We start from the raw sequence: 288358 nt of genomic DNA on the forward strand, positions 1-288358 counted from the left end.
TACGACTTCCCTTAGAAGCAAGAACAGTGAAGAGGAAGAGGTCATGCATCAACTGTTCCCTGATTTAATCCTCTCTGACTCACATGAATAAGCTAGACATTTTTTTTGTTTGTTTAAGACAAAGAGTCTATGTAGTCCAGACTATTCCAAAACTCACTACTTAGTCGATGTTGGCCTCAAATTCAAGACAATGCTCCTGCCTGGGTGCTGGGATCACTGGCAGGGCCTCTACTTCACCTGTTTAGGTTTGTTTTTAAACAGTTCTCTACCTACACAGAGCTTTCTCCTGCAGATCTCAGAGCACTTGAACAGTAAGTACCATCCTGCCACATCGAATTGACACTTTCCCTCAAGACTTTGCCTTTAGGAGCTTAATGTGGACAAACTTAGAAGCTGGTCTGGGCACAATAGCTCTATGTCTAACAGAATACAGGCATGCTTGGAAAGGACTAAAAGAAGCGTATGTGCTCCTCCTGTATTCTCAGTTTTTATTGATGTGAAAGTTGGAAATAAAAGCCACACCTATTTTCCTCCCAGAAAGCACATTACTACGTTTTAAAGAAATGTTGTAGCTGCTACGTGGGAAATGCTTTTATTTTTCAAATGCTCTGTCGCTAACGTGACAGCATGATCACTTTCCTACAGTGCTGCTAACAGCACTCCAGATCTCCCCAGGAAGAGCATTATGGGGATTTTCCTCTCGGAAGGAACATCAAATTTGCTACTCCCCAAAGATGCACTTGATTTAAGCACAATTCAAAATCACTACAAACATAATAGCAACGAATGAAAATTTGTCAATTTAGTTAAAATGAATTGTCTAATCTAGAACGTAGTGGGAGTATAAAAGAGAATCGCAAAAACATTGACTCTGGAACTCAGTTTTTTGTTTTGGTTTTTTTTTTTGTTTGTTTGTTTGTTTTACAACTTTCCAAGAGTTTGGTCTCCTCAAAATGGGCGTTATGAGAGGAACCAGAGGGAAGAAAACTAACGGGAAGTGAAAATCATGCCCTTACTAGAAGGAAATAACTGTCGCATACAGGATGCGGGCCGCTTCAGTAGTTCCTGCAGACAGTTCCACTCTTGGTGACTTAGGCAGATCACTTACACCCTCCGTTGTCTGAAGGCTGTGCTACAGTGGCCAAGGACCTGTCCGTTCAGCAGTTCCTAGAAGGCACTTTCACAGGAGCAGGGCGGCGGTCTGGGGCGTGGCGGGGGTGGGCGCAGGCAGCCCTGGTTCCGCTCCTCCCGCCGGGCATGGTGATAATGAGGGTGGGGCCAGCGATGGCGGTGGAGTGCCTGGTGGTCCCCAGCCCATTCGCTGATATCGGCTTCTTCCTCCCGCACGCAGCACAGAACTCCTAGGCGCCTCCGCAGCCTCCGCCAGAGACGGCAGTCGCCCGCCTGGAAGAAAAGGTAGATCAAAGGGTTGATGGCGCTGTTGGCCACCTCTAGGACGCGCATCGCCGCCACCAGGCTCTCTCTCTCCCAGTCACCCGCGGGCTTCGATGACCAGGCGGCTGCCAAGCGAGCGGCGAAGTAGGGCAGGTCGCAGCCCACGAAGAGCAGTGCCAGCGCCAGGCTCATTTTCAAGCTTTGCACCTTGGCTTGGGGCAACGCGCTGGGCAAGGAGGCTCTGGCCATACTGGGCGACCAGGGCATCCTAGCCACCGGAGCCTGAGACCCACGCTGCCACCAGACACACAGCAGGTGGCCGCAAGAGAAGCCTAAGAGAGCGACCGGCGCCGCGAAGCCCACGATAGCTTCATAGAGCGCGTAGACCTGCAGGTGCCAGCGCGGCAGGGGCGCGAAGATGCCCCTGCAGCAATGCTTCCCTGGCCAGGCATTGGCGGTTGAAGATGGAGGAGCATCCCAGCGCACCACGAAGGTCGGAGGCAGCGCCAGTAGCAGAGCCAGCAGCCAGCTCAGGGCAGCCAGGGCACGTGCTGGCAACTGAGGGCCCTGAGGAATGCGCACCGCGAGCTGGCGCTCCAAGGCAATGAGCGCCACCAGGTGGGCGGAGGCGCCCCGCCCCGATGCCTGCAGCAGATGGGAAAGGCGACAAGCCAAGTCGCCCAGAGCCGGTCTCGGGTCGCCCAGCAGCTCCCAAGCCAGCTGCGACAATGCTGTTCCTCCACTTGCGTACAGGTCAGCCGCTGCTAGCTGCACAAGCAGGAAGTCCATCTTGCGACGCTTGGGACCCGGCCAGGGTCCGCTGCTACCGCCGCACAGGCGGCAGAGCACAGTGGTGTTGCCAGCTACCGCGGCCACCAGGATGATCCCCAAGAAGACCAGATGGATCCGGTGGCTGGGTGGCCCGCGTGGAGGCGAATGCGGTCCTGGGACAGAGGCTCCTTGCTCAGAAGTCAGGTTGAGACTCCAGCTTGGCTGAGTGGGTACAGAAAGGTTGGATGCGGGATTCAGAATTGCGAGGCTGAAAGGATCTTCCATCCTTAATCCGGAGGAAAGAGAGATACCGCTTAAAAGGCCAAAGTCTATGAGAGGTGGCGCGGGCCACACCGCTGGGTCTCGGCGATTTCCCAAAGTTAGTTGAAAAAGCACACACACCCAGGGTGAGATGGATACGCGTGGATTTGCGCTTAGTTGTTTGTATAGGTTGTTCTTGGTATTTGTCACTCAAATGTGGGTTGTATATTCGAGGAACACACATGATCCCTATTCTCCACCTTCTCCGCTTTTCGCTTCCTCCCCCTCCCCACTGCCCCCCCCCCCATCCCAGCAGAGCATCTTTCTAATCCACACAGCCGCCTCCCTCAGTGGCATCCGTGGACCTCTAGGCTCTGGAAATCTTGCCCTGTGACATATAGCCAGAAAGAAAGTTGTGCATGTGACCACTGCAAAGGCTAACTAATGTTAACTCAGAATCAATTATGAGATAGATAGTTCCTCGGCTGAGATAGTATCCCCACCCCCAACAATTAATTGTGTGATTGCTAACAGGAAAAATTACAAATGCTACTTTTGATAAAAAAAAAAAGAAAAGAATTTTTTTTTTTGTAATGCCATACGTCTGCGCTAGCTTGAGAAATACAAGGACACAAGAAACCAAGCAGGGTTCCTCTATTTCTCCACTTCCGACCCTGCTGGGCCAGCAGTCTACCACAGAACTACAACCAGTCCTAAATAGTAGTAATAGCTTTTTGAGCAGAGTCATTAGGTGAGCCTTTGATAGGGGTATACCTTCCTCTGCCTGCAGTGCTAGGACTTTAATCCGGAGAGAACTATGGGCCCTCCCTTTGCCTGGCAATTAGGAACAGAGAGGTCTGCAGATGCTTTCCAGTACTCTCTTTACTAGCATCAGGGGATGGCAGCCGCTCTCTCCTCTCAGTGATGCAAAACTCATTTTGTCAGTCTGAAGACAGTACTACCAGATTTTTATACAAATGGTGGTTCATGGATTGAGTCCTTCCTAGTATTTTCTTCTAGTGATGGATGTGTCACGCGGGCTTCTCTGTCTCCTGATTCTGTTTTCCAGCAGATGGGAGGTTGCTGGGAGGGACTACGCCTCCAATAAGCCCAGAGAAAAGGTGACTAAGAAAACCATACAGCAGCCAATTTTTAAAAAAGAAATCCAGTTCACAGGAAATGGTTTAGATTTAATGCTGCCACTTTTAGCCTCATTTCACAAACAATTCACTTTTCCCGTTGGAAGCATCAGTTTGTGCATCCATCAAATTAATCATGGTGAAAGTAAAATTTCTTGTACTTCCTGGTCTTGGGCCAGGGAGGAATGGGTGTCTGTTGCTTCCCAAGCTGTGGGAATGTTTGCAACCTACAGATGCATGAATTAGGGGGACTTGGTAGGATTCGTACCACCCTGCTGGTTGCTGTAGAAATCTCATTTTCCTAAGGTCTATCATTTTGGCTGGAGACATGTGTCGTTTTTCATTATCTATCCAGATCCTCATATTGGTCCTGATACATGGCAGATATCAATCAGTCAATATATGTCCAGTTGATGAATTAGTACCAATTTAAGGCATATCAGATAACTTTGAGCAAAGTTCTGGTCCTGACTATAAATGTATCACATAAGATGCTTTTCATGCCTTTGGTGCCAGTATCATCTAGAAGAGCCCAGTAGGGTCTGAGGGTGTGTGGATGCTGATGTCTCTCTTTGCTGGAACATGAAGGAAGAGGAACAGTGGCTACAATGAAGAGTTTCTTGGTACCGTGTGCTCCAGTCTTTCATTTCTGAGCAGCACCTGGCAACCCATGACTGCCTTACCAAACGTTAGTTCAATTATTTCTCAAAGTAATTCCACAGTTTGTTGGAATATTCTCATAAATAATATACCAAGATTCTACCACTGAAAGTTTATTCCATCGAACTTTAGAAAGACTTGATAAAATATTGATTTTAAAAAAATAGTTGTTTTCCAGGGTAAATGGCAACCACTGCTGCTTGGGTTGCCAGAATCAGTTGTGGCCTTGCAAAACCCATAGGACAAGCTGGTCCTGGCCTTCTCCCCCATGTCCTCCTCCTCCTCCTCCTATTTTAAAAAATATTACCTTTAATCTTTTTTTCTACAGCTCAGTCGTTATCCCCCTCCTATTCTGCCCTCTGACAGTTCCTTATCCCATTCCTCCTCCCGTCTCCAAGAAGATGTCCCCACACCCCACATACCCCAGCAAATCTCCCATTCCCTGGGGCCTCAAGTCTCTGGAGGGTTAGGCGCATCTTCTCTCATTGAGGCCAGACCAGGTAGTTCTTTGCTGTCTATGTGTCTGGGGGTGGGGTGGGGGTGGGGTTGGACAAGCTAGCACACACTGTCTCAGGGGTCCGAGTTAGTTGAGACTGTTGGTCTTCCTATGGGGTTGCCCTCATCCTTAGCTTCTCTCAGCCTTTCCCTAATTCAACCATAGGGGTCCTTGACTTCAGTCTATTGGTTGGGTGTAAGTATCTGCTTCTGTCTCAGTCAGCTGCTTGTTGGGCCTCTTAGAGAATGGCCATGCTAGGCTCCTGTCTCTAAGTACATCATAGCATCAGTAACAGTGTCAGGCCTTGGAGCCTCCTCTTGAGATTGATTCCCAAGTTGTCTTCTGGCCTCCACAGACATGCTCACAAACATTATACACATTATTTTAAAAAAATAATAAATAACAATAAAAATAAATTAAAAAAGGAAAAGTGACTGGAAATAGTAAAAGGGTTCAGTATGAAAGGAACACAGTGTTCATAGACAATAAAAAAGAATGAGACAAAGGATGGCCTATTGAAGTAGAAACTGAACAGGCCCCAGACTTAGTAGGCCCACAGGCCTCAGCACAACTTCCATAATGGTAGTACCATTTAGGCTGTAACACAAGCACCGCCTTTCAAAACGAAAACCAAGGCTAATCTGTTAAAGTCCAAAGTTCTCAGAAAGTCTCAACATGTATTAACCTTGCTTTTCAGCTTCTGTAACTCTGCTCTTGTTAACTGAAGCATGTCAACCTAGGACATGCTTTTTTGAGCTTAAAAGCTCACTCTGAGAAAGGCTTGGAGCGACATTGGGATTTTGAACACCTAGTGTAGTTGCCTGCTTGATATTGGCCTAAATCCATGTCTAGCCAGTCTTCTCTCGTGGATACTCCACAACAAAACAGAATAAATAATGGAACAACTAGGAATACATTCACACCAGCTTCACATTGGGATCACTGACAGTAGGGCTTTACAGACATAGTCAAGACATGAGATAGTGCTCAGGCATCCTTGTGAATGGGTGTTCTTTTTCCCCTTTTAGACAAGGTCTCAGTAGCCCAGGCTGGCCTCTATGCCAAGGGGTGAACAACGAGAGAAAGTAGACTATATTCTGTCGTCAGGAACTTCATTCTCTCTAAATTAGGCTATAAACTTAATTACGTCATTTAAAAGGATTTTAAAGGGGACCTCAGGGCAGTGGCAGGCAGATCTTTGAGTTCAAATCCATTCTAATCTAAAAAATTAGGTTCCAGGACAGCCACAGCCATACACAGAAACCCTGTCTCAAGAAACAAAACAAGTGAATGAACAACAACAAAAAAAAGAATTATACATTTTGATAATTAGTCCAAATTTGTATGAAAAAAATTAAACAAGAGTAGCTGGGACAAAAGAGAATACTACATGTGGCACTGGGCCCCAGGTTGGCAGGACGTCTACATGGAAGAAGCAGAAGACTCAGAAAGGACTCATGGGACCTGGATACGGTCAATCAGATCAGAGGAGGAAAAATGATGATTCAACCTAAGATGTTATATGATGAAGTGCAGTAGGAGAAGGTACAGTTACCCCCCACCCCAAAAGGTTAATCTCTTAGCACTTAAACAAAACTGAAGAAAACAGCAACATTGAAAACTAAAGTTAGATGTTTAATATGAAAAATATTCTACATGGATCAAAGATCTAAGGGCTAAAACCAAAACTTTATGAAGATCAGAGAGAAGAACTTTCTAATAGGACACAGATTCTAAAAGGCACAAAATAGAGATTGATAAACATTTTAAAGAATATTTTAATTTTAAAAATCATATTTATTTGATACAAAGATTTATAATTAAGAAAATACACATTTCCTCCAGGTCAATATCAAAAGACAAGCTAGAAAAATATTATTTCCAGTATTTTTAAAAATATATTTGTTTATTATTTTTTAAATTGTATATGAATGAGTGTCCTGACTGCATTTTGTCTGTGTACTACATGTTTACCTGGCATCCTTGGAGGCCAGAAAAGAGCACTGGCTCCCCTGAATTGGAGTTACACACAAGTTGTGAGCCACTGTGTGGGTGCCAATACTTGGATCTTAGTCCTCTGATGAGTAGCAAGTCCTTTTTTTCTCTTTTGCTTTTCAAAAGGTTAGTATCTAAAAACATATGTATGACAGAAAAAAACAAAACAAAACAATGCTAACAACCTACAGAGAAAATGGCCAACAGACATAGTGGGAGTCGTTTTGATGCAAATTTTAGTGGTTATTAGATCTATGAAAAAAAATTTCAGTACTCACAATAAGTAAAAATAAAATATTTGCTACCTATTGGTGGGAATGCCAACAGCTGGCACTTCTTTAGAAACAACTTGGGAAAATCTACAGACATTTTTATAGATTCTGGTTCAGCAATTTTACTCCTCAGCATCTATTGTTAATTGGAACTAGAAAATAACAGCCAGAACACAATGTGCCAAAAGAAATACTATATAGCACATTATCAATTGTGTATATGCCTGCATGCATGTGTAAAGAATATATCCATTTGGTTGGTGACTATAGCTTGTTCACAATAAGATACAAGCAAGGAGATTGTGGTTGCCCTTTGAAGGAAGTTAACCAGGAAAGGAAGGGGACTTCATATTCTTTTTTTTCTTTTTTTAAACAACAGAAAGTAAAATCAACTATATTCAGAGTCTATGTCCCATTAAATAGTTCTAACACATCAAATACTTCCAAAGAGTTTTACCAAAAAACTAGTCAGTCACGAGACATCATGATTCATAAATAACAACTGATAGTTGTTAAAATATTTCATATTCTGTATTATCCAGGGAAACAGTAAGAATGCTTGCTTCTATTCTTTAAATACTTCTGACGTTAAACTGTCAGAGGTCTGCAACAATAAGGTCTTAGTATAACTAGTTTTGAAAATATGAATTCTGTATTCATTGGCAAGTAATATATAGTACATATTTTGAAAATAAGTAATTTTAATAATTGTTAAGGCTGATTCAGTTTAGTATGTACCAACATATTCACATATAGCTTGAGAAAGTTTTATTATTGTCTACTGCTACTGGAGAAGAGTAGGCTGTGAGCTACTGGTGGATTGAAGTGGGATGCTAACCACTGGTGGACTGGAGAAGAGTGGGCTATGAGTCACTGGTCACTGGAGTAGGCTGCTAGCCACTGGTGGACTGGGGAAGAGTGGGCTGTGAGCCACTGGTGGACTGGGTTGGGCTGCTAGCCAGTGGACTGGAGTGGGCTGTGAGCCAATGTTGGATTGCATTTTCATACTTCCTTGGATCTCTCTGCCAATCTTGATGCCATCTGAGGTGTGCTATAACGTTTGAGTAATTTTGCCCTACGCTTTGCTTCCACATGATAAACTGTTCTTTATTGTACTGATGGACAGAAGCAGACACTTTAGGGTAGTTTACAATAGAACGAAGCTTCTGGTCCAAAGAATAAGTAATTTCTGGAAATTCTGTAGCAATGTTTGTTAGCTCATCCGGATCCAAGGAAAGATCTGAAAGAAAAGAAATAAAACAGTTATGTGCTAAAATAGTTTTGCTAGAATATCATTGTGACAGATAACATATTAGGATTTATTTTCATTTTCCTTTCTTCTTGGTGTAAGATGGGCAGTATGCATTCACATTAGCAGCGTACCACATTCATAACCATGTTCTCCTAAGATTACATAATCGCATAATGACTCATTATGTTTTAAGTCAGTGATTGTGAAGGAAGGAGTAGATGGCAGGAAATCATCAAACTCAGGGCTGAAATCAACCAAGTGGAAACAAAAAGAACTATACCAAGAATCAACCAAACTAGGAGCTGGTTCTTTGAGAAAATCAACAAGAGAGATAAACACTTAGTCAGACTCACTAGAGGGCACAGGGACAGCATCCTAATTAACAAAATCAGAAATGAAAAGAGAGACATGACAACAGAACATGAGGAAATCCAAAAAAATCATCTGATCCTACTACAAAGGGCTATACTCAGGAAAACTGGAAAACCTGGACAAAATTGACAAATTCCTAGACAGTACCAAAATTAAATCAGGATCAGGTCTAAACAGTCCCATAGCCCCTAAAGAAATAGAAGCAGTCATTAATAGTCTCAGCCCAGGACCAGATGGGTTTAGTGCAGAGTTCTATCAGACCTTCAAAGAAGACCTAACTCAAACTATTCCACAAAATAGAAACAGAAGGAACACTACCCAATTCGTTCTATGAAGCCACAATTACTCTGATACCTAAACCACAAAAGACCCAACAAAGAAAGAGAGCTTCCGACCATTTCCCTTATGAATATCGATGCAAAAATCCTCAATGAAATTCTCGCTAACTGAATCCAAGAACCATGGATGTCATGGTTGGTACACCTATTGACTCTTCAGTCACGTTTGGCTGTTTGCAGAATATCTTTTAAAGCCAAAGATTTCAACAACTGTAAAGATGCCGATGGATTTCCTTTAGTGGTTTGTTAATGAATTAAATGTCTACTTAAAAACAGACAAAGTACAATGATGAGCTGATGTGGGAGGAAGAGGGGGAAGAGAGGGAAGAGGAAGGTTTTCAAGCCAAGAAAGTATGAAGAAATCAGAAAACAGGAACAGACACCATCATTTTTTAATCAATGGTCAAATGGAGGAGGACTCACTATAGACAGCTGCTAAGATGTGAGACCCTTGGGATTAGCTGTTATGAAAGACAGCTTGATTACATGGCGCTGAGCTGGAGTGACTGTGGTTAGGTTTGCTGGGCCGGATGTAGGAGTTCTGCAGATTTCATTTAACAACAATGTCTAATGTACGTGAGTTTCTCTGATGGAAGCCAGGTCTCCCGGTTCTTAAACCTCAAGTAATTTTGGCACCTAAAGAATTATTTCTAATTAATAATTTTTATATTTGTAACTAGGATTCAAGCTTAGGAAGCAGTAAATATTAATAATGGCCTTGACCCTATTTTATATGGTCGAGAACATGGGGAGAAAAGATAAGAAAAACAATAAATTAAAAAAATGCTATTCAGTGGGTTGAGAAGCTTATAAATCTATGCTGAACTTATAGTTTTATGACTTCTTAGTTCTGAGGCCCTGCATGTCTGTCAGACTTTCTCTGACCCCCAGTTTGCTTCTCTGTAAAGTGAAGGATGCAATCTCATAGCATTGTGGTGACATTAAATGATGTAGTTAGAATGTGGGGACTTCCCAAGAGCTAGGCGTCAGTCATCTGGAATCGATAAAACGTAGGTATACTGAGAATGCTGACTGGCGATGAAGAAACAACAGGCATCAGAAGGTCATTCCAAGGAACAAGGTTCAATGAGATCTGGATAGCAGGCTCTGTGCTGGCTCTGGTTTCAGGTGCTGATGTGCGAGGCAGCTGCTCCTCTTTCATTAATGGAACACTGACAGCTCATACCACCATCAGCAGTCACAGACTGTGGGCCCTAAGGCGGTGTAAGGGAAGAGGGGGAAGGGAGAGAGCCCATGTCTGGCCGCAGTTCCTGTGCTCTGGGTAGGCAGACGCGGGAGGACTACCGGACGCTTTCCACTCAACCCTGGGTGAGCATCTGGCTGTGTGAAGCTACTGATCCCACTCGGCGGGGGGATGGACAAGGGGCAGCCCCCCATACCAGGGGTCCCGGAGCAACACCCTCGGCCTGGAGAGAGGGCAGAGGGAGAGAGTTTCCCATGCAGGTGAGAGTCTGTGGCTGGAGCTGTTATCGTGTTGTTGCTAGGTAACTGGGAAGAGTCTAGCCTGAAGGTCAGAAGCTTGGGACACTGTGTATGTGACTAAAAGCCACAATTCTCCTGTGGGGGCTGCGGGGGCAGTAACTTCCACAGAAGCCAGGTGTCCAGGAGACATAAGGGAACGCCTTCTGTCCCACGTTAGGTGGGAATTACCACCACTGGGTACCGGGGATCCACACCTCAGCTCGACTGGAGACCAGACTGTCTGTGCATAGCCCATTTCCCCACAACAGACTAGAGAGTACATGTGGGTTTTATAAACTGAGACTAGATCTAAATAAACACTTACTCTAAACCATGAGACTGGGGTGGCCTACTGTAGCCTATCCCATCCTGAGAAGCAACAGGTATTCATTTATTTCAAAAACAATTATTGACTCTCTCAAGCATAGGGTGCAGATCTGCTCATTGCACGTAATCTGTATCAAGCAGCTTACCGAAGAGCTGAGGCTGCACGGAAGCACCATCAGCGTAGGCTATGTACTTCCACTGGCCAGTTCGTAGCATGTAGGTAGAAGCATTTGCATTGCATCCATGGAATTCACTCAGAATCCAAGGTGGACGGTGGAATTTGAATGCCTGTTCATTTGCAGATGCATTTGACAACAGCGTCAACAAGGAGTATCCACTCAGATTTGGAGGCAGAGCAATCCCAGCAATGTCTTCAAAACAAAAGGAAAGTGTTTTTATTATTATTATTATTATTATTATTATTATTATTATTATTATATTATTATTATTATTATATTTTGTTCATTTTTGTGTTAATTCTTTTTGAAATTATTTGAACATTCAGAAACACCATCCCATCACTACGGGTTGCAGAATGGAGATCACATGGATTTGCAGCCTAACTTCTTAGACTGAGGTGCTCACACCATGACCATGCTAGCCCGAGTAAGGTAGTAACTCCTCTGACTGTTTCCTCATTCCTGCGAGAGATATAATAATAGTATAGTAGTACTTTTATCTGAAATGTTCAGTCTTGGTGAAAATTAAATAACTTGAAATTTGAGAACAGTGTCTGGCATACACGGTCCCTCAGTCAAAATTAGTATATATGAGGCCAGCCTGGTCTATAGAGTGAGTTCCAGGACAGCCAGGGCCATACCAAAAATCAAACAAACAAAAAGAGATGTAGCCTTGTTGGAGGAGATGTGTCACTGAGGGCAGGCTTTCAAATGGAGAGAGGAAAAGGAACAGACGGTATATACTAGATAATCCGTTTAGCTTCTTTACCCAATGTCTTGCTGTCCTGAATTCTATATTTCTGTCAGAGAATACCTGAGGTGTGGTTCACAGTGTGTTCTCTCTGCCTCACAGATGTGGATCAAGATGTCTCAGTTGTTCCTGCCACTATACTATGTTTGTGCTCCATCATCACAGACTCTCACCCTCTGAAAAACTAAGCCCATTAAATGCTTTCTTTTAAAAGTAGCCTTGGCCAACGAGCTTTGTCTCAGCAACAGAAATGTAACCAATACACCCTGTAAAAGGTGGATAAAAGATTCCATAGTGGAAATACTTATATTTTAGGGAGGTAGTGGTAGAAAGTTGAATGTTGTATATAAATAAATAAAATAAAGTTATAGTCATATCCTGATTGTGAATCTTTTGAAGAGAATATAATGAAGGCCATATACCTTTGAGCCATCATCCTTGAAGGCCATAGGACTGTGAGCCATCATCCTTGTCTTTCTGACTTTATGAGTGAGATGCTCAAGGCAGGAGGATTCTGAATACTTTGCTTGTGTTTTTTTCTCAGTATTACAAACACAACCACAGTACTTACCAAGCATAGTAGGGTAGATATCCACAAGAGAAACAACACTTGGTACTTGTAGGTTGGCCTTAATTCCTGGTCCCATCATCAGAAGAGGAACATGGACACTAGCTTCATACATACTCATTTTATAAAACTGGCGGTGTTCCATAGCCATCTCTCCATGGTCTGAGGTATATATAACAATAGTTTTCTGAAGAAGATCTAACTTGTGAAGAGCCAAAATAATTTCACCTACCATAAAAAAAAATCAAGAAAAATTAGTTTTAGCTTGTGTTTTAGTTCATCACACAAGTGGACTGAGTTTGTTGGGATATTTCTTACCATCTGAATAAAGCCTACAGTTTGCACATGCTTTCTCCTCAGCTGACAGACTGGAGAGAGGAAGGGGAACAGACAGTGTCTATCTGATCACTTGTTCGGCTGCTTTAGCTGGTGTCTTGCTGTCCTGAGTTCTATGGTCCTGTCAGAGAACTCCTAGGCTAGAAGGGTTTCTTCCTTTTAGTGCCTCACATGAGGACAGACAGACAAGTCTGGAGTCACTACGGGCATGATTCAGATGTTAACAAAGATGGATATCACTACTTAGCCACAATTTCTGCACAATAAGAAGAGGTATGAGCACTCAGAACTTCCATGCTACCTTTGATCCTAGCCCCTTACCCAACTGCCCTTTTCTGCTCCTAAAACTGGCTTAAAATTATGGATATTCTACCCATAAAGAAGAAGAAGAAGAAAAAAAAGGGTGAGCCACACAAGCCATGACTTAGTTAACTGAGCAGCAACATTCTGAGAGGCCTTGTCTCTTTGACTTGGAAGTTGCTCCTCACTGGAATTATGAAATCAAAATAAAAGAAAAATTATTTTCATTTTGGTAGATCTTGAATTCTGGAGTGCCAAAGTCTATATTAGATACACATATTGTAGGTCCAGTCAGAGTTGAGGTCCGATGCTCTATAGAGTTAAAGAACTGCTTACTAATCATGTCTGAAACCACTCCTCTTTCCCCTCAATAGTATTCCTGGTACACGTTTCTCTTTCTCCTTCTCTTCTCTTCTCTTCTCTTCTCTTCTCTTCTCTTCTCTTCTCTTCTCTTCTCTCCTCTCCTCTCCTCTCCTCTCCTCCCCTCCCCTCCCCTCCCCTCCCCTCCCCTCCTCTCCTCTCCTCTCCTCTCCTCTCCTCTCCTCTCCTCTCCTCTCCTCTCCTCCCCTCCCCTCCCCTCCCCTCCCCTCCCCTCCTCCCTCTCTCTCTCTCTCTCCCCTCTCTTCTTTTCTCCTCTCCCCTCCCCTCCCCTCCCCTCCCCTCCCCTCCTCTCCTCTCCCCTCTCCTTCCTTCCTTCTTTCTTTCTTTTTTTTTTTTGGATATCCTATTCCTAAAAAATCTGACAACCTGGTCTTTTCACATGTCTAATTAAAACTTCAGATAATATTAGGCATGTTTAGAGTAGTGTGTCCTTGGACTTAAATCTTCTGCAGCTTCCCTCTGTCTAATTCTTTAGCAGGACACACAAGTTCTTCATCTTAAGTTCTCTATACTTAGCATCCTCAACATTTGGTAAATCCAGTAGTCCTAGACCACACAGTATATCCTGAAAAGTGTATTAGATTATGCTTTTTGCCTCTGTGTGAATGCCCTTTCTCCTACATTTCTGTCATGTTTTCACCCTTCTTTTGTGAGCAAGCTCAAGTATTAGCTGGTGACACCTCTTGCAGAGGAAAATTGATACAGCAATTTGGCTCCTTGAGTGAGTATTCATAAACAAAACCTAGGTTGATGTGATCCAGGTGGAATACAGCTATGTTCTTAATGTACACCTTTAATACCTCTGGCTGAAATATAGACATGCCCTTATTACACACCTTTAATTCCTAATAATGTAGGTAAGGTTAGTTTCTAGAAGAAAGCAATCATGTTTGAAAGTAATGTTTAATTCAGAGGTAGACAAAGTGATGAAAGATTTGACAGAATCAGTGAGAGGAGATAGGATATACCCAACTTTCACAAAAATACCACAGGAAAGGGAGGTGACTTAAAAGAGAAACACACACACACACACACACACACACACACACACACACACACACACAGAGAGAGAGAGAGAGAGAGAGAGAGAGAGAGAGAGAGAGAGAGAGAGAGAGAGAGAGAGAACGAGAACAGTTTTACCAGGACAGTTTTATACAGACAGGTTGCTGGTGAAGACAGAATGAGCCAGGGAATGAGAAGGAGCCATAAGATTAGAACAGAATTCTAGAATTCTAGAGTTAGCTTGAGGCCAAGCAAGAACAATTCAGTGAGAATCTGAGAGAAGCCAGATTGAATCAGCCAGCTCGGAGAGGAACTTGATCTAGAACAACTGAGTTGATCCAGCCGGCCAGAATTCAGAAAGAGGTAGAAAGGGTAAGCATATTCAGCAATAAGCCTTTGAGACAACATCTAGCAAATAAAAACTACATTTACATCTTGCCTCTGAGGAAACAAAAGCAACATTTACATTTTCTGCTCCTCCACACCCAGTCACTCGCTCTCTAAGCTCCCTGTGGTTTGTTCACAACTACAGCAATATATTATGAACCCTAGTGGTTAGCTATATGTATGCTCATCTATATGCACACATGAGCCATAGTATCAGGGCTGAGGTCAGAGGACAACTCTGGGAGGTCGTTCTTTCCTTCCTCCATGTGCTTGGTGACATGCACTTTACTGCTCCGTCTTGCTGGCTGCACTGTGTTTGTTTGATGAATCCTGAGCTATCAGCTACTGTTCTGGGCATTATGTTGAAAACTATTAAGAAATTATATTCTTTCTGTGTATTTCTTTCTTAACGTACAGGGATTAAAAAGTATAAGTTATAAAGCATATAAAGTTTAAAAAGGTATATTTAAAATCTTATTCATTATAAAATAGAAATAACACATTAATTTAAGACATTACAATTATTTCTCCATCCCAGGGCCTTTATATTTTATGCTTCATCTGCCAAGAATATCCTTTTTGCTATGGCTGACTTTTCCCCCAGTTTTTGGCTCACAAACCATATTCTCAGAAGCATCTACCCCAGATACTCTGTTAGGAAAAAAGAAAATGTAAATTTAAAGTTAGAAAAAAAATCATTTGCTGATAAAAGTTGTGGGTAAAATCATTTCTATAACATTATTTCTATGTGAATTAAAATAAGAAAATTCACCATTTACTTTCATCTATACCTTCCACTATTTACATCACATTTACCACGGTCTGCTCATCTATGAGCATCTGCTAATTTTCTTTTCTGTGAAGACACTTCATGAGCTGTACTATCTCACTCCCTACAGCAGCATGGAGTATGCACTGTTTCACTTTAGTAGATGCACTTGCAAATGTTTGAAAGCAATTTGAAGATGGAGGTGACTAGACATTCCCCAGCATCAGGAAATATCAGTGAAGTACAACTCAACTGTCAGATGGAGGTATGGCTAAGGAAACACTTAAAATATTACTGTCCTACTGTCCTAGTGGGGGAGAACATGGGGCCAGGTGTGGTGGTATGTAATGATGCTAATGCTTGGGAGACAGCAGAAGAAGAATCAGGAATTCAAGGCCAGCCTCTGCTACATAGTAGATTCAAGGTTAGTCTGGGCAACATGACCCCCTGACAACTCCCCCCCCCTCTCTGTCTCTCTCTTTTTCCACCCGCCCCTCCATGAAAACTTGGAAAGTCCTTGTTACTTTTTCATATTTACAATGATTATGTAAATAATGTATCCACATGCCTTCCTTTTTTCTTTCTGTTGCATTCTATTTACTCATTGAGTACTTCTAACAACACTGGGTGGTTATTCTCAAAGTGTTTTGGTGTGTAGAAAGAAGTGCTGCCCACACTTTTACCAATGCAGTTATCTCAGAATGTAGCAAAGTAAATGAAACAAGGGTGTGAAAATAACTTGTCATCAAAGCTGTTGTTTTTAAAAACACGGTTTCTTCAGTAGAAACTGGAGACAGTACTCCAGCCAACAGCGAGAACCCTTCCACCCTTCCACAGTCATCTTATGGTGGCAGGTTTGTCCTCTGAGTGTCAAGAAACCCAGTGACTGCAGTCATCAGAGGAAATGGATCAGAGTTGTAGGTGCCTCTTACTCTAAAGAATCTATGGAGGATGAATTTGTTTGTAGGTATTACAAGTGTGGAAATAGTTTATAAACACTAACAAAGAAGTCTCTGTCTAAAAAAAATTAGAGGTGTTAAAATGAGACTGGTACATATTTAGTAAAACCAACAAGAGAGTAAATATTGAGAGGTTAATTATTTAAACTGAACATATTTTTTCCTCACATATTTGAACTAATAAGGAAATCAGCAACAAATTTACAGATCTCATAAATTAATGGGACTATATTTAATGTTTATATTATTTAACATTTTAATGATAATAGCTTCCCAATTTTGACTTATAAATTAGTGGTAATATATTTCTTGTCCTCTTGGCTATGAGTCTTAGCCTTTAGAGTATTAATGTTTTCTTCTAGGATACTATGTACATGCTGAATGGCCATCTGTTGATCTTTCTGAGTGAGAAGAATACAGTAAACAGAACTGGAATTAGATTTACACTGGCTTGACACTAAAAACAGAATGTATTTGGAACTATAGATTGACCTATGGGTCTTCTCCAAGAGCAGCAGTTACTCTGAACAACTACTATGCTATACCATCAGCTTCTAGAATGCATTTTAAACATGTTTAAAGTGATACAGTGAAGCAAACATTGGTTCTAAGCTCTCTCTACAACACCTTAACTTATCATCTGCCTCATTCCTAAGACTGACGTTCCCAGTAATCATAAAATTTGTACTGAAATTTTCTCACTTTAATATACATGAATGATTTTATAGAAATAATTTCATCTACAACTATTATCAACAGTGTATTTTTCTAACTTTACATAAAAATATTATTTGACAGCTAATGATACAAAGCGTGTGTAAGAAATTAACATGCTTAAAGAAAAATTAAAAAGATTTTCTACTCTGAATTCCTCTGAGTGTATCCACTGGGCTTCTGAGGACCTTTCAGCAAATCCTCAGGTTCCATAGAAGGAGTTCATGGTCACGAATCACCAAATTTATTCCTCTCCATCAGTGTTTGGAGTGTCAAACAATTCATCTCTTAGAAGTAAGCTGCCTTATAATTACCTACCACATGACTGTGTTCAGCAAAGTGCAGACCTGTTCAAGGCCAATTGTATTTTGTTTCAAAGAAAATAGCTTTCTATGACACTGCTTTATGTATGAACAAATCTGAGAACTTACGAATGATTAAAATACAAAGGGCCCTTTATTCTGTTATTTTTGTGAGTCAAGAGTCTCAAAGTTCTAAGTCCTAGGTATCTAAGCAACTGCTTCGTGAGATATCTGAGGATGCTCCTGCAAACCCCAAGTAGCACAACTTGTTGGAAAAATATTTTCTTTATGAAATTGTGTATTAATTATACCACCTACCTAGCATGGCATCTGTCTCAGCACACATAGCATAATAAAATGCTCTAATGTTCTTAATTTCATTTTCAGTAAATTTCCCAGTGCAGTTTTTTGTATAGGAGGAGTAAAAATCCACAGGGTGCATTTGTGACAAAGTCAACCACTTTGGGATTTTGATTGCATCATAAGCTACCTGAAAAGGAAGAAGAAAAAGCTTTACATTTGCAAATCAAAATATCCCTTTCTTCCAATGAGTATCTGTGGTGAACTTCAAAATGTTTCCTACATAGAATGACGGGAAAGAATAGCCTCTGGTTTCCATCTGCACCTGGAGCTGATCCAGTGGATAAAAAGACAGCATTTTCAACAAATTGTGCTGACTCAACTGGTGGTTAACATGTAGAAGGATGCAAATTGATCATTCTTATCTCCCTTTACAAAGCTCAAGTCCAAGTGGATCAAGGACCTCCACATAAAACCAGCGACACTGAAACTTTTTTCCACTGGACGGTTTTAGCTCCCTTGTCAAAGATCAAGTGACCATAGGTGTGTGGGTTTATTTCTGAGTCTTCAATTCTATTCCATTGATCTACCTGTCTGTCGCTGTACTAGTATGATGAATTTTTTTTTTTTTATCACAATTGCTCTGTAGTACAGCTTGAGGTCAGGCATGGTGATTTCCCCAGAGGTTCTTTTATTGTTGAGAATAGTTTTTGCTATCCTAGGTTTTTTGTTATTCCAGATGAATTTGCAAATTGCCTTTTCTAACTCTGAAGAATTGAGTTGGAATTTTGATGGGGAATGCATTGAATCTGTAGACTGCTTTTGGCAGGATAGCAATTTTGGCTACATTAATCCTGCCAATCCATGAGCATGGGAGATCTTTCCATCTTCTAAGATCTTCTTCGATTTCTTTCTTCTGAGACCTGAAGTTCTTATCATACAGATCTTTCACTTGCTTAGTTAGAGTCACACCAAGGTATTTTATATTTTTTGTGACTATTGTGAAGGGTGTTGTTTCCCTAATTTCTTTCTCAGAGACTGCCCTACCTGCAGATTCATCCAGTTAGTAAACCAGTACGCTATTGTGGATGCTGGGAAGTGCTCACTGACAGGAGCCTGATATGGCTGATATGTCAGAGCCTGACAAATATAGAGGCTAATGCTCGCAGCCAACCATTGGATTGAGAGCAGGTCCCTGATGGAGGAGTTGGAGAAGGGACTAAAGGAGCTGAAGGCTGTTCACAGCCCCGTGGAGGGAGCAACAGTGTCAAAGGGCCAGACGCCCTGGAGCTCCCGGAGACTGGACCACCAACCAAAGAGTAAACATGGAGGGACCCATGGCTCTGGCTGCATATGTGGCAGAAGACATCTTGTTGGACGTCAGTGAGAGAAGAGGCCCTTGGGCCTGAGGGTGTTCGATGCCCCAGTGTAGGGGAATGCCAGGGCGGGAAGACAGGAGTGGGTGGGTGGGTGGGGGAGCACTCTCACAGAGGCAGGGGGAGGGGGATGGGATAGGAGGTTTCCTAAGGGGAAATCTGGAAAGGGGAAAACATAAATGTAAATAAAGAAAATATCCAATAAAAAAACAAAAATAAAATAAAATAAAAAGAAAGAAAAGAAACAAATGGCTATGATGCATGACAATTCTCTGAGTTAGCAATGGGCTGAGTAAAACTTATTTATGCTATCTGGAGCTGGGGTGTTTGGGGTTTTCCCTGGCTTTCCTCAAAGGTTAATAGGAGGATAGATTTGTCGCCCAGTGACAATTCACAAAAGTGGAATGAAAGAAAACTCAATAAGGATGACTATTCACCAAAGAAAGGAAACACACTAAGACTGGAGTGAATTCAGATCATACACATATGAAATTATAGAAGAAAAGGCTGATCTTGGATGCTGACAGTGCTGTCATCCCCAAAAATCCAGATTCATTGTGAAAGGAACTTAGGGACAGGACTTCTATCTAAGTAGGTAAACCAGTTTGAAAAGGATCAAGATTCAAGCAGGAGAGGCACTGGTGAAAATGTTCAACTTAAAGGAACTATTGCAGATATATTTACATTGGAAGCCAAAAAGTAAAATATAGGAGGTGATCCAAATAGAGAAAAAATATGACAATTTGCCAAGCCAATAGAAGATGCTTGCTGCAGGTCAGCTGCACAGGGGAAGGCAGGCACTGCTCACACTGTACCTAGTATGCTTTTTACAACACTGAGCCTAAGAACTTCTGTTTTCAGTACAGTATACTAAATAATACATTTTGCTATTTCTATTTTTATTGACAATCCAAAGCAAAATTTTAAATATTTTGACAGATATTTTCAATGTTTCTAGAGAAAAAAATGATAATCTTTTCCTTTGACAACGAAGGTTTTTCATAGTTTCATTTTGTATGGTTATTTTTACCATCATGAACTGGAGGAAGTGAGGCCTACATGCACTCCAAAGATAATGTCTTTTATTTCCTTTTCATAGACATATCACATGCACCTCTATATAGTTAGCAAGCTCTAATATTTTATTTCAAAAATATTATCCTTTGAACAAAAATATTATCCCTTGAACAAATTGGCTTAGTTTAAAAGTATAAGTCCCTAATTTTTCCATGAGAATAATAAAAGTAAGAATGAGCTAATGCCAGGTGACTTTCCATATCTCAGTGTCTGCTTTTGAGCACACATAGAATACTTTACCTTTTCAAGCCAGTAAAGGGAAGTGTGAAACGTAGAAGAGCCAAAGTTTTCTCCTGAAGATGGTGAAGGGTAAGGGTGTGGCAAATTCAATCCCAAGTAAAGGACAAATGGCTTGGTGTAGTTAACCTGTCTTAGCCATTCGATTGCTTTGTCTGTATTCTGCCAGTCCTTGGTCATCACTCTCCTTCTATTCTTATCAGGGATAAGATTAATTATGGGTCTGCCTTCTTGTCGGAGCAAGAATGCAACATCTCTTGTCCATGCTTCCACACGGTTACTGAGGGTGTAAGAAGACATGTGTCAGAAAACATTCATGCAACCTTAGAAACTAGCTAACCAAATGCTGGAAAGCAACAGGGGAAATGGTTTTAACACTCCCTTGTGGAAGTGTTTAGATAACTGTATCACATCTCAGTTAAAAAGCTGTTGAGTATTATAGATTTAAGAATTATGGAAAACAAATGAATATTCATTTGTTCTAAGAGTAGGACAAGTTACTTAGAATAGTTAATTTTTTTTAAGAGAAAGGTATTTAGTTGTGCTAGCTGGTCTTAGGTCAATTTGAAACAAGCCAGAGTTATTTTAAAGAAATGTCCAGGTTTATGAAGCTGATGTTGTTTATGGAGCATAGTCAGCATTGCCAAGAAACTTGCTTTATAGTGCCCATTAATAAGTGCCTTTAAAATGTTCTATCAGACAAGAAATATTTTTTAAGAATCTAGATAATAAGTCCAGCAAAACTATATTTCATATTAAAACATAATACTCAGAAGAAATTTCAGACCAGAAAATGATCAATGGCCCATGGATATTGAGCACAAATAAAAAGTTTTCCTTTTCCCCCTACTTGATCATTGAAGGTAGACAAAGAAACTGAAGCAGCTATAATAAAAATATTTTTGATAGTACATAGTTAATATACTTTAAAAAAGATATCAAACAGTTGGATTTCAGCAGAATTGCACCTAATAGTTTCTAACTAATTCTTACAGATGTGAAATTCCAAAATTGGATTTTCTGGGAAAAATTCCCTATCCTATAAAGCACATGACATTAGCTGCTCAGTCTTTTGTTTATACCATGCCAAGCAATATTCCTATACGAGATGCGTAACATCACTGGTGCTCAGAGTAGAGTCCAAGGAGCTCCAGGGAAGCAGCACACTGTGATATGTGAATGTGAGGAAGCAAAGTACCTTTTTGTTAACTTAGCAGTGTTCTACAGGAAATATTACTGAGAAATTACTAAGAAACAAACTGGTAATGCAATGGAACTAGCTGCTCATCTTTGGAATGGCTCAGGTGTGGACAAGCATTTGTAGCATGCTGAGTCTGTACCATAGTTAACCCTAAGATTCACTCAGAAATGAATCTAGAGCCAAGGAAGATCATTAGCCTTTCTGTTGATTAACATTATTAATACCATTTTTTGGTGAACTTATAAAAATATACAGCTAAACGTATTTTATTACCTTAGGAATAGAAACTTTAAAAAAAAAAAAATCCCTAAGACTTGTAATGAGTTTACAGGCTCAAAAGTATTATTTCTGTGGTTTATGAAACTGAAGGTATGAATTGTGGGTAGGCTAGGGATTTAGCTGACTTTTCTTAGCATGTGTGAGGCCTACTTTCAATACCACAAATGAAGCAAAGCAACAATCTGAATCACGGGAGATGAAACCTCTGGATTTCTTGAGCCTGTTCAGCTGCACATGTTCCAGCTATCAGAAGGATTCTGGGTAATAAAACCAGACCAAACTCAAGCAACCAAGCAACCAAACAAAAAAACCCAACCAAACAAAAACCCAAAACATCTTTCACTATTATAAAGATGAGGCTGAGAGTACACTCAGGACAATGTATCATTCTTCTGGACACCAAATTTTAAAAACAGTAAAATGGGGAGTCCTAAAGGAAACTACTAAGATGCCAATTCTTCTTAAAAATAACCTTACTGTGGAGAAGCCATCTGAAAACATAGCAAACATCAGGTCAGATTACAAAATTATAATAGTTAGAGAGGAGATAAACAGAGTTATTCAGTAGGCACTGGAATTGCAGGGTGGCAGAGGGCTTTCTGGTCAGTGTTCTGAGTTTTGTGGTCCCCGCTTTGTCCCCATCTGATTCTTTCTGGTCAGCATTTTGTGTTGGTCTGGAGGGTAAAGCGGGCATTGTGCTTTCTATGCTGTTTACCAAAGTTTCAAGCGTCAAGAGTTCTGTACATATCTGTTCTTTCATTTAGGAAGTAGCTCTCTAGTTTCATTTGTTTGGAAGGGTTAAGAAAATGCTTATCCTGAACATATTTAAAAGAAATCTCTTGGTGAGCAGAAAAAATACATAATTATAAAATGCAATGACAGATGACTTGATTTATAGTTTTTGCTAGTCAAACAACTTAGCAGTTTGTTTGATTTGTTTTCTGATAACATTAGATGGTTGTATTAGTCAGGGTTCTCTAGAGTCACAGAACTTATGGATAGTCTCTAGATAATAAAGGAATTTATTGATGACTTACAGTCGGCAGCTCAATTCCCAACAATCGTTCAGTCACAGCTGTGAATGGAAGTCCAAGGATCTAGCAGTTACTCAGTCTCACGCAGCAAGCAGGCGAAGGAGCAGGAGCAAGAGCTAGACTCCCTTCTTCCAATGTCCTTATATTGTCTCCAGCAGAAGGTGGAGCCCAGATTAAAGGTGTGTTCCACCACACCTTTAATCCCAGATGAAAGGCGTAGCCCAGATTAAAGGTGTGTTCCTTAAACTCGGAGATTCAATCTTCTGGAATCCATAGCCACTGTGGCTCAAGATCTTCAAACCAAGATCCAGATAAGGATCTCCAAGCCTCCAGATAAGGGTCACTGGTGAGCCTTCCAATTCCGGATTGTAGTTTATTCCAAATATTGTCAAGTTGACAACCAGGAATAGCCACTACAATCCACCCCTTGTCAACTTGACACAAATAATATCTCATGTTCACATGAAACAATAACAAGGTTGTAAATACGCCTAACATGATATAACTATCCCTCGTACAATCGCAAACGCATTAGTAAATTTACAATGGGCATTCATATTACTTTATAATCCTCGTTTCTGCAACTGGTTACGTGGCCTTAATTGGTATTTATAACTACCTTCCTCTACTACCCATTCTGTATTTCCTTCACCTTCAGCCAGCACCTCAGCAGGTCTTGGCTCTTTTCCTGGAGGATTGACCCATACCTTCATTCCTGATGGATCTGCGTTCTTTGTCATCCTGCTTGGATTAGGCTGTTGTAGTTTCCCATTGACTTTAATCACAGGACATGGTAGTACTAAGAGACGCCCTAAGGGATCTCCTACACTCCAGACATAATCTTGCTTACCACCATTGTGAAGAGGTAATCCAATTTCTCCATGGTAATCTGGATCTATCACCCCTCCTAACACTGTTATTCCTTTTTTAGCCTGTTGGTTTAAGGGCATTAGAAGCCCAAAATGACCAGGGGGAAGTCTGAGCTTCCAGTTCAATGGAATGTTTGTTGTAGCTCCTGGTAGGAGGACTCCCCTCTCTGGAGCCAAAACTTCTAGGCCAGCAGAACCTAGAGTTATGGGGACAGGAAGCAAAAATTTTCCTAGAGGGTCACTAGGAGTGATAGTAAGTGGAACTATTCCTTTTTCCACCCCTTGATTCCTGGACCCATGAATCCTGGCTATGGGTGAAACTGTACCATATATCGAGCGCTGATTCAAAGCATATACTGCCTTCTGAAGAACTCTGCCCCAGCCTTCCAAGCTGTTACCACCTAATTGGCGCTGTAACTGCGTCTTCAAAAGGCCATTCCATCTTTCTATCAGCCCAGCTGCTTCAGGATGATGGGGAATGTGGTAAGACCAGTGTATTCCATGATCGTGGGCCCACTGTCGAACTTCTCTGGCTGTGAAATGAGTTCCTTGGTCAGAAGCAATACTGTGTGGAATACCATGACGATAGATGAGGCATTCTGTCAATCCGTGAATGGTGGTTTTAGCAGAGGCATTACGTGCAGGAAAGGCAAATCCATAACCAGAATAAGTATCTACTCCAGTAAGAACAAAACGCTGTCCTTTCCACGAAGGAAGTGGTCCAATGTAGTCAACCTGCCACCAGGTTGCTGGTTGGTCACCTCGAGGAATGGTGCCATATCTGGGGCTCAGTGTTGGTTTCTGCTGTTGGCAGATCTGGCAATCAGCAGCAGCTGTAGCCAGGTCAGCCTTGGTGAGTGGAAGCCCGTGTTGCTGAGCCCAAGCATAACCTCCATCTCGACCACCATGGCCACTTTGTTCATGTGCCCATTGAGCAATGACAGGGATGGCTGGGGAGAGAGGCTGACTGTCCACAGAACGGGTCATCTTATCCACTTGATTATTGAACTCCTCCTCGGCTGAAGTCACCTTTTGGTGAGCATTTACATGGGACACAAATATCTTCACATCCTTTGCCCATTTGGAGAGCTCTATCCACATACTTCTTCCCCAGATGTCTTTCTCACCAATTTTCCAATTGTGATCTTTCCAAGTCCCTGACCATCCAGCCAATCCATTGGCTACAGCCCATGAGTCAGTGTATAATCGTACATCTGGCCATTTCTTCTTGCAAACAAACTGTAATACCATGTGTACTGCCCGAAGTTCTGCCCACTGTGAAGATTTCCCTTCACCTGTGTCTTTCAAGGTTGTCCCAGAAAGGGGTTGTAATGCTGCAGCTGTCCACTTCTGGGTGGTGCCTGCATAACGTGCAGAGCCATCAGTAAACCAGGCTCTAGTCTTCTCCTCTTCGGTCAGTTGATCATAGGGAACACCCCATGAGGCTATAGGTGCATGCTTGGCAGCAGATGGCATTGTAACAGGAGTAGAAACCATAGGCATTTGAGCAACTTCTTCATGTAACTTGCTTGTGCCTTCAGGACCTGCTCTGGCCCGATCACGTATATACCACTTCCATTTGATAATAGACTGCTGCTGTGCACGTCCCACTTTATGACTTGCAGGGTCTGATAGTACCCAGCTCATGATGGGTAATTCAGGTCGCATAGTAACTTGATGTCCTATTGTCAAACGTTCAGTTTCCACTAAGGCCCAATAGCAGGCCAAGAGCTGTTTTTCAAAGGGAGAATAGTTGTCTGCAGATGATGGTAGAGCTTTGCTCCAAAATCCCAAAGGTCTTTTCTGTGATTCACCTACAGGAGCCTGCCAGAGGCTCCAAACAGCATCTCTATCAGCCACAGACACCTCAAGTACCATCGGGTCTGCTGGGTCATATGGTCCAAGTGGTAGAGCAGCCTGCACAGCAGCCTGGACCTGTTGAAGGGCCTTCTCCTGTTCCAGGCCCCACACAAAGTTAGCAGCTTTCCTAGTCACTTGGTAAATAGGCCTAAGTAACACACCCAAGTGAGGGATGTGTTGTCTCCAGAATCCAAATAGACCCACTAAACGTTGTGCTTCTTTCTTGGTTGTAGGAGGGGCCAGGTGCAATAACTTATCTTTCACCTTAGAAGGAATATCTCTGCATGCTCCACACCACTGGACTCCTAAGAATTTCACTGAGGTAGATGGTCCTTGAATTTTGGTTGGATTTATTTCCCATCCTCTGATACGCATATGTGTTACCAATGAGTCCAAAGTAGTTGCTACTTCCTGCTCACTTGGTCCAATCAGCATAATGTCATCAATATAGTGCACCAATGTGATATTTTGTGGAAGATCCAAACGATCAAGATCCCTTCTAACTAAATTATGACACAGGGCAGGAGAGTTAATATATCCTTGAGGCAAAACTGTGAAGGTATACTGTTGGCCTTGCCAACTGAAAGCAAATTGCTTCTGGTGGTCCTTATGGACAGGTACTGAGAAGAAGGCATTTGCCAGATCAATAGCTGCATACCAGGTGCCCGGAGATGTGTTAATTTGCTCAAGTAACGAAACTACATCTGGTACAGCAGCTGCAATTGGAGTTACTACCTGATTTAGTTTTCGATAATCAACTGTCATTCTCCATGATCCATCTGTTTTCTGCACTGGCCAGATAGGAGAGTTAAATGGAGATGTGGTGGGAACCACCACCCCTGCATCTTTCAAGTCCTTGATAGTGGCAGTAATTTCTGCAATTCCTCCAGGAATACGATACTGTTTTTGATTCACTATTTTCTTTGGCAGAGGCAACTCTAAAGGCTTCCATTTGGCCTTTCCAACCATAATAGCCCTCACTTTACAGTTCAGGGAACCAATATGAGAATTCTGCCAATTTCTGAGTATATCTATCCCAATTATACATTCTGGAACTGGGGAAATCACCACAGGATGTGTCCGGGGACCTACTGGACCTACTGTGTGTCGGACATCAGTCAAAACTCCATTAATCACCTGCCCTCCATAAGCCCCTACTTTAACTGGAGGGCCACAATGTTTCTTGGGATCCCCTGGGATCAGTGTCAACTCAGAACCAGTATCCAGCAGACCCCGAAAAGTCTGATTATTTCCTTTTCCCCAGTGTACAGTTACCCTTGTAAAAGGCCGTAGGTCCCTCTGGGGAAGAACTGGAGAAAGGGTAACAGCAAAACCTTTGAGTGTCTTATCAAGATCCTTCCTCAGTGGAACCTGGCCACCCCTTCATTTAAGGGGTTCCGGATCTGCAAACTGTCTCAAGTCTGGAAATTGATTCACTGGCCGAGATTGCTGTTTACCACGATCTAATGTAGCCTTACCACGATCTAATGTAGCCTTTCTTTCATTTGTTTGAGAATTTTTCTGCTTATACAGATCAAACAAATATGCAGTAGGCTTCCTATGTATTTCATTCCTGGAAACACCATGATTGGTTAGCCAGTACCAAAGGTCCAACCGAGTCATGCCATTATAAATTTCACCTCTCCTGTGCTGACCATTACTGGGTATGTTATTATAAACATTCTTTTGTCTACGCTGTCCATTATAATAACTAGAATCACCTTGTCTCTGGCGATTCAATGCTGCCACCTGGCCCTTGTTACCTCGGAATGCAACTAAACCCAGTGAATTTAATTCATCTAATTGAGCAGAAGCATCTCCAATGCTAAGATCTGGCACAAGGAAAAGGGAAAGAACAAAACCCTTCAAATGTGCTGGTGCCCCTCTCACCAATTTGCGTCTTATAGAGCTGGTGAAAGGCATATCTTCTGGACCTTCCCATTGTGGACAATTATGCTTTACACAATATATCCACTCTAGCATTGCAATTTCCCTAAGTCTTAAAATCCCTTCATCAACACTAAGCCACGGAATATCAGGCATCTCCAAGTCATTTCCAGTAGGCCATCTTTTGATAAACACCTCAGCCAACCATTCAAACAAACTTTTGACACCTTTTTTAACTATGCGAGCTTCCGTATTAAACCTAGAATCTCTACTCAGAGGACCCATGTCAATAAACTCAGCCTGCTCTAGTTTTATGTTCCTTCCACCCTTATCCCACACCCTTAAAATCCATTCCCACACATATTCACCAGGTTTCTGCTTGAATGAATTAGCAAACTCATTAAGCTCCTTAGTAGTGTAGCGAATTTCCTCATGGACTACACTTTCTACCTCCCCTCTAGGAGCCTGTTTTGCTTTGAGTCTGGTTACAGGTCTAGAAGAAACTATTGGTGGGCCTTGAGAAACATCCATAGTGAAAGTCATTGCTGGTTTATCAGACTCTGCAAAATTAATTTCCTCATGTGGGGAAGGCATTATTTCAAGAGGTGGGGCTGAGGGTACTACTTCCTCAGGTGGGGCAAACCCTTGAGAATCTGAAGATTCAAAATTCTCAGCTTCAACATGGTCTTCCCACACATCCCCGTCCCATGTTGTAGGATCCCATTCTTTGCCAATTAGAGCCCTTACTTTAACTGTCGACACACTCTGAGGCTGAGACTTGAATTTTCGCTGTAGTTCAGCCAACCTTACAATGAGAGTTTCTGTTTGATTTTCTGCAACTTGAGCTCTATTGCTACAAGAGAGAAGATTCTCCTCAAGGACACACTTAGCAACTTTTAGATCGTTTACTTGTGTCTGGAGACTTTCGATTTTATCACACAACTCCTTCCTTTCATTCATCATTTTTTCCACAGATACTAAGAGCAGCCAGCCAGTAAAATCATTTTTCGATTTTTTTCCCATCTTGTAGAAAGCTTTGTGCACTGAATCACCTAATTCATTAAGAAAATCAAGGGCATTAGCTTCTTTAAGTTCGGAATATAGTTTCAACCATGGGTCTTCAAAATTCTCTGAGCTCCCAGGAGGGAGAGAATCTGGAGAGGTTTCAATAGTTGAAAGTGCTGGTGGATCAACAAGCCAATTCCAGAATTTTAAAAGATTCATCCTTGTACTTCTGTTACTCTAGAACCACTCCTGGTACCAACTTCTGTATTAGTCAGGGTTCTCTAGAGTCACAGAACTTATGGATAGTCTCTAGATAATAAAGGAATTTATTGATGACTTACAGTCGGCAGCTCAATTCCCAACAATCGTTCAGTCACAGCTGTGAATGGAAGTCCAAGGATCTAGCAGTTACTCAGTCTCACGCAGCAAGCAGGCGAAGGAGCAGGAGCAAGAGCTAGACTCCCTTCTTCCAATGTCCTTATATTGTCTCCAGCAGAAGGTGGAGCCCAGATTAAAGGTGTGTTCCACCACACCTTTAATCCCAGATGAAAGGCGTAGCCCAGATTAAAGGTGTGTTCCTTAAACTCGGAGATTCAATCTTCTGGAATCCATAGCCACTGTGGCTCAAGATCTTCAAACCAAGATCCAGATAAGGATCTCCAAGCCTCCAGATAAGGGTCACTGGTGAGCCTTCCAATTCCGGATTGTAGTTTATTCCAAATATTGTCAAGTTGACAACCAGGAATAGCCACTACAATGGTATAATAGTTGTCTAGTTGATGTGATAAAATATACTAACAAAAGCAACTTTGGGCAAAAGAGGTTTATTCTGACTTGTAGTTTTAGAGTATCTACCTTGGCAGGGAAGTTATGCACACCATGGTAGATGGTCATATTGCATCTGGTGTCAGGAAGTAGAGAGAAAAACACATGTTTGTGCTCAATTTGTTTCCTATTATTCAGTCTGGAACCTGAGTCCCCAGGGGTACACTCAGCTGCCCTGAGTGGCATGTATCAACACCCCTTCTCGCCATTCCCCTGCCCATCAAGTCCCCCAGGCTATGACTAGCTGCTCTGAGACTTGCACTGTTCCCTGAGTTCCATTCTCCAGCCTAAGGCTGTCCACCAGAGGTCTGCTGCATCAGGAACATCCAGGAACAAGACTGCTAAAGGCCAGCATAAGAATACAATCAACAAAAGGAGAGAAATATGGTACAAAGATAAGACATTACCTCAGAATAAAGGGCCATTTCCAAGCAAACGGACTAAGAAGCAAGCTAGAGCAACCATTCAAATATCTAATAAAATAGACTTTCAGCAAAAATTAATCAGGTGAGATGGGGAAGGACACTTCATACTTATTAAATCCTCCAAGATGACGTCTCAATTCTAAACATCTACGTCCCAAATGCAAGGCAACCAAATTCGCAAAAGAAACATTACTAAAGCTTAAATCACATATTGAATCCCACACAGTAATAGTGCGGGATTTCAACACCCCAATCTCTGTCAATGGACAGGTGACTGAGACAGAAACTAAACAGAGAAATAATGAAACTAACCAGCATTATAAATCAAATAGACCTAACAGATATCTACAGAACATTTCACCCAAACACAAAAGAATATACCTTCTTCTTAGCACCACATGGAACCTTGTACAAAATTGAGCATATAGTTTGGTCACAAAGCAAGCCTCAACAGAAACAAGAAAATTGAAATAACTCCTTGTATCCTGTCAGATCACCATGAATTCAGGGTTAGGACTGGACTCCAACAACAACAGAAACAACAGAAAGCCTACAAACTCGTGTAAGCTGAACAACTCTTGACTCTATGATCACATGGTCAGGGAAGAAATAAGCAAAGAAATTAAAGACTTTCTAGAATGTAATGAAAATGAAGGCATAACATAACCAAACTTATAGGACACAATGAAAACAGTGCTAAGAGAAAAGTTCATAGCACTAAGTGACTTTATAAAGATATTGGAGAGTTTTCCATATAGGCAATTTAAAAGTACATCTGAGCTGCCGGAGCAGGTGGGGGAGCCATCTTGGGTCCCGGATCACTCAGAGACTAGTCGGTGCAGGTGAGAGTGCGGACTACGGAAGCGACACAGCTTCTGGGATAGGCAGAAGCTACACAGCTTCTGGGACAGACCCAGTTTCGGGCTCCAGACATCCGGGTACCTTCCCTGTCAGAGGAGAGGTGTCTGCCGGGGAGGGCTCTGCCGAAGCAGATAGGGGAGCCATCTTGGGTCCCGAATCCCTCAGAGACTAGTCTGTGTAGGTGAGAGTGTGGAATACAGAATCTACACAGCTTCTGGGACAGGCAGAAGCAACACAGCTTCTGGGACAGGCCCTGTTTCGGACATTCATCTTCAGCCAGGAAGCAGGTCTGAACGCCAGACCTCTGTGCACCTTCCCTGCAAGAGGAGAGCTTGCATGCAGAGAGTATTCTGAACACTGAGACTCAGGAGAGAGCTAGACTCCCAGGTCTGCTGACAGAGGCTAACAGAATCACTGGAGGAACAAGCTCCAACCAGAGACAACTATAACAACTAACTCCAGAGATTACCAGATGGCGAAAGGCAAATGTAAGATTCTTACTAACAGAAACCAAGACCAGTCACCATCATCAGAACCCAACACTCCCATCTCAGCCAGTCCTAGATACCCCAACACACCCAAAAAGCAAGACTCGGATTTAAAATCATATCTCATGATGATGGTAGAGGACATCAAGAAGGGCTTTAATAACTAACTTAAAGAAATACAGGAGAACATTGTTAAAGAGTAACAAGTCCTTAAAGGAAAACAGGAAAACACAATCAAACAGGTGATGGAAATGAACAAAACCATCCAAGACCTAAAAAGGGAAGTAGAAACAATAAAGAAAACCCAAAGTGGGGGCTGGTGAGATGGCTCAATAGGTAAGAACACCCGACTGCTCTTCCAAAGGTCCGGAGTTCAAATCCCAGCAACCACATGGTGGCTCACAACCATCCGTAACGAGATCTGACGCCCTCTTCTGGAGTGTCTGAAGACAGCTACAGTGTACTTACATATAATAAATAAATAAATCTAAAAAAAAAAAAAAAAGAAAACCCAAAGTGAGACAACTCTGGAGATGGAAACCCTAGGAAAGAAATCTGGAACCATAGATGTGAGCATCAGTAACAGAATACAAGAGATGGAAGAGAGAATCTCAGGTGCAGAAGATTCCATAGAGAACATGGGCACAACAATCAAAGAAAATGCAAAATGCAAAAAGATTCTAACTCAAAACATCCAGAAAATCCAGGACACAATGAGAAGACCAAACCTACAGATAATAGGAGTAGATGACAATAAAGATTTTCAACTTAAAGGGCCAGCAAATATCTTCAACAAAATTATAGAAGAAAACTTCCCAAACCTAAAGAAAGAGACGCCCATGAACATACAAGAAGCCTACAGAACTCCAAATAGACTGGACCAGAAAAGAAATTCCTCCCGACACATAATAATCAGAACAACAAATGCACTAAATAAAGATAGAATATTAAAAGCAGTAAGGGAAAAAGGTCAAGTAACATATAAAGGCAGGCCTATTAGAATTACACCAGATTTCTCACCAGAGACTATGAAAGCCAGAAGATCCTGGACAGATGTTATGCAGACCTAAGAGAACTCAAATGCCAGCCCAGGCTACTATCCCCAGCAAAACTCTCAATTACCATAGATGGAAAAACCAAAGTATTCCATGATAAAACCAAATTCACACAATATGTTTCCTTGAATCCAGCCCTTCAAAGGATAATAAAGGGAAAACACCAACACAAGGACGGAAACTAAACCCTAGAAAAAGCAAGAAATTAATCCTTGAACAACCTAAAAGAAGACAGCTGCAAGAACAGAGCCCCAATTTTAACAACAAAAATAACAGGAAGCAACAGTTACTTTTCTTTAAATTCTCTTAACATCAATGGACTCAATTCCCCAATAAAAAGACATAGACTAATAGACTGGCTACACAAACAAGACCCAACATTTTGTTGCTTACAGGAAACCCACCTCAGGGAAAAGGACAGACACTACCACAGAGTAAAAGGCTGGAAAACAATTTTCCAAGCAAATGGTCCGAAGAAACAAGCTGGAGTAGCCATTCTAATATCTAATAAAATTGACTTCCAACCCAAAGTCATCAAAAAGACATGGAGGGGCACATAATACTCATCAAAGGTAAAATCTTCTAAGAGGAACTCTCAATTCTGAATATCTATGCTCCAAATACAAGGGCAGCCACATTCATTAAAGAAACTTTAGTAAAGCTCAAAGCACATATTGCACCTCACACAATAATAGTGGGAGACTTCAACACACCACTTTCACCAATGGACGAATCATGGAAACAGAAACTAAACAGGGACACAGTGAAACTAACAGAAGTTATGAAACAAATGGATCTAACAGATATCTATAGAACATTTTATCCTAAAACAAAAGGATATACCTTCTTCTCAGCACCTTATGGTACCTCCTCCAAATTGACCATATAATTGGTCACAAAACAGGCCTCAACAGATACAAAAATATTGAAATTTTCCCATGCATCCTATCTGATCACCACGGACTAAGGCTGATCTTCAATAACAACATAAATAATAGAAAGCCAAGATTCATGTGGAAACTGAACAACACTCTCTCAATGATTCCTTTGTCAAGGATGAAATAAAGAAAGAAATTAAAGACTTTTTAGAGTTTAATGAAAATGAAGCCACAACATACCCAAACTTATGGGACAAAATGAAGGCAGTCCTTAGAGGAAAACTCATAGCCCTGAGTGCCTCCAAAAAGAAACTAGAGAGAGCATACACTAGCAGCCTGACATCACACCTAGAAGCTCTAGAAGTAAAGGAAGCAAATTCATCCAAGAGGAGTAGAGGGCAGGAAATTTCCAAACTCAGGGCTGAAATCAACCAAGTGGATACAATTCAAAGAATCAACCAAACCAGGAGCTGGCTCTTTGAGAAAATCAACAAGATAGATAAACCCTTAGCCAGACTAAGTAGAGGGCACAGGGATAGTATCTTAATTAACAAAATCAAAAATGAAAAAAGGAGACATAACAACAGAACCTGAGGAAATTTAAAACATCATCAGATCCTAGTACAAAAGGCTATACTCAACAAAACTAGAAAACCTGGATGAAATGTCAACTTCCTAGACAGATACCAGGTGCTAAAGTTAAATCAGGATCAGATTAACGATCTAAACAGTCCCATTTCCCCTAAAGAAATAGAAGCAGTCATCAATAGTCTCCCAATCAAAAAAAGCTCAGGATCAGATGGGTTTAGTGCAGAGTTCTATCAGACCTTCACAGAAGACCTAATTCCAACTCTTCTCAAACTATTCCACAATATAGAAACAGAAGGTACTTTACCCAATTCATTCTATGAAGCCACAATAACTCTGATACCTAAACCACAGAAAGATCCAACACAGAAAGAGAACTTCAGACCAATTTCCCTTATGAATATCGATGCAAAAATCCTCAATAAAGTTCTCGCTAACCGAGTCCAAGTACACATCAAAACGATCATCCATCATGACCAAGTAGGCTTCATTCCAGGGATGCAGGGATGGTTTAATATACGGAAATCCATCAAAGTAATCCACTATATAAACAAACTCAAAGACAAAAACCACATGATCATCTCGTTAGATGCTGAAAAAGCATTTGATAAAATCCAACACCCATTCACGATAAAAGTTTTGGAAAGGTCAGGAATTCAAGGCCCATATCTAAACATAATAAAAGCAATCTACAGCAAACCAGTAGCCAACATCAAAGTAAATGGAGAGAAACTCAAAGCAATCCCACTAAAATCAGGGACTAGACAAGGCTGCCCACTTTCTCCCTATCTATTCAATAGAGTACTTAAAGTTCTAGCCAGAGCAATTTGACAACAAAAGGACATCAAGGGGATACAAATTCGAAAGGAAGAAGTCAAAATATCACTATTTGCAGTTGATATGATAGTATATATAAGTGACCCAAAAATTCCACCAGAGAACTCCTAAACCTGAGAAACAGCTTTAGTGCAGTAGCTGGATATCAAATCAAATAAATCAATGGCCTTTCTCTACACAAATGATAAACCACCTTAGAAAGAAATTAGGGAAACAACACCCTTCACAATAGTCACAAAAAATATAAAATACCTTGGTGTGACTCTAAGGAAGTGTAAGATCTGTATGATAAGAACTTCAAGTCTCTGAAGAAAGAAATTGAAGAAGATCCAGAAGATGGAAAGATCTCCCATGCTCATGGATTGGCAGGATTAATATTGTAAAAATGGCTATTCTGCCGAAAGCAATCAACAGATTCAGTGCAATCCCCATCAAAATTCCAACTCAATTCTTCACCGAGGTAGAAAGGGCAATTTGCAAATTCATCTGGAAAAATAAAAAACCTAGGTTAGCAAAAACTATTCTCAACAAAAAAATAACCTCTGGTCGAATCACCATGCCTGACATTAATCTGTACTACAGGGCAATTGTGATAATAAATGCATGGTACTGGTACAGTGACAGACAGGTAGATCAATGGAATAGAATTGAAGACCTAGAAATGAACCCACACACCTATGGTCACTTGATCTTTGACAAGGGAACTAAAACCATCCAGTGGAAAAAAGACAGTTTTAACAAATGGTGCTGGCACAACTAGTGGTTACCATGTAGAAGAATAGGAATTGATCCATTTTTATCTCCTGTACAAAGCTCAGGTCTAAGTGTATCAAAGACCTCCACATAAAACCAGAGACACTGAAATTAATAGAAGAATAAGTAGGGAAAAGCCTCGAAGACATCGGCACAGGGGAAAAATTCCTAAACAGAACAACAATGGCTTGTGGTGTAAGATCAAGAATTGACAAATGGGACCTCACAATATCGCAAAGCTTCTGTAAGGCAAAAGACACCGTCAATAAGACAAAAAGGCCACCAACAGATTGGGAAGGGATTTTTACAAATCCTAAATCTGATAGGGGACTAATATCCAATATATACAAAGAGCTAAAGAAGCTGGACTCCAGAAATTCAAATAACCCCATTAAAAATGGGGTTCAGAGCTAAACAAAGAATTCTCAACTGAGAAATACCAAATTGCTGAGAAGCACCTGAAAAAATATTCAGCATCCTTAATCATCAGGGAAATGCAAATCAAAACAACCCTGAGATTCCACCTCACACCAGTCAGAATGGCTCAGATCAAAAATTCAGGTGACAGCAGATGCTGGTGAGGATGTGGAGAAAGAGGAACACTCCTCCATTGTTGGTGGGATTGCAAGCTTGTACCACCACTCCAGAAGTCAGTTTGGAGGTTCCTCAGAAAATTGGACATAATACTACTGGAAGATCCAGCAATACCTCTCCTGGGCATATACTCAGAAGAAGTTCCAACTGGTAAGAAGGACACATGCTCCACTATGTTCATAGCAGCCTTATTTATAATAGCCAGAAGCTGGAAAGAACCAAGATATCCCTCAACAGAGGAATGGATACAGAAAATGTGGTACATTTACACAATGGAGTACTACTTAGCTATTAAAAACAATGGATTTATGAAGTTCTTGGACAAATGGATGTATCTGGAGGATATCATCCTTAGTGAGGTAACACAATCACAAACGAAGTCATTACATATGCACTCACTGATAAGTGGATATTAGCCCAGAAACATAGGACATCCAAGATACAATTTTCAAAATACAAGAAAATCAAGAAGAGGGAAGACCAATGGGTGGATACTTCATTCCTCCTTAGAATAGGGAACAAAATACCCATGAAAGGAGTTACAGAGACAAAGTTTGGAGCTAAGATGAAAGGATGGACTATCCAGAGACTACTCCACCTGGGGATCCATCCCATAATCGGCCACCAAACGCAGACACTATTGCATATGCCAGAAAGATTTTGCTGAAGGGACCCTGCTATAGCTGTCTTGTATGAGGCTATGCCAGTGCCTGGCAAATACAGAACTGGATGCTCACAGTCATTTATTGGATGGAACACAGGGCCCCAATGGAGAAGCTAGAGAAAGCACAAGCACCCAAGGAGCTAAAGGGTTCTGCAACCCTATAGGTGGAACAACAATATGAACTAACCAGTACTCCCCAGAGCTCATATCTCTAGCTGCATATGTAGCAGAAGATGGCCTAGTTGGCCATCATTGCAAAGAGAGGCCCCTTGGTATTGCAAATTTATATGCCCTAGTACAGGGGAATGCCAGGGCCAAGAAGTGGGAGTGGGTGGGTAGGGGAGCAGGGCGGAGGGAGGGTATAGGGAACTTTTGGGATAGCATTTGAAATGTATATAAAGAAAATATCTAATAAAAATAAATAAAAATATTAAAATACATTAAGTATAAATTTTTTTTTTTGGTTTCTTTTCATGACAGGGTTTCCTCTGTGTTGCCTTGAGTGTCCTGGAACTCATAGAGTACTGGGACTAAAGTCATCTACCAACAATGCCAGGCTGCTAAAATCCAGTAACTATACATGTTAATGTTTTAGAAAAGAAAAACCCAGCAGAATATTAGGAACTTTAATATTTTAAGAAGATTAAAGACTCTTAAGTTTTAGCCAAATTGGCATAATTGAGGGATTAAGAGATTTAATTTTAGCCTAGTGGTAAAGCAAGTGGTAAAAAAGAGCCATTGAATGTGCGACAGAGGACGGTGTGTGGTTAATTTAATTCTTACCTAATGGAATGATGTCCTGAAGTATAGTCCACTTTTCCAAATTTCTGTGTCTGATAGCCATGCTTCTCCATGATGTCCATCCATGTCGTATAATTTGGATCCAGACCCTTAAAATTATTCCAAGATTCTGTCAAGTGAGTGAAGAGGCCACTCCACATTGCTGGGGGTTAAAAAAAAGAGAAATAAAAGAATAAAAATAAAATAAATAAAGACAAAAATAAAAAAACCCACAAAAATAAAAGAAATAAAAGAAACTGATGAAGGTAAAATTTAACAATTCAAATTTAAATTTACTTGAGAGCATGGCTGGCTGGTTTAGAGTCTGTGGTCTGGAATATGAAATGCCACCAGCTGGGGCAGTTCACAGACATTCCTCATTGCTACTTCACTTTACTGGAGGGAAACCCTGCAAGGGATTAGTATATCTGTTCTCATATGGATTCACTAAGGCCTAGAGGTCAAGTTGATTAAGGTATTTGTTGTATTTATGTCTGGATTTTATATATATAGGGCTTGAACATCATTAGCATTTTTTCAGTCATAAAAGCTACCTGTTAAGTATTTTGCCTAATTTTTTAAACCACAAGTTAATGCACTGACAATTATAGACTTTGATTCCCTATGTCCTCAAGGGTTTTCCTAGTAATTATCTTTCTGCTAGGTTTTTCTAAGAAGAAGAAGAAAAAAGGATGCTATGTGTTTCCCTTTTGTTTTCTAATGTTTAATAAATATTTCTTTTCCTCTTCTCATTTTGTGTGTAGACATGGTAGGCTGGATAGGCCTTCTTTTCTGTGTGTGTGCATGTGCCTGTCTAGATTGTCTTCCTAAATAGTTTTTGAGAAAAGGTATCCCTCCCTAGCTCCTTTCTTCCCCCTCTCCCTTCCTTCCTACTTCCACCTTCTCACTGAACTTGGCTGGCCGGTCCACAAGTCCCAGGAACCTTCCTGTCTCTGCCTCCAAGCATCATTATATGCATCATTATATGCATGCACTGTTATACTCAGCTTATTATTGTTGCTTTAAATTCATGGGTGCTGGGTACTCAAGGTCAGGTCTCAGGACCATGGGGCAAGCACTTTAGAAAGTGAGCCATACTCCAAGCCCCTCTTTTCTAATCTAAGTAAATACTGTCTGAGAGGCTGGGTATGAATCGCAGTAACCATAGTTCTGGTATGTTCTTGGATGTTAGTCAATCTTTTTGTTTTAGTTTTCTTCTGCAAATTGGGCTATTAATAATAAACATGTTCATGGAATTATGAGGAATACTTTTAAATATTAGAAGAATATTTCCAACTACAGTAAGAATATACTAACCATTTGTATCACCTTCAGAGTTCATTAACCACTTTCTCATTTACTATTCCAATTGCCAACAGTGATTTAGCACACATGGCATTCTGTAGATGGGGAAACTGGGTTACTTCCATTACAGGGTACACTGAGGCTTAGAATCACCTTACCCAAGCTCAGGGCTCATTCTACTCAGCACAGTATAGAAATTAGCAAACACATTTTTACACATAACCTCTATGGCTCTATTGGCTCAGAGAGAAACCAAACTGTTGCTGTCATTTACAAGTTCCATGACAGAAAACCACAGACTGCATGGACAGAGGCACAGGAGAGCAACTTTTAGTCAAGAGTCTGAAAACAAATGTTCATTTTCTAAACTCATGGCATATGGCCAATGACATGCTTACCACCCAAACTGCGCCTATTTGTTAATAAGGGGAGCACTTAGTTTGGTGATAGATGTAAGTTGAGACAGAAGAGAAAGACATGAAGTGTATATTCTGAAATAATTTGGAAAGTTTTAGATAAATATGAATAGAAGTTCTGCCTGGGAAGGATCTTCCAGAGAGCCTGCTGACACCTCTGTGGTATGAGTTCCAGCCCTTCTGAAGCTCTCACTGAAAGACTCCCTTGAAAACAGAGCTCTCTGACTTATGACTGCCTGTTCATCTGCTTTGATAGTTAAGTGAAAAAATGAAATGGAACTAGACAGCATCCCAGGCAAGAAAAAGCCTTTCTTCAGAAAAACAAGTTACAAATTCAAATGAGCCCAACATTCAACCTATCTTAGAACACACCAGTTACACCAAGGTATTTTTATTAGGTATGAAATATGACTTTACAACAGGTTTTTGCATATGATAATTTGCATATGAATGTACTTTTAGTGGTCTGACTCTTTCCATTAATATTAGGAACATTAAAGGCACATTCATACCTGCACGTGATGGACAGCAGATGGGTGAATTAGTGTAGGCATTTAGGAAGGTGGTGCCATGTGCTCTCATGAAGTTAATGAAGGGAAGTTTTACTACCTGACTTCCTGGTTGAAATGTTAGTCTTCCATCCTGAAATAAAGAAATTCAACCACTGCTGATTATGCTACAAAAAAATATTTCCTTTAATTTTAAATACAAAATTTACAACCCAAAAGACTTCAGGATGTTTGTTCAAAATCTCACAAAGAGTAAAAAACAACCACAGAGGTATGTTATTAAGGATCCAGTGCTCAAATAAAAATTGAAAGTGTTATGCTCAAATCCATTTACAAAAATTAAGTTAAAGAACTTCTTGAAAAGCTCTTTTGGAGGATAAAGAAATAATTTAAAAATTATATTAATAAACATTAAATGCTTGACATGTGTGTTTATGTATCAGGCATCTTGCAAGATCTAAGGATACAATGGTGAGTTAAAATAGTTTCATATCCATAAAACTTATACACTGTAGCAGAGATAAAAAAAAACAGTAGCAAATTAACTTTTATGTTTCAGTTTGAGTTTCATTGCTATGAAGAGACACCATGACCAAGGCAACTTTTTTTTTTTTTTTTTTTTTTTTTTTGGTTTTTCGAGACAGGGTTTCTCTGTGTAGCCCTGAAACTCATTTTGTAGACCAAGTTGGCCTCGAACTCAGAAATCCGCCTGCCTCTGCCTCCCGGGCAGAGGGATTAAAGTTGCTGGGATTAAAGTTGTGCGCCACCACACCCGGCTTCCAAGACAACTCTTATAAAGGGAAACAGTTAATTGGGGCTGGCTGACAGTTTCAGAGATTTAGTCCATTATCATCATGGTAAGAAGCATGGTAGAATACAGGCCATCATGGTGTTGGAGATGGAGCTGAGAGTTACATCTTGCTCTGAAGGCTGCCAGGAAGAGACTGGATTCTACACAGGGTGTAGCTTGAGCATAGCAGACCTCAAAGCTTACACCCAGTGACACACTTCCTCCAACATGGCCACATCTACTCCAACAAGGCCATATCTCCTAATAGTGCATTCCCCATAGGCCAAGCTTTCAAACACATAGTCTATGGAGGCCGTACCTATTCAAACCACTACATTTGGATACTTATATGAATTATATGTGTGTATTTGTGTATATACATGCATATACACCTTATCCTTTGAAACAGGGTCTCATGTATCTTAGGCAGCCTTCGACTTGCTATAAGGACCTTGAACTTTTGATTCTCAGACTCCATCTCCTGAGTGTTGGGATCATAGGCATACATTACTGCAACCTCTTTGTGTGGTGGTGGGAATTGAATCCAGAGCTTTGTGCATGCAAGAGGAGTCCCATGTGATCTGCATCCCACACATAGCTATACATTTCAATAAATTCTAATTGCTGTTTCTGAATTATGGCATGGCATTTAGTTCTTTTTCATTCTGGGACAAGGAGGATCAAAGGAAAAGCTTAGATTTCAAGCACTGTTCTAGTTTGATTCTGTTGTTGTCACAAACATAACCATGACTCAAAGCAACTTATGGAAGAAAGGTTTATTAGTTCTGGCTACAGTCCATCACTGAGAGAAGTTGGGGCAGGAATTAAGCAGGATCTTGAGGAGTAGAAACCATGGAGGAACACTGTGTGTTGGCTTGGTTTTTGGCTAGCTCACTCACAGTCTTATGCTTAGTGTTTTTATATAGCCCAGAACCACTTAGACAGGCCATAAACTAGACAGGCTGTAAGCTAGACAGGCCAGGAGATACTGATGCTCACAATGCCCCCTGCTCTCCTATACCTATGAATAATCAAGGCACTCTCCCTCTTCTTCTTCTTCCTCTTCTTCCTTTTTAACTTGACACAAGCTGGAGTTATTACACCTCAGATGAGTTATTATACCTCAGATATACCTCTTCTTCTTCCTCTTCTTCCTTTTTAACTTGACACAAGCTGGAGTTATTATACCTCAGATGAAAAAAAATGCTACTATCAGATTGCCTGTGGGCAAGTATGGGGGAGCATTTTCTTGATTAATATGGGATTAATTAATGATTGGTGTGGGAATGTTCACCTAACTGTACACAGCGCTACTCCAGGGCAGGTAGCCCTGGGTTATATAAGAAAGCCAGCTGAGGAAGCCACAGGAGCAAAGCCAGTATGCAGTCTTCCTTCGTGACTTCTGCTGCAGTTCTTGAGCCTTAAGTTCCTGGCCTGACTGGATGGAGTGTGACCTGATACTTTAAAGATGAAACAAAACCTTTCTTCCCCAGCATGTGTTCAGTTACAATGTTTTATCACAAGAGATTCCCCCACAGACATGCTCATAGGTCAGTGTGATCTAGTGATCTAGGCAATATCTCTGGGATAACTTTAGGCTCTATCAAATTGACAATTAAAGCTAGCTAGAAAAAGCATTATCCTGTTAAGTAGTAAAAAAATGACTTATCTGCTATGGCAAGGCCTTAGCATATTGTGTGCCTTATCTTACTTATCTACCACGTCAAGTTATATTATGGGAGATTCCACAGTATATATTCCTGTCCCGCTATTTACTTCTGAAACCAGTGTGGCTGCAACAGTGGGGAGGTGCAGTGTGTGTGGAAGCAGGGTTGTAGGGGGTGCCCTTGTCCTTTAAGGTCCAGGCAGAAGTGCTTTTTATCCAGATATAATTTATATACAACTTACACATTTAAAACGTGCAACTCAAAGGTTTTTAGTGTATCCAGAAAGTCATTTAGAACATTTATATTATTCCCAGGAGCACCCTTAGCCTTCACCCTGGGCTCATTTAAAACTGAGGCAATTACGAACATGCTGTCTGTCTCTACATAGCTGCTTTCTTTGGACATTTCGTATAAATGGATTCATATAAAATATAGTCTGTCATCATTTATTTTGAGGACATAGTTTTCTAGGTCCAGTCACACTGTAACAAGCATGAGTTTTGGATTTCTTTTCTGGTTGCTGAATAATACTACCAAATTCCATCTATACACTTACCAGTACATGGCTATCTAGGTTGTTTTAACTTCTCATCTTCTAGAATAATCCTGTCATGTAGAAGCTTTGGTGCAGACTATGTTTTCATTTCTCTTGGACACAAACACAAGCATACATATCTAGGAATAGAATTGCTGCATTGCATAGTAACTCTATAGTTAGTCACTGTAAAAACTGTCAAATGGTTTTCCAAGGTGGCCACACCACTTTACAAAGCATCTCAACAGCCGTGTATGAGGTTTCTAATTCCTCCATATTCTCATTAACTCTGGTTATTGTTTATGGTGTGTGTGTGTGTGTGTGTGTGTGTGTGTACTAAAGAACTGACATATTAACTGTAAAAAACAACAGGCCAAGCACAACAGTTTCATACTCTGATCATATTTACCTCCACATTCCCTCCTCCCCACCCTTGGCTCTTCCCATATCATCTCACATGACTTCCTCCTATTTTTATGCCTTTTGATTCTGGCTATCCTTATGGGGATCAATTGGTTTGAGCTACATTTCCCTAATGATTAATGAATCTAAGCTTCTTATGATGGGCTTATTGGCTATCTGTGTATATTCTGTGTAGGAATGTCTTTTCAAATCCTTGGCTCATTTTAAATTGCCTAAACCAAGATTATGACAATTTACACTTCCATTGTCTTGAAGGAGTTTTATAGCCTTAGCTTTTACATTTAAATCATTGACTAACTTTTGTTTTTACACATGGTGGAAGGCAGGACCCAATTTTGTTCCTTTCCATGTATATATTTACTTTTCCAGCACTACTTGTTTATAAGACTATTTCTGGACTCTTAATTCTACTCTACTGGTCTGAATATTTATTGTTCTGCATGTAAAGTACTATTGTGGCTATTGTAGCTTTACCATTAGTTTTGAAATTAAAAGCTTTTTTTTTTTTTTTTTAAATCAGTCTTCTTTTTCATGTTTTTTTCCCCTTCCCAATTCGAGGTCCTTTCACTTTCCATATGAATTTAAATCAAATTTAAGGTGATGCATACACAAATAACTTCTTTAAATCAGTGCTAACACAAGTATAGAATGTCTAGATTAGTGGTTCTCAGCCTTTCTATGCTGCAACAGTTTAATACAGTTCCTCATATTATGGTGACTCTCCCAACCATACGATTATTTTTGTTGTCACTTCATAACTGTAATTTTGTTAGGTATGAGTTGTAATGTAAATATCTGATATTTCCGATGGTCTTAGGTGACTTCTGCAAAAGGTGACTCGACCTCTCCCAAGGGATCGAGAGCCACAGGTTGAGAATTGCTGGTCTAGTGAATAAAGTTCAAGGAGCAAAGCCCAGGAGTTAGAGACTGGCTTCTTTCTACTACTTTATTAGTATGCACATGCGTGCTTGCAGGTGTGCGCATGCGGGACCTCTCAACCCCAGGGTCCTGTTCCCTGTGATGTTTCTCCACAGGCTCTGGGCGGTGTCTGCTCCCCGTCCTTTGGGTACTTACGAAGGAGTCACTGGCGACCAGCACCACGTTGGGCGCCTGGTTCACTTGCATCCTTTTCTTCTGTGTTCTGGGGGCCGGTGCTGCGAGTGCTAACGCTGCGACCACCGACACCAACAGCAACAGCATCGCGGGCATGGCCGTTCAGAAGCGGCTGCTGAGCGGGTCTCCTGTAGCCTGCTCTCCAGTCATGAGCAGGGGCCGGACTCTAGGGACAAGACTAGAAGTTTGGCTTACAAATACAGAAGTAAATATGAGCGGCACCTAGAAACTACACCTCCCATCAGGCCAAGGGCAGGCGCATGCGCAAAAACCAATCGCGCTCAGCCCATGTGAAGACCGTTTTAATCAAATTTCGAGCTAATGATAGCTCTGCCAGTTCCTCTCACTCAAGCGATGTCTGGGGAAGCGCGCATGCGTTGTTCAGACTTGTACTTTGTGGCAGTCCCACATGCCCAGGTGGGTTCTGATCGCTTCGGTTTTGGCAGAAGTTGAAATCTAAAGGCAGTAGAAGTGGTATTTAGGGGGAGAAAATACTGAGCATGAGCGTGATGTTACGGGCTGTCTTCCTTTTGTGCGGGGCTGAATGTTCGCTGACAAAGTGAACTTGGCGGTGATGAGGTGGCAGTGATTCTGTCACTTGAATTGGATTGGGTTGTGCCTATATGGGACTTTAGGCTAGGTCACCTCGTGTGTGGTCTGGGTAGTGGTGTGGATTTCTGCTGCGTTCCGGAACCCTAGTCAGGAAGCCCCCCTCATCGTATTTCCTCCGTTTGCCGACCTGTAAGGATTATGCTCATGTGGGTTGAAGAGCGGGCCTAATAAGTTTCAGGTTCCAGATACGGAACAGCTTGGCTGTTCTTTGTCTTTGGAGTAGCAATAGGGACCGGTTCTAAAAGGTACAGATGTGGACTGTGTGAAGTGTGCGGTTAATTGATGTATGCTCGGAGTAACATTGTTGGGTATAGAATAATCAGCTGTTCCTTTTTTTGATTGCTAGATTCCTTTGGAGAATTCTGGAAGAAGCACGTTTCTATTTTCAAGTCAAATTATTCACTGATAAGTTTCAGGTATATATAATTGTACATTACACCACTTGTGTTGATTTTCTGGCAGGAAAAGGAGGAGTAATGCTATTTATTTAAAATCTCAACTCTCATATCTGGCAGCCTTGTGTACAGATTAATTGTAATAAAACACCTTACACATCTAATACAGAGCGGTATGTGTTTAGTGTCTGTTAAGCTTTACTGTATATTTACTGTGTAGCATGCTTTACGTGGAATGTACTCCTTAATCTTCACTTAGACTACTTTACAGATGCGAAAACAGAGAGGTTAAATAACTTTTCAATAGCTTATCTAAGTAGATTACCTCCTAAACAGGGCACACTCCCCAGAATTGTGTTGAGTAAATTTGGAATGTAGGACATACTTTACAGAAACAATATCAACTGGTGCTTAGTTTTATAAAAATTACATTTGGTATTCTTTTTTTTTTTTTTTTTTTGCATAGTAATGATTCGTTGAACACAGATGATCCTTGAAGGCTCTGTTTCTGCAGGCCCTTGTTCTGAGGACAGAGCACATCCTTTTCTTCTTTCTGTAATTGCGGTGTCAGTGAGAGCAGGCGCTGTAGCAGGTTGGTGGAATAGGTATTTTAGGGACGCAGTTTCAAAGGGCTGCTAGAACCTAAGAGGTTTCTAGTACTTTTCATCAGACACGAAGTGGGGCATATAAAGGTCCTCCCTGCTAGCTTGTCCAGCCCATACTTCACCTTCCCTGGTGGGAAAACTTCCACTGAGCAGCTCGTTCTATACTCGTGGAGGTTTAAGTATTAAAAGTTCTGATTTAGAGCTGAAGACAGTCTTCTGCTTTTAGCTACTCATTAATTCATTGTGCTTTGATATTACACTGATAAAAGCCTGCCTTCCTGTTTCTTCTCCAATAGTAGTCTTCTCAGTCCTGCTAACTAGTCTTCAGCTAGTTATTGCTTTACTGCAGGTTGCTTCACTTCTTTTTGTTTTCTCCTGGAATCTTAACCTTTTAAATTTAATTAACTAATTATTTTCCTGTACATAGCCACTGCAGCTTCCTTTTCCTCCTCTCAGTCTCCTCCTCTTTCCTCCTCTCCCCTCTTCCCATCCCTCCCTTTATCATCAGAAAAGAGGAAGCCTCCTATGGCTATCAACAGGCCCTGGTATATAAAATTGCCACAGGACTAGGTCCATCTTCTTCCATTGAGGCTAGATGAAGCAGCTCAGTTAGGGGAAAGGGATCCACAGACAGGCCACAGAGTCAGAGACAGCCTTTACGGTTAGGAGTCCCACATGAAGACCAAGCTGTACAACTGCTTCATATGTGCCAAAGACCTGGGTCTGTCCCATGCCTGCTCTCTGGTTGGAGGTTCAGTGGGCCCCTTATAGGCCCAGGTTAATTGATTCTGTAGGTTTTCTTGTGGTGTCCTTGACCCCTCTGGCTCCTACAATTCTTTCTCCCCCTCTTCCACAGTATCACACAAGCTCTGCCTAATATTTGGCTTTGAGTCTCTGTATCTGTTTCCATCAGTTGCCCCTCTGATGACAGTTATGCTAGGCTCCTGTTTCCAAGTATAGCAGAATATCATTAATAGTGTCAGGGGTGGTCTCTCTCTCTCATGGTGTGTGTCTCAGGCTGGATCAATCATTTTGTGGTCATTCCCTCAATTTCTGCTTTATCTTTATTTTACTCCTGCACATCTGGTAGGCAGGACAAATTGTGAGACAGGACAAATTGTAGGTCTCAGCAGAGGAATTTCCTATGGCCAAGGAATAATTAAAGATATGTTCAACATCCTTAGTCTTAAGGAAAATCCAAATCAAAACAACTCTGAGATTCCATCTTACACCCATCAGAATGGCTAAGATCAAAAACTCAAGCGACAGATAACATATGCTGGTGAGAATGTAGAGCGAGGGGATGTGGTTGCTGATGGAAGTACAAACTTGTACAATCACTTTGGAAATCAATTTGGTATTTTCTCAGAAAATTGTGAATAGTTCTACCTCAAGGCCCAACTATACCACTCCTGGGTATATACCCAAAGAATGATCACCCATCCTACAAGGACACGTGGTCTACTATGTTCATAGCAGTTTTATTCATAATAGCTAGAAACTAGAAACAACCCAAATGTCCCTCAACTAAAGAATAGATAAAGAAAATGTGGTACATCTTTTTTTTTTTTTTTTTAACTTTTTTGGTTTTTCAAGGCAAGGGTTTTTCTGTGTAACAAACCCTGGTTGTCTTGGACCTCACTTTGTAGATCAGACTGGCCTTGAACTCTCAGAGAATCCACCTGTCTCTGCCTCCCAAGGGCTGGGATTCAAGGCATGGGCCACCAGACCCCAGGATTGTCTCTTCTTGTTTTAATGACTGCCTTCTGGACATAGATGTTTTTGTTAATCACCGAGTTACTCCGTGAGCAAAGGATCTTTTATGTGTGCATGTGTTTATATGGTTAGGTAGTATTCAGGATAGAGGCTGTGGTTTAGTTCACAAGGGCTGATATAACAAAATACCACAACAGAAAACTATTTTCTCATAATTCTGAAGCTTAGAAGTCCAAATTCAAAGAGTAATTTCATTACTCTTCAGATGTAAATTCATCTAGTCTTCATTGCCTTTGTACTTTGCAAATAGTGTTGTATTCTGAAATTCTATCACATATGATGTATAAATTTTGCGGTGTTGTTTGACTTTTCTTATGGAAACATGATCAAGCAGGCTGAACTAATGAGCTTCTTGGAATTCCTTACGGAGCATGGGTGTGGAGTTATGTAGGGGAATATGAATGACTCAGAGGTAGCTGCATCACTGAAAAGCCATTGCAACATGGGCAATGATTCATGAAGGCTGTGTTCTTGAAGCTCCCTGTATAACCTGTGAATACCTCAGCCTCTTGCAGAGAGTATCCTGCACTTCATTTTGTTACTACTTATTTTACCTTGGGAGAGGAGCCTTGTAAATCATATCAGTTTCAGGTGCTTTCTGAGACTTGTGAGTTGTTTATTTCTTGAACCTTATAAACTTTATTTTTTTGAGTCTTAAGCAGCCTACCACCAGGATGGAATGTTTTAATTTGAAAGAAATTTCTATATAATATAGCAGGATACAATTATCCCACAACAGGCTCAGATCTCTGTATGTCTGTGTCTATCAGGTTTACATCATCAGTTAGTGATTTCCATGTTAGGAACAGGTTGGTTTAGAAAGAAATTCTATTCTTAAGAAGTTAGAGGGTGGGTGTTCAATTGAACAGTCTGGATCTAGCCTCTGCAGGACTTTTAATATCCAAAGGAACAACAGAATTTCCCTAAGAACTTCCAGTTTTGGGAAACATAGATATACATACTTGTAAAAGTCTAAGACTAGAAAAGGCATTAAAAAGTATGGGTAATAGTTGAATGAAAAAAAAAAAAAAACAATACAACCCCCTCCCCAAAGCAGTAATAACCCAAACTATTTTCTGGAGCATGCTAGGGTTTTTCAAAATGTCAGCTCACTTTCACTGATCTGAGTGTTCTGTGATGACGGAGTTTAGAGTTGCTGCATTCAGCTGTATAGGGTATTTGGATTTTCCTGAGACTTTAAGATCCCAGTATACATTGTGATGGGACACTGAGATCTGTATGGTAGCCACAAATTTCCTGCACCATGTAGTAAAGCCTTTAAGCGTGTTCTCTGGAATATGTTTTTGCAAATGCTGGTATAGGTCAAAAATGTTATAGGATTGGACTGGTGTGAACTTGGTATGGTGTAGGTTGTATGTTTGACACTTCAACGTGGCCTTGTTAAGAGTAAAATGAGACAAGGCAAAAGTAAGAGTGAGCAGGCTGAACAGTTGAGAGAAGCAAGGATACACAGGTAGAATACTGGAGGGCTCTTCAAAAGAATAATGTGAGTATTGACACATGCCTCTTGGTGATCTAGACTTTGGAAGCTAGATCGTCAGTCATGTGTTTTCTGTGTACTACTCAACAGGATTGTGTCGTAGTTACAGAGATACTAGTGCTATGTTGAAACACCATGAGCAAAGCAACCCGGGGAGGAAAAGATTTATTTGGCTTACACTTCCACATCACATTTGATCATCAAAGGAAGTCAGGACTGGAACTCAACCAAGGCAGGAACCTGGAGGCAGGAGCTGATGCAGAGGCCTTGGAGGAATGCTGCTTACTGGCTTGCTCCCCATGGCCTGCTCATCCTGCTTTCTACAAAACCCAGGACCACCAGCCCAGGTGTTGTCCCACCTACTATGGATTGGGCTCTTCCCCATCAATCACTAATTAAGAAAATAATCAACAAACTTGCCTGCAACCTTTAATTAAAAAATTGTTTATGTGTACTGTATTTACCTCATTTCCACAATTCTGGTGCCTTTCATGTCTTCCTACAACTAGCTCCTCTCAAATTCATAACCTTTTAAAAATTATTGTTGTTATATACACACATGCACACACATAAATAGAAATGAATATATAAATACAAACTGCTGAGTCAATTTATTGTTGCTCATATGTATATGTTTTAGGGTTGACTGCGTGGTATTGAATAACAAATTAGTGTTCTCAAATCTCTCTTAGTTGCCTGTAGCTCTTCATCTGGAGGTGGAGCTTGTTGTGATTGTCAGCATCCATATTGGCATTTCAGCTGGCACTGTCTGTCATTCTTAGGTCTTGTTTACGTAACCATATTATTTTGAATTTGAGATGAAGACAGGATTTCCAACAGTTTCTGAAATGACCCTTATTGTCACTTCTGCTACTGTCTTTGTATGTACGGGAAGGAGTGTTCTTATCGTTGACAATCTAAAATCAAAATAGTGATTTTGAAAGTTCTGAAAGTTGTTGAAGATACTGTGTATTGTGCTGTATCAAATACCCAGCCAAGATTTAATTCTTTCTGTAGGAATAAACATTAATTTCACTACTATAAAAATTTCTTGATTCTTTTATTAATTATGTGTATACAAAATAATTGTTTTAAAATGAATTTCTTTAGGATTTGCTGTCATATTGATTGTATACCTTTGTTTCTATGCCTCTGTATTTGGGGTTGCGGAACATTTTGCAGGAGGAAAGGAGGCATGATTGGAACAGCTTAAGACCTGGTTTAAACCAGTTCAGAACTTTGGAGATGAAGATGAGTAGCTCTCTGAAAGATGAAAGACTGAAAACCATATAGATTTAGTTTTCATGTTTTAAATTATGATCAGGATGAATCTAGTTTAAAAAAATATGGAAGGATTTGGGTGTTGGGTATTACTATCTCATGCTTGTGTGTACTTAATTTAGGTGAGAAATGGGTAAGGAACAACTTGACATTCAGTTCATGAAGAAGATGCAGGCATGGTAACAGGTAAGAGGGGAGCAGTGTGCTAAATCACAGGCAGTCAGCCTGTCTTTATGGAACGATCGATCCCAGGTCCTTCAACAGCAGGACTAGTGATGGATACTGTTTTATATTATACTACAGGTCAAAACAAATACCTTTAGGCTATTTATTACTTCTTGTTGTGACTTACTTTCTAACTCTTTGAAAATATAGTTATTGCTACTTTTAAGCTTAATTTGAGTAAAAATTTTTAAAGTTGCTAGTTGGAAGTTTTTCATTGCATAAAAGTATGCAAAAGTGTATGCATTTTCTCTGGATAATCAGTTATTGTGCTCAGCTTCTTTTAGCATAGTATACTGAGTTTTAACTCGGGAGGAAAGACAAACAGTAGGAGGAGAGGAGTTAGGAAAAGTATTATTAGAACTGTGGAATAGCATTGCAGCCTTTCAAAGGACTTATAGTCTTAGAAATGCTTAGAATTGAGGGAAATACTCCAAAATAGAGGAGTATAGGGGTACATGGAATAATCTTAGACAGTGGATTTTTTATGAAAAAAAAAAAGGTTTTGAATGTTAGTTAGTGGTCAGTTTTCTAATGTTTATTTTTAAAAAAATGCTTAATAGGCCTCTTCTTGTCCTATTTAAAAATAGTTACTTTCAGGGACAAATTGCTTTGTGTTTGAAACTTACATGCGTGCACATATGTACATTCATGTACATATGTGTTAGAAGAAAGGAGTACCTGAGAACCTGCGTCTTATGGCTAAGTGAAGAAGGAATGGGAAGAGAATAGATGGTTCCATTTCTGTGTAAAGAGTTACATGTGGAAGTGGGTAGATATGGAAGGTGCTGAATATAACAGCTGTTTTCAAGAGAAAGTGGGCGTTTCTAGTGGGCTTCAAATGTAACATACAGTCTCTGATGCTTTTCAGCTGTCCTTTGTCTAAGCTGGTCTACCTGACTCTCAAGGTCTGTAATCTTTGGAGGCTCTACTTAATTCCAGTTTGCTTCTGATATTTGGTGTATCTACTGTGGTCTGATCAGTGTAATTTTCTCATTCTCTCTTGCTTCCTTTCTTGTTCTCCTGTTCTCTCCTTTCCCCTTATGTGATGTCCCTGACTGGAGTGATGTTCTTTCTTCTCTCCATTGTTGCAGCCTGTCTTCTCCGCATAGTTGTTTATTACCTCACACAGTGTGTCTTCTCTAAACTCCTACTGTACCTGCCTGTTTCACCTTTAGTCTGGCATTTGGTTCTCTAAGGGTTCATACGAAGCCATAGATGTTTCTCCTGATTTAGATTGTATTCTTCAGGGTAGCAGGGCCTTTTGTATTTTTGTCTGTCATTGGAGAGCTTGGTGCCCATGTGGAAATTGTCTCTTGTTTCTTCCTTGTTTATTCACCCATCTAAGGTCTTCTTTATTTTATTTTTTACTTAGATCTCCTTATTTGTCTGAATCGGTTATCCTCACTGATCTTTTCTTTTCAGTCTACAGGTTACCTTGCAGAAGGAACGTGGCTTGAGAAAACTAATGTGAAATCAATGCTAAACTTTGTTAACTACTGCCATTAAGACTCATAGACCAAAAGCATTTTTTTTCTAGTTCATCTCTAAATCAATTACCAAGATACTTTCAGGTAAGGTAGTCATTCAAAGATGACATAATGTGATGTGTAATTTGGTAATTATTGCACCAAGATGTTATATATGGGAAATCTGAATATATCATAGATAAACTGATTTTATAGTGTTATAATTTTTATATTATACTGAATATTAGCTTTCTTTAAGTTAAAACAACCTTATCTATAAGTCTTTGACTTCATAGATTTCTTTTGTCTCATACTTGTGCATTTCAGTTTGGTTAGAGTGTACTGGTAGTATTCTGTTAGTGTTTTGTTTTAGTATGCTATGTTAGTGTACCATGTTCGTGCACTGCATCAGTATAGCATGTTAGTATGTAGTGTGTTTATGTAGTACATTAGTGTCATGTGTTAGTGTATTATATTAGCATAATTATGTTAGTGTACTGTATTTGTGTATTCTGTTCATGTATGGCACGAGTGTATGTTAGTATAAAATGTTAGTATACTGTGTTTGTGTAAAGTGTTAATGTAGTGTATTAGTATATTGTATTAGTGCACTACATTAGTATGCTGCATGAGTGTATTGTGTTAGTGTACTTTGTTAATGTACAGTGTTAGAGTACTTCATTAGTGTACTGTGTTAATGTCCATCTTAGTGTATTGTGTTAATGTATTGTATGTATAGTGTTAGTGTATTGTGTTTGTATAAAGTGTCAATGTACTGTGTTCATATACAGTGTTTGTGTACTGTGTTAGTGTTACATTGATCTACTGTGTTGATATACTATGTTAATGGATTGTGTCCATGTACTATGCTTGTGAAATGTTAGTGTACTTACTGTGGGAGAGTAGTGACTCTGTTCCCTTACTGTATTTGAATACACTGATGCTATACTTTGGGAGTTTGTTACTCAGAATATCTGGAATTTGGAGCTGCTTAGTATTTAATTTTGTTTTATCTTTATGATGAAATTAGAAAGATGTCAACTCAGCAGAAAATGCAATTGTTTCTCTCTTTTAAGAATTGTATTATTAAAAACAAAGAATTATATTGTGACTGCATTTGGTTTAGATAAGTCTGTAATTTATAAAATATTAACATGGGCTACTATAGTTTAAATTAAAGTAATGTACTTTCATATTAAATGAAGTACTTTACCTATAAAGAAAAATCTTTTAAATTTTCAAAATAATTTTTAAAAATTAAATTGCTGTACAAAATATTAGGTTTCATGTAGGGAAAGTTGGCTTTAAACTTGACTATGTAGCAGAGATTGGCCTTTAACTCCTTAAGTTTATTTTATTGGATCTTGCTTTAAAATTGGCTTGGGATTACTATATATTGTAGGTTTTTGTTCATAAGATCATCTGTATTTTAGCTAAACGTGTGGAGCGTGGATATAATTCTAATACAGCTGCATTTCAACATGTATTTATTGGTCAACTGCATTTGTCAGACTAAGTCCTAGAGATAGAAAACCAAAAACAGACAAAATCCTATTTATACAGAACTTAGATTCTGTTGGTGTTAGGATACACATAATAGAGTAGAGATGTTGAATATATGATACAGGAGATGTGTTAGTACTTGGAAGTAAAATAAGGCAAGAGAAGGACATACGGGGTGATTTTAAGTAGGAGAGGGAAGAATTCAAATCTTAGGAAGCTTGTTCAGGGAGTAGTCCAATGTGAGGAGACAGTTGAATAGAAATCTGAAGAAGCGAGGGAATGAACTGTGTGTAAAGCAGGAGGGAAAGCATGTTCCAGAGAGAAGAAATTAGTTCTTTTTCAGACGGTTATGTTTACTGGGACTCATCATTAGGGAGATATTCTTGTAGATTCACTACAGCTTCTTGTTTTGATAGAATGTCCAGCAAAGAAGTGAAGACTGCTCTAAAAAGTGCAAGAGATGCAATCAGAAACAAAGAGTACAAAGAAGCTTTGAAACATTGCAAGGTAAAGGGTATTTGTTTCTTGGGCAATCAAATACATTACCAATTTATGAGTTATTTGTAGGTATAAGTCTTTAATTGACCATATTCAGTCAAGTAAAACCTGAAGAGCAGTTAGACTCATCTCTCCTTATAAGTGGGGTAGGTATCTATTGCTGCACTTAATACTCTTGATTGCTAAATTATCAAAGCTGTTTTCAAAGGCAGAAGTATGAAAAGCATCTTGCATTATGGAATGTCACTATACATTGTTGTTGTTACGCTTGTACTATATATTAAAATGTGTCTGTTCTGTGCATTGTGCTTGTAGAAGTCAGAACAAGTTGTAGGGATCACGTCTCTCCTTCTACCATGTGGGTCCTGGGGCTTGAACTCAAATCATTAGATTTGATAGCCGGAACCTTGCATTCTGGGCCTACTCAACATTTTTATTATTTTAAGGTATTTGAAATTCTGAATTCTGTCTGACCAGTGGGTAGAAGAATCGAGATTCTAAAGCTTGCTTGTGTGCCTATGGGAATGTTCCTTTTAAAGAGAAATTGACTGTTATAGAGAGGATGGTGGTAGAAGTGAAATCCTTAGGGAGGTGACAGGATGCAGCCCAGATCATGAGAGGAGGCCTTTAGTTCCTCTTCTGTTTTAGCAGGAAAAAGATAGGTGCAGATGCATACAGGGAGATGAGAAAATTAGAACATTTTTTTTTTTTTCTCTGATGGCTTCTATTTTTTGGTGACACAAGGGCCCATTTGAAGATTTGAAGGTTCATGCTACTTAGGTGAAATCTGCGGCTGATGGAGTTCAGTTATGGATGGTAAGAATGATGAGGAGAGAGGCAGAGGAGGCTGCGATGGGAGGAGGGAGGAGGTGTGGCAGTGATGGATCGTAAGGAAGGGTGAAGCCACAGGCGTCGGAAGGAGAGTCTGAGGTCCAGAGCTGTGACAGTGAGACCTTTACAGTAATTGGTTGGTCGGGTAGGCGTGTCAGACACATTAGACATCACCTCGGAAGCACTAGAGCACACGGGTGCACTGAACGGGATGAAGTCAAAGCATTTCCTCTTGCAGTACTTCGGCCAAGAACACGCGCAATTTTGATTCCCTGCTTCTTTCCCTGTGACCCCTCTGTCTGTAATTTATGGTTCCGGAGTTGTCTGATGTATGAGTCTCACTCTGTGCCTGCCTGAATGCTGCCTTGTTTGTTTGTCCCTCCTAAAGGGCTTTCGCTAAGCGCAATCAGCAGAGAACGCATCACAGAGGGGAGGCATTCTTTAATAGAGTTTTGCAAGGGACTGAACTTCACAGGTTGAGAGCACTCAGAAAAGCAAACATGACCTTGAAGCCTCAACAGACTCATGTCCATGCTGCTTCCAGTGTTTATGGTCGGTGTTTGTTTAAGGACAGCTGTGACCTTTCTGCTGTTTTCAGCAAATGTTTATCATAGTGGACATATAGACACACGGGCATTACTTTTTGAATCAGGAGCAGGAAAGAATATGCTATTTAAAATGAAAGCAGGTTAAACAACAGGCTAAGTACACAGCAAGATTTTTGTTTTGCTTTGTTTAGTTTTATTTTTTTTGAGACAGGGTCTCTCTGTGTAGCCCTGCCTGCCCTTGGAACTCTCTTTGTGGACCAGACTGGCCTTGAACTCACAGAGATCTGCCTGCCTCTGACACCTAAGTGCTGAGATCCCAAGTATGTGTCTCCACACCTGATTTGACTCTAATTCTTTAGTGGCCTCAAAGTTCATTATTTACTTGGCTATGAGAGTCAGCAAAGGTACCAGCCTCTCTGAATGTAAGAGATCTATTCATAAATATATATTGATGACTGAGATTAGCAGACATATGAAGCCATAATGGTACTAATCTGGTACAGTCTGTTCAGATGGAGGATGCAGTATATATGGAGTGAGAGGAGAGGAACCGTTTCCTCCAGCACGGAGCTTATCTAACCGATAATGCTCGTACGCTTGTGCGTCCACATAGTTATTACTATTATTATTGTTAGTGTGTGTGCGTGATGTATGTGTGTATGGTATGGCGCATACACATGTGGAGATCAGAGAACAACTTTGTGGAGCCAGTTCTCTTCCCACCTTTGCGTTGAGTTTCAGGGAGTGAACTTAGTTCTGTAGTAAGCCTGGGTGGCTCATGAGCCGTTTGGCTGGCCCATGTTCCTGTCACCTTATTTAGGATGGATATCTTTCTGGTAAGATTTTGACATGAATTTCATCAGGTAGCTTATAATTTATAGTGGAGAACAAAGCAATGGCAGACGTCTCTTATCTGAGGTAACCCAGAACTGGTTGACACCAAAGAAAAACTACCCAGGAGTGTATTTGCTGTGGTTCTGTCTCATAGAGCGTTGCCACATGGCATAAGCACTCCTTTGGGGAAGCTGGCTCTAGGTTCTGTACATACAGTTAGGTACTTTTCTTTCTGGGTCCTCTCAGAATTTTCTGCCTATTTTCACCACATTTCTTTTGTATGTGATTATTTCCTTTAAAATGTATCTCGGATACTGAAGCTCTGATTGTTAGTCAGACAGTAATTAGTGGTTGGTAGCTGACATGTAGCTGTGTCAGTTGATGGGCAGTTATGTGCCACCAGTTGTACTCGGTGCTCAGAACATGAGCAGAACCAGCCCTAGTGTTAGGGTTTCACTTTGGCAGGCACCTGGTTAAGTTTTGCAGGAGGCAGCATTATTGGATCGAGTACAGCTTGTACAGTACCCTGATGACAGATGGCTGGAAGTGTGTGGATGCACAGAAGTCTAATTATTGGAGAGGTTCAACTCATAGAAAGGTGGTTTCCCCTAGAATAGGCAAAACCTTGAGAGGCTCCTGGTTCTTTTGTTTTGTTTTTTTTCCTTTCCCTAGAACATATTAATTGGCGCCTTAAACTATTTACTTTCCGTTAGCAGCTACTCTTATTTCTGAAAGCATCATCCCTGTATACCTTTGTTCTAGATGGCTGCTGTTACTTAAATATCTACTGCCATTGTGTATTTGAACATGTTTGGTATATTGACTTTAGGATGAATTGACTTATAACTGCCATGAAGAATCCATCTTTAATATGGGAAAATATTATTATGGAAAAGAAAATATTGGTGTTGGATGAAGTGCTGTGGAGACAGGAATGGGGCTGGGCATTAATGCTCTCTTCTACCCAGCATTCTCATGGGTGGGCGAGGCATTTGATACAGGTAATCAAGATCACTTGGGCACTTTACAGAAAAGCACCTCATTTTCACAGTTTTTCATTTACAGTACCTAGCTAGCTACGAATCTAAGGCTGCTGTTGGTGGCAGATTCATAACAGACTATTGTTTTGTTGTTTATTAAGTAGTTTCCAAAATGTAATGACTTACTCTTAATTTTTTTAATCAGACAGTGTTAAAACAAGAGAAAAATAACTATAATGCCTGGGTTTTTATTGGTGTTGCTGCAGCTGAACTAGAACAGCCTGATCAGGCCCAGGGTGCCTATAAGAAAGCTGCTGAACTAGAGCCAGAACAGCTGCTCGCCTGGCAGGTATGGAGACGTGCTAGTTCTTGTAATATAGGGCAAACTGTACGTTCCAGTGTTAACAGAAGAAGTTAAACCTGTCTTATGAACAAAATTAAAATTTTTAAATTAAAAGTTAGGTTTAGATGACAAAGATACTGTTTGTCACTGTTTAACTCCCTACATAGTAGATTATTTTTAAATATAAAGACTTTAACTATAAAGTCTTCCTACCACCTTTAGTTTACTTGGAGGGTAATTCCACACCCGTTTTGTCTATAAACTATGCTAATTTGTGGATGTTAGTACATTATTTCACACAATAAACACATTTCGGGACGTATGAAATTTTGCTAAGAATAACCATTGCCACTTCCTGTTTTAGGGGCTAGCAAGTTTGTATGAGAAGTGCAATCAAGTAAATGCTAAGGATGACTTACCTGGTGTTTACCAAAAGCTGTTGGATCTCTATGAAAGGTAGGAATACGTGGGGAAAGGCGGGTCTCTTTACAAGTTTGAATTAGAATAGTTCTATTCATTGAAGTGTATTAGCTAGGCCTCTCTAGAGAAAGAAAACTGATAGAATGAATCTACATATATAAATAGGTTTATTAAGAGTGGCTGACAGGCTGTGGTCCAACAGTGGAAAGTCCATGAATCCAGTAATAATTTGGTCCTTGAGGCTGGATGTCTCAAATGGTCTTTGGCAAACTCAGGAATTTCAAAGAAATGGGCTCTACAGCCAGTGAAGGAAAGGACTTGCCAGAGTGAGGGAAAGCAGACAAGAGCAGCTCCTGTCTTTTATGTCCTTTATGTTGACTGCTACCTGAAGATGTGGTCCAGATTTTAAGGTAGGTCTTCCCGCATCAAATGATTCAGTCAAGAAAAATCCCTCCCAGCTGTACCTAGTAGCTTGGGTTTTAGTTAATTCCAGGTATAGTTAACTTGACAATCAGAAATAATCTCTATCACTACAGAGGTAGAAAGACTGTAAACATTTACTGAGAATTCAGAAACCATTTCTTCCAGAAGTTTGTCACAGATTTTTTTTTTGTGGTTGAAATAGACTGAAAAGACTATTAAGATGATTGGCTCAATTTGGAATTTTAAAATTTATGGTCAAGATATTGACAGATGATCTTTAGGCTTGTTATATAAAATAATATATAGTATCAATGCTTCAGGCTTTAAGTCTTTGGTTTCTGCTATCAAATTCAGATTTCTTTTTCTTTTTCTCTTGAACCTAAGTGCTGACAGACAGAAGTGGTGTGACGTGTGTAAGAAACTCGTGGCTCTCTATCACCAGGAAAAGAAACACCTAGAGGTGAGCTAGTGACGTCTGAGCTACTTTCATAAAAATGTTAGAAAAAAGTTTTCATCTAGCTTTAATGAAAGTTAAAAATTAAGACGCAGTATGATATCAAAACTTTGAGAAATAAATTACAATGTTTTGGAAATTGAATTATAATTTAGGATATCCTAACTTCGAAACTTTAACACTAGCTTAAGTTTCCTAAGAAGTGTACTTGTGGAGCTTAGAAAGCCGTATTGTTACCTTCTAAGTTGTGGGGGTTGGGGATGCAGTCTTGTGTCTTAGTGATATTTCAGTTCTGGTAATTTGCCTAATTAACTTTTTTTTCTTTTTTCGGTCAGAGTTCATATAGCATGGGGTATATTACTTTTGCTATTTTTACGTGTTAATGGATGAAATAATTTTGATCATTAGGTTTAGCATTTTAAGTTTATGGCAACATAACTATTTCAATCTTCTTTTCACCAGGTGGCTCGGACATGGCATAGATTGATAAAGACACGGCAGGAAGATGGAGCAGACAGACAAGAGCTTTATGAGCTGTGGAGAAAATTGAGTCAGTTGCTGGCTGAGAATATAGAAGATCAGAATAATGAGACCCAGCAGATGGTATTGTCTGGTTTGATTCTCAGGGTCTATGTTATGACCTAGACATAGGTTACGTTCATAACCTAATTCAAATTAGAAAGTGGAAACGCAGTGAAGGGACACAGGAAAGTCTTGTGTGTCTGCACAGTGAGCACTGTGTGTGCTCGGCTTGCAAATCCTAGAGGTTCTTGCTGATGATAAAATGAGAAACCTTTGCTTACAGTCTTATGTAATGTGAAGGGGTGAACTTAGGTCTTAGAATATTAGAATTTCAGGCACTTGTATTCATAAGAATCCACAATAGATCATTAACTTAGTCACTGTAGAAAGGAAAATATGTAAAAACTGACTTTCACAAAACTGCTGTAACTTCTAGAAAATTGTACTTTGTTACTATTATTCCTTATACTTGTTAACTAAGGGTACTGAATTACTTAATAATTACTTAATAACTCAATTGGAATATACACACATATATGTGTGTATTAATAATATATATATATTTAGATTTTATTAGGTAACGTTCTTTTTTAGTGTATTGATTTCCAAGTCACTGAAAGAGTTTTAAAATATAAAACATTAGTTTTGAACCATAGTTGGGAGTATCTTACATATTTTATTAGTAAGTTTAATAGTAACTTAATTTTTTATTGAAATAGATAGCTATTTAATGTATGCTTGTTAAATTGAGTGCAGTTAAAAATAATAGTTACAAACTATACACAATGAAAACTTTTTTTATATGTTCACTTGTCTATTTGGTAATTCGCATTTTTGTTCAGAAAATAATGTTCAGAATGTACTGTATGCCAGGCAGTCCCCACAGGGTCGAAGAGTAAATGTTTGTGTAAGAAACCCACTTAAAAGGAAAACGGGTATTGGTGGTGCACAGCTTCAGAGGTTGAGAGTGCACTGACCATCTGCTTGCTGCATCGTGTGTACAGCATGGGAGGCCAGCAAGGTCAGGAGCCCATGCAGGTCAGAGCTGCAGCAAGGTCAGGAGCCCATGCAGGTCAGAGCTGCAGCAAGGTCAGGAGCCCATGCAGGTCAGAGCTGCAGCAAGGTCAGGAGCCCATGCAGGTCAGAGCTGTTCACATGTGCTGGCTAGGATAGAAAGAGCCGAAGGAAGATCCCGGGTCTAGTACCTCCTCCAGGGAGACCTGCCTTCGATCACTAGGCCTTACTTTCTGAAGCTTCTGCCACCTACCAAGAACACTACAGCCTGGTGACAAAACCCTCAACCCATGGCTTTCAAAGATTTTTAGGTCCATATTTTAATATACAGTAATAATGACTTGTCTGTGCATAAGCAGTTGTGGAAGAAGTTTAGTAGTGACAAGTTGGGTAGCTCCTTGATTTCTCTTAAACTCTAGCTACATAATGTAGCTTTACTAGATTTCCTAAAATACTATTAGTTAACAGAGTATCAACCATACCAAAATTAATTAAGTCTATTTTTGATTTATTTATGCTTCATGGGAGATAATTCATTAAAAAAAAAATCTTACTATGTTGCCTAGGCTGGCCTTAAAGTCCTGAGTTTATGGTATACCTCTGTCTTTTTCTTTTTTTTTTTTTTTTTTTTGTCCCTGTCTCCACTCTCACCTTTCCCTTCCCTCCCCTCTTCTTTCCCCATTTCACTCTCCTTCCTTCTCTTCCTTCTTGCTTCTCTTCCTTTTTCATTTCTTCTTTCATACCCCCCCCCCCGTTATTTCTTCCTCCTGTTTTTCTTTCTATGCTGGCAATTGAATCTAGGGTACTACACATTCTAGGATCATGCTGAGCACAGAGCTCTTCTGTCTCCAGTTAATACACACACACACACACACACAGAGAGAGAGAGAGAGAGAGACTGACACACAGACTGACACACAAACCACACAAACACAAATGATGCACGCATATAAATATGTACACACAGACACATACTCTCATAAATACACACTCATAAACACATGGACATATATATACATGCACAACACAGATACACACAAATACACATACCAGCACACACAACACACACTCTCACACACATATACACAAACATACATATACACACATAGATACACACACAAACCACATATGCACATATACACATTCACTCATACACACACATACAGACATGTACACACTTTTGTTGTTTGTGTCTTCGTTTTGTTTTTGATTTTGAGACAGTGCCTCATCATTGCAGACTAGGCTAGCTTGGATTCTTGATCCTTCTGCCTCAGTTTGCTGTATACTAAGGGTTACAGAAGTATATCACAGTATCTAACAATTTTTAATAAACATGTATTAACCATGCACATTTATGACATTCATACATAAAACATTCATTGATCACACCCAACAACCTTTTATTCTTTCTCCTTACCTCCTATACTTTTCATAGTCCTTTTAAAAAAATTAAAAATATAATTGCAACATTTTTCTCCTTTTCTTTCTTTCCTCCAACCCCTCCATGCTATGCCCAAACTTCTCTGAAATCCCTGGTCTTCTTTTAATTGTTATCATTGTTATGTATATATGCATAAATGTTAATTCTTATAGGATATATACATGCATACACACATTTATACCTATCTGAGCCCTTGACCACTTGGTGTTTAATTGGTTAATTGGTTAGTTAGGACATCTTCCTGGGGAAGCCAACTCCTACTCTCAGCATTTAGTCACCTGTAGTTTGACTAGAGATGGGGGCCCATGAGACTTCCCCCTTCCATGTTAACATGGTGGGTTTCTTTGCTCAGGTCTTCTCTCAGCAGCCATATTATTGAGGTATCATAGATGTGCTTCCCTGTAGCTGCTATAAAACACAGTTTTATAGCAGATTTCCTACCCCCATGGCTCTTCAATCTTTCTGTCCTCTCTTCTGCAATTTTCTCTGAGCCTCAGATGCAGATGCTGTGTTAAGAGATGTATCTCTTAGGCCAGGCACCCCAAGGTCAGCTGTTCTCCGAATTTGGACCATTTGTGGTTCTCTCTAATGGCCTCTGGTACAGAGAGAAGCTTCTCTAGTGAGAGTTGAACTACATGCATTTTATAGATAGTGAGCTGTGCGGGTTCTTTTCTAAGATCCATACTTGACTGGCCTTGAGTAGTCGATTAGGTTTCTAGTACTAGGTATGATTTCCCTCCTTTTGAGCAGCCCTTAAGTCCAATTAGGCAGATGTTGGTTATCCACAAGGTATGAGTGCCTCCATTGCATCTTTAGGATATCTTGCCAGGCTTCTTGTTGTTGGCATTCCTAGGCTTCAGTAGAGTTAGCATTCAGGGAAGATACTTTCAAGTCAGATCGAGTTCTCATCTTCCAAATCTTGTATCCAAAGTGCATGGTGTCTTCAACAGCAGGGACTTACCTTCAACCTCTGAGCGGCAGCCAAGGACAATAGCAGTGTCCTGTAGTACCACACTGAAAGAGAGTTTATCATACCTGTTATTAGGGTTTTAGTTAGATAGAGTATGGCTCCTGAGGGAAACATTGTCAGCTTAACTTCATTTAAGATATATATATATATATATAAGATATATATGTATAATATCTAATTTTGGATAAATAAAAAATAATTTGCTTCCTTAATGTTCCTTCCCTCCTCCCCACTCTTCTTTTTCCTTCCCTAATCCAAGCCCCTGCCCTGTTTTTCCTATTCATCACCTGCACATTGCTGTTCTCTCTAGAACTCCTTTTTCTCTGTCCTTAGTAATAGACTTTTAAGAATTTATTTCTAGGTATTAAACAGATAAATCATTAAAAAGATAAGGGATGACGTTTAATGAGTGCTCAGAGAAAACTGTTACATATTTTTCCATTTGGAATTCTTGCTTTGTTATTTGAAAAATCTATCAATGATATATAATTTTAAGTTGAATTTTTTTTGTTATAAGATCATTACCCTTATTTACCCTTATTTGAATAGTTAAATTTTTACAGCTTTTATATTTAGAATCGCTATCGATAACATTTTGAGGTAATGAGATAGTAGAGTTCGGTTGTGATGACCAATTTTATCAACTTGATTGGATTAAGAAACACTGAGGTCATCAGCCTATCTACGAGTGTGACTACAAGTGCTTCTATAAAGAGTAACTGGGGGGTGCTTGGGTTGGAAGCACGTACCCAGGTGAGTGGCACTGTCAGGACCAATCAGACTGTGGTGGCTCTGTCTGTAACCCCTGTAGTTGGGAGGCTGAAACAAGAGGATTTCTACAAGTTCACGGTTTGCTAGGATGACAGACTGAGACCACCTGCCTTACAAAACTGACAACCAACCAAGTGGAAGAATTATGAGGTCCAGACAGTTGAAGGTTTAGTTCTGATAAAGGAGTTTTAGTTCATTTTAGTGTTCACCACGTTTTTCATTAATTATGCTGCATAATAGCTTTTTGGTTTATTTCAGCTTTTAACTGCATTTGAGAATGCATTGGACTTAGCAGATAACATTCCCAGTGAAGATCACCAAGTACTTTACAGGAATTTCATTCAGTGTTTATCTAAAGTAAGTGACATTCACGCATTTCTAGTTATGCAAATGCTTATGCATATACTTTCCTGCGAACAGGATTCACTTTATTATGCTCTTTTATTTTCAAGTTTCCTCATGAGACGACTAAGTTGAAGAAGGCCTGTGAAGAAATGATAGCTATCTATCCTACCGTACAGTACCCACTAGAAGTGATCTGTTTGTACTTAATTGACTCAGGTAAGTTTGCTATATTGCTTCCCAGAGATGTGTGATATTGCAATCAATTAAACACTGTTTACTATGTATAAAATATTATACACATATACATATATACATACATACACACACACACACACACATATATACATAGTTGGTGTTTCTGGACATAAATACAGTTGTGTAATGTTGCTATTTACAGATAGTCTGACAAATACAGGAAAGTAGAGTGAATCAGGATTTATGGGTTATAAAGCTACTAGTACATCAGTGAAGTTTATTTATTTATTTATTTGTTTATTTTTAATTCAGTGAAGTCCTTTTGGTGGTGGGACTTGAAGTATGTCTTGAATTTTCTCTGACATTAGATAGAGGAGATCTGACAGGTAGTGCAGATGTAAGGTATAGAGTTGTTGCATGAAACACAGAAGGAATAACCGAAACCTCTCTGGATAGGTTGGACTATATTAATGAGGTCTTGAGTCCTATGAGAAGGATTTTTCGGAACACTGAGTTTCACAGTGTTGATGTTAATGCCATAGTGATGATCTGTTTTTATAACGTCTTCAGCATTGTGAACTGTTGGTCTGTAAGTGAACTAGAGTGCTCAAGTTGGAAGGTATGTCTGACGTGCATCATGTTCTTGCTTCTCAGACTTTCTTGGTAGAGCGAGATGACTGTTCTCAGCTGAGTTATAGGAACTGGCTCATCTGAAGCCATGTCTATCTGTGATCGAGACTGGTATTGGTGCAGACTGACTGTCGTGGTTTTTCATGTTGGCCTCTGTCCTCTGTATTTGTGCTGACTAGCATGCTGTAGGGTGACTGGAATACACTTTTACACATGCATTTATTCACTTGAGATAAACAGGTTCACAAAAGTGAGTGATGAGACTGGACTGGAAATTGCACAAGCTGTGATTATTGCAGAGCTTTCCTAGTGCAATGAATCTTTTTTCACTTGGGTGCAAAATTGGTGAATACCTAGGACATTTTGTATGAGTTACTCACATGTGTCATAGTAGGAAATGTGGCTGCATTCTGGGGGGAACTGAGGGAGAACTCCGGGCAGACCTTGGCTCTTGTTCCTCTTCTGCTTCTGCCTGTTTCTGCTCTCCTTCATCACCCTTCCTCAAGTTCTGGTCTGTATGAAGACAGACGATCATACTTCTAGTCTTGGACTTTCCATCAACAAGTAAGGATCTTTTTCTTAATTTCGAAGAGTATTTTTAACTATCATGAAAAAGTACCAAAAGTATCAGAGTGAATTACTTTATGAAGTACAGGGGTTTAGGATGGTCTGCAATAGGCTAGAGTGATTAAACCAAGTGACCTCAGGAATAAGTGAATGAGCTTGGAATATCTTATCACAAAACAAAGGAAAAATGAGTGGAAATATAATGTGGTAATAGAAAAGAAATATGAATGGAAAAATGTATTCAGTGTCTTATAGGGAAGGGCAACATTATTTTCAAAATAGTCAAAACCCATCAATTGTTTGTAAATGGGAAATCTGCAAACTAAAGCTATGCATGTAGCTTGGAAATTGGTGGAGAGGTTGACCTCAGAGAGACTGCGGGGCAATGGACTGAGGATGGGCAGTGCTAGGCTAAAGATCAAGAAGGGGGGCTAATGGGAAGACAGGAAAGACTATTTCAGAAAGCAATATATTGTAGACTGTAATGATAGACTGAGTAACTGATTTTATGACTAAGAAAACTAGTATTAAGGCCTTTACAATTAATTGAGTTGAAATAATGATGTAGTAAAATTGAAGCAGTTAGAAGTTTAAGAAGAAAAGTAATTGAGGGACTTTACTGTAACTTTAATTTTTTCAAAACCTATTTTTAATGATGGCTTTTAAATGCTTTACCCTTCCTTGTAGCCCACCACCCACCAGAGGCAGTGGAAAATAAAGGATATGAGGCAGGGAGAGGGGAGAAGTGGGACTGTTTAGTAAGGTTTTTTGGAGCAGCTCTTGTCTGTGTTGTCTGGAAATCAGCAGTTCACTTTACAGGCCAGCAGTGGTAGCTCGATCCACTCGCAAACACTTCACAGATACCAGCAGTCCAGTTCAGTCCAGTTGGGTTAGCAACATCTGTTACATGACCTAGCAAAGATAGCCAGGCTTCATCCTTGGCTTGGCTCAAGTCAGCAGGAGGGACCAGGAGAAGTCCTCAGCCGTGCCTCTCAGGGAAGTGACGATCAACAAAGACACGAGACCCACAAGGTTTGTACAGCTAGCTGTGCCAGTAAGCCAAGCTCTCCTTCTGTCACTTCATGGAGTCCTATTTATACTCTCCAATCATCATGTGTCCTCCATGTGCCTTGGCACATGTATCTACTCAGTTCACGGAAGTGGCAAGTATGCAGTGTAAGGCAGACCAATACATGTGTGTAGTTAGCAAAGAATCCTTCATCATGTGTCCTTTCACATTCTTGCTTTAGCAGAATATCATCTCTCCTGTGTCTGCTTCACCAAACGTTCCTTCGGCCCTAGTTTTTCACACCTGTGTTCATTTTAACAAAATGTCCTTCACATGTTTGCCCAAGCAAACACCATCCAACCGACTTTCCAAGGAACCCTTTATGGGAAAAGCAGAGAAAGCGAGCCCTGTGAGGGAACAGCAGTCTTTCAGAGGAGCAGGAGGATTACGGTGATGTCTTCTCTGGACCGTTTCGAGAAGGGCCGACTGAACATGAAAAATGCTGTGTTAAGCCCTTGGAAGGCAAGATTGACAAGGCAGCCATCAACCCTTGTGGTGACAAGGAGATACACATTTTTGTTTCTCATCTCATAGGAAACCTTATTTCAGAATCATCCAGCTTTTTTTTTTTTTTTTTTTCAGAGTTTAGCATAAGACCCAGTGTGTGCCATAAGGATGTGGCCTTTGTGGCGGTTATAGTTGCTGGTGAGAGAGAATTTGTGACCAGGGGTTACTTTGTCTCCAGTTCTGTTCAGCACCATTTTCTCCTTTGTCTCCTCCAAATGGTGTAGGTTAGTTTTTGGGTGTTTCTTTTGCAAAACTGACTGAGTGCTTCCTCAATAAGCATGAATTTGCCTATAGTATGGTGGTTTTTTTTTTTTTTTTTTTGTATAAACATGGTTCTGGAATCAAGTCCATCGATACAGAGTTTCACATGTAAATTTACTGATCTCTCTGATAGAGTCTGTGCCTTCCTCCATCAGTGGGAATTACAGGATAAGAAAAATTGAGACACTTTCAAACATAAGATTCATCAAAATGCATACCTACCTAGCATTCCTTTACTTATTTGCAATAAAATGGATTTGAGATTTTACTTAGACATTGCTTTAGAGTAAATTGGATAGAACAGAAACAAAAATTAAATGGTGTAAAATCCTGACTATCAAACAAAATAAAACCCAGTATCATTCTATGGGCATTTAGAAAGGTAGCAGATTGGTAAGTGAGAGTTGTTGCCTAGCTTGCAGGAGGCCTGGGCTTTATCTTCAGATGGGGGATTAAGAGGAATAGGAGGTGTGTGTGTGTGTGTGTGTGTGTGTGTGTGTGTGTGTGTGTGTGTGAAGGATAACAAAGACATAGTGAAAGGATTATCCTGACTGATGAGAAAACATTGATGTAAAAGCTGAGTATGGTGGTGCATGCCTGTGATCTCAGCACTTGGAAGGGAGAGGTAGGAGGAGCAGGAGTTCACCTGCACCAAGTTTGAGGCTAGCATAGGCTGCATAAGACTCAGTCTCACAACAAAACAAAACAACAAAACAAGTATTCCTGAAGTGCATTTATGGGTGGGTATTGGGTGGAATTGAATGGGAAGTTGTATCATGGTGACAGAGGGGATGGGTAGATGCTCATATGTGTGGTAAGACACAGAGAGTTTATGTTTCAGTGAATTGTTCTAATCATCTGTAGGATGACGGACTAAGAGCCATAGGCTTCTCATCTGAATTCTCCTGATCATGAATTCAGTTTCAGAGTGTAATGTAAAGTAGTTTTACTTCCAGTGTTTAAACGTGTTAATGAGTCATTAATGTTTTCTGTATTTGCTGCTTTATTTATGATTTTAGTTCCTTAAGTCAGGACTTGGTAAATTATGTATGAAGTATGACATTTATATATCTAGATATTGGTAGTTGTGTGTATATATGTATTTGTACACATACATGTATATATATATATACACACACGCATATATGTATATATATGTATGTGTGTGTGTGTATGTATGTATATATATATATGTATATATATATGCACATAATGCCTTTTTTTTTTCCTTTCAGGGAGCCTGACCAGTGAGGGACACCAGTATTGTTGCAAGCTAGTGGAAATGAATTCAAAAAGTGGTCCAGGCCTTATTGGCTTAGGCATTATAGCTTTACAAGACAAGAAGTATGAAGATGCTGTTCGTCATCTAACAGAAGGTAATGACTGTCCAGTGTGTAGCATTTAATATGGTGTAGTAGTCTGTAGGGACTATTAGCCTCATATAAGGAGATAAACTAATACGAAAATTATATATGTACTCTGGAGCCTGCTTTTTAGGTTTAAATTTCAACTTTTCCATGTAAGAGTGTGGAAAAGTTCAACTTCATGTGTCGTAGTGATTTCCTTTGTACAATAGAGAAACTGTGAGGAAGCCTTAGAAGTAGAGCAGCTAAACTGAGTCATGTGAGGTGTGGTGATTTGGATAAACTTACATTCAAGCTGAGATATGCCTGACAGAGTGAGGAAAGTTGATGAACTGTGTGTGGGAGAGAGACAGTGAGGTCAAAGAATACATTTATGGACTGGCAGAGCAAAGAAGAAAACTTGCTCTGTAGGTCTGTAAAGCCTGGGTAAGGGAAGGGACAGGAAATGATGTTGAGCATAGCCTAACAAGCATTGTTAAAAAGCTTATGCTGCATGCTGAGGAGGACAGCAGGAGCCCATGAAAGCTCTAAGCACAGGAATTTTATTATATTCTGATTTGCGGTTTTAGCCAGCTAGGGCTAGGGAGGTCGTTTGGTCAGGAAGTGCTTGCTGTGCATGTGTGGACATGAGTTGGATTCCTGGAACCCATAGTATCTGTGATTACCTCATCCTTCTAGGCTTGAAGGAAAGCCCTGTCTGCATAGCTGGGTGGTGTCATCTAGCCGAAGCCCAAGTCAAAATGCACAGACCTAAGGAAGCTATTCTTTCTTGCAATCAAGGTATTCTTGATGGACTTTGTGTTTGTACATAAGGGGGACCAATGCTGTTTGCCTTAGTGGAACTTGAGAAAGATACTATTGTTCCAATGATGGACTTTTTTTTTTTTTCATATTAAATTTGTGGTTGATTTAAATTGCACTGAGGAAGAGAAATCAATGCTAACCCTGTGTGCGTGTCTGCTAGTGTCTTTAGCTTTAAGGTGTGGGCTTAGGTATGAAGGTTTGATGTTTCAACAAGGAACTTTCTGGTATGGTGAGGCGTTTCATGAATTCTTACTGTCATAGATATAGATGAGAGATAATTCTTTGTCCTTGACCCAGTTAGTTGACAAACTTGCATTTGACAGTGGATTCTAATTCAGTTTCTCTCCTCTTCCACTGCCCTGAATTTGCTAGCTGCAGAGGACTAGTAGCCTTTGTTATTCTTAAGCGTCTTCAGTTTTAATGCATACCATGTGAGGATAGAGGTCTTAAATTTATGTGTTTAGTTTTAAATTGAGGTCTTTCTAGAAGAATTTGAGAGTTTATTTGTATTTGAATTATTCATTTCTATATATATATATGTAATATAATTATATGTACATATATATATGTATATATATTAGGAATTTTACTCACAATATGTGCAGTGTATTATGATATTCTTTAAAAGAAAACCTTACATTTTTAAGATTGACTCTATGTTATGTGTATGAGAAAGTCTGCATGTATGTTTATGCATCGTTTCTTGCATTGCTTGTGGAGGGCAGAAGAAGGGACATGGGATCCCTGGAACAAGAACTGTAGATGATTGTGAGCTGCCCTGTGGGGGCTGGGAATCAGACCTAGGCTTTTTGGAAGAGCAGCCAGTGTTCTTAACTGCAGAGCCATCATGTCATTATTTAAAAGTTTTTTTTTTTTTTTAGCCCACCTTTCTTTCTTCCTCCCTTCCTCACTCCCTCCCTTCCTTTCTTTTATCCTTCTTCCTTTCTTCCTTCTTTCCTTGCTTTCTCTGTATGTGTGCATGTATACATGTACACATGTCATAATGTAAGTGAAGACGTCAGAGGACAACTTACAGAACTCTGTGTCTCTTACCATATGGTCCTGGGCACTGCAGTCAGGCTGCCAAGCTAGACAACCACCATTGCCAGCTGTCTCACTGGCTCTATACCATTCTTACAAAGCAAGCAGATTGAATCACTAGAGCTCAAGTCCTGTGTCCTTAATCTTGTCAGCTCTGAAGACCATAGATAACTTTGGTGCATCAGGTGGCAACCTTCATCAGAAGAATCTTTGTCTTCGTCTGAAAGCAGAGGCTTTGCTTAAACTCTCAGATGGTGCATCTTCGGAGGAGGCAGTTCGTACCCTTGATCAGGTACGTAGGCTGAGCCTTCCCTTTCAACTTCAGCTTCCAGGTACTGGGCACCAACCGTCTCTCCCATTCATATGTTTACCACCGTACATTTGAGTTACAGACACAAATTTAGTATCTATCTTTCACTCTTGAAACTCTTTGCTATTTGTGTGCCTTGAGGTTAAATACCTCAGTACTTCTTGTGAGGAATTTGTTTCAGTGCCTGTTCTCCCATCTTGTTTCTGTGCTTTTGAAATAGCACTACTTGGTTATTAACAATTTAGGACTTTGACTTTTTTCTTTAGAAAATGTTTTATAGATTATTGATCAACTGATGACTTAATAGCTTCATGTTAAACAATGCAATGCTTGCCTCATCCTCAGACGTTGATTTGCTTTTAAAGGAGGGAACCGATTTCTTCAGGCTATTGAAATTCCTTACTGAGAGAACACAGTGAGGAGATCATGAGTTTTAGCAACACTGTTCCTTTTAGTGCTTTGTTGGATATATTAGTTATTGCGAGTTTTGTTTTTTTTAAGTCATTGCTTTGTGTATTTCAAAGGATTTTACATTCTATGTCATTTCTTTAAGTGACATCAGCCCTTGGCCTCCTTCAAGAACTCTTTAAGTATTAGGATGTGATAGTTCATGCCTAGTACCCCAGCACAGAGCCTCAGGCAGAAGGATGGTCATGAGTTCAAGGTCAACCTGTGATACATTATGAATTGCAGGCCAGCCTGAGCTACACTGAGACCCTGGTTTAGAAAACCTAGCATCTTATACTGTCCTTGTCTTTTCTCAGTATGTATCTTGTGTAGATGCTTTATAGATAATTTTCCAATACCTTCCCCACCCTTCCAGAAAACATAATGGAAAGTTTCTTTAAAAACTGTGGAGTCCATATCTGAAACAGAAAATTTGTTGAGGGCAAAACATCATGTCATGCTAGAAAGCAAAGAAACGAACCATACTAAGGAGACACAGGATCGTAGCTGTCCACCGAGGGCAACAGGGCGTGTACTGAGGGGAAACCATGCTTAAATATGTTTAAGTTCCAGTGTGTGTGATGCTTCCACAAAGAAAAAAATTAGAACAGCGTTTTGAAAGCATCACTGGCTGATGCTAAGGAACACAGAGTAAAGTGTGAAAGCATTCGTCCTGCCTCCCTATGAACTGCTCCTCATATAGCCAAACAGATAGGGGAACTTTCTCTTGGTTTAAGTATTCTGCATGATAAGGAAAAGTCCTAGATAGACTAGAAATCTCCATTGTATAATCTTTAGTGAATAAAGAGATGTAGCTGTTAAGGATCAGTGGCTTCCATAGATAAAAAAGATAGTCTGACCACAACGATGACAAATAGCATATTATCATGAGAACATCAGACCCGTATCAGGTCAGGCACCCAGCCCCACGTGTTGACACAGAGTCCAGTGAGAAGGTCAAGTAGCATGAGAACATACTTAATGAAAACGTAGCGTTAAAACACTATGACAAATAGTCTCTACTGTCAGTTAAATTGTAAGGATGAAACCAGAGAAGCAGAAGGGGACCCTATACTTTAGAAGTTACTTAAAAGAGCTATCATCTAATTGAGATATATGTACCTTAGTTAAATTTTGACTAAAGTCGAGTCTCTCAAATTCTTCCTGGTGAAACTAGGAAATCTGGTGCTAAGAGAGCCATACAATTGGCTTTGTATCTGAGAATGGTAGTAAGGTTGCCATTTACAAATGACTTTATCTTAAGTGTGTATGCTGAAATATCACAGATGAGTGATACCTGACATTTGTTTGAAATGCATCTGAGGGGTATGGCAAAAGGTGGGTATAGTGTTGGGAAAACAGAGCATCTGAGTTTATAACTCTGTAGCTGGGTAGTGGGTATGCAAGGCTGCTGGACTTAACTTTCCTGGGTATTTGAAGTGTTCCCAATTGAATGATAAAGACTCAGAATCTTGGTAGTGATGGGACTATGACGAAATTCTGTAAGTCCTTGTTTTTCTGTGGTTCTTCTTCAAGTAAAGCAAATACCCCCAACCTGTCTGGAGAGACTTGTAACAGATATCCATTGTTTTCCATCTAGGTTTCTGACGTAGATAATACCCCAGGACTGCTGGTTCTCCAAGGCCTCGCCTGTCTGAACACAGGCGCTGTGGACAAGGCTACAAAGGTTGGTGTTTTTCATTCAAGTGGAAAACTATTTGAAGTCTAAAAGAGGGTTTGTGGATTTAGCTCAGTGGTACAGTATCTGTCTACATAGTTTAAGGCCCTAACTTTGGTCTCAGGAACCAAAAAGAGAGTAAAATTGAATGTAAAATAAAAAAAGTAAAGAAAACACCCAATTAAGAAATAAAATTCAAGAGCCATTTATAAATATTTTGTTGTATTTTTTTGTGTTTTGGTATTTTTCCTGTATGTATGTCCTTGTGCCATGTTTGTGCCTGGGTCCCAAGGAGAGAGCATGGGATTCCTGATGGTTATCAGCTACCATGTGGGTGCTGAGAATTGAACTTGGGACTCTGGAAGAAAAAGCAGCACTCTTAACCCATGAGCCATCTCTCCAGCCCCCATTTGTTTTTAATGGCCATGGAGTTGACAGGTATTTCTTCCGCAGATCATGGAAGACCTTGTAACCTCTTACCCTGATCTAGCTGAGGCTCACGCTCTTGAGGGTCGGGTTCACTTTACTAAGAAGGACTACGTGCAGGCAGAAGTGAGGTAAGACTCTATGCTCCAGTAATATCCTACGTACTCTCAAAAACTTGAAAGGGGCGTGATGAAGGTCTCATTTTAGATCCCCGTGCCGTGCCGTGTGTGTGTGTGTGTGTGTGTGTGTGTGTGTGTGTGTGTGTGTGTGTGTGTGTTTAATTTCACTTGTAGCACAGGAACTATAAATTTTTCTGTAATCTAACTAGCTCATCATAATGCTTAGTTAGCCAATGTAATATTTGGCCCTGTGCTTAGTTTTTTTGTTTGTTTTTTGTTTTTTCAAGATAGGGTTTCTCTGTGTACCCCTGGCTGTCCTAGAACTCACTCTGTAGACCAGGCTGGCCTCGAACTCAGAAATCTGCCTGCCTCTGCCTCCCAAGTGCTAGGATTAAAGGCATGCGCCACCACTGCCTGGCTGGCCCTGTGCTTCTTAAAAGCTCTTCTTCAATAACATAATTTTTTGCTTATTATAGTCTAAATTCTGGAGTCATGACCTGTTTTAAATTTGGGAATTTTTTGTTTATTTATTTTCTACATATGGGTGTATTGCCTGTATATATGTTTACCACATGTGTGCCAGGTAGTGCAGAGTTGAGATTATGGTGTCAGATCCCCTGAACCTGTAGTTACAGTTTTGGGCCTCTGTGTTGGTACTAGGAACCCAGGTCCCCTGGAAAAACAGCAGGTACTCGTAGCCTTGAGCTGTCTCTTTAGCTCCCACATTTGGGATTCTTGAATTACCTAACGTGATTGTTTTATTTTGGAGTCTCTTATGTTTTACACACACATGCACATGTACACGTATACATACATTTTGGAATCTTTTATGTTTTACACACACATGTGTGCATACACACATAGACAACATATACATAAACACATGCACAAACACACACTCACATATACACATGCATACAAATACAATGCACACATAAATACACGCATACACATACATTCACACACATACATTTATACATACAAACCCATATTTATACACTTAATACTCCTTTTCCCTTCCCTTCGGTGATTTAGTTTCCAAAGAGCACTTGAGAAAGATGCTGAAGTTGCTGAATATCATTACCAGCTTGGACTGACATACTGGTTCATGGGTGAAGAAACAAGAAAAGACAAAACAAAGGCTCTTACCCACTTTCTAAAGGTGAACCAGCACTACTGCTAAGTGTTTTGGTTAGAGTGGAGATTGGTTAAATCATCAGATGGTGTCAGATTAGTTACTTAAAATGACTAGTTACTGAAGTATCTTTTTGCATTTCATGTCTCATAGAAGAGGTTTTGTGAAAGCATGCTGTGGGGTTTTCTAGGTAAAAATTCAAATCCTGAAAGTATAAAAGTATCTGTTTTGGAAATCTACGTTCTAGAAGTGTAGCCATGGTGACTGTGGAAGGAACACTGTTTTAGCTGATGACTCTGTAGTTTGTGGTCCGTGAGTCTGTATTTTTAGCTTCCTGTTTTTATAGACATTTAGCATCTATGTCTTAAATTCTGATTTTCTTAGGAGAGCATAGTAATTTGACAATGGCTTTAATTTTACATTTGTCTTATCAAAGAACCGTTAGTTATTTATTGTGTCTGCACCGTGGCCAGCTTTCCCTTCTGTTTTAAATTTCACACTAAAGGATTGTTTGGCATAATGCTATACTTCTAATAAAATAGTTTATTTTTTTGATTAGTGTGCTGTATCAATGCATATGTACTATATGCATTGAGACAGACTTTTAATACCACATTATTGATGTTTATTTCCAAGGCTGCGAGACTGGATGCACACATGGGTAAAGTTTTCTGCTACTTAGGCCATTATTACCGAGATGTGGCTGGAGATAGAAACAGAGCCCGAGGGTGTTACAGGAAAGCTTTTGAATTAGATGACAATGATGCTGAGTCTGGAGCTGCTGCAGTTGACCTGAGCCTGGAGCTTGAAGACACGGTCTGTCTCATGACCACTTTTGTCTCTTACTCTTTTACCCCAGGATATAAATGGAAATGGTTTTTATGATGATATACATATTTGAAAGTTATTAGTTTTTCTTTTTCTTCGTAGGTAAAATAGAAATATCTTTGTATTTGTTTATAAACCACATTTTCTTTTCATTGGTAGATAGATACTGAATTACTTGTCAGTTTTCCATGTGTGCTTTTACATGGCTATGCACATGGATGCATGGTGTTCATGGGTATATGTGCATGAGTGTATGGGCCTGAGGTCATTGTCAGGTGTCTTTCCTTGATAGATTTATGTTTTTACTTTTTGAGAGTGGACTGTTGAGCGAGCCTGAAGCTCACTGGTTCAGCCAGGCTAACCTGCCAGTGAGCTTCAGGGCTCTGTCTGGTCCCCATCTCCATTCCTCAGCGCTGGGGTTTCTGGAGCACTGCCCACCCCCAGCTTTCCCATGAGATCTACAGATCTGGCCTCAGGTCCTTCTATTCTAGCTAACTTCCTGATTTCTCATTTTTTAATTAAAATTAGTTTACATATTTCATTGTAAATTGGGAACGAAAAATGGGAACCGAAAATGTGTCTATATCTTGTGTATAATTGTTCTGTATTTTTATATTTAACATCCCTGACATTGATATTTTCTCATTAGGAAACTGCGTTAGCTATCTTGACAGCAGTAACTCAGAAGGCAAGTGCTGGAGCAGCTAAGTGGGCGTGGCTGAGGAGAGGACTGTACCATTTGAAAGCTGGTCAACACTCTCAAGCAGTGGCTGAGTAAGTTGTCTTACTGTATTTACATTTAAACAGGATAGTGCTTTCTTAAATTTCTTTGCTTTTCTTAAATTTCTTATAACATGACCTTTATAAGTGGTTTCTTACCAAGATGCATTTTGAGGGAAAGGTAACAAAATTTACTATGATTAATTGGATGCTTATTGCTTGCAGGGCAGTAGAATTTAAAGTGGTCAAGACATGCACTTGGTTGAGGCGTTAGCCAGTTAACTCTCTGTTGGCATCATAATTCAGTAGATCCCTCAGAAGACATTTCAGTAATGAAAGCTGAGGTCTCTGCTGTTACGCTGATACTTGTTGGCTTAGGCAAGGGAGACTGTGGTGGCAGCTTGAAGGGTGTTTTGGAGAGGCTCATATGTGATGGATTTTAGTCATTTGTTCTGAACTGAATTTCAGGGTAAAAATATTGAGTGAAGAGAATTCACTTGTGATGTATGTTAATTTCTAGAGAGTAAATAATCTGCTTTTTTAAATAAGATTGCAAATTGATTAGAAGTATAAGCATCCCTCTTAGTCCTGTATTTCAGGAATTTACTAGGAGGACTGACAGGCAAACAGAGCTGTCCACTTATCCTGGTAGGTTAGAAAACAAGTTCTGTCAAATAATACAGAAAAAGACATCATGGTCAGCATTTTCCCGAAAGAGCATTTTGTTCATATTTTTTAAAAATTGCTTCAGGAAGTCACCTTACTATTAAAAACATTCAACTTGTAAAAGAGAGAGAGAAGACTGTTTCAAGTACCACCTTTGCAAATCAAGGGACGTATGGATGATTTAATTGAACTGCTTATTTTATGCATTCCTTTAGATGTGGATGGAGTTCTGTCATTTACAATCCTTCCCCTGTTTCTTAAATGTTTAAGCTTACAGGCAGCATTAAGGGCAGACCCAAAGGACTGCAATTGCTGGGAGTCCTTAGGAGAGGCGTACTTAAGCAGAGGTGGCTACACAACAGCCTTGAAGTCGTTTATGAAAGCCAGTGAGCTCAACCCAGACTCCACATACAGTGTGTTTAAGGTGGCGGCGATACAGCAAATCCTAGGCAGGTACTCAGAGGCCATTGCACAGTACCAGCTGATCATTAAAATGAAAGAAGATTATGTGCCTGCCTTAAAAGGTAATTTCTTTTCAAAACTTCCTTTTTAAAAATTTTTAATAATATTGAACTATAAAACCTCCAAATTTTCTACCTACCTGTATTAAATAACTTGAAAATAATATAGTCAATAGCAAGTATCTGAAACAAATTGCTTATTAAGAATTTCTTGATTTGATTATTTGATTCGATTTGATTATAAAAAGGTCAAGTTTTGCTTCCTCAACAGCTCATAAGTGGTAATATGGTAGAGATTTAACTTTTAGATAAACGGAACAAAAGCTATTGGACCCCAAATATATCTTCCAAAAATTTTTCTCTGGTACTATGTGTCCTAGTTAGAGTTTCTGTTGCTGTGAAGAGCAGTCTTTTATAAAGGAAACCATTTAATTGGGACGGGCTTACAATGAAGAGGTTTATTCATTGTCATCATGGCAGAAGCATGGTGGCAGGCAGGCCACGGTGCTGGAAAATTAACTGAGAGCTCTGGATCTGGATCTGAGGGCAGCAGGGACAGATAGTTATACTGGGCCTGGCTTGAACATCTGAAACCTCAAAGCCAATTTCCAGTGACACACTTCCCCCAAAGTGTCACTAAGAGTATTTGCGAGCCATTTTTATTCAAACCAACACACTATGTTTTGGTATTGCAATATTCCCAGAATATCTAAATCCTTTTTAAAAATTTATTTTATAAGTTACAGTAGCTTTTTGAGTTTTTGAGCGTGTATTACCCGTTTATAAACTAAAGCCTCTTATTTATTTGAGTGGCTCTTCTTCAGATCCTGTGTTGGCTTGCAGTTAGAATCACTTGTCTTTTTCTCCTCTCACCTCTTTCCCTTTTTCCATTTACAAAACTTTCCTTAAGAGAAAGAAAGAGCCTACATTTATGAAATATTTCTTGGCACTTGAGGAATTTACTGTTTCATTTCATTTTTACTGTATAGTTTTCTACACAGATTTAAAATAAAAGGTTGAATACCGTTTTTGTTTTGTTTTTTTCTTTTGTCTTTTTTTTTTTTTTTTTTTTCCTCGAGACAGGGTTTCTCTGTGTAGCTCTGGCTGTCCTGGAACTCACTTTGTAGATCAGGCTGGTCTCAAACTCAGAAATCCTCCTGCCTCTGTGTGTGCCACCACCGCCTGACTTGAATACTGCTTTTTAAACTGGCATCTGTAGTCAAGGCAACGCTGTACAGATAACTTCCTGTGTGTTTTAGTGCTTTTTTTTTTATTGCAAGAGAACCTTGACATTTGAGATCTTTTCTAAATGTATCAAGATTGTATTTAGAGATAATTTTATGAAATAACTGTCTTGTTTTCTGGGAAATGTTCTTAAAAGAACAACTGGTTTATCTCAAGTTTATTCTAAGTGTTACTTTTGTACATTTTAATGGTACACAACCTTCCTTGACTGCAGGTTTGGGTGAGTGCCACCTGTTGCTGGGGAAGGTGGCCTTAGTGGATTTTCTGGATGGAAAAGCTGTGGACTATGTGGAACAAGCGCTGGGATATTTCACCCGGTTAGTACCATCTTTGTTTAGCACTCTTACTTGCTTGGTAGTATAATAAAGCTAAATTTAGAATATAATTCTATGCCTATGCTGTTAGATATAGCAGTTATTCAGACTGTCAAACATAAAGAATTACAGACTAGCCAATTAACTCTGTAGCATACAGACTGAATTTATTTTACACATGGAGAAAGAGACTTTTTTGTGCTCTTTGTAGTGGCTGCTGTGCTGCAGAGAGGAGGGAGCCAGCAGCCTCTTGTGCAGCAGTAGCTCTGTCAGCGTCTCTTTCTCCTGACTCTGACGTGGTGGCTCTCTGCTGCACAGGATAGAGGAGTGGAGCTCCACATGCAGAGTGTGCTTTATACTCATCAGCAGGGTCTGCTTCTGCTTTTAGATAAAGCCGAACGTAAAGAAAAACAAGCTTTCCCATTAGTCCTGGAGAGAAGATAGAAGACAAAGGTGGTGTATCTACTAAGAAAGAATCCGGGAAATTTAAATCTAGAATGTTATAGAAGTGCAATGTATTATTTGTGTTAGATGACTTTAAAAAGTCCACATACTAGATAGGGGTCAGGGAGATGACTCTCAGGTAAAAGCAGTTGCTGGGTAAGCATGAGTTTAACCCCAGCACTCATGCTGACTATGTCTGCACATGCGCCTCTAACTGCTGTTTTGGGAGGCTGAGCCCAAGAAGCACTGAGTCTTACTAGGTCACACACACACAGGCAGCAACAAGTCTATAGACTATCCTGGGCACACTGCTGCATTTCTGTAATCCAAACTACTTGGGAAGGCAAGGCAGGAGGAGAACAACTTCAAAGACAGTCTCAGTAACACCCAAGAGCAACTATAACAATGAGCTGATTTTAAAACTCATTTTTTTTTTAAATTTAAGTTGAAAAGACATGAGTTTGGGCTTTTAAGAGGCTCTTGGTCCTGTGGAGGCTTGATGCCCCAGCATAGAGAGATGTTAGAGAGGTATGGCAAGAGTGGGTAGGTAGGGGAGCACCCTCTTAAGGGTAAAGGGGAGGGGGAGATAATGGGGGTTTGTGCAGGGGAGACCGGGAAGCTGATACAACATTTGAAATGTAAGTAAATAAAATAACCAAAATAATAATAATAATGATAATAATAATAATAGTAAAATATCCATGTTGGTTTATTGTTTAAAAAAAGAAAAGAATGCTATTGCTTTTTTTTTTTCTCCTTTCATGTGTCAGCTTTAGAAATCTGACTAAGATGTTTAAAGGAACTTAGGAATAATATCCTTCCTTCTGAGTCTCACAGGGGTTGGGCTGGGTCACTGGAATGCTTGGTGTTTCTCAGGAAGACATTAGGAAATGGGTTCTGACTAGACTCATGGAGTATGAAAGGCTATGAAAACGCTCTGTCTGCTTATCCGTCTGCTTGTGACATAGCAGTTTGTAGTACCTGGGTATTGGGATTTGCCTTCGACCACTTTTAACAATTACGGTAAAGAAAAAAATGCAAAATTTCCTGCCACATAAAATGATCAGTTCCTCCCACCTTGCCTTTTTCTAGATCTTTTTCTTTCTAGTAAGGAGGTGATAGGGTATAGTTCTGTTACTTGACCAGTGAGACATGCACAGAGCCTGACATTATTCTCGGTCAGGACTGCATATAGGCCTTCTGTTCTAAGGATACAAAGTCCTGAGCCACAGGCTTTTGGACACAATTTTGAAAGCCTTTGTTTATCTGGCAGGGCCCTGCAGCATCGAGCTGATGTGTCTTGCCTTTGGAAGCTCGTGGGAGATGCCTGTACCTGTCTGCATCCTGTTTCTCCATCTAAAGTGCATGTTCATGTCTTAGGAGCCCTTCTCGGCCAAAAAGAAGGACAAGAAGTCTTAAAGAAAGAGGAACTCCTGAGTCTTGGAGGAAGGTGACTTACAGAGATTACCAGTCATTGGCATTAGAGTTGAATTTGAACATTAGATTTTAAACACACCTATCCCATTCATTTTTATTTTTCTGTAGGTGTTATGGTCGTGCATTAAAATTGATGTCTACATCTAATACATGGTGTGATCTTGGAATTAATTACTACCGTCAAGTACAACATCTAGCTGAAACAGGCAGCAGCATGAGTGATCTTACTGAGTTACTGGAGAAATCTTTGCATGTATGAAAAGATTTTTATGAACAAGTGTTTTTATGAAAGATGCTATTAATACTTTGTTTTAACATTAGACTACATTTTATTTTTATAAATGCTGCTATTCAAGAAATAATTTAATTTAATTTCACTTCTTTTTAGTGTCTGAAAAAGGCAGTGAGGCTGGACAGTAATAACCACTTACATTGGAACGCTCTTGGTGTGGTTGCATGCTACCGTGGTGAGAATTGAGTAACACTTTTTTTTTTTTTTATTTCATAAGATGTTTGTTTTCAAGCAAGAAAGTTCAGTTACTTTAAGCTCTGTATGTTTCAGGAGTTGGAAATTATGCCCTTGCTCAGCACTGTTTCATCAAATCAATCCAGGCAGAACAAATTGTAAGTGCTCTGTGTGTCTACAAAGAGAACTGCAAAATTCCATGTATTCATTTGCTTTTAAAATTAATGCATTTTGGGCGTGCAGGTGTGCCTGTAGACATCAGAGGGTTGCTTTGGGATGGAGTTGGTTCTCACCGTCCGCTGTGTTGAGGAAGGGTCTCTCTCACTTTAAAAATATTATACTTATTTACTGAGTATGTGTGTCTGTGTGCTTGTGCGTGATTGTGTAACTGTGATTGTCAGGATGATGTTGAGGACTTTAATTTATTCTTTGCTAGTTTTACACACGTACATAAGATGTTTTGAGAATATCCAGCTCTCTATGCTCTTACCTTCCTTGCTCCTCCACTGACCCCTTCATTCCCAAGTCCCCTTCCTACTTTCATGTCGTCGTCGTCTTCTCCTCCCCCTCCTCCTCTTTTTCTGTCTTCTTCTCTTCTTCTTTAAAAGAACTACTGAGTTTAATTGGATTGCTTGTGTGAGCATGGATGGGGGTTACTTGTGGAGTGTGGACATGCTAACAGTAGCTACTCCACTGTAGAAAAAGGCCTCCCGTTCTGTTCTCCGTTAGCCTAGCAGTTAGCTCCCTCGCAGCTGCACAGTAGGATGCTGATGTGCTCAGTCTTGTACAGATCTTGTGCAGGGAACCGTAGCTGCTGTGACTTCATGAGTGCAACAGCCAGCGTTGTCCTGTGCAGAAGCCTGAGCATCCCCTCCCATCCTCCAACTCTTACGATCTTTCTGCTGTCCTCTGACATGTATTTCCTGAGCCTTGGAGGGTGTGCTGTAGATGCCCTATTTAGGGCTGAACACTGAACAGCCACTATATATATATATATATATATTTTTTTTTTTTTTTTACCAGTTTCACTAGTTGTGAGTCTGTATTAACTGCTGCCTACTGTAAAAAGAAGCGTCCCTGAATGAGACCTGTTTGTTTTTATATGTCTTTTAGAATGCTGCTGCGTGGACCAACTTAGGAGTGTTATACCTCGCGACTGAAAACATCGAGGTATAATTAATTATCAATTGTGAGAAATCCTATATGTATTATCTATCCAGTGTGTCAAATATCCTAGTTAATTTGTGGCATTTACTTTATTATGTTGAATGATGAATATGTAAGACTTATTTTTCCTTCAAACTCATGAGACTTCTCGTTTTATATTTATATAAGACCTTTTTGCCTCTGAGACAGTGTCTTTCTATATAGTCCACACTAGCCTTGAACTCACTATGTAGTAGCCATTTGTCTTAGTCAGGGTTTCTATTCCTGCACAGACATCATGACCAAGAAGTAAGTTGGGGAGGAAAGGGTTTATTCAGCTTACACTTCCATACTGTTGTTCATCACCAAAGGAATTCAGGACTGGAACTCAAACAGGTCAGGAAGCAGGAGCTGATGCAGAGGCCATGGAGGGGTGTTCTTTACTGGCTTGCTTCCCCTGGCTTGCTCAGCCTGCTCTCTTATAGAACCCAAGACTACCAGCCCAGAGATGGTCCCACCTACAAGGTGCCTTTCCCCCTTGATCACTAATTGAGGAAATGCCTTACAGTTGGATTTCATGGAGGCATTTCCTCAACTGAAGCTCTTTTCTCTGTGATAACTCCAGCTGTGTCAAGTTGACACAAAACTAGCCAGTACACCATTCTCTTAACATCAGCCTTGTTAGGTAGTTTTTATAGATGAAAACAATTCTCTTATGGATTCCTTTGGTAACAGCACAAATATAAGAGATGTTTGTTTGTATAGCATGTTTAGGTTGGGTGAGTGAAGATAAGAGAGACAATTAGTAATTTTTAATATCTTAAATTTAACCATTGATGTTGTAATTTAGATATTGGCTTTAGCAAATGTTATTACCTTTAAATATCCCAGAGAATTCCTCCCAGTTGAGCGGATGGAGCGGAGTACCTGGAATCATGTTATAGGCCCTATGTGGGAAGTCAAGGAAAGTGCCACATCTTACTGTTCCTTAGTGTAGTCAGTGTGCTAGATCCAGTCCTTGGACAGAAACAAGTTCTGTATTTTTTAAAAATGATTTAAATATTTTTTTAAAAAATATTCTTTTAAGTGAGTGATTCTATCTAGTCACTAACTGCAACAATGATTAGCTTTGTAAGATTGTAAATTGAAATAAATTCATAAATTAGATTTTGACATATGAAAATGTGTTGTAGCTTTGTGTAGCTCAGTGAAAGAAAACACTTGTTGTGGGCAAGGCTCTAGGTTCAGTGTCATGTTCACTAGGCACAATCGTTCAGGAGTTTTCTTCTTCTTAAAAGAAAGTCTTTCCTGAAACCACATGAAATATACAGAAACAGCAGAAAGCAATATGGACTAAGTGTGTTATTGTTGTTGTTTTTAAAGCAGGGGCCAGGGAACATATGAACTTACAGTCCAAGAGGTATCTTTAATGTTGCTTGACTAACTATTGTAGAATTGTGTTGTTAATCTCTCTTTCTTCAGGAGCAGGTCATATCTTCAGCTTCATTGGTTTTGTCTGTTATTCCCTCAATAAGGTGAACTATATTCAGCTGTATTTAATCTTTTATTTTACACATAGTTAGCACATGGTATTGCAAGTTGTGCAGACTAGGTGATGGAGACCTAGAGATAGATTGAGATCCAGATAAAAATAGAGACCTATAGTATTATCACTTTGTAGGGGACCAGAGCTCTTCACTTGTAGAGGAATCTCTAAGACTGTGCAGCTAAAACATTGAATTCTAGTTGTGCTTTAGTAATGGAATTTTATATTTATGTATATTCATGACAGGTTTGAATTTTCTTATGCTTTTTAAACCATTGAAGTTTATGAAATGGCTTGATGTGATATTTTTCGCTTTTTTTTTTTTTTTTTTGCCTAGCAAGCCCATGAAGCATTCAAAATGGCTCAGTCCCTTGATCCATCTTATTTATTGTGCTGGATTGGACAGGTAAGATACAACAATTATTAACAAACTTATCATTGTAAAATAACCTCTTATTAGTGCTAATGTTGATAATATTGCGTGTAGCATTTGAAAACTCATTGCATGCCAATCATTGAGCTAATACCTTTGAATACAAAATTTTAGTTTATCTGTTGTTAATTCTTTGAGGTGTGGCTATTGCTATACTCTTTAAAGATGTAGACATTTAAACTCAGATGTTGTAAATATTGTGACCCAGCTGGCAGTTGTTAAACTTTGAATCCCATGAATGTGATTATTAGTTTGCCTAAGAAATCAACCTAGAACTATTAATAAGCTTGCATTTGCAAAGATTATTCACATTTACAAAGATTATTGTGGTTGTTGTTTTCTAATGTTCTATAAAATCTTCATATTGTGATGTGTACTTATGAGTATTTTCTCTTTGACCAAGTTTAGATTTTTGTACTGCCACATAGGTTCATTGTTAGTAGCTTGGATCTGTCACTGATTATTTTACTCTAGTCATATCAGTTAAAACATGGTATTGCTGGTGACTGGATGACTTGTCTGAATTGGAATGAATTGCTGAATAGCTCAGCAACAGTAGCACCACATGCATCAGAAACCTTAGTTAAAGACTAGGTGTGTCTCTTCCTGTGGTTTTGTACCGTAGTCTAATTTGAATTCTCTGATTCGAGCAGAAATAGCAGGGCAATCTCCAGTTTCCTTTCCTCATTAAGTGCAGTGGCACCTGGGAGCAGGGTATTTTGTGCTGTCCTCTGTATCAGGTATTAGACAGGGAACACTGAGATTGTATTTCTGCCAGATGTCAATCTTATGATGAGATTCTTCCAGGGTACGTTGTGTTACTCCAGATTAATAAATACTAGCAGAGTTACCCACATGTTAAATGTTTAATATTTTGTTCTCTAAAATAATTATCTCAGGATACTACTCATAGGCTTAGTTAGAAATGGGAACATGGAAGTGAAAGTTAACTTTGCTTTGAAGTATACCTTGTAAATCTCTGGTTTTTCTAAAACCACTTTATCATCATTTTTATTTCTTTTAAATTAATTAAAATGTTTTAAAAATTCTTTTAATAGGCTCTTATTGCAGAAAGAGTTGGAAGTTATGATACCATGGATCTCTTCAGGCACACTACAGAGCTCAGTATGCATGTAAGAGTCTGAATGTTCTTTTTGGGCAAACATTATCCCTGCTAACAAGATGAATAGAGTCTGGGAATACTGGCCCTCCAGAGGTGGAGGCAGGAGGATCTGGAGTTCAAGGTCATGTCCAGCTACAGAGCAAGTGTGAAGTCAGCCTGAGCTACATTAAGTTCTGCCTCAAAAAACCAAAACCAGAAATAAAAAGTAAAAGAAACAAAACAAATAGTGGCATAGAGGTATAAAATGTATAAAATGTTAATGATAGTTATTGTCTTTACTCTGTCTTAACGCAGATAAACTGTCTTTATGGGAAATATTTGTTTTTATCTTCAGTGTTCAAGCTGATGAAAAAATGACAGGGAGATTACATTTTTTATTGATTTATTTTTCTGTTTATGGGTGTTTTGCCTGCCTGTATGTCTGTGCACCAAGTGTGTGCCAGGTGTCCATGGAGGCCAAAGGAGGGCATTGGAGGGCCCGGGGTTGATGCTACAGACAGTTGTGAGCTATGATGTGGGTGCTGCGAGCTGAGTCTGGGTCTTGTGTAAGAGCAGCCAGTGCTCTTATCCACTGAGCTGTGTCTCCAGTCTCCACATTGAGATTTATTACATGTAATAAGAGTAATATTGAAAAGAAATTGAGATTATAAGAAAGAATAGACATGATGGCTTTAGTTGATAACTAGACTCTGAGATACATTGAGTTAGTTTTGTTTAACCTGTGGAAATGGTCCGAGAAGGGGAAAATCAGCCCATCTGGCAAGCCTCTGTTTTTTACTCTTTATTGCATTTGATTTTCCTCAGGTTTAGAGAAGCGATATTAAATTTATCCCAACCATTTTTCCCCCCATGGAATCTTTTGTTAAAGGGTCTTAAGGAAGACTAAGCTATGATGCTATTGTTATTGAAATATGCTATTTTATTTCTTAGTTTTAATGAAATATTTATTATTCTAAGCTTAATTTTTCTTTTAAGACTGAAGGAGCAATAGGTTATGCATATTGGGTTTGTACTACATTACAAGACAAGAGCAACAGAGAAACAGAGCTGTACCAGTACAACATCCTTGAGATGAATGCTATCCCTGCGGCACAGGGCGTTCTCTGTAAATATGTAGGTAAGTATTGGATATAGTGCAGTAGCACACTCCTGAAATGACTTAATTTTCTTAAATTCACCCATTCAGATGCTAACGTGACTTTTTGTTGCTACTTGGAAGGAGTACAATTATTAAATGAAAGTAATGACTTTGAAAAAGTGATTAATCCCCTTTATTTCTTTCTGACTGAAGATGTCCTTGTAGTAATGGAAGTGTGCTGAAGGTTAGTGGTTCTGAGTCACTGCTGCTGTCTTTCCTCTCGTCCTCAGTGTGGGCACCAGACATTTTACTTCCCTTAGCTTATATTTACTTCATCTTTGAGGAAAAAGATCACAACTCCCAAGTTGTATAGTTATAGTTAGGAGAATTAGAAAAGATAATATATAGGAGACCCCCGAACCCACACCCAGGGATGTTACCCTTTCCTGTTAACTCCTGATTACCCTGTAAAATGTTGGAAAAAATACACTTAGATTTAGGAAACTGGCAGAGTGGTAAAGTTTATTAGCTTTACCTGGTAATAATTTCCTTTGTTTTTAAAATAAAACCACCACTCAGCTTTTTATCTTCACTTCGCCTCACTTCACTTCACTTCACTTCACTTCACTTCACTTCACTTCACTTCACTTCACTTCACTTCACTTCACTTCACTTCACTGAGTCCTTAGGCGGACTGTACAACTGAATTTCAACTGTCTTACTTGTGATATGAAAGGAAAAGTACCTACTACTTAGGAACTTGTATCTATTTCAGAGATATGAGTGCTACACAGTGGTAGGCTGGGCATTTGGCAGAAATAGTCATAGAAAGTAGCAGCAGAATAACATGGAGTAAAACACAGGACAGAAAAGGGTTCTACCTAAGAATCGACATTCCGTTCTCTTGTGCCTTTACTATGTGCAGAGAGAGGGTAATGCGTTCACAGGCATCAGCGCATCGGGACGTTGTCGTCTATTGCAGTGTGCTGACAGGAAGGGCACAGCTAAGTCCCCAGAGATAAGGAAGTGTTAACTCAGAAGTCTTATTCGACACTTTCCTTACTTTAAAACAACGTAAAGGATTTACATAAAGAGGTAAATCTCTTAATAAAATGCAGATACCTAAAATGATGAACGAAATTTTCTAACAATTGTGCACAGCTGATTCTTAAACAGTGGAACTATTTTCATAGACTTGTGTAAATGCCGTGTGCTTGGCCAGAAACACTAACATAGTAGAAATAGAACAAAGAGAGAATCTGATGAGCGTGTCTAGACCATCTCTGTCTGTCCTACTGAGTTCATGTAACGTGGCGTATGGAGCGTCTAACTCTTTCCTATGGTATTGTGATCTTGTGGAGTGAGTGACCTTAGGGATTTAGAGAATGACTTCGACTATGATTTTCCTCTGATGTTAAAACCCGCCCACCACATAAGACTCTTACTTGCCTTATACCTCATTAAACACTGCTGGGGATGTGAAAACCTGTTCTTCAGTACTACCTTAAGTGAACTAGATAAGGTAATGTTTTCTTTGTTAAGAGCACTGACTGCTTTTCCAAAGATCCTGAGTTCAAATCCCAGCAACCACATGATGGCTCACAACCATCCATAATGAGATGCCTTCTTCTGGTGTGTCTAAAGACAGCTACAGTGTACTTACATACAATAATAAATAAATCTTTAAAGAAAAAAAAAAGAACAAAAGAAAGTACCTAGATCCATTTCTCTGTTCCTGGTATGAGGAACTGAATTATTTTTTTTATAACATATAGAGCCACCACGAGAAAATCATTGGTAAATTAAATCATAAGAGGTTTAATTGGTTAGCTCCCTCCAGAAAGTATGAAATTCTGTAAGAACTAATAAAAAAAAAATTTAAATCCTGAATATAGTGTTGGAACTAATTTTGGTGGGTTATAATTTCAAATAATTTTACTTTAAGGTAAACATCTTTTTTCTTTTTAAACCAAACATGACAAGATAAAACATAAGATAAAACAAAAACTATTGCATTGAGGCTGGACAATGTAACCGGACAGAAGGAAAAGAACCCCAAGAGTGGGCACTAAGATAATAGCTGGTGTGTGTGTGTGTGTGTGTGTGTGTGTGTGTGTGTCCAACCCTGTGCTTGCTTCTTCATCCTCTGTGAGTTCATATGAGCTTTGCTGAGTTGATTCAGAGAGCCTTGTTCTGGTATTCTCCATCCTCTCTGGCCCTTAGATTCGTTCTTCCTCTTCTGCTGAGTTCTTTGAGCTTTGATAGAGACATCTCAGTTAGAGCTGTTGTGTTCCAAGGACTTGAAGGAAACATGTTTCAATTATAAGTATAACTAGAAACCTCACATAACTCTTCCATATTATTCAGTAATTTAGAAAAATTATCAAAGATCACTGGTATGTTCAAGATAAATTAGACGATTATTCTTAATAATACCATCAACTCAGTTCATAATCTCCTGTTTTGAGATACTGAAACAAGAAGAATTTGTGTTATTTTTGTAAATATAGTCAGGATGAATATACAAATTAAAGATATTTGTGAATTTCCAGAAAGAATTCAGAATTCCGCTTCAGCTTTCACAATGTTGGGTTATTTAAACGAGCATCTGCAGCTGAAAAAGGAAGCCGCCGAGGCGTACCAGAGGTAGGCTGTGCTCCTTTGGTCACTCACCATGTTGTCACTACTCTTGCTGTTTATAGTCTCTTCACAAAAGAACTAATGCGATTTTTGTCACCTTTCCTGGTCGTCATTGTAATACCTCGTGGAAGGTGGAAAGATGCAGTTCCAAGTTTTCAGCTCTATTTTGGGTTCCATTGCCTAGGGTGTGGGTCACAGATCAGGGCACAAAACAAATCCTTGAAGATTCTGTTTTAAAAAATCTATCCCCTGTAGTCAGACAGGTAATAACAACATGAATATTTGCTTGACTTACCTTATTATCTATCACATATTTGTTTGTGTAAATAAATGTTTGTTGGATACTGTGTGCCAAGCAGTGTCCTTGGCATGAAAAATTTATCAGGGAATTAAAATAAACAGAGGCCCTCATCTCATGGAACTCCTCAATGGGAGATACTCAATAAGCAAATAATATCTGGTTACTAACAGTTGCTAAGGAAGAATTAGAATAGGCTCTAGGGTCAGAGAAATGGGAAAGTGCATTTTATATTGAGTGATAGTAAGTACTCCCAAATGGAAGGAAGGAGTTTGCTATATTTAACAAACAAAACCCATGTACTAGAGTGTAGTAACTATCCTAGAGACTGGTAGGAAATGAAACAAACTATTTTTCCTTTATAAGGTTAAGTCAGCATGAAAATAACTATTCATTTCATGAGTAACTACTAAATAACTACTAAAAGAGCTGATTGCCTAGCTTTAAGGCACACCACTATTTCAGACGTAAATAAATATTCAGAAGATATGAAGTATCCCAAATAATGAACTACATTCTTTCGCGAATTCCCATATAGTTCAAAGGAACAATCACTAGATGGTACTGGAGGTTATACAATGGTGTTATTTTTTTCAGTTGATGGAAGGTTTACTAAAAAAACAACAAAACAAAACAACCCTCCCACAATTTTCTTATTACAATGTCAGTAAACTTAGAGTAAATAAAATACAGAGTATAGCAGTTAACACATAAAACTAGGCAGCTTACAGTGTTTGCTCCTTTTTTTTAACTACACTCTTGTTATTGTAGACATTGCTGACTCTGACATCACCAAGCTTCAGTCACATGAATATGTACTACTCCTTTTTAACTAACCACAGAAACTGTATTATATGTTGTGATATTTGAGGCTTGAAGCATAAATAGTACATAAATTCAATCAGAAGTGTAGTTTTAATTTTTGCAGCATTTTATGTTTCTTGAACAAGTTGTTTTTCATGCAACATCAAGTAGATTAAAACAAACAAACAAAAAAACCCTTTTTTGATATTTCTCCTGGCAGACTCTTTTTTAAAGAGAAAAGAAAGAAATCATTAAAAGAATAAAAGTTAGCTTTTAGGACATTTCCCTCCTTGCCTACAGAGAACACAGTGGGAGAAGAAAAGGTTGTCTTTAGCTCTTGGTAAATGTAATCTAAGCCCAGCGGGACCTCTTATCTTTTCTGTCAACTCATTGTCTTTTAGTGTTTCTGTATGGAGATCCTCAGAGCACATGAAAGCATTCAATTTTTCTGCCTTCCTACATAAGTATTTTTAAGAGTGTCTTCTGTAAATATTGGTGTGTCAAAATATAACATGGATATGGTCATTGCTTATGTTTCGATTACAAATTTTAGAATATTTATAACTCACATGCAATAATAAATGTCTTGTGAAAAAAGAGTAAGTAGATTACATTTTACTGACAACCTAAAATTTAAATATATTTACGTGCCTTTGTGGTATGAACTTACTGAAATATGAATAAGTGGCCATTAATAGCATTAAAGAATTAGTAGAATTGAAACAATTGAATATAAATCTATGGATATAGGTCAGGAGGAATGTGTAAAACAAAATGTTGCACATACAGAATTCATAATACCTTGTTCTTTTTTTTTTTTTTTTTAAGGGCAACTACACTGTTACATTCTGCTGAAGACCAAAATACTTATAATGTTGCAGTAAGAAACTGGGGTAGACTGTTATGGTAAGGCTGCTTTTCCTCATGAATTCTATGAATCTATATCTTAGGGAAAATCTTGTCCCTGCAGATGTGAAGAGTAGTATCCAGAACACTGGGATACCTTATTCCAAGTGCCAGAATGTGTTAAACTTAAAAACTAGCCTGAGTGTGCCTTGTGAAGAGTGACTCTTGGAGCCCATGTTTTATGGACTGGATAGAGGACCAATTCTCGAATGGAAGCCTACTTAACTAGTTGGGGAATGGGGTTTATTCGGATTGGTTGTATATTTAAATTGGAAATAAGTATTATGGTCTAGGAGCTCCTTTGATATAGTACAAAAAGTTCAGGACATGTAGCTAGGCTTCCCTTAGGTGCTCAGTCTGCTGACTGAAAAGAACAGGCAGCAGTGGCTTTAAGGGGTTGAGGCTAGACCCCCTAGTGAGAGCACGACAGTGGCTTTCAGGGGTTGAGGCTAGACCCCCTAGCGAGAGCACAGATGGCTAGGGAGAGGGTTTATGACTCATGGCTGGGTTCTTAGATCTATAGCTGCCCTAAATTTGAATGGTCTAGTTTGAAACATTAAATTGCAGCTTGGTGCTTTTGGGTCAGTCTTTATATCTCCTAAGGAGCTGCACATGGAGGCATGAGGTAGCCAGTTCTTCCTGTCCCCACCATCACTTAAGCAAGTCCATTCATGGGAAATTTTGCTGGTTGCCTATTAAGTTTTTTTAAACTGTTATATTTTAGTAGTTGGTAGAATTAACTCTGTTTTGTTGAAGTAGAGGATATCTAGAATAAAAAACAAGCATTTTATCTTCTTAAGTTTGATGTTTCATATAGACTATCTTTGAAGAAAATATTACTTTCTATAGAAAATTGGCCATTTATTTTCTTTTAAGAGAAAGATTTATTTATTTTTATTTCATGTGTCTATGTGAGTATCTGTATGTATGTATGTATGTGAAACACGTGTGTCTGATGCCCAGAGGTGCCAGAAAGGGCTTGGAGCACTTGTAACCTGAGTTAATAGGCTGTCCTGAGCCAGCGAGAGTGGGTGCTAGGCACTGACATGGTCTTCTGTGAGAGCAGTGTACGCTTTAACCACTGAGCATCTCTTTAGCCCCATTTGGTTTTAATTGGAAATATCTTGAACACAGATGCTCATGGTACACAATAAGCTACAGTGTGTAAGTTGTTGAACAGCCACCACTCATGTGTAACATGTTAATAATCTGTCAGTTTGCTTCAAGTTTCTGTTTCAAAGACAAAGCCATAATGGTGCTATCCCCTTCCTCCTTTCCCTTACTCTTCTCTCCCTATACATTTCTGAAATTTTTCATTTAAAGAAGTATATATGTACATATTTCCAAATAATCTATCAATGGATAGCCTTCTTTTAAAATTGGAACTTAGTTTTACTATGTTTTATCTTTATAAAACTAATATTTGAAGCAAAGGTTGCTTGGATTTTTAACTTCCATTTATAGCTTCAAAGATTAATATTGTTTTAAAAAATATTTCTATAACATTTATAAGAAACTTTTGGATTATAGTGATAAATACCAGAAGAGTCTCAAAATATTAATTTAGATAAGACTTGGGGTGGGAGAGTTGGCTCAGCAATTTAGAGTGCTCACTGCTTCTCCAGAGGTCCTGAGTTTTGTTTCCAGCACCTATGTGAGGCAGCTCACAACCACCTATAACTCAAGCTTCTAGGGATTCGATACCCTCTTCCAGACTCTACTGTCACCCACATGCATGTGACATAGACTCACACAGACAGACACACAAATACATAAATGAAAGATATTGTTAGGTGATGTCAGATGACTTTATGTGACTTCATGGAAGATAAACAGCCAGCTATTTCACTATTATGACCCCTAATGCATGTTAGTTTTTCTGACTATATATTGAAATACAAAACAATAACATTTTCTCTGAATTTTATTGTGTCAGTATGCCATCCAAAGAATGGCTGTATAGGTAAATTGTTTGTAGGAAGGCTAGGTTTTCACTCTTGACTAAATAATTTATAACTTACTGAAGAATCTAGATCCATACTCTTAGGGTAATATTTAACTAACATACTAAATGTAAAAATTAGATATTTTTTTAAATAAAAGCCAACCTGAAATTGTTCTTATAATGGGATTTAAGTAATGTTTGTGAAGAAAAAACAAAGCGTTAAGAGAGTAGCTAGAATTTTGCAGAGCCATTCATTTTCACATATAATTTATGAGGAAAACAGGTGCAGTCAGATCCTCTCTATGTGTGCCTTCTACTTTAATTCTTTTCAACAACTTGAGCAGTAATGTATTTTATTTGCCAAATTACTATAAAAAAAAGGACATGTAGATAAGTCATTAAATGTAGTCGAGTGAATAAGTCTGAATATTTTTGTATAACCAAAATGAACATTTTTATTTTACAAGTAAGTTGTGCTTCCTTCTTAGCTCCATTGGTGACTATGACAGAGCTATCCAGGCCTTTAAGTCGACGCCACTTGTGGAGCTGGAGGACATCATTGGGTTTGCACTGGCATTGTTTATGAAGGGCCTGTATAAAGAGAGCGGCTCAGGCAAGTAATCATGCCGCTTGAACTTTTTCAGAGAAATAGGATACAGGGATTGTGGTAGGGTTGTGTGTACGTTCATGTATGTTAGTTCATGATTGTGTGCCTGATGTCCTTGGAGGCCAGAAGAGAGCAACTGGAGTTATAGATAGTTGTGAGCTACTGTGTGGATGCTGGGAATTGAACCTTGATCCTCTAGAAGAACAGCCCATGCTCTTAACTGTTAAACAGTATCTCCCGCTCTGGGGTTGCAGTGTTTACTAAAATGTGACTAGGAGTCAGGAGCCATAAAACGTCATCTTATTAGTGTGGGGTGATGATGAATAACCCTAATGAAGAAATTAAAGGGAGCGTCAGTTGGACTTTTGAGAAGGCTGAGGCACAGGTCTTTATGGTGGATATGTAAGTTGGCATTTGAGAACAGATACTTACTATTCTATATTGCTTAAATGAATTTTTTTTGATAAGCAAAAGCTCCAGCTTGTGTTAGTAATTTATTTTTATTTTTCCAAAAATTTTAACTGAAGAAATTCTGATAAACAAGGGCTCTGCCACTATGTATGCAGTGCATTTAAATATTACCTGGTTGGTGAAGGTGATGATTTGTACTAGGAGTGTGATCAGACATTCGTGTTTCCCAGTCTTCTTTTCTACCTAAGGTGACCTCAATGTATATTCTGTAGTCAGAAGGTGGGGATTGTCACTTGTAACAAACATAAAGGTATCCTCTGAGTTACTTTGGAATAGCCAAACCATGGGAGGTTTCATTCTGTCTGCTTGAAAACAAGAGAACCAGGAAGAAGGAATTTCTGTTAGATCTGTTTTGAAAAGTGGATTAGGAGGGGAAAATGCCATGTTTTGTTAGTTAGAATCACTTTTATATTTTGTTTCTTGTCCTCTTCTTTGTAATAGCCTATGAGAGAGCCTTGGCAGTTTGTAAATCAGAGCAAGACAAAGCTCACATCTTGACAGCTATGGCAATAGTGGAATATAAACAAGGGAAAATGGATGCAGCCAAGTCATTTCTCTTCAAATGGTATGTATAGCTGGCTTTAACACTTACCAGTCAGATCCCGAAAGTCTTTAAGATGAGATTTGAACAATGTAAAATAAGTTTTTAATGTTTTAGGAACTTTTAAGTACATGGAAGGAGTTGGACTTGCCTTGTTCTAAGTTGACAATCACAGGTGGAGTTAACTCTCGTGGCTTAATTCATAGCTTTGCCTCTGTCCAATATTGCTTATTTATTATCAAGAATAATTAACCACACGGACCATAAATCTTTAGTGAAAGGAATCCTGAGCTGACTCTGTTCGGTTGCTGAGATTCTCAAAAAGGCTCTCCTCTTCCTCCTCCTCCTCCTCCTCCTCCTCTTCCTCCTTCTCCTCCTCCTCCTCCTCCTCCCTTTGTCTTCAAGTTAATCTAAGGGAGGAAGAAAAGGTTCAAAGATACCTGTGGAACTAACATAGTTCTGGTTTCCGAACACGTTAAAATGAGAACCTGGAATAGTGCAGTTATTTATACAGTACTTGGAGAGTTCTTGAAGCTTGTTTGTTTTGTTTTAGAAGATTGGCTGCAATTCTTCAGGAGCAGTAGATGGTTAATACAGACTATTAGAAAGTGCTTATCAATGAGGTTTGCTGAGCTTGTGAGTGGTACAAATCCTCACAGGACAGAAGGCCCCTCCCCACTTCAGGAAGAGTCTGGTTCCACTACCATACATAGACGCTCTCCTTGGTTTCTGTGACAAGGAACAACACATTGCCTCCATAGCTGCCCCTCAGTCCCAAGGGAGGAATGTCTGTTACACTGAAAATCTCTTACCTGGCCTGCACTGTCCTTGACTGCTTGATGTGCCATGATGAGAAGAGGCCCTTGGAACCTATATATACAAAAATGGAGAGGTTTCTGACCCTCTAAGCAGTGAGGGAAACTGATAAGACCTTCTGAAAATGGCTTCCAGTTTCAACTCTGTGTGACTTTGCTGGGAAGGGCTGAGAACCCATTCTCTAGTTCCAGCCCTAGGGGCCCTGGGTCTCCTTTCTTCTTCAGCTAGAAGCATGTAAGGTCAGGTTCTGTGCTGAGGAGACCAGGGGACGTCCTCAGTCTCTCAGCTGTAGCTCCTTTGTCAGAGAGAGCCTCCATGTTACCTGCCACCCACTAGACCCATGGTGTACTAAAACCTGGGGCTTCTGGTGTTTGTGGTCCCTGTCACTACTGTGGGACTGCAGTGCTTTTCTGACACTTTGTTCTGCCACAGAGCAGCTGCCCCTCCTTAGTTCAGTCTGGGGAGACAAAGCAGAGTGTGGTTTTCTCTAATCTGCATCTTCTGATCTTCCTTTAATTAAATAGAGCTTTATTAAAACTAAACATTTTACTAAAATTGTTCTCATTATTTACCTAATACTGAGACTCAAAGAGGCTAATTTATATGTTTCTAAAACATAGACATAATAACTTGAAATGAGATTTGTCAATTTATGCTATGAAAGACCATTGTTATTTTGCTCCTGTCAGATAATTATTATATTTAAATCTAAAGAATTCTTTTTATATTAAGCACAAAATTGGCTTATTTTAATGAATGTGTAAGTATATAGCTTTTTGTACTAAGTAAAACCTCTTGATAGATACTTGATTAGACTACTGTACTAATGGTTAACAGACTATTAAATATTTATTTATAGCTCTATTTTAAAGGAACCAACTGCAGAAAGTCTTCAAGCACTGTGTGCTCTAGGGTTGGCAATGCGCGATGCCACACTGTCAAAAGCAGCACTGAATGAGTTGCTGAAGCATATCAAACGCAGAAACGATTATCACAGCTGCCTTCTGATGTCAGCAATTTATGCACTGCAGGGCCACAGTGTGGCAGTACAAAGACAAGTGGCCAAGGCTGTGCACAGGTGAGTCTGCATTTGGGGACTAATTGTATTTGATGGGATTATGTTCAGCTTTTAGGCTTTGCTAAGATGATAGAATGAATTATACCTCTCGTTTTGGAAATCAGACTGCTTGTTATTTTGATCAGTTGATGATTTTTTCCTTTTTGGGAGAAGCTTCAATTATTTTGACATAAAAGTCTGTAATTCCTATGTTTGTAATATTGTCAGTTCATTAACTGATCTATATCAACACATATCCAAGAGTTCCAAGACAGCCAAGGCTATTCAGAGAGACCTTGACTCAACAAACCAAAACAAACCAAAATAAACACACAGCAACAACAAGCCAAAATGATATTTTACAGGAATTATTTTTATTTTCATATGTTGTAGCTTTAATTTATTTTCCTTTCTTCATTTATTCATATTAAGAACCTCTGATGATTGAGAACATTTATTTCTGAGTGGGGTGAGTGAGATACACAGAAGTAGCATGGACTTTTGAGAATGGGAGGACAATTGTGGCATTCACTTCTCTCCTAGCTTATATGGTTAACCCATATGGTTAAGGTTTCCATACATCAGAGGTTTTCAACCTATGGCTCATAACCAATTTGGCAAATTTCTGTCTTCAAAAATATTTACATTAAGACTCACAACAACACCAAATTTACCTTTATTTAAAGTAGCAACAAAATAATTTTACTGCGGGGTGGGAGGGTCATTGCACCATGAGGAATTGTATGATAGGGTTGAGAGCCTCAATCACAGGTCAGGTTAGGTGCCTTAACCCACTGAGCCATCTCTCTGGCTGGACTCAAAGGATTAATATGAAGTGTCTTCCTTATGAACTGTCTCTCTTAGAGTTCCGTCCTCCTGGTATGTAATGGAGTTCTTACTATGCCTTTAAAATTCTTTGTAGTTCTTCTGAACACACATGCTGTGTTCCCTTAGCTATTTTTATTTGTCACCATGCTACTGTTTTCCTTCATGTTTTAAGAATGTAAGAAATCTTAGTGTATAGAAAACAATATAGTTTGTTTTCTAAAGTTTAAGGTATTTTCAGTTAAACATGAACAATTAATATGATCTTGCTTAGGTATCTAAAACACTTTAAGCTTAAAATATTTGCTGTGCCATTTGTGGTTAAAATAACTCCCATCTTTAAGGCGAGCATTTTTATGTTCCCTCTAGTAACCCTGCTGACCCTGCTCTTTGGTCTTTGCTATCTCGAATTGTTGCTCAGTACACACAGCGGAGCGCAAAGGTGAGTAATTCCTACAATTCTGACCAGTAGCCAGTGGCGTGTTAAATATATATGTGTCTGTATATAGTTACACATGTGTGTGTGTGCGCCCGTGTGTGTGTATACTTGTATATGCATAGAGAGAGATCACACACACACACACACACATATACACACACAGAGACAGAGCGAGAGCATGAGAGGGCGTAAGAGTGAGCTTCACTGTGTAACTCTGGGTGGCCTGGAATTTCCTATGTTGACTAGGGTGAATTCAGACTTACAGAGTCTGCCTACTTTCTTTTTTGAATGTTGGAATTAACGGCATCAGCCATCACACCCACACCCACTTTAAATTTTTCCTAAAAAAATTATAAGTACAATGAAGAGAACATGCTCATTTAATCAATGATGATTTGCACAAATACTAGCCTGAGTACCCTCTATCTACTTATAAACTGTTGTGAATATTGTGAACACTACAAAGTAGGAGTTCCATCCTACAGCTGTATAATCTGGTTCATCCTATGCCTTTAAAGTTCTTTCCTAAAAAGTGTTCTGAAAATACACAGATTATCTCAATGCCTATATGAATAATTAATATACATAACAAATAAGTATTAGGGATTATATTTTTAAATTCCAAAAGATGATTTTATTTAAAAAATGTCTAAAGATAAAATAATAATACAAACATTGCTAATATCTAAAAATATCAATATAAGCATGAAAGCACTGGCATTTTGTAAGTAATTATATACTGTATTTTAGTCATAATTTTAAGATAATCTATATTTTATTAGTTTCTGCTATTAATATTTCTTTTCTTTTTCATTTAAGTGGCTGGCAAATAATAGCAACCGTAATTTGTTTTGAAAACATATTTAGTAATAATTTTGATGGAGTCTTTGTAGATGTGTTTCTATTGTCCATTGTTCTCCTGATCTTCACTCACAATGACTTTATGTCTTGCACTGACGGTATCTTCTACAACATCATATGCAGACATAATTTGAACCTCAGGTTTAAAATAGCTTCATATGAAAGAGTTTGTACTCATTTCTGTGAGATGTTTTACAGCCACATTTATAACTGGGGCTGTGTGTTAACACAGTTATTCTGTGCCTGGGTCTCATGATCCTGAAGAGGTTCAGCAGTTCCCAAGGCTTCCTATATACACCCTCCTGTGGGAGCTCTGGGCTTGTCCCATTGGCAGATGAGCCTCAGTGTTGGTGTCTGCAAATGGCACAAATGCTCTATCTGTTTCTAGGTTCTGCCCCTTTAACTTTCAGTTTGAGCTTGATAAATCCTTAATAGCCGGACAGTTATTCAATACTTTTAGGAATATGTTTTAAAATATTTCTCAGTGCTTCTCAGATGTTCACAGGCTGTGTGTTGGCATCACCTAGTAGTATTAAATGCAGGTTGTAATTTAGCAAGGCTGAGACAGTGCTGAGAGTTTATGTTTCTAACAGCCTCCCAGGCGATGTCCGTGCTCCTAATTCACAGGCCATTTGTGTAATGGGCTCGAAGCTATTTTGATAGGATGCCTTGGACACTTGAGCGGATTGCTTATTGTGTGAGAGTGACTCTGGTACACTTGGGTCTGTATGTTAAACAGTAGTACAAAGTAATGACTATTTACTTTCTAGAGAAGGAAGAGTAAGTAAGGTTAAGTAACGTGAAAATCATGGTTGTGGTGGTTTTCAATACGCTCTAGCTCTGGAGTCTCCACACTCTGCTGTGCTGCCTTTTTCTTACTCCATCCTTATTTTATATTCACACAGCTCCAAAGCTTTATTTCAGCATTCTATATGTGAAGTCCAGTGCACATGTGATATGAAATCTAAGGTGTAAAATACATGTGATGAGACCATTGCATTTGCTGCTGATATTTTTGAGACAGTCTTACATAGCCCAGTCTGGCCTTGAATTCATGATAATCCTTCTGCCTCAGCATTCTGAGTGTTAAGATTATAGGGCATGAACCACCATGTCTGGCAAAAATCATTCTTATAATTTACTTTTTTTTTTTTAAGGCAAAGTGTTCAACATTGAATTTAAAATTTTTAGATAATTGACTTGCTTATTGAAGCAATAAGAAGTTTTCTCACATAGGATCGTTTAATATTAAGGACTATAGAGGTTTGAAGAATTCTGTTTTCTGTCTTTGATTTTAGTCATTGAAAAGGAAGTCAGAACAGGAACTTAGGCAGTGAAGGAACCGAGAGGCAGGAGCTGATGCAGAGGTCATGCAGGGGTGCTCGTTACTGCCTTGCTCCTTTGGCTTGATCAGTCTGCTCTCTTACAGAGCCCAGGATCACTAGCCCAAGGATGGGACCACCCACAGTGGGCTGGTGGGGCCCTCCCCTAACAATCACTAATTAAGAAACTGTCCCACAGGCTTGCCCTGTCCCACTTGATCTTATGGTGGCCATATTATTTGGTTATTATTTATTATTATTGATCTTATTTTCTTACTTGTGGCTCCCTCCTCCCAGATGACTCTTGTTTGTGTCAGGTTGACATCAAACTAGCCAGCATACACTCCTTCACTTTTGATTATGTTTTTGTGCAGTCATCCAGCACAAAAATGTGAAAATTCAATGACAGAGTGAAAACTATAAAACAGTTAGCTTTTTGTTCTTCTCCCTACTCATGGGTCCTTGTCCTGTATTCTCACCTGTGTCACTGATAGCATCCAGCTTCTCCCTTCTGTGTGGTCTGCTGTACACACGTACATTTGTTTACACACACACACATGTACATTTGTTTATACACACACATGTATATTTGTTTGCACACACACATGTACATTTGTTCGCGCACACACACACACACACACACACACACACATACACACACACATGTCTACATTGCAGATGGATCCACATACACTGGAGAATGTTTTTCCTTTCTTTTTGAGATAGAGTGGCATTCTAAGTCCACTCATTTTCCTGAAAAATTTGTGATTCCATTGTTCTTGAGAGCTAAGCAGTATTCCATGACATCTGTCCGCTTTTCTGTTTTTCTATCCATCCTTCTATGCGTCCATCCATTTATCTATGTATCTGTCACATTTTTATTATCAGTTTGTTGATTTACAGCTAGGTATTTTCCAGGAGTGAGCTGTGCTGGTTTGTATTCGCTACCTTTCATCTCCCTTTCTTTCTCCTGTTCTTTCTTTGAGCATGTTTATGTTGTTAGGCAGTACATGCGTTTACTTGGTGCCTCTACAAAATCATCTTAATTTTGAGCTGTTTGTATTATAATAACAAAAGTGAAATGATCAAAGTAGACAGATTTTCTTTCTTAAAACTCTAGTAATATATTGATATTTACAGAATTTACAAGTGTAAATTTGCTGAAAACTGAACTTCTCATGATTTGCAGGGAAGATTTTATTATTCTTACTGTTTCATGAAAAGCTTTGCATTTGTCTAAATAATATGTTTTGTTGTAGGGAGGTGCTGTAGCTGGCAATGTGGCTCATATTCTGGATTTGAATCATGGAAAGGTTAGTTTTTACTTTCATACAAGGGAAATATTTAGCTTGTTAAATAGTATTAATGAGTCAGAAAATGCTCCTCATTGCTTTAGGGTTTATATCATCCTAAATACAGGCCTTTTACTTTTGAAAAGAGGGATCTGTGAAGAGAACTGATAAACACACCTCCTTGTCTTCTTATATAGAAGGCATTATTGTATACTGCAGTGAACCAGTTGGCCATGGGAAGCAGTACAGCAGAAGATAAAAGCAATACTGCTCTAAAGACCATTCAGAAGGCAGCCTTCCTTTCTCCAGGTGAATATATTACCTATCCATTTTATTAATCTTGATGTGATCAAATTTACATTTGTGGGTTAAAAGAAGAAAGTTTGTATTTTCATGATATAAGAAATTGTAAGAATGTATTTTAAAGTTTTGCACATTACTTGATTATTTGAATGTGACTCTTGTTAATTATAATATATCAATTGTTTAAACAGACTGATGAGAATGTTTTCATAGACATACTTGATTTTCTGTTACTGAAAATATGAATGACATTTTCAGGCTATTTTATTTCAATTTTCCATCAGTCTAGTCTAGTATAGTTTATCTATACCTACTAAATTACTTACTATAGTATTTTTGTGTGTGGTTAACTCTGGAAGTTCGGGGTGCGTTCTGTATATTGTGTTACTTTTCCTGTGTCTATGACAATACCTGACAAAGCAACTTAAGGAAGGAGAGTTTATTTTGAGTCATGATTTGAGAGTCCAAGCAATCTATTAAGATGGGGAAGTCACGGTGATGGGGAGAAGCCACCATCATGCTCCGTTTCAGTCAGGAAGCAGAGAAAGGTGAAAGTTACCACTCACCTCTCGCTCTCTTTCTGGTAGACTGGAACTGCATAGCCCACGCAATGACTCTGCCACATTCAGGGTAGATCTTTCCTCTAGTAGATATGTCTGCAAATACCTTCATAGACATAGCCAGAGGGTTGTTTGCATGAGGATTCTAAATCCTATCAAGTTAACAAGACTGACTGACAGGTATGGTAACTGTTAGAAATCTATAGCCTCACTTTAGCGAGCTATTGTTAATTCTAACAGGCTGTGCCATATTTATGCTATTGACCGTACAGGTAAGGAAAAATAAATATTACCGTCCCAGTGTGTTTCCACTGTTACTCATGGAAATATTAGGTCATTTTTGTAGGGTTATAAAGCAGAGTATTATACTTTTGTCTTTACTATGAAATGCAGTGTCACACAGTTGCCTTTCCCTGGTACACAAAATAATACGTGCAGCACCCTCTCGGTACCATGAGATTCGTTCATGCTTTCCTGGTAGAACATAGGTTCAATGTTGAGTTTTTCCTGAGTTTCACTTTTTTTAAAAACTAAAAACCAAAACCAAAGCTAAAATATGTTGACTTGTTTATCCTTAAACCAAGCTTGTTTTGTTAGGAACAGAGTAATAAAGATGAGTGTCTCATTGAAACTTGTCCTCCATGTCTAGTGAGTGTCTGTACTCTCCATAATAGCATAATACTTTAGGGACTGAGCCAACCAGCCATGGAACAGACAGGAATTTATTTAACTAGTTCCTTTATGAGATCTTCAGAAATTTACAAATCTTGAAGGTTAACTATACGAGTTTGTTTTTGGAAAACAAGTTAGCTTTCCTTTAAGGCCATGAAAGTTTTTAAAAATATAATTTATTGGAGAAGACATAAACTTTTATTTATGATAGTTTTGCAGCAGCATGGTGATATGACTTTTAACTGTATTTCTTGTTTAGATGACCCTGCTGTCTGGGCTGGGCTGATGGCAGCCTGCCATGCAGATGATAAACTGGCTTTACTCAATAACACTCAGCCAAAGAGGGTAGATTTGTACTTGGCATTGCGGTCTGCTGTTGCTGCTTCACGTAAGTTTTATTTTTATGTATTTACATTTAAAATGTTTTAATTGCATACAATATATTTTGATCATATTCCTTTCTGTCACCTAAGTCCTTCCAAATTCTCCCTCCCTACTTACCCACCAAACTTCATGTTCTTTCTCTAAAAAAAAAAAACCAAAAAAAAACAATAAAATAAAATAAACCAAAAAAGGGGGGGGAAAAAAACACCAAACAACAACAAAGAAAAACAAAATGAAAACCATGGAGTCCATTTTGTCTTAGTTGACTGCTCCTGAGCATGAGGCCTACCCTGGAGTGTGGTTGATATAGCCAATGTCACTCCACTAGAGAAACCATTCTCCTCACAGCTATCAGTTGCAGATAGCTTTTGGTTAGGGGTGAGACTTTTGTGCCTACTTCCCCTTATCTGCCCTGTGATTTTGGTCTACTTGAATTGTGTAGGTCTTGTGCTTCCTATTACAATCACTTTGAATTCATATTTGCGTTAGCCCTGTCTTGTTTGGTAGACACTTTTCCTTGATGCCATCTACCCCCTCTAGCTCATAGAATCTTTTTGTGTCCTCTTCTGCAATTACCTCTGATCCTTGAGGCTAGGGGTTTGAGAAGGACATCTCATTAAGAGCTAAGTGCTCCAAGGTCTCCTCTGTCTATACATTGTCCAGTTGTGGGTTTCAGTATTAAGTACTATCTACTGCAAGAAGAGGCTTCTCTGGTGAGAGTTGAATGACACACACTGATCTATGGATATAGTGATGTCATTAGGACTCACTTGATTGAATTGTACATTTAACAGAATAGTAGTAGTAGTAGTAGTAGTGGTAGTGGTAGTGGTAGTGGTAGTGGTGGTGGTGGTGGAGGTGGTAGTATATTATGTTATTAGTATAGTATATTAATTGCCGGGGGGGGGGCAGCCACAGCTATTCTTTCTGGTTCTGTCTTGAAGGTGGCCAAGGGGAAGAGCATCAGCAGGGCAAGACTTGGTTTTCTAAGATATTTAGGGTTGCCTTTTCTATAATAAAACGTTTTCCTGCCATGAGTCTAAGTTACTTTACAGAGGTAGCTGACCTGCCTAAGTTCCTCTGAGGGCAGAAACTGTAGACTCTGGCATTTAGCATTTCAAAGTAAGACTGCAGGGGATTAAGTAAAAGGATTTGTTGCTAGTGCTCCTTTCTTTGGTATGTCAACAGAAGCCTTTTTGGCTAAGGTGGTTTAACTCTTTGTGAACAGAGCGGAAGGAGAGGAAAAGAATTAAGATGCTTTATACAAGCAGATATGCACAGACACATATACATTCAAATGTTCATACACCCATACTCTGGCCGGGCCTGACCATCTGTCATAATCAACTCCACAAGTATTCATGATGATTACATGCATACACATATACCTACATACGTACATATAGACAAACAGGCATACACATTTGGATGGGGGCGTGGGTGGATGGATGGATGGGGCAGAATTCTCCAAATCAAACTATTCAACCAACATCTTTTTCTTTTCTCTGATCTTTTTATATCTTCTTAGACTAAAAGGTCTCTAGAAAATTAATTACATAGAATGGGAGTTACAAAAGGATGTTGATATTAAGTACAAAGCAGCGCTTTCATTCTAGTGTGCTCATTATAAGTTCAAAACAACAATATGAACTAACCAGTACACCCAGAGCTCCCAGGGACTAAACCACCAATCAAAGAAAACACATGGTGGGACTCATGGCTCTAGCTGCATATGTAGCAGAGGATGGCCTAGTAGGTCATCAATGGGAGGAGAGGCCCTTGGTCCTGTGAAGGTTCTATGCTCCAGTATAGGGGAATGCCAGGGCCAGGAAGCAGGAGTGGGTGGGTGGGTTGGGGGGTGGGGGATAGGGAATTTTTGAAGGGGAAACTAGGAAAGGGGATAACATTTGAAATGTAAATAAAGACAATAGCTGATAAAAAAGGGGGAAAAAAGTTCAAAGCTACAGGTTTTTTTATGGCCTTTCCTTATGATAGTATACACCTGTGACTTTATCCTTGGACCTAAATGTTTTTCTTTGAACACAAAATTGTCCCAAGTCTTTTAGTGTAATTATGAAAGCTCATTATATTTCTTATTATGTAACCTTTACTTAATATTCTGAGGAGTAAGCACATTCTATTCTTGATTCTAACTTTATTATATCTTTCTAGCAACTAAGACGATCTCTAAAAACTTTCTTCCTAAAATTATTTTAATCAAATCAGGAATTCTATAGACTCCTCATTCTATTTGTCTAGATAGCATCACTACAAGATTGTACACCCTTGTAAGTCTGCAGAAATCTGCTCAGAAGGGTGGGTCAGTACCTTGTGATCCTTAACAGTTAGTCACAACAGGAAAAGCATAGTGATAGCAGGAACCTCTCCTCAGATGTCATCTCCTTGGCCTTGCCTAAGGAAGCAAATCCATCATAGATTGACAGTGCATGGCGGAACCATCTCAGGAAGATCCTCTGCTGGTTTTTAGCTTCTCCTAGATGACTGTTGTCAATTAATAGTAGTAGTCTTACCCCTAGGACTCATGACATATCTACTGTTAGGTTTTGGCCTTATTAACAGTTTCAGGTATGGATTCCATTTCATGGAGTGTGCCTTAAATCCAATTTTTTAACAAGGGGTGAGTTACTCCCTTAACATTTTTTTATGCCACTGACAACAAAATGACAGCAAGACCCTGTTGCTGAAGACATGGAGAAATGGAGCTGTTGTCCAACTAGAATGTTTCCCTCTATGGGCTAGCACTCACAGTGCTGGGAAGCACTCTTCACACTACCATAGGAGAAAGTGATCATCGGTCTCACCCAGCTGCAAACCCTATGGCTTGCAACAGCAAAGGGCCTGTAGGATATCCTGATGTAGTGGTGGCATTGGATGGTAGGGTTGGGGCATTCTCCTCCCTGTTACAAAGCATCAGTTGTTAGGGTTGGGGCATTCTCCGTTTAAATTGCTTTTATACTAGGAGTCTTCTAGAGTAGTAGGTTTCCATGTGGCGTTTCAAAACCTTTATAGAGTTAGGTATCCCTGCGCATATTCACTCCTTTACCCTGCCTTCCCATTCTCCATTCTGAAGTAAAATGATGTAGAAAATGGATACTAGTTGATTGATTTATGTAGTGATTTACTTAAAGCACTGTTTGTCCTGTGCATTTGCCAAGCATGACATAGATGTCAGCTGACATAGAGTGGCCTGGAGGAACAGCCAAAACAGTGAGCTGTTGCCCTTAACCTACTAGCTGCCATGAATGCTTCTGTAAAATCTTGCTTGCTTGCCCACCCACCCATCTTGTATTTTAGAGGTAAAATGAAAATATAAACTAGATGCAGGTTTGAGGCCTCTCAGGAGCTTTGGTCACACCTCCTCTTTCACCCTCACTGGTGTGGTAGTGCTTATTCTAGAACCAGTCCTGCAACATTCCTCTTTCAGTAACTTTAAAAAGCATTTGTGTAGCTGCTTTAATTCAGATTCCACCAGTGGGTAAATCAGAAACACATACAACGTCAGTATTCACGGTTATAAAACAAAATTCCTACAAAAACATTACCTACAAATTTTATTTTCCTAAACAAGATTGAATGACATTGTTGCTATCATTTTTGAGTTAACTGTTACATGTTAATAAATAGGAATACAAATCCTCTCTGATACTCTTTATTTTAGAGTTTTAACTCTGAGTTTTATCTCTGAGTTTTGATAAATGACTTTAATCACTTCCTTCCTGTGTAAAAGAATTATCATTTCACATTCTTGCAAGGTAGGTCTACTGGCAACATAGTCATTCAATTTTTGTTTGACAAAGTCTTTATTTCTTTTTTAAATTTTTTCTTGTGTTTTTCTTTTTTTTTAATTTATTTATTTTTATTCCTTAATCCCTTTTTACAGTTCAGACTGCATCCTCCTCCCAGTCTGCCTCCTTGACAGTTCCCCATCCCATACCTCTTTTCTTCCTCCCCATCTTCAAGAGGATGTCCCCACCTCCCTACCCCCATCCCACCAGACCTCCCCACTCCTTGGGGCCTCGAGTCTCTTGAGGGTTAGGTGCATCTTCTCTGACTGAGTCCAGACCCGGCAGTCCTCTGCTGTATATATTTTGGGGCCTCACAGCAGCTGGTGTATGATGCCTGGTTGGTGGTTCAGTGTCTGAGAGATTTTGGGGGTCCAGGACAATTGACACTGCTGGTCTTCCCATGGGACCACCCTCATCCTCAGCTTCTTCCTGCTTTTCCTCAATTCAACCACAGGGGTCCCTGGCTTCTTTCCATAGGCTAGGTTATCTTTTAGCTGCTTGTTGAATCTCTCAGAGGGCAGCCATGCTAGGCTCCTAGCAAGCACACCCCAGCCTCAGTAACAGTGTCAGGACCCTGGACCTCCTTGTGAGCTGAATCCCACTTTGGGCCTATCACTGGACCTCCTTTCTCTCATGCTCTTCTCCATTTTTGTCCCTGCAGTTCCTTCAGACAGGAACAATTCTGAGTTGGAACTTTTGACTATGGGATGGCAACCTCATCTCTCCACTTGATGTCCTATCCCTCCACTGGAGGTAGACTCTACAAGTTCCCTCTCCCCAGTGTAGAGCACTTTCTTCAAGGTCCCTCTCTTTGAGTCCTAAGAATCTTATATCCCAAGTCTCTGGTACGTTCTGAAGAGTCCACCCCCCAACTCCCGAGGTTGCCTGTTTCCATTCTTTCTGCTGGCCTTCAGGGCTTCAGTCCTGTCCCCCTACTTCACCCCACACACTACCTGATCCTGTTCTCCCCCTTCCCTCCATGTCCGCTCTTCTACCCAGGTCCCTCCCTCCCTCTACTTCCCATGATTGCTTTCTTTTCCGTCCCAAGTGGTTTTGAAGCATCCTCACTTGGGCCCTTCAGCTTGTTAACCTTCTTGAGTCATGTGGGTTGTGTCCTGGGTATTCTGTATGTTTTTGGCTAATAACCACTTATTAGTGAGTACATACCATGCATGTACTTTTGGGTCTGAGTGACCTCACTCAGGATGATATTTTCTAGTTCCTTCCACTTGCCTGCAAAACTCAGGATGTCCTTGGTCTTAATAGCTGAGTAGTATTCCATTGTGTAAACAAGCCACATTTTCTGTATCCATTCTTCTGTCATGGGACATCTGGGTTTTTTCCAGCTTCTGGATGTCATATACATGGCTGCTATGAACATAGTGGAACACATGCCCCTGTGGCATAGTGGGGCATCTTTTGGGTATATTCCCAAGAGCGGTATTGCTGGGTCTTCAAGTAGATCTGTTTCCTATTTTCTGAAGAAACTCCAGATTGATTTCCAGAGTGGTTGCACCAGTTTGCAATTCCACCAACAATGGAGGAGTGTTCCTCTTTCTCGACATCCTCATCAACATGTGTTGTCACCTGAGGTTTTGATTTTAGCCATTCTGACTAAGGTAGTACATAAGGTAGTACATAAGGTACATAAGGTAGAATCTCCGGGTCATTTTGATTTGTATTTCTCTGATCACTAAAGACTCCGAACACTTCTTTAGGTGCTTCTCAGCCATTCTAGATTCCTCTGTTGTGAATTCTCAGATTAGTTCTATACCCCAGTTTTTGATTAGGTTGTTTGGGTTTTTTTGTTGGTTAGCTTCTTGAGTTCTTTATATATTTTTGACATTAGCCCTCTATCAGATGTGGGGTGAGTGAAGATTTTTTTTCCCAAACTGTAGGTTGCTGATTTGTCTTATTGACTATGTCCATAAGAAGCTTTCCAGTTTCATGAGGTCCCATTTATCAATTCTTGATCTTAGAGCCTGAACCATTGGAGTTCTGTTTAGGAAATTTCACCCTGTGCCAATGAGTTCAAGGCTCTTTCCCACTTTCTTTTCTATTAGATTCAGTGTATCTGTTTTATGTTAAGGTCCTTGATCTACTTGGACTTGAACTTTGTGCAAGGTGACAAATATTTTCATTTTTCTACATGCAAACTGCCAATTAGACCAGCACCACTATTAAAGATGCTTTCTTTATTCCATTGTATATTATTAGCTTCTTTGTCAAAGATCAAGTGTCTGTAAGTGTGTGGTTTTATTTCTGGGTCTTCAATTCTATTCCATTGATCAACGTGTCTGTCTCTGTACCAGTATCATGCAATTTTTATCACTATTGCTCTATAGTACAGTTTGGTGCTAGTGATAGTGATTTCCCCAGCAGTTCTTTTATTATTAAGAATTGTTTTCCCTATTGTGCTTTTTGTTTTTCCAGATGAATTTGAGAATTGATCTTTCCATATCTTTGAAGAATTGTACTGGGAATTCTATGGGCATTGCATTGAGTGTGTAGATTGCTTTTGGTAGGATGGCCATTTTTACTATTATAATTCTACCAATCCATAAGCATGACATATCTCTCCACTGTATAAACAAACTCAAAAAAAAAATCACATGATCATCTCATTAGATGTTGAAAAAGCATTTGACAGAATACAACACCCCTTCATGGTAAAAGTATTGGAAAGATCAGGAATTCAAGGCCCATACCTAAACATGATAAAAGCAATCTACAGCAAACCAGTAGCCAACATGAAACTAAATGGAGAGAAACTTGAAGCAATTCTTCTAAAATCAGGGACAAGACATGGATGCTCACTCTCCCCATATCTATTCAATATAGTAGTCAAAGTTCTAACTGGAGCAATAAGACAAGAAAAGGTATCACTGTTTGCAGATGATACAATAGTATACATAAGCAGCCCCCAAAATTCAACCAGAGAACAGCTGATAAACAACTTCAGCAAAGTGGCTGGATATAAAATTAACTCAAATAAATCGGTAGCCTTCCTTTATACAAATCATAAACAGGCTGAGAAAGAAATTAGAGAAACAACACTGTTCAAAATAGTCACAAATAATATAAAATACCTTGGGGTAATTCTAACCAAACAAGGGAAAGATCTATATGACAAGAACTTTAAGTCTCTTGAGGAAAAAAATAAATTAGAGAAGACTTTTTTAAAAAAATTTTTTTAAAGGATAAATTTTCAGGGTGCAGAATTCTAATCTCTCTTTCCTTTGTTAAAATTTGAAATATTTTGGTCTTTTCTTTTCTACAGTTTCTGAAGAGATACTGGATATGGTGTTATCTTTCTTTCCCTCTCCAGCCTCTTGGTGGAGTTTTTGCCTTATCTTTGATTTTCTATAGTTTGAAGATAACATGGCTGGATATAGTTTTGGGGTTTTGTTTCTGTCTGGTGTTCGTCTTCCTCGGTGTCCTCTGTGCTTCCTTGCTGGTGCTTGTGTCCAGTGTTAATTTGGGGACATTCTCAGTCATTATGGTTCTAAATATGTTCCCTTCTCTTGCTTCTTCTGCAACTTCATTAGGTTTACTTAGGTCTTTCATAGTTGCCCTATGGTTCCTGGAAATCCCTTCTATTACATTCATTATGTTTTCTCTTTGTTTTACTGTTTGGGTGATTTCAGTGGAATAACCTGGAGTTCAGAAAGCTTTTTCTCAGCAACCTGTCAATAAGCCTATCGTGAACACTTGTTTCTGTTAACAGTGTAGGTTGTTATCTTTTATTATTTCTGACTTTTTCAGAATTTACATTGCTCATTTCTTGTTGTCTGTTGTCTGCTTAATTAATGGAAAATTTTACCATATTAGTCATAGCTGTTAATTTCTAATAATTCTAGCATTCCTGCTGTATTGCAGCATCCCTGTAGTTCTGACTCCAGTCCTGATGCTTGCTCTGCTCTACAAACTGTATCTTTTACACTTGAATTTCTTTTTCTTTCTAGCCTCGTCAGGGTTAATGTAGCGGCTATAAGCCTTTAGTGGTATGGTGAGGTGGTGTAGTACAGAACACATTCAGTGGCCCTGTGCGGAGGTGGTCTCAGTCTCAGTGAGTCTGTGACTGATCTGTGAGCATCACCATGCTTCTTTGTCTGCCCTTTGCCCTCACTTTGCAAGAATAGGCTGCCTACAGTCAGTTTGAACTGGCTGTTTTTTGTCTTCTACACAGGAAGCCTTTAGTGGAAGGCTAATTAAGTTCCCCATCTTTTGGAAGTAAATAAAAGACTTTTAACTGGGAATTCTTAAATATTTGGAAATTAATAGCACACTTCCTAATAAGCTAGACCAAATAACAAGTCCTAAGGAACATTAGGAAATATTTTTTAAGTGAGTTAAAGTTTGCACCGTGTGTAAGAACTGTAGAACATGACTAAAGCACGGCTTAGAGTAGTTTTAACATATTAAGTGGTTACACTGGGAATGGAAGACCGCTACCCTCAAATTAATGATATCAGCTTCTATTTTAGGAATCTAAAAACAAAAGATAAGTTAAACCCAAGTAAGATGCATAAAGAAATGGGAAAGATTTGCACCTCACAAAATAATAGTGGGAGACTTCAACACACCACTTTCATCAATGGACAGAACATGGAAACAGAAACTAAACAGGGACACAGTGAAACTAACAGAAGTTATGAAACAAATGGATTTAACAGATATCTACAGAGCATTTTATCCTAAAACAAAAGGATATACCTTCTTATCAGCACCTCATGCTACCTTCTCCAAAATTGACCATATAATTGGTCACAAAACAGGCCTCAACAGATAAAAAAATATTGAAATTGTCCCATGCATCCTATCAGATCACCATGGACTAAGGCTGATCTTCAATAACAACATAAATAATAGAAAGCCAACATTCACATGGAAATCGAACAACACTCTTCTCAATGATATCTTGGTCAAGGAAGGAATAAAGAAAGAAATTAAAGACTTTTTAGAGTTTAATGAAAATGAAGCCACAACATACCCAAACTTATGAAACACAATGAAAGCATTTCTAAGAGGAAAACTCATAGCTCTGAGTGCCTCCAAAAAGAAACTAGAGAGAGCACACATTAGCAGCTTGACAGCATACCTAAAAGCTCTAGAACAAAAGGAAGCAAATTCACCCAGGAGGAGTAGACTGCAGGAAATAATCAAACTTAGGGGCAAAATCAACCAAGTGGAAACAAGAAGAACTATTCAAAGAATCAACCAAACGAGGAGCTGGTTCTTTGAGAAAATCAACAAGATAGATAAGCCCTTAGCCAGACTCACTAGAGGGCACAGGGACAGCATCCTAATTAACAAAATCAGAAATGAAAAGGGAGACATAACAACAGATCCTGAAGAAATCCAAAACACCATCAGATCCTTCTACAAAAGGCTATACTCAACAAAACTGGAAAACCTGGATGAAATGGAAAAATTTCTAGACAGATACCAGGTAGCAAAGTTAAATCAGTATCAGGTTAATGATCTAAACAGTCCTATATCCCCTAAAGAAATAGAAGCAGTCATTAATAGTCTCCCAACCAAAGAAAGCCCAGGACCAGATGGGTTTAGTACAGAGTTCTGTCAGACCTTCAAAGAAGATCTAATTCCAGTTCTGCACAAACTATTCCACAAAATAGAAGCAGAAGGTACTTTACCCAATTCATTCTATGAAGCCACAATTACTCTGATATCTAAACCTCAGAAAGACCCAACAAAGATAGAGAACTTCAGACCAATTTCCGTTATGAATGTAGATGCAAAAATCATCAATAAAATTCTCGCTAACCGAATCCAAGAACACATCAAAACAATCATCCATCCTGACCAAGTAGGTTTCATTCCAGGGATGCAGGGATGGTTTAATATACGGAAATCCATCAACATAATCCACTATATAAACAAACTCAAAGATAAAAACCACATGATCATCTCGTTAGATGCGGAGAAAGCATTTGACAAAATCCAACACCCCTTCATGAGAAAAGTCTTGGAAAGATCAGGAATTCAAGGCCTATACCTAAACATGATAAAAGCAATCTACAGCAAACCAGTAGCCAACATCAAAGTAAATGGTGAGAAGCTGGAGGCAATCCCACTAAAATCAGGGACTAAACATGCTGTCCACTCTCTCCCTACCTATTCAACATTGTACTTGAAGTCCTAGCCAGAGCAATTAGACAACAAAAGGAGATCAAGGGGATACAAATTGGAAAGGAAGAAGTCAAAATATCACTATTTGCAGATAATATGATACTGTATATAAGTGACCCTAAAAATTCCACAAGAAATCTCCTAAACCTAATAAACAGCTTCGGTGAAGTAGCTGGATATAAAATTAACTCAAACAAGTCAATGGCCTTTCTCTACACAAAGAATAAACAGGCTGAGAAAGAAATTAGGGAAACAACACCGTTCTCAATAGTCACAAATAATATAAAATATCTCGGCGTGACTCTAACTAAGGAAGTAAAAGATCTGTATGATAAAAACTTCAAGTCTCTGAAGAAAGAAATTAAAGAAGATCTCAGAAGATGGAAAGATCTCCCATGCTCATGGATTGGCAGGATCAACATTGTAAAAATGGCTATCTTGCCAAAAGCAATCTACAGATTCAATGCAATCCCCATCAAAATTCCAACTCAATTCTTCAACGAATTAGAAGGAGCAATTTGCAAATTCATCTGGAATAACAAAAAACCTAGGATAGCAAAAACTCTTCTCAAGGATAAAAGAACCTCTGGTGGAATCACCATGCCTGACCTAAAGCTTTACTACAGGGCAATTGTGATAAAAACTGCATGGTACTGGTATAGAGACAGACAAGTAGACCAATGGAATAGAATTGAAGACCCAGAAATGAACCCACACACCTATGGTCACTTGATCTTCGACAAGGGAGCTAAAACCATCCAGTGGAAGAAAGACAGCATTTTCAACAATTGGTGCTGGCACAACTGGTTGTTATCATGTAGAAGAATGCGAATCGATCCATACTTATCTCCTTGTACTAAGGTCAAATCTAAGTGGATCAAGGAACTTCACATAAAACCAGAGACACTGAAACTTATAGAGGAGAAAGTGGGGAAAAGCCTTGAAGATATGGGTACAGGGGAAAGATTCCTGAACAGAACAGCAATGGCTTGCTCTGTAAGATCGAGAATTGACAAATGGGACCTAATGAAACTCCAAAGTTTCTGCAAGGCAAAAGACACCGTCAATAGGACAAAAAGACCACCAACAGATTGGGAAAGGATCTTTACCTATCCTAAATCAGATAGGGGACTAATATCCAACATATATAAAGAACTCAAGAAGGTGAACTTCAGAAAATCAAATAACCCCATTAAAAAATGGGGCTCAGAACTGAACAAAGAATTCTCACCTGAGGAATACCGAATGGCAGAGAAGCACCTGAAAAAATGCTCAACATCCTTAATCATCAGGGAAATGCAAATCAAAACAACCCTGAGATTCCACCTCACACCAGTCAGAATGGCTAAGATCAAAAATTCAGGTGACAGCAGATGCTGGCGTGGATGTGGAGAAAGAGGAACACTCCTCCATTGTTGGTGGGATTGCAGGCTTGTACAACCACTCTGGAGATCAGTCTGGCGGTTCCTCAGAAAACTGGATATAGTACTACCGGAGGATCCAGCAATACCTCTCCTGGGCATATATCCAGAAGATGCCCCAACTGGTAAGAAGGACACATGCTCCACTATGTTCATAGCAGCCTTATTTATAATAGCCAGAAGCTGGAAGGAACCCAGATGCCCCTCAACAGAGGAATGGATACAGAAGATGTGGTACATCTACACAATGGAGTACTACTCAGCTATTAAAAAGAATGAATTTATGAAATTCCTGGCCAAATGGATGGACCTGGAGGGCATCATCCTGAGTGAGGTAACACATTCACAAAGGAACTCACACAATATGTACTCACTGATAAGTGGATATTAGCCCAAAACCTAAGATACCCAAGATATAAGATACAATTTCCTAAACACATGAAACTCAAGAAAAATGAAGACTGAAGTGTGAACACTATGCCCCTCCTTAGAAGTGGGAGCAAAACACCCTTGGAAGGAGTTACAGAGACAAAGTTTGGAGTTGAGATAAAAGGATGGACCATGTAGACACTACCATATCCGGGGATCCATCCCATAATCAGCTTCCAAATGCTGACACCATTGCATACACTAGCAAGATTATGCTGAAAGGACCCTGATATAGCTGTCTCTTGTCAGAGTATGCCTGGGCCTAGCAAACATAGAAGTGGATGCTCACAGTCGGCTATTGGATGGATCACATGGCCCCCAATGAAGGAGCTAGAGAAAGTACCAAAGAAGCTAAAGGGATCTGCAACCCTATAGGTGGAACAACATTATGAACTAACCAGTACCCCGGAGCTCTTGACTCTAGCTGCATATGCATCAAAAGATGGCCTAGTCGGCCATCACTGGAAAGAGAGGCCCATTGGACACGCAAACTTTATATGCCCCAGTACAGGGGAACGCCAGGGCCATAAAAGGGGAGTGGGTGGGTAGGGGAGAGGGGGTGGGTGGCTATGGGGGACTTTTGGTATAGCATTGCAAATGTAAATGAGCGAAATACCTAATAAAAAATGGAAAAAAAAAAAATTCCACCAGAGAACTCCTAAGCCTGATAAACAGCTTTAGTGAAGTAGCTGGATATAAAATTAACTCAAACAAGTCAATGGCCTTTCTGTACACAAAGGATAAACAGGATGAGAAAGAAATTAGGGAAACAACACCCTTTTCAATAGTCACAAATAATATAAAATACCTTGGCGTGACTCTAACTAAGGAAGTAAAAGATCTGTATGATAAGAACTTCAAGTCTCTGAAGGAAGAAATTAAAGAAGATCTCAGAAGATGGAAAGATCTCCCATGCTCATGGATTGGCAGGATCTATATAGTAAAAATGGCTATCTTGCCAAAAGCAATCTACAGATTCAATGCAATCCCCATCAAAATTCCAACTCAATTCTTCAACGAATTAGGAAGGGCAATTGGCAGATTTATCTGGAATAACAAAAAACCTAGGATAGCAAAAACTCTTCTCAAGAATAAAAGAACCTCTGGTGGAATCACCATGCCTGACCTAAAGCTGTACTACAGAGCAATTGTGATAAAAAGTGCATGGTACTGGTATAATGACAGACAAGTAGACCAATGGAATAGAATTGAAGACCCAGAGATGAACCCACACACCTATGGTCACTTGATCTTTGACAAGGGAGCTAAAACCATCCAGTGGAAAAAAGACAGGATTTTTAACAAATAGTGCTGGCACAACTGGCGGTTATCATGTAGAAGAATGCGAATTGATTCATTCCTATCTCCTTGTACTAAGGTCAAATCTAAGTGGATTAAGGAACTCCACATAAAACCAGAGACACTGAAACTTATAGAGGAGAAAGTGGGGAAAAGCCTCGAAGAATTGGGCACAGGGGAAAAAATTCCTGAATAGAACAGCAATGGCTTGTGCAGTAAGATCAAGAATCAAGAAATGGAATCTCATAAAATTGCAAAGCTTCTGTAAGGCAAATGATACTGTCAATAAGACAAAAACGCCACCAACAGATTGGGAAAGGATCTTTACCTATCCTAAATCGGATAGGGGACTAATATCCAATATATATAAAGAACTCAAGAAGGTGGACTCCAGAAAATCAAATAACCCCATTAAAAATGGGGCTCAGAGCTAAACAAAGAATTCTCACCTGAGAAATACCAAATGGCTGAGAAGCACCTGAAAAAATGTTCAGCATCCCTAATCATCAGGGAAATGCAAATCAAAGCAACCCTGAGATTCCACCTTACACCAGTCAGAATGGCTAAGATCAAGAATTCAGGTGAGAGCTGATGCTGGAGATGTGGAGAAAGAGGAACACTCCTCCATTGTTGGTGGGATTGCAAGCTTGTAGAACCACTCTGGAAATCAGTCTGGCGGTTCCTCAGAAAATTGGATATAGTACTAACGGAGGAAACTGCAATATATCTCTTGAGCATATATCCAGAAGATATTCCAACTGGTAAGAAGGACACATGCTCCACTATGTTCCTAGCAGCCTTATTTATAATAGCCAGAAGCTGGAAAGAGCCCAGATGCCCCTCAACAGAGGAATGGATACAGAAAATGTGGTACATTTACACAGTCTAGTACTACTCAGCTGTTAAAAAGAATGAATTCATGAAATTCCTTGGCAAATGGATGGACCTGGAGGGCATCATCCTGAGTGAGGTAACTGAATCACAAAAGAACTCACATGATATGTACTCTCTGATAAGTGGATATTAGCCCAGAAACTTAGAATACCCACTATATATGATACAATTTGAGAAACACATGAAAATCAAGAAGAAAGAAGACCAAAGTGTGGACACTTTGCCCCTTCTTAGAATTGGGAACAAAACACCCATGGAAGGAGTTACAGAAACAAAGTTATGAGCTGAGACAAAAGGATGGACCATCTAGAGTCTGCCATATCTGGGGATCTATCCCATAATCAGTCTCCAAAAGCTGACACCATTGCATACACTAGCAAGATTTTGCTAAGAGGACCCAGATATAGCTGTCTCTTGTGAGACTATGCCGGGGCCTAGCAAACACAGAAGTGGATCCTCACAGTCAGCTATTGGATGGATCACAGGGCCCCCAGTGGAGGAGCTAGAGAAAGTACTCAAGGAGCTAACCAGTACCCCCCTGGAGCTCGTGTCTCTAACTGTATATGTATCAGAAGATGGCCTAGTCGGCAATCAGTGGAGAGAGTGGCCCATTGGTCATGCAAACTTTATATGCGTCAGTACAGGGGAACGCCAGGGCCAAGAAGTGGGAGTGGGTGGGTAGGGGAGTGGGGGGGAGGGTATGGGGGACTTTTGGGATAGCACTGGAAATGTAAATGAAGAAAATAACTAATTAAGAAAAAAGAAATGGGAAAGATAAGATAGGAATCTGTTCGATAAGACAAAGAAAAATTAATAGATTGAAAAAATGTGGGTTTTTTTTAGAAGAGCAGTACAGTTAATAAATCTACACTTATATGAGCTAAGAAAAAGAAGATAAACAACCATTTGAATGACAGTATGTCACTGCAGCTATTAACATGTTAATATTTCAACAGCAACTTCATGTCCTGACTTTTGACAACTCAGAAAAAATAATAAAATTCTGTAAGACACAAAGTTTGCTTAAGCAGAAATAAATCAATAGCTACATGTCTACTAAGGATATCAAGAGTGAAATCTCATGAGGAAAGCTTTGTAAGACCAGATGATGCCACTGATGAATTCTACCATATATTTAAGGAAGAAATAACACCAGTTCTATTCAAGGTTCTCTTGAAAATCAAAGAGATTAAAATGCTTTTGAATATTATCTATGAAGCCAGATTTATTCCAGCCCTAAAACCAGAGACATTCCAAGAACAGAAAAGGACTGAGCAGTGTCAGCTCTAGCATCCAAGAGGAAATTCATAACAACCTTAGCATTTATACCCAACAGCACAGGAAAGATATTGCACTAACACTTGGGTGGGGTTTGTCCCACAAACTTGAACATGAATGCAATTAAAGATGCCATTCATGTAAAATTATAGAATGTGAAATCTGAGTGGCATTTCTCAGCAGCAGAGGATAAGGGAGCTTGGATGAGCTGGAAACAGAAGTGATTACACAGGGACGGGCAAAGGCGTTTGCTAATGGTGACCTTGTGTCCTGCCTCAGCTGTAGCATTTGTCTGCCAGGGTATAAGCTACAACTCTTCAGAGTTGATGTAGCTGCTTTTACTTTAGTTACACTATAGAAATTGCTCATTATTTTTTCGTAAACTTTCATTGTTTTATACAGGGTATATACTTAAGATATCAATCAGAAATATTCATAGTACATCTGTGGTGGTCTAGTGCCCAGGCACTGAGTGTCGTGGTAATTGTGAGATTTCAGAAATGTGAGTGTGAGGTCAGCTTGGGTTATAAAGACCGTGTCTCTAAGAAAAAGTATGTAAAGTGAACCTGTGAAAATTGTTAGCAAATGATCCTCCCCTTGAGAGCACATTATACAGAACATAAGATGGTAGCATTGATCTCTTTTTTTGTTTGTTTGTTTTACAGTTAAGGACAAAGAAATTTTGCAAAATTACAACCAGTCGCTTGAAAAGTGGTCTTTCTCACAAGTTGTCACTGGTCTGATTGACACAGGAAAAACATCTGAAGCTGAATCTCTGTGCACACAGGTACTATTGTGGAATTAAACATTGAAAGTTATGCTTTTTTGTCTTCAGTAAAACTCTAGCATGTAGTACTTAGAGTATAGGGTGGTAGTAATAGCACACAACGTTCATTGGCTACTTACTGCAAGTCAGTCCTTCCATTTAGCATTACTTTTTCTGGGCTTTATAACAATCAATGATGCACGTGTTTATGATTGTCAAGCTTTTTATGACTGAGAAAATTCATTTTGAAAAATATTAAGTATTTGCCAAGAAGCTCACAGCAACTAGAAGTGTATTGCTAGTACTATTCTGCTTCTAAAACTCTCATAGTCTTTTTGCAATAGAAATTTTATTATTATCTATTCATGTGTGTTTATGCGTGTCAGTGTATGAGGAGATCACAGGGTATCATGTATCCTGGTGCTGGAATTATAGGCAGTAATAAGCTGCATTGTGTGGGCGCTGGGAATTGAACTCAGTCCTCAACAAGGTCTCTTAACCACTTCTGCCCAGCCCCTGTCTGGACTCTGTGTACAGACTGTTTGTTTTGCTTAGGGTACCATTGCTTTGCTCTCTGATTACTCCCGTTAGCATACTGTTCTCAAGAATGTGTTCACTGTTCCAAGTTCTGAAGCAGTAGAATGACTGAAGATTACTGTCTGCTGCCTGGAACTGCTTTTTTGTCTCCATGGATTAGGGCTGTGTGGCTCTCTGCTGGCAGGTTTTATGGGTAGATTGTTAGCATCTTTCTTGCCACATAGAGTGACTAAATAAATATTTATTCAATCAGTTAATCAGGTAAAGGTTTCGTGGACCTACTAAAAAGAAGAGTTTTAAACATGGCTTTTTTCTGGATGCTTATGTCTCATAAATACGAGAGCAAGTATGTTGTTTTCTTTGAAATGGTTTAAGTGAGAAACAAATTTTACAGAGAGATAAAAATGGTCTTTCATGATCCCTTTTGTCCTTCAATTCTTTGAAAAGCAGAATGACATATTTTCTTTCATGTGAAGGATTCTACCTGCTCTATATCCAGGACAGTGTATTAATTATATTGTGGATGCTGACTAAGCATAAATTAGCAGTTGTAATGTCCTCTCTGCTAGAATGTGGAATGCTTTATGAGTCTGTCCCTTTCATTTTATAGTTTTAGTCTCTCTTAGGATAAAGCCTTCAAATACACTTTAGATTTATGTTGGACTTTGAGCTAATGAGAGAAAAATACACAAGCATTCTCTGAAGAGGAGCAACACAGAAGAGTTGCAAGTTTGCCAACCTACAGAACTGACATTTGAGATGAAAATTATAATTATTCTGATATCATAATATATGTATTAAGTTATGGCACTATACTTCATAAGTAACTAGAAATGTTACATTAATCATGCAGTATGGTATGTCCCACTGTAATAGTGATAACCTTTGCTTTTTATGTTTCTTGGGTGAGTTTTACGTTCAGAACCTTAGTATAATACCTGAGAATAAACCGACTCAACGGGGCATATTAAATCTAAACTTTGTGACTCAAGCACTACAGCACTACTACTTATGTGAAAGAGTATTTAAGTGTACATATGCTTTAGTATTCTCAGGCTGTGTAGCATCTTATTTATTTAACTTTTGAACCTGTTTTTGCAATAGCCAAAAAAAAAAAAAGGTTTAAATTAAGGAGAATAAAATGTTTTAGCATGGAGTACAGTGTAATTGCCTTTTACTTATTTCAGTTTAGAGCCTATTTGATATGTTTCTATTTGGGATTTAATTTTTAGAGTTTGAAAAGTAACCCTGACCAGCCAGCTGTTATCTTACTGTTGAGACAAGTTCAGTGTATGTCACTCCTGGAGTCACAGAAGCCCCTCCCAGATGCTGTACTGGAAGAACTGCAAAAAACAGTCATGTCCAACTCAACCTCTGTCCCGGCATGGCAGGTGAGTTCTCTGCTTTCCCATGTGAGTCCTAAATCAAAATATGCTGTGATGCTAGTTGAGCCATATCCTCCATCTCTATTTAAGTCTTGCTGTTAGACTATATTTGCCAGTTTCCAAATCTGAAGAGTATTTTGAAAATTTAATATTGGCTTAGGACCTGTTTCTATAATGTTTTAAGCCATTCTTAATTGTTGGTTGTAAATGTCCTCAGTTGAAAACAATGGCAGAACCCTGTCTTTTACTTTGAGTTAATGTAACCAGACTACATGTTCGGTTTTATAAGGCCACTCACTGTCTTAGTTACTTTTCCTGCTTCTTTGAGAGAATATGTGATAAGAGCAACATAAGGGAGGGGGTTATGTTGGCTCATGGCTCCAGGGTGGTTTGAATGAAAGTGTGTTTTGAATGCCTGTTCCTTGTTAATGGCACGATTTGGAGATATTTGAAAACTGTGGCCTTTTAGGAAGAAATGTGTCTCAGGGGTTGGCTTTGAGAGTATGTGGCCTTGGCTCATTGCTGGTTTGCTCTCTCTGCTTCCTGTTCCTGTTGCCATGCCTGCTGCATCCAGCTGCCACCATCCCTGCCATAATGCACACCAAAATAAACTGTATTCCAAAAGTCACTTTGGGTCGTGGTGTTTTAGCACAAGAACAGAAAGTAATTAATACAGACATTGTTACCAGAGTGTGGGTAATTGCTTAAAAGACCTGATCATGGATTTTGTAAAGGAATGTGGAAGACTTCAGGACTTTGGAACTAGAAAGGTTCTTGAATGCTATAAGTAGATCATACAGGGCCATCTTTGTAGGAGCCTGGAAGGTTGAAGTGCTGAAACTGATGCAAAGTGCAGACATTTAAGGAAGAAATAACACCAGTTCTATTCAAGATTCTCTTGAAAATCAAAGAGATTAAAATGCTTTTGAATATAATCTATAAAGCCAGATTTATTCCAGTCCTAAAAACGGAGACATTCCAAGAACAGAAAAGGACTGAGCAGTGTCAGCTCTAGCATCCAAGAGGAAATTCATAACAACCTTAGCATTTATACCCAACAGCACAGGAAAGATAACGGGACAAACACTTGGGTGGGGTTTGTCCCACAAACTTGAACATGAATGCAGTTAAAGATGCCAATCATGTGAAATTATAGAATGTGAAGTCTGAGTGGCACTTCTCAGCAGCAGAGGCTAAGGGAGATTTCTCAGGGGACCGGTTTTAGCAGCTAGGTTAGTGATCATTCAGTTACACATCTGCAAGGTATCCAGCTGCTTTCTGCCCATGCCCTGAGAACTTGCAGGAGGCAAATGAAAAAATTAATGAAAGATTAATCAACTAGGTTCGTTAATGCAGAGCATTTCAATACTATATAATGTTGAGTCAGTTGAATGATTGTTGCAGATCTATGAAGAAAAAAAAGCAAGTGGACAGAAAGAAATAAAAAATGAACAGTTTGGAGAGAAAAGGAACTCTAGTAAGCTTAATGTTGCAGCCAAGGCATGTGCTAGAAGAGAGGTTCTAGTTATGAAGGAGATTAGGGCCATCGGCGAGACTCCTCCCACTTTACCCTGCAACAAAAGAAAGGGTGGCCGGCCTAGACCCACCTGGCTAAGGTGCCATCTTGTAGAACGAGCACCTAAGGAAGGGGCAACCAGGCCTTGGAGACCAGTATTTAGCATTACAATATATAGCAAAAGACCAAACCTCAACACATCTACACTCTTAAAAGCTAAAAGAGAAGCTGTGGTTTTTTAACTTTTATCATTTCTATCTAGCTTTAACTAGTTTTGAACTTCATAAAAATGGAATTCTCATTTGTATCTGTCTATTTTAATTTAATATTACTTATGGGAGAATCCTTTTGTTTTGTGTGGCCAGACTGTTTCTTATCTCATTTTGTTATTTTGAGTTATTGTGTGTAATGGAACAATGAATATCTTAGATGTCTTCTTTTGTTTGGCGGATCTTGCCAAGCATTACATATGTGTGTGCTGGTTTATATGCACACGAGCATTCCGTAAGTGGGTGTGGCTAGGCTGCTGTTGCTCTCATAGTTTCTTAGGTTTGTAAGTCATAGTATTTTTGGTTGTTCTGACTCTCATTTACCTGATGAGTAATGATGCTGAGCAACTTCTCAAATGCCATAGACCTTTCAAATACTCTTTTTGAAGCATGTTTATATAAGTTTTAAATTGGCTTTTTAAGGAGATTAATAAGCTAAGTGAATTACTTATGAGTTACTGGAATTCATCAAATTTTACAAATGTAATTGCATTCTATCATATATACATATATATGCATATTATCACATCTGTGGCTCCTGTTTGAATGCTATTTTATGCCAACTTTTAATAGTGATGAATCATAATTTGATTAAGTAGATTCTGAATTTAGTGAGTGTTTTTTGTTTATTTCTTTAGAGTGAATAAATCTTGAGCTGGGGAGATGGCTCCGTGGGCACAGTGCTTGCTGTGTTGCCATGAGAATTTGAGCCAGGATTCCTAGCTCACACATAAAAGAGGAGGAGACAGGAGACTCCTAGCGGCTCCCTAGCCAGCCAGCCAGTCTAGCCAGTCATTGCTCTCCTAAAGGCCCTGGCTCAACAGATGAGGTGGAGAGTGTTTGTGGAAGACACCTGATAGTTAATCTGTTTCTATGTGTATACCCCCTCCCCAACACACACACACACACACACACACACACACTGAGTAAAAATAAGTAAACAAATCTTTTTAAGTCCTACTTAGTCGTGATTCATTAATGTAATGATTTGTCATTTTCAAATAACATGTTTAGATTTTTTAAGAAGTATTTCTGTTTGAGGGCGTTTTACTTGTATGTGTGTGGCTGTGTGTGCGTCTCGTATTGCTGACGTCCCTGGAACTGGAGTTGCATTAGGTTGTTAGCTGCTGTGTGGGTGGTAGGAATTGAACCTAGGTCCTCTGCAAGAGCATCAAGTACCCTTAACTGCTAAACCATCTCTAGCTCTCATGTGTAGAACTTTTGACGCAGGAGTCATAAGAGAAACTGGCCTGTAATTTTCATTCATGCAAGTTCGTTGCTAAGTACTTTTATCTGTGGTCCTAATTCTTTGTCCTTTATTTGCTGAAAACTAATGTCCTGCTGCGTTGGTCTTTTTCTGCTTCCTTTTCATGTTACTAGTTACTTCTCTTTGCTGTTTCTTCATTGTGTTTTATTTCATCTTAATCTGTTGATTTGCTTTTCCTGCCGTAACTTCATGAGGCAGAGTTTTGTTATCTAACATGTGGGTTTTTTTCCCCTTTCTAGTATTTATGTTCATAGTATGCAGGTGTGTGTATAAGTGTGTGTGTGTACACACCCATTTGTGGTAGTTTCACTTGTGTATACAGATGCTCATGTATGTGTGCATGTGTGTGTGTATGAATGCAGAGGCCTGAGATTGATATTGGGTGCCTTTCTCAATTGCTCTTGGCTAGTGTGACACGCCAGCTTGCTCTGAGTGTTCCAGAGCTCACTGTTTTGGCTAGTGTGACACACCAGCTTGCTCTGAGTGTTCCAGGACTCACTGTTTTGGCTAGTCTGACACGCCAGCTTGCTGAGTGTCTCTTCTCTCCATTTCTTGGACACTGGGATTACTCGTGGACTATTGCCCACACGGCTCAGTTCTGAAGTCTAGCCTTTACTTGCAGCACTCGTGCTTTGCCTGCTGTCTAATTTGCATTCTAGTGTAGCATTTCCATTGCCATTTGTTTCAAAATGCTGTTTATCATTAGAATTTGTTTGGAGCATCTTTGAAAATTTCTAATATGAGTATATTATATTTTTCAAGCATAGTTCCGTTTAGTTAGATGGTAATTTTATGATTTCAGGCTGGTGGTATTTATTGAAATGTAGTCTTTGTGATAGTGTTTGAAAAAGGGGCTCACTAGTAGCCCAGGGTGTCCTCCTGGATCTTGTGCTCCTCCTGCCTCAGCCTTCAGAGTGCTGGCATTATAGCATGATCGAACATGTCTGGCTTAAGATTTGTTTTATAACCCAACATAAAGACATTCTTGGTAAATCCTGCATTGTGTAGCTGTAAAACATGTGCTCTCTAGTTGTTAATTAGTCTTTTAAGTAGGTAGTGTAAACCAAGTTTATCTTTGTATCTTAAAGTAGGTAGTGTAACTAAGCTTGTCATTGTATCTTTTGTCGGCATGCTGAGTTTTTATTTTACTCTGTGTGTGTGTGTTTCTTAATCTGAATGATGAAGTAGGCATGTTAAAATCACCTGTTACTGGGAACATATCTACTGTTGGTTTCTGTCAGCCTTTTTTCATGAATTCTATGTTGCTGGGTATTTGCAAATGTAGAAATGCTTATGTGGAAGGAGTACTGTTACAATAATCAACTTATTCTCTCTATGCTGTTGTCTTAAAGACTACATTGTTGGATAGTGCTACAGCTGCACAAACTTTCTTTGGATTAGTACTTACATAGTCTTTTTGCATTTGGTAATTTGACTTGCCATCTTTGGAAACATTTAGACTTCAGCTTGATAGGACTATGAAAATGTTGCTAGCAGATTAAACTGTGTGACTACCCTCCTTTTTGGGAACATGAGACATAACAATAATTGAATTAAAAAATTAAGTTCATTAGAGTTTATTGAATTTGTAGGGAATGTAGACTCTGTACTAAGCTCAGATGTTCTGCATCTGTCTTTTCTGCTCCTTAGTGGTTGGCACAGGTGTATCAGTCCCAAGGAATGATGGGTGCTGCAGAGATGTGTTACAGAAAGAGTCTCCAAGTGGCATCCCAACAGGGCAACTGGAGTGGGAAGCTCTCGAGTCTGTTGAAGCTAGCCCTTCTTGCATTGGAAGTGTGCATGGTAAGCATATTATAATTGTAATCGTGAAAACTTGATTCCATCGCTGTTGTGGATAGCCCTAGGGCTAATTATATTTGATGTTCATTCCTTTCCCCTGTGAGTGGGTGTGAACAAGGAATGAGTCAGCACTGAGGTGATTTCCTGTAAGCCTGTTTCCCACATTAATTTGTAAAATAAAGGAGAGCTGTTGATTTGGGCAGATAAAAGGGAAGGTGGACTGGAAGGTAGGGAGAAAGAAGGAGAAAATGGAAGAGGGAGAGGATGAAGAGAAGGAGGAAGATGAAGAAAAGCAGAGCAGAAGCACATGGCCTGGAGAAACCGCAAGTTCTAAGGGGTCTCATAAGCTGTGGAAGCTGGTAGTGTAGCAGTAGATCTGCCCAATCTAGGCACACAGCATGTAATCATATTAACTGTGTTGAGATTTCATTGCCAGGGCATATTTGGGAAGTGATTTACTGCAACACATCACAAAACCCTTTCCTTTTTAATTACACAACCTTTCACAAAGTGATATTCTGTGGCATTTCCCCATTGTTTTGTTGTCTTTTGCTGTGGTCTCTTGTGGATAGTATCTTGAGCTCTAGGGAAACATAGGGCAATAGGAACCCACAGACTACAACAGAATTTCAAAATTGTTTAGAAACACTCTAAGACTGTAATTTTAAAATTGTATTCTTGGTAACTTAAGAATTCAAGTCTGCTACTTACTGTGACAAAGATGCCAGAATTTAACTTTTTTTTTCTTCATTCAATTTGACATTCCTCATGGTATTTCTATCTACCTATGGCTTGATATCCTATTTTCTGATGCCAATTCTACATATATTAACCAAAAAGTCTTATTGCCAGCAGGTAAAATTCTTAAAGACAATGTGTACATGAGAGTGAAGTCAACCTGCAGATCAATTTATATATAATAATCCTGTTTGAGCACTTTTGTAGTCGTTATATGTTTAAGAACCAGGATATGTATTACGTGTGTTTGAAAAAATACAAGAACAGAAGTGCATAGATTCATGGAAAAATACATAAAAACTGTGACAGCTCTTTTGAGTAAAAGAACTGGGCTTTTGGAGATAAGGGAGAATTTTAAAATCTTATCTTTTGATAGTATTTTGAAATTTTATCATATTCATAAAACTCATAGTTAAAAAAAAAGAGCTGTCCTTTCTACTTTACATGACTAGAAGAGACTGTCCTGTGCAGGCCTGCAATAGCTTGTTTTTACCTAATTAGTCTATGTAAATATGATCAACTCGCTTTATATATTTTGATTAAGAAAGAAAAGAGTTTTGGGGTGAATGCTATGGGTGATGTTGCTGTAGACTCATGGACCATGTTATGTTTTATTCCTTGGCTTTACCAATGCTTTGTGGATAGATGATCAGTTTCCAATAAATAATTGTGGAGCAAATGAAGAAATAATGCCACCACATAGGGTTCCACACTTTCATTTGCCATCTTTAAATCTGCTAATAAATCTCAACACTTGTATTTTTGTACTGAGAACTGAGTGTTGTGTGGCAGATAGACACCTGCTTCTCAAGTTAAAAGTCTCTGAGAAAGCTATCATAAGGAAAACAACTTTAAAATCTCTCAGACCTGGAGAGCTTCATATCATTTCTTAAGTATAGTATTTGCCATATATCAACTTCCAAAAGTTTGCTCAGGACCTATTAATACAGTTTTCATGGAAGAATGGGTGTACAGTGGAAGAACACCATGCTGCTATGGCTTTGGTGAGCCTCAGTCTCTGACCAAGACAGATGGAGATACTTACACCCAACCAGTGGACAGAAGCCAGGGGCCCCTGTGGTTGAATTAGGAAAAGGCTGGAAGAAGTTGTGGAGGAGGGCAACCTCACTGGAAGACCAGCAGTCTCAACTAACCCAGATCCCTGAGATCTCTCTATCTCAACTCTAAACCAACAAACAGGCAGCATACAATAGCTGATAAGAGCCTCCCGACACAAATATAGCAGAGGACTGATTGGTCTGGCCTCAGTGAGAGAAGATGCGCCTAACCCTCAAGAGATTTGTGGCCCCAGGGAGTGGAGAGGCCTGGTAGGGTGGGTGTGTCCTCTTGTAGACAGGGAGGCGGAATGGGATGAGGAACAGTCAGGGAGAGGGCTGACCAGGATGGCGATAATGACTGGACTGTCAAAAAAGATTAAAGATAATTTAAAAAAAAGAAAAAAAGAAAAGAAACAGGCAAGTAAAACAAAACAGGATTAAAGGAAAAGGCACAAGAAACGCAGGCACACAAATACACACAAACAAAACCCCTAAGAACACAAAATTGGAAATAATACTTTATAAGCAAAATACCAGTAAGACCCCCCCACCCCCCTCCCCCAAAAAATGCACAAAGCAACATGAGACAAAAAGTCTGTGAAAACACCATTGAGTTCCTGTTGTAGCCTTGTACTCCTGGTCATGTAGCCCACCCTGAAGTGTGGGTAGTGTATCCAGAGACATTTCCTCAGCAAGCAGATGGAGATAGCATCTGGAATAGGGATAGGAGCTCATGTCCACTTTCCCTTCTCAGTGCTGGGACCAACTCATTTTTAGAGTGACCATGTCAAAACTTCCAGTTAATGTTTATTTTGCATTTTTTAGGCTAATGTTTCAGGTGATCACTGGTCATCCTTGGTTCAAGAAGCCACAAGTGAGGCCTTGAAGGTTTGCTTTAGCCCGCTGGCTGTCTTCTTGCAAGCATTGTTACAGTTCAACCGTAAGATGGGAGCAAGGTATTAGACATCTATGTTTATTGTTTGCTTGGAACTTCTAGGTGACTATAAAGCCTCCTATGAAATAATCGAGGGAAGATTTATAATGAGATAAACTAATGTATCAAGCTTTGGAATATTTTGTCTCTTCTTTAGGAACATCTCATTCTGTATTGTAGTGAAGAATAAAACATTTCTTATTTATTTAACAGAAAATGCTGCACAGGTATAAATATGACAGGTTTGGCATGTCAACGTTTCACGTGAAGATGCCCTTGAGAATTTTAATTTTTTTTTTCTATTTTAGGATATAATGTAATGTGGATTCTAGAAACAGTCAAAATCATAGTGGTTGTGGCTCAAGATTATATTAATAGAAATTTTGCTAATTTAACAAGCTTGAAAAAACTAACAAATGTTGAAAAGATAAACCCATTTGCAAATATGGGTTTTCATGTCTAGAAAAGTCAAAGGCTGTTCAGATTAAAACAAAACTTTATTATTTATTAGAGGTTGGGGATGGGGATCACAAATCTAAAGAACATTATTTAAATGCCATATATAGGTGAAAAGTATTTAAATTTTTTTAAAAATAACATCTGGCTCTAATAAGTCAACTATATATAAACCGATGGCTTAGAAATAAACATTGCTGACACAGAATATAGAATAGGTTTATAGAAATAGAGCTTGCTATATATAAACATGCCCCCCTCACAAAGCCAAGTCACACAAAAAAGACTGAAGGATGAATTAAGATCCCTCAATTCTATAATATTCACCAACTCTATTTATAATACCCACCTGTTGAGGGGCTCTTTGTGTGCATCGAGTGGGCCTGCAGCTTCGCTGAGGGTGTTCCGTCTGTAAACTGTGAGCCGTTCCTGCTGATGCACATCAGGGACATGAGAACACTAGCTCTCATGTGACCCTGCCATACTTTTCACCATTGATAGCATTTCCAAAAATTAGCCCCTAAACGTGCCCTCTAGGAAGAAACTGTGCTTATGATATAACACAGTAATGGACTTTTTCAAGGCAACTTCTTTAGTTCCTGCTCAAAGCAATTGCTATTTATATGATTGCTTTAGTTAGCAGTTCTGAAGTTAGTTATTTTATGTTATTTCTACCACTAAGGAGTTTTGAGAGTCATAAATGTTAGTAAGATAAAAGAAAAAAGTCAGAACATAACTAACTATAAATGATTTTTTATTTATGTATGTTGAGCTTACATATTGAACATATACTTGAAAACACTAAGTGTTTGATTTTACTCATCTGGCTTCTTGTGCCAGTAATCAATGTTCTTGTCCATTATAGATCATGGCTGCTATTGGCTGGTTGGCTGGTTGGCTGGTTGGTTACTTGTTTAAGAACTTTTTCCTCATTGAGGACTTTTGAGATAGGGTCTTACTGTATAACCCAAGAGGCCTTGGACCTGTGAGGCTTCCACCTTCTCCTCCTTAGATCTGAGCTTCAGACATGCTCAGACTATTCATGCCTGACTGATTTCTCTGCAAATTTTTTTGTTGTTTTTTCTCTGACTGATTTCTCTGCAAATTTTTTTGTTGTTTTTTGTCAAAATGATTACAGGTTGAACACCTAGAGATGCTCATATAATTTGGAGTCGTCTCACTGTAATTTGAATGAGCTTTAATTTGCATGTCTGCAGTAGGAATAAAAACAACAATAAGGTTGTGATATTAAGTATGACTAAATGCCATAGTGCTTTGTGCATAGTCATACTAAACATTTAATAATAATAATAATATATAATATATAATAAAATAATAGCTGTTACTGTTCTTATCAAAGTAAACATCATAGAGTAATCAGTTAAGATATTTAAACAGGGCCAAGAAGTAGGAGTGGGTGGGTAGGGGAGCAGGGTGGGGGAGGGTATACGGGACTTTTGGGATAGCATTTGAAATGTAAATGAAGAAAATATCTAATAAAAAAATTGAAAAAAAGAGAAAATGGTCATGTGTAACATAGTACCATGTACCATGTACAATGAATACCTAGAATGAAAACATATGTTAAGGTGAAAAATTAAAAGACAAAATAAAAAAGCAATTTCCTCCCACCCCCCAAAAAAGATATTTAAACAAATGAGAAAGGTGATGTATGAATGAGACCAGCACGTGAAATCTGCCATAATACCTTCCATGCTTGAAGTAAGCGTACATGTCATTCTTCTAGAGAGACACGGCGGCTTTTGGAGAGAATCGTGTACCAGACTGGATACCCCAGCTCAATTGTATCAGCCGCTCGGTGGTACCTCTTAAGACACCTCTATGCGAAAGATGACCCTGAACTCATTGATGTAAGCTGTTAACTTCACTTCAAATATTAGTTATCTTTTCAAACTTACTGTATTATTATTAAAATTTTAAAAGATGAATATCAAGTTCTTTGGTAAAATACCACAGTTAATGGTGCATCTGTTGAAAGTACAGAGAGAGTTGTATGTATGGTTTAAAGGTTAAATTGTAGTTAGTGTTTTACATTTGTTTTAAAATTCCCATCTTGAAAGCTAAGATTCTTTGGCATGAAAAACTAAGATATTAAGCTATGCTTAAAACTAGTTCGGTGTACAAAATACCCATGGAAGGATTAACAGAGACAAAGTTTGGAGCTGAGACAGAAGGACCATCCAGAGACTGCCCCACCTGGGGATCCATCCCATATACAACCACCAAACCCAGACACTATTGCATATGCTAGCAAGAGTTCGCTGATAGGACCCTGATATAGCTGTCTTGTATGAGACTATACCAGTGCTTGGCAAATACAGAAGTGGATGCTCACAGTCATCTATTGGATGGAACACAGGGCCCCTAATGAAGGAGCTAGAGAAAGTACCCAAGGAGCTAAACCCTATAGGAGGAACAACAATATGAACTAACCAGTAACCCCCCAGAACTGTGTCTGTAGTTGCTTATGTAGCAGAGGATGGCCTAGTTGGCCATCAATGGGAGGAGAGGCCCTTGGTCTTGCGAAGATCATATGCCCCAGTACAGGGGAATGCCAGGGCCAGGAAGCGGGAGTGGGTGGGTTGGGGATCAGGACAGGGGACTTTTGGGATAGCATTTGAAATGTAAATGAAGAAAATATCTAATAATAATAAAAAACCTAGTTCAGTGTAGATTCAACAGGAAGTCATATGACATTTTCTTTGAGCATATTGGAGTTCAAAGTCTAAACTAATGTCTAGCACTGATGCTTTCAAACTCCTGTCAAGGCCAGTTGTGATCTGTATTCTAAAGAACTGCATGAGGCACTAGCGAGATGCTCGATCTAGATAGTGCTGTGAAAGCTGACTTAGATCCCTGCTACCCATAGTACAAGGAAAAACAGACTACCAAGAGTTTCTTGTGAATGTGTACACCATCATTTCACCCCACACATGTAAGAGTAAATATGCTTCTATCAATGTAGTCTGATATTTGACTTTCTTTGTTCTGTTACTATAAAAATATCATGAAATTGTTAGCCATGTTGGAGCATGAAATTTAAGGTAACCTAAGTCTGTGTTCCTGGGCATGGTCACTCATATTTGGCTCCAGAACAAACTTTCTCTTAGTCATTTAAAGAAAATAAATAATTGTGTAGTAACCATAGGTGCAAGTTTAGATTTTTTTATTTTCTGTGCTAAAATACGGCCAATGAAAAGTTATCCTCACCTACATGTATTAGTTGTCAGTGTAGTTTTACACACTTTCTTTTTCTTATTTTATTCAACTTCTTATTGATTCTTTATGAGTTTCACATCATCTAACCCAATCCCAGTCATCTCCCTGTCCCTTTGTACCTGCCCTCCATCCCTGCAACCTTCCCCCCTAAAAACAGAAAACCCCCAAAACAAACAAACCTTGTTGTAGAAACTGCAGTGTGTCACTGTGTCCCACAGTGTATACCCTTTCATCCACACTTCTTCACTTGCAAATGGTCATTGCAAAGAGTCTGTGGTCTGGTTCAAGGCCTCTGGCTTCCCCCTATATCAGTGCTGGCCCCTTCACATGCTTCAGCACTTCTTAGATGAGGTAGATGTTGGCTGGGCCAACTCAAAGCCCTTGATCTGGGCCTGTGTGGTAGCTGAGTTGGTCAGCCCACCAGCCCTCAGCATCCACACCACCAGGTCAAGCTCTCCAGCACTGCCCCAGCTAGCTTACCCAATGCACTGGCTACACCATAATGAATGCAGTCAGTTGTCTGGTGTAATCAGTTGCAGTCCTGTGTCATCGGGCAGAATCTTGACATTGCTGTACACTATCTTACTAGTTTGCTAGTAGAACGCTTCTTGCAGTGCTTGACGACAGACAAACAGACAAACAGAAAACAACTGAGTGATCGGGTGGCATTAGCAGAACTAAGACAAGCCTCCTGACAAAACCTGAAACCTAGAGCCCAGATCTTATGCCATGGCTTCGAACAGGCACTGCTGTTGGGATAGCTCTGCAGAAACCAGCGTGTCGGGTCAGGGTTCTGGGTGACAAAGGTATAAACAATGTCCTTGATTTTGTGTACAACTGATCCTTAGAGCAGTCAAGTTATTGGCAGTTTTACTAATACACAGTGCTTCCATTGCTGACTTTAGCTGAGTGGTTCATTACAGTAAAAGTGAACGGTTGCATCACGGTAGCTTCTCCAACGTCTGTATGATTTCACACAGGTGTTGGTGAGGAATGCAGAGACTCATGGTGATAAAAGAATTTTGGAACTGAATCGGAAGCTGTCAGCCCAGTGATCGTGGATTGTGAGACTTAAGTAAGGAACCGATGAAAATACTTACAGATGAGGCAATGAATCAAGAGTTCTCACCAGAACAGCGTATTTTAAAGTTATAGTTGTATCAGCTAGGTGTGGTGGTGCACCAGTTTAGCCCTGGCACTTGGGAGGCAGAGGTGGGTGGATCTCTGTGAGTTCCAGGCCATCATGATCCGCATGGGGTTCCAGGCCAGCCATCTGGACACAATGAAATCCCATCTTGAAAAGAATAAAAAATAAAAACAAAGAAATTTAAAGCTACAGTTTTGATCATTTGATCCATTGCTTCCCCTCCTTTTAAATTTTTTTCTTTATAGACACCAAAGTTCTTAAGTTAGGGGTGTAACTTTCTAGTAAGCCCTTAATCTGCTTTTAACCTGAAACCTCTTACTTGGCCCATAAGGAAAGTCAATACCCTGATTCTTATTTAACAGTTACTTACAAACTGTTTGTTTCTCTGTTTCCAAGACAGTTTCTTTGTGTAGCCCTGGCTGCTCTGGATTTCCCTCTATAGACCAGGCTGGCCTTGAATTTAGAGATCCACTTGCCTCTGCCTCCCAAGTGCTGGTATTAAAGGCATGCTTCACCATCACCTGACACAAACTGTTAATTTTTTTTTTACATTTGTATGATTATAATGGAGTACTTGTTGGAGGTTGCCTCTTAATAAAACCTTTGTAACCATTTCACAAATAATATGAAAAAGTAAAATTTTTTCTTCTTTTTTTTTTATCCCAGAATTCTTCAGACCAAGTGTTGGTGAAATCTACATTTCTTGTACTCTGTCTTACTAGTTCCATCGCAGATCCTATTGAAGAAGCAGAATATGAATGCTTGTAAGATTGTGACTGCTAATGGATATATCTATAAAGTTCAGAATGCTCAGTTATATGGTTGTATTTAAAAAACACATTAATGGAAAATTTGGGGAAAATAATGCTGATAATATTATTCATGCAGTTTTTTTGCTTATGATGAAAAGACATGACCTGAAATAAAACAAAATCAGTGTCTTATTTTTTTATATTATTAGTATGAAACATAGTTTTTAAATTTTAGGTTTTAAAACTTAAAAGCAGAGTTACCTATTTTTTTCAAAATATAATTTATATATTTAAATAACCTGTATGTCACTCACTTTGGATTGTGATTTTTAAATATCCCAGTGGGCATGGTGGTGCACGCCTTTAATACCAGCACGTAGGAGCAGAGGCATGCAAATCTCTGAATTTGAGATTAGCTTGGTCTATGTAGAAAGTTCCAGGCCAGCCAGAATTGGTCGTGAGATCTTGTCTCAGTAATTTTTTTTCAGATGTAAACATTTATTGTACAGAGGTATGTGGCAGTCTAATTAATTTTGTATGTGGTTTTTTTTTTTTCTTCTCAGCCAGCAGGCTCATTGTATTATTTTGTGAAATCCTATGAATTGGTAATATCCTTTAATTAAATTGTTTGTCAGAGGTATTCTCTTAGACAGAACTGTAACCTGTTTTTTTTCCATTTGTGTTGGAACATTATAATCACTGACAGTTATTCAATCAGAAGCCTTAGGGAGGGAGGGCTCAGAACTCAGCATTCTGATAGAGCCTGAGGAGGTCTAACGCTTGCACAGACCTGACCACAAAGGTTCTTCTGGTTGTTTCTCCCTGACCCCCTAGTAAGCTGATCCAGTGTGTACAGCCTGACCCCCAGGCAGCTATGTGTATACTGGAGAATGGCTGTGCAGCTCAGTGCCCACGTCCTTCTGTCTTCTCCTCCTGGTGGGGCTGCTGCCATCTGCCTGCATTAGACACAGTCCCTTCCATCCATCTGCTTTCTGCGGGTATCATGTAATTCACAAGGTTATTTCCTTCCCCATTTAGATTATGTGACCCATTTTTGGTTTAGAGTATGTATTTACTTAATTGAGATTTGTATACTGAAGTGTGGTTAGCCCTTGCTCCAGCCCAAATTCAAGCAATGACCTTTGGATTCTTTTGCTAATTCTGACTTCCAGGGCCCTGAGTTTTCTGGAAATCAGGGTAGTAAAAAAATGTCTTTAATAAGCACTCCAGTCTTTTTTTGTTTGCATTTAGAATGTGCACATGCAAAGGATTTTGTACCAAACTTGGGATCATTTACCTTCTTCTTCTTTAATATTGGTGTTAAACAACATTCTTAAAGCAACGCACTTTGAAACATAGCAACATTATAAAAATGTGGAAAAATGAAATTAAAGCTAATTTCTCCAAGGACTAATACTCAGTATTTCATTGTTATTTATATTTGATTTTAGAACTACAATGTATTTTCTGTTGTTGCTTTTTTAACCCACCATTTAGCTACCATTGATTAAATACTTATACCATTGTTTACAATATATGACCCCTTTTTAGTGTAGAAAATTGCCATCAAAGACCTCTCCTGGTATTGAGCTGTCATGTACTATAGTTTTTTTGTGTGATAATATTTAAGTAAAAGGACAGAGCAGTGTGGCACGTATACACATTGACTGTAAAGAAAAATGAAATTTGCAGGCAAATGAATGAGTCAGGAAGTTATTATATTATGTGAACTAGCCTCACCAATAAGTAGCTCTGTCTAATTATCTTGTTTAAATGCATTAAATTTACATAACATGGGAACCTGGGTTACATTTGTGAAACTTGTGTTGAATGGAAAGAACCACTCCTCAAAGTTGTCCTCCCATGTGGCTCTCGTCTTTCTCCCTGGGGGGCTGTTGGCCACCAGCCTGAGAAGATAAAGGCAGCCGAGTGTCTTAGTCATGGTTTATATTCCTCCAAATGTTTGTAGGTTTACCATCTGGCCCAAATCACACACTAGGGCATCTGGCTGCAGCCTTCAGCTGTGGTACAAAGTCCAATTCCTGATTTCTGTGTTCTTCTGTCTCCAGGCTCCAGCCCTCTTGCTAGGGCATTCTGACATCTCTCCCGATTCCATATCCCAGGACTAGGATGTTTCCAGAGCACATGTAACATTCTCTGCTCCCTGCCTACTGCTTTTTTACCTCATTCCTTCAATGTATGGTCATGCTAGCTCCTGCCTCTCCCTGATGGAGGTAACAGCCGTCATATCAGTATCAGAGCCTGGGTGATCACACTGTATCTTCCCAGCTCCTTGACTGCCTTGGACATGGACCTGGCCCTGCCCAAAATCTCTGTAGCCTGAGTCTGACTCCTCCTAGGTCATTCTCCAGATCTTTGTTCCAATAGACAGCTCTGCTTGAAGCTCTAGTACCTGGTAGCTGGGTCACCTTGGGCAAGCCACTAAAGTTAAGCCCAACTTTCCTCATCATAAAGGTAGGGAAAACACTCCTCATGTCACAGGGAGCAATCCTCAGGATGACTTGTATGAAGCAGTTTACACAGAGCCAGGGAGCTGGAAATGGCCCAGTTTCCAGGTATTATTACTGCCTCTGATGGTGGACAACTTACCTTGACTGAAGTGCTGGCTAGTTTTATGTCAACTTGGCACAAGCTAGAGTCATCAAAGAGGAGGGAGCCTCAGTTGAGAAAATGCCTCTATAAGATCTGGCTATAGTGCATTTTCTTAATGATTGATGGAGGAGGTCCCAGCCCATTGTGAGTGGTGCCATCCCTGGGCTGGAGGTTCTGGCTTCTACAAGAAAGCAGGCTGAACAAGCCATGAGGAATATATTAGTCAGGGTTCTCTAGAGCCACAGAACTTATCAGTAGTCTCTACATAGTAAAGGAATTTGTTGATGATTTACAGTCTGCAATCCAACTTTCTACAATGGTCAGCAGCAGCTATGAATGGAAGTCCAAGGATCTAGCAGTTGCTCAGCCCCACAAGGCAAGCAGCCGAAGGAGAAAGAGTGTAAATCTTCCTTCTTCCAATGTCCTTATGTAGGTCTCCAGCAGAAGGTGTAGCCCGGATTAAAGGTGTGTGTCACCACGCCTTTAATCTCAGATTGAACTCAGAGATCTCCCTGTCTTAATCTTCTGGAATCCATAGCCACTATGCCTCAAGCTCTCCATGCCAAAATCCAAGTCAGAAACTTGTGTCTCCCAGCCTCCAGATTAGGATCACTGGCGAGCCTCCAATTCTGGGTTGTAATTCATTCAAGTTGACAACCAGGAATAGCTACTGTAAGATCCTAAGGCCTTAGTATTGAGTGTGCGACCCCCAAAAACACAACTTGAAGATAGATCGCTGCAATGGCAAGAGGTTTATTGTTCCGACGCACGTGGGGTTGCTCAGCCTCGCAGGGAGAGTCAACCCCGAATTCAAAAAGCACAGCTCCTTTATACTCTTTTTATGGTGAGTTATTATGATTGGTCAGCAAAGCAGCAGTATGTTTTGTACATATGGGTCAGCTATTAACGTCACAGTTATTAATGTCATGGCTATTAACGTCACGGGGAATTCTATCGACAAGGTCAGGGCAGTTTGTGGTCTTTCTCTCTTGGGATTCAATATGGGGTCGGGTAGGGGAATTTTTCTGGGAACTGCTATTTTGTTAGGGTTATTTTTCTGAGAACAGCTCTTCTTGTTTTGGCAGCTGTAGACTTAGTCATTTTGACCACTAAAGCTATACAGTTTGGAAAGTCCCTTCAGAACGGAAGGGGCTGGGTGGTCTTGAACTTATTTTGGATTTTACACCACTACACAGAGATAGAGAGCAAGGTTCAGGCAGCCGTGAGTATGGACAGAATGACCCCTGGAGACTGCTGCAATGACACCAGTCTATGTTATTGTTTCAGGGGTAGGGTATATGAGGGCTTTTTTATGGATATGGGTGGAAAGGGTTCATTGACAATAACATCAAGTGAACAGGAAGGACTGATTGGTTATAATACAGCACCGAATTATCATGCAGGCAGGAAGCCAAAGTGGGACATGTGTGCTTAGTTATGCTGCTTTCTAGAGAGCTCTGTACAAGGTGACTTTTCAGACAAGACCTGTGTTCAGGGACACTCCAGACAAAGGCAGAGTCAGGGAAGTCCTGCTAAGAAAAGGAGTTCCCTATTTTGCACGGAGCTCAGAAAGCCATCCAGTCATGGGGGACTGCTACCTTAATATCAAGGTTCGCTACCTAACACTTTTACCTCCATAGGCACACCACAGCATGTGCTGCCACATACACACATCACTCTGCACACAGAAGTAATTTTCATAAAATTTCCAAATATACACACATACATGTTTTTCATATAAAGCAGTTGATTGGAGTTACCCTACATAAAGTATAATACACCTCTCGGAAGCCATAAGTTGCCACATAATAAACTCAGCTACCAGGTGTGAAAATCCTCCCTTTGAGTTGTTGGTCAGAGTCCTGGATACTCCCAAACAATGCAGACTGTTGCCAGTGCTCTTGTTTGCCCAACAGAACCATGCTAATCCTGAAGACACTACATACTTGATCAAGGGACTTAGAGAATTCAAGGTGGAACTGAACAGGTTTCCTGGCTACTTTGCACAGTACTGGAAAGTGCTAGGTAGGCTGCTGAGGGAAAACTCAACAGTCGTACCGTTGTGATGCCTGTGACAGGCAATAATGACAGGTATAGCAAGATACAGCCATGGGTGCAATACTACCACAATTTTCTGATTGTATTTAAGAACCACTCCACAGGGAGTGCTGTTATTATAGCCAAAAACTATCCAATGGATTGAAACCAAAGGGATGAACCTACTAGTAATATTTTGCTAAGTGTCAAACTACCTCTAAATTCTTGTGCTGTATCTATGGATTAGTGCCGATCTTAGAACTTACCAGGGAAATTTCAGTGGACAAGATTAATGCAGAAACTCACAAAACTAGTCAAAATACAGAGGACAAGTATCTGGGTTGCTCAGGCATAGATGGAACATATCACACTCTCTTCCCAAGGATCAAGGCCACTTTGGGGAGAGAGCCAAAAGATAGTAAGAGCCGGAGGTTAGGGAAGACCTGGGCATACCAGCATCTTCTGGACATGGCAGGACCACTGCGCTCATGAACCCACAGCTCCGGCTGCTTGCACGCAGTCAGCAGTCAGCAAGCCAGTGAAGAGCAAGAAGGGGCTCTCAGGCCTTCATTCAACCAGCTGAGGTGCTGTTGACGGTTGACGGACAGTAGCAGGGCAAACATGGCACCGACAGATTTTACCTTTTACACCCCGCCCCCCATTAAAAGCCATTATATTCCTAAAGCTAGCAACCAAGGTCTAGTCCCTTATGGGCCACTTTCTCAACCCCAGGCTGACTACCAAAGTCCAGGTGTCTAACAACCAAAAGACTCCCTTTGGCTTACCTAATTAACATGTTCAATCAAAGTTAAACACATCATGCTAACACAGGGCTTCCCCTTTTCTCTTTATAAACTGCCCTTTGCCTCCAGGCCTCCTCTCTATCCAGAATCAGTTCTTTGTCCCTCCAGGAAAAATATTTCTTCTCTATCTCCCTTATTTCATTTCCCTTCTCCCCAGTCCTCTGTTTTCTGTCTTTGTCTCTTTCTTCTTGCCCTTTGTCCCTCTAAGTCAAACAAAACTCCTGTGGGCTGAAACTTGGTCCTGGTGTCTGGGGAGGGGAGTGTGAGAGTGTATCTAGCAGGAGTTAGGGGAAACAGTGGGAGGAGAATATGATCCAAACACACTGTATGCACTACGAAATTCATTTTTTTTAAAGCATGCTTTATTATTGACTAGATTTATGACTATATAAGTCCTTTTTTGGCCTTTAAATTGTCTATCAGTTTATAAATTCTGAGTCTTAGCTAGATTTCTACTGGTGACATTCTATTCCTCTAATGAGGCCTCTGAAGTTTTCCAAGTCAAAATGAAAGAAACAAAATACTAGAATAAACTGTTGCAACTCCTGTGCCTATAAACCTTAGAAGAGAAGCCCTTTATTATAAGGCAAAAATAGGTAGGGGAGTGGTCTTGGAGCAAAGCCTAGGAAGGAAAGTTGTCCTCAGAGGATGCTTCACAGAAGCCACCATCCATGAATGGCTCAGTGTAATTATATGCTTGCTCTTACAATACGCCAAAATAGGTTGTGCTTTTTACAACGCAACACACATTAAATAGAACATTCACACTGTTTTATATCTCTTAAATAACTTCAGTCTCTAAGCCCTTACATTTTTAATGTCATTTCCTCCCTTTGATCACAAAAAAAATTTAGTCATTGTTTGATCTTTCTATAAAAAAAAACATGCTGTATAATAGGCAGTGATAATTGTTTTGGAAAACTTCAATATACTAGTTTAAAAGATTTAATTGATCTGCACTATTTAATGTTTTTAGAAAATAAAGGTAGAGATAGTTTTGGTAAATATGGAGCTCCTAGGTTTGGGAATGAGGACAAAGCCAGGTGGGAGTGAGGAAAAGAAAGAGCTGTCTTACAGACTGAGTTACATATTTTTCTGAGTACAGACATTTCTAGAAGTGCTAATTTCTCTTGTTTGTGACACAGATTTGTCTGGGCACAATGAAGAACCCAGATGGAACAGATGGTTTTTCATGGAGAAAGGAGGAGGAGTTACAAGGGGTGGGGGGTAGACACTGGCTGAAATTTTATTGATATGTGTAAGCAAGGTGCAATGAATTTAAATGGGACCACTCCATAGAAAGAAAGGTTTATTGTGGATCCAAACTGTCTTTGTCTCAAAAATAGAGAACAAATGGGAGTAAGATTTGCTAGGTTTTTTTTCTTTTAAATTGTATATTTTCATTATTTACATTTCAAATGTTATCCCCCTTCCTGCCCCCCCCAGAAACCTCCATCCCATCCTCCCCCCCCCCCTGCTTCTATAAGGGTGTTCCTCCATCCATCCACCCACTCCCACCTTCTCACCCTCAATTCCCCTACACTGGGGCATCGAGCCTTCATAAGACCAAGGACCTCTCTTCCCATTGATGCGTGACAAAGCCATCCTCTGCAACATATGCAGCTGGAGCCATGTGTACTCCTTTGTTGATGATGGCTTAGTCCCTGGGGGACAGGTAGTGGTTGGGGGAAGCATGTGCGCCAGAACAGCCTGAGAACTAGAGAATCGGGGAGTGGGGTGCAGGGCAGAACACCGAAGAAACTAGCATGGGGACTTTGGTCTGTTTGTGTTAATTGGAAACCAGATGTCCCTAGTGGAGGCACTCCGATGTATGGGCATGTGCATGAAAAAGTAAAGACTTATCCTGACAAACAGAAACCTACCTGCTTCATGTTTCTGAGGAATGCTAAGTAGGTTTTATCTGCTAGTGAGCCTTCTGTTTATCTGGTCAGAGTCCAGCCTGAGCTGATTCCATTTGGCATTGAGGACATTGTCACCAGCGCTGCCATCTTGGGGGCACACTTTCGACCTAACAATAAGCAATACTGTGAGATGGAGGTAAGCACACTTCAGAGCCTTGGGACAAGGTTTCATTGTCAGCAGGTCATCCAGAAGAAATATCTATTTTGTTTTCTCTCTACTTTTCTCTTTTGATAGGATTAGTAAAAGCAGAAGTATTTTTTTTCATTCATACTAAATGAGTCTTCTAAGCACAAATATTTTTAGATAATGATCTGAAACTGGGCTATATAAAGAGTACCGTGAACCCCATCTTACCTTAGGAAAATCAGATGCTCTGTTTATTAATAGTAAATGTGTAGTCTTCACTAGATCAGACTCTAATGTAAGGTGATCTGCTTGTGTTTAAAGAAAAAAAATACAAACTGCTGTTTAAACCAAGTTCTCTGGATTATGGGTTCAAGTTCTGGCTCCATCTAGTAACCTGACCTAGTAAGTCGCTTCATCTCTCTGTTGTGATTAGTATCAAGTATGAATCCATTTAGACTTCCTTGAGCAGTTCTTGATACCTGGCAATACCTTAATAAATGTTCTTTCTCATATTTCAGTAACCTTCAAGGCAGGTGCAGCATTGTCCCATTTGAAGATGAGAAAACCAAAATTACAGAACAAACCCAAAACCACAGGAATGGTGATTGTGACACAGGATTACATTTGGGTTTGTAGCACTCAACATCCCTTGAATTCTCTGACAACTAGTAGATTCCCCCACATTTCTTTTCTGAGATTGTTGAAGTAGACTTGGCTCATGACATAGTGGTCAATCCCAGTCATTTCAGATTCTCATTTGTCATGTGTATGTATCCCTTCTGAAAACGAAACAGCTACATCCTACCAAAGAATCAGAAAATGTCATGACTTTATAACAGGAATCTAACAGAGAGGGAGAAAAGCCTTGTAGGATAGGGTGCAGGCAATCTATCTCTCCTGTTTCCTTTCAGCAGCCCTGCCTCTCTGAAAAATTCATCACCCTCTGTGTGTTTGTAAGGACTTGCATTTATTTATGAAATAGGAGAGGAATCAAGAAAAGCATTTAAGTTTTCATTCTGTGCTTGCAGATTTACATTGGAGGGTGAGACATCTTTGGTAGGTGGGTTCTATCTTCCAATAAGGACAGTGGAACGGTAATGAATCACTGCCCCTATCTGCAGGCAGAGCCCAAGACCTTCACAGGCAGTCACATCCTCTCCTACTGCACCGCTTCTACTCCACTGCTGATTCCATCCCTACCTGGGCATGCCTATTCCTTCACACTTGGTATTCACCTTCTTCCTCTTGCAGTATCCATGCCCCTAGACCCATGGGACTCTTGCTCAGGCAAGTCTTTCCCACTCATATCTCCAACAAACTTTGTTGGTGACTTCCAAAGATAAATTCACAGTCTGAATTTTTATCCACGCCCTATTTTCCTCATAAACCACTGGACTCACAGTTTTGACTGTACCCAGAATATATAATGTATATACTGTATATCCCTTAGTACACAGACCCTGCCCCGCTGCATCATTTCTCTTTCCTTCAGCCCAGCTGTGCTTCCTCCTCCCTGTCTCTTCTGCACATTCCAGGCAAAGGAATCTCAAATGCAAATCTCTTAGTGCCTATTATGGGCCCTTGGGTTAAAGCCCAGTTTCTCAACATAAATTACTAAGTCCTTTGTGGTTTAACCACACACACCCTCAGTGTTGCCCAGCTCTCTCTCTCCCCACTTCCTGCATGTGCCTCCCCTCCCCATCTTCCAGGACACGTTAGGCTCTGACTATATTGAACTTCTTGAAGTTCATGGATTTAGTCTCTTGTCCTACAGACTCTTCTCACTCTACTCCACTTGGCTTAGTTCCCATCACAGCCTTGCCCATGTGTTTGCAAATGCAATTATTGGGCTTTCCATAGTCTGTAACTTCCTTAAGAGCAAGATATTAGCCTCCTATTAAATATATGGACAAAACATGAAGTCTGCCTTTCTGAGTCTGCAGGTAATTCATCTGTAGACTCAACTATTGGTAAAAAGTAGTTTAAAACTTGAACTGTATAGAACATGTACTTCTTTTGGTTATCATCCCCACTAACCCTGCCAGAAGAAAAAAGGTTTAGCGAAACTATATAGCACTGACATTCTGACATTGCAATAATCTAGTGAGGTTTAAAGAACATGGATGGCAGCTGTGCGTGGTATCGTATGCCTTTAATCCCAGCACTCGGGAGGCAGAGGCAGGCAGATTTCTGAGTTCAAGGCCAGCCTGGTCTACAAAGTGAGCTCCAGGACAGCCAGGGCTATACAGAGAAACCCTGTCTCGGAAAAAAAAAAAAAAAAAAAAAAAAAAAAAAAAGAACCTGGATGGCTAGGGATGTGGCGAATTGTGAAGTGTATGTGTGACCTGCTTGAAAACTTGGGGTCACTCCAACATAGGAATTTGATATATGTGCTACGGTTTCTCCTGTGGTTCCTCTGTTTCCTCCCTCTCGGTATGTCCAGGCATCACTACACACTAGGCTGGAACCAGAGCAGGTGGGGTCTGTAGGATCCTGGTCTGGCTAGGAGTGAGTGCCAGACCTGGTGTGGGGAGGGATTTCTCTGATGATTTTAATGAAACAGCTCTCTTACGTGGTCTTAGCTTATGCCCGTACCTCTATTTGGGGTGGACAAGGGCTATTTATGAACCTTGAAGAATGGGAAGATGTTCTTCTTTTTTTTTTTATTACATATTTTCCTCAATTACATTTCCAATGCTATCCCAAAAGTCCCCCATACCCTCCCCCCCACTTCCCTACCCACTCATTCCCATTTTTTTTGGCCCTGGCATTCCCCTGTACTGGGGCATATACAGTTTGCGTGTCCAGTGGGCCTCTCTTTCCAGTGATGGCCGACTAGGCCATCTTTTGATACATATGCAGCTAGAGACAAGAGCTCCGGGGTACTGGTTAGTTCATAATGTTGTTCCACCTATAGGGTTGCAGATCCCTTTAGCTCCTTGGGTACTTTCTCTAGCTCCTCCATTGGGGGCCCTGTGATCCATCCAATAGCTGACTGTGAGCAGAAGATGTTCTTCTTAAGGTGAAGTTTCATTGGCTGGAGTTTAAATTGAGTACTATGAATGCTTCGTTTGCATGGAGAGACCTTCTAGGAATCCCTTGTACTTGCTGGACAGATTCTTATCAGGAAAGAGGAAGTTGCCAAGGACCATGTGAAATTCCTCAGGTGGGAGATTGGGGGTTAGGTTCCCCAGATCAGAGAGAGAAGAGGAAGCCCTGGTAAGAAATGGGAGTCCTCCATTTTGCTCAGAGGAGCCATCTGGACATGGTAGACTACAACCTTAGTGGCAATGTGCAATAAAGGAACAAATGAAATATAAGAATCTGCATAGGTCTTCAACAAATGCTACATGATTTTACAAGAGTTCAACATGTATGGATCATGATGCTGAAGGACAACCATATTCTCCATCTGTGTGTGTGTTGAAGTGTGTATGCATGTATCTGTGTAGACGTTTAAGGCTAGAGGAGGACATCAAATATCCTATCCCTTTTCACTTGAAACGGTCTTTTCACTGAACCTGCCGTTGTACTGGTGTCAGCTTGCTCCAGTGATCTTCCTGTCTTGGCCCCTGCAGGTGCTGGTATGGACATTTTTTTTGTTGTTGTTGTTTTTCTGTGGTTTTTTTTGTTTGTTTTTTGTTTTTTTTGTTTTTTTTTTTGTTTTTTTTTTGAGACAGGGTTTTTCTGTATAGCCCTGGCTGTCCTGGAACTCACTTTGTAGACCAGGCCTGCCTCAAACTCAGAAATCCGCCTGCCTCTGCCTCACCACATCTGGCTACATGCCAGCTTTTTAATGTGGGTGCTGGAATCTAACGCAGGTCTTCCTACTTGTACAGCAGATGTTCTCCTCCACTGAGCCATCTCTTTGTTTCCCTTCCCTTATGCTGTCCCTCCATATTGTTGTCTTGCTATGTGGAAACCTTTTATTTGATGCAGTCACACTTTTCTCACTCTGTGCTTTGATCTTATGTCCAAAAAGTCACTACTACAACTAATGTCAAGAAGTTTCCAGAATATTTTCAAAAAGCAGGTTCTAATATGGGGGAAGCAAATGCTGGGAGACAGCAGGACTTACACTATCCAAGACTGTGTAAACGGTATTAGGATACAAAAAGCTCATGAGCTATTTATCATCTACTCTGGATATGATCCCAGAGTTCCAGTGCTCCAGCATTAGCCTGTGTCTGCGGGGAGAGGAGCGTCACATTCCCTCAATGATTAAGCAAACGCATTGGAGATGGAGTAAGAGCCATGGCTCTGCTCTGTCTTGACCTTCTCTCAAAACAGAAGCTCCTTCATGCTGATAACATTTTTGAGTAAACCTAAATGGAGTAATGCAAGGGGAAAGGGAAAGAGGTCCAGTCCTCCAGTGTCCTCTGAACAGAGGTTAAATTGTGTAACCATCAAAGTTTCTTCAGCTGCAGAATCCCTCATGAGTATGAGTCCTGGGTGTGTCTTTACAAGGCTTTGGGGAGCTTTGTGTAATAGATCAGGTTTGGGATTGTAATTCTGCAGGGTCTGTGCATGATAGAGAGTCAGGAGATGAAGGGAAGAGGGGAGAAGAGAATGTTTAATCGATGCTTCCAAGTTGCCTTCTAGTTCATCATACCAGTTTATAGGCTCACCAATGCTCGACAAGAGCTTTCTTTTCTTTCTCCCACGTGTCCATGCAGTATTATCAACTAACTCACTGCCTGGCAACCTGAAGATGGTAACTGAGATCCCTTGATTCTTTTGAGAGCAATGGTGAGCATTTTTCATCCTTCCATTGTTTATTATAGTTTTCTGTCGCCTACCTAGTCATATACTGTGACCATATTGAAAATAAAAATTTGAATATACCACTTTCTTGCTGACTTAGAAACATTTGTGATTACTCGGAGGATGGGATCTTGATCCTTAGCGTGATATTTGATTACAAGAGGCTGCTTTTCTGTTTAGAACTCTTAAATCTACCATGACTTTACCTCCAGAGATAATGAAGCCATGTGTACACTAATGACTGTAAGTAGGGATGTTTTACATGATTAAAAAATTAGCAAAGTGGGTGTAGGTGAAATGTTTGGGTGTTAAAATTGCTTTATTATGGGAGAAATTGTTACTATTTTTAGAAATGTACAAACCAAGGAAGGTTTCTAAATCCGGTAATGGGTACCCTTGTCGGGCTTATAAAACCTGTAGGTAGAAATTAGTCCTCATTCCAGCACAAACAGTGTACCACAAAGTAAGAATGCCTTCTTCTACTAGTTCCCATAGTTCCCAATTAACTTTAATTGTCAACTTGACACAACCAGGACTCACCTGGGAAGAGCAACTCAGTGGGAAATTATCTGTGATTTAGTTGGCATGTGGATATATTTGTAGGGAGATGTTTTAAATAATCAATATGGGAAGACCATGCCCACTATGGGTGGTAACTTTCCTTAGTCAGGGGTCATGAAGTGTAGAACAGTGGAGACAGCCGAACATGAGTAAGCATGAGAAATATTTATGCATTCATTCTCACTGTTCCTAACTATGGATGTGATAAGACGAGCTGCTTCAAACTCCTGCTGCTTGATATCTCTACAATGAATTGTAAGCCAAATTAATCCTTTTTGTTAGGGAGGTTTTACACAGGAGCAGAAATGAAACTATAGTGGTTGTTATTGTCAGACATAATCAGTCATCTAGTGGTTCTGCCATATACTTGAACTTACTTTATTCATCAGGTACAGGATACAAATTTTGCTTTTCTTACTTGTGGGCAAATAAAAATATAACTATGCATGTATGAAAACAAATTTCTTAATTTTTCATTAAGAAATTAAAGGCATCATTAAGCTTTTTGCTTTATTGTGTCTTTTCCCCCTGGAATGTTGATTTCTTTTAGAGGTGATAAGAAATACCAGAAGTAATAGCCTAAAGATATTCATTTTCTTATTCACAACTTTTCCCAACAAACCCTTGCACCAGCTGCTGGAAAAGACAGTGTCTTCAAAGTTACACTTCTTGAAGTTCCACTATTTTACGTTGTAATTTCTTTAGGTCTTTCTGTACTTTATGTTTCTCTAAATCCATTTTTGTTTTCTGTATTTGTTGGAGAGAATTGAGGGAGTCGTGGATTGATTTAAATCCTAGAACAAGAAAGGAGAACAAATATATTAAAAACAATGCATTGGAGCTCCCCTGCCACCAGACGTGCTCTTTAGCAGGACTTCCATAATTGATTAACCTTTAATTCAAAGAGCATTAAATTCCATTAAGACAAATCTAAAAATATACAGATGAATTAGCTTATAGTAGCTTAACTGGATCTGGCTTTATTATGAATACTGTTCTTTCCCCTCTCTGTGATCATACTGGCTAGTTCAGAGGAACTTTAAAATATTTTCTTCTTCAGAGAACCAAATATCCCTATTTAAAAATGGGGAACAGAAATAAACAGAGGATTCTCAACTGAAGAAACTTGAAGGGCTGAAAAGCACCTAAAGAAATGTTCAACATCCTTAGTCATCAGGGAAATGCAAATCAAAACATCCCTGAGATTCTACTTCACACCAGTCAGAATGGCTAAGATAAAAAACTCAGGTGACAGCAGATGCTGGTGAGGATGTGGAGAAAGAGGAACACTCCTCCATTTGTGGGATTGCAAGCTTGTACAATCACTCTGGAAATCAGTTTGGCAGTTCCTCAGAAAATTGGACATAGTACTACCTGAGGACCCAGCTCCTCTGGGTATATGCCACTCCTGGGCATATACCCAGAAGATGCTCCAACACATAATAAGGATACCTGCTCCACTATGTTCATAGCAGTCTTACTTATAATAGCCAGGAGCTGGAAAGAACCCAGATGTCCCTCAACAGAGAATTGGATACAGAAAACGTGGTACATTTACACAATGGAGTACTACTCAGTTATTAAAAACGATGAATTCATGAATTCTTAGGCAAATGGATGGAACTAGAAAATATCATCCTGAATGAGGTAACCCAATCACAAAAGAACATACATGGTATGCACTCACTGATAAGTGGATATTAGCCCAAAAGCTCGGAATACCCAAGATACAATTCACAGACCACATGAAACTCAAGAAGAAGGAAGACCAAAGTGTGGGTGCTTCATTCCTTCTTAGAAAGGGGAACAAAATATTCACAGGAGCATATATGGAGACAAAGTGCAGAGCAGAGCCTGAGGGAAAGGCCATCTAGAGACTGTCCCACTTGGAGAGTCATCCTATATATTCACCAAACTGCAACACTATTGTGGATGCTAAGAAATGCATGCTGAAGGAGCCCACTATAGCTGTCTCCTGAGAGGCCTGCCAAAGCCTTACAAATACAGAGGTGAATGTGTGCAGCTAACCATTGGAATGAGTGCAGGGTCCCCAATGGAGGAGTTAGAGAAAGGACTGAAGGAGCTAAAGGGGTTTGCAACCCCATAGGGAGAACAACAACCAACAGTGCAATATCAGGAAGAACAATATCAACCAACCATACTGCCCAGAGCTCCCAGGGACTAAGCCACCAACCAAGGAGTACACATAACTCCAGCTACATATGAAGCAGAGGACGGCCTTGTCAGGCGTCAATGCGAGGAGAGGTCCTTGGTCCTATGAAGGCTTGATAGATGCCTCAGTATAGGGGAATCAAGGGCAAGAAGGCTGGCTAGGTGGGTGGGTGGGTGGAAGAACACCCTCATAGAAGCAGGGGGAGGGGGCATGGGATAGTGGGTTACTAGGATGGTGGGAAACCAGGCAAGGGGATAATACTTGAAATGCAAATAAAGAAAAATATCCGACAAGTCCCTTCTGCTCGACTCGTGACTCGAGCCCCGGGCTACCTTGCCAGCAGAGTCTTGCCCAACACCCGCAAGGGTCCACACAGGACTCCCCACGGGACCCTAAGACCTCTGGTGAGTGGATCACAGTGCCTGCCCCAATCCAATCGCGCGGAACTCGAAACTGCGGTACATAGGGAAGCAGGCTACCCGGGCCTGATCTGGGGCACAAGTCCCTTCCGCTCGACTCGAGACTCAAGCCCCGGGCTACCTTGCCAGCAGAGTCTTGCCCAACACCCGCAAGGGTCCACACGGGACTCCCCACGGGACCCTAAGACCTCTGGTGAGTGGATCACAGTGCCTGCCCCAATCCAATCGCGCGGAACTTGAGACTGTGGTACATAGGGAAGCAGGCTACCCGGGCCTGATCTGGGGCACAAGTCCCTTCCACTCCACTCGAGCCCCAGCTACCTTGCCAGCTGAGTCGCCTGACACCCGCAAGGGCCCACACAGGATTCCACACGTGATCCTAAGACCTCTAGTGAGTGGAACACAACTTCTGCCAGGAGTCTGGTTCGAACACCAGATATCTGGGTACCTGCCTTGCAAGAAGAGAGCTTGCCTGCAGAGAATACTCTGCCCACTGAAACTAAGGAGAGTGCTACCCTCCAGGTCTGCTCATAGAGGCTAACAGAGTCACCTGAAGAACAAGCTCTTAACAGTGACAACTAAAACAGCTAGCTTCAGAGATTACCAGATGGCGAAAGGCAAACGTAAGAATCCTACTAACAGAAATCAAGACCACTCACCATCATCAGAACGCAGCACTCCCACCCCACCTAGTCCTGGGCACCCCAACACAACCGAAAATCTAGACCCAGATTTAAAAACATTTCTCATGATGATGATAGAGGACATCAAGAAGGACTTTCATAAGTCACTTAAAGATTTACAGGAGAGCACTGCTAAAGAGTTACAGGCTCTTAAAGAAAAGCAGGAAAACACAGCCAAACAGGTGATGGAAATGAACAAAACCATACTAGAACTAAAAGGGGAAGTAGACACAATAAAGAAAACCCAAAGCGAGGCAACGCTGGAGATAGAAACCCTAGGAAAGAGATCTGGAACCATAGATGCGAGCATCAGCAACAGAATACAAGAAATGGAAGAGAGAATCTCAGGTGCAGAAGATTCCATAGAGAACATCGACACAACAGTCAAAGAAAATACAAAATGCAAAAGGATCCTAACTCAAAACATCCAGGTAATCCAGGACACAATGAGAAGACCAAACCTACGGATAATAGGAATTGATGAGAATGAAGATTTTCAACTTAAAGGGCCAGCTAATATCTTCAACAAAATAATAGAAGAAAACTTCCCAAACATAAAAAAAGAGATGCCCATGATCATACAAGAAGCATACAGAACTCCAAATAGACTGGACCAGAAAAGAAATTCCTCCCGACACATAATAATCAGAACAACAAATGCACTAAATAAAGATAGAATATTAAAAGCAGTAAGGGAGAAAGGTCAAGTAACATATAAAGGAAGGCCTATCAGAATTACACCAGACTTTTCACCAGAGACTATGAAAGCCAGAAGAGCCTGGACAGATGTTATACAGACACTAAGAGAACACAAATGCCAGCCCAGGCTACTATACCCGGCCAAACTCTCAATTACCATAGATGGAGAAACCAAAGTATTCCACGACAAAACCAAGTTCACACAATATCTTTCCACGAATCCAGCCCTTCAAAGGATAATAACAGAAAAGAAGCAATACAAGGACGGAAATCACGCCCTAGAACAACCAAGAAAGTAATCATTCAACAAACCAAAAAGAAGACAGCCACAAGAACAGAATGCCAACTCTAACAACAAAAATAAAAGGGAGCAACAATTACTTTTCCTTAATATCTCTTAATATCAATGGACTCAATTCCCCAATAAAAAGACATAGACTAACAGACTGGCTACACAAACAGGACCCAACATTCTGCTGCTTACAGGAAACCCATCTCAGGGAAAAAGACAGACACTACCTCAGAGTGAAAGGCTGGAAAACAATTTTCCAAGCAAATGGACTGAAGAAACAAGCTGGAGTAGCCATTTTAATATCGGATAAAATCGACTTCCAACCCAAAGTTATCAAAAAAGACAAGGAGGGACACTTCATACTCATCAAAGGTAAAATCCTCCAAGAGGAACTCTCAATTCTGAATATCTACGCACCAAATGCAAGGGCAGCCACATTCATTAGAGACACTTTAGTAAAGCTCAAAGCATACATTGCACCTCACACAATAATAGTGGGAGACTTCAACACACCACTTTCTTCAAAGGACAGATCGTGGAAACAGAAACTAAACAGGGACACAGTGAAACTAACAGAAGTTATGAAACAAATGGACCTGACAGATATCTACAGAACATTTTATCCTAAAACAAAAGGATATACCTTCTTCTCAGCACCTCACGGGACCTTCTCCAAAATTGACCATATAATTGGTCACAAAACAGGCCTCAATAGATACAAAAATATTGAAATTGTCCCATGTATCCTATCAGACCACCATGGCCTAAGACTGATCTTCAATAACAACATAAATAATGGAAAGCCAACATTCACGTGGAAACTGAATAACACTCTTCTCAATGATACCTTGGTCAAGGAAGGAATAAAGAAAGAAATTAAAGACTTTTTAGAGTTTAATGAAAATGAAGCCACAACGTACCCAAACCTATGGGACACAATGAAAGCATTTCTAAGAGGGAAACTCATAGTGCTGAGTGCCTCCAAGAAGAAACGGGAGACAGCACATACTAGCAGCTTGACAACACATCTAAAAGCCCTAGAAAAAAAGGAAGCAAATTCACCCAAGAGGAGTAGACGGCAGGAAATAATCAAACTCAGGGGTGAAATCAACCAAGTGGAAACAAGAAGAACTATTCAAAGAATTAACCAAACGAGGAGTTGGTTCTTTGAGAAAATCAACAAGATAGATAAACCCTTAGCTAGACTCACTAACGGGCACAGGGACAAAATCCTAATTAACAAAATCAGAAATGAAAAGGGAGACATAACAACAGATCCTGAAGAAATCCAAAACACCATCAGATCCTTCTACAAAAGGCTATACTCAACAAAACTGGAAAACCTGGACGAAATGGACAAATTTCTGGACAGATACCAGGTACCAAAGTTGAATCAGGATCAAGTTGACCATCTAAACAGTCCCATATCACCTAAAGAAATAGAAGCAGTTATTAATAGTCTCCCAACCAAAAAAAGCCCAGGACCAGATGGGTTTAGTGCAGAGTTCTATCAGACCTTCAAAGAAGATCTAATTCCAATTCTGCACAAACTATTTCACAAAATAGAAGTAGAAGGTACTCTACCCAACTCATTTTATGAAGCCACTATTACTCTGATACCTAAACCACAGAAAGATCCAACAAAGATAGAGAACTTCAGACCAATTTCTCTTATGAATATCGATGCAAAAATCCTCAATAAAATTCTCGCTAACCGAATCCAAGAACACATTAAAGCAATCATCCATCCTGACCAAGTAGGTTTTATTCCAGGGATGCAGGGATGGTTTAATATACGAAAATCCATCAATGTAATCCATTATATAAACAAACTCAAAGACAAAAACCACATGATCATCTCGCTAGATGCAGAAAAAGCATTTGACAAGATCCAACACCCATTCATGATAAAAGTTTTGGAAAGATCAGGAATTCAAGGCCCATACCTAAACATGATAAAAGCAATCTACAGCAAACCAGTAGCCAACATCAAAGTAAATGGAGAGAAGCTGGAAGCAATCCCACTAAAATCAGGGACTAGACAAGGCTGCCCACTTTCTCCCTACCTTTTCAACATAGTACTTGAAGTATTAGCCAGAGCAATTCGACAACAAAAGGAGATCAAGGGGATACAAATTGGAAAAGAGGAAGTCAAAATATCACTTTTTGCAGATGATATGATAGTATATATAAGTGACCCTAAAAATTCTACCAGAGAACTCCTAAACCTGATAAACAGCTTCGGTGAAGTAGCTGGATATAAAATAAACTCAAACAAGTCAATGGCCTTTCTCTATACAAAGAATAAACAGGCTGAGAAAGAAATTAGGGAAACAACACCCTTCTCAATAGTCACAAATAATATAAAATATCTTGGCGTGACTCTAACTAAGGAGGTGAAAGATCTGTATGATAAAAACTTCAAATCTCTGAAGAAAGAAATTAAAGAAGATCTCAGAAGATGGAAAGATCTCCCATGCTCATGGATTGGCAGGATCAACATTGTAAAAATGGCTATCTTGCCAAAAGCAATCTACAGATTCAATGCAATCCCCATCAAAATTCCAACTCAATTCTTCAACGAATTGGAAGGAGCAATTTGCAAATTTGTCTGGAATAACAAAAAACCTAGGATAGCAAAAAGTCTTCTCAAGGATAAAAGAACTTCTGGCGGAATCACCATGCCAGACCTAAAGCTTTACTACAGAGCAATTGTGATAAAAACTGCATGGTACTGGTATAGAGACAGACAAGTAGACCAATGGAATAGAATTGAAGATCCAGAAATGAACCCACACACCTATGGTCACTTGATCTTCGACAAGGGAGCTAAAACCATCCAGTGGAAGAAAGACAGCATTTTCAACAATTGGTGCTGGCACAACTGGTTGTTATCGTGTAGAAGAATGCGAATCGATCCATACTTATCTCCTTGTACTAAGGTCAAATCTAAGTGGATCAAGGAACTTCACATAAAACCAGAGACACTGAAACTTATAGAGGAGAAAGTGGGGAAAAGCCTCGAAGATATGGGCATAGGGGAAAAATTCCTGAATAGAACAGCAATGGCTTGTGCTGTAAGATCGAGAATGGACAAATGGGACCTCATGAAACTGCAAAGCTTCTGCAAAGCAAAAGATACTGTCAATAAGATAAAAAGGCTACCAACAGATTGGGAAAGGATCTTTACCTATCCTAAATCACATAGGGGACTAATATCCAACATATATAAAGAACTCAAGAAGGTGGACTTCAGAAAATCAAATAACCCCATTAAAAAATGGGGCTCAGAACTGAACAAAGAATTCTCACCTGAGGAATACCGAATGGCAGAGAAGCACTTGAAAAAATGTTCAACATCCTTAATCATCAGGGAAATGCAAATCAAAACAACCCTGAGATTCCACCTCACACCAGTCAGAATGGCTAAGATCAAAAATTCAGGTGACAGCAGATGCTGGCGAGGATGTGGAGAAAGAGGAACACTCCTCCATTGTTGGTGGGAGTGCAGGCTTGTACAACCACTCTGGAAATCAGTCTGGCGGTTCCTCAGAAAACTGGACATAGTACTACCGGAGGATCCAGCAATACCTCTCCTGGGCATATATCCAGAAGATGCCCCAACAGGTAAGAAGGACACATGCTCCACTATGTTCATAGCAGCCTTATTTATAATAGCCAGAAGCTGGAAAGAACCTAGATGCCCCTCAACAGAGGAATGGATACAGAAAATGTGGTACATGTACACAATGGAGTACTACTCAGCTATTAAAAAGAATGAATTTATGAAATTCCTAGCCAAATGGATGGACCTGGAGGGCATCATCCTGAGTGAGGTAACACATTCACAAAGAAACTCACACAATATGTATTCACTGATAAGTGGATATTAGCCCCAAACCTAGGATACCCAAGATATAAGATATAATTTGCTAAACACATGAAACTCAAGGAGAATGAAGACTGAAGTGTGGATACTATGCCCCTCCTTAGATTTGGGAACAAAACACCCATGGAAGGAGTTACAGAGACGGAGTTTGGAGCTGAGATGAAAGGATGGACCATGTAGAGACTGCCATAGCCAGGGATCCATCCCATAATCAGCATCCAAACGCTGACACCATTGCATACACTAGCAAGATTTTATTGAAAGGACGCAGATGTAGCTGTCTCTTGTGAGACTATGCCGGGGCCCAGCAAACACAGAAGTGGATGCTCACAGTCAGCTAATGGATGGATCATAGGGCTCCCAATGGAGGAGCTAGAGAAAGTAGCCAAGGAGCTAAAGGGATCTGCAACCCTATAGGTGGAACAACATTATGAGCTAACCAGTACCCCGGAGCTCTTGACTCTAGCTGCATATATATCAAAAGATGGCCTAGTCGGCCATCACTGGAAAGAGAGGCCCATTGGACTTGCAAACTTTATATGCCCCAGTACAGGGGAATACCAGGGCCAAAAAGGGGGAGTGGGTGGGCAGGGGAGTGGGGGTGGGTGGATATGGGGGACTTTTGGTATAGCATTGGAAATGTAAATGAGTTAAATACCTAATAAAAAATGGAAAAAAAAAAAAAAGAAAAATATCCAATTACACACACACATTTCTCTCTGTAGGCGCTGAGAAAAGATTTGTGGGCTTCAAAACAATTCTTGTTACCTCATCAAGTAAGCAGCTTGGGGGAGCTAAAGAGTGACTGTCCTCATCCCTCTTGGAGCTTCCTACCTTTTCTCCTCATGTCTAATCCCTCATGACCATAGGACTGTCAGGCCACAAGGTCAGACCCTACATCCTGAGGAGGTCTGCCACATAGTTGCATATCAACATCTTTTTATTCAAAGCATAAAGGAGTACTCTATTGTAGTCTCTCTTTTTTTAGAACCCCCACTTAGTAAATCAAAAACAAAGACTGAAAAATCTCTTCAACTCCTCCTAAGCAACAATAAGTATAATTAAATAGGAAATGGGTACTGAAATGAAATAGGAAGAGGGTCCCTGGTTGGAGGAGTCATTTGAGTCTAGGATATGATACCTGATCACAGGGTTCACTATTTTAACTTAGCTGTAGGACATGGGACTATGACTGTAGGAGGTGGGGCTATGGCTGTAGGAGGTAGGGCTGTGAGGGTTACTTGCTGTAGGCAGCACATTAACTTATGTGCCAAAAACATTGGGTGGAAGGAGGTACCTTCAGTGCATCGCCGTGAGACCAAATTCTTGTGGAATTTACACATATTTTTCTTTTCTTTTTTTTTTCAATTTTCTTTTCAATTTTTTTTGTTTTGTTGTTGTTGTTTTGGTTTTTTTGTTGTTGTTTTTCTGGTTTTTGTTTTTTTGAGGTAGAGTTTCTCTGTATAGCCCTGGTTGTCCTGGAACTCACTTTGTAGACCAGGCCTGCCTCGAACTCAGAAATCTGCCTGCCTCTGCCTCCCAAGTGCTGGGATTAAAGGCGTGCACCACCATGGCCGGCTTACACATATTTTTCTAAGCCCTGGAGGACACAACAGAGGCTAGACCTTTCTCTAATAAAGGAGCCTTGCGTTCTTCAGAATTGTGACTCAAGGCAAATGGCTGCTCCACAGCCCCCATTCCTTCTCCTTCTCTTTGACTTAGATGACCTTTGAAATCAATTCTCTTTGAAGTCAGCTCAGCTGGACACTGCTGCCTTTAGCCTCTTAAGAAGAAAAGCGGTTATTACAAGGACTCTGTTAATTCATCTTTTCCTCACTTTTAAAGGTCAAGTTGCCAGGTTGACATCTGTCCAGCACCACTACCTGCAGTTCAATGAGAAGGCCATTTGACTTTGTCTCCTAAGTTTATAATGGAGCCACAAGTCAGGTCTTTGTGAACCCAAGAGCTTGACATCTTACAGATTTATGACGCAAATATCTTAATAAGTAAAGCATCTCACAGCAATAACAGGCAGGAGACATGGTCAAGTGGAATTGAAGAACATCTACTCATGAATGTACCTTCAGTATTATGCTGACCTCCTATAAGACATTTAGGGAAGCCAGATTAAATGCATGATTATGTCACTAAATGACCAGACCCACTGAAAAGAGACACTTGGGAATGAAGGGGAGGGGAGGGGGAAGGGGGAAGGGGGAGGGGCAAGGGGGAAGGGAAGGGAAGGGAAGGGAAGGGAAGGGAAGGGAAGGGAAGGGAAAAAGCCATGTGTTCTTTGCTCACCTGATTGATAGTCATTTTGCATTTTCTCTAGTTCCCCCCAGATCCGCTTCTCTAATTGGCTCATTTTCTTGGACACTTTATTTTCTATGGTCTTCACTTTATTTATTTCTGCCTCCTGTTTCTGGGAGTTCATAAAATTCTCCAACTTGCTTGAAAGTTGCAGCATTTTTTCTTCCATCTTATTCTCAGATTTTTCCTTAAAATTTAAAAAAATGAGAGAGAGGGAGGGAGGGAGGGAGAGAGAGAGACAGAGAGAGAGAAAGAATTATGTGATAACTCCCCAAACGAGCAGCAGAATGGATTTATGCTTTGGCTTAAAGAAAGGGCTGTTTTTCTCATGAAGAATATGTAACTGTGCTCCTAAGTGTGAGAGTCAATTGCTTAGTGTACTGGCTGGTTTTGTGTGTCAACTTGACACAAGCTGGAGTTATCACTGAGAACTGTCTCCCTTGAGGAAATGCCTCCATGAGATCCAGCTGTAAGGCATTTTCTCAATTAGTGATCAACGGTGGGAGGGCCCATTGTGGGTGGTGTCATCCCTGGGCTGGTAGTCCTGGATTCTATAAGAAAGCAAGCTGAACAAGCCAGGGGAGGCAAGCCAGCAAATAACATTCCTCCATGGCCTCTGCATCAGCTCCTGCTTCCTGGCCTGCTTGAGTTCCAGTCCTGACTTCCTTTGGTGATGAACAGCAATATGGAAGTGTAAGCTGAATAAACCCTTTCCTCCCCAACTTGCTTCTTGGTCATGATGTTTTGTGCAGGAATACAAACCCTGACTAAGACACGTAGTTTGACTTTGTCATCTACATGTTATGTAGAGGGGCTGCTATTGCTGTTGTGCCTGGAAGGTTTGGAATTTAGTTTGGATAGTTTTAAATAAGTATCACAAAGGAAGATAACAGATGTACTCCTAAGTGTTATAAATAATCTGTACTCTATAGAACCTTACATCTCCAAGTGGACCCCAATCAATGAAAATGGTGACTCTACTCCAAGCTGTTTTTTGTTTGTTTCTTTGTTTTTTAAATCCCCTAGGTCATACCCTTCCCCTAGGAGTTCTGATTTAATCGGTGAATGATGCAATGCAGGATTAGCACAATAGAAATGCTCACCAAGTGATTCTAGGGTGTGAGTGTGGGTGCAGTGACAGCCCTAGACCTATGGGCTTTCTACAGAGAATCAGGGAGGACAGACTGGGCACAAATGCCATGACTCCTGTGAGTCTATTTCCTACTGCTTGCTTTAGGAACAGTGGATTCAGTCTCTTTCTTCCTCCTACAGTGATCCAGGATCACCCACTACTGCTTATAAATGGTAGAGGGCTTTGAGTTCTTTAGGAGTTGAAGAACTAGCAGGCTCACTTGGCAGCCATGAATCTAACGAAGACTTTGCTAGTCACAGCAACAATAAAGCTTCTACCTCATTCAGTTATGTGCAGACTCAGGTGTGGGCTAGAGACATTGTTACTGTATTGCTGGCAGTTCCACTGAATGAAGTTCTCAAGACATCTTTTCTGTACAATCTTTATGGCAGGCAGCCATGGGCTATCCCTTCTTGGAGGACTTGGGGTTCCAGTAGCAATGAAAGAATCTGGAAGCCCACACATAGGTGTGTTTCTCATATGCCCCATCAACCTCACTCTGAAAACTGGGACTTGCTTCACATGGTACGATCTAGAAAAGAGTTCTTAAAACGTTGGATCTATGCCAGGCATGGTGGGGCACACCTTTGATCTCAGCACTAAGGAGGTAGAGAGAGACAGGCAGATCTACGTGAACTCCAGGCCTGCCTGATCTACATAGCAAGTTCCACAGCAACCAGAGCTCCATAGTAAGATCCTGTCTCAAAAACAAAAACAAAACGACAATAACAAATAACTCTGCATCTAGTAATAGATCTCAAATAGGGTAAATTTCTTGTCTTCCAGAAGCTTTTAAACTGCCATGAGGTCAAGTGTCACCTAGGAAACTTGTCTAGAGCCCCAGATTCCTCCAGGAGAGCTCCAGAGAAGATCCTTCGCTTTGGGCCGAGAGTGGTTTGTTATTGTTGCTGCTGCTGCTCTTCCTCCTCCCGCTCTTGAAAAAGAAAATGTCTTCAAATTATTTTGGAACAGGGAGAGCATATTCTAAGAAATGTAGGTTCCCACATCTGGAGAGGAGATTCCTGGGCCAGAGGCAGGCACTGGACTCCTACAGAGGTGTTAAAATAGAAGCACTCGCCCATGCAGCAGAGATTCCTGTCACTGCTGGGGGCAGCCACCATGCACTGCTGTTAGCCTCATGACACAGGAGCACCTTACCAGCTTTTCCTGCACAACCTTCAGACACTCATTCATGTGGCTCAGGTGGTCTTTTCCGTACTTGATAAACTGGTTTTCGGTCCATTTTTGATTGGTTTCAACTTCTTCATATATATTTTTAGAAAGTGAGTTAAATCTAAGGGAAAACATTTTAATAAGTGAATTTAATAAATCTATAAATAAATACATGTAAATATAAATTAAATTGCAAGTATTTCAGGCCCTATAGCTTGAATGCTGCTACCATCATAGGAGAGTAGCCATAAACAACACAAATAGCATAGTTCTGCTCTGTTCAAACTCTCTGTATACCCAGAGTCAAATTTCACAAAATATTTAGAGGTCATGTAGTATATTTTTAAAAAAAAATTACTCAAAAGTATAAAATGCATCACCTTCATTCAGACTCAACTGCTTCACTTTTCTGGCCCTTGCTTTACAAGACCCACCTGAAGCAAGGAGAAGAGCAAAAGGGACTGACAATGTCATTAGGGGAAGGTGGGGGCAAGCCCCAAATGTACCTCAGCAGAGCAGTGTCTAAGGTTTAGCTTTGGGTAATGTGTGCCCTGGGGAAATCATCAAAACCATCTCCTTTCCACTGGTGGATCTGAGTGGATAGTTTTGTGCCAAGTCACTCACACGGCAAAATGAAGAACCCAACCAACCAACCCTGAAGTGAAGAATATACAGAAAGGAATTGCAGGCTGTCGTGATGAAGTATAAGATCATCAAATAACAACAGAAGATTTTAACAAATGGGAGTGAATATTGTTTCAGAGGTTAAAAGCATTGTAAACAGGCAGAGTTGACATAAAATGTCCCTGTGGAGTGGCTCGGTGGCACAAAGGGGAATTAAGTTTGACTTGACAGAGAAGTAAACCTGAGAAGGAGAGAAAGAAATTGTGGAAGTGTGTGAGTAGTCCCTAATATGGCAATTTCAAATTCCTTTTTGGAACAGACCATAATATTAGACTGACAGGAATGATATGTGTTGTCACTGATGATAAAATCCTTCTAAATGAATAGTGCTGACAAAGCAATAATTGCTCTGATATTCTTCTGACAAAATTAGGTACAGATTATATTATTAATCCTTCGAAATCACTTAAGATGTGAGGGACACATGGCACATATGTATATCTTTCTGGCTGTCATGAAAAGTATTTGGATTCATAATTAGCAAATGGAAATATCAGCTGAGTATCTTAGCATACAACTATAATCCTAGCACTTGCCTGCAGATGCAGGAGGATTGTTCACAGGTCAAGGCAAGTCTGGTCTACTTATTAACCTGTAGACTAGACAGGGTTGCAGACTGAAATGTTGTCTCAAAACAAAAGAGAAGTGGAGTGGAAGGAAAAGGAGAGAGAAAAACCACCTCAAAATAGGTGCCATAAAACAATTTCTATATAGACCAGTGGCTGTAAACTGCAGAGGATATTGAGTAATGTCTAAAGACAATTTTCATTGTCAACACTGGGAGGCGCTATTGACATTTAGTGTACAGGCTATGGTGGCTATTGCACATCCTCCTGATGCATACAGCCAAGATCATGCAACCAAGCTATCAGTAATGTTAGAGGTGACAAACCCTGACTTGCATCACAAAGGCAAGGACTGCAGAAAGTAAGATAATTAAAGTCCGATCTTCATCACATCTAAATTTTTTCACATTAGTTTTTGACAGTCACAGAAACTGTATCTTGATTTAGCTGAGTTCCTTGTCATTGAAGAACATGAAATCAGTTTCTTTTCTTGATTTTAACAGTGTCATGACTCCCAATCTCCTGTGAAAATGTCTAATTGCTGTTAGATCTCAGACAAATAAGTTCAATGAGTGTTGTGTGGACAGTGCTATTTGGATCAACACTTTCCTCTTTGCGGACTGCTTCTTTTGTTGCTCTTATTCTCCATTCATTCAGACTTACTTCTCTGTTGAGTAACCCTTTTTACTTGAGTTGAGTAACAGGAGTTTTAACAGGAGTTGAATAACTCCTGCGAAGGAGGCCCCTTTACCTAATGTGATATCATTGTTATGAAGAGACACCATGGCCAACACAACTCTTATAAAGCAAGTATTTAATTGGAGGCTTGGCTATTATCATAGTGCCAGGGGGCATCATGGTAGCACACATGGTACTGGAGCAGTAGCTAACAGTCACATCATGATCCATGGGTAGGAACAGAGCGGGGAGCTGGAAGGGGAGGGGGGGACGGACTGGGGGGGGGGGAGAAGGAGAGAGATCTGGGCCTGGTATGGGCTTTTGAAACCTCAAAGCCCATGCCTAGTGACACACTTTCTCCATCAAAGCCACGCCTTCTATTCCTTCCCAAACAGTTCCACTAGCTACAGACCAAGTATTCAACATTTGAGCTCTTGCATCATCCTCATTCAAACCACCAGACCTCATTTGTCAAAAGTTAAGTGGGCATAGCTTTGCCATTTTATTTCTAGGTTCTCTTCTATTGCAGTGGTCTATTGGTCCATTTTTGTATCAAAATCAAGTTGTCTTCATTACTATAACTCTATGTAGTATTATTTGAGGTCAGGTAGTATAAAATCTCAAACATTGTTTTCATTTCTTGGGATAGCTTTGGCTACTTGTGGTGTGTGTGTATTTGTGTTGGGTTTTTGTAGTTCCATATAAATTCTTGTATTTGTCCTATACCTGTGAAATGTGACTTAGAAGTTTTGAATTTGAATATGTTTAATATTGATTTGGGTAGTATAGACATTTTTATAATATTAATTCTACCTACCTAGGAGCATGAAATAGTTTTCCATCATTTAGTATCTGCTGTGATTTCCTTTTTCAATATCTTGAAATTTTTGTTGTAAATGTCTTTCACTTCTCTAGTTAGATATTTTCCTAAATGCTTAATCTTGGGAGGAAATGTTTTAAATTGAAAAAAATTCCCATACAATAAATCCTGATCATAGTAGCCCCCACAACATCTCCCAAATCCTTTCCACCTTTCCATCCACTCAATTCCATGCCCCCCCCCTCAAACAGGTATCAAACAAGCAAAATAAAATAACAACAACAATAAATCCATACCCCTTCCACACACAAGAAATACACGCGCACACACACACACACACACACACACACACAAATTCCACAAAAGTACAAAATTGGAAACCATAATATACCAGCAAAAGGCCATGAAAATAAAAACAAAACAAAATGCTCAGACAAGGCAATACAGGACAAAATTCTAACACAGTGCCATTTGTTTTTTGTTTTTGTTTTTTGTTTTTTTGTTGGCCTTCTACTGCTAGCCACAGGGCCTACACTCACATGAGGATAATGTATCCAGTAAGTTTTCTCCAATAAATGAATAACTCATTTTATATTTGCAAGTGGTTTTCAATAGGAGATAGCTTCTTGATTAGGGATGGGAGATGTGTCTACTTCCCCTCTTAGTTCTGGGACCCAGTCTGAATTGAACCTGTGCAAGTCCTGTGCATGCTGACATAGTATGTGTGAGTTAATATATGTGCCATATCTATTGTTTCCTCAGTGTCTTCCATCCCCTCTGGCTCTTAAAATCCTTTTACCTTTTCTTCCACATAGTTTTCTGACCTCTGAGGTAAGAAGTTTAATGAAGACATCCCATTAGGTCTGAGTGTGGTGTGCCAAGGTCTCTCACTCTGTTGTGAGTCTCTGTGTTAGTTCTCATCTTACTGAAGGAGAATTTTTTTTTTTGATGATGGCTCCAGCTACTTCATTGGGGACCCTGTGCTCCGTCCATGGATGGCTGTGAGCATCCACTTCTGTATTTGTCAGGCACTAGCAGAGCCTCTCAGGAGACAGCTTTATCAAGTTCCTGTCAGCAAGCTCTTGTTGGCATCTGCAATAGTGTCTCGGTTTGGTGGTTGTTTTTGGGATGGATCCCCAGGTGGGGCAGTCTCTGGATGGCCATTCCTTCAGTCTCTGCTCTGAACTTGCTCTCTGTAACTCCCGTTAGAAAACCAAATAACCCTATTAAAAAAATAGGGTACAAAGCTAAACAAAGAATTCTCAACTAACGAATACCGAATGGCTACGAAGCACCTGAAAAAATGTTCAACATCCTTAATCATCAGGGAAATGCAAATCAAAACAACCCTGAGATTCTACCTCACACAAGTCAGAATGGCTAAGATAAAAAACTCAGGTGACAGAAGATGCTGGAGAAAGAGGAACACTCCTCCATTGCTGGTGAGACTGCAAGCTGGTACAACCACTCTGGAAATCAGTTTGGCAGTTCCTCAGAAAATTGGACATAGTTCCACCAGAAGATCCAGCTACACCACTCCTGGGCATATACCCAGAACATACTCCAACTTGTAATAAGGTCATATGCTCCAATATGTTCATAGCAGCCTTATTTATAATAGTAGCTGGAAAGAACCCAGATATCCCTCAACAGAGGAATGAATACAGAAAATGTGGTACATTTACAGGATGGAGTACTACTCAGCTATTAAAAACAGTGAATTTATGAAATTCTTAGACAAATGGATGGATCTGGAGGATATTATCCTAAGTGAGGTAACCCAATCACAAAAGAACACACATGATATGCACTCACTGATAAGTGGATATTAGCCCTCAAGCTCAGAATACCCAAGATACAATTTGCAAAACATGAAACTCAAGAAGGAAGACCAAAGTGTGGATACTTCGAGTCTTCTTAGAAGAGGGGAACAAAATACCCATCGAAGGAGTTGCAGAGACAAATTTCAGAGCAGAGACTAATTTCATCCAGAGACTGCCCTACCTGGGGATCTATCCCAGAAACAATCACCAAACCCAAACACTATTGTGGATGCCAACAAGTGCTTGCTGACAGGAGCCTGATATAGCTGTCTCCTGAGAGGCTCTGCCAGTGCCTGACAAATACAGAAGTGGATGTTCATCCATTGGACGGAGCACAGAGTCCCCAGTGATGGAGCTAGAGAAAGTACCCAAGGAGCTGAAGGGGTTTGCAGCCCCCTAGGAGGAACAACAATATGAACTAACCAGTACCCCCAGAGCTCCCTGGGACTAAACCACCAATCAAAGAGAACACATGGTGGGACTCATGGCTCTAGCTGCATATTTAGCAGAGAATAGCCTAGTCAGTCATCAATGGGAGGAGAGGCCCTTGGTCCTGTGAAGATTCTATGCCCCAGTATAGGGGAATGACAAGGCCAGGAAGTTGGAGTGGATGGGTAGGGGAGCAGAGTCCAGGGGGTGGGGGTGGGGGAATAGGGAATTTTGGAGGGGAAATCAGGAAAGGGGATAACATTTGAAATGTAAATAAAGAAAATATCTAATTTAAAAAAAGAAAAGTATTTCTTATTATGCAGCCTTCACTTACTATATGAGTAGATGCATTCTATTCTTGTAATACTTAATTACATCTGTCTAGCATAGCAATTAAGACCATTTTTGAAAACTTTCTTCCTAAAATTATTTTAATCAAATCAGGAATTCTATAGACTCATTAATTCAGCTAAATAGCATCACTCCATGAGAGTTTATCTTTATGTGAGGGATTATTATACTAATTTAATAATTGACAGGAAAGGCATATCATCTGCAAGAAGCAATCCTGAGATGAAGTCTCTTTGGAACCTTGCCATCGAGCTCACCAAATGAAGACCAACCAAAACATGATGGGCCACCCACCTCCAGGAAGGCCACCTGCTAGCCTTAGCCTATCCTAGATGGCTCCTGACAAGTTACCCTGTGCTAACATACAAAGACTCAACAAAAAACAAAAACAAACAAACAAAAAAAAACAAAAAAGAGAGAAAATTACAGACCAATTTCTCTTATGAATAATAGATACAAAGATACTCAGTAAAATACTTGCAAACCAAATGCAAAAACATTTCAAAAAGATCATCCACCATGATCAAGTAGCTTCATCCCAGAGATGCACGGATGGTTCAATATAGAGAAATCAATAGATATAATCCACCATATAAGCAAAATGAATGAAAAAAATCACATGGCCACTTTATTAGATGCTGAAAAAGCCTTTGACAAAATCCAACACTGTTGTATGATAATGGAGTTAGAAACTCCTACATTTGATAAACACTTTCAGCAAAGTACTTTGAGTTGAGTTTTAATGTAATCAAGTCTTGTGCGCTGGGAATTGTATTACACCAGGAAACGATTTTCCACGTTGTACTGCATTTAAATAAACCACTTGTCACCAGGCTCCCAAAGGTTAATCCAGGCCAAGTCAGGCTGAAGCAAGTTCTGATTCTTATCTCTTTGTGGGTCTTTCCCTGCCTGCCACGACACCTGCAGGGACCCTTTCACAGTGACACTCAGCCATGTTTGTACCGTTGTCTTCATAAGAGGTAGCACTTGGAAACAGTCTAGATGCCCCTCAGCAGAAGAGGAGATAACGAAAATGTGCTCCATTTGCACAATGGAGTACTGTTCACATGTTTAAAAGAAATCATGAAATTTGCATGCAAATGGGTGGAACTAGAAAAAAAAATCATGCTGAGTGAGATATACCGAATCCAGAAAGATAAATATGATATGTATTCACATATTTGTAAACTCACTATTAATTAAATGATAACCAAGCTACATTCATAAACCCAGGGAGAATAAGCATAGAGGAGAGGGCTAGGCCAGACACATAGATCTCTCCTGGAGGCAGAAGTAGAATAGATTTTATGGATAGAATAGAGCCTTGGAGGAGGGCAGAGAGGGACAAAAATGGGAGGATCTGGTGAGAAAGGAGACAGTATTGAAGGATGGATGGATATGAAGGACATTTAAGAGGCTATATGGGAACCAATTGCAATGGATAGTAACAATAAAATAACCCTAATTATATCATGCTATACTCATAGATCAGTGCTCTAAAAAATGAAGTTGAAATTTTGCAGGAAGATTGATGGACTTAGAATGTATATTATTAAGCAAATTTACACAGTCTCAAAAGAAATTAATTGCATTCTCCCATATGCAGAATCTAGCCAATAATGTATGCATATATGTAAAAAATGTATATATGATACAGCACAATATAAAGAAAAAGGAGCAAAAATGTAAATATATGGGAGTGAGAAAGAACAAACTTCAGGTAATAGACACAAGCTATGAAAGACTCTGAAAGCTAATTGTTTGACTAGTTCTGTCGTGGAGCATCCAGTTTCTACATGCTGTCGTAGAATTTTTGGTTTTGATAGTAGATACATGAATAAAATACATTCAACACTGAGAGTGCAAAAGTTAATGAGCAGTCCCACAGCTTCTGTTCTGCTAGTCTATTCTAACTGTGCTGCAGTCCACTAAAATGTATAGGCTCTGGGTCTGCTTAATTTTGCTGTGCTGTATTTTTACTTATTTTTAAGTTCTTTTTAATAATAAGGATTATAAATTAAAAGGTAAAATACAAATGGTCAGAAAAAAACGTGTCAAGCTATCTAGAAACCTAATATGCTTTGACTTTCATCTTCTTTTTCTCCATGTCTGGGGGAAGTATTAATTGTTATGGTTTACAGAGACTTTAGGCTCACCTTTGCTTGTAATGAATGTGAGCATTTGTTCCCTTATCACATATACAGTATGGATGTCTCTCTGAACAAGAAAACACTAACTATATCCAAGTACCATCTTCTTTAAGGGTGTGTTGCTAATTGAATTTCTGAAATTAAATTAAATACAGAAACACAATTACTACTATGACCCTTTTGTTACAAGGCCAGCCTTCAATCAGAGAATGACTTTCCTATTAACATTAGAAATCAGATTACATCTGCTAGTGATAAGTTAAAACAGAAAGGCCTTTTTAAAAGCATTTTTTTTCTTCAAAGAAAAAGTAAAATAAGTTTGTAAATCTTTGTTTAGAATTTTCTCTAAGATTATGGACATGATTTACCCTAATTCTGTAGATTATATAACTAATGGTTAAAATGTAATATTAATTTATTTTATGAATTTACAGTTTATTTACCAGATCATCAAGTCTAGTGTAGTGGTAGTTCAACCAGGAGTAGATAGGTGGGTAGGTAGATGATAGATAGGCAGATAGATAAATAGACAGATAGACAGACAGATAGTGTGATGGCTTGTATATGCTTGGCCCAGGGAATGGCACTATTAGTAGGTGTGGCTTGTTGTGTCACTGTAGGCAGGGGCTTTAAAACCCTCATCCTAGCTACCTGGAAGCCAGTCTCCTCCTAGCAGCCTTTAGATGAAGATGGAGAACTCTCAGCTCGACCTGCACCATGCCTGCCTGGACGCTGCAATGCTCCTGTCTTGACGATAACGGACTGAAACCTTGAACCTATAAGCCATCCCCAATTAAATCTTGTCCTTTATAAGAGTTTCCTTGGTCTTGGTGTCTGTTCACAGCAATAAAATCCTAACTAAATCAGATAGATACCAACAGGCAGACAGACTGGTAGGTAGATGGCCCTTAAAAATGTTTTTTGTAAAACAAAAGCCAGATTTTCAGTTATGGTCAGAGTCCTTAGTAAGACAATGCAGGCTATTCATTTTGGTGTTGTTTAATTTCTGTATAGATGAAACAAGGCTAAATCTCACACTCAGGGTAATTCTAGGAAGACTTAATTGGAAATTGAAGGCAGAACAGAGGCTGGCACAGAGCTGTAGTGAAGACTAATGATGCAAATGCCTAGGTTGCATACTTCAACTCTCCATTCTAAATCAGTGTTACCTAGGACACTCATGACCCCAGTGCAGTTTCATGCCAGAATTATTCAATGGCCAGTTTTAGAAGATTTGAAGATTTTTTAAAAAAAATTTAGTCTTTCTTTCTTTTCCTCTTTCTTTTCCTTTCTTTCTTTCTTTCTTTCTTTCTTTCTTTCTTTCTTTCTTTCTTTCTTTCTTCCTTCCTTTCTTTCTTTTTTTCTTTTTCTTCTCTCTTCTTTCTTTCCTTCCCTCCTTCCTTCCTTCCCTTTCTTTCTTTCTTTCTTTCTTTCTTTCTTTCTTTCTTTCTTTCTTTCTTTCTTTCTTTCTTTCTTTCTTCCTTCTTTTCTTTCTTTTTTTCTTTTTCTTCTCTCTTCTTTCTTTCCTTCCCTCCTTCCTTCCCTTTCTTTCTTTCTTTCTTTCTTTCTTTCTTTCTTTCTTTCTTTCTTTCTTTCTTTCTTTCTTTCTTTCCTTCCTTCCTTCCTTCCTTCCTTCCTTCCTTCCTTCCTTCCTTCCTTCCTTCCTTCCTTCCTTTCTCTCTTTCTTCCCTCTCTTCCTCTCTTCCTCCCTCCCTCTCCCCCCTCTCACACACACACTCCAGATTTTATTCCTCTCCCAGTCCACTCTCCAACTGTTCCACATCCCATACCTCCTCCCCTCCCCTGTCTCCATGAGGATGTCCCCACCCTCCACCCCACTCCACCAGACCTCTAAACTCCCTGGGGCCTCCAGTCTCTTGAGAGTTAGGTACATCTTCTCTGATTGAACCCACACCCGGAAGTCCTCTGATGTATGTGTGTTGGGGCCCTCATATCTACTGGTGTATGTTGCCTGTTTGGTGGTTCAGTGTCTGAGAGATCTTAGGAGTACAGGTTAGTTGAGATTGCTGGTCCTCCTACAGGGCCGCCCTCCTCGTCAGCTTCTTCCAGCTTTTCCCTAATTCAACCACAAGGGTCAGCAGCTTCTGTCCATTGGTTGGGTACAAATATCTGCATCTGATTCTTTCAGCTGCTTGTTGGTTTTTTTCAGAGGACAGTCATGGTTAAGTCCCTTTTTGTGAGTGTTCCATAGCCTCAGAAATAGTGTCAGGTCTTGAGCTGGATCCCACTTTGGGCCTGTCACTGGACCTTCTTTTCCTTAGGCTTCTCTCCATTTCCATCCCTGTAATTCTTCAAACAGGAACAATTATGGGTCACAGTTTTGACTGTGGGATGGTGACCCCCTTCTTCACTTGATGCTTTGTCTTCCTACTTGAGGTGGGGTCTATAAGTTCCCTTTCCTTACTTTTGGGCATTTCATCTACGGTCCCTCCTTATGAGTCCTCTTACCTCCAAGGTCTCTGGTGCATTCTAGAGGGTCCTCCCAACCTCCTACCTCCTGAGGTTGCCTATTTCCATTCTTTCTTCTGGCCCTCAGGGCTTCTGTCCTTTTCCCTCACCTAATACCATATCTGGTTCCCCTCCTACCCCCATCCACATTCCCTCCCAGGACCCTGCCCTCCCACCCCCCTTGTGATTGCTTTCTTCTCCCTCCCAAGTGGGACTTAGTTGTCCTTACTTGGGCACTTTCGCTTGTTGACCTTTTTGAATTCTGTGGACTATATCTTGGGTGTTCTGTACTTTTTTTTGTGCTAATATCCACTTATTAGTGAGTATATAACATGTATGTACTTTTGGTTCTGAGTTACCTCACACACATGATATTTTCAAGTTCCATCCATTTGCCTGCAAAACTCAGGATGTCCTTGTTCTTAATAGCTGAGTAGTAGTCCATTGTGTAAATGAACCACATTTTCTGTATCCATTTTTCTGTCCTGGGACATCTGGGTTCTCTCCAGCTTCTGGCTATCACAAACAAGGCCACTGCGAACTTAGAGGAACACATGCCCCTGTGGCATGGTGGGGCATCTTTTATGTATATTCTCAAGAGTGGTATAGCTGGGTCTTCAGGTAGATCTATTTTCTATTTTCTGAAGAAACTCCAGATTGATTTCCAGAGAGATTCCAGATTGATTACCAGTTTGCAATCCCACCAGCCATGGAAAAGTGTTCCTCTTTCTCAACATCCTCATCAACATGTGTTGTCACCTGAGGTTTTGATCTTAGCCATTCTGACTGGTATAAGGTGGAATCTTAGGGTCATTTTGATTTGTATTTCTCTGATCATTAAAGACTTTGAACATTTCTTTAGGTGTTTCTCAGCCATTCTAGATACCTCTGTTATAAACTCTCAGTTTAGTTCTATACCTCAGTTTTTGATTGGGTTGTTTGTTTGTTTTTTGGCTAGCTTCTTGAGTTCTTTATATATTTTGGATATTAGCCCTCTATCAGAGGTGGGGTTAGTGAAGATTTTTTCCCAATCTGTAGGTTGCTGATTTGTCTTATTGACTATGTCCTTTGCCTTACAGAAGCTTTTCAGTATCATGAGGTTCTATTTATCAATTCTTGATCTGAGAGCATGAGCCATTGGAGTTCTGTTCAGAAAATTTCTCCCTATGTCAATGAGTTCAAGGCTCTTTCCCACTTTCTCTTCTATTAGTCAGTGTATCTGGTTTTATGTTGAGGTCCTTAATCTACTTGTACTTGAGCTTTGTGCAAGGTGACAAATATGGGTCTGTTATCATTTTTCTACATAAGTCAGCCAGTTAGACCAGCACCATTTATTGAACATGCTCTATTTTTTCCATTGTATATTTTTAGATTCTTCGTCAAACATCAAGTAAGTGTGTGGTTTTATTTCTTGTTTTTCAATTCTGTTCCATTGATCAACGTGTCTATTGCTGTACCAATAGCATGCAGTTTTTATTACTATTGCTCTGCAGTAAATATTGAGGTCAGGGATGGTGATTTCCCCAGATGGTGATTTCTTTTATTGTTAAGAATTATTTTTGCTATTTTGGGTCTTTGGCCTTTACAGATGAATTTGAGAATTGCTCTTTTCATGTCTTTGAAGAATTGTGTTGGGATTTTGATGGGGATTGCATTGAATTTCTACATTGCCTTCGGCAGGATGGCTATTTTCACTATATTAATTCTGTCAATCAATGAGCATGGAAGATCTCCATTTTCTGAGATTTTCTTTGATTTCATTCTTGAAAGACTTAGAGTTACTGTCATACAGGTCTTTAACTTGTTTGGTTATAGTTACCCCAAGATATTTTATATTATTTGTGGCTACTGTAAAGGGAGTTGTTTCCTTAATTTCTTTCTCAGCCTGTTTATCATTTGTATAAAGGAAGTCTACTGATTTATTTGAGTTAATTTTATATCTGGTCACTTTTCTGAAGTTGTTTATCAGCTAGAGAAGTTCTCTGATAGAATTTTTTGGTTGATTGTGTATACTATCATATTATCTGCACATAGTGATGCCTTTATTTCTTCTTTGCCAATTTGTATCCCCTTGATCTCTTCTTGTTGTCTTCTTGTTCTAGCTAACACTTCGAGTACTATACTGAATAGATATGGGGAAGGTGGGCATCCTTGTCTTGTCTCCAATTTTAGTGGGATTGCTTCAAGTCTGTCTACATTTAATTTAATATTGGTTGTTGATATGCAGTAAATTGTTTTTATTATGTTTAGGTTTGAGCCTTAAATTCCTGATCTCTCAAATACTTTTAACATGAAGGGGTGCTGTATTTTTCAAATGAAATAATCCCATGCAGCCTATGAGATCACCATGGTTTGAGGCTAGTTTTCAATAACAGCAAAAACAACAGAAGGCCCACATACATATGGAAAATTAATAAGTCTCTACTCAATGATAGCTTCATCAGGGAAGAAATAAAGAAAGAAATGAAAGACTTCCTGGAATTTAATGAAAATGTTTACACATCATACCCAAACTTATGAAACACAATGCAAGCATTGCTAAGAGGAAAAATCATAGCACTAAGTGCCCTGCTAAAGAAACTGGAGAGATCTTATACTAGCAACTTAACAACACACCTGAGAGCTATAGAACAAAAAGAAGCAAAAATACCCAAGAGGAGTAGAAGGCAGGAAACAGTCAAACTCAGAGCAGAAATCAACCTAATAGGAACAAAGAGAACAATACAAGAATCAACAAACCAAAAGCTGGTTCTAAACCCCTAGCTAAACTAACTAAAGGGCCCAGAGGCAGTATCCAAATTAACAAAATCAGAAATGAAAAGGAAGAGATAACAGAAATTGAGGAAATTAAAAAAATCATCAGATCCTACTACAAAAGCCTATACTCAACAAAACTGGAAAATCTAGATGAAATGGATGGTTTTCTAGACAGATAACACATACCAAAGTTAAATCAAGAGCAGATAAACTAGCTAAACAGGTTCATATCCCATAAGGAAATAGAAGTAGTCATTAAAAACCTCCCGACCAAAAAAAAAAAAAAAAAAAAAAAAGCCCAGGGCCAGATGTAGTGCAGATTTCTACCAGACCTTCAAAGAAAACCTAATACCAATATCCCTCAAACTATTCCTTAAAATGGAAACAGAAGGAACACTACCTAATTCACTTTAAACCACCTAAACCACATAAGGACCCAACCAAAAATGACAACTTTAGACCAGTCTCACTTATGAATATTGAAGCAAAAATACTCAATAAAATTCTTGCAAACTGAATCTAAAAACACATCAAAAACATCATTCACCACGATCAAGTAGGCTTCATCGCAAGGATGCAAGGTTGTTTCAATATATGAAAATCCATTAACATAATCCACTATATAAACAAACTCAAAGAAAAAAATCACATGATCATCTTCTTAGATGCAGACTTAAAGATTTTTAAAATTTAAGACTGTGGCTTTGACAAATTAAATGTAAAAAAATTTAAAAAGGAGAAAACAGAAGAAAAAAATGGATTGTCACAAATTTATAAACACACGAGATAATTTCATTTCTATAATTATTGTTTTTAGGTGTATATGGTAGCTGTTGTGGTTTTTTTTTCTTGGAGATTGAGTCAGTTTTGAGTTTCATTTCAGAAATGAGAAATTAATGCTAACTAATATATTTCTCTCCTAATTTCATTCCTACTAGCTCTCTTAAATTAATTTATGTTAAGGAGTAGGATGTATGAATAGAATATCCATATAGTATGTATAAGGCCCTGGGTTTGAGTTCCAGCACTGAACCAAATAAATAAAAATGAATGAATGTCATAGAAAATGTATGGATAGTGACTACCTGAGCTTTCCAGTTAAGCACTCACTGCTTGTTTGATTAGGGCAGATCACTTAATCACAAAAATTCAAAATTGCCCTGTCTTTTGAAGAATGATAAGACTTGAGATGCAGGCCCATCTACACTGGGAATCTTGAGTTCTAAAAGATTGGTAGGTATTTATGAACAACTACTATATTTTAATTTTTATTTCTGTCTATGTCATTGAACAGTTTGACACTTGCTTTATGTGTGTTTAGCTTCTCACTTACCTATGCTTTCTTCCCACCTGTTTGTGCCTAGCATAAGTTACATACATAAATTCTCAAAGTTCACCTATTCATTCATTAGCTTCTGTTTGTGTTTGAATGTGTGGCATGCTAAGTATACAAAGATGGATGCCATAGGGTTCTTTCTTTCTTGAATATTTTTCTACCATGATAACCTTTCCAAAGCTAGGCAATAAGACTAGATTTTATGCTCTTATACCACTCACCTAATGGCCTCTTTTCTTTTCTTATAAATAGCTATCTGCTAAGCAGTACCAGCCATAAGAAATATTTAGGTAGTAACTGGCATGGGCTGCCCTTGCCAAACCCTAATTAAAAGATTGCTGCTTTTCATGATATAAAGATTCTTACTATATAAACATTAAACGTTGACTTAGGATATCACTTAGCTGGCTAAAGTATCTCAGGTAGGCAGTGGCTCCACAGAGAATTCTAATATACATGTCTGCTGTTAGACTTAGTAATAGGTGTCAAAATGATAGCTATCACACCACCACACAACATCAAGGTTTCAAAGTTCAATTAATGGTCATTGGCTAAAGCCTCTAAATGTGAAGTTGCTTATTTTAATTTATCCTTAAGTTCATGAAAATGCAAATTCCATACATAATTCACTTAAAATGTAAATTTATGTCTCAAAATGTTAATATCAGCAGTGAGTGACATACTTTTGAAACATTGCAGAAAAGAAACTTTGATAAATGATAAAACCTAATGTGCCAAGTTAAAACATAGATACTCAACTTTAAACAATCTACTCATTGGACTTTGTATTTAGTCAAAATGCATTTGTAACACACTTAAGTCAAAAGATGAAGAGCCTTAATGGGAAGGAGTCCTACAAGTTGCTAAGAAATAGCTTTAACATTGTGATGCAAAATTAGACAAATGATGAGACTAGGCAAATCACAGAAAAGGGTTCAAATAGTGAAAATGATGTAAATTTTCCATCTGGTAGGCTTCAAACATTAAAAGGGATACGTGCCCAGGGCGGCATAAACTGCAGACTTCTATACTATTTAAGAAAGAAACTAATGGGGGCTGGTGAGATGGCTCAGTGGGTAAGAACACCAACTGCTCTTCCGAAGGTCCTGAGTTCAAATCCCAGCAACCATATGGTGGCTCACAACCATCTGTAACAAGATCTTGACGCCCTCTTCTGGAGTGTCTGAAGACAGCTACAGTGTACTTACATATAATAAATAAATAAATCTTTAAAAACAGAAAGAAAGAAAGAAAGAAAGAAAGAAAGAAACAAACAAACAAACAAACAAACAAACAAACAAACTTATAAAATCCAACCAGTTAACTATGTAAAAGTTTCTATACTGAGTTGTATAGACTTTGGGCCTGGTTAATATTACTGTATGTTGTTTTCTTATTTTCAAGTTCCTTATAATTAAGTTCTTTTTGAAAATATACTCTTTGACCTAGAAATTATTATCTCATTCTAATTAAAATTTAAAGTAAACATGCAAAGTAATAGGTTTGCTATGACATTTTATGCTTAAATGTCAGTACATTTTGTTCTTTCTGTTTTGTTTAGACAGGGTTTCTCTTTGTAGCCCTGGTCAATCTGGATCTAGCTCTACAAATAAAGCTGGCCTCAAACTCAAGAGAGCCATTTGCCTCTGCCTCTTGCCCCTGCTTGCCCCTGCTTGCCCCTGCTTTCCTCCACTGTGGAGATTAAGGGTGTGCTATTCTTATTTATGCTTGTCTTTCACTCTTCTTCTCTTCTCCCATAATGATCTCCTTCCTTCCCATAGATAGTCTTCTGCTTTTATATCACTGGTGTCTTAGTTAGGGTTTTACTGCTGTGAACAAACACCATGACCAAGACAACATCTTATAAGGACAACATTTAATTGGGGCTGGCTTTCAGGTTCAGAGGTTCGGTCCATCATCATCAAGGCCGGGACATGGCAGCATCCAGGCAGGCATGGTGCAGGAGGAGCTGAGAGGGTCCTACATCTTCATCTGAAGGCTGATAGTAGAATATTGACTTCCAGACACCTAGGAGTAGGGTCTTAAAATCTGCACTTACAGTGACACACCTACTCCAACAAAGCCACACCAATTCCAACAAGGCCACACCTTCTAATAATGCTAATCCCTAGGCAGGACATATAGAAACCATCACATTCCATTCCTTGGCCCCAACTTATTCAAATACATGAGTCTGTGGGGACCATGTCCAGCCATAGCATAATTTTAAAAAGTACACTTAGCCCAACTTCCAAAGTCCCCATAGTCTATAGCTATGTTAAATGTCCAAAGTTTAAAGTATTTACTGAGATCCATCCAATCATTTACTGTAATCCCCGAATCAAGACAGGAAACCAGCTGGGCAAACTCCAAACTATGCATCTCCATGTCTGATATCAAAGCAGTTTTCAGATCTCCAACTCCTTTTTCATCTTTGTTGACTACAACAAACTTCTTTCTCCTGGGCGTGTTCCACTCCCTGTTAGCAGCTTTCCTCAGCAGGTAGCCTACGGCTCTGGCATTTTAAATAACTTGGGGTCTCCAAGGCAACTTTAATTTTATAGCTTCCTGTTCCAATATCTGTGATCCATACATGATCTTCTGGGCTCCTCCAAAGGACTGACATCACTTCTCCAGCTCTGCCCTCTGAAGCACTCTACAATCAGGTTGATCTACTCCACTGCCACTATTGTTCTTGGTGATCATCCCATAGTACTGGAATCTCCAATATGCTGGGGTTTGCAACGAGGCTTCAACAATAGCCTCTCATAGGCTCTGTTTATGGTGCCAAGCCTCAAATCCTTTGCATGACCCCTTTAGTCCTGGTTCATCAACTATCACCTTCCATGGCCTTTTACAGTGCAGAACCTCAGCTCCTCTTCATTACCCCTTCATGCCTTCAAAACCAGTACCACCTGGGTGACTCTTACATTTTACCAAGTGCAGCTGCAGCATTAGGTACAATGCTAGCTATCTCTGGAACACAACTTCTTTGTGCTCTCACAAAAATACTTCCCAGAAGATTTCACCTCAGTGATGCTAGTCTCTTCTTAATCACCACTCAATTATTAGCTCCAGATAGCTAGCATCAATTGTCCCAGTGGTCCCTTCTATTGTCCACTCTAAAGCCAGAGCCAAATGGCTGAGGCTGCCAAGTTTTGGTGCTTGCTGGAGCTGGAATATGCTCCCCTTATTCTATTACCAGCTTTCTGTTTTCAAACTCCGTCTCTGCCTAAAGTTGACTTTCCTGGAACTTGCTCTGTAGATTGACCTTGAGCTCAGACATCTGCTTAAGTCTATTTCCTGTAATGCTGGGATTAAAGGTGTGTACCACCATGCCTGGATTTAAGCTTTTCTTCACCTAGAACCTGCTTTGTCCCAGGCTGGCCTGGAATTCAGAGATCTGTTTGGCTTTGTCTCCTGGGAAATGTATGTACAACCATCCCCGGATCTAAACTTAGCTAGGTAAGATCTTGCTCCCAAATCCATTAATCTGTTATCTCCTAGATCATAGGACTCAGTTCCATTTCACTTCCTGGTTCTCCTTTAATACTTGAACCATATGTTTTATATTTTTTCTCTTCTAAGCTTACTGTGCTTGTTCAAAATGCTCTTTATGAGACTTAACTAGAGAATAAAGTCTCTGATAGGCTTTTTTGAGACTTCCTTTTTCAATGCAATTAACATAAATCTCTTTACATTAGACTCAGGTAGACTCTTCTGACAAGGGCAAAAAGTAGCCACATTCTTCACCAAAATACCACAAAAATAATCTCTAGGCCACATTCTGAAATTATCCTCCACTGAAACCTCTTGGGCCAGGTCTGCACAGTTCATATCACACTCAGCAACATAATCTTCCCTATTTCTACTAGGATAGTCCATTAAGCCCAACTTAAAGCATTCCACTGCTTTCCAAAGTCCTTAAACCCACATTCCTCCAAACAAAAGCATGGTTATACATATGACAGCAATACCCTCCTCCTGGACCAACTTCTGTCCTAATTAGGGTTTTATTGCTGTGACAGACACCACGACCAAGACAACTCTTTTTTTTTTTTTTTTTTTTTTTACTTTTTTTCTTTTTTTATTGGATATTTTCTTTATTTACAATTCAAATGTTTTCCCCTTTCCAGATCTCCTCTTCTGAACTCCCCCATACCATCCCTCCTGTCCCTGCCTCTATGAGTGTGCTCCTCCACCCACCCACCCACTCCTGTCTTCTTGCTCTGGCATTCTCCTACACTGGAGCATCGAACACCCTCAGGTCCAAGGGCCGCTCCTTCCATTGATGCAAGACAACTCTTATAAGGACAATATTTAATTGGGCCTGGCTTATAGATTCGGAAGTTCAGTCCATTATCATCAAGGCAGGAACATGGCAGCATCCAGGCAGGCATGGTGCAAGAGGCGCTTAGGGTTCTAGATCTTCATCTGAAGACTGCTAGCAGAATACTGACTTCCAGGCACCTAGGACTAGGGTCTTAAAACAGACACTCACAGACATACCTATTCTAACAAGGCCACACCTACTCCAACAGGGCCACACCTTCTAATAATGCCACTCCCTGGGCTGAGCATATAGAAATAAGAAACCATCACAACAGGGATTTCTTCCTCTTCTTCCTCCTCTTCCTCCTCTTCTTCCTCCTCCTCTTCCTCCTCCTCTTCTTCCTCCTCTTCTTCCTCTTCTTCTTCCTCTTCTTCTTCTTCTTCTTCTTCTTCTTCTTCTTCTTCTTCACAAGGATTTCTTTCTTTCTTTCTTTCTTCTTCTTCTTCTTCTTCTTCTTCTTCTTCTTCTTCTTCTTCTTCTTCTTCTTCTTCTTCTTCTTCTTCTTCTTCTTCTTCTTCTTCTTCTTCCTTCTCCTCCTCCTCCTCCTTCTCTCGGACACATACACCATGTGGACATCTTTTTCTTTCTTTCATTGCTCCATTTCTACTTTCTGATCTGAACATACCACACACACATATGCACACATGTACACATACGCTTAGATCCCACACACTTTGGTTGTGAGCCTAGCCTTTTATGACTAAGCCATCTCTCCATCTCTAGATTCCACACATAACAGAAAACATGAAATATTTGTCTTCCTGAGAGTGTCATTTTACTTAATATAATTATTTTCAATTCCACTTCCCCATAAATTTCATGATTTCAATTTTTCCTTATGATTGAAGGAAATTCCACTGAATATGTCCTACATTTTCTTTACCCTTCCATATGTTGATGGACATCTAAGTTCATTGCATTTTTTAGATGTGAAGAAAAAAGTGACATCACTGATGTGTATGTGTCTCTGTGGTACCCTGACTGAGTGTGCTTCAGATGTATACTCTCAAGAGTGGTATAGCAGGGTAATATGATAGCTCTATTTTAGCTTTTTAAAGGGCTTCTATACTAACTTTCATGGTAGCTGCAACAGCTTACAGTTTAAATTGTATATCTTAAAATGTTTGCATTTTCACTTTCCCTTGGAATATTTTTTGTCTTAATCCAAAAGTAAGGGGATTAATTAAATCAGTCACATAGCTGCTTACTGAGTGATCTTATTGGACAGGGATGTCATAATCTGAAAAGTTGTCCTAAATATAAAGAAATTGATATGTTCCCTTTGAGAAATCCATGTCTCTAAAATTTAGCAATAACTGATTTGCTATTTTTTCAGGTTACATACATTTTCTATCTTATTATGACTAAAGTATACATTATATCTTACTGTGGTTTATGAACTTAGTGACTTTGAGGTACAAATATTACAGTGTCCCTTGTGGTCAATGAGAATTCAGAAGAGATGTGGAGAATTGAGAAAGCATGGTATTTCCCAGGTGCTATGGGACAGAGAGGGAAGAGCAAGATATAAGGAATGCTAAGATCATGGTAGCCAGGTTTCTTTGTGCTATATTTCTTGGACATAGTGGTCATTTAAACAAGAAAGGGAACCCTGAGACTGGTGGCAGTCATCCAAACATTAGTTCAATCCTCTTTATTATTTTCTCCTTCTGTACGGGAGAAGTAAATTGGGAAAGGTAAAGCCCAGATTCAGAAAGGGATTACAAAAAAAAAAAAACAAACAAAAAACAAAACCCAAAAAACAACAACAACAACAACAACAACAACAACAAAAACAGTGAAAGCAGTGAGTGCAAAGAGGAAGAGGAAGCATAATTAAACCAAAATTATTCTAAAGCATATCCAAAGATAATCTTTGGTAATCATCTGTGTTCAGTAAAATTTTACACTGATATATTTTCATGTAAATTGGTAATAAATTAAAATTACACTATAGGAAGTTTGAGAGTTTTGCATTATCAGCCGGTAAACAAAGGAAACAGCAATATTAATATTCATGGGCTAGTGAGATGACTCAGAGGGTAAAGGTGATTGGCACCAAGCCTGATGACCTTACTTGAACCCTGGGACCCACACGTTAGAAGGAGATAATCAACACCCCCAAGTCCTCCTATGATTGCCAAACAGGCTTCCATGAATAAATCTAATAACTTAACATTTTAAATTTAAATAATATAAATTATGTTCGAATTAGTGTTCACATGTATTCCTTATGAACACTCTATAAGTTACACCTCCTGGAACGTCCCCAGGAATGATTGGCTACTTTATTTCCTGTCCAGGCTCAAATTTCTGGATTAGGTTTTATTTCTTGCCAGTGTTTTCATTATACAAAATTCTTTGGCATTCACTTAACAAAATTAAGAATCATCTATTTACTTACTTGAATTCTAAGAGGTTCATTTCATGCTGATAATCTCCTCGGACCATCTTTAAATTTGAGGTGTGCTCAGAGGCAGAGGCCTCTATCTTTCCTAAAAGCTGCATTACCTAATGGAAGTAAATATGTTTGTATGTGAGATCAAAGACTCCAGCAGTTTTGCATTAAGACTTTCTTACTGAAGAAGCCTAGATCATGTCTGCATTAGAATATGATTCACCTGCCACACCAGGCAGGCTGCTCTCAGACCTTCCTCATCCTTCTGTTATCTCATACACAACTCTCATCGTTGCTCCTAGCACTGGAACAGAATACCATGAGCAGCTTTTGCCCCACTCCCCGCCTATGCCTCCTGTATATCTCCCCATTGCCTACTCTTCCTATCGCCTCCAACACCAGCAAGTATACCTCCAGCCCTCACCAACCATTCTTGTGAACATACCAGACTAGCAGACAAGTAAAACAGGCAACACTCAGCCAATAAATGCACTCTCTAAAAATCTATAGAAGATATAGAAACCAAGCAAAAAAACTATCATACAACCAAGGCAAACCCATAAATCAACACCTAGACTTATAAGCACCTCAAACCCAGATACCTAGATGTCAGCACACACATAAAACAATTACAGCTAGAGCAATATCAGAGTCCAGATATCTCACCACAGCAGGCCCTGAATATGCTAACATAGCTGAAGCACAGGACAATGACCTTAAAACCAACTTTATGGACATGACAGATATCCTTAATGGGGAAATGAATAAATCCCTTATAGAAATCGAGGAAAACAATTGGAGGAAATGAATAAGTCTCTTTAAAAAGAGAGAGAGAGAGAGAGAGAGAGAGAGAGAGAGAGAGAGAGAGAGAGAGAGAGAGAGAGAGCAAAGAAAAAAAAAACAACCGAAGGAAACAAATAAAACTGCTCAAGACCTGAAAAGCAACAGAGAAGCAATAAAGAAAACAGAAGCTGAGGGAATCCTGGAAATGAATTTTTTTTAGGAATTTGAACAGGGACTACAGAGGCAAGCTTCACCACAAAGTGCAAGAGATAGAAGAGAGAATCTCAGTCATTGAAGATACCATAGAAGAAGTGGCTACAACCATCAAAAAATACTAAATCTAAAATACTCCTTACATAAACCATCCAGGAAACCTGGAAAACTATGAAAAGACCAATGCTCAAATCATAGGAATAGAGAGAGGAGAAGAATCTCATGGCCTAGAAAATATTTTCAACAAAATCATAGAAGAGAATTTTCCTAACCTAAAGAATGAAGTGCCTATAAAGGTACAAGAAACATACAAACCCAGATACAATAGACTAGAAAAAAAAGTCCCCTCAGCACAGAATTATAAAAACACTAAACATAGAGAACAAAGGAAGACTATTAAAAGCTATAAAGGAAAATGACCAGGTAAAATATAAAGGCAAACCTATTAGGATTATATATGACTTCTCAATGGAGACTCTAAAATCCAGAAAGGTGTGAACAGATGTGTTGCAAAACTTTCAATCATCATAAATGGAGAAAATAAGATATTCTATAATAAATTCAAATTTAAACAATATCTATTTATAAATCTGGTACTACAGAAGGTGCTATAAGAACAAGTACAAACCAAGTAAGTTAGCTACACCCACAAAAATGCAGAAAATAATCTCACATCAGCAAAATCAAAGGAAGGGAAGCATAAACACACCACCACCACCACCACCAATGAAAAAACAAAAAAATCAACAATCATTACTCAATGAGATATAGATATCAGTGGTCTTAATTCCCCAATAAATAGACACAAACTAACAGAATGAGTACAAAACAGGACCCATCCTTTGGCTGCATATAAGAAACACACCTCAACATCAAGGATAGACATTACCTAAGGAGAAAGTGATGGAAAAGGATATTCCAAGCAAATGAACCCCAAGCTAGCTGGTGTGGCTTTCTTAATATATAATAAAATTGACTTCAAACCAAAACTAATCAAAATAGATAAGGAAGGACACAACATATTCATCAAGTGAAAAATCTGCCAAGATGACATTTGAGTTCTTAACATCTATGTCCTCAAAACAAGAGCATACCAGCTTATAAAAGAAATACTACTACAGCTTAAATCATACACTAACCCTCACACAATGATTATTTAATAGATGTATGTACCAGCCCATGATGCTCACAAACAACTAGCACTGGCTCACTCTTTCCCAGCATCCGTGCATAAGCAAGTAATCACTGTGATCCAAAGGGAATTTAAAAATGTTTCAAATGCAAGAAGAAAAGCCAAGGCTATGTGTCTGCACTTTGCTAAGTGGAAATTGATAGAACAGAGTGCATATGAAGAAATCAAAGTCCAGCTATTTGAGTACAGAATTTTTTTTAATTATAGTGTCTCATATGCCTCTGATAGCTACTATGAAAGGCATACTTGGCCCAAAGCCTCAACTACTGGGCTTAAAACCTAGTGTTGTGTGTACCCTGAGTGTCCTTCCCACACCCTCCATCCCAGCACCAGAAGTGCCACTCCTCACATAGGTACTTTTCATTCATGGAACTTGATGACACGTTCTTCCTGGCATCTCACAGAGTCCTTCCTTCCTGTCTGTGACACAAGAGTCAGATTTCTATTTCTCTGTCCCATCCAGCTCTCTCTCCACTATTCCTCACAGATGTCCCTTAATGAGTCTTTTGCTCATCTGACTTCTTCATTATATTTGCCTCTCAAAGGGTCTGAAATAATAACATGTATCAGTGAAAAAAACCCATTCTGCAACTACAGTCTTCCTAGGAAACGAGAATGAATGTGTCCCCCACTGACAGGACATGAAAGAGTCAAATCTAGTTAAGTAGTGATTTGCAGGTAGCTCAGTATCACTGGGCAGAAAGGGTGAGTCTGAAAGCCCAGGTACTAGGCAGGTCCATTAAAGAAGCAGTGTCTATGATCTAAGTATAAGTATAAAAAGATCTAACCCACCACAGGGTTTAAATAGATATGTAACATTATCAGTGACACAAATGTTGGGCCTTTAGTAATAATATCTCCCAGGAGAACTGCTTTTGTGTATAATCCTGAGCTCCAGAGTGTGGAAGGAAGCCAGCAAGTGAGCAAATATCAGCAGTGATGGAAGCAGCTCATGCTCACAGTGGAAGCCTGTGCTGGGACACAAGAGGCACTCATTTAATGTTTGTTGGTTCAACTGACTGAACTAATAACGTATATGAATAAGCTTCATGTTAAATCTTTCAAGGTGAAGGGTTCTCTTTTCTGTGTAGGCCTTTTGATGAGCTATCACAATACTGCTGATAGTAGCTTGCAATGCCCTACAAATCCTGTCTCTTTCCAGTTACCTTCACATCCAAGTTCTTAGAAATGGTTTCTAGGGCAGAAGCAAGTTCTTGCACTGATTTCTCCATCTGTCGGCACTCATGTCTGATGAACTGGATGTCTCCGGAAAGCTTCACAATGCTTGAATCACATCTAGGGTCAAGATGGAAATCTGCGTGAGATCAGCAGGCTCACAATCTGTAAAATCTACAGTATGATCTAGGCATTCACTTAACACCAAATTTCTCCAGTTCTTTGAATAACATGTTGGCAGATATGAGAAGGGGCATGGAGAGATGGAGAGAGGCTATCTTGGTCACACTGGCTCAGTCACAGCACTGAGGTACTGTAGGAACACCATGGGGAGTGGAAGGAGACTGCATTTCAGCTTGACAAAATTGTCCTTTCTTTTCCCTTCCTTCTTTCCTTCAGTCATTACTTTCTTCTTTCTCTTCTTCTTTCTTCTTTTCTCTCTGTCTGTCTGTCTGTCTGTCTGTCTCTCTCTCTCTCTTACACACACACACACACACACACAGAGACAGAGAGAGAGGGAGAGAGAGAGAGAGAGAGAGAGAGAGAGAGAGAGAGAGAGAGAGAGAGAGAGAGAGAGTCAGGCTTGGAACTTGCTATGTAGACCAGGCTGGCCCTGAACTCACAGAGATATATAGATGCCTTGCCTCCTCTGTGCTGAAATGTACCACATTGCCTAGTTAAGCTAGGTGATTTCTATAGATTTTGGTGTTTGGATATTATATTCTTTTACCTATGGTTAGGCAATTATGATAATTTTCCCTTTTCTCTATCAAGTTCTGAATCTACTTTCCTTTCTCAGCTGCCAATTGCCAATTTCCCTTTTGCTAGAAAAAAAAATGTCTCAATCAAACAAAATATTCTACTCTATCCTCAAAAATCAATGTCCAATTCTCTTAGCTTCTAACAAAACTTCCCTTCCTGAACTTGTCTCAAATTTGTGTTGTCTCATGGGGCAAAGGCAATTCACACTGCCACCTGAATGTACATTGGTCCTTAGGCAGCACTGAGTATTTTAGGAAAGGAATTCTGTGTGTGTGTGTGTGTGTGTGTGGAGAGAGAGAGAGAGAGAGAGAGAGAGAGAGAGAGAGAGAGAGAGAGAGAGAGAGAGAGAGAGAGAGAGAGAGAGAGAGAGAGAGAAGAAAATGGCAGAGAAAACACAGAACTGCCCATCTCTCTTCTGTGTCTCAAGCTTCTCTTGGGGATGCTCCTTGCTGCCTTAAGGATCAGTTTTGGCTGTTGCTCCTGTTTGAATGAATTTGAAGAAAGAGCACCAAAGAACTGCCCTTCTATAAGGCTGAGCTCCCAGACCCTCTCAGACAGTTGTCATGCTATAATATAACTGCCATCAAGTCATAGCCATTTACTAGGAACTGCAATTTCATTTTTATCATGTCAAATAACATAATATCTTAGGACTACTAATAGTTTGTAAGCCCCAGAGCTAATATTTTTTTAAGAGTTTTGGAACCAAAAGTGAATTAAGATAGTAATCTTGCCTAGCATTCTGTGAAGGAAGGCTATGGTTGGGAGACAGGAGGCTGTGGGAGACAAAATTAGGAGTCATTCTGATCAAGAACAAGAACCATATACTATGCATCCATGTCACGGTCAAAACTGTTGTACAGAGTTGTGTATAGAATCTATAATCGTTGGAATGGCAATTCTGTTGTTGGTTTGTTAGAATGTTCTCATGTGAATCCATGTTGAGACCAATAACCCCCAAGAGTACAAAGGAGTTGATGCTGATTCCACTACTTCCTGTCCCTTTCTGCCACCCTCTCCTTACTTCCCAAGCTCTGGGACAGCTGGTGTGCACAATGTGGGTTGCTGACTAAGAAGCAAATAGACCAGGCTTTGGGCCTTACCTCTGCTACTTCTTAGGTTTGTGATATGGAATGAGTTTCTTAACACTTAAGTTTTGATTTTCTACACTGAAAAAGTAGTTGTTCAGGGGCCAATAATGCTAAACTGATGCATTGTAACAGATACATAATTTTTACCCCACACTACTAGGAGATGATAGACTCATCGGCAGATGTGTGCCTATGCCTTCTGAAATGCTGCTTGCTCATCCCCCAGGACTCTAAGTAGCCTTCCCAATAGTATTTCTTACTGGTGCTATTTAAGGACAGGAGGTGGTGATGAGTGAATTATTTAAACAGTTCTTGGCACTCTGAGAGCAGGGATATGGGCTTGGCAACTTATTTACCTATTTGACAGTGGCTCCTGACTTCCTCACAAAGCCTAACCACAAAGCTGAAATCCAAGGTTGACCAGAGACTTCTGAGAGCAGGGCTTTCTATTCCCTCGGGCTGTTCTTTGTGTCCATCCTTTTCTAGGATAATTTTACTACTACAAGCCCATTATAAACCATGTTGTCTGAGGCTGGCTGCCTTTGTAGATATAAAACCCACAGATATGAGGGCTGGCTGTGTACTTCTTTATTACAGGAGATATTTCTAAAATAAGGCAGGCACCTCAAAAGCCATCGCAGACTGGAATGTCTGGCGTTCTACACTTGCCATCTCAACTGCAGACAGGGTCTGTTGCCCATACTTCCCCCAAAGCAGGGGCAGGAGAGATAAAAATAAAATTTATATATCTACCCCTTTGGCATTTCTGTAAACATTTTGCTCTTCTAGAATGTCAAATTGTATGGTACTTGAGTTGTGTTCTCTAACTAAAAATTCTACAGTTACTGCATTTTCATTATACATCATGGCACTGCCATCCCACCATTCCTTTAATTAATTTCTTGGTTGGTCAGATTTTGCTTTTCTGATTTTAAAAGGAGAGCACAAGCATACATGGATACTTGCGTTTTTAAAGGAGGTTGTCTGCTCTCACACACATGGAAAAATGACTTATGACAGTATTTTTCTTTTATAATTATTTTGTCTAGAAGGCTAAGGTGCACCTTCTTTCAACTCTGTCCCATAACCCTCTGCTTTTGATATAGAGATTTAAAAGTGCTGTGATTAAGCTTCCTAAGGCCACTTTCACATGCCCTTCTGTTTTACAACTCTAAAACTCGCTCGTATCCCTCATGTTAATGGGTTCACATTTTAAAGAGAAAAATAACTTCATTGAAGATTTATGTGTGAAAAGAATTTATGTGTCACCTTTAGACAGAGTCACATATAAGTTCACAAGTTTTTCATTTCTCTTAGTTTCTTTGAAACTAGGAGACATTGGGTTTGTCTTAATTTCTATTTCTGGGCAATTCTGTTCATGAAGTATATTCTCCAGCCTTTTGGAGTCTGTCTGTCTATCTATCTATCTATCTATCTATCTATCTATCTATCTATCTATCTACCTACCTACTTATCATCTATCACTATCAATCTATATATAATCTATCTCCCTATCTATCATCTATCATATCTATGTATCGGTCTACACATTATATTAAAAGTGAAAGTTTTTTTCCTTTTAAGTTTTCCATTAGCTCTGAGATATCTTTTTTTTTTTTTCCATTTTTTATTAGGTATTTCGCTCATTTACATTTGCAATGCTATACCAAAAGTCCCCCATAGCCACCCACCCCCTCTCCCCTACCCACCCACTCCCCTTTTATGGCCCTGGCGTTCCCCTGTACTGGGGCATATAAAGTTTGCGTGTCCAATGGGCCTCTCTTTCCAGTGATGGCCGACTAGGCCATCTTTTGATGCATATGCAGCTAGAGTCAAGAGCTCCGGGGTACTGGTTAGTTCATAATGTTGTTCCACCTATAGGGTTGCAGATCCCTTTAGCTTCTTTGGTACTTTCTCTAGCTCCTTCATTGGGGGCCATGTGATCCATCCAATAGCCGACTGTGAGCATCCACTTCTATGTTTGCTAGGCCCAGGCATACTCTGACAAGAGACAGCTATATCAGGGTCCTTTCAGCATAATCTTGCTAGTGTATGCAATGGTGAGCTCTGAGATATCTTGAAGGAGAGTTGAGCAAAATGTCTTCATTCTGTCCTGTATGGACAGAAATGTTCTCTCTCAACTTTTATACTCGAGGTACATGATTATTGCTTTGAATCACAAGTCAACATGATTTCTCATTTTTTAAAAAATACAAGTTTGATTTGTAGTCCTAATGAACCAAGCATGGCAATGGTTTGGCCACTGGCTGCTGCTGCTACAGGCTGTAAGTTATGACCATTCCTGTGGGTACCCCGTGCTCACTCACCTTTATCTGTTTTGTACTCAAGATTAATCTGCCAGAAGAGAGATATCATAGGGAGGCTGTACCACAGTGAGAAACTCACTTCAAAGGAAGTATCAGCTTTTAAAATACCAATACATTGGGATGGGGGAGAAGTAAAAATCCAAGGAATTAGAACTTTAATTAAGAATTAAATATTAAACTTAAATATTGAGGCTGATTTATGAAACAGTAAAGTGCTTGCTAGGAATTATGTTAAAATAATTAACTTAATTTCACTTATGGCAAAATGCTAATTAGAATTTAAATGACTGAATGTGGAAAGGCAGTAATCAAGATGCCTTGGCTTGTCCATTAGTCTTTTCTTTTCTTTTCTTTTTTCCTGGCCAAAAAACAAACAAACAAACAAACAAAACAAAACAAAACAACAACAAAAACAAACAAAAAACAAAAAAAAAACCACAGAAAAGAAGCAGGAGAGGGAGGACAAATCTAAGTGTGATGAATTCTAGCCAGAGTTTGTCTCAGGTAACCAAATAGTCTTCAGAATTTTCCACAGATATTAGACATTTCAAGGAGAAACAAGACCTTGCCCTGAGGATACTACTTAAGATTGAGGATGAAGGCTTAAAAAGTATTGGAGACAGTGGCATGTACTAGCAAGTACCCATACATCCAGGTCCTTGAGAGGAGCAAGTGGGAAATTAGTCATTTCAGCTCTCCTTAGTAATACAGCAGGACTCTGGCTCAACACATGGAGAAAGACACAGAGAGAGACAGAGAAAGACAGAGAGACAGGAAGACATAAAGAAAGAGAGACAGAGGGCAATAAAAAGGAATGGAGTTCAGTAGTAGATAGAGAATATGGTTAGCCTGGGAACAGTCCCTGGGATTTGACTCCAAAATAATATTTAAAAATAAATTAAATTGGGGCAAAGGAAAAAGAATGTCACATCTTCACGATGTTATTCTATTGATCTCTGAGTTACTTACAGAAAAAAACAAACTCTGTGTGTGTGTTAGTGTGTATGAGTGCCAGTGTGTGTATATGTGTATGTGAGTCTCTGTGTGTGTATGCATGTGTCAGTATGACATCTGCTAATGCTTACCTGTGAAGATTAAGAAATCACTTCTCCCCTTCTACTCTGGGTTTGGAGATTGAATTCAGGTCTACGGGCTTAGTCTACAAACACTTGCACCTACTGGACCATCTCTCAGGCCCTTAGCTACTTTGAATCCGTTTGTTCTTTGCCTTATATACAAAATAGAATTTATAAGAAAAAAATAAGCATTTAAATGTTATCAGTATACCACCAAACTGAACCAAATCATATTTCATTCAAAAGGAAGTGTTTGTTGCTTAAGTTTTTCAAAAACATATTAAGTAAGGCTGGCCAAAGGTTCATTCATGTTTATCGTTTTATGTTTTTGTATAACCCACCCAGATCTAAACATTCTTTTGCATGTATCAGATATTATCTAATAACATAGAATGATATATAATATTGTATTTATTTACTAAGTCTCTGGATTATCAGTTAATTTTTCTCTGATGACTTCCTAACCATGAACATTATTTCCTAAACAGTATTGAATTTTTAGGGGAATAAATCAACATTTCAGAACCATAGAATCTTTCCTAGTACCACTAAGTTATTTGTGTTGGAGGACCTCCCCTATCTCTGTCCCTACAGCGTCCCTGTTGAATGCCTTGCTCATTGCATAAGATCCTACTGGTTTCTCAGATGGGACACTTTTGGGACCAATGCACCTTCTACTTATTTGTCCTACCTGCCTCTCATTTCATAATCTTTTACTTTGCAGATCAAAATTTTGGGTGTATTCTAAAAACTTTGACATGTATTCCTCTGTCCTAATTAATGTTGATTCATGTAGTAATCCTATAGATTCTATTTTCCTATGTCTGTCCTCTGCACTGAACAGCCATGACTAATGACGTAGTTCAGGGCCTACCTACCTCTACCCTGGGCTGCTGCCATAGAATGCATCTAATTTCGATGCCCTTGTTCTATATGTACCACCAATTCAGATATTATTAGAATGCCATTACCTTATCTAAAATCCTTTTATAGCTATTTACAGTCTTTCACATGAAGTTCACACACTTTACTTTGGCCTACAAGGTTCCTCATTTTCAATTTTTATTGTTTCTTTGACATTATCTCCCATCTTTACTTGAATAGATATGCCAACAATATCATAACTGGAACACTGTCCCCAAGGTCAGGCTTGGGACATGCCCAGCAGACCTTCCCTTTACTCTCCTCCACACCTTTCCCTCCTGTGTGAAGTGTCTTTCCCACCTCTCTTGGATCATTACTGCAAATACTACGGAGTCTGTTCTGAGTCTTGCCTCCTTGAGCTGCCTCTTCTGCTCAGTCTCGCTTGAACACTGTCACAGGGCACCAGGCTTGCAGGACAGTATTATCCTCATTGCTGGCAAGCTGTTGATATAGCTGTTGATATAGCTGGTTTTGCCCGATGGACACTGAAGAGCTACTAAGAAGGTATGTGTTGTGAATCTTAGCCTGGTGTATGGTAAATGATGAATTAGTAAATGAGTTGGTTTTGGTTTTTGTTTGTTTTGCAAACTGGGTCTTTTGAAGTAGCCTGGCTGTCATAAAACTCACTCTGTAGACCAGGCTGGCCTCAAACTCACAGAACTCCACCTGCTTTTCACTCCTGAGTACTGGGATGAAAGATATATGACACCATGCTCGACTATGAATGCATTTTGTTTAATCGATGAAATAAATATCCTAGAATTCTCTGACTTAACTCTGTGTCCTCTCAAATCCAAGTGCTGCCCATATGATAAAATTAAGAGGCAAGGCCTCTGATAGGTGGTAGGCAATGGAAGATGAATAAAATCCAAGCCCTTATGGAAGTCTTCAGGTGTCTGACACACAAGGACACACAAGGCTGGAAGATGCAGTCCTCACAAGACAGTGGAATGCATTGTCCTGGAGTATTGACTTCCCAGACTCTGAAACTGAGATACACTTGAGTGTCTGGTTCTTTTAAATACCTAGTGTTGGGTGTTCTGTGATAGCTGCATAGATGGACTAAGACGTTTGACTTAGATATCAGCCATCCAACTCTCACTGGTGATTTACACGTTGGAACGAATAAGATGAAGGTGGAAAATTCAAAGAACAAGGAAATAGAATCTGGCAGGAGGTATAGAGATGGAAGATAGCTGTGGTAACCCACTCACAAGTAATTTCTCATGTGCCTGTCAAGGTAGTCCAGCCATTGACATTCCCTAATTTCTGATGTGTGTCCATCCGTGTTTCTACCATTGTCATTATCTATAGATTGTTCTCCTGATTCACGCATTATTAACTCTTGATTTAATTGTCATACAAAAGATGTTACTCAAACCTTTTTCTGTTTGGCTGATTTGTAATCACTGCATACTTTAAGTACTTTATTTCTCAGAAGTACTACATGTGGTGATTTTGTGTCTTTATATGGGTGTTCTGAGAATAACTGTTAGCACCTGGGCAGGAGAAGTCTGTAAAGACAAGACTCTGGTAACTTCTAGTAGAAAAAAACAAAACAAAACAAAACAAAAACAAAACAAACCTGGGTATTCTATGTAAGGGTTAATGGAACTGACAGCAAGCAATGTCACCCACTTAGCTTGACATAAACTGGTAGTTTGGGTTTTTTTAATGTAAAATTCTTCTGACAGATATTCACTAGCCAACAGCTAGCTGGCAAACCTGAATTAAACATGTTTCTTCTCACCTGGCTACTCTTCCGCGAAGGTCTCCAACTCCTTGTATGTGTTTGATGTTTAGATCCTGCACTGCAAAGTTAGTTCCTGTGGTCACCTGGTCTCGGATTCTTATTTGGTCTTCTAGGAGCTGTAATTTTGAGGTAAGACCATCATTAATTTCCAAATTCTCATGATAAGGAAACATCACTAAAATCCATATTAAACTGGTTACACAGATGAGATGAGAGGGAGAGGGATGGAAGATAGGAGAGAGAGAGGGAGAGGGAGAGAAACTGAATTTTGCTTTAAGTGAGGGAAGCTGATGTAGTTTCAGTTGAATGCTGCCAGGAGTAAAAGAGATCTCAATAATTTGTGAACGCTAGCCAGAAAATTTAAAAATATTGGCATCTACTATATAAGTCAGTTCTTCAAGAAGCTGAAAACAGATCTACCTCAAGATGCAGCTGTATCAGTCCTGGGCATTTACCCAAAGAACTCTACATCCTACCACAGAGACACTTGCTCATCCATGTTCATTGTTCCTCTATTCATAATATCCAGAAAGAGGAAACAGCCTAGATGATTACCAACAGATGAATGGATAATGAATATGTGGTACCTTTACAAAATCGAATATTGTTCAGGTGTTAAATAAAAAACAAAATCATGAAATTCTCAGATAAATAGAAGGAGCCAACTCAGACCCCAAAAGACAAATATTTATGTATTCTATTATATGTGGAGAGTAGCTTTTAAATATTCAATAGACATGTAACAATCCATATAACCCAGTTTAGGGATAAAGGGTCTAGGGAGTCTGAGAAAATCTCTCAAGGAAGAGAAAGTATATAGTTATGGACAGATGTGGCAGAGTCTGGCACAGGAGTGTTAGGAATTATGGTGGAGGGACAAATAACAACACGGGCCATTTGAATCTTATATGGACACCTAGTAGAGTGGAAGCTTCGTAAAATATATACACATAGGGCTGGAGAGAAGGCGCAGTCATTAAAGGCTAGGCTCACAGCCCAAAATATATACACAGGAAAGAAGTGTAAAACAAGTTACCAAATAATGGAAGAGACAAAACCCCAACTAGACGTCATTTTAAAGAGTGTCTACTCTACATTCTATAGTGATTTAAAAAAAACTTATCCCTAGTAGTCACATCTCAATCGTATCCTGGCATTTAATTAAGTTGGTACCAAGGTGGTGTGCTAGGAATAGTGGTTTTAAAAGTATCTTACACCAATTTGTAACTATTAACGTAAAATGAAAAAAAAATGCCTATCTATTAAAAGTCTGTTTTAGTTGACTAACGTCAGTAGATGATGACAAACAAAATGTTTAGTTGAGAAAGAAAGCACAGTACTTTGGACAAAACAAGCTCAAGTTTGGTTCCATCTGAAAAATGCCTGAACTCTGCCTAAATTTGATGCACTTTACAAACCAAAAGGAGTCTTTAAAAAGTGAGTGCTAGGATTGAAAAAGACCTTCTATATATAGATTTTCCCCATTTCTGACTGGTGGATTGGGACAATCTAGGAGCATGGAAAACCTGAACATCAGACACAGACTAAAGGAGGCCTCTGGAGGAGGATGGTCAGTTTTCTGTAAGGCTGTGGCCACCCCATGCCCTTCAGTATATGGGCAGCACAAAGTGGATTTAAATAGGGTTCAAACTTTTAAAAAGGGGTTGAAACATTAGGATGGGACAAGAAAGGGAACTGCATATGGAAAGATGTGTGGGGAGAAATGTAAGTGAAACAAAATCGATTAAATGTATGAAAGTGAAAATTTAATAAAACAGTGTGTATGTTTTCAAAGGTAAACATTAAAGCATAGTTTTCAGTGTTGTTTTTTGCATTGCTTTTCCTTCAGTAAAGATCAGAGATGAGCCAGGTGTGGTGTGTATACCTTTAATCCAGCATGAATGCCAGCACTCTGGAGACAGAGATTTCTGTGAGTTTGAGACCAGATTGGTCTACATAGTGAGTTCTAGGACAGTAAGAGTGACTGTCTCAAAAACAAAACAAAACAAAACAAAACAAAACAAAACAAAACAAAACAAAACAAAACAAAACAAAAACAACCAAACACCAACAGAGGAAAAGGAACCAGCTCTGCTCAGTATCGAGTACTTTCTAGAACAAAACCAAGTAAATCAGTATAGCAACGACATATTGCAATCTCAGCACAATGTAGTATTGTCCTGTACTATAACATAGCAACATATTGAAGGCTTCTGTAACCCTGGGAAAGGAATAGCTACACTAAAACATGGGTGTTCATGTGTGCATACACGTGTGCATACATGTATGTCTGTGTGTGTGTGTGTGTAGGGTTTGAGTATGTGTGTATATGTGTGTGTAGGGTGTGTGATGGATTGTGTAGAGTGCATGTGTGTGTGTATGTGTAGGGTGTGTGTGTGTGTGTGTGTGTGTGTGTGTGTGTGTGAGTGTGTGCGGTGCACATTAGGGCAGGGCCATGTCAAAAAATATCAGTATTTTTAGTTACTTTTTAGTTCCAATACAGAATACTTAAATGTTTAACTTTATATAAAACCATGTAAATGCACTTTAAAAACAATTAACCTATAAAAGTACAAGAAGACATGACAAATGTCATTTCCAAGTGTTTCACTGATGTCAGGAAGCTACCATGTACCTGTTTGTGAGGCTGACCTGCACAGGTCTTTTCATCTTTGTGTGCTGGGGCACCATGATGGTTGGTTAAAATCATAGTGGAAACACTAATAACAAAAGTGGAGTCAAACAGCATGGGACATATGGGGAGCTTATTGTTAAATGTTTAATAATGTGCTTAATAATGTGCCCCTGGCTATCATCCTTACTATATAAAAGAGCTAATCGTATTGAACATAATTAAAAAGTGCTAAAAGCCCCAAAGATATATTAGCAAATGACATAGGAAAAAATTATCATAGGCAGATTAACAAGTGGATTCAACATCTTCAAGAAAAAAACCCAGTACTTCATTTCTGTACATTAGCAAGGATTGAAATAATAAATTTCGATTTTGGCATAGGCCCAGTGTAAAGCATACCACATAACACTAATGGAGTGTAAATTAGTGCAGGGCTTGTGTAGCCAATTTAGCAACATATATCAGGAGCTTTTATAGTGTCTACACCCTACTAATTCCATTTCCAAGAATATATATTGTGGAAATAACTTTACACACAAGGATATTTCAAAATTAAGAAAATAATTAAGGAAATCATGATCTACAACTTATGTAAAAAGATTTTAGTGATGTGAGTTTATTTCATGCTAATGACTGTGGTTGAATTGAGAGTCCGTCTCCTAAGTAGAATGCTTTCAAGGACTAGAGGGAATTTCTCTGGGTGTTTGTAGAGACAGCCATTAGGTGGTAGAATTGTGAGGATATTTTCCCAGGTTTCAAATTTTCTTCCTGAACTTTCAAATGAATTATAATGAAGAAACATTGCTTTCAGTAACTAGGGAAAATTCCCTGCAATAAAGCATAAAAATTTCCTTTACTGAGTTAAAATATAAATTAATTTTGAAACTTACAGTTTATTCCTGGTTAAAAGCCTTTTGCTTGTCTGGGTTTGGTGGTGCATGCTTGTAACCCCAGTATTTGGAAAGCAAAGGCAGGGTCACAAGTTCAAGGCCAGCATGTCTCAAATAAGCTATTTGACCTTTAAAGGATTAAGCCACTCACTCTGCTGCAATTGTGCGAAGATACCCCTCCACCAATTCATTCAAGGACTTGAGTTAAACATTATTTCATATTTCAATATCTCTTTAGAGACAAAATGCAAATAGACTAGCTGGGTTGGTGAGTCCAGTTTCCTTTAAACTATTGGAATAGGGTCCATTTCTCTATATAATATTCTTTAACTGAGTTCTTTACCAATGCTAGCCTAGTAGTTTCTGCTTTGCCATGTTTAATTTGATTACCTTAAAACTTTGAATGCATTTTTGTGTTTCTGGGGATCAGTGTCAGGGCTTGCATAAGCGAGGCAAGTGTTCTACCACTGAGCTATACTTCCAGCTTTTGATTTTGCAAGACAAAGTCTCACTATGTAGCTCAGGCTGTCGTGGAGCGTGTGATTTTCCGGTAGCAGTCTGCAGCTGCTGAGGTTACAGGCATGTGTCAACCTGCCTGGGAAGTGGAAACAGTGTTCACACATTCGGTTTTATGACTTCATGGAGAGTTTTACATTTTCACCGTCCTCTGGTTGCATTGTGGCATCCACTAGGCCTACACATGAAGATTCAACTTACACCCACTAGACCTATACGCAAAGATTAAACTTACACAAGCCACTTGTACTGAGTTAACCCCACGTGTGCTGTCTGGTTTTCTTTCTATTTAAAACAAAATAAATCTGTCTCAAATTTCACTGGTACTTGATGGGGGAAGTACAGAGCAGAATATTGTTGTCACTTTTCATGGTTTTACAATTTCTGAACTTTTGCCTGAAGTATTATCTCCAGATCCCTTGGCCAAAAGTTATGTGTGTAGACTCATGATATATAAAACCCTTAGAACTCTGAACAAAAGGCCTATAATTGAAAGGTGTTTCATTTAATGTAGGAATTTTGTTTGATAAAAATCTTTGTTTCTTTTAACATATTAAAAATCATTTTTAGACAAAGCTTCACAGAAAATCCCTGTCTCAAAAAAAAAAAAAAAAAAAAGAGAAGCTTTTTTGGGGGGTAGGGGGCTGGTGTGTGACTTAGCAGTGAATTAAACTAAATATAAGCCTCATGGAGATTGTACTATATGGAAGGACAACAGACAGACATATAATCTTATTCTCAGTTGTAAGAACTATGGATAAATGTAAAGTTACTCGGGAGGCAGAGGCAGGCAGATTTCTGAGTTTGAGGCCAGCCTGGTCTATAGAGTGAGTTCTAGGACAGCCAGGGCTACACGGAAAAACCTTGTCTCGGGGGGAAAAAAAAAGAAAGAAAGAGTAAAGTTTATGGGAGGCTGAAACTGTAGGGAAGGGGTGATTCTGATGTAAGGGAAGTGCTATCATACAGGGTGGAATTTGAGCAGGAACTTCAAGAAAATACAGAACATTCAAAGGGCTATCTACGGGAAAATGGTCTGACTAAAGTGAACACACAATGCCTAGCAGGGAGGCTGGCATGGCCAGAGAGAAGAGAAGACTGGGTAGGAGGGCCATTGTTGGCTTCAGTTTGTTGATGAATACACAAAGCTCTACTTCAACTTATGTCAGCCTTACAGACCTAGAATAGGAAAGCCTATGAGCCCAATGTCTGTCATACTAACCTGTATTCTTTGGTCTCAAAAGTGATGTACAGCATTTTCTAAGGAAAGGTTTGTTTTTGTTACATTTTACCATAGTGAGCTGTCTAAAGTTTAACTTTCTCTGGAGTAGCAGCAGCACATTTTAATTGAAAAATTATTTGGACGGTCAGTAGTCTTTGTTGGGTGGTGATGGCAAAACATAGAAACAGATGTACCTCAATGTTTTGGTTGAGTTTCTTGACGATGCTGGTGATGGTCTGTATGTGGCTTTCTAGTAACTTCCTGGCAAGAGATTCTTCTTTTCGAAACCCCTGGCTTCCGTGGAGGCAAGCAGAGATGTCCTCCTTGATTCGGAAAGCCTGTTCAAGGAGGAAGGCTACGGTGCGCTCCTGGTGACTCAGCCTGTCTTCTAGCTGACTTGTTTGGTTGCTTGGCATGGCAGGAAGAAAGGGGCAACCCCTGGTCAGAAGAAGGACACACCATGGTGTTACAAGAGTGAGCACGGATCTGTCTCAGTCACTGTTCAATTGCTATGAAGAGACACCATGGCCAAGACAACTCTAACAAAAGAAAGTATTTAATTGGTGTCTTGCTCACAGTTTCAGAGGTTTAGTTCATTATCATCATGGTGGTGAGTGTGCAGCACGAAGGTATGAGGTAGCTGAGAGCATTACATCCTGATTCACAAGCAGCAGGCAGAAAGAGACACTGGGCCTGGTGTAGGCTTTTGCAACCTCAAAAATCACACCTCCTCATCTAGTGGTTCTCAACCTTCCTAATCCTGGAACCTTTTAATACAGTTCCTCATATTGAGGTGACCCCCAGCCATAAAATCATTTCATTTCTACTTCATAACTGTAATTTTGCTACTGCTATGAATCATAATGTAAAGATCTGATATGCAGGTATCTGGTATGCAGTTCAAATGGGGTTGCCACAGGTTGAGAACCACTGCCCTAATCTTTCATAAACAGTTCATCAACTGGGGACTAAGTATATAGGAGCCTATGGGAGCTATTTCCATTCAAAACAAGACACTAGGAGCCTGAACTAATTTTCTTACTGCTACGTTTTCATTTTCTTTCCCATGTCCTTTGAAATATTCAAATGCTTGATTTGTGTCACATCTAAGGAATAGATGAGACTCTGCCTTGGAACTGTATTATACATCTCATAGTTCTGGAGTTATTTCATATACAATGATAACAATTTTAAAGCCAAAATGGTAATAGTTGGGAAGGAATTAATAGTAGCCTTAAGGAAGATGAGAGAAGCCTTCTCCAGTGATGTACGTCTTTGTATCTTTGTAAGCAAATTCTATTTTAACCTAAAACAATACAAGTTCATATATATATATATATTTACCAAACTGGGACCTGGGACCTGTAGGTAAAATGCCAGCTGTGCAAACATGAGGACCTGAGTTCATATCTCTAGAATCCCCATCCAAGACCAGACACAGTGGGGTACACCTGTGACTTTATCCCTGGGGGTGGGGGGTGGGATAGAGGTAGGCAGATCCCAGCCAGCATAGCCAAATGATGAGCTACATGTTCAGTGAGAGACTTTGTCTCAAAGGATGATTGAGAAAGATACCTTATGTCAACCTCTGTCCAACATGCAAACACACACACACACACACACACACACACACACACACACACACACACACAGGACTGTTTACAGAGCTTCTATGAAGATCTGTCTTGGAATAGTAAGTAAAATGGCCACCACAAAAGAATTTTATAGCCAAACAAAACTGGACAATGTTGTATATAATATCTTTCTCTTGGTGACTTATATTGTGCATTATCTTCTTAGAGTTTAACAGTATTATATTAGCTCCACAGAGAAGGAAAATGGTTTATGGACTAGGTAAATAATTGTCTGAGGTCACTCTAGACACATGACTAATGTACTTGATTATTTTATTCCTGAGTACAGGTCACTGCCAATGCTCTTGAGTGCAGGTTTCTGACCTCTTTAAAGGCTACAATTTCATTAGATGTATGTAGAAGAATTATATTAACTTTAAACTAGTCTGTAGTGCTATTAAATTTCCTGGGGACTTTAATTTTGCTGTGGTCTAGTAAAAGAGCCTTTTTTTCCCTTGGGACTTTTGTTTGACACACACACAGCTCCTACAAGAACACTCTTTACAAAGGTATATTTCAGTGTGAGACTTCATGTATCAGCTAGTGTTGTATACAGGTGTGCATAGTAAATACTCTCAAAGAATGTCATAAGAAAATAGGGAATTGGGTCTATGTAAGCAGAAGTCTAGAGGGAGATGGCCCAGCAGTGGTATATTAGACCAGGAAAGCCTTCAAACAGGAACGCTCCTTTGGAACCCTCACCACTGTGGAGCATACCTTTATCTGCAGCCTGAAGGTACTTGTACCACCTTGACATACTATGCCTATATTTCAAACAGAAGAAACAGACAGCAAAGAATAAGATGTTTACCAGGTGAGCTTGTCCAGTCTTCCTTCTTTAAAATGAGAGCATTCTGGAGGATTCATCATGGCACCCTGTCACTTTGACTGATTGAAACTATGGTGTATGGACAGATTCTATGATTTAAAAACAGTTTATGTGACTGTGAAAAGACTGATGACTCAAGCAGCCTGGAACTGGGTGGGGGGAGGGGGTCCCCCAGCAATGTGCTGGTGAGATTACACACTTCAAGAGAGATCTCCCAGCCTTTGGATAATAACCTTGTGAGGCCATCTGAGCCCAAATCACCTAGGGAGCCACTCTACACTGCCAATCCACAGAAATTGGGGGGAAATATTTGGTGTTTTATGCTACTGTATTTTGACAGATTTTGCTATATGGCAGTAGATAAGAAATAGAGAAATTGATGTATCAAAAACATTGATGGCCTGAGATTAAGGCAAAGATTCTGGACACAAGGGGAGGACAGATATCATAGAGATTAAGCACCCAGAAGCTAGACTAGAAATGAGCTTGGGAAAAGCAGTTATTTTACAGATTCTAATCTGTTTTAATGAGCAATGATTCCTTTAATCAAAGTTGCAATTAAAAAAAACACTAGATGTAAGGAAAAATAAATGAGATAGTGAGATTGATATATATATATATATATATATATATATATATATATATATATACCATTGGTTAGACTGAGATATATCTAGAAATAGAGTATTGGATGATATCTGAAAATTTAGCAATACTTGGCGATTTGGGGAAGACAATGCAATTGACCGTGATTGGTGCCTTGTATGTGCATGCACATGTGTCATGGAGAAAACACATGTTCAGTATTGTTGTTGAGTTTGATCTAGAGGCTAACCAGACCACATTTCCTAGCAACCTTATAGATAGCAGGTGCGTATAGACACTCCACTGGGATTGCCTGTCAGCTAGAGACTTACAGTGTTCAGTAGGTATCTAGGAAAGGGGGAGAAGCTGCTGCTGCAGAATCTGTGGTCTAAACAGAGGTCACATGCCAACATTACATCCTCACAAGCAGCATTTACATAGAAAAGAACTGAGTTATCCATCTTGGCCCTACTCTACCCTACTGTCCACCTGGGCCTCTATTTTACCTCATTATCAACCTCAGCTCTATCCAATCCTGGATGCTTCCTGACATTTACTAGAGGCCCGGGGCCTGGCATATGATCATGGAGGAATCTGGAATGTCTGGAACAGCCTTTGTTTTTATGGAAAATGTCTTCCTTTCTGCCCATGAGTCCTAGCAACTGCAGAATCACTGGTGAGGCTGTCCCAAGATCATACCATTCTATTCTTAGCTCTAGATGGGGCTTCAGGGGCCACAAACAGCTTTAGCCACCTTGAGAACTCAAGACTTTAAAAGAGGAAGAACCTCAAGAACTAATGTGACCACTGGCAGGTCTAAAAGGAACCCCAATTCCCCTAAAGGCAGTGGATCACTCCAAGATGACAGTCGTTGCTCTGTTTAAGCTAGACTATAAAAGTAGCAACTCTCAGAAACCAATAAAGAGGGAGTCTGCCTGCCAGAAAGAACCACCTCCCTTGGCTATATCTGTGGTTACAAATCAAAGCCCATGCTGGCCTCCACACTCCTTCAGTATCAATTCACATGTACCTGGTTTCAAAGTCCACACTAGCATTCTGGCCCTTCTCACTGCCTCTTCTACCTTAAACCATTCCATAGGCTCCTCTCCTGTCAGCTACATCCTTCTGCTTCTTCCAGATTTCCTCCCATCCCCTCCCCTCTCCCCTCCCCCCCATCCCATGTGTGTGTGTGAGAGAGAGAGAGAGAGAGAGAGAGAGAGAGAGAGAGAGAGAGAGAGAGAGAGAGAGAGAGAGAGAGAGGAGAAGAGAAGGGAGGGAGGAAGGGAGGAAGGGAGGGAGGGAGGGAGGGAGGGAGAGAGGGAGGGAGGGAGAGAGAGAGAGCATGTCAGTGATTTTCATTGAGTTCTCTCTTAAAACCATGGCAGCTGATCTACATCTGCCTTGAAAACACACGAATCAGCTGAGACAAAGCACAGAGCCAAAGGACCTGAATGACTTAGAGGTCTTTGGGGTGAAATTTCTGGGTTGATAACAGTTTTGACAAAAATGTTGCTTTAGCATGACTACCCTTCTCTCAACCTGAGAGAGTTCCTATGAAAACTTGGAAGACCCGAGAAGAGAAAACTCTGTGAAAAACTCATGTTTAAGGAAATAGGTGAGTTTTTAAATACACTGATGTTATAATGTGCCTGCCACTTGCGCTCTCAGGAAGGAAGAGTTTATTCCCCTTCCAGGTTGGGCAGGCTTCCAGGAGGCAGCAGGTGGCCTGCTCTGGAACTTGCTTTAGTGAACTCTCCTTAAGTCTCCTCAGATCCAATGAGGCAGCTTATATGCTGTGTGTGTGAACATGAAGGTCTTGCTTTGCTCTAAATGGCTTTGGAAGGCAATGTCCAGTTCTTTGGAGATGTTAGAAGGCCTCTGTGGCTTGGGGTAAGAGACAGGCCAGTGTGTGCGGGAGGGTGAATAGGAAGCAAGCATTACCTGTGGCTTCTCTATTGCCCTGGGGACAAACTATTCATATGAAACTTGAGACTCTTGGGACCTTTGAGAAGAATCAGGCAGAACTGTAGGCTTCTGTAAAGTGCTGAGTCACAATAACAAGAAAACAGAAGCACACGTGATCGGGACATTTCCTTCATGGGATTCCCCTGCCCCTGCAAACAGTTCAAAGTGCAATGGCTCTCAACTTGCTTCTTGCCAAGTAGCAGAAAGTAAAGACCTGACAGAGGGTCCTTTGTATGTCTGACAGAGCTTGCCTGTGTTTCCCACCTCTAGGCTCATGGTGTTAGAGAGACATATGATAAATATATGAAGCATATGAAAATCTTTTCTCACCAGGACTATATGTAACAAACAAAGCACGTCTGTGATACATGAAGAGAAGGTAGATCATATGTTAACAATCTACAAAGGACCAGAATTCAGCAGGCACGTACATGTGTCTTTCACCTTCTACTGCTGGGAGTGCCATTTTCTCTTTCCAGGTCTATCATGATTCACATGTCTAACTCACTGTTCAGGGGACACAAGAACCTGAAAACTCTCATTAGGTATGTCTTAGACCTGAACCCATAACAAACTGCCTGGATCTGTGTACTCCAGCCCTGGGATTATAGACTTCTGCCACCACACCTGGCTTTTATTTCTTGTGGGTGCTGGGAATCTGAACTTATCTTGTGAGTACAAAACAAAAGGAAACACCTGGCTGCTTGATGATTTTGTTTGGCCACCAAAGTAAGCAAACTCTAGATTTCATTGCTGTCATCATTATATAGGCTAATTCGTGCCTTTATAGTTAAGCATTTTTTGCTTGGGGTTTCTGTTATGTGCAGGAAAAAGCAATGTTTCTGTACCTAGTGACTTAAAAATTACATCATTATTAATTTTTTGTGTGTGTGTGCATGTGTGTGTATGTGTGTGTATGTATATGTGTGTGAGAGCATGGGCTACAGCACATGTGTGGAGGTTCTGGTAGCCCATCCTTTGCCTGATGAACCATCTTGCCTGCTTGTATATTAGTGATTTACAAGTAAGCATATAGCACTTAGTAATATTTACTAAATTTTTACTCTGTGACTTAGTGTAATTCAGTGTTTCTCATAAAGACATTTGAATTGGTGATATGGGAGTACAGGGAGAATAGTAAAGTACAGATTTGTTGGTTCCATCAGAGACCTATTACAACAATGTTGGAGTGGGTCAGAAGAGCCATCATGTATGTATAAGGAAAGCACTTATATGATTCAAATGTTCCCTGAAGATTGAACACCACAGTGTAGGGAGTGTGAGCCATGAATAAGAGAAGTCAGGAAATAAAATGAGTTGCTGAAGTGTGAAACATGAGCTCTCATGTTCTGCAGACATTCAGAAACATGCTGGCAAGTTGGAAAGCACGATAGTCTGAGGATGAAATACAGGCTCCATCGTTGCTTTGAAAATGAGGGTTGCAGTTACTGAATCTTCAAACAGGGCCAACAGGAATGGTCTGCTGTTTGGTTATGAATGGTGTGATAGTGAGAATCCTATGATAGCAAGAAGCCTATAGCAGGTGTTAGACCAACCAGCGCCATATAAGTATGCTACAGTCCTGGGCTATAATGGACCCAAGTACCCTCTTCTTGGGAGATGCTATAAGCTGTGATCAAAATTGTTCCTATACAGAGCATGAAGAAGACCTTTCCCAGCAGAGAGACCAGTGGATCAGGGCTGCCCATCAACTCACCTGTCTCTGGTCCTGTCTGTCAGAGCTGACTGAATTGTATTGCTACTCTATAGGGCATGTTACTGCAGCCACTATGGAGACAGCACATATTACCATGCAAATGTGTTTGGATCATGGAGACTCCTAAGGATATATGCAAGTGCTAGGCTACAGTTCTTCATTTCCTGTGGTTTTTAAGGCTTATATTAAAGGCATTTTCTCTCTAGAGAGCTGTCTGGAAGGTTTCTTGTCATGCCTAAGGCTTTATGTCACCTAGAGCATAATTATCATGCTTGTTAATAATGCTCACCATTTGTTAGTTTTAGTCACAGAATTCTCAGATGTCAAAGGCCTTGCTTTCTCCTGCCATGCCCATTGCTATAAGGAAAGGTCTTTTCTTACTTGTGCAATAACCAGAAGAACAAACTTATGAATATTTTTAATGTAATGGAAATCCCTAATGGCACTGTTATTCAAATCACCAGGTTACTCTCAAAGGGAATATAAACCGAGAGCTTTCACTGGCAGTTGTGTGACTATCCCAGTTTTAGAAACACAAAAACCAACCAGCTAAATCTTAATAATATGCTACATTAAGGGGATCTTGTTTTAAATTTAACCTTGGAAGAGAAGAAATAACTGAATATTCCAGACATATCCAGATGGAATTACTAACCACAGGATAAAGAAATCCTGAGGGTCTCTCCAGAGAGGCTTTGCACACAGCACTGACTGTAGCTGAATCTGAACAGATTTTCCCCAGACTCTGAGTTCTGCTTCCCTGGGAGTTGGTGTGACTTACACCAGCTGTGCTGTGGCTGGCAGAGACTCTGGTACATGGGCCCTCACTTTGCTGCCTATTCTGTCCCTGTGAAGAGAGCACTAAATTTACTTAGGAACTTCAGATAACCATTCTGGAAACCCGTGCAAACCAGAGACAAAAACAGGAGAGCTTGAATCCTCTTCTAAGCATAATAAAGCCATACTGAGAAGGTTTTCTACATTTTCATGAGATCAACTTTAAGGATTAGTTGTATTCTGAGTTTAGAGCATCCTGTAAGAAAATGTAATGTAAAAATGTAGCCACTATTCTGATGGCTTACAAAAATAATTCTATGAGTATTCGCATTCTGTCTAAACTTCACCCCCAGTTACTTGGCAATAGCCAAGTAGGCTTGGCCGAGTATAAAAGGGGCTGCTTGACCCCTCCTCTCTCTCTCTCTCCCTTACCCTCTTACACTCTTGCCTCTCTCTTGCCTCTTGCCCCTTTGTGCCCCCTCTCTCTCCATTCCCTTTCCCCCTCTCTCCACATGGTCATGGCCTGCCTCCACTTATCTACTCTCTCCTTTGCTCTGCCTTTCTCTGCCGCTACTACCCTCTTAACTCCCCATCCCCATGCCCTAAATAAACTCTATTCTATACTATACCTATGTATGGCTGGTATGGCTGGTCCCTCAGGGGATAGAGATGCCTCAGCATGGTCCCACTGAGGCACCTCCTTACCCCACACCCTATGAGAACATATTCTTATAGCTCTTTCTCTTTTTATGATCACAACAATGAGAATATGGAAATGGTGAATTAGAAATACGTATTTGGTATAGTTTCTGCATTTCTTGTCTGTCTGTAATAGGTTCTCCATTGCTTGTCTATAACCAACAATAGGTTCTCCTTTGTAGATGGCCCTGGTGATGCCTGTATTTTGATGTTAATTCTACTTTCCCATGAGAGGTTGTCGGGAACAAGGAATGAGTCTTGTACTCAGGTGACTTCTTGTGAACCTTCCCTCAGATGAATAACCAATCACTGGGCGAGTAGGCAAAACTTCCAGGTTGGATGGACAGAGAAGAGAAAGTTAGAGGCTTTTTAGATGGGATAGCAAGCTGGGTGGAGAGATTTTGGAGCCCTGAGTCAGAGAGTCTCCAAGAGATAAGAACTGCCCCGCAAGACTGCCGGTGCTGAGAGTAGCTGGGAGAAGCTCGGGAACTTAGAATATTTAATATTTCCTGCAACAGGGGGTGAACCAACATGTTGGGCAAGAACCCACTAGAAATTTAAGATTATTTGCCCGAGAATTAGAATTTTATTTTATTTTATTTTTTAAGTGAGTAGCTGGGTAGCGCTGGCTGAGACGGGGATTTTCACCCACGGTTCAGAACCAGGATAGGGAAAATTAGTCACTGACTCCAAGTAGAGAGGACAGTGATAATTACCTGCCATAAGAGGTATTAATTAATAAATGTCTGTGGCTCCAGGTAGAGAACTGAACAGATAGACGGCATAACAGAATGACTGCATTAGGAAGAGAGCCAAACAGAAAGAAGGTACAAAGATATATTGCTCTAATACAACTCACAGGATTCTCAAATTCTGTCTAACATGGGCTCCACGTGAATCTTGGGTTATTAGCCATTAGTTATTGCTTGGGTTATTAGCAATTAGTTATTGCTTGGCAAAATAGAAAAGGCCTAAGAATAGGCACATACAGTACTTTAGTTTACTTCATTTGTTTTGGATTGCTTTAACTTTCAAAATGGGTGTGATTTTGAGTTTTGTGGTTATATTATTCCTCTGGGAATATAAAGGTCAATATAAAGGTTTTCTGGTTATTGGCTCAAGGATATGCTGATTTGGGAGAAAGGATTTGTCTTTGCATTTTTAGAAAAGGTGATTAGTGTCTATATACCTTCCAGAGTAATATGGATCAGATTTGATAGAGGGAGACCCCCCCCAGACAACTAGATTCCAGAGAATCAAAAAAGAAGTTATCTTGATGGTACCAAAATTTTGTTTTGAGATTTGTATATTACAGAATAAACAACTTTGGCGAGTCTCATCATCAGGCATGCTAAACTGACCTGCTTGAACTCCTGCTGTTTTGGACTTTCAGTCAGATCCAGTTAGGACACACATCAAAGACTAATACAATCATTGGTGTGAACTTCTTAAGGCCAACCAACTCCCCATTTTCCCTACCCCCCCCTTTCAAAAATATCTCAACACCCATATTCACCTTGAAGATGTTATGAAGAGTTGTTGTTCCAGTTCCCTTGGCTTTGGAGGTAGAGGTGGGTATTCTAAGGTTGCCTTTTTAGGGAATTTAGTAATGGTCATAATTGGAACAGAGAGGAAATAGCTAGAATTGATTATATACCCATAAACTCATTTGGTTGAAATCTTTATAATTGTTACTAAGTTGAAGTCATAATTTCTTATGACTTCTTAATTCTTACAGAATTTATTTTAATAAAAAAATCAAGGTTTTCACTGGTATAAATGTCTTCTATTGATACAAAATTTTTGTAAGTACAAGGCTTGGACCCAGCCCTTCTATAAATGCCATTATAAACTGATCTGAGATGTTTAAGCATGGGAACTTGGAGTTCAGTTTAATATTTCCGAAAACAGGTCTCTGTTGCTTGTCTATAACCACTCATCTGGTGGACTTTGGAATTATGGAAGCAAGCTTCCATTGCAGAGTTTAAAATAAGTAAAATACCTGAGTGTTCTGAGGGGTGAGACAGGCAATGCAAAGTTTGTGTAGAGTCCAGACAGATAACCAGGACTGATAGGGTTGGGCCAGGACAGAGCCTACATGGGGATATGACTAGAAAAGAGACAATTCCAAATAGTGGCACAGCCAAGAAGAGACTAGAGAGACTGGATGTGGATCTTCCCAATGAAAAGCTGTGTACACTAAAATGTAAATGTCTCATATTCAATGAGGTCTTAAGAAGACTGCAAAATTAATACCATGTGGTACAATGGGATCTTTTCTTGTGAGGTTGTTAGAGTGGGTAAAGGTTTTAAGCAAAACCCATGTGTGTAGAAGCAGGGTGGATGTCTGAATTGCACATAAAAATAAAATGTATGTCAGCAGCAACAGTGGCTGAGGATGTTTGGAGTTCACATAGAATTTGTAGTGCCATCAAGCCATCCCCCACCTCACCTCTCTGTAAATAACATGTATGTCTATGTGACTTTAGTATAAAAAAATTATATGTCAAATTGAACTCAAATTCTTGTCATTTTTATGTAGCAAAATGGGCTGAACTGTGACCCACAAAATATATGTTGAAGTCTTGATAGCCCTTATATCAGAATGTGACCTCATTTGGAAGTAGGAGCATTGCAAACATTGCTAAGATGAAGTCACAGTGGAGTATCAGAGGCTTTGAGCCAATATGGCTACTATTCTTAAATGAAGATGGCCTTGTAAAAGATACAGAGGGGATGAGAAGAAAGAGCAGGGTGTGTGTGTGTGTGTGTGTGTGTGTGTGTGTGTGTGTGTGTGAGAGAGAGAGAGAGAGAGAGAGAGAGAGAGAGAGAGAGAGAGAGAGAGAGAGAGAGAGAGAGAGAAAGGTGGAGCATCTGTAAACCAGGAAGTGCCAAGAAGCATGTGGAAAGCTTGCAAGAAATCTGCCCTTGGCACTCACAGGAACCAAATCTGCTGACTCTGTGACCTTGGACTTCTAGCTTCCAAGGTTGTGAAATAAACATTTTTGTTCAGCATCTACAGAGTGCTGGTGACCATCGCAGTCCTGGTATGTTAACATTGGTGGTAGCTGTTAGAAGGGAGACCTTAGCACAGTAGACATAAAGGAGTTGAATTAGTGTCATCTTATTTCTAAAGAGAATTTAGAGTTAGCACCTCACTCATAGAACTGGATTTTAATTTTATTTCAACTTTACAGTGACATTTGTCACATAAACTTTTCCTGAGACTTGGAAGTTAATAGTGTCTCAGCTGAGAAATATCTTGCCATGCTTTTTCATCTTTCCTCCCTTGCTACAGCATTGTCTAGGCATTTAAAGCCTCTCTCTAGTGCCTTTGCACCACCCTCAGAGAGAGAGAGAGAGAGAGAGAGAGAGAGAGAGAGAGAGAGAGAGAGAGAGAGAGAGAGAACATGCTCCATTGCACACTTTTGGGTGTGGACTTTGTTTCCAACATTGTATATCTTTCCCCTGGTCACCTTTTAAGTCTTGGTTCACAGCTCTTCCTGCTGAAGCCTCACTAAGTCTCTCTAGGGAACTTAGATGGACTTTGGTCTGTGCTCGAGTGGGGTCTGAGACATGGCAGAAACTGAGACCCTCCTGAGGCAGAGATAACTGGATTTCTTCTGAGCAGCCTTGCTTTGATGGGTTTCAGGGTCTTTGAGTAGCACACGCTGCCCGTGGCTGTGCCCACTCATCACCAGCAACTTGCTACTGATAGGCAAAAGTGAATATGGGCAGATTACATAGAACCAAAGACTGCCTGTACTTAATGACAGGGCAGTCTGCCATGTCCCATCCAAAGCTTAGCAACAGTCTTGCCTTCCAGTCTAATGAATTATGATGTGAGTGATCTGTCTTCTTCACATGGTAACAAGCATAGAGAATCACATCAATAAAGAATGCTTGTCACCATGGGGGATGAAGCCGAGACTGAGGGAATGGCCAACTAATAATTGGCCCAACATAGAACCCATCCCATAAGCAAGAACCAATCACTAACACAATAGTGTTACTGATACTCTTATGCTTATAGATAGTAACATGTTGTCCTCTGAGAGACTCTACCCAGCAGCTGACTCATACAGATGTAGACACCCACAGCCAAACAGTGGATGGAGCTTGGGGGTTCTTACGGAAAAATAGGAGGAAGGATTTTGGCCCTGGAGGGGATAGAAAATCCATAGGAAGACCAACAGAGTCAACTAAGCTGAACCCTTAGGGCTCTCAAAATCTGAACCACCAACCAAAGAACATACAGGAGATGGATCTAGGCCTCTCCGAATAAATGTAGGAGATGTGGGGCTTGGCCTTCAAGAGAGTTCCAAACAACTGGATCAGGGGTTGGGGGAGGAGGGATTATTGCAGAGTTGTTGCCTGTATGTGGGATATGTTCTACTAGATAGGCTGCCCTGTGTGGACTCAGTGGAAGAGGAAGCACCTAGCCTCTAATAGACTTAACGTGCCAAGGTGGAGTGGATTCTCAGGGGCCTCCCACCCACTCAGAGGAGAAAGGGAGGGGGGAGGGAAGAAAGGGTTGTTGGGAGGGGGTGACCAAGAGTGGGGCAGTGGGTGGGACATAAATTGAGTAAGTTAAAAAAAAAAAAAAAGAATGCCTGTCCCTGTCCTAAGAAGACCTAGTAATGACTGTCTTTAGACAGACCCTAGATGTCACATTCTTTCTTTTCATTTTTTGTTTTTTGTTTTTTTAAATTGAATATTTTCTTCATTTACATTTCAAATGTTATCCCCTTTCCCAGTTTCCCCACCCCTTGTCCCTCCCACCCCAAAACCTCCTATTCCCTCCCCTCTTCCCCTGCTTCTATGAGGCTGTTCTCACATCCACCCACACACTCCTGCCTCCCCGCACTGGCATTCCCCTTTAACGGGGCATTGAGACTTCACAGGACTAAGGGATCTCTTCCCATTGATGCCTGACACAGCCAGCCTCTGCTACATATGCTGCTGGATCCATGTGTACTCTTTGGTTGGTGGTTTAAATCCCCCCCTGGGATCTCTGGGGGCAAAAGCTCAGAATTCCCAAGATACAATTCACAGACCACATGACGAAGAAGGAAGACCAAAGCGTGGATGTTTTGGTTCTTCTTAGAAGGGGGAACAAAAACTCGTGGGAGCAATATGGAGACAAAGTGTGGAGCAGAGATCCCAGAGACTGCCCCACCTGGGAATCCATCCCATATACAGTCACCAAACCCAGACACTACTGTGGATGCCAAGAAGTGCTTGCTGACAAGAGCCTGATATAGCTGTCTCCTGACAGGCTCTGCCAGAGCCTGACAAATACAGATGCCACATTCTTTTTTTTTTTTCTGTAGTTCTTTTTTTATTAGATATTTTCTTCATTTACATTTCAAATGCTATCCCCAAAGCCCCCTATACCCTCCCCGGCTTGCTCCCCAACCCACCTACTCCTGCCTCCTGACCCTGGCATTCCCCTGTACTGGGGCATATGTAGATGCCACATTCTTATAAGCAGACATTCTCACTCCACAGTGACCTCTCCACAGTGACCTCATCTTAGCAATACTTGCAATGACCCGACTCTCTAATGAGGTCACATTCTGATATAATGGCTATTAAGAATTCTCCTTGTGAGAATGTGGCAAACAGGGTCTGAAGACAGTCATTGCCAGGTCTTCTTAGGACAGTGACAGGCATTCTATTATGATTTTATATCACTTATTGTCTTATTTGATGTATTGAACATTTTATCTATTTCAATTTTAAATGCTGTCTGACTAGCATCTAGACCCCTGTCTTCCCAAAATGTACCCTCAAGAGAGTTGTTGACATATACCATGACTATAATTTTGTTTCTCAAGCTTCCTTTTGATTTAGGAAACTTAGAATTTTCACCTTAGGCAAGACAGACTGGAGAGTCCATATATCTGATATTATCAATATGTGTTTATATTTCTAGCCTTACTCCAACCATCTTCACCCCTCTGCATTCCTGCCTGACAAATTTCATCCTTGCCCAGGTGTCTACCTGCCCATATCCTGGTCTGCTAACCTGGAGGCAAAAATTGTTCTGCCTGGCTTACCAGCAATCTGTGCCTCTTCCTTATCAGAATCAAAGGTATGTGAAAGTGGGAACCTTTGTCTACTTTGCTCACTGGTGACTTTGTAAGTCCCTAGCCCAGAGCTTGCACATACTAGTAAATAACTAATAACCAGCTTCCGAAGGGTGAGAAGGGACCTCAGGAAAGATTTGATTCCAAGGTGAGAAAAAAAAAATCTCCTAGTGGGATAGCCCATTAAATAAAAATAAGAGATTCATGCACACAATTTGTTTTCCATTCAAAATTAAATCCTTTGAGAGGATAATATGTGTTCTAAATTTTCAATCTCCTAATTTATTACATAAGAAGATGTAGATGTAAATCATGAGCAGAATTAATTGAGAAGTATCAAGAGCTCATCTTTGATCAACTGAAACCCTACTCTCTTACATAGAAGGCAGAAACTGACTATAAAGGGGAAGGGAGCTTTCCCTATTACAGCCAATTGAGCTACTGTGGACTCAAGAGGACGCTGTGGAAGCCCTGGACTCCACTAGTGTGCATTCTATCAGCAGGAGAAAGGCAATAAGAAACAAGACTTTGGTGCTCTTCCATTCATTAAGTTTAAATAAGCATATGTGCAAGGTTATAAAGCCAGCATGTCTGCTAGTCGCAGATTAGCAAACCAATATGCACATTAGAACTATTTGCTCTCTTTAATAGGATGACATCTTCACCATTGTCCTATAAATACTTGAAAACATTCTGTTGCCCCACACATGTGTTATTAATATGACCTAACATTATTACACATAGATAATTATGTGGGTTTTACTACAATTGACAGGCCAAGAAAGACTCCATGAGCAGTCAATTATCCAGCCTCTCACGTATGCCTTTCTCTAAGCTGAACTTTTTCGTAGGCTAGGTATAATTTCTTTTGTAAGTCAAGTTTTGCTTTGGCAAGCTGATTAGTACATTTTTTGAATACTAATCTTAAGCATAATGATAAATGTCTATAAGGGTGACTCCCTGAAGCTATGTAATGCATTCTAAGGAAGTTTAACGAGTGGACAATGATCTTCACTTGTCAAAGTGCCTCTTTAGCATTCCAGTACATCTGTTGCCAATTGGTGATTTAGAGGGTACAGTTATTTAAAGAAAAGTTGAGTTTGTTTTATTAAATATGTCAATTCAGAATTCTGCAGTGATAGTTGCAGTGTCTGAATGTCATTTTGTTTTTCTGCTAGTCAGCATCCCATAAGCACTTCTGTTAGTATAGCTCATCCAGTTCACCTCCCTGCCCCCACCACCTGCCTTCCTCTCCATTATATCTGTCAGCTACAGTTCATCAAAAATTGATAGTTGATGCATCATGATAGACTACTTCAGGGTTATTAAAAAGCATAAGGTTCCAGAGCCTCTGTGTTTGAGGCTGCAGTGTGAGAGAATAGAAGGGAAGAGCACCATAGGATCTCAGGTATAAATAAAATAGGCACCTGACTTAGGCATTGAGGGGTGGGACTGTGAGTGGGAATTGGGGTAGGAGCGAGTGCTGGGAGCGGCCAGTCTTGGTCTTAACTTTGCTGAAATGCAACTGGATGAGATCATTAAGCACATAAAGGTGTTTGCTGCCACGCCTGGTGACCTGGAGCCCACACATTCAAAGGACAGAACCGAACTCCTAAAGGCCCTTTGGCCTCTGCATGTGCACAGTGACACACATACTCATAGACATATACATATAAAGTACATATATAAATGTAGTTAACCTTTTGTTGCAATGAAACCCAAGAAAATGTTTTAAATTTTAAGGTTGTTATCCTTCCCGAGGAGTTTATTCTCGTATCTCCTGTAACGGGCTCACTCTGCCTTCCAACTGGAATTATCTCCTAGGACAGAGCGATGATTTCTAATTTCTATTTGTCACATGCAGACAAGTGGAAACAACTCTCCTGTTTGGATCTCCACCCTCCCAAATAGTAAATCCATACTGATGTGAGCAATTGCAGGATATGCAAAGCGTGGAAAGAACAGAAACACCGGAGTGCTGAAATGAATTAAATTAATTTGGCTGAGAACAGCAGAATTTAAAATTTCATAATTTTCATTGTCAAAGATGACTTTAAAAATCAGACTGCTATTTATGCTTCTTCTCCTTGATGCATTTTGTTTATTTGGTCACAGTTCTCCTGTGGTTAGAATGCATATTACAGAATCTGGATTATTTTGAAGCTGTAGTAGATACCAGGAACTTCTCATTTTTGCAAGTGAAAAAAAAAAAAAAGAACTACATTTCTCAAATCCAGAGTTAAGAGCAATAGTGCAAGGGCCATGATGAAATTGCTTTGCAGCTATTAATGGGAGTCTAGACAACAGCCCTTCCATGAAGAGAAGACAGCTCCAACCTAGTTTCGGTGCTTCTGAAACGCCACCCCTAAAACATAGAATTCTGGGGTATTTTGAACAATATGCATCTACCGATAGTTGTATCCTAAGAACCAGAACTGTCCAATTTCTGTGGGCCACTCCAATGGCCTCCAAGTATAGCATTGTAAGTAAGAATGTAGTAAAATTTGATTGTTTTTTAAAAAGTCCATTTTTTTTTCTGATAATTAAAATGTCTCAAGTTTCCTGGGTTTTGTTTTTTGTTGTTGTTTTGTTTTGATGTCACAGTGTCGGTGGATCTGCTTGGCTTAATTTGAAGTTATAGTTGTTTATCTGTTGTGTTATGTGCCACTTCTGGCCCCAGTTGTATTATTTCCCCAACAGATCTGTAGGAGTTTATGAAGTCACTTAAAGAGAAGGTAGCACCATGTGTTTAGAAACAGTGAACTTTGTCTGTCTAAGGTTGTTCAGGTTTTCTGAGAGCAGAGAGCTACTTACATGATTTGAAAAGTTTCCTTCAGCCATTCTAATCTCCACTGATTCATTAAATGCAGGAAATAGACTTAACTTACAGACTTACTTGTCAACATACTCAACTAGATCTGTAGCGTTCTTAGTTGACATTTTGACTGGAGATAATCTTACCTAAAACAGAGATGACAGATTCAAAATGTACCCTGTGATGCTGTGGTGGGCTATTGTTCAAACATCTTGTCTTTAAATAAATGTTTTTATTTTAAATAAAATATATACCACAGTTTATCTATGGCATGCTTGTATTGATACTAACTGAAAGTGAAGTTAGGTTCTGGGGCACTCCTAAAGAGCTTCACTTCATAGGCATGCTAACACATCAGGAAGTTAAAGCCATACATCATTCCTAGACGAAAACTGCAAAATGAAAGCTCCAGTGATTACTGACTGAGTTTTGAAAGAACTCCAAGGATAATGGATTGTGCCTGACATAGTAATTTCCTAGGGTAGCCAGCTAATTTTCAAAACAGCCCCATGCAAGAAAGCTAGTCAATCTAAGTAATTTTATATTCTAAAAACCCTAGATGTCAGATTATTATAGACGTAAAATAAAGTATAGAACAGCTACATGTATAATTTAGTAGCATGAAACAAGTTAGCTGTATGAACACTTAGCTGAAAATTTCTAATTCACTATTTTGCTACTTCTAGAAGGTTCTATTTTCTTCCAAAGGTTGATAATTTGCTAACATTTCTATGAGAAAAAAAAAGGTACCAAGTATATTCTCTATTTCTTTATATGGAAAACAACTAAATGTCTAATACATTTTTAAAGCTTAAAAACAGCAAGTTTTATTCTAATTTTAATAGCCAATCACTGAGTTGGATTCAGTAGAGGGAATGTAAGTGATATTCTTGTTCAGTTCACAAATTAAGCATGATATGTTTGCTGGATACTTTACTTGGGTTATATTACTGCATAACAAAACAACAGAATAAAATATTAAGAAATTACTCAGGGTTTAAGAAAATATTCAGAAATTAGTTCTTTAGCTTGTTTAATGAAATCAACCATTTCCTGCATTAGGGTCAAGACACTGAATTGTAAATCCCCCTCCTCTAAAAAAGAAACAAAATTTGAAAACTAGGCAATTCTATTATCAAGAAAATTTGTAGTGGCCATGAAGGTTTGATCCAGCACAGTTAGCAGGAGGCTATCAGACCAGGCTCCAAGCTTCTCCGGATGGGGCCAGTGAGCTTCTAAGAGAGTACAGTGCCCCTGAACATACTGTGAATTAGGCTCTGCAAGAGGTTAGATGTGTCCCTGCTTAGACTTCCTCTACAGCAGGGTTTCTCACCCTGTGAGTCATGACTCCTTTGGCAGTCACACAACAGATATCTTGTCTATCAAATATTTCATTACAGTTCATAACGGTATCAAAATTATAGTTATGAAATTGCAATGGAATCATTTTATGGTTGGGGGTCACCAGGACATTAGGAACTCTAGTAAAGGTCACCAGCATTAGGAAGGTTGAGAACCACTGCCCTAGCGAATACTCTGGTGCCCATGCACACATTTGTGTTCTGGATACCATCCATTGTTCCTAGAGGACCAGATCAGATTTCTACCCTAGCACATCTTCTCACTACTGTTTGCCACTGCAAATGCTCTGAGTCCTGAACTTATCATTGACTTCGCACCAGACACCTTCTCACTGCTCCAATGAACCCCAAGGGGAATGAGTGTATACAAAGGAAATGAATTACTAAGATATTCTCATCATGTCTACTTTGGGGGGTGTAGTGTATATATATGTATATGCTTTTTCAATGCATTCTTAGGTGCTAAGATGTGGTTGTATGTAAAAATTATTTCACAAATAACTTTCTTATTTATGGGATTTTTACATGAGCCAATTTTCATCTGTTCAGAGTACATTTTAAAATATTGTTAATTTTTATCCTATGGAATCCTTTCATATATAGAGATTTTGTTGCTCTAAAAGCTCTATGAGATCAGTATCATTGTTTTCATCATATGTGACAAAAGTTCCTTTAATTCAAGATGATTCTTTTTATAGGTGAAGAACTTGAGGACTGGGGAAGCAATGGACCATGTGATCACTATACACTGAGCCTATTTGCTTGTGAATCTGGAATGCACGACAAAAGCAAGCGCTAACTAACCTACTTTCTCTAAGAGGAAATTGAAGTTAAGCAGCCATCCAATCTAACACAGAGACCTAAAGCCAGTGCTTGAGGTCATGTTGGCTTTCTGGTACCTTTTTCATAAGAAGGGACTGTATATACTGCTCAGGGGTTATTAGACCTACCAAAGTCCAAAACATAACTTGCTTTGCATGGTCTTTATCATTAATACAAAGTATGAGAAGTACTGAAAAAGGAAACATTGCACATAGCTATTCTTTTTCTTAAAGAGTCTTTATCATAATGAATCATTATCAAATTAAAAAACTTAGCCCCATATTAAAAATCCAGTTAAGATATTTAGAGAGTGAGTTTTTTTTTTTTTTTTTTAATGGTAACCTCACTGCTCCATTACTTTATCAAGGCAGAACAACAGGAGCTACAGAAAAACAGACAGTCATTCTTCTGGGATTCCTTCAAGCTCTAGACAACCCCCAGCTTCAGAGCAACTGAACAAAGTATTCTGCTCTTAATATGAATATCTGAAAGTACTTGCTTTCTTTTCTTGGTCAATGACTGAGCCAGGAAGGGGGCCATCAGGTGGATCGGGCTGTTCTTCGGCAGGCAGAGAGGCACTTGTGTTTACATCTGTTTCTAGGCAACCAGAATGCAGAATCAGATTGCATTGGTGGCATTTTAAGATTTGAAGCTAGTTTCTAAACAGGTGTCAAAGGTTAGAGAGAGGCTTCCAACTTGTTGACACTTGCCTCTCCCCTCCTCCCTCCCCCACCCCACTTCCCTCACCTGCCAGAATCACATCTCTAGCTGATGAGCAGAATATATTTCCATAAGTACTTCCAAAAGCATTAGTTGAGATTAAATAGACCTAAAATATTGGGAGATATATCCAATTGTGTCCAAGAGAAGAGCTGAGGGTCTATGAGATTTTTTTTTTACTTTGTTTATATATAGTACGAAATGTAAGCGGGAAATATGAGACATTTAAAAACTGAGTTGTCCATGGATAGATACCTGAAGTCATGAAGTTGGTCTCCCAGCTTTATTATTATTACTTTTTGTTGAGTTGCTTTTTATTTTTGAAAGAGAACAGAAATATGTTCTGGAGGTTGTTTAAGCTTTCCTTCTTAAAAAGCCAAAATACTACGGATTTCTGACTACATTCAAACCAAAACCTTCATACTTCTGAAACATCTTTCCAAGGGCAGTTGAGGAGCATTGTGACTTGAAGGGATCTGTGATGTCAGCGGGTTCCCTCTCACACCTCAAGTGCTCAACTCTCTAGGATTTATGAGGTTTTCTGGAGGGGGATTCTCAATTCCAATTGCTCATTGACTTTGCCTCATTAAATGAGAAGTGATCCAATATTTCAAACGCTACACAAGATTTAGTTGATGAACATGACAAGAGCATGGTGTCCATCAAATTAGAAGTAGGAAAGAAGAAAAGGGAAACTATTACTTAATCTTTGTCCACATATGATTGTTGAGGAAGTTAAATCCTTGAGGCCATTAGGGGAACACCATGGGCAGTTGAGTGGCAATGACAGATGGCCTGGGTCCAGAGTTAAATAAATACTGGGTTTTGGCTTAGAAGAAAATTTTATTCAGTAATTGCAAAATGAAGTGAACTATTTTAGTTTTAAAATGTTTTTCTCAGTTTTAAAATTAGAATTCATATGTGTTATTATTTGCTTAGCTTTCATATATAGAAATAAAACTACTGGTTACTATCCAAATTACAGTTCTGGATTTGTCTCGCTCCAAGGACTTTGGGCTGTTTAGGATGGTGAATGATAAAGCTTGATCCAGAGATAAACACAGCTCATGATTTTGTCTCCAATATTATACCCTGTAAATCTAAGCTAAGCTTTGAAAGTTAGAATGGGTTTACAAGTAGACTATGGTCCCCAGCCCAGTTACTCTTTTATCCAGCACCAAGTGAGACTGACACTAATCCATCACTGAAATGAGATGGTTCTGGATTCCAAGAGAGTGGCTTGAAACCCTGACTCCTTATGTACTATGGAAAATATTCATCACCTCTGCAAGCTGTAGCTTTCTCTTCTGTAAGATGAACCAATAGTGGTCCCATCAAGTGTCTGATTAAATGCAACATATATTATTACATTAAATGTAATTGCACACTTACTGTTCTCATATGAGAATCAAGCAACTGAGAGGTAACTACTACTGGTTATTATTTAACAAGGCATTTATCCAAGGAGTTATCTAAGAAATGGCAAGCAAGGTCTGCTCTGGGGGGGGGGGGTGGAAACAACTGAATCTGATCTTATTCACCAATCTTTTTGGATTATTTCACTCATTAAATTTGTTTTGTTTTGTTTTGTTTTTTTCAAGATAGGCTTTTACTTGATGTGTAGCTCAGGCTGGCCTTGCTCTCACAATCCTACTACCTGTCTCCAGAATCCTGGAAATACAGTCTTGTACAACCAAACTTAGTTAAACTCATTGTTTAAACCATGGTATTTGGCTAGAGAAAAGGGCCCCACTGAAATGGATAGTTTAACTGATTTGGACTCTACATATACATGGCTGATTTGTTCATAGACTGATGAGTGTGTTTAACACATACATACACACGCGCACTTGTACACATACACACGCGCACTTGTACACACACACACACACACATCATTACTTATGATCTGTGTATGTTAAATCCTTCCTGGACATCAATGACCTATGACTCTTGCTAATTTAGTTAGTAAAATTATAATTTAAAGTACAAACCCCCAAATCTTCAAGTTCAATCTAAACGTGGTTTTTTTAAATGACTATATTCTGATAGTCAATAATTATGTTAAGAAATACTCCTGAGTTGGGATGATCAGTGTCTAGGATCATTCAAGACAAAACTATGTGTACTGCTTGCCTTAGGGATTGCCAATCACACTGTACATTTTTTATATTTGCTATGATTTCTCAGGTACATACCAGGGAATATTTTAACAAAGTAAATCTACTAAAGCTGTTTTTTGATGGATAGAATCAAAGAGTATTGAGAAAGGTGCAACTATTTTTATTTATTTATTTTTTATTAGATGTTTTCTTTATATACATTTCAAATGCTATCCCAAAAATTCCCTATACCCTCTCTCTGCCCTGCTCCCCTACCCACCCACTCCCGCTTCTTGGCCCTGGCATTCCCCTGTACTGAGGCATATAAAGTTTGCAAGACCAAGAAGCCTCTCTTCCCAGTGATGGCCGACTAGGCCATCTTCTGCTACACATGCAGCTAGAGACACGAGAGCTCTGGGGATACTGGTTAGTAGGTGCAACTATTTTTAACCGACATAAACAGTGTATGTGGGTATGCAGATCTGGGTATCTGCTATGTCTTCAGCTGATCTAGCCTCACTCACTCCACGTGGGCCTAAGTAGGCAGCTATTATTGAACCACTCAACTTCTTCTGTCTTTCTTTTCCCTTTTGCCCCCACGAGGTGTCTCAGCACTACTAGGCAACCCCTCCAAGGGAAACTCATTTGGATCTGGAATATTTCTCTGGGCCTTAATTCCTTTTCTTTGGTTCTCTGATTTTACCTACTTTGGTCTTACAGTAACCTCAGATCTGTGTTTACCATTTAATATTTATAAATTATTCCTCATGGCCTACTTCATGATTCATATGTTAAGGAAGGTGGTATGACTATACAAATATTACAAATAAAATTATAAGGCAGTTCAGCGATGTTAAATAACCCACGTGAGTCAATGATGAAGTCAACTAGCTCCCAAGTTTCTTAAACCTTAGTCTTGTGAAAACTCCCCCAACCCCACAAAGGACGGACGACACATTCAGTAGAATTCTGCTAACACGTGGAGATTTGTCTTCCTTGCTAAAAGGGTTCTCTGTGTTTGAAACCAAAGGAAAGCAGAGAGTTGACATTTTAGCAAGTAGATTTGTAAAAGTATATTTTTGTTCCTCTGGAATGAAATGACTTCTCTAGTTGTAAAACAGAACATAGAGATCACCTGGCAGGGTGTTTAATTCTTCCTTTGGTATCAGAGTGAGTACATACAGCTTTTTAAGCTACTCTTTGGAGGCTAATCTTTTTTAAAAAATATTTTTATTAATCCTTTGAGAATTTTATACAATGTGTTAAGATTACATTCACCCTGATTTTCAATTCCTCTGAGATCTACCCCCATCAAGTCCAATTTCTGTTGCTCAAATACTCTTGGGATTAGGCCTGTCCTAGAGTGTGCTTAACCTACCCAGGCTCACACTCTTAAAGAAAATGATTCTTCTACTCTTGGCAGCTCCAAATGCCAATAGATCTTTAGCTAGGGGTAGAACTTTGTGTTCACCTACCCCCACATGCTGGAACTTTGTCTGGCTTGAGCTGGTACGAGTGCTGTCACCGGTGTCACAATCATATGAGTTCACAGATGTCACAACCATAAGTTCATATGTGTAACTATTGTAGTATGTACAGAAAACACTTTTACTTTTAGTTATCCACAACTTCTGGCTTTTATAATCTTTTTTGCTCCCTTCCTCTACAAAGGGACTGGCATGACTTTTATGTCTCAATTAGGGATGAGTACTCTACAGTCTCTTATTCTCTATATGTTATCAGTTGTGGATCCCTGTTTTAATGCCATCTACTATTAAAAGAAGCTTCTTTGATGAGAGCTGAGAGATGCACTGACCTACAGGTATAGCAATAAGTCATCAGGAGTCATTTTAATATTATGTCCATTTAGCAGAATAATAGTACTAGGTTTTTCTCCTCAGGCCTAAGACCTACCTACTGACAAGTTTTAGGCCCTGAAAAGGATGCCAGATATGGATACCATTTTATGGACTAGGCCTTAAATTCAATCAAAAAGTAGTTGGTTACTTTCAAAATGTTCATACCATTATTGTGTCAGTGAGCATATCTTTCCAGGAGAGTCCCAGAGTTTGCATCCTCTAGTACTGTGCATAGCACCTTCCAGCACTATGAAAGCTAACCAATATGAATGAAGCTTCTAGAACTGTACCAAACTTGATTTTTCCATGTTCTATGCTTTAAGAATGTGGTTCTAGAGGGCAACCAAGAGCAACAGCAATAGCCTATAATGTTTTGGGTCTATGGGACTTCACTGGCCAACAACTCAGCAAAAGTGACAACCTATTCCTGGTACTAGCATGTGGTGTCTAGTTGGGTATTGTACTCTTGTTATAGAGTTACTCCTTTTAAACTCTTTTTATTTGTGATTTTGTACTAATTTGTGATTTTGTACTTTAGGAAGTTTCAACAGTAGTTAGTTTCCACATGGCTTTTTAAAAGGATCTTTACTGTTATTGTTTCCCATATCCCTTCCTCTACCCTGCCCTCCCATCCTGCCCCATTTCATATTTCCCGTTTCCTTTTTCTTATTTTTTTTGTCATTATATTCTCCCTGGCTTTGAAATTTTTTCTCTTCTCTCATATCTCCTTACTAGTTTCCTAACCCCAATGGGTACTCTAATTCATACATATTGAAAGAATCAACAATTACATACACATATGAAAAACAATTGCAGTATTTGTTTTTCTGTCTATGGGTTACTGAACTGTGTTAGTTATTTACCTGTTGCTTCAATAAAACACCATTACCAAGACAGCTTAGGAATGAAGGAAGGATTGGGCTTAGAGTTCCAGAGGCATAAGAGTCCATCCCCTTGATGGTGGGAAGCATGGCTACAGGCAGGAATGGAAGCAGAGACAACTGAGAGCTCACATCTTGAATCACAAGCAGAAGGCTGAGAAAGCACACTGAGAATGCCACAAGGCTTTTAAACTTCAAAGCCTGCCCCAGTAACAAACTTCCTCCAGCAAGGCCACACCTCCTATGCCTTCCTAAACAGTGCCACCAACTTAGGAACAAGTATTTAAATCATCTAGACTCTGGCAGACATCTCATTCAAACCACCATACTCATTCAGAATGAACTTGCTTCCAGTTCCATCTACTTACCTGTGAATTTTATAATTTTGTTTTTCTTAACAGGTGGCTGATAACTGTGTAAATGTATCATATTTTCATGATCCACTCATCAGTTGATGGACATCTAAGCTATTTTCCTTTTCTGACTATTGTGAACAGTGCAGCAGTGAACATGGATGAACAAGTACTTCTGTAGTAGGATATAACCTTTGGGAATGTGCTCAAGAGTAGTATAGCTAGATCACACGGTAGACTATTTCTCATATTGAGCAATATTTGTGCTGATTCCCACAGTGTCTGCCTCAGTTTCTATTCCCGCCAGCAGTCAGTAGTGTCTATTTTTCCCCACATCAACCAGCATGGCTTGCTACTTTTTAAAAAATAATCTTAGACATTGTCTGTAGTAAGATAAAAATCTTAAAGCAGTTTGAGTTTTTTGATGTACCTAATCCATGTGGACTTGAGTTTTTTGCTGGGTAAGAGTCTAATTCTTCTGTACATAGCTATCCAATCTGATCAACACTGGGTTTCATTTTTTGTTTTTATCTTATTACTACTTTTTAAAATAATGCAGTCTTTTACCACTATGTTTTTTTGGTGTCTTTGTAAAAAACAAAACAAAACAAAACAAAACAAAACAAAACAAAACAAAACACAAATGGGTGTATCAGCATGGAATTATATCCAGGTTTTCAATTATATCCCTTTTGTCAGCATGTCTCTTTTTATGCCAATATATGCTTTTCTTTTATTACTATAGCTCTGTAGCATAACTTAGAATCAAGGATGTTCTCTTATTGTCCAGGATTATTTTAGCTAGCCTTTATGTGTGTGTCTTCATATAGAAATTAAAATTATTTTTAAACTTCTGTACATAATTGCATTGGAATTTTGATGGAGATATTATTGAATGTGGAAGTTGTTTTTTGTAGAATGGATATTTTCACAATATTAATCATATGGATCCATGACCATTAGGGGTATATTCATGAGCAGCACCTTGTATCTTCTTCAGTATTTTTTCTTGAATGTCTTATAATTTTATTATGCAAATCTTTATCTTAGTTATAGTTATTCTAAGAATGTCTGTCTGTCTCTGTCTCTCTCATACAAACACACACACACACACACACACACACACACACACACACACACACACACACAAATTTGAGGCTATTGTAAATGGGATTATTGGTTCCTTAATTTCTTTCTTGGTATGTTTGTCATTTGTAGCTAGGAGTGCTACTGGTTTCTTGGTGTTAATTTTTTATACTGCTATTTTGCTGCATATGTTTATAAACTATAGGAAATTTCTAAGAGTCTTCAGAATATTTTATGTATCATATCATCAGTAAATAGAGATACTTCATTTCCTATTTATATACCCTTATCTCCTTCATTTATCTTACCATTGTAGCTAAGCCTTCCAGAACTTTATTGAACAGGAATGGGGAGAGTGAACATCCTTGTTTTGTTCCTGTATTAGTGGAAATACTTCAAGTTTTTTTCTGTTTAGCAAAATGTTGGCAGTAGGTTCTTTGTATACCATATTTACTATGTTGTAATGTACACAAGGGGCAAGCTGAGTAAATTGTACAAGTTTACTTTCCACCTACAAAATCAGATTGTAGTTTTTACTAGTTTTTCAAATAATAATTCATATGGTAATATAGTAATCCAGTATATGAAGTTCTTAGAAATAGTTCATCGAACAAAATAGTTAATAAGCACTAGCTCATGTTCTCCTATGTCAAACTTGTCAATTTTATTGACTTTTCTAAGTGTAGTTTCGTATGTGGGGCCTCAATATATCTTAATTGAGTGAATGAAAGAATTCATGTTTTAGCCATTAAAACTTAGAGGGTTCAGAGGGCTCCTCTTAATGGACCATCTCATGAATGTCCTAGACTGTTTCTGAATAAGTGGATCTAGCTGATCTATTCCACACAGGTACAATCCTCAGACCTTCCACCAAGTACCTTAGCACTCTTGGACTTTTGGAATCATCTGTTTAGTATTCTGAGTATTTTGCATTTTAATGATTGTTCTGGGGGTCAATGTAAATACAAGAATAGAAAAAGAAAATTAATCAACTGTGATTTCCAGATGATTCCAGGACAGCCAGAGCTACACAGAAAAACCCTGTCTCAAAGAACCAGAAGTGAAAAAGGAAGAGTACCTACTGAATGAAGGTGGATAGAAGAGAATGGTGGTCCTTCTTCTGGAATGATACAGTCAAAGTACATCATACACCTGCAAGAAATGTCCTTGTGAAACTCATCACTACATACAATAAATACACGCTAATTAAAACAGGAGTCTATGTGTGAGAGGTGGGTGGAGGGGTGCGCTCTTATTGCTTAGCAACTTCCACTGACAATTAGGGAAAGAGAAGATTTCTTTCCCCACAATTATCTTGCTTGTCCCATTCTATTCCTGCCTGACTTTCTCCTGCTGTCCATTAGAAAGTACCTACCCCTTCAGCATAGACTTTGTACCTGATAAGGGACAAGGTCTTAGTCAAGCATCTGACTCATTAGTGTGCAAATGTGCGGAAGACTTCTTTAAAACACAGGGATGTAGGCACCAGTTCAAGAGGTTTAACACAAGCTTACTGTCAGAGATTCAAGGGTCACACAATGAAAACCTCAAGGGAGTAACCTCATTCATTCTAGAAAGGTATGAAAGAAGGTAATTTTGGTCATGAGACGACTTTGGTGACCTTACCATTGTTGTATGTTCCTGGAAAGTGTTCTTTAGGTCCTGCATGTGAGTGAATTTTCAGAAACTCTGGCCTGGGCTGGAAGTGTTTTCTGCTTTTGAAAGCCCACCCCACCCCCTTTCTCCCAGGGCCAAGCCACTCCCTCTTGCCCTCAGGTGTCAGCTAGTAATTTGCTTTTATTCCTACTTCCTGTTTATCAGGGTATTCCTCCTCCTTCCAGGATCTTTTCAGTTCCCTGCTTTCTGAGTCTACTTTTTTATTTTTTGTTTGTTTGTTTGGGGGTGGAAGAACACAAAGTTTCTCTCCTAAACACTTGGTTGTAGTTGATGTGTTTATAAAAAGATAAAGAGAGAGGGATATGTTTTCGAGAAGGTGTAGTCAGATATGGGGAAAGGGGTGCCTCTACATGCTGTGGCATCACTTCCCCGTGAGGGACCAGCCACACAATGGTATAGTATAGAATAGAGTTTATTCAGGGCATGGGGAGGGGAATTAAGAGGGTAGAGAAAAGGGGAGAGAGAGTAGAGAAGTACAGGTTGGCCATGGGGAGAAGGGAAGAGCAGAGTTGGTAAGAGAGAAGCAAGGAGGAAGCAAGAGTAAGAGAGGGAGGAGGGGGCAAGCAGCCTACTTGGCTGTTGCCAGGTAATTGTGGGGAGGAGCTTACCTGGATGTTGCAAGTGCAAAGGTTTAGAAACTACAGATTCACACCCAGACCACTGGAGTAATAACTTTGCCACGGACTGCAAGACCCATGGGCGTTTACTGGAGAGACAAGGAAGCCTGTGCTTCTTTGTAAATTAGTTTATAACATCTCAATGATACTGGCTGCAGGACTGAATACAGAGTCTAGATGAAATCAGAGATGTACCACACATACCTCTGGATCCAGGAGTCTACATGAAAGTCCCTAGTCCCTGACAGTGACAGCCCAAGAGAAAAGCTGGAAGAGGGCAGCCTTCCCAATTTGCTGGCCCCAGGAACTTCAGGAACTTTTGTTGAATCCTAAGACTGGTGGCCCCAACCATTGAGTTTAAAACACACTTGTGTTTCAAGGTCACCATAGATTGCTGCTTGAAAAGCATAAAAATAGATTCTAGTTTTGAAATCAATGAATGTACTTTTGGCCCCAGACTGCTATACATTTAGCTAAATGGCTTTAGGACAGATTTTAATATTTTATGTACTCTGTCTTACCAATAGAAAGTGCAGTGAAAGCCCTGGGGAGTTTTCTTGTGCTATTGGAATACCCCCATGTCCCTCATTAAAATTCATGAGATTTTATTCTCTGTAAGATGTACAACTGTATAACCCTCTCTTCCTGAGGAACAGAAGTTTCAGGACATATCTTTTTTTTTTTCCTTTATCAAAGACAATTTAATTTTAAAACAATGAGATAATAACAAAAGAATAAAAAGGTATAAAGTAATAAAAATGAATAAATGTAATGCTTGTTATGATGATGAAAAATAATTATGTATAATATATGTTTATCATGATTTCATTGTTTCATTGTATACTCATATGAGGATAAACATATATGGAAGAATGCATAAGTAACATGAAAAATGGGATGAGGATCAAGAATATGTTCTCATGACCTTTTTGATTATTTCACATATCTTTTTTGCCAACAGCATGTTTAAAAATTATTTAAGATAAATAATTATCAAAGTTTTACATATATTTTAATGTGATTGAAGAATCTGAATTTTTAAATACAATTTCCACTTTATTTAAGTAAAATCTTTTAGATTTGTCAGGACATGTCTTTATGGTCACAATTTCTCACTTTTAAAAAAGATCTTTTTATTTTTATTTTGTGCATGGTTATTTTGCCTATATATACATCTGTGTATGTGGCATGTGCTTGGTCCACGGAGGGCAGAAGAAGGCCTAAGATCCTCTGGAATGGGGTTACAGGGGGTCATTAAGTCCCAGTCAGGCTGGCAACTAAACCTGGGCTCTGCACAAGCAACTCTACTGATAGCCACTGAGCCATCTACGTCTCCAGCCCAGTGACTCCTTACCTTGTATGAGTTTCAGCATGTTACCTTTGTACGGCTCTCATCTAGCATGACTGACTACTTTAAAAATCAAAGTAAAAATAAAATTGTCAATGCATTTTTCCTAGAAATTTGATTGACTTTTTCCCAGAAGACTCATGAGACTGAAAGATCCTGGCAGAATGTAAAAGGACACAGAAGCCCTGAAATTGGCAAGATAGATGTCAGTGTTAGCAGAACTAGCTCCACTGATTTAGAAAAATAGAGGTGCAAAATGCTCTGGCCACTCCTTAAACCTGTGTGTCTGCCAATGTTCAGACCAGGTGTGTGCCCATTGCTGCACCTTCATTAGACTCTTTCCTTGTACCCCTCCCATACCCATTTCTTGAGAATAGACATTGTTTAGATCTGGAAATCCCCTACTTTCCCCCTTCTCCTTTCCCCCCTGAGGGCCTATAAAAATTGGGAACTCTTTCCCCTCGAGGTCGACTCCTCTACCCCTGTGTGGGATATGAGTCGTCTCCAGAGCTCTGGCTTTCCCCAAATAAAGCCTCATGTGGTTTGCAACAAGCTCCGTCTATCATGAGTTCTTGGGTGTCCGCTATTGTCCTGAGGCCTGAGTGAGGGGCTCCTCTCGGAGTCTTTCAAGACCAGAAAATGCTGTTTCACCCAGTCATTTCTAACTTCTGGCTCCTACAAACTTTCTGCACCCTCTTTAATAATGTTTTCTGAGTCTTTGGGTGAGCAGTGTAATGTAGGTATCCCATTTATGGCCAAGAATTCTGCTGACACCTATTCTCTGCATTTAGACTAGTTGTAAGTCTCTGTATTGACTGTGATTCACTGTACAAATTTGATTATCTGTTGTGAATCTAGAGATGTGCTATTTATGGGCATAGAGCCACATGTTTAGAAAGAAGTTTGATAGCATTTCTTTAGTAAAATAATAAGTTCACTCTTAGGCCTATGGGTTCCTCACCCTCATATTCTTAGCCAGATTTACAGATCAAAAATTGAGTTTCCTCCTGTCCAGTGGGCTTTAAATCTAATCAGAAAATTGATGGACACCATTTTACCCTTGGGCATATAAGGCCAGACCAGTCATTACTGTAGTTTGCAATGTTCACAACTGGATAAAGCTGCTGCTGATTTTTCTCCCCCAATAGCTAGCATAGCACCTTTTGATAATATGAAAGTTAGCCAACAAAAAGGAAACTTCTTGACTTCTTTATATTTTGCGAATCAATGTGTGATGTATTCAGCAACAAGGTCTTACTATTAAGTTCTGATGGGCAACCAAGAACAGCAGCAATACCCTGCATTGTTTAGAGTTTTGAAGTGTTCTCCTTTGGAATAAGCACTGTACACGATAAATTAAGAATTATGAGCTACTTTTTACTATACTATTTATTCTTTAAGAGTGTTACACATTACTGGTTTCAGGACCTCTGAAACCTGTGACGTCACATAGGTGACAACATGACCTACATACCTGTTGCTAAGACTACGGCCACAATATTCCCAGAATCCATTTGGCTCACTTCCCACTTTTACTTGTGACCATGTCACCATCCATATATTTAAGAGGAACACCGTCCCCTCCCCCTCCCCCTTCTCCATCTCTTCTTTCTGTCTTTCTATACTTTATTAAATGTAGGTCAGGCAGAGAGATTGCTACAAGTTAATAAAAGATCATTAATTATAATCAAAGCAGTTCTATAACTTTAATAGTCTCTAGGAAGATTTGGTCAGAACTTAATTGGGCCTTTTATTCAGTTTACTTTAATCAAAGTAACCAATAAACTACAGTTCAAGCAATGGTTAGACATTGCATATAACGTCACAATATTCTTAGTTAGAAATAGTAAAATGTGGACTATGAGATTAGCAATGCAGACAACTTCATTCTTTCCACTAACACAACATATGGCCTTCTTGAAACTGTATTCTTTCAGCAAGACCTTGCCTTCCAACTCATAGTAAAGGCAACAATGTTTTAGATCATGTGTGATCTTTATTTGATGGAACTAAGTAGCTGAGAAAGTGTGGTCATTCTGACTTTCATTCATCCAGTCAAAGCAAGGAAGCTGGGAAATTCAGAAGCTATAGAAAGTGTTTGACAGGGAACTGATCTGAGGATAGCAAGGATGTGTGTTTGGGAGCATCTGGGTGAGTGTGTGATCAGTCTGGGAAAGAACAATTCTAGCCAACCTTGTCTATCACCTCCTCTGAACCCTTTACTTCCTAATTTCTTCTTACTACTTACACATAAAAGTCTATTTTTTGAGATTCATTAGATTCTTAGGGAAACAATATTTGCTTTTGGAAAAAGTAAACAGAAGTTTGACTGTTCTGTATGGAGGATGACTTGTGATAGCTGCATGTTTTGAATGAGTGAGTTTACCAACTATGTAGAAAACATTTTATTTACTTTCTTATTGTTGTGATAAAATATATAAACAAAAGCAACTTAATAGATAAAATGCCTATTTTGGCTTATAGTTTCAGAGGGATATGGTACATCATGGTAGGAAACATGGCAACAGATGAGGAAGACATGTGGCATAAGCAGGAGGCTGGTTTGCATCTCAAGGTCTGTTTAACTCTCGGAACTCAATTTCTTCAGCAAGGCTTTAGCATGTAAAAGTTCCACAACATTTATCAATAGTGCTGCTTGCTGGACATCAAGTGTTCAAACATGTGTGCCTATGAAGGACAGTTCATAATCAAACCAGAACAACAAGAAAAATTAAAAAGAACAGCTAGCAAGTATTACATAGGTAGAAAGAGCAGTTGTGTAATGAATCATCATTGAATTAGGTAAGAGAGTGTCTGGGAGGAGTGTCCAGGGAGACGCTGGTGAGTCTGCCAAACTGAAGTTTCTTATGGAGAGATTTTCAGGTACAGTGTATTGCATTTATAAGGAGGTGAAGTTTATGTGAGCTTACTGCTTTGAAGGTTCCAGTCCATTATCAACTGGTTCTGTTGCTCTAGATTTGTCTTGAGGCTATAGATCGTGACATGGGTACATACTGAAGCACCCATCTCATCCTGTGGTGATCAGGATGCAAGAAAAGAGAGACCAATGACCTGAATTTCTCTTACTAGGTCTTACTTCCTAAAGATTATACCATGAAGTGGAAATTTCTGGTTATGTCACATGATGCAGGCTCATGTGGTGTTTTGCTGAAGCAGACCTGGGAGAGGGCATGTGATGTTTGGAGAAAGTATAAGTAAGACTCAACAGACAGTGAAGGCACCCTTGCCTAGCTAGCCATGCAATGCTTAGGTGGTCTTGAGTCTTCACGGATCTTCACTTCACTAAGAGAGGTATGGCAGAGAGGTAAGGCATTCCAGCTGGTTCTAGTCACTCTGCTGACTCATGCCATTCAGCAGAGTCCTGGTGATTTCTGCTGGATCATGCTGCCATTGCTGATTCATATTTGGTGACACTTTTGAACTGGATTGTTGGTATCCTGACACCACTGAACTGGACTGCTGGTATCCTGACAAGCAAAGATTAGAATCGCCCTAAAGAACTACTTCTAAACAGGGACATATCGCCTTGTCCTATTTACCAAAATTTCTCCCCTACCTTTGGATGGTGGACTAGTAAAGGGGGTGGAATTGAAGCATTTGAGAAGCCTTATTAAAAAGTAGGTTTTGAAAAATCTAAGCCTACAGGTGGCACTCAATGTGACTTAGGCATAATTGTCATTTTGCTTCGAGTGTGGTAAAAGAAAAGGCAGGCTATGAAGGGCTTAGCAATGTTCTTTAAGGAGCTTGACAAAAATAGTAGCTGCAGCTGCTGGGTGGTCTTTTACCTTGTTCCCAGAGAGGGTTTTCTGGTTTGCTTCATCTTCTTCATGTATACTCCTTTGAAAAAGATTCAAGGGAAAGCTGAGAATTCTCTTATGTTAGAGAAGATTGAAGAGTTGGATTAGTACATAGAGAGTTTGCTGAGTTGGATTAGTACATAGAGAGTTTGCAGATAGAAGGACAAGTGCCTGGGAAGCAAAAGGAACCAGTGGGAGAAGGAGAACAGGGTTCTGCTGTGTCTGAGACTGGGAATGTATCGAATGATATAAAAGGGATGCAAAATAGGCCAGAAGGTAAGCTGCTGCCTTGCCTGCGCCACACACTTTCACTTACAGGTGCCCAGAGCATATCCATAAAACTAGGGACTAGGAAGCACAGGAGATGGTCTTCGTACAAGGAGATAGTATTCAAGTAGCCAAGTGCACCAAGAGAAGATTTGCTTGTGGCTACACAGTCACCTTCAGTCTTGCCAGGCTTTGTGCAGCATATGCCTGCTAATGATGGTGGTCCTGCCTATATTGAATTAATTAACCTGGCATCTGATAGAAATGCTAGATCTAAAGCATCTTAAAGAGGCAATAGTACTACCTAGCTTGCACTCTCCATTTGTTAAAGAAATGTTAAATAGTTGCGCTATGCAGAGTACTGTTATTCTCTCAAGACTGGAAAAGATTGGTGTCAGCTGTTTTAGAAGCTAGACAACAATTACAATGGTTGTCAGGTGGAGGCACAAAGCCACAAAAATAGAACATAATATACTATGGGCATAAATGTACTAAAGACCAACTGCTTGGTGAAGCTGATTTACAAGAACAAATCCCATTTGATGATGGCATAATTGAAAAATGTTGTGTTGTGGCTTTAAGAGCCTGGAATATGATTGAGAAGCCAGAGAAAAAAATCTACTTCATTTACAAAGGTAATATAGGGACCCACAGAAGCATTCACTGATTTCTTACAGCCTGGGTCCAGTCATTGATATAAATATTGGCCTTTGAAAATGTAAACCAGTATGTGTGTTGGGGGCCTCATATCAGCTGATGTATGGTGCCTCTTTGGTAGTCCAGGGTTTGAGAGATCTTGGGGGACAAGATTAGTTGAGAGGGCTGGTCCTCCTCAGCTTCTTTCAGCCTTCCCCAATTCAACAACAAGGGTCAGCTGCTTCTGTCCATTGGTTGGGTGCAAATATCTGCATCTGACTCTTTTAGCTGCTTGTTGGGTCTTCTGGAGGGGAGTCATGCTAGGTCCCTTTTTGTGAGTGCTCCATAGCCTCAGTAATAGTGTCAGGTCTTGTGACCTCCCCTTGAGTTGGATCCCACTTTGGGCTGTCACTGGACCTTCTTTTCCTCAGGCTCCTCTCCATTTCCATTCCTGTAATTCTTTCAGACAGGAACAATTTTGGGTTAGAGATGTGACTGTGGGATGGCAACCCACACTTGATGTCCTGTCTTCCTGCTGGAGGTGGGCTCTATAAGTTCCCTCTCCCTACTGTCAGGTATTTCATCTAAGGACCCTCCCTTTGAGCCCTGAGAGTCTCTCACCTCCCACAGAGTCTCTCTGGTGCATTCTGGAGGATTCCCTCAACTTTCTTTCTCCCGAGGTTGCCTGTTTCCATTCTTTCTGCTGGCCCTCAAGGCTTCACTCCTTTTTCCTCACCCAATACCAGATCAGGTTCCTCTTTCCCCACCACTCCTCCCCTCCCCTCCCCCATACACTTTCCCTTCCAGGTCCCTCCCTCCCTCCCCACTTGTGATTGCTTTCTTCTCTGTCCCAAGTGGGATAGAGGCATCCTCACTTGGGCACTTTAGCTTGTTAACCTTTTTGAGTTCTATGGACTGTATCTTGGAGATTATATATATATACTGTATATTTGGCTAACACACATACAGCAGAGGACTTCTAAGTCTGTCTTCATTCAAGGATGATGCACCTAACTCTCGAGAGACTGTAAGCCCCAGGGAGTTTAGAGTTAAGGTGGGGTAAGGGGTGGGGACATCCACATGGAGACAGGGGAGTGGGGAGGTGGTATGAAATGTGGAACAGTCAGTGTGTGGATGGGGGTGGGGGGAATAAAATATGGAGTGTAAAAAAGTACATTAATTAATAAAAAAGAAAGAAAATGTGAATTAGACCATTGAAAGCATGGAGAGTCCCAACAGATGCATGGATAAGGAAAACAACTGGCATTGGTTTTTAGAAGCATGCTAATATCACAGGGCAAGCCATTGCTAGAAGTCTTAGAAATCAAAATGCCTGATGCCTTAATTGCGGTGAATATGGCCATTTCCAAAGTGATTGTAAGGCTAGAAGATTCAGAGCTCAAAATAGCAGATACATTGATTTTGGAAAATATAATATTTGTAGAATAATAAGCAGGTTCCGGTTGCTATGAACTACAGAGATTTTCAGAGTATTGTAGCTGCTGTGGAGAGGGTAAACACTGGTCAAAGGACTGCTGGCCCAAAAGAGATATTCAAGGTAGCCTCTTACCAATGGGAAACAAACAGAGGGGATTGTCACCTCAAGGCCCTGCAGTAAAAATATGAACCATCTTCTTTTGGTCAGTCAAAAGATACCAAGCAGGCAAGAAAATAAAAATTAAGTATTACTGAACTTATACATGCTACAGAAGGGAGTGCAGCTCTGAATCTGGCCACATAGATGCCTCTTACCATATTCCCCAAAGTTAATTGTTACAAGATAAGCATCGGTGTGTATGTATGGTCCTTTACCCTCAGGAACAGTGGAAATAACCTTAGGAAAAGTGGGTTAACTTCTCAAGAATTTATTGTGAATCCTAGTATAGTAGATGGGGGTCCTTTACCCTCAGGAACAGTGGAAATAACCTTAGGAAAAGTGGGTTAACTTCTCAAGAATTTATTGTGAATCCTAGTATAGTAGATGGGGGTCCTTTACCCTCAGGAACAGTGGAAATAACCTTAGGAAAAGTGGGTTAACTTCTCAAGAATTTATTGTGAATCCTAGTATAGTAGATGGGGCTCACAAGGAAGAATCAGAATTGTGGCGTATGTGAGAAAGGAGATGCAAATTGATGCAGGGAATAGAATTGCTCAATTGTTGTTCTTTCTTTACATTAATTGCAAGGCTGTGCCACTAAAAATGACGGAGCTTTTGGTAGTACTGGAAAATGTGTGTTCTGGCAAACTATGGTTAATGATCAGAGACTCAAATTAATGGTACATATGAATTTTACTGATATAGAAGGTTTGGTAGAACCTTCTTTGACCACTTCAGAAAGTTTACACACAGTTTATAGGAATTGGTAAATTATCAGAAATAAGACAGAGTGTTTGATGGAGTAATTGTGTTCAACCAGAAGGAAATTGAAGCCTTATATGGCTGGCATATCCATAAATTTATGAAGGGATCTTTTACAACAGTGTGGCACAAAAATGAATATTCCTGCAATCCCAGGCACATCAAATGAGGAAATTAAGTGTGGTATGGTAGATGCTCCTGGAGAAGGTATTGATATAGGTGATCCAGAAACATCACAAGTTGTGCCCATGGTCCAAAAACAGCACATCACAGGGATCAAATTTACAAATTTATAAAAGAGGAAACTGCTGACATACCAGCAGCCTTGCCCCTGAAATGGTTATCAAACAGACCTGTGTAGCAAGAGCAGGGGCCTATAACAAAAGAAAAATTACAGGTGCTTAAACAACTGGTAAAAGAGCAGTTGGAGGCTCAACATATAGAAGAGTCTATTAGCCCACATCTTTTCCCAGTGTTTTTTGTAGAAAAGAAATCAGGAAAGTGAATGATGACAAAGGATTTAAGAACAGTTACAGCCTGGACTTCCTTTACCATCTTTGTTACTGAGATCATAGCCTATAATAATAATTGATGTGAAAGACTACTTTTTCATAGTATTCTTGCATGAACAAGATAGGGAAAGGTTTGCCTTCTCATTACTTACTTTGAATGGTAATCTTTCACTAAAGAGATACCACTGGAATAGACTTCCACAGGGAATGTTAAATCATACACCTTTATGTCAGTATTTTATGCAACAACCACTAGAAATAATTCATAAGCAATTCCATCAATATGTCACTTATGGGTCACATTTCAGTACTGATTCTGATAAAGATGTTTTTGAGAATATGTTTAAGGAAACACAAAGAATTCTGCCGTGCTGGGGGTTACAGATTGCTCTAGGAAAAATAAAGTGGAGATTCACTTAGTTGTTTGGGTTATAAAAGCAATCAATAGAAAAATTTGACCACAAAAGGTATAGATCCAAATTTCAGATACTTAACAATTTTCAAAAATTAATGGGAGATATTAACTGGCTGAGGCCTACAACTAGATTAGGTACATATAAGTTAAGTAATTCGTTTCAAACATTACAAGGAGAGTCAAATTAAACAGTTCAAGGTATCTAACAGCTTAAGCAGAAAAAGTCTTAACTCTTTTAGAACAAAGACTGCAAGATATATTTGTGGATCAAATTAATCCTAAATTTGATTGTATTTTGCTCATTTTGTCTTCAATTCATTTTCCTACCGGGCTCATCATGCAAAGGGAAGATAGTATTATGGAATAATTTTTTTTTATCTTACAAGCAAAGTAAAAATTGAAGACATATACAAAATGTTTCTGAATTAATTATAAAAGGTAGAATAAGAACATCTCAATTGTCAGGAACAGATGTGGCTGAAATTGTAGTACCTCTTACGAACACTGAGATTATGTCATTATGAGTCACCAATGAAGATTGGTAAAGAGCTTGTAGTAACTACTTGGATAAAATTAATAACAAATATCCAAAAAGAAAATGTATACAGTTTATAAAATGAACTAATTGGATTATTTCACATATTGTAAAGAGAACAGCAGTTCCAGAGACGCCAACATTCTATATGGATGCAAACAAGATGGGGATGGCAGATTCTAAATCAGACAAAATAAACAAGGTGCTCAAAAGTATGTATATATCAGTTCAAACATCAATTATACGCAATCCTTATGGTATTATTATAGCCAACCAATATCCCGAATCTCTTAACATAATTACTGATTCTTCATGTGCAGAAAGCATTGTCTTTTATACAGAGACTGCTGAATTTGTACCTCGTAAGTCAGCATTAACCTTGTTATTTATACAATTGCAACAAGCCATCACAAGTAGAAACCATCCATTATATATTACTCATATTAGACCTTATACAGCTTTGCCAGATCCATTAGCTCAAGGAAAAGATGAAATTGACCAATTACTGATAGGAAATGTGTTAGAAGCCTCAAACTTTCATGAGAAACATCATTTTAATGGGAAAGGTTTAAAAAAATATTTTCTATCACTTAGCAATAAGCCAAAGAAATAAAAAAAAAATCCAGCATGTTCTCTATAAAATCAAATTCCATTACCTACTGGTTGCTACTCTAGGGGTACCAAAATAAATGACAATTGGCAGATGAATGTTTTCCATTTTTCGGAATTTGGAAAACAAAGGTCTATACACCATACCTTTGACAAGTACTCGGGGTTTCATGGGCAACTGTGTAATTACACACTTAATGGAAATAATGGCAATCATGAGAATTCCTGCACAAATTAAAACTGACAATGCTCCTGCATATGTATCCAATAAGATGAAACAATTTTTTGCATATTGCAGTATAAAACATGTTACTGGTATACCACACAATCCCACAGGACAAGCAATTATAGAAAGAGCCAATCCTACCTTAAAAGAAATGCCTATTAAACAGAAAGGGAGAGTAAGAACCCCCAGGGACAGACTAAATGCTTTGTTAACTTTAAATTTTCTTAATGTTGGTGAAAATAGGAACAACAGCAACTGAGAGACACTGGGTTATTGAAAAAAATCAGAGGAACTAGGCCAACCAATGGAAACAGGCAAAGATTAGATCTGACCAGGAAAAACCTTCTTATCTGAGACATGAATGTCTTCATAAAGCAATTAAGTCTGGATGATACACTTTCGCAGACTGCTTCGTTACTGATTTCTTCAAAATATGCACGCACACCAACTTCAAAAGGGCTAGCCCAAATGATTGGTCACACAGAGACTGGAAAACACATAGACTGGACAGACAACACAGAGACTGGATAACAAAAGAGACTGAGCAACAAAATGCTACAGCTAGCTTTGTTTTGTTTTGCTTATTTCAGGTTAGCCACCCTCCCACCCCCATCCTCCTTAGGCTCCATACAAGGATTCTTCGTGCCAATTCAGCAGAAAGCAATTATAAGAAGATTGTCATCCTGATCCCTTAAATTGGGGTGAATGGTTTTGTTTGTTTGATGTGTTATGGTTATCATTATCTAGAATAGTAGGTTTAAATTATTGAATATTGATAGAAATTTAAATTGTTTTGTTTAAATTATTGTATATCGATAGAAATTTAAGGTTGTTTTATTTTTATTGTATATTGATAAGAATTTAAGGTTGTTTTGTTTTTATGGTATATTGATAGAAATTTAAGGTAGTTTTGTTTGAAGTATTGTATTTTATTACATATTGTGTATTATATTGTATATTAATAGAAACATAAGTTTGTTTTGTTAGACTATTATACATAAGCTGTTTATTTACAATATGATGTAAAGTTCTAGTTTTATGATTCTTATAATTATTTTTTATTGTATGTAGATTGTTAATCCTAGGGAAAAGAACAACTTGTTGTTGTTGTTGTTGTTGTTTTGAGACAGGGTTTCTCTGTGTAGCCTTCCTTGGCTGTCCTTGAACTCAGAAATTTGCCTGCTCCTGCCTCCCAAATGCTGAGATTAAAGGTGTGTGCCACTACGCCCAGCAAAGAACAACTTTAAACAAAAAGGGGGCTATGAAGTGGAAATTTCCGGTTGTGTCATGTGATGCAGGCTTACATGATGTTTTGCTGAAGCAAGACCCATGAGAGGACACATGATGTTTGGAGAGAGTATAAATAGCACTCAATGGACAGCAATGGGACAATTGCATAGCTTGCATTGCTCTTCCATCTTCTCTGATCTTCACTTCATTGAGAGGGGCGCAGCCGAGAATTCCTGGCATTCCAGCTAGTCCTGTTGCTCTCATTGACAGTTCTGTGGAGGCTGTTTCTGCTGGATCATGCTGCTATTGCTGATTCATGTTTTTGAACTGGACTATTGGTATCCAGACACTATTGAACTGAACTGCAGTTATCTTGACAAGCAGATATTGGAATCACCCCCAAAGAACTACGTCCAAACAAGTCCACATCCCCTTTTCCTGTTGACCATCTTTTCTCCCCTGCCTTTGCACGGTCGCTAGAAGTGGGGCTGGGGTGTTTGAGGACCCTTATTAAAATAGGTTTTGAAAACTCTAAACCGACCACTTCTTTTCATGAAAAGCCACTGATCTGGTCCTTTTTGCATCCTCTCCTCCAAGCAGTGTTGGGATTGGAGCCTATTTTGATTTTTCCCTCTGGCAACTCTTGATAACTCTGAAAATTATTCTTGCTTAACTGAAGAATTGTGACTTGTATTTTTGGAGCCTTACCCTTGCAGCATATCTGTTTTCTTGTGTAAGAGTCAGAGATTTTATAAAGATCAAGAAAAATTGATGGAGAGAAGTTGACAAGTTCACATTCTGCTTTCTTTCATTGGTAAGTACTTTTTGATAGAGCACACATCTTTCTTCATAAGTGAGAAAGAATGGGCTCAGGTAGTTATGAGTCAGCTGCACAGTTCTAGAAGAAACTTTATATACCAAGAAGATTCATCCAACCCATTAACCACAAGCAAGTATATAATGGAAAGCCAGGTCTTATGGCAGTGAGCTGAATCTTATAAAGCATCTAACTGGGATGACTCTGTCTAGATTTCAGAGAATAGAGACTCTGAATAACAATGAGAGGCTAATAAGGTGTGATGAAAGAACCAGTAAACCAAAGTGGTATATTTTGTAAGCAACACTCAACGGACATATGAGGGATATATGGGGGGGAGCCTTAGAGAGCAATAGAGATAACAATAGCCATTTTTTTTATACCATGGTTCTGTTGAGACTAGAACTTTCAAGCAGGAAATATGTGAAAGGAGGTTCTGTCAATGTAGATTCTAATTCTGGTCTTGGAAATAATATGGCCAATAACAGTCTGACAGAGAACCAGGTTACCACTCTTACTTTGCTTAGGACTTTTTAGTTATTGCACTAATGGCTTAGAAAACCGCTCAGTAGAATCTTCATCCTGAGGAATCTAATGTGGCATTGATCACTAGAGACCTTAAGGAAGGTATGTTTATAAATACATATTTTTGACCATGACCCTTCAAAAAAAAAAAAAGGCAAGACAAATATGATTTCCATAGTAGGTTTAAGTTCCTCCCAATTTCAGAAAGATTCAGAGAAAGGAGGAGTATATTGTTTTTTACTGAGGTTTCAGGCCATTGATCCAATGTTTCTCCACGGTGAATAATGTTTCAGGAGACAAATAGCCCTGGGGTCTGGCTTCAAAGATAAAGATACAAGGATCAGTACTGGGTAGTAGTGAAAGTAAAGCTGAATTTCTAGAGTTGGTTTCTTTTAATCCTCCCCTTCTCCATCACAGCAAGAATAAATAAAATTATAAAAAGTTATAAAATCAATAAAATAATCTGATGAATCTTCTACTGATTTTAAGTCACACTCTATGTGCCCAGGAAAGGAAGCTAGGGAACATGCCAGAGGTAAGACAGTGTCATGGATGAAGTCAGGCGACGTTAACCTTGAGAAGCTACATTTTTCTTTGAGAATTATAAAAATTGACAAAAGACTACAGAGAAAGCCTTTGGAATACATGGATCTGAACCTGCTTATGTCAATACAGGATAGGTCTAGAGCTGAAGATGTTTAAATTAGGGAGACTTGACAAGAAGTTTGCTAATAAGCATGGCACCCCCCCCCCAAAAAAAAGGAGGGTCAAGAGTTATAGAGAATAAAAGGATGACTTTCTTTGGATGCTGATTTTGTGGCTTCAAAATCTTCACTGGGACATATAATCCTTTTCCCTTGAAAGAAAAGTCTGTGGTAAAAAGGTGGAAAACATAACACTTTACTGTAGTTGGTCTGATACTGCCTGCATTCTAATGCTAAATACTGGTTTCTCAAGATGTGCTCTCCCCTTTCTGCACCTCCCCCACCCCCCACCCACCCACCAGGACTAGATCCTCACGCAAAATGATGCTAGATGAACCTTTTCCCAATTTTAACTGGTCAATAAAAGGTTAGAGTCTGTGATTGGGCAGTGGAGGAGGAAAGTAGGACCAGGACTTGAGCTTCAAGTGAGGGCTTTGCAGGTAGAGGGAGAAGAGGAGGGGGGAAAAGATGTGTGTGGAGGAAGCCACCATGGACCACATGGCTGGGAGAAACAACAAGCTGGGGAACAAGTTGGTATAACTCTAAATTTGCCCAATCTACACTTATGGCTGGTAAATAAATTACCTTGACCGTGTGTCTTTTATATGGGCTTGTTAGGATTATATATTACTTTCATACTTTACCATGTCAATCTATTAAAACAACTGTTTTCCAGATTTATAGAAACTGCTACTCTTTTTTTCTAGTTAAAAAACAATTGTAATCATCTCAAAGAAACAGTGACTCACAGTACATTTTCAGAAAGGCTTCAGAGGTTTGCCTCTAGAGTAACTCCTATGCAAGCTTCAGGTTTCAGAAAGGAACTTCCTTTAAATTCTGTTAGAGGGATCTTCACCGCTGAGTTTTCAAACACAATGTTCTTTGCCAGTCAGGAGTGGTGGACCAACATCCACACCAACCACTCACCAAGCACCTAAAACCGAAGTTTGCCATTGCTGTGCCTGTCATTTGAGAGAAGCAACACCACCTTGTGTTACTGAAACTTGTTGTAACCTAGTCTTCATGATTGCCTGCATTTAACAAACAGGACCAAAAAGCTAATCTTGTAAGGAAATGCCAAAGACAGGAATAACATTAAAAGAAAAATATGATCATTGATGTGGTTGCTTTAAGGTCTGAGTTAAACAAGACAGTCATCACTCTAGGCAGTTGTTAAAATTCCTTTAAAAATGTAGATGGAAGAAAATGATTATGATATAAAGTAAAGGCTTATTAATAAATGACTGCTATTAGGGAGATGGTCAAATTAATAAAGTACAATTAAGTTCCTGCCAGGCACTTAGAGGTTCACTGGCCTCTGTCTTCTGAGTGCTGGGATTAAAAGCATGTCCCACTACACCTAGACCTATGTTGCTCTTTCTTTTTCACAAGTTGAAAGTTTAGCTAGGTGGGATCTTGCCCTGAGGTTATCACTCCCTTTATTCTACTTAATTTAACGGTTTTCTTTAATCTGTTTATCTCCTTGAACTCAGAGTTTAGTTCCGTTTCACTTCCTCATGCCTCCTTTCCTCCTCAATTCTACACTTTTGATTTTTCCTTTCTTAGATCACATCTTTTCTTGATATATCTACATAAGACTAAACATTAGAAACCACACTACAGAGTTGATACTAGGTTGTTTTGAGATTTCCTCTGCAAACACAATTAATCCAAATAACTAAACTCTTCAAATTAGCTTCAGGCAGATTTTTTTTGGACATGGGCAGAAAGCAACCACATTCTTCACCCAAATATCACAAGAATAGTCTCTAGACTACATATTAAAATTCTTCTCCTCAAACCTCTTGAGAGGGTCTCTCACAGTTCAAATCACCCTCAACACAACTGTCTTCCTAGTATGGCCCATTAAGCCTCACTTAGAGTATTCAACTACTTTTTTAACCTAAAGTCCCCAAATCTACATTCCTTCAAACAAAAACATGTTCAGGCTTATCACGGCAGTACCCAAGTCCCTGGTGTTGTGTGTAGTTTTACACTCTCCCCACCTTTAGCTCTGGAAGGAGACTGCACTAGCAGTCCCTTCCTGGATTCCATTGAATAAAAGTCACAGACACACAGATCAATTTTAACTTGCCTCTGGACACTATTGCTAGGCGCTAGTGTCTCCTACCTGCCCTTATCTCTGTTTCTCCATTTGTCCTAAATTTCAGTTGCTAAACTCCCCTGACCACCCACCTTTAGGAGCAGCCTCTATGGCCACTTCATTTTGAGATCTCCCATGGTTGTCCAGTTTTCTCCAAAGCTTGGCAAATTCCTTCTCTTTCCTTGCATCTCTCTCTCCCTCCTCTCCAGACTCAGAAGCCCCATCTGTCCTTTCTGCTCAGTAATAGGCCCATGGCTTTCTTTATTGACAGGTCAAGAACCAATTGGGGAACAGTACCTTAGCATCAGAACTGCTCTCTACACCTGGTACCAACTTCTGTCTTGGTTAGGGTTTTATTGCTGTGAAGAGATGTAGCCTCCCCCAGCCTTGAGCAGGCTGATTCAGACCTTGCTGCCACTGTGAATGAGACCACCTGGGGTGGAGCCTTCAGACCTAGATGGTTCTATTGTTCTGTCACCTGCCAATGCTCTTCTCTGCTGACCCTGTCTTCCTGAGATATTCTTGAGATAGCTGACAACCTGTGGAATTTGCGGACCTAATGTTAACAGCTCTGACAGACTAGTGCTAACAACTTAGCAACAAAGCATCAAGAAACCTGGCAAGGCGGGAGATGGGCTTTCCCCCTTTTAAGCACAGACTGCTAGTAGACATTGGGCCATGATCAGAAATTTGTCTTGGTCTCTTTACTTCTCTCACGTTCCCTCCTTTACAGCTCCGGCCTCCCACTCAGGAACCCAGTTCATGTGACCACAGGTGGCTACAAAGAGACACCATGACCATAGCAACTTTTATAAAGGAAAATATTTCATTGGAAGTGCTTTACATTTCATAGATTTAGTCCATTATTGTTATGGCAGCATGCAGGCAGACATGGTGCTATAGAAGGAGCTCAGAGTTCTACATTTTGATTTAAAAGCAGTAGAATGAGTCTATGAGGCATACAGAATTTGAGCACGTGAGACCTCAAAGTCTATTCCCACAGTGTCACACTACCTCCAACATGGCTATACCCTAATAGTGTCACTCCCTATGGGCCCATGGGATTCAATTATCAAAACCTTCCAAACTTTTTATTTAAACCATAACTTGGGAGGTCATACTGGGTTTATAGTAGTAGGCATGCACTCCCTTCTGTGAAGCAGGTTTCAAATACAATCCATCGGCAGTTAGTTGTTTACTCCATTATCAGCTGTGCCACTATTGTGCCAGTGGACACATCTTGCCTAGCAGGTTGGTATTCATAGTTCATAGGGTTCACAGCTAGATGAGGGTACTGATGCCTTATCACACTCAGTACCCTGCAAGCTATCTCCTGCTATGATGAGTGCTTGCCAGCAGGAAGGAAACTCCCAACTCAGTGCCAGCTTGCTTTCTCTCTATCCTGTGACCAGAGTATGTGGCATTTTGGGCAATAGGGTCTTGTTCTTTTGCTCTGGTGAGCAACCAAGAGGAATGGCAGTAGTCTGTGTTGTTTTGTGGGTCTCTGGGGGGTCTCTTTTACTGCCTACACTTAAGGAAGTAATTTTTACCTGGCACAGGGATGGTGATGATGATGATGATGATGATGATGATGATGATGATGATGATGATAATGATGATGATTTTGCTTGCTCTGCAATGCCTTTTAGGACTAGCATTATCCAGCTATGCATGATATCTATTTTTATTTCATATTTTAAATAGTATGTTTTCCATGTGCCTTTTCCTTTTCCTTTTCTTTGTTTTTGTTTGGTTTGGTTTGGCTTTTTATGGTTGGTTGGTTTTATAAAGACAGGATTTCTCTGTGTAGCCATGATTGTTCTTGCAGGCCTCAAACTTAGAGATCCACTTGCCTCTGCCTCCCAAGTTCTGGAATTAAAGGTCTGAACCACCACCACCAGACTCCATATGGGCTTTTTCATATATTCTTTACTTTGGCTAATTCTTCTTTCTTCCCCTCCTTATCTCCCTTAACCCCTATCCCATCCCTGCTTGATTGTTTCAACTCCCAGTGTTCTCTTTGTTTTCATGATGCCTATGTTATACTAGTTGTAGAAGTTAATGCTGGTTCTTCCTTTCAGCCCCATCCTCCCAGAAATAAGACCCAGACTAAAAATATATTTACAAATTCCTTCCTTGCCCATAAATCTAGGGTCTTCTCTGATAAGATCTATCTTAAAATATCCCATTTATTTTAATCTACATTCTATCATGTGGCTGGTTGCCTGTGCTCAGGTACCATGTGTCTGTCTCCTCACATTTTCTCAGGAAAATTTCCTCCCTGGATCTATCTCAGAATTCTTTTGCTTCCCAGAGGTTCCACCTCCTATTTCTTGCCTAAGCTATAGGGCATAGGCTTTTTTAATTGATAGGTGATGCATCCATATAGTACATAAGATAGTCTTGCTACACTAATTCCTTTCCCTAAAAACACTGTCTCAGCAAATGGCCCATTTCTAGTTTCCTGGCTTCTATAGGTGTTCCAAATTAAATCATAAAATTAAAAACTTGAGGCTAGTTCCACATGTGAGACAGACCATGTGGTGTTTGTTTTTCTAGGCCTGGTAAACATCACCCTCTGTGATGGCTAATTTTTTGTCAACTTGACACAGGCTAGAGTAATCTTAGAGAGAACCCTGATTGATAAAATGCCTCTATAAGATTAGGCTGGAAGCAAGCCTGTAGAGCATTTTCTTAGTGAGTGATTGATATGGGAGAACCTAGCCCACCATGAGTGGGGCCATCCCTGGGTTGGTGAGTCTGGGTTCTATAAGAAAGCAGGCTGAGGGACCCATGGGAGCAAGGCAGGCATCAGCTCTTGATTCCATTTTCCTGTCCTAGTTTCCTTCAATAATGAATATGGAAGTGTAAGCCAAATTAGCCCTTTCCTCCTTTGCTTTTTTGTCATGGTGTTTCATCACAACAATAGTAATCCTATCTAAGATGCCTTCAAAGGCTGAGAGAATATTGCCGAAGAGAAAGCAGAATAAATGTAGGATCAGGAAGATGGAGAAAAGATATGAAATGTTATCTTAAGGGTATAAAAGAGCCATTGTAAACACAAGCTTATAGCAACTGAGGTTACTTACATTGGTCTGTACAAGACTAGACCTCTTGACAGCCCATCATGGAAGGAGGAGGGGCTCACAGTTCCTATCCCTCTTGCACAAACTTCTAGGTGCTGATGGATTACTTTCTGTTGCATACCAAATAGTGAACCCACCAGGCTTAAATGGATAGTTCCAAAGTGGAACCACATAGTCATGAGATAAAATCAAGGCATCACAGAACAATCCAGAAGGCATTAATGTGGGAAAGGGGTCTTAGGAAGGAGTGGGTGACAGGGTGGGAAAGAAATAAGAAAAGTTGGAAATGAGAGTAAGCAAAATGCGTTATGTATGGGTGAAATTGTCAAGATAAATTAAGTCAATAACAGAGACTTGGATCAGCCATTACATGTTTAATAGACATGGCTAAGGTGACAAATATTTTCATAATAGTTATAAAATTGAAACTTATTCTGTATCCTGTCATCAACATTGAATATATGTCTCTGTTTGCAATATAATAGAATCGGGTTTTTAAAATTATTGATATGCTTATCTGAGCAGTTTCAAGGAATGTTACCAGGGTACAGTATATATACAAAGTCATTTTATTAGAGTGAGATTTTGTAAAAACTATGCTTTCAGTTAAACTATACTTTTGCATTGTCGTCTCTTAGGAAGTTAGGTGTTGGGACTACATTCACTAATAGTTTCACTAATCTAGCTCAAATTATTAGACATTATTTAGAAACATCATTAAAATATATAAGTCCTGTGATTTTATTTAACATTTACTTATGCTACTTACACATTAACTTTGGAACACTTGAAGAATCTCAGTTTACTTCCTGTAGCTTCTAGTAAACTTTGTCTTGATGTAATGGCTAAGTGTTCAGGGATGCATCTGTCCCTGAAACCAGAGTTTCCTTGATTTAGACTAGCCTCTCTACCCGTCTACTATTTAGAATTTTTGTGATAGATGTCTTAGTCAGGGTTTCTATTCCTGCACAAAACATCAGGACCAAGAAGCAAGTTGAAGAGTAAAGGGTTTATTCAGCTTACACTTCCACATTTCTGTTCATCACCAAAGGAAGTCAGGACTGGAACTCAAGCAGGTCAGGCAGCAGGAGCTGATGCAGAGGCCATAAAGGTTTGTTACTTACTGGCTAGCTTCCCTTGATTTGCTCAGCTTGCTTTCTTATAGAACCTAGGACACCAGTCCAAGGATAGCACCACCCACAGTGGGCCCTCCTACCCTTGATCACTAATTGAGAAAATGCCTTACAGCTGGATCTCATGGAGGCATTTCCTCAAGGGAGACTGTTCCCAGTGATAACTCCAGTTTGTGTCAAGTTGACACACAAAACCAGCCAGTACATAGATGATTCTGCTCAAAGTCACTCAAGACAAAGAACTTAGTTACCACCACTGAGATCTATCTGATGTGGTAGGCTAACTCCAGAGGTGCTGAGTGGTGGGAGCATTTTTGAGATGCAGGGCCTGATATAAAGCAATTACATCATCAAGATGGTGTTCTGGGAGCTTCATTAGTGAGGTCATAATGAATTCTTGTGAATTCTTTCATAAGAATTTCTCATTCTTACAAAATGAGAAAGGCTGGCCTATGAATTTCTCAGGCTTTCTGTTTCACAACATGTTGACTTCTTTATGTTTCCATGTTGCAATGTCGTCTGTTATAAGGCCTTCCCCAGAGCCAACTGGACGCTGGTGCCATGCTCCTGGAGCCTACAGGTATGATCCAAACAAACCTCCTTTCAAGTACTGGTGTTTTTATTCATAGCAACAGATCAAAACAGATGGCCACTAGCAGTTGCAGTAATCTGTAATTAAAAGCTTTGTAATCTCAGTGACAAGAGAGTTCTTTTCCAATATTAGAGGGTCTAGCACTGACAACTGTTGGTGTGGCTCTGTTTGAGTCCATTCTAAACAATCATTGTTTTGGAGATGCTCCATACTCCAGGTGACAAGACTGGGACCATGTCTTTCTTTCCTTGTTAACAAGAAGAGAAACTGTGACCCAAGGGAGTGCATCATGTGTCCATCACAGCTAATGAGCACTGTCATGTATGACCCTTCTTATTACCCTTTCCTTGGTAGAGTTCATCAGTGTACACAACTGCATCTTCACATGATACGATAGTCCTTTCTCTTCACCATCTCACCCTCAAACTCAAGCCCTCTAGCTTTGTAACCCATCCCAAGTTACATGGCACACTGTAAACTAATCAAAATAGTAGCATGATGCCCCGATGAAGCATTCAGTTGGTCTAATGTGGAGCCTCCTCAGCTATGTGTTGTATATATTTCATAGGTGATTGTAATATATAAGTCGGTTAATATGGTTGTCTAAAGCTAAACTTGATGCTGTGAAGAATCTGTCTGCCCTCTACACAGAGGAAGAAAACTTTTAGGTTATCTTCCCTGGGGAATGTTAGATTTTTTTTTTAATTGGGATTTTAGTCATATGTAGCCCATCAACTAAGGACTTGTGAACTTGAGGAACAAGACGCTAATGGTGATGTTCTAGCCACTTGGCAGGAAAGAAAGCATTCAGAGGAGCCCTGGAACTTATGGTCTGTCACTCCTGAGACAAAAACTGCAGCAGTCCCCCATTGAGCCATTATGTGTGGCTTCTCCATGCTGTAGTTAACCTGGCCAAGGGGAGCTATGATATGGTTGTTCACTGAGTTTTAGAGAAAGGAGACGTGTCAGCATACAGATATACGTCCTTCACCAAAACAGCCGTTCCTTAAGGGTGAAGGAGCCTTCTGTTCTAGTGAGGTTTTAATACTGATTTTTTTTTTAATTTCACAGTATTGAATTGTCATTCCTTGGCTCTCAAAACCCAAATTGTATATTTTCTGCTGCATGAATCATGATAAACAACAGCTTTAGGAAGGCACTTTAGGCCAGTAATTATGCTGATGAAACAGAAAGACTGTATTCCGAGTGAGGTTAATTTTAGCAGAAGTCAGACAAAAATGTTGTCAACTAACAGCAACATGCTGGCAATACAGCAGGATCCCTGGCAGCAGTGGCTGGCTGGTGGAACTAAGCAGTTCTCAGGGTCACTGCAGAGGAACACTGTAGAGGAGCACAAGTAGAGTGCCTGGCACACCCAAGTCATTTTAAAGTTCGAAACAGACATATTGACTTGATTATGAAATAACCCTGAAAAAGCACAAATAGAACAGTATTGTGAGTTAATTGTGAGTTAGAAATATAACCAATGAAGAATAGTATCCATTTAAACCATCTCTGTCTCTGTGTTTGTCTGTCTGTCTGTCTGTCTGTCTGTCTGTCTGTCTGTCTGTCTGTCTGTCTTTGGGGTTGGAGAGACTTGAAAACCCATAGAATTGAGAACTGACTTACAATATTTCTTTCTTTAATGAATCAAACTATTTTATAAAGACTATAAAACCACCGAATGGACACCACCAATTCTGTAGAATTTTAAAAGTAGTTAAATGCCTTTAAGGAAAAAGCCTATGCTGAAATTTTACTCAGAATTATGTTTTGGCAGAAAGAAAATGCAATTCCTTTAAGAACTCAGTTGTATAGCCAGTTGTTGAAGTGTGCATGAGGCACTAATGCCTAAGGCACTGAGCTTGATGCCCAGAACTACAAAGAAAGAAAAGATGGCATGGGGATGCGCTTGAGGGGTACTGAATCTGCTGCTCGTATAGATGGTGTTGGAAGCAAGAACAGACTTTGGGGATTTTGCCCTGTCGCTCCTGGGGACTCTTATCAGAACTGTATTGTGGAGCTTCTAGAGTCTGAACACTATTTATTCAATCTCCCTCAGAGACATCCAGGAGATTTTATAAAAACCTATCTGTCTTCTAAATATAGCTTATAGAGTGCCTGGGATGTTTCCACTATTCAATAAAAATATGAATATGTGTCTAGTATAGAAATCATAAAAGCTATTAAGCAATTCTACAAAGCAAGCCTTGTCTGGGGGGACAAAGAGGCAGCTCCTCAGAAGAGAATAGCTTTGTACTGATTTTACTCAAGCATCCACTACCCTTATAGGTTTCTGCTTGCTTTCTGATGAATCCAGTCCTACTTCAGTATCTTTAGGCTGAAAGCATGTTGACAAGCTAACCCTCCGTGCACCATGCTGGCTGCTTGTCTGAGATAACCCATCATGCAACAGGCTGACTGCTTGTCTGTACATTCCAGATAGTTTGAAACTCCAAAGCCCAAGGAAGATGTAGGCTGCTCCTCTTACAGAGCTTCCATGGGAAGCTTGCTAAAAGGCTGAATGGGGAGCTAGACTTTTGAAAATGGTAGCTAGAAGGGGACAACTAGAAGTGATGAGTTTGGTCATGATGAGCTGGCTAGCTGGAGAGCAAAAACAAAAGCAGGGACCAGCTGTCTTGTGGACGAGATCTGGGTGTTCACATGGCCCTGTGTTTGGGAGTGTCATCTGCTTTAGATGAAACTCTGATATCCTCATTTTGGAATTCTTTTTTAAATAGCTTTTGAGAATTTCATACATCAGTGTTTTGTATACGACATTTCCACCCATTTCAGTACCTCCCAACTAACTCACAAATTCACAAAATTCTCACAAATTCACAAATTCTTTAATTATTTTTGACACACACACACACACACACACACACACACACACACACACACACACACACACACACACACACTGTTGAGTCCACTTACCATTTGGGATTTGATAACCTATGGGGTCTTGTGAAACTGATTCTCACTTGTAGCTATTCATATATAGGTTGGGTCTTGTGAAAATCTTCCGCCCATGTTGGCATGATGACTGTGTTTGACTGATGTTATCATTAGACAGGTCTTGTTTAGGCAACCACATCATTGAAATTGAAATGTGTGAAGCCTCCCTGTCACATCTAGAAACCACTATCTGCAGCAGACACTCTGGTCCTTCGGCTCTTGGATCTTTCCTCTGAGCAAGAATATCTGTATTTTGACTTTCTTTCAATCTTTACAATGTATGTAGCCAGTGGGGCAAAGGCATTCCAATTAGAGAAAACAGCAGGTGCTCAGGAGCTTGGAAAGAATTGAAAGGCAGCCAAGAAAGGGGAGACCAAAGATTGAGGAGTAGATTGGTGAGAGGTGAAATCAGAAAGACAGAGACTTTAGCACATGTGCCAGTAGCTCGCTAATGTTGCCATACACTCAGGTGATCCCTTTGACATAAGACCAGTCCATGGGCAGATTCTCTGGGGAGGGCTTTCTGATAATCATCAATGCACTAATGGCAAAGCCTTGGGTCAGGTCAAGAAGACTTATGAAGCAGTTGGAAGACCTCTAGCTCACTGTTGTCTTCCTGTTGATGCTGTCAGGAAACAGATTGCCCTAACAGTAGAGACATGGGACTAGTTCTGACATGACTCCAGGCTCATTATTAAAGGTTGAGGAAAGTGTGCTCATCAATAAAAGAGATCTACAAATAAAAGGAATCTGTTACTATTTCTACACAGATGCTTCAAAATAACGTCTCAAGTTTCATGATCTTCCTTTGAAGAAAACCTGGCATTTTCAGAGAGCATCTTACGTGAAGAGTCGATTTATAAAGCTTGACAGCTGCTGGTAGGTTGTGAATAGGAAATATCGCCATCAAGTGGTGAATATCTGAAATCGTTTGTGATGTTTTACAGTCTGAAAGGAAGCTTCAGAGCTTCTGGTTGCCATGTCAGGAACAGAAATCTAGTGGCGATTCCTATAAATTTAGGGGAAGGAGAATTAGTAGAAGTTTTATTTCCAACCTAGGAATCTAGGAGAAAAAACATAGAAGTAAGAAGGTCAAGTTGGTATCTGTTAAGTGCTTTCAAGATTGTATAAAATTCTGGGGACGGGGGTGAGGGGTATGGGGTGAGGGGTGAGGGGTGAGGGGTATGGGGTGAGGGGTGTGGGGTGAGGGGTGTGGGGTGTGGGGTGTGGGGTGAGGGGTGTGGGGTGTGGGGTGAGGGGTGTGGGGTGAGGGGTGTGGGGTGTGGGGTGAGGGGTGTGGGGTGAGGGGTGAGGGGTGAGGGGTGAGGGGTGAGGGGTGAGGGGTGGGGGTGGGGTGTGGGTGTAGGGGGTGTCTCACCAGTGAGGACATTAGGGTTGCCTTTCCTCCTGAACTCTCTGTTCTTAGGCAGCAGACACTGGGTGGTTGTTGGGAGGAGCGGGTAGAAGACAAGTCTCCTGGGTTGTTGCCCTTTGATCTGCCCTCCATACCTGCCAGATTGCCTTAAGGACATAGAGTTATGTTGCCGGTAGTTGTGTAGACTACCTGCTAATTTAAATGAATAATAAAAATGAAAACTTTCATTCAGTTTACATTTATTATTTTACTTAGTGCTCAAAACACATAAGTAGTTATACCTCTTTCTACCCTGGCGAAAGGTGAAGCTGGAGAAATTCTTTAGTTCACTAAGAATTGAGGTCTGAGCCCTCAATGAATGGGGCCCTGGAACTTACACATTAGTCGTCTTGAAGTTAGAGACCCTCCCTAGGACTACTGTGCTCCTTGCTAAGGGATCCCCTCTTCCTTTCTGCCATGGAACTGTATCAGAGCTGCAAACACAGTCAACATTCTGCCCTCTTCAGGTTGGCTTGTTCCCAGTGGCCCCATGCTTTTAGGAAGCAGATGGAGCCCATGCTAGCATCCTGCTGAGCTCAAAAGACACAGTAAAGTAATGTTCTCTCAGTCTTTCTTCATGACATTCTGTTAGACCGTTTGAAATATGATTAAAATCAGTCATCAAGAAGCAAAGACTAGTACAGCTTTGTTAAATGGATATGAGACTCATGGTTATGTTGAAATCAAGATTGGTTTCTGTGTTTTCCAAAAATTGTAGCCAGTTCTTTACAATGGGTTTTACTTTAAATACCAGATGGCTGCAAATAGCCAGCCAGATTTGCTCAGGCATAATGGATTTCTTGGCAATAACATGGGTATTTAGGGAAGTGTGTTAACTCTTCTCATCACTGGAGTGGAAGTTGATGCTTTCAATATGTTAAGTGTCACAATGGATCTCTAGAGTTTTCCCAGAGTTAATGATCATCAAGATAACTGAAAACTCCCCAAGTACATGTAAAAGAATCATTCAGTATAAAAGTTGCTTAATAGTTTATTATCCAGTAAGCTCAAATGATACATTAGGTTCAAAACATTGGGTCTAGGATATTAAACATTGAGTCTAGGATATTTAGCCTCTGAATTGGATTTAACTGTGATACTAAGTGGAAACCATAGTCTAGTCACCCTGGTATCCTTTCTGCAGCATGGAGGATGATTGTGTGGCCTCTGAATTTATGCATATGAGTTTCTTCTGCCCAGAAGGCCTTCAAAGTCCAGCTGGACAGTGTGTCCTCCTTGTTCTCCATGTTGATCTCAGCTCAGCAGTTGCATCCTCAGAAAACACCTTCTTTGTGGCTGGCTGTAACTCTCCATCTTTGACCCAGTTGACTCCTTTGACAGCATTTTTCACACCATCACATTCCTGTTGGTAGTCTATATATTTGCACTCCTTGCCTACAGCCCCTCTGTAAGAGCAGGATTGAGTCTGTTTGCCTTAGTGTCACATCCCCAGATCCTAACATGTGTGTTGAACCTGTCCTATGTGTACCATGCTAGTCTTTGGATAGCTATTCTTGAATGTCTCCCTATTACTCTATAGATAGATCACTGTGTCATGACATAATGGCAAAAGATTAAATACCACTGTACCTAGATTGTAATGACTGAAACTTAGGAAGACAGTAGGTACTTATTAAAAAAATTACTGACTAAAATCTTTGATATTGACAATAACCTAAAGTGTTAACTCGCTCTAGTAAAGAAAAACTCCTAAATTTTATCTTTCCAATTAATAATCCTCCCAATAATTGCAAATACATCATTTCCCAAACAGAAGTTTGACATGTGTGTTATAAAGCATTCCAACTAGTAATTGGGTGTGTAGGAGTGTGGGTTATTTTTTCTCCTTTGAAGGGAAAACTGACATCACAGTCTTACATGGAGATTTGATTTCATAAAGACGGTTGCAGATTCTCAGACTTGCTTAAGAGGGAAGAGTGTAGACAGATTGTTCAGAGGCAAGCTTAATCCACAAAGGCTTTGAGAAGCCATACTGAAGGACTTGACTGAGTCAGTGATAGCAGCAATAATAAAAAGAAAAATAGCCCGCAAACACCAGGGAGCAGAGAACCGCATTGTGGCTTTTGTAAGACCTGGACCTGAAAATTCTTCATTGTCCAATTATTTCTAAAAGATGTATGCTGGGCTGCCTCTTATGTACCTTTAACTAGATTGTTGGAAATGGGAAAGTAAATCCAGCATGCTGTTATAATTAGAATAAAAGAGACAAGTATGACAGTACAGGTCTTTTGAAGGATCTAGATAAACACTGAATTCTGTAAGACTCAGACTGAAAGTCTGAGATACTGTACTTGTCTGGACATTTAACTATTTATTAAGTATTAAGTAGGAGAAAGTTCACGAGATTGCAGAAGGAAGAAGCTCACAGCTCCGACAGTACTAAGTGCTGACTGTCTCTAAGCATTTGCTCATGTGGATGATGCCAATAGTACATAAAATATTATGAAAGATAGAAAAATAAAAAAATTAAGTAGCCCAAATTTATCTCATTTTTTTTCTATTTGAGACTAATAAAGAGAGCTCCCATTCTAAACTAGTAAGTTTGCTGGACTTGGAGAAGGTGACATCTACATATAAATAAAAGCTCATTTATTTGAGTTATGTTGTATGCCTGATTATCTTCACTTGTCTTTAATCTTCAGACTGCTTCGTTGTGCACCAATGCTTCTCTAGTGACTTGTTACAAATGCTTCTGAGAAGTTAGGCAGAATCCTTGCTACACTTAAGCTCCTGTAGTTTAGTTGTACCACAGGTTTTCCACTCTTGTGGACTCATGGATCCCATCTCCTTTCTAGACAATGCACAGTTCCTTGGTGAAACTGCTTCTGGGTGTGACTGCAACCTGTCTTGTTGCCTGCCTGTAACATTCTGATGGATATGAGCATATGACTCAAGCTGATCTGGTTCTATCTCACTCAAAAAATTTTCAGGAGAAATAAGAGTGACCTTTGCTCCTGCTCCCTGGACTTGGAGCTATGAGCATACTAGGGAAATGTAGGCACCATGAAGAATGATCTGGCTGGAATAAAGCAACATACAAGAGGCAGCCCAGCTATCAGCCCAAGAGAGGCCTGAGAACCCTGTCTGAGCACAAGAATCTGACCTGCCACTGACCTGAGTGTAGATTCATCCATCTCTGAGACTCGATGTTTCATTAACACTTGAGGGAATGAATAAATTAACAAATCAAGGTAAGTGTGTGTACTTTAAGTTAGCTATTCAACTGGAAGCACTGGTCCTGTTTCTCCAATTATGTTCTTTGTAGGTTTTTTGATATTAAGTTCTTTGTCCTTTTGAGATATAAGATAGTAATTTTAATGTATGTATTTGGAGTGTATCAAGAAATAATGGCTGTCACAGTACTCAAACACCAAGTGAATTAGCCCAACATGTGTGTTCCTCTAGTAGAAACTGAGTATTTACAGTGTCCCTTGTGTTCTAGGGGGACCAGAATCAGAATCAGTATGAGAGCACTGTGGCTCTGTGCTCACTAAATTCTGAATTCATTTCCAATTAGGAGTTAATCATAGAAAAAGAAGCTTGCAGGAGGGAGGTTTTTATTGGACAGGGCTGGAAGCAGATATTAATTTCTTCCTATTTCTCTTCTACTGCTAAACTCACCATGTGGCCAACTCACAGCACGTGAGGCTGGAAATACAACATAGCTGTGTGCCCAGGAGGAAGGAGCTGGCAACAGATTAGCTGGTCCTGCCCACATTTGGCAAAATTAACTTTCAAGCCTTCTGTTTTAACTCCTTTTGTTCTTTGAAAACATAAGAGTTTACAAAATAAAAATAATTTGTAACTACTTATCTATGTTAAGATATCTACTCATTTATAAATTAAAAAAACAATTACAGCAGGTAACATGACATCCTCAAGGCAGCAAAACTATAAAGTGACACATTTCTGCTTTAATGAACTGAAGCCAGGACAGCCAGATTCTCAAAGCCTGTGTGGAAATTGGTCATTCATGTAGTTCTTTTATTACTGCTGGACTTGTTTTTAAATCCTTCAGTATCTCAGAAGGGGATCTTATTTGAAAATGGGGTCTCCAAGGGTAACCAATTTAAAATAGGATCATTAGGATAGGCTCTGATCCAATATGATTGCTGTCCTTAGCAAAAGAGGTGATCTGGACACAGAGACAGTTACATATTGAGAGATATGAGGGGGGAGCAGAGAAAATGATAAGATGGGGCAGGCAAAGGAATGCTGGGATACCAGGAGCCAGGAGAGTGGCATAGAACAGATCCATGTTCTCCATCAAAATGTCCTTGGTTCTTGAACATGCATGCCAGGGGCTTTCTTAGGAACCAGAGGTGCCACAGGCAGCCTACAGAAGAAGCTGCTGCTGTGTGGGCTTTCTTATTCCCTGTTGGAGTTAAGTGTGATCTCTCTGCACATGTAGTTTCTGACTATATGATATAAAATATTTCTCCTTGCATTAACTAAAGTTACCATTTCTAACATTACAAGGTCTGCAGTTTTGGAAACATTGCCTCAGGTACACAGCAGTTTGGAGAGTGCTGCCTGGATCTTCCATCCACTATGCTTTGATCACACTTGCCTCTTTCTCCTTAGACAGTCAATCTTGGTGACCCAGCTATTACTCTTGCTCTTACACTGCATGTCCCACCTGTCTCAGTTATCATTTCATTTTTCATCGCTTCATTGTGTGCATCTCTATATTCTCATAAGTGTTTTCATGATAACACCACACACACACACACACACACACACACAAACAGTTGGTAGGGTCTTAATATCCATTTGCAGCTTTCTTGGAACTCATTATGTAGACCAGGCTAGCCTCCAAGTCACAGAAATCTGCTTGTCTTTCTGCCTTCTGAATTATGGGATTATGTTCCTGCCATCACATCTGGTACCATTCTAGTATATTAAGACTCCAAATAAACTTTGAAATGATTCAGCAGCTGTTCAATGAATACTAAGTTTCAATCTCTAACACCCACATGAAAGTTGTGCTTAGCAACATATACCAGAAATCCCAGTCTTGGAGGGAGGTGGAGACAGGTAGATCCTTAGACCCTGATGGCCAGCCAGGCTAGCCAAATGAAATTGGTGATGCCCTGGTTCAGTGAAGGAACCTTGTCCCAATAAATATGGCAGACAATAATAGAAGAAACCTATTGTCAAATTCTGACTACCCACACGTGCATTCCTGCAAACACACATGTGAAAGCATGTGCATGAGCATGTATGCATGAATATACACCCCCCCACCTCCAAATAAAGAAGTGGTTCAGGTAAGGTAACAGGAGAGATTAAAGAAGACAGGAAGCAATGAAAGGAGATTACTTTAGTTACATAGAAATTTTGAAATAAAATTAGGAGTGTAATGAAGTCAAATTACTCTATCCATCTTCCCACCTATGAAGTATTCAGTCCATCCCTTGCCAGCTTCTCATCTTTCCTAGAACATCTTTTCTCTTGATACTGCAATGAGGCCTTTCCTTTTGCTACTCCAAGGTGACTGTAGTGGTGAGGAATAGTGAGGAGGCTGAAATCAAAGGGTGCCTGGGTTCAGATTCTGCAGGAAGCACTTTCAGTTTCCCCTGTTGAGAAGCACAAAGGCTTGTTCTCTCATTTCTTGTGTCCTTTAATCCACTTGGGATTTGAATCAACTACTGTTCTGAGAACCAGAATCCACTGAAATAATTTGTTCACTGGTGAAAATAGGAAGTACAGGTTAAAAAAAAAACCAAACTAGCAGATTTTCCACTTACCTTATTTCAATTATAAAATCAAATATTTAAAATGACTGGGTAAAAAGGTGTGTGCCCAGAGAGGGTAGGAAGTATTAGGTTATACACAGGGAAAATGAGAGGTCCATGTCATGCACTGTAGTACTGTGAAAGGCAGCTTGGCTCCGGGTTGAGCTAAGGCTAGAAACCCCAGTGACCCTAAAGGGACAGAAGGCATATCACCCTGCTTCCAGGGAACCAGGCTCCTGGCACAAGGCTGTAGCCCTACATAGATTTGTGGCCATCAGTCACATAAAGGCAACGCCCCAAACCCCTCCACAGGTAGAGGACATGACCTGTGGTCATGTAGACCCAAGGCAGATATCCATTTTAATGAGTTACCTAAAGGAGGTTTAGACAATAAACTCTCCTTCCCAGACACTCCTCCCTGCAAAAGGTATTTAACCTCAGGCCTGCCCTGAGAAGTGGTGTACAGTTTGTTTACTCATCCACTTTCTGCCATAACAAAAATGCCTTAAAACCATGGACTGTCTCTTTTCATCCGGATCCACCGTGGGAAGCAATGGAGAAAGCTTTTGCCTATAGAGCTGCCATCTAATCTCCTGTAGAAGGCCTCTCTGCGCTCCTAGCCAAGCCATGATCTAGCCAAGCCCAAGCCAGCTGCCACCGACAATCCAAGGACTATCCGCATGGGATCCAGCCAGAATTCCCCTCTTTTCCCCAACCGCCCTGGGCTAGATCCAGCCCTCAGGCCCCCACTCCATTCTCAGCTCTTCTGTGGCTTCCGGCAGCACCTGGATGCCTAAAAGCCTGAGAACTAGACAGCCCCAACCTCTCTGCAGGCTCAGGGACCTCTGAGACAGCTCTGGCTATCCTGCATCTCAGATTGTACTTTCCCATCCCTGGAGCAGTGTCCCACAGTCCAACACCTGCCTGGCGACAGTGTGGGATAAGCATGGTCAAAACTCCTGAGTCTTGCCTCCCCAGTGGCTGAGCCCTGTGGTGGAGCAGAGTGGGAACACTAACCCTACAATGCACCAGGAGGGTGCTTCCACCCACACCACAGTCCCTTCTTAGACATCATTAATGTGATACTTGATTTAATTGACTTCATTGTCAGAGCATACTGAAACTGAGTTCTTTTTTTTTCTTCTTAAAAACCAAACATAAGTGATCATGTGCTACATAGTCTTCTGGATGTATCTTACTCTTCACTGAACCTTGAGGATTGCTCTACAGACATATACAACAACCTCCTCACCATATAATACATCATAATTTTGATTGTACAATGTAATTTTAAAAAATAGTTTATCATTATATTAAAGTCATTTCTGAGTTTCTATAATTATAATTTTGTAATGGAATAGCATCCATATGCTGTAATTTCTTAATTGTGAGGATCTCAGTAAAATAAATTTTTTATAGTGCAGTTGTTTGTTTAAAGTATATTTACTTCATGGGATAGATGGGACCATATATTCCTTTACCAATTTTCATCCCTACTAGCAGAGAGTTATTTTTTGACTCTGATGTAATAGTTTAATCTTTCAACAACCCAATGGGGCTATTAGCTCTGCAAAGACTATGAAGTTTTAGAAAGAAAGAAGGAATAAAAATGAATGGCAAGCAAGGATGCTTCATCCTGTCTCTTCTGCCCACTGCTGAAGCTAACAAAATTGCAGAGCATTGCTACAGGCTCTTTCTTTAACAGCACTCATGGACAGTATATTATGGACATTGCTGTCAAGAGAATAGATGAGATTCTTCCTATTAATAACATCAATAGCATGCAGGTGGCATAGTTCAGACAAGTGCAAGGCTGGTGATTTGTGGAAAAAAATCTCCAAACTAAATATAAAGGGACTATATCTTTTATTCATTAAAATATTTTTCTTCTGATATATTTCTAAAAAAATAAAGTCTTTATAATAATCAAATATTATATTCTCTAAATAAAAGGAGCCATCTGTACTGTAAGCATATTCGATATATCAAACACAATATACTTCAAAAGGAATTAAAAGCTTAGAAACTGCCAAAATCTGTTAATGGATTCCAGGCAAGTAGGGCCCCTTTCTATGCTGTGCCCATGAGCCTACAAGACAAGCTGATCAGAGAATTAACTTTCATGCAGTGGAATCAAGAACTGAAATGACTGTGTTTATTTCAAGGTCTTGGTTTCAAATGCAAAGTCACCAGCCAGGAGCACTATAATTAAGTCGTCAAGAAGTAAGAAAATTCTCTTTAAGAGCTGTGTTAGTACAGCTTGTTCTAGTGAGTTAAAAACAAGCAAGATGAGATAGCTGTTCAAGGCTGAAGACACAGCATGCTCAGAAGGGGACTGAGCAATCAGGGTCTTAGGATGCTCACTAGGGATTTTTCTTGGACTCTTAAAAATGACAGGGGAAGAACAATGTATTTTTCAGGTTAAAAAAAAAGTCCTGATAAAAGCCAAGGAATAAAATTAATAAATGCCAACAGTGATGTCAAGACATCAATTGAACACTTATTGTATATCTGGTGTTATTTGGAGTATAAGGGTTTTATCCCAATTAATTCTCATTTAGATCACATTATTGTTTTCTTTTTGTGTGTATGTGTTTTCTTTTTTTCTTTTTTCTTCTTTTTTTTCCCAATTTTTATAAGGTATTTCCTTCATTTACATTGCAAATGCTATCCCAGAAGTCCCCTATACCCGCCCCCCCCCGCCCCCCTCACTCCCCTACCCACCCACTCCCAACTCTTGGCTCTGGTGTTCCCCTGTACTGGGGCATATAAAGTTTGCAAGACCAAGGGACCTCTCTTCCCAATGGTGGCCGACTAGACCTTCTTCTGATACATATGCAGCTAGAGACACGAGCTCTGGGGGGTTCTGGTTAGTTCATATTGTTGTTCCACCTATAGGGGTGCAGACCCCTTTAGCTCCTTGGGTACTTTCTCTAACTCATTTCTCATTGGGGGGCCCTGTGTTCCATCCAATAGCTGACTGTGAGCATCCACTTCTATGTTTGCCAGGCTCTGGCATAGCCTCACAAGAGACCCTATATCAGGATCCTTTCAGCAAAATCTTGCTGGCATGTGCAATATTGTCTTCATTTGGTGGCTGATTATGGGATGGATCCCGGGTGGGGCAGTCTTTGGATTGTCCATCCTTTCATCTCAGCTCCAAACTTCGTCTCTGTAACTTCTTCCATGGGTGTTTTGTTCCCAATTCTAAGAAGGGGCTAAGTGTCCACACTTTGGTCTTTGTTCTTCTTCAGTTTCATGTGTTTTGCAAATTGTATCTTGGGTATTCTAAGTTTCTGGACTAATATCCACCTATCATTGAGTACATTTCAGGTAAGTTCTTTTGTGATTGGGTTACCTCACTCAGGTTAATACCCTTCACATCCATCCATTTGCCTAGGAATTTCATAAATTCATTCTTTTTAATAGCTGAGTAGTACTCCATTGTGTAAATGCACATTTTCTGTATCCATTCCTCTGTTGAGGGGCATCTGGGTTCTTTCCAGCTTCTGGCTATTATAAATAAAGCTGCTATGAACATAGTGGAACATGTGTTCTTATTACCAGTTAGAACATCTTCTAGATATATGCCCAGGAGAGGTATTGCTGGATCTTCCAGTTGTACTATGCCCAATTTTCTGAGGAACCATCAGACTGATTTCCAGAGTGGTTGTACAAGCTTGCAATCTCACCAGTAATGGAGGAGTGTTCCTCTTTCTCCACATCCTCACCAGCATCTGCTGTCACCTGAATTTTTGATCTTAGCCATTCTGGCTGGTGTGAGATGGAATCTCAGGGTAGTTTTGATTTGCATTTCCCTGATGATTAAGGAGGTTGAACATTTTTTCAGGTGCTTCTCCGCCATTCGATATTCCTCAGTTGAGGATTCTTTGTTTAGCTCTGTGCCCCATTTTTTTAATGGGGTTATTTGATTTTCTGGAGTCCACCTTCTTGAGTTATATATATATATATATTGGATATTAGTCCCCTATCTGATTTAGGGTTTCTATTGCTGTAATAAATGCTTTGACTAAAAGCAACTTAGGGAAGAACAGGTTTATTTCAAATTTATATTTCCACATCATAGTCCATATTCAGGGAAGTCAGGGCAGAAACTTAAGTCCGAAACCTGGAAGCAGGAGGTGATGCAGAGACCATGGAGGAGTGCTGTCCATGGCTTGCTCAGCCTGCTCTCTTATATACATCCCCCAAGGCAGATGACACTGCTCATGATGGCCTCGGTCATCCTATATCTATCACTAACTAAGAAAACACCCTACAGATTTGTTTAAAAGACAATCTGATTGTGACTTTTTTTTTATTTGAAAAATGTTCCTATTTTCTCTTCCCAGATACTTCTAGCTTTTGTCAAGTTGACAAACAAAACCCAAACCCATAACCTGTATATTATGCTTTGTTTCCTTCCATATTTAATTATTTCTATTTAATCCTAAGATATTTGTTTTCCTCAATAATTTGAAAGAATGACCAAAGCAATAATTGCATAACATAACATTTAAGTATTATCTGTAGCTAAGATTTTTTTTTTATTAAAGTCATAGACGTCGGGACTATGCAATTAGACAACTACAGAATGAAAGGCAACTACAGAATTAGTCAGTCTTTCTGTCTGTTTCTCAAATTAGACTATGGTAGAACCATATGGAAGAAATGATTCAGTCTTTAGAGATGACAAATTGCCTTAACTTTCTATCGGGAGTCATTCTCTAATGGATGCCACAACTGTAGCTTGCTCCTCACTTCAAGGAGTGCTTATGGTTCAGTGGGAGAGCAGATAAAAACTGATGAAAGCAATAAGCAAAATATTTGCCAAAAGAGGACTGCCTCTAAGAAAAGATTTTCAAAGGTGAAGAGGGCAGAAATCCGATGGGAAAGGGTGGCCCAGTGGTTACACAAGTCAGGGCAGGAAGACATCTCCACCACGGATGATTTCAGTTGAGAACTTATACAGAGGGCGAACTTGGAAAAGAACATTAGGCAGAAGGGAAGAAGCATGCAAAGGCTCTGAGGTGTGGAGGAACTCGATGGATCCAGCAGCTAAAAGAAACCTGAGAGGAGCAGAGTGAAGGAATCTGCAATCAACAAGATGCTGGAGGAATCACGCTCAGCTGTGGAGGCTTCCCAGAGCGCTCTCGCTCTCTTACTGTTTATTCTCCAAGCCCATTCATTTTCTAAAAGTTACCAGTGACTAGATTCACATATGCTATTAAAAATTTTAATTGAATTCTAAAAATTAAAATATTATTACATCACCTCCCCCTTATTTGTCTTCCCTCCTGCTTCTCCCAAATTCTTTCTTTCTTCCTCTCATGATGATGGATATTTTACTATTATTGTTAGGTTAGATATACATATAAAATGTAAATATATTAATATAACCTCTGAGTTTCTATTTTTTCTTAATTAAATATTATTTATAATTTTAGCCACTTTAAGTGTATAGTTCAGTTTACAATGTTGTATAACCATCACTCTCATACTTAAAAATTGTCACCATCTCTAAAAAAAAAGTATGCATCCATTGAACAAAATCCTCTTGTGTTAGGGATTTTATTACTGTGATAAAGTACCATGACCAAAAGCAACCTGGAGAGAAAAGGGTTTATTTCACCTTACACTTGCAGTAATAGTCCATTGCTTAGGAAGTCAGGGGCAGGAACTCAAGCTGGCAGGAACCTGGAGGCAGGAACTGAAAGAAGCAGCTTTGGAGGAACCCTGCTTACTGTCTTGCTTCCTGTGGTTTGCTCAGTTGGTTTTCTTATACCATTCAGGATAACTGGCCTAGAAGTGTGCTATTCCTCATGATCTGAGCCCTCCCACATCAATTATTAATCAAGAAAACGAACTGCAGACTTCCCTGCAGGCCAATTTTATGGAGGCATTTTCTCACTTTAGAAACTCTCTTCCCAGATATGTCTATGTTTGTGTCAAGTTGAACAAATCCAACAATTGTGCCCACTTCCCATTCCCTAGAGACCTTGGTAACTTCTTTTTACTTTCTATGTATATGAATTTTCCAATCTTAGGGACTTCATAATTGTAGACTCATAATATACGGTGTCTTTTCTTCTGTGTCTGGCTTATTTCCCTAAGCATAATGTTTTCAAGATTTATCCATGTTGAGTCATATATAAAAATCAGATTCTTTCTTTTTTATAGCTGAATAAACTTCCTTGTTTGTATGTACCATGTTTGATTTTCTATGTTCATATGTTAATGGTCACTAGGACTCTTTTTATCTTTTGTATACTGGGAGAGATGAACAGGGATCATCTACAAATGTCTTTTCAAGTCTGTGCTTTGCATTTTCTTGAACATGTGCCTAGGATCTGAATTGCTGGATCATGAAGTAGTTCAATATTCAACCTCTGAGAAACTGCCAAATGGCCACCACTGTTCTCAGTGGAGGGACCATTTCATATTCTCAGCAGCAAAGCCCCAGAGGTCTGACTTTTCTGCATCTTTGTCGACACTTGCTATCTTCCACTTTTGAAAATCATAAACCTCCTAGTTTGAGTGAAGTGTGATCACATGGAGGTCAATTTTTGTCCCTTTTATTGCAGAAACATTTACTTTGTTCTTTTACTATGAATTAAGACATTCCAATGGCATATAAGGGATACTTTGGTTTCCCTTGGCCAAAATATAATTTATTTGTGAGAACCAAGTGGAAAACAGAGCTGCAGTGTCTCTACCTGCAGCCAGGTTGTACAGGACCTCAAACCCTAAACATAGATTCTGACATAACAGAGGGTGGGTAATAGAGCCTGCAGAGAAAGGAACTTTGTAATGGGAAATAGGAATATTTAATTGCCATGTATTGCCACATAGTCATTGTATAAGCTATTAAATCTGTCAAAAAAGACCAACCATTGTTATGTAATAAAGATGCTGTAGTATTCTCAGTTTGTTGGAAAATATGCAATTTAGAGATTTCAGAGTGTTTGCAATTTCACACTGAACATGCCTAAATAGGGTGACCTTATGAGCTGGCAGACATACAGAGGAAGAAGATATTTTGTGGTTAAAAACATAAGAGTCAAGAAAGGACAGGCCTAGATTTGAATTTTGCCTTTTAAAATTTGTTAATTGCTGATTGTATGGCCATATTCAAATGCATTAACTGCTCTGAACATTAATTTATGCCTTTTAAATGAGTGTAATATTGATTTCATTATGTTTGGCAGAGTAATTACACACAAAGCATGTAGCAGATGGCTTTATAGATGGTACAAAATTGAAATAATCTTAGGTCACCTTCTTTTAAAGAATGGGAATAATTTTGTAATGTGGAGAAAGGACACATATGAAAAAGATAGTGAAGGAGAGATGGTGGAAGAAGGGAGAGAGGGAGCAGAGAAGTGGAGGCAAAAGAAAAAGAGAAGGAAGAGAGGTTTATTCAGAGAAATCACTTTGCTGTGAGGGTTAACCTGGGAACAAAGAGTAGATTGATGGAGTCTGATTCAAGTTCACTTGGTGGTATTTAATCTCCAGTTGTCTCTAAGAAATAGATGTTTCATTAATATTTATTCATTTGTCAGCTGAAGTAATTTCAGATTATCTATAGGCCAACCTTCACTTCCCTGGGAAATTTAGATCCTTGTAAAACTGACTGCAGTTTATTCTGAGCAGAAATATGGCAGGCAATGTATTGCAGAAGCATGTAGCACATCACTGGGCTCCTGTCCAGCTCTGTTCTTTCGGCAAGAACAAAGTAAACAACACGAGCTAGTGAGATAGAAAATGCCATCTCTTACCGTTAGTGGAGAGATGCAGGGGGAGGGAAGAATATTTTTAGCTCTATGTGAGGATTTGCTTAATATTTCTACATTGTATTTGCCAGAGAATGTGGCATCTGGCAGAATCAAGAAGAGCCTGCTAGAGTATAGCACCCTCATGTCAGCTTTCTGAGTCAGCTTCTAGCTGTAGACATTGGCTAACATTGCTTAGTGGTACCCTCATTAATTTTTTTTCCAATACCAATGACCTCTGATTAATAATAACAGGTACCATTTGGCTATTGTTTTTCTGAGTTTTGCACTTAATCTTCAGAACAATCATGTGACGGAGGTGAGAAAAATCAAGGCCCATAGAAATATAGAAATTAATGGATCTGTACACATTCCCTTGTCTATTATCATCAAAATGAATAAATGTTACTCAAAAGGATTGTTGCCTGTACCCTTCACAGCTCTCCGTCCAACCCTACCTGGGATTTGGTAAGAGGTCCAAGGATGTCTGAAAGAGGAGTGAATAGTTGTTCTTCTCCCTTATAGTAAAACTTAGTGTTGTGTTATGTCTGGGGAGGCTGTGTTCATAGCACTGTGTTTGGCCTGTGTTTGGGGTAAAATGAGTAGAAGAAAAAGTAGCAGAAGTTATAAGTAAGGACTGAGAGTCAATGGAGAACAAGCACTCAAGGTAATAAGAAGCAGGACAGTTGTCAGCTTCTCCTTCTAAGTCCTTGGAGACACCAGAAAGAGTGCTGAAATGCAGGCAGCTGTGCATGTCTTGTTGCTTCACCAGGCAGAGTGTACTCAGCCCCGAGCACCTGAGCACCATCTTCTCCCTCACCCCATGTACTCATTCTAGTTCTTCAGTAAACTTCCTACTCTCAGCATTCTCTAAAGCACCTTCCTGGTGCCACAGAAAATTTTATCAGAGAATAAGCAAAACCAAAAAAAAAAAAAAAAACATAGACATTGGGCTGGTTAGTGTATGTCAATTTGATACAGCTAGAGTCATTTTGGAAGCAGGAACCTCCATTGAGAAAATGCACCCACCAGATTGGTCTCTTGGTAAGTCTATGGTGCAGGTTTTGATTGTTGATTTATGCAGGAGTGCCTAGATCACTCTGGCCAGTGCCATCATCCCTGCACTGGTGGTCCTGGATGCTATCAGAAAGCAGGATGAGTAAGAGATGCTAGAACCAGAGAAATAAGGCCGTTCAAGACACCTATGAGCTCAAAAATAATGAGCGGATCCCTGTGGTGCTCCCTATAGGCTCATAGAATGCTTAGTCACCAGGAAGTGGGACTATTTGAAAGGATTAGAAGATGTGACCTAGGCTAATATTCACTTATCAGTGAGTACATATCATGTGAGTTCTTTTGTGATTGGGTTACCTCGCTCAGGATGATGCCCTCCAGGTCCATACATTTGCCTAGGAATTTCATAAATTCATTGTTGTTCATAGCTGAGTAGTACTCCATTGTGTAAATTACCACATTTTTTGTATCCATTCCTCTGTTGAGGGTCATCTGGGTTCTTTCCAGCTTCTGGCTATTATGAATAAGGCTGCTATGAACATAGTGGAGCATGTGTCCTAGAAACTTAGAATACCCAAGATAAAAGATACAATTTTTAAAACACATGAAACTCAAGAAGAATGAAGACCAAAGTGTGGACACTCTTTCCCTTCTCAGAATTGGGAACAAAACACTCATGGAAGAAGTTACAGAGACAAAGTTTGGAGCTGAGATGAAAGGATGGACCATCTAGAGACTGCCATACCCGGAGATCCATCCCATAATCAGCCTCCAAAAGCTGATACCAGCAAGATTTTGCTGAAAGGATCCTGATATAGGGTCTCTTGTGAGGCTATGCCAGTGCCTGGCAAACACAGAAGTGGATGCTCACAGTCAGCTATTGGATGGAACACAGGGCCCCCAATGGAAGAGCTAGAGAAAGTACCCAAGGTGCTAAAGGGGTCTGCAATTCTATAGGTGGAACAACAATATGAACTAACCAGTACCCCCAGAGCTCATGTCTCTAGCTGCATTTGTATCAGAAGGTGGCCTATTTGGCCATCATTGGGAAGAGAGGCCCCTTGGTCTTGCAAACTTTATCTGCCTCAGTACAGGGGGACACCAGGGCCAAGAAGTGGGAGTGGGTGGGTAGGGGAGTGGGGGGGATGGTATGGGGGACTTTTGGGGTAGCATTTGAAATGTAAATGAAGAACATACCTAATTAAAAAAATAAATTAAAAAAAAAAGATGTGACCTTGTTGGAGGAAGTACATCTTTAGGGGTGGGCTTAGAGGTTTCAAAAGCCTATGCCAAACCCCTTTCTGTCTCCTGACCAGGACCAGGACCAGGACCAGGACCAGGACCAGGACCAGGACCAGGACCAGGACCAGGACCAGGACCAGGACCAGGACCAGGACCAATCAGGACCAGGACCAGGATCAGGATCAGGATCAGGATCAGGATCAGGATCAGGATCAGGATCAGGATCAGGATCAGGATCAGGATCAGGATCAGGATGTGGCTCTCCCTAAAGCAGCAAGCACAGGACCTACACAGGTCTGCACCAGGTCTCCTGAATGTATACTATAGCTTTCAGCTAGTACTTTTATGGGACTCCTGAATGTTTAAATAATTCTTTAGTCTTTTATTTTTCTGTTGATTTCTCTAACTTTAACATGATTTTCTTTTTATCTTATATTTTATTTTGTTAAAAAAAAAGAAAAAACAAAGCAAAGGAAAAGATGTATCTTTCAATGACTTCTACAGCGCTATGCCTGCCATGCTTATGTTCATGTGTTCTAGCGTGTTAAAGTGGAACAAGCCTCTGAAACAGTGAGCAAGTCCCCAGTTACATCCTTTCTGTTTTTCAGAGATTTCTTGGTCATGCTGTCTCTTCACAGCAAAGTGAAGCAACTGCGTGATTTAGCAGTGATTAAGACAATCCCAGATAGGAAACAATGAGCTATTTATGCTGTTGGAATTTGTTTGTATGGAGTCTGACAGTGTTCTTGTTTTTCCTTCTTGGAATAAGAAACTATTTAACTCATTTTGACTTTACAATTTGTGAGGCATTGAAGAGACATATTTTAGAGTCCATAGGTATTTTAGAGAAACTAGGAAACTGGAAGATTTTAAATGTTTTAAAGAGACTAAAATTTTTAAAGTGTTTGAATTTGTAAAGACTATAGGACTTTTAAAAGTTGGTATGATTTTATATATTGTGATATTAATATTAGCATGAGAACTTGGTGGTTGAACAGGAAAGGATAGGTGAGGTGATATTGTTTTGTGTCAAGTTGACAAGGGATCAATTGTACCAGCTAGTTTTTAGGTCAGTTTGACACAAGCTAGAGTCATTTTGCAAGAGAGGACCTTGGTTGAGAAAAATGCCTCCGTCAGACTAACCTGTAGGCAAAGTTGTGTATTTTCTTGATTTATGACTGGTGTGGTGGTCCTGGGTGCTATCAGAAAGCAGGTTAAGCAAGGCATGAGGAGTAAGCCAGTAAGCAACGTTTCTCCATGGCCTTTGCACCAGCTCCTGCCTCCATGTTCCTGCCTTGATTTCTGCCCTAACTTCCCTGGAAGATAGACTGTGATACAGAAGTGTAAGCAAAATAAACCCCTTCCTCACCAGTTGCTTTTGGTCATGATGTTTTATCATTAGGAACAGAAACCCCATCTAAGACAGTCATTAACAATCACACTGTTTTCAGATCATTGAAAGTAGGCTTATTAATGGCAGATTCAGTGAGTGAGGGAAATCTACTTCCTTCCAGCTGAGCCCATTTCACTTTATTTATAGTGGGAAACTCTATTTCAGCTAAACAGGAAATGACTCTGCACAGTATAAAGTGGGTGGACCAGAGGATGGAGATGGCATTGTAGGTGAGAATACTGTGGATAATACATTGTCTCATAAAAATAACTATGATGACAAAATAGGTTGAGTTCTATTAATTAATACCCTTTCTTTATTTTTCTAATAATGTCTCTTACATGTTGGCATCTCCATGGTGATGACATTCTAATAATTTCTTTAATTTTATAGTTATGTCTTAGACTACACATTGTCTATGTAACTACTATGGTGATTTCTTTTTCTCTCATATCTATCATTTTGAAGCTCAGTTGGGAGGGAGAAGACAACACAAGTAAAGCGGCTGATTTGTCAAAGAATATAGTTCAGGCCCTTAGTTGTCAGTCCACAGGAAAAGTCTCATATGTTGATTAAATGAAAACACGAATAAAAGTCAGTTGATGTTAGACATGGTTCTAATAATCTTATATATTTACATTTTCTAGTTACAGATAATTAGATGAACTTAGAGGAAATGAAAACCATTTATAGATAAAGATTATTCATTATATATTATATAAACAACTTGGAGTAGATGAGAGATGGGACAACTGGAAGTCTGGTGACAAAGAACTAGAAAATTCAGAAGCAAGAATGGAAAAAGGATGGGTTGAGGATGTAGCTCTGTAAAATGGTGCATCTGAAAGGCCCTGTATTGCATTCTCAGCACTGCAAAGAAAGTGAGCTTGACCTAAGAAGATGGTTCAGCTTGGCAAAGTGCTTATATTACAAGCATGAGGTCATGGGTTCAATTGTCAGAGCCCACATCAAAAAAAAAGAAAAAAGTATTAAGAAGAAAGTGAATAGTGCCTAAGGAACAAAACCTGAGGTTATCCTCTGGGTGAACGAGCACACATGCACACACGCATGCACACACACACACACACACACACACACACACACACACACACACAGACACAGCATCCTCTGCCCGTATACACACAAATGGAAAAGAGAAGGAAGGGAGGGAGGAGGACTGGAAGGAGGGAATGAGGAGAAAAGGAGGGAGAGAGGGAGGAAAAGAAAGGGAGAAAAGGCACAACTTTCTAAGTTTACCACTAAGCACAAGGCAATGTTTCTTAAAGTGTGGCTACCGAAACAAATGCCCCAGGATAGCTTGAGGATTCAAAAATACAGATTCTCAGGATTCACCCTAGGATTTCTAAATCAGAAACTCCAAGTGTGATACTTGACTCAGCAATCTGTTTGCACAGGTCTTCTGGGAAATTCTGATATCGAGGACACTACCTGATCCCCTGGTCTATTTACATAGAACATTCTAAAACTGGAAGGTGTACCACTACATGAGTAGAAAGCAGTGGCTCTCAAACTGTGAGTTGTGACCTCTTTGGGGGTTCACATATCAGATATCTTGCCTGTCAGATACTTACATTCCTGTTCATAAAAGTAGCAAAATAACAGTTAGGGAGTAGCAATAAAATAATTTTATAGCTGGGGGTCGTCGCAACATGAGGCCCTGTATTAAAGGGTCACAATTTTAAGAAGGTTGAGAAGCACTGCTGTAGAGGGAGGTGAGTGTTCATGACCTCATAGAGACATTCCTTCAACCAATATGCTTTAATCAGTTCTTTGAGACCGTTATGCAATGTAGTTTGATGATACTCTTCCCTAACTCCACCTGATTCACCTCTTTACCTCTATAACGTTGTGACTTCCTTTTTCCTTCCTTTCAAATGAACACCGACTCCAATCTGGGCTGCATATACATGCTCCTGAGTATGAGTCACCCACTGCCACACAGTAGTCAGGTTCTTAAATAAGCATTCTCTCCTTCCCCATAAGCCATCCATCCCTAGCTTCTCAGTTAGGGGTGGTGCCTCATGAAATCCTTTCCTGTCTATGCTAGAATATTCTCTGGCTTGATCTTGTGGAGGCCTTGAATAGCATCCATGGCTCCTGTGAGCTCAGAATAACAGAGGTCCTGACCTATGTGTTTAGAAGATACTGTTTTGTCCCAATCCTCCCAACCTCTGGCTTTCACAACATCTCCCCCTATTGTAGTCTAACCAGTAACCCCAGAGCTCCTTGGATCTAAGGAGCTCCTTGAGAGGAAGGGAATGATACAGATGTCCCATTTCTGGCTGAACACTATTGACTTTTATTCTCTGCACAGTGCAGTGTGAGTTTCTGCATTGGCCAAGGCACAAAGAACATTTATTTTTAATTATATATCACATTTCTTGAGAATATCTAGTCACTCTACTATAAGTGGCACTTAAAAGATTGTGATGGTGATGATAATAATGTTAGGTCCTCAGGTTTCTTGTCTTCTTTCTTTCATAAATATATTTTATTAGATATTTTTTATTTACATTTCAAATGTTATCCCCTTTCCTTGTTTCCCCTCCAAAAATCCCCTATCCCCTCCACCTTCCCCCTGCTCCCCAACCCACCCACTTCCATTCCCAGTCTTGGCATTCCCCTGTACTGGGGCATAGAACCTTCACAGGACCTAGGGCCTCTCCTCCCATTGATGACCAACTAAGTCATCTTGTGCTACATATACAACTAGAAACATGAGTTCCACCATGTGTTTTCTTTGATTGTTGGTTTAGTTCCAAGGAGCTCAAGAGGAACTGGTTAGTTCATATTGATGTTCCTCCCATGGGGCTTCAGACACCTTCAGCTCCTTGAGTCCTTTCTCTAACTCCTTCATTGGAGACTGTGTGCTCCATCCAATGGACGATTGTGAGCATCCACTTCTGTATTTGCCAGGCACTGGCAGAGGCCCTAAGGAGACAGTTATATCAGGCTCCTGTCAGCAGGCTCTTGTTGGCATCTGCCATAGTGTCTGGGTTTGGTGGTTGTTTATGAGATGGATACCCAAGTGGGGCAGTCTCTGGATGGTTGCTCCTTCAGGTTCTGCTCCGAACTTTGTCTCTGTAACTCCTTCCATGGGTATTTTGTTCCCTATTCTATGAAGGAATGAAGAGTACACATTTTGGTCTTCCTTCTTCTTGAGTTTCATGTGTTTTTCAAATTGTATCTTGGGTATTCTAGGTTTCTGGGCTAATATCCACTTATCAGCAAGTGCATATCATGTGTGTTCTTTTGTGATTGGGTTTCCTCAGTCAAGATGATATCCTCCAGATCCATCCATTTGTATAAGAATTTTATAAATTCATTGTTTTAAAAAGTTGAATAGAGGGTCACCTGGGTGCAGAGTCGGCAGACACTCCCAAGGTCCCTAGAGGACTCTCCACGTGCTTTTAGGACCTCTGGTGAGTGGAACACAACTTCTGTTCCATTCCAATCTCGCTGGACCTGAGACAGCATTAGGGAAGCAGAAAACCTGGCCTGACCAGGGTCACAAGTCACTTCCAGTCGGTGCCAGCACCAGGTCCCCTGGGCACGGAGTCGGCAGACACCCCCAAGGTCCCTAGAGGACAGCTTCTGAGGCAGACCCCATTTCGGGCTCAGCATCTAATGAGATGATCATGTGGTTTTTGTGTTTGAGTTTGTTTATATAGTGGATTACATTGATTTATTTATGTATATTGAACCATCCTTGCATCCCTGGGATGAAGCCTACTTGATCATGATGGATGATGGTTTTGATGTGTTCTTGGATTCGGTTTGTGAGAATCTTGTTGAGTATTTTTGCATCGATATTCATGAGAGAAATTGGTCTGAAGTCCTCGTTCTTTGTTGGGACTTTATGTGTTTTTAAGTATCAAAGTAATTGTGGCTTCATAGAACAAATTACATAGAGTACCTTCTATTTCTCTTTTGTGCAATAGTTTGAGGAGTATTGGTATTAGGTCCTTTTTGAAGGTCTGATAGAACTCTGCAGTAAACCGATTTGGTCCTGTGCTTTTTTTGGCTGGGAGACTATTAATGACTATTTCTATTTCTTTAGGGGATATGGGGATGTTTAGGTCATTTATCTGATCCTGATTTCAGTTTGGTACCTCGTATCTGTCTAGAAAATTGTCCATTCCATCCAGATTTTCCAGTTTTGTTGAGTATAGGCTTTTGTAGTAGGATCTGATGATTTTTTTTTATTTCCTCAGAAACTGTTGTCATGTCTCCCTTTTCATTTCTGATTTTGTTAATTAGGATACTGTCCCTGTTTCCTCTAGTTAGTCTGGCTAGGGGTTTATCTATCTTGTTCATTTTCTTAAAGAACCAGCTCCTGGTTTGGTTGATTCTTTGTATAGTTCTTTTTGTTTCCACTTGGTTGATTGCAGTCCTGAGTTTGATTATTTCCTGCCATCTACTCCTCTTGGATAAATTTACTTCCTTTTGTTCTAGAGCTTTTAGGTGTGCTGTCAAGCTGCTAGTATATGCTCTGTCTAGTTTCTTTTTGGCCGCCCTCAGAGCTATGAGTTTTCCTCTTAGGACTGCTTTCATTATGTCCCATAAGTTTGGGTATGCTGTGGCTTCATTTTCATTAAACTCTAAAAAGTCTTTAATTTCTTTATTTCTTCTTTGACTGAGTTATCATTGAGTAGATTGTTGTTCAGCTTCCACGTGTATGTGGGTTTTCTATTATTTATGTTGTTATTGAAGATCAACCTTAGTCTGTAGGGATCTGATAGGGTGCATGGTATTATTTCAAATTTTTCTATCTGCTGAGGACTGTTTTGTGACTGATTATATGGTCAGTTTTGAGGAAGGTACCATGAGGTGCCGAGAAGAAGGTATATCCTTTTGTTTTAGGATGAAATGTTCTATACATACCTGTTAAATCCATTTGTTTCATAACTTTTGTAAGTTTCACTGTGTCTCTGTTTAGTTTCTGTTTCCAGGATCTGTTCATTGATGAGAGTGGGGTGTTGAAGTCTCCCACTATTATTGTGTGCTTTGAGTTTTAGCAAAGTTTCTTTAATGAATGTGAATGCCCTAGCATTTGGAGCATAGATGTTCAGAATTGAGAGTTCATCTTGGTAAATTTTACCTTTGATGAGTAAGAAGTATCTCTCCTTGTCTTGTTTTAGAACTTTTGGTTGAAAGTCATTTTTATTTGATATTAGAATGGCTACTCCAGCTTGTTTCTTGGGACTATTTGCTTGGAAAATTGTTTTCCAGCCTTTGACTCTGAGGTAGTGTCTGTTTTTGTCCCTATGGTAGGTTTCCTGTAAGCAGCAAAATGTTGGGCCCTGTTTATGTAACCAGTCTGTCAGTGTATGTCTTTTTATTGGGGAATTGAGTCCATTGATATTAAGAGATATTAAGGAAAAGTCATTGTTGTTTCATTTTATTTTTGTTGCTAGAGTTGGAATTCTGTTCATGTGACTTAGGTTTATTGAAAGAATTCTTTCTTGATTTTTCTCAAGCTTAGTTTCCCTCTTTGTCTTGAAGTTTTCCCTTTATTATCCTTTGAAGAGCTGGATTTGTGGAAAGATATTGTGTATATTTGGTTTTGTCATGGAATACTTTGGTTTCTCCATCTATGGTAATTAAGAGTTTTGCTAGGTATATTATCCTGGGCTGGCATTTGTGTTCTCTTAGGGTCTGTATGATATCTTTCCAGGATCTTCTGGTTTTCATAGTCTCTGGAGAGAAGTCAGGTGTAATTCTGATAGGTTTGCCTTAATATGTTACTTGACCTTTTTCCTTACTGCTTTTCATATTTTTTTCTTTATTTTGAGCATTTGGTGTTTTGGTCTTCTTTCTTTAATTTGAAAAACAAACAGAAGAGCAAAATCTTTTTCTTAAGTTTATTTTCATGTGCATAGATGTTTTGCTTTCATGTTATGTCTGTGCACTGTGTGTACCTATGGAAACTGGAATTGCAAATGTGAGCCACTGTGTGAGTGCTGGGAACTGAACCTAGGTCCTCTGGAAGATCACCCAGTGCTCTAAACCTCTGAGCCATCTTTCTAGCCTTTGAGGCAGAGCATTTCATGAGGATTCTGATTCTTGTTTAGAGCTTCAAGTAGAGGATGAAATGCTGAAAATGGAGCCTGTACTGTTTCAGGAAAATGAATCGCTTTCCTGAAGACTCTTTGGGATGATAAAGTAGAAACAGAACCTTGTTTGCAGTTTTAAAATATGTACATGATATTTTAACATGACATATGCATTTCATGTTCAAATAAAACAATGAAACAGAGTTACTTGTGAGTGGCTTACATCTTTCTTATTACAGAAATTCTTCAGTTTTAAAAGAGCAGTTTTTCTAAATGACCAGGCAGCTTCTTCCCATTAAGGTGAAAGGGGGGCTGCTGCCTTAAGTCAGTACTGCAGGGGCAATGAGGGAACAGGCTGGCTTTACAGCTTACAACTATGGTAAATACCCCACCCATACAGGCCCCAGCTCCTGGGGTCATCTGGGCCTAAGAAAGGTGCTATTCTGTCACTCAGGCACTCCTTTTCACAGGTGTGAGTAGACAGCACCCACCACTCTGCAGTGACATGGAGCAGTTTTGGGAGGACAAAACACAACAAAACACAACAAAGAAGGTTTGGTACAACAAATTTTTCATTTGTTTTCTGAGAAAATATAGACATTGTGTTAAAATATAATGTATTATAAACTCTGTGTCCTAATTAAGAAACCTAAAAAGTATCATTAAGGTTTAAGAATATATCCCTAAATATAAGTTTTATATAACCACATGAAAGAGGATGCTTAAGTGAGTAATTGGTCTTAAGTCATACGAATGCTTCTGTAGGGAGGTACAATTCTCAACGTTGTCTTATTAAATAGAAAAATCAAGAATGAAAGTATATTCTATTTTTTAAAAATAGGTAACTCCAAAATATAATTGGTTATATTTTTAGGTTAGGCATGTGTTCAGTACAAGGCAAACTGTGCAGCCATGGGAAAACTCAAAGCTCATTTATTTAACATCTTCTTACAGAAAAAAATCCCAAAGAACAAGGATCACAAGTGTTGAGACTTTCATGCCAGCACTGAAAAAAGCCAGGCACGACCTGGCACAGTGTAGGTTTACAGTACCCAAACTAGGCATTAATGAAATTTATTATTATACTGAATCATCAAGAGTCCTATTTTATTCCTACTATTTTTATTTTCAGAAGACGAAAACTAAGAATTATCTAAACTGATTAGAATGTTTTCTATTTTAGCTCTATTCTTAAAATATAAAGAGAAGAATGTGAATGTGCACACATTTGCACATTCATGTATATGTAATAATTTTAACATTAATAACAGGAAAATGTAAAAAGGAAGGAAAATAAATCCCTAGGATCTAGTTTAATGGTGACAACTTTAATAGTTTTGAATTCCTCCTGCAAAAGTCCTTTCATTTTATCAGATGTTGAGATTGTCTTTTAAATCTATAAATGTTTAAGCACTTTGAAAATGTTTTTAAAATCAGATAACAATACTGAGGTGATGTAAGCAGGAGGGCAAGGAAGCCAGTACTTAAAGTTTACTTTAGTAAGAAAGAAAAAAGAAAAAGAAAAAAGAAATCCAAGTGAACATTTTTTAAAAGTATAATCTCCCTAAAATGCAGTGTTTATGGCTTTAAAATAGTTCAAAATGAGAATTTAATTATATTCAAAAGTAAAAAAAAAGTGTAAGAGTCAATATTTAATATAGTGTCATTGAGATAAGAATGACGGAAAACAAAGGCAAAAGCTCATACATCAGTGTTCCCTGTAGATGAGTCCCCTGTGGATCAGTGTCCCCTGTGAGTCAGTGTGCCCTGTGGATAATTGTCCCCTGTGGAACAGTGTCAATAATGGATCAGTGTTCCCCATGGATCAGTGTCCTCCATGGATCAGTGTCACACATCTAACTTTATTTTGCTGGCATGTGATGTATCATGTAATCACAAAATATGCAAAACCATAAGCAGAGAAGAGTAGGTCACCTCATTCTTGAACTGTTATGTTCTATACAGATGACAGGAAAGGAAATCAGACTATACTTGCCAAAGATGAATCTAGAGAATACTTGGAAATACAATTAGTCAGTTAGCATGTTTTAAGGAATAGCTCTCATATCAGCCCCATTCATTTGCAAAAATATCAAGTAACCTGGTTCAAACCCTTTAAAATATTTAGTTGCTAATGTGTTAAATTCTTGTAATATGTGTCAAGCATTCATTTTATGTTTATCATTAGCACTGTAATGAAAGTTTTGCATAGTACTTTGGAAAATGCTCTAATACTTTGAGATAGATACTAATATCAGTACATTCACTGTTTTGCTATTGAGGAAGAGTCCCATAATGTTTCCTTGACTTGTCCAAAGATTACACAGCACACACTGGCATAGTTATAATTTTAACCAAGCAGCTTGACTCTAATATCTAAGAGTGTCTAGCCTCTATCCTATTAGCACTCTGCTAAGTAAGCCCTGTACACTGAGAGAAAAATACACACGGCCCTGATATTTTGATCTTAGTCTGTTTTAAACTGTAAAAATTAGTGCAAAAGTACTGAATTATCATTTCCTTTTTTTTGACAGCAGCTTGAAAGTAAACCGCAAGTCTCACAGGAATTGTTTCATATTGCACACATTTCTACAAATTGTATGCATTTCTTATTCTCCAGGCTTCCTGGGAAGTGCAGTGGGAACCCTGATATCAAAGGCAAAACATATCCCCTCAAAAGACAGAGGAAAACTGTCAAAACAATATCAATAGCTTCTAATTGAAAACCCAGGAGGGGGCTGTAGAGACGGCTATCTGTTCAGAGCACTGGGGGGCTGTAGAGATGGCTATCTGTTCAGAGCACTGGGGAGCTGTAGAGACGGCTATCTGTTCAGAGCACTGGGGGGCTGTAGAGACGGCTATCTGTTCAGAGCACTGGGGGGCTGTAGAGATGGCTATCTGTTTAGAGCACTGGGGGGCTGTAGAGACGGCTACCTGTTTAGAGCACTGGCTGCTCTTCCAGATGACCTAGGTTTGATTCCCAGCACCCATGTGGAAATTCACAACTGTCTGTAAGTCCAGCTTCAGGAGATCTGAAACCGTCTTCTGGACTCCACAGGCACCAACAATGCACAGATATACACAGAGATAAGACAACTATACCTAGAAAACAAAACAAAACAATAGCCCATGAAGTCTAAAGGGCAACCTATAGCCATGCAATGGACTCCTCAAGACACCCTTAGTGAATTAACTCTCCTCCAGTGACATGAATGGAGGAAAGCTGGCTATAGTTACAGTGCTAGGCAGATCTGTCCATCCTGAACAAAGACAGATGACTGTTGCTTGCCTGGGCCCTACCAGCTAGGGCCACAGATCCTACTTTTTAGCTTGCCTCTTGTTGTATATTGGACTAGCCTGGAGAATATTCCACTGTTTCTGAGACTTGATAACTCTCCTCTGGCCTGCTGGTAGCTAACTGGCCTATTAAAAGGATCACAACACTAATTTATTAAAGAGAAGAAACAAACCAGGGGACATTTAGTGATCCTGTCTAATATATTTAAGGTTTTTTATCTCACGCTTAATGGAAGTAAAATCCTATTAGTATGGAATAAATGTCAAGGCTATGGTGATACATATCTTATTATCACTTCTGTGGACCCTTCTCACTGCCTTAAAATGCTTTGCTGAAGTCTTGAGAAACCAGCTTTTAAGAGCTTAGAAACATGTATTTTCTTTTAGCTACTTTAGATTATTCAGATAAATTTAGCAGTTAATGATATTTGCCCAGGCAATTTTAATTTACCTTGAAATGTACGGTACCTTTCCAGGAAGAGCAAAGGAAGAACAATTGTCCTCAAGTGTGAAGAGGGCACTAATCATTTGGGTTAGACAGGGAGAGAGGGGACAGCCTGGAAGCATTTGTTGATTTAGATTGATAAAATTTACATTCTAAACGAAGGGACCACAATCCAAAGAATTAAGCTGATATAATTATCTTCCGTCTTCTGATATCCCAATAGTATACCCCAGGAACCCCAATCTTACAAGCTAAGAATACACCTTTAATCTCAGATATGGCTTTCTTCATGAAGATACTTTTAACACAGTTTATTTTCATAAACTCTGGCTGAATTTTTTTTTAGCATGAACTTGACTTTACAGAATAAACTGGTGTAACACAAAATTTTATATTCAATAAATTTGGCTTCTGAACTTCACCCACTTATATAGTAATGTTTTACAGTGTATTTGATTTTTCTATTTTTTAAAAATATTTTTTATTACATATTTTCCTCAATTACATTTCCAATGCTATCTCAAAAGTCCCCCATACCCTCCCCCCCCACTTCCCTACCCACCCATTCCCATTTTTTGGCCCTGGCGTTCCCCTGTACTGGGGCATATAAAGTTTGCGTGTCCAATGGGCCTCTCTTTCCAGTGATGGCCGACTAGGCCATCTTTTGATACATATGCAGCTAGAGTCAAGTGTTATCTTGTCACATGTAACATGTCATTGTAAGTGGCTATCATTTTGAAGAACACTATAAGGCTTTCACATAGCATGTACTGCATTTTGAAGTTTCAAATGAATATTATTACATATACATATCTCCATGTGCAATGTCATCATAATGTAATATGAAGATGCTGTGTTTCAGTAGTTGACATATTGTTAGTTGCTTATCTACTTTCCTCTATACAGTGTTAAAGCACACACATGCTTTGCAGGCTTGGAGTCAAGACTGACAACCATCATCATTGAAAACATGCTATGTTCTTCTTATTTTTAATTATCTATCAGAAAATTTTCTATACTACCTCCCCTAAAGTACAGCGGTTTTATAGAAAAGACTGTCAAGAGTAAAAAAGATGCTACTATGTGTTCCTTTAAACAAGAAAGGTGATGTTTTAAATTATGAAACATGAACATAGCAATATTATCATGTGGGTCATGTGGTGCACAGAAGGAAGTCAAGCTTTTTCAGGACCATTTCTCAGAAGGAAACCACCATATGCTAACACTTAAGTAGGAGCTTGAATTTCTTTGGGTGAAATCCATGGAATTTATGTCCTTGGGAGAGCAATGCACCTTGTTTGTCCTCTTTGAAATACATTTGAAGTTCATGATGATCTGTGGCACAGAGGAAAGTTTTCAGCAGAGATGAAATTATTTGGAAACTTTTACTACTAACAAATAAATCAGCATAAGAGTTGACCTTTGGACTTTAGGTAGCCTTGTCTCATTAGTTATTTTTGTTTTACTATCTGTTTACATTGTTCTTATATTTCTGTGTAGATCTATAAAGCAGTGCTATATTAAATTATGGGAAAAGGACTACCTTGTACTTGACAATATGATATCCCTCCAAGGTGCATAGGTGATATTTGGTGGTTGAAAATAGTGGTCATTACCAAGTCAGCTCTCAGAGCCAGGGAAAGGTATAGATGATTCACTCCTTATGAACAGAGTTATCGGACATCCTAGAGATCAAAAGGCCAAGATGCAGCAAGGGGGCACCAAGGAGGACAGCATCATATCATACAATGGTTCTCTTGAACATATACTTTTCTCTCACTGAAATTTGCATTATTTGACACCATCTTCCCAACTTATTCTTCTTTCAGCCCCTAGAAACCACATGGTATACTTAGTTTCTCTGATAATAACTCTTAGATTCACAAGTCGTTTTTGTTTTTCTGTGTCTTGCTTATCTCATAGATATTAAGGTATAAGTATCCCACAGGAGTGATTTAGAGAAGAATCAAGGAGTCATATTATGCAGGACCCTTGTCAGCCCTTTTAGAGACTTTAGTGAGTTCTGAGCATAGGAATGACATGACATACTTTATATGTTAAAAAGATCATTTGACTGGTCTGCTGTGCCAAATATGCCATCAGCCATGTCCTGTGTAATGATCAATTTTAAGTGGTTGGATTAAGGGCTATACAGAGAGTTGGTAGAACATTGCTTTTGAATGTACTTATGAGACTGTTCTCAGCAAAGATTAGTTTATGAGTTGGAAGTCTGAGTCAGGAATACCTGTCCTGATTGTGGGTAAACATTATCCAATTGGCTGGGGCCCCAGATACAGAGAAATAACAGAAAAAATATGGTGGCTTCTTTGTCTTAGAATTGGAACATACTCCTTTATAATGGCCATCAAAACTCCAGAACCTGTAGCCCTTGGACTCTAAAACCTGAACAAACAGCCACATTTAGGATTTTGCAATTAAGCCTCAAGCTGAAGATTGCAATATCAGCTTTCCGGTGTCTGAGGCTTACACACTTGGACCAACATTCCATAATCTTCACCTGAAGACAATACTCCAAAGAACTCTTCAGCTTCTATAAACATGTAAGCTAACTTTCCTAATAAATCTTTCTTTTTATCTCTATACATGCTCATGGATACACATAAATACTGTGTTGCTTCTGTTTCTCTGAAGAACTATAACTTAGAATGTTAAGAGTAGAACCAGAGAGATGAATTACACAGATATTATAGTAATCCTAGAAAGTTGGATAGGAATTTGAAGCACCAGGGAGGTAGGTAGTAAAGTGGGTGAGTTCCAGATAACTGAAAAATAGGCTTCCCTAGTGCCTGGAATATGTGTTTACTTGAGTCGCTGACAGAATGGATGACCTGCCATCCGATGAGGCTGGAAAGGCTGCAGGTAAGACAGATTTGTGATCAGAAGATCTTATTGTGAGTATGTTAGAAGTAAACATCTCTTTTTCTCTTGCCCTTGCTCTATAAAGAATCTTCTATATTTCTTGAAGAACATGCCTCTTCCATTATTCAACATATCCTTTATTATATAGCTATTGGTATGTGGCCGGTGAGCATGAGGGTCAGGGTCATCTTTCTATCCAGTATTTAGATCAGCTCTCTGAATTGAGAGAGCTGAGAACAAGCATGCTGAGTTGACTTATGCATTATTTTTTACTGTAACGTTGCCTGTCACAGTGAATTTACTACTTTACCAGTCACTCTTGTCCCTTGATCTTTCTAGATCATCATTTAGTATTATAAGAAGGAATCACAGGATAAATTTAAAATAACACTAAAAAACCCGCCTTGATTGAAATAAGTGCAAATCCAATTTACCAAGTCTAGCAGTAAAACTGCAGCTCATCTCTAATATCTGATATTTGATCAAGTGATTTCTCAAACTTGATATTTCTGGTCATTGGATTTAAGAAATATACTGGTAAGAAGTCGGTTGTCCTTAGTACTCTAAATAGGTTAACTGGAACTATTATATATTCCCTCTTCTCCCTTGTCCCTTTGTTAATTTCATCTCTTCCACTATCATCTTGGTTAGTAGAGCAAATAAATGTATAGTAGTTGTTTAAAATTAAGGGATTTGGGATGTAGCTAGGTTTAGATCCAGGAATAGTAGTACAGACCTTTAATCCCAGGAGTCAAAGCCAAACAGATCTCTGAATTCCAGGCCAGCCTGGGACAAATCAGGATCTAGGTGAAGAAAAGCTTAAATCCAGGTGTGGTGGTACACACCTTTAATCCCAGCATTACAGGAAACAGACTTAAGCAGATCTCTGAACTCAAGGTCAATCTACAGAGCAAGTTCCAGGAAAGTCAAGCTTAGGAGTTTGAAAACAGAAAGCTGGTAATAGAATAAGGGGAGCATATTCCTGCTCCAGCAAGCACCAGAACTTGGCAGGCTCAGCCATTTGGCTCTGGCTTTAGAGTGGACAATAGAAGGGACCACTGGGACAATTGATGCTGGTTATCTGGAGCTAATAATTGAGTGGTGATTAAGAAGAGACCAGCATCACCGAGGTGAAATCTTCTGGGAAATGTTTTTCTGAGAGCACAAAGAAGCTGTATTCCAGAGATAGCTAACGTTGTACCTCATGCTACAGCTACACTTGGTAATATGTAAGAGTTACCCAGGTAGTACTGGTTTTGAAGACATGAATGGGGTCATGAAGAGGACCCGAGGCTCAGCACTGAGAGGCCATGGAAGGCCGCTGGTGAAAGTGCAGCCTCAGTTATAGTTGATGGCCCAGGACTGAAGGGGTCATGCAAAGGATTTGAGGCTTGGCACTATAAAGAGAGCCCATGAAAGGCTATAGGTGAAGCCTAGTTGCAAACCTCAGCCTATTTGGAGATGCCAGTACCATGGGATGATAACCAAGTCGAAGTTGGGTGGATCAACCTGAGCTTAGAGTGCTACAGAGGGAAGAGCTGGAGAAGTGATGTTAGTCCTTTGGAGGAGCCCAGAAAATCATGTGTGGATCCCAGACATTGGAACAAGAAGCTATAAAATTAAAGTTGACTTGGAGACCCCAAGTTATTCAAAATGCCAGAGCCGTAGGCTACCTGCTAAGGAAAGCTGCTAACAGGGAGTGGAACACGCCCAGGAGAAAGAAGCATGTAGCAGTCAACAGAGATGAAAAAGGAGTTGGAGATCTGAAAACTGCTTTGACAACAGACATGGAGATGCTTAGTTTGGAGTTTGTCCAGCTGGTTTCCTGTCTTGATTCGGGGATTACAGTAAATGATTCGATGGATCTCAGTAAAGACTTTGAACTTTGGACATTTAACATAGCTATAGACTATGGGGACTTTGGAAGTTGGGCTAAATGTACTTTTTTTTTTTATTACGTTATGGCTAGACATGGCCCGCATAGACTCATATGTTTGAATAAGCCTGGGGCCAGGGAGTGAAATGTGATGGTTTCTATATGTCCTGCCTAGGGAATAGCATTATTAGAAGGCGTGGCCTTGTTGGAGTTAGTGTGGCTTTGTTGGGATAGGTGTGTCACTGTGAGTGCAGATTTTGAGACCCTACTCCTAGGTTTCTGGAAGTCAATATTCTGCTAGCAGCCTTCAGATGAAGATGTAGAACCCTCAGCTCCTCCTGCACCATGCCTGCCTGAATGCTGCCATGTGCCTGCCTTGATGATGATGAACTGAACCTCTAAATATGAAAGCCAGCCCCAATTAAATGTTGTCCTTATAAGATGTTGTCTTGGTCATGGTGTTTGTTCACAGCAGTAAAACCCTAACTAAGACACCTATGATATAAAAGCAGAAGACTATCTAGGGGAAGGAAGGAGATCATTAAGAGAGGAGAGAACAGTGAACGACAGGCATAAATAAGAACAGCACACCTTTAATCCCCACACTGGAGGAAAGCAGGGGCGAGCAGGGACGAGAGGCAGAGGCAAATGGCTCTCTTGAGTTTGAGGCCAGCTTTGTTTATAGAGTCAGTTCTAGGTTGACCAGGGCTACAAAGAGAAACCCTGTCTTGAAACAAAACAGAAAGAATAAAGCATACTGACATTTAAGCACAAAAATGCCATAGCAAACCCATTACTTTGCATGCTAACTTTAAATTTTAATTAGCATGAGATAATAATTTCTAGGTTAAAGAGTGTATTTTCAAAAAGAACTTTATTAAAAGGAACTTGAAAAAAAAACCATACAGTAATATTAACCAGACCCAAAGTCTATACAACTCAGTGAACTTTTACATGGCTAACTGGTTGGATTTTAGAGGTTTCTTTCTTAAATAGTATAGAAGTCTGCAATTTATCAAGACCTGGGCATGTATCCTTTATAATGTTTGAAGCCTACCAGATAGAAAAGTGGACATGTTGTAATTTACATTCTTTTCACTATTTGACCTTCCTTTTTTGTGATTTGCCTAGTCTCATCATCTGTTGAATTTTGCATCAAAATTTAAAGTTATTTCTTAGCAACTTGTAGGTTTCCTTCCCATTAAGGCTGTTTTCATCTTTTGACTGAAGTGTGTTACAAGTGCATTTTTACTAAATACAAAGTCCAGTGAGTAGATTGTTTAAAGTTGAGTATCTATGTTTTAACTTGGCACATTAGGTTTTATCATTTATCAAAGTTGCTTTTAAACAACAGTAAGTGTTTCTGCAATGTTCCAAAAGTATGTCACTGCTGATATTAACATTTTGAGACATAAATATACATTTTAAGTGAATTATGTATGGAATTTGCATTTTCATGATCTTAAGGATAAATTAAAATAAGCAACTTCACATTTAGAGACTTTAGCTAATGCCCATTAATTGAGCTTTGAAACCTTGATGTTGTGTGGTGGTGTGATAGCTATCATTTTGACACCTATTACTAAGTCTAACAGCAGACATGTATATTAGAATTCTCTGTGGAGCCACTGCCTACCTGAGACACTTCAGCCAGCTAAGTGATATCCTAAATCAATGTTTAATGCTTATATAGTAAGAATCCTTATATCATGAAAAGCAGCAATCTTTAATTAGAGTTTGGTAAGGGCAGCCCATGCCAGTTACTACCTAAATATTTCTTATGGCTGGTACTGCTTAGGAGAGAGTTATTTATAAGAAAAGAAAAGAGGCCATTAGGTGAGTGGTATAAGAGCATAAAATCTTGTCTTATTGCCTAGCTTTGGAAAGGTTATCATGGTAGAAAAATATTCAAGAAAGGAAGAACCCTATGGCATCCATCTTTGTATACTTAGCATGTCACACATTCAACCAGAAGCTGATGAATGAATAGGTGAACTTTGAGAATTTATGTATGTAACTTATGCTAGGCACAAACGGGTGGGAAGAAAGCATAGGTAAGTGAGAAGCTAAACACACAGAAAGCAAGAGTCAAAAAACATATTAGTTGTTTATAAATACCTACCAATCCTGGAGAACTCAAGATTCTCAGTGTAGATGGGCCTGCATCTCAAGTCTTATTTATCGTTATTCAAAAGACAGGAAAATTTTTTAATTAATGTGATTAAGTGGTCTGCCCAAATCACACAAGCAGTGAGTGCTTAACTGTAAAGCTCAGGTAGTTACTATTCATAATTTTCTAAGCCATTCATTCATTTTTGTTTATTTGGTTTGGTGCTCGGAATCAAGCCCAGCGTACAGACTGGTGACCCAAGCCCTTCGGGGGAACCTAGAAGATTGTGTATTGATCCCAGACATTAAAATAAGAAGTTGTGAAGTTGAAGTTGCTTTGGATACCTCAAGATTTTAGAGATGTCAGAGCCATGGGATAGCTGCTGAGGAAAGCTGCCAACCCAAGAGAATAAAGTTGGTTTCAAATTAATGGCAGTCAATAAGGAGGAATATCTGAAGAACATCGGACATGGAGATGTGGAGTTTGGACTTTGCCTAGCTGATTTTCTGTCTTGCTTTCATCCAGTATTTTTGACCTTGTATGGGATTACAGTTAAGAGACTGCATGAATCTCAGAAGAGACTTTGAACTTTATACTTTTAACATTATTTAGACTGCTATAGTCTGGGGACTTTGGGAATTGGACTAAATGTGTTTTCTAACATGCTGTAGCTAGGTATGACTTTCATGTGTTTGAATAAGCATAAGAGGGCCAGGGAGTGAATGTGGTAGTTTGAATAGGCTTGGCCCCGGGAGTGGCACTATTAGAAGGTGTGGACTTATTGGGGTAGATGTGACCTTTAAGACCCTCATCCTTGCTGCCTGGAAGTCATTCTTTTCCTAGTGGCCTTCTATGAAGATGTAGAACTCTCAGCTCTTCCTGCACTATGCCTGCCTGGACACTGCCATGCTCCTACATTGATGACAATGGACTGAATCTCTGAACCTATAGGCCAGCCCCAATTTAATGTTGTCCTAACATATTTACAGAACAGTTTACTCAAACTTCTCAGCAGCTAGTGAATTTTCTCCAAAACTGACAACATACTTCAACACATAGTACATCCCAACAGATACAAGAAAGTTGAAATAATATTCATCCTATCTGATTATGGATTAAAGCTGGACAGCAACAGCAATGAAAACAAGAACAACAGAAGCCTTACAAACTCAGAGAAAATGGACAACTGTCTACTGAATAAAAATGAGTCAAGATAGAAATTAGGAAAGAAGTTAAAAACTTTTTTTTGATTTGAATGCAAATAAAAATATAGCATACCCAAACTAATGGGACATAATGAAAGTGATTCTAAGAGGGTAAGTTCATAGCACAAGTCCCTACATAAAAATATTAGAGAGGTCTCATACTAATAACTTAGCAGCACTTCTGAACTCTCTAGAACAAAAAGAAGAAATAGCATCCTAAAGACAGAAAGATATATTCAAATTCAAGGCTGAAATCAATAAAATAGAAACAAACAAACAAAAACAACACAAAAAAATCAATGAAGCAAAGCATTGGCTCCTTTTTGCTGATCAACTGTTTCATTAACTTCTTTAAAGTACTGAATCTGTAACTCCTTCCATGGGTATTTTGTTTCCGCTTCTTAGAAGGACTCAAGTGTCCACACTTTGGTCTTCCTTCTTCTTGAGTTTCATATGTTTTGTGAATTGTATCTTGGTCATTCTGAGCTTCTGGGCTAATATCCACTTATCAGTGAGTACATGTGTGTTCTTTTGTGACTGGGTTACCTCACTTAGGATGATATACTCCAGATCCATCCATTTGCCTACAAATGTCATAAATTTATTGTTTTTAATATCTGAGTAGTATTCCATTGTGTAAATGTATCACATTTTCTGTATCCATTCCTCTGTTGAGGAACATCTGGGTTCTTTCCAGATTCTGGCTATTATAAATAAGGCTGTTATGAACATAGTGGAGCATGTGTCCTTATTACAAATTGGAGCATCTTCTGGGAGTAGCATTAGTGGGTTCTCAGGTACTATTATGTCCAGTTTTCTAAGGAATCACCAAACTGATTTCCAGAGTGGTTGTACAAGCTTGCAATCCCACCAGCAATGGAAGAGTGTTCTTCTTTCTCCACATCCTTGCCAGCATCTTCTGTCACCTGAGTTTTTGACCTTAGCCATTCTGACTGGTGTGAGGTGGAATTTCAGGGTTGTTTTGATTTGCATTTCCCTGATGACTAAGGAGGTTGAACATATTTTTAGGTGCTTCTCAGCCATTCTGTATTCCTTAGTTGAGAGTTCTTTGTTTAGCTCTGTCCCATTTTTTAATAGGGTTATTTGGTTTTCTGGAGTCCAACTTCTTGAATTCTTGATATATATTGTATATTAGCCCTCTAGCAGATTTAGGATTGGTAAAAATCTTTTCACAATCTGTTGGTTGCCATTTGGTCCTAATGACAGTGTCTTTTGCCTTACAGAAGCTTTGCAATTTTATGAGGTCCCATTTGTCAATTCTTGATTTTAAAGCATAAGCCATTGGTGTTCTCTTCAGGAAAATTTTCCCTGTGCCCATTTGTGAGGCTTTCCCCCACTTTCTCCTCTGTAAGTTTCAGTGTCTCTGATTTTATGTGGAAGTCCTTGATCCAATTAGACTTGAGCTTTGTACAAGGAGATAAGAATGCATCAATTTGCGTTCTTCCACATGCAAACCACCACTTGAGCCAGCACCATTTGTTGAAATTACTGTCTTTTTTCCACTGGATGCTTTTAGATCCTTTCTCAAAGATCATGTGACCATAGGTGTGTGGGTTCATTTCTAGGTCTTTAGTTCTATTCCAATGATATACCTGTTTGTCATTGTACTAGTACCATGCAGGTTTTTTTTGTTTTTGTTTTTTGTTTTTTTATTGTTGTTTTATCACTATTGCTCTGTAGTACAGCTTGAGATCAGGGACAGTGATTCCACCAGAGGCTCTTTTATTGTTGAGAATAGTTTTTGCTATCCTAGGTTTTTCATTACTCCAGATGAATTTGCAAATTGCCCTTTCTAACTCTGTGAAGAATTGAGTTGGAATTTTGATGAGGATTGCATTGACTCTGTAGATTGCTTTTGGCAAGATAGCCATTTTTACTATATTAACCTTGACAATCCATGAGCATGGGAGATCTTTCCATCTTCTGAGATCTTCTTCAAATTTTTTCTTCAGAGACTTAAATTTCTTATCATACAGAACTTTCACTTGCTTAGTTAGAGTCACACCAAGGTATTTTATATTATTTGTGACTATTGTGAAGGGTGTTGTTTCCCTAATTTCTTTTTTTAAAATATTTTATTTACTTTTTAAAAAAATTTTTATTAGATATTTTCTTTATTTACATTTCAAGTGTTATCCCCTTTCCTAGTTTTCCCTCTGAAAACCCCTTATACCTTCCCCCTTACCCATGCTCACCAATGCACCCACTTCCATTTCCTGGCCCTAGCATGTAACCTTCACAGGACCAAGGGCCTTTCCACTCATTGATGACCAACTAGGTCGTCCTTTGCTA

General features: G+C 39.6%; 4 protein-coding genes and 4 long non-coding RNA genes across 22 annotated transcripts; 5 read left to right on the forward strand and 3 right to left on the reverse strand.

The window, feature by feature from the left end:
* Window positions 1-477: 477 nt before the first annotated feature.
* Window positions 478-2623, reverse strand: Gpr150 (G protein-coupled receptor 150). The gene has a single exon (NM_175495.2). The coding sequence runs from the start codon at window positions 2449-2451 to the stop codon at window positions 1168-1170; it is 1284 nt and encodes a 427-aa protein (NP_780704.1). The 5' UTR covers window positions 2452-2623; the 3' UTR covers window positions 478-1167.
* A 3425-nt stretch (window positions 2624-6048) lies between these two features.
* On the reverse strand, window positions 6049-44287 carry Arsk (arylsulfatase K). 4 transcript variants are annotated; one of them, NM_001360843.1, is made up of 8 exons: window positions 44001-44287; window positions 37285-37444; window positions 34743-34976; window positions 20402-20678; window positions 17727-17898; window positions 12262-12486; window positions 10907-11131; window positions 6049-8229 (listed from the first exon to the last, which is right to left on the reverse strand). In NM_001360843.1, the coding sequence occupies exons 3-8, from the start codon at window positions 34847-34849 to the stop codon at window positions 7883-7885; spliced, it is 1353 nt and encodes a 450-aa protein (NP_001347772.1). In that variant the 5' UTR covers window positions 34850-34976; window positions 37285-37444; window positions 44001-44287; the 3' UTR covers window positions 6049-7882. The 4 variants fall into 4 exon arrangements, with proteins under 4 accessions (NP_001347772.1, NP_084123.2, XP_030103322.1 ...); NM_029847.4 differs by lacking the exon at window positions 34743-34976 and adding an exon at window positions 39515-39644; XM_006517456.3 differs by lacking the exon at window positions 34743-34976 and having other exon boundaries at window positions 6598-8229; window positions 44001-44284.
* Gm41006 lies at window positions 11210-11906 on the forward strand. Its single transcript, XR_873687.1, has 2 exons — window positions 11210-11371; window positions 11793-11906. It is a non-coding gene; the product is annotated as a predicted gene, 41006 (long non-coding RNA).
* Window positions 14405-17565, forward strand: Gm31161. Its single transcript, XR_382663.2, has 2 exons — window positions 14405-15698; window positions 16755-17565. It is a non-coding gene; the product is annotated as a predicted gene, 31161 (long non-coding RNA).
* Window positions 44288-44331: 44 nt separating the features above from the next.
* Window positions 44332-135945, forward strand: Ttc37 (tetratricopeptide repeat domain 37). 10 transcript variants are annotated; one of them, XM_006517233.3, is made up of 46 exons: window positions 44332-44456; window positions 44998-45067; window positions 50332-50395; window positions 51303-51339; window positions 51857-52005; window positions 53820-53910; window positions 57300-57443; window positions 57802-57893; window positions 58665-58740; window positions 59197-59337; window positions 63711-63809; window positions 63905-64013; window positions 68262-68402; window positions 69069-69170; window positions 70388-70527; window positions 72593-72679; window positions 73124-73227; window positions 74251-74377; window positions 74987-75166; window positions 75828-75952; window positions 76835-77088; window positions 78485-78587; window positions 80302-80478; window positions 80574-80718; window positions 80854-80932; window positions 81028-81089; window positions 82045-82101; window positions 83961-84029; window positions 85115-85189; window positions 86155-86296; window positions 88810-88903; window positions 90828-90905; window positions 93339-93463; window positions 94370-94493; window positions 96145-96363; window positions 97537-97609; window positions 101049-101102; window positions 101279-101390; window positions 102876-103004; window positions 118946-119067; window positions 120816-120974; window positions 125671-125823; window positions 128442-128572; window positions 130754-130877; window positions 133227-133321; window positions 134060-135559. In XM_006517233.3, exons 6-45 carry the CDS (start codon window positions 53821-53823, stop codon window positions 133299-133301), a joined length of 4692 nt encoding a protein of 1563 aa, XP_006517296.1. In that variant the 5' UTR covers window positions 44332-44456; window positions 44998-45067; window positions 50332-50395; window positions 51303-51339; window positions 51857-52005; window position 53820; the 3' UTR covers window positions 133302-133321; window positions 134060-135559. The 10 variants fall into 10 exon arrangements, 8 of the variants coding, with proteins under 8 accessions (XP_006517296.1, XP_017170978.1, XP_006517299.1 ...); XM_017315489.2 differs by lacking the exon at window positions 51303-51339 and having other exon boundaries at window positions 57361-57443; XM_006517232.2 differs by lacking the exon at window positions 51303-51339 and having other exon boundaries at window positions 44361-44456; window positions 134060-135945.
* An 11389-nt stretch (window positions 135946-147334) lies between these two features.
* On the reverse strand, window positions 147335-224542 carry Fam81b (family with sequence similarity 81, member B). Of its 2 annotated transcripts, none has more exons than XM_017315694.2 (10): window positions 224473-224542; window positions 216889-216986; window positions 214288-214352; window positions 197288-197531; window positions 191831-191949; window positions 183891-184020; window positions 180543-180649; window positions 159728-159863; window positions 157429-157624; window positions 147335-147766 (listed from the first exon to the last, which is right to left on the reverse strand). In XM_017315694.2, exons 3-10 carry the CDS (start codon window positions 214329-214331, stop codon window positions 147633-147635), a joined length of 1110 nt encoding a protein of 369 aa, XP_017171183.1. In that variant the 5' UTR covers window positions 214332-214352; window positions 216889-216986; window positions 224473-224542; the 3' UTR covers window positions 147335-147632. The 2 variants fall into 2 exon arrangements, with proteins under 2 accessions (XP_017171183.1, NP_001357855.1); NM_001370926.1 differs by lacking the exon at window positions 224473-224542 and adding an exon at window positions 217365-217571.
* Window positions 191849-224602, forward strand: Gm31219. Of its 2 annotated transcripts, none has more exons than XR_382664.4 (3): window positions 191849-191962; window positions 211238-211396; window positions 224396-224602. It is a non-coding gene; the product is annotated as a predicted gene, 31219 (long non-coding RNA). The 2 variants fall into 2 exon arrangements; XR_382665.3 differs by lacking the exon at window positions 191849-191962 and adding an exon at window positions 208322-208346.
* Window positions 224603-246451: 21849 nt separating this feature from the next.
* On the forward strand, window positions 246452-254180 carry Gm31516. The gene is made up of 3 exons (XR_382668.1): window positions 246452-246588; window positions 250332-250440; window positions 253792-254180. It is a non-coding gene; the product is annotated as a predicted gene, 31516 (long non-coding RNA).
* Window positions 254181-288358: the final 34178 nt, after the last annotated feature.

This window comes from Mus musculus, chromosome 13 (genome assembly GCF_000001635.26).
Source record: "Mus musculus strain C57BL/6J chromosome 13, GRCm38.p6 C57BL/6J".
Taxonomy (NCBI): Eukaryota; Metazoa; Chordata; class Mammalia; order Rodentia; family Muridae; genus Mus; species Mus musculus.

What these genes read in the sequence shown, in the direction of transcription:
- Arsk (NM_029847.4), bottom strand. Translation starts at nt 44,135, where the DNA reads ATGCCCGCGATGCTGTTGCTGTTGGTGTCGGTGGTCGCAGCGTTAGCA. An exon ending in TATCTACCCTACTATGCTTG is followed by an intron (nt 11,132 to 12,261) that starts GTAAGTACTGTG and finishes TTTGTTTTGAAG; the next exon opens with ACATTGCTGGGATTGCTCTG. An exon ending in CGTGCAGCCTCAGCTCTTCG is followed by an intron (nt 8,230 to 10,906) that starts GTAAGCTGCTTG and finishes CTTTTCTTTCAG; the next exon opens with ATCTTTCCTTGGATCCGGAT.
- Fam81b (NM_001370926.1), bottom strand. An exon ending in CTTCGCGGAAGAGTAGCCAG is followed by an intron (nt 184,021 to 191,830) that starts GTGAGAAGAAAC and finishes TCTTGACCCTAG; the next exon opens with ATGTGATTCAAGCATTGTGA. An exon ending in AGGTTGTGCAGGAAAAGCTG is followed by an intron (nt 157,625 to 159,727) that starts GTAAGGTGCTCC and finishes TTAAATTTTAAG; the next exon opens with GAAAAATCTGAGAATAAGAT.
- Ttc37 (XM_006517233.3), top strand. Translation starts at nt 53,821, where the DNA reads ATGTCCAGCAAAGAAGTGAAGACTGCTCTAAAAAGTGCAAGAGATGCA. An exon ending in TATTCTTTCTTGCAATCAAG is followed by an intron (nt 69,171 to 70,387) that starts GTATTCTTGATG and finishes TAATCTTGTCAG; the next exon opens with CTCTGAAGACCATAGATAAC. An exon ending in GGCAGCCTTCCTTTCTCCAG is followed by an intron (nt 101,391 to 102,875) that starts GTGAATATATTA and finishes TTTCTTGTTTAG; the next exon opens with ATGACCCTGCTGTCTGGGCT.
- Gpr150 (NM_175495.2), bottom strand. Translation starts at nt 2,451, where the DNA reads ATGGAAGATCCTTTCAGCCTCGCAATTCTGAATCCCGCATCCAACCTT.